Source organism: Anopheles ziemanni, chromosome 2 (assembly GCF_943734765.1).
Source record: "Anopheles ziemanni chromosome 2, idAnoZiCoDA_A2_x.2, whole genome shotgun sequence".
NCBI classification, from domain to species: domain Eukaryota; kingdom Metazoa; phylum Arthropoda; class Insecta; order Diptera; family Culicidae; genus Anopheles; species Anopheles ziemanni.
The window spans coordinates 21,033,675-21,322,032 of NC_080705.1; the positions used below are offsets into that span (position 1 = coordinate 21,033,675).

Consider the following 288,358-nt stretch of genomic DNA (forward strand, 5'->3'; position numbering starts at 1 on the left):
GTCGGTGGAAGTAATGGCGGGGTAGCGTGAGGTGTGCCGGGGGATGTCCTAGGTGAGATGAATCTCGGCTCCGTCCGAGAGATTGCGCGCTCTTCCTCGGCGACATGCATGGATGTCTTTTTAGGAAGATTCTTTTGCACCGCGTTGATTCAGGGAGGGACATTTACTGTGTCAACCAAGAGAGGACATGCAGTGCAGTCCATTACGATGCGAATTGCACAGTTATTCGCCTTACCTGGACCGGACCGGTCAGTTGAGTTCGCAAGTCACGAGATTCGAGATGAGATGGTTCAGAAGAGGAAAACCGGAATCGTAATGCGCGGACAAAAATGTGAAAACGAAGCCGTGTGTCGATGTGAGACACAAATGTGCTGTGCATGTAAATGACCGTAGATTATTTACCTTCTTAACGTGTTTCAGCCAAGCTGATTCAAAAGCAGATTAATTCATAATCTCTACATAGTACAATATTTTACTTATAAGACATCAACTAATAATTAGATAAATGTTCTCAAACCCACGTGTCACCTTTCCAATATATCGATTGTTAGTCCTTTGTAAAACGTCTATAGCTTTAAAGCTTTTGTTGTTTTTTTTCTCGAAATAAAATATGTTCAACTTCAAGAATCGGTCACAACCGACCGGTTTCAAGGATATTGGCAATATGTTGCTGTCCGCCTATATTAACATATAAATAACACCTCTAACGAGCCATCCCACAACCCTATCAGTCAAACCCATATCAATTCTTTAACATAACCGAAGGTCAGAAAGTTTATGTATGTATGTGTGTGTGTAAAAGTTTAATTAAATTCACAGCTTCATCAACGACCGTCTTCATAGGAAAAAGGTTCGTTCAAACATCCCACTAGAGCCGGTTTCTGTGAAAATGGAAAACTCTTTCACCGTGCACAAGTGAACTCATCCCGGGTTGTCTAACACCCAGTTGGGCTCTTCTGAGTTTGGAGGCGGTTAAGGACTCCCGAATGGAACCCCACAGTCGGTCCGCCGCGTGTAGCTGTAGCAGGGATTTGTGTTAAATTACCCGATGTAAATTGAGAAATCCAATTTGAAGCCAATTTGTTTCCCCATTTTTCTGGCGTCCCTTGTCCCTTGGTTATCCCTCTTTCAGTGGACTTCAGGACTGAGGACTGCGTACTAATCACCGGTATTGTTTACAAATCCATTGCGTAGGTTGGATTTTGGTTTACGATGAACAGAAACTTGCTGCTGCTCGGGACCACGAAGGGATAATCTTACGGTCCATGCCAGCCTTTTCTGTTCACAGCGTGGTATATGAAATCCTTAATCCCACCAGTGAGGTACTAAGGTTCTAGAGATCCTAACGCCCCTAACAAGCCGAGTAGACACAAACATGGCCTCCGTCCCAGAGTGAGAGGCTCATTAGTTCGGTGCGCAATCGTTCGCTTCAAACGTTATCGCATTAGCTGCTATCGATTTTCCGCTTATCGGGAACAAATTTATGCGTTCCACCATTATTCAACACATCGTACTCGTGGAGCGCGTGCCGCTTGTGAAAGCGAATAGCAAATAGACTTATTTTCCGGCGCTTAAAATCAACTGTTGCGTCAACACCGACGATTCAACGCTAACCTCGTGATGCCTTCATTACAATGGTTAATTTATCTCAATTCTAGCCCCGTCACAGCCCAGACCGGCGGGGCATCCCTTGTTAGTGGAGCGCCAACTAGGTCTGGGGTACGATACCACGCTGCAAGTGGCGCATATATGGTAATGGATTGTCGCGGATCGCGTTTAAGGGACGCCATTTATCACTGCTCCAGGGGATGTGGTAAAGCGCCATGATGAATTGACAGTGTCCGTACTTAATAGATAAGCCATTTATGTTAATTGTTTCTAAAAATATCCTCCTCATAAATTGAAAATAATGCTGTTGCGAAATTAAAGGGCAACGAAGTTTGGGTTTACATCATAGAACCGAATTCTTTGCACTTATACCTGCTGTTTATCTGTTGATTCTTCTTGTAGTACTCAAAACAAACTTTTGCATATTTGTGTCCGACTCTCTCTTTTCTTAGCTCTTCGGTACGGAAATATGCCCAACACTTCGCCCACATGCATTAGCATTTTCCATCAAACTGATTGCCATCTAGCACCTTGTTGCTTCCCATCAGCGCATGATGGAACCACTTTAGTGGCAGCTCATAAATACGGTTTCCATCATATCGGACAACGAGTACTCAAATTTTTTTTTTTTCCACCATGCAACACCCCTTGGTCTGTCCGTCGTTCGGCAGGAAAAACAATACCCGCGAACTACAGCTACAAAACAAAAAACCTTCCACCGTAGACCATCGAGATAATGGGGCTTATCGCGGGTGGCAAATCTTTTTCCACTTGCCGTGACATTCGTGGTTTCGCGATGGCACCTTCACGATGGCCGCGAACTTCTATATTCTAACACAATGGAAAATTCAGCATTGGTACCTCATTTGTCGTCGTCGTGGTCGTCGTCGGCAACACCTCGCAACAACCGCTTGGATCCATCGTCACCGGGCACGTCGCTTTCGTCCGACCCTATTTGAACCCACATTTTCCATTTTCAATCGCACCCGGAATGCGATTCATCTAACCTACCTTGGCTGGGGAAAGTCGAGCGCCGTTTTCGATTTATGGCGCCGAAAACTTTTCCGTGCGGTTTTCAGCCGCATTTTGATCGGTGACACGGTGGCCGCTATTTTGAAGCCGTTTTATGCTGTCCCTCTCCTCCTTAAAAGGAGGGTTGAGACACTGTTTGGAGCTTTTAAGATATGTTCGATTATGCAAATTAAGGCTTGGTGTGTTGTGTCCTCAGGAAAATCTGGAATTTTCCTAAAAATCGTTGTGAGGTAGCTTTCAAATTGACATTTTTGTTGAATCCTGAAAAAAAGATAAAGACATTAAGCAGGAAGTTTTTAGTTTTAGCGATATATGTTAAAAAATTGTAATCATGGATTAAATTCTTAGTTTAAACTCCAATATTTTACACAAACTACCTAGTTGAACCTTCCACAACGTTATTGACCTAGGATTTTTCTGCTCGTATAACGCTGCTAACACGTGTTAACCCACATTCATTCGATGCCATAAAGCAAACATACGATTAACGACTCTTCAAACAACCCTGTAGACAGTATTAACGGCTCTCATTTATTATTGATTCCCTACGCGACATCAGCATTACCATCGACATGATCGTCAAGGTTTGTACGCATCAGAAGGTCCCTTGAAGAGTTGGTGTTGGTTGAAGAAAGTATACTACAACCACCGCCTAATCCCGTTCCACTACATTAACTACACTGTCTATATCCGAACCATTTCCGATCAATCAAACGGAACTCTCCAATCGAACCTCTTTAGGGATTGGCGCCAGGGTGAACTTTACTATAAATATACTCCATGACCGTTCCTTGGCTCTGCACTATTTCTTCTTTATTTCTACTCATCGAACGCACATACAAACTAGCCAGTGCTGGGGCAATTGTTGTTGGTGTAAATTATCGTTACATGTGGACATCGTATGCTTTTTCTACCCATCGAGAAAACCTTTCTCTATCTCTATCATCCTATGCGAGACGGGATGTAATGAAACCAAGATGAAGCCTCCCAATGCTGAACGATGGCTCGGGAGAAAAACCCCCTTGTTAGTCATCGTTATCCTTTTGGTTCGTTCATGGTTCATTTGGTCTCCGACGTAGCCCGGGGCAAACCTTTTACCTTCTGCTCGTCTGCACCGGGCATGGAAAAAGGTAACACTCTCATGCATCACTCCATAAAATTCTTGTTAAGACCATCTGACCCCCTCGAGGAAACACTAGCACAGGCGTTTATCGACATCCTAGAACTGCTCCTTGCTTTTCTTTTCGCTAATGAAAAAGCGCGGGATTTGCGCTCGACTTAGGACGGCTTGACCCATAATAAAGGGAAACACTTTCCTTTACTCGCTTCTGGGACGATAACGAAACCGAAAGCAACCAACCGGTGACCGTAATCCTTCTTGTACGCGAACCATAAGCCATTTTAGAGTAAGGTGAGAATTTTTTGCGAGGAAAATCGTAAGAAATGGCAACATATTTTCCTCCCCGGGGCACCGAGGATAATCCCATGAGGTAGCTGTAAGGATTCGCGTCATATCGACCCGTCTCGTCCAAGCCGTGAGTACCTAACGAATTTTACATGTACACAAGCATCGGCAGCGAGCAAACGTTCCTTCCACTGCACGCTTTTCCTTTACTTTTCCGACACGACCCTACCCCGCAGTTTCCCGTAGTCGGGTGGGTCAGCGTCCCGGAGCGTTCGGGTTTTCCCCCTTCGGCAGCTTTCTCGGCTAGACTTACACTGAAAAGCGTGGTCCTTTTTCCCAAACTCTGCACTGAAGCTTGCGTGACACCCAATGATAATGATGATGATGCGTGTTTCGTTTTTCAATAAATTGACAACGTTTCGTATGATTCATACGATCTACGGAATGGAATGTCCTTTGACTAAAGCAGTAAAGCACTGAAATCTCCCGCCTGAAATTTGAGAACGCAATTGGAGGACGAAAATAAAAATGCTCAAATAGACAAACGCGCACACACAACCTCTCACGACTCACAGATAAATTTCACGACACTTAGTAACACCCGATCCACCCCATACTGACCGCCGCACCGAAGGTTTAGGGTTGCCACCCCACGGGTAAACCGACTCCAGAGACAAACGACAGCGACGCCGACGGGCTCGAAATTGTCTACCGAAAAATGCGATCCGTCTGTGACAGTTGCCAAAAACCGACTGACGCTCGGGCCCTAGGTGAGCCACGGTCGTTGGCCGCAACGGTTGGCGTTTTGTTGGGCTACTCATATGCGTCTTCCTTGCCTACACCTTTACCATCCGAAAGCCCACGCGCCCACTTCCGGAACAGCGTTGGGCTGCGTCGCGTTCGCCGGGACCGATTGAGCTGTTGGTAGCTGAACGCTGGAATGGGGAAATTTGATACCAATGGAAGCTAGCAATACACACAAAACCTATCAGGAGCATATTTTGTCTCATTTCGCAGATCAGGAGTAACAAAAGGCAGACAAGGACTTCACGTTTGGTTTATTCTCTCGTGTTACTTCCAGTCACTTGGAAGAGTGAGTATCCCTCATGGCGCATGGCGGGAGTTGTAGTGCGTTTGTGCACAAGTGCGATGTTTATTGGAAATCCAAAGTCCTTGGAGAGACCTATGGAGCATAGTAAACAAAAACAATGGGCTTACCACTACCATCGAAAAATATTTACCCATAAAAAAGACGGTGCATGAAATTTTGTTTATGGAACGAGACCTCGATTTTGAAGCTTTTAAAATTCGCCAGCTGATTTAATCGATTTCATCCGCGAAGATAAGTGAGATTCTCAGAGGAAAGAGATGAAACGTCTTTAAATGATTAATATTTTTGAAAATAACGCGGCTAGCAATTATTTTTGTAAACTTCTGTTTGGTTGTAAATTGTTTACGATTTTGCTACTACTCATAACAGGGTTGTTTCCGGTAGGTATAAGAGAGTAAAGGATGTATCCACATAAATAGTAAATAAAATCATTCCTAGAGAGTTCACACGACTCATACAGTACCGTATCTCCGTCGACGAACGAGGGAATGGTGCGCTGCGACTGAAGTCAGTTGAACTCGAGAGTCATATGCTGGCCCACCGTCAGATCGAGTAGCCGCAGGTTCAGCTGCACACCGATCGTTTCAATCACTATCAACACGACCCGGTACGGGGATGTTCCGCGAAGGTAGAAAAGATCAAGAATCTTGCAGTCACGGGGGATCGCAATTCCGTTTTGTCAACTAAAACCGCAGGCATTGTTCAACGTTATATAGGAAGCCTATATAAGTAGTCTTGGGGATAGCTATATCTTGGGGATCTCTTCAAAGCATCTTAAAACAACTATTACCATTAACAAAACTTGCGCAGTCACATGTTATCAAAGACAAATAAAAAAATCGCAACGATTTTATTTTGAAAATAATTTATATATCTAAACCTTGGTCAACCGGTCGAACCGGCAACGACACGAACCGGTCGAACCGGAAAAGGTTTATAAAATATTTCCAAAACCGATAGAAATGTTGCAAAATATTTCACAGGCGCCGGCTCACCAAATTTTGAATATTCAACAGTTTTTAGATTTTAAACAGCAAATTTTGTAAGGCAATTATTACAATTTTATACAAACTAGAATAAAACATACCAGAAGAGACTATTGCACGATACAGCTATCAATTGACATTTCAATTAATTCAAATTGATTGAAAAGTTAGTAAGGGATAAAGGAAATTTATCATTTTTAATTTGGTATACCAAAGTAATAATTATTACTATTCATATTGTATTATTATTAATTTATCTCATTTATTTACTAACTTATTACGATATTATGGATATTACGTTGCGGTTTACTATTTTATCTTTTAGCACAGGTATATAAAACGATACATTAATGAAAAATATTACGAACCCTCTTCAATGGCAGTTTAACTCCTGATTCGCATATTACGTGCATTTTTCTCGGCAAGCGTTGGCAGATGCGATTACAACCAGTCTCGATAACCGTAACGGAAGCGATTAATTTCCCCGAGAAATTATGACAAAAGATTTATGAAACACTGGTTCCTGCGGAGGATGGGCCGACGGACGAACCGAGATCCAGTTTCGCAATCGGTCGATCAGTGCACGATCAATCTCTTATCGCGCGCGTTTAATCAATCGATGCGCTTGCCGGCGAAACGGAGAAAGGCATACAACCGCGTGTTGATCGGCGTCGCTAGACGAAAGACAAGATCTTCCCGGCACGTTCCGGTGCGCGATCGAATAATCACCCTCCAGTGTCGACCGCGTCGTGTTGGCCCAATTCCATAACGCGAAGGTGTGTTCCTCGTCGGCTGGGGAGAATATTCCCGCATAGATCCCGCACCCTCCACCCCAACCGGCATGGCGGAAGACGCCCGTGGAACAAAAAGTGAGCCAACACCAGCACGCCCCGATGGGAATCTTAGAACTAGTTCGTGGAACAAGGAACGGCTGGAGTCGAAAAAGAAAAAAAATACAGCCCGCAGGGACGTCCTGGGTGTCGTGTAGTTCTTCCTTTGAACCGGCCGCTTTCACGGGGACGGTGGTTGGTCTCCCGCGTCATTCTGAGACGTCTACCGCATCGTTCGGGCAACAGGAAGAAATATAAAAGCCCACATCCAACCCGCTCGGGAAGGTTATTCGGTGTTTGGAGCGCATCTCGAACACACATCACTCAAGGCAGGCAGATACGGGAATCCGAAATGAAGATCCTCCGCACGTCGGAACGTTACTGGGCGGTGGTGGCATTTATTTGTCTTACCGGCGCCATCTCGATGGTTCAGTCGCAGATACCTGGCTTCGGTACATGCCCGGACTACTCGCCCATACTTCGCTTCAACCGGACACGCTTTCTCGGGACCTGGTACGAGATCGAGCGGTACTTTACGGTCACGGAGGTTGCAACCAAGTGCGTCTCGGTGACCTACGAGCAGCGGGCGGACGGGAAGATCTACGTACGGAATGCGTACACCAACCGATTGTAAGTACCTTTGAGGTCGTAAACCAAGACTGTGACCTCTATAGTTCCTTTTCGATGCCGTCTCCTTAGCAATGGCGTCGAGCGGATCATTTCCGGCGTGATGGATAAAGGCGCCAAAACGCCAAAAGATGGCCGATATCAGATCGAGTACACCTCATTCCCGTACAACTACAACGCGTCGGTGATGGTCCTCGACACGGACTACGATTCCTTTGCCGTGCTGTACTCATGCAGTTCCTTCGGTCCAGTAGGACACGCCGGTTAGTACGAAATTATCTACAGAGTTCTCCCACAGTCTAACCCTTTCCGTGGTTTTTTCCTTAGTTTCCGCATGGTTGATGGCCCGCGAGCGACTCCCGGCCGGTCCGGTTCTTCAGCGTGCGTATGGCGTGCTGGATAAGTATAAAATTTCGCGAACCTTCTTCTTGCGCACCAACCAGGAGGATTGTGTGACCCTGGCCCCACCGGAACCGGCCATCGACCCGACGGAACCGACCACTCAGGACGCCCGGAATGAGGGCGTTGTCGTGCGGAACGAGGATGACTTGCAGCAGTTGCGCAGTGACATGTTTGCCGGGGCTCCGGTTCCACTAGAAGTTCCCAGTGTTCCGGTAGGAGAGAGTAACTCATAAGAAAGGTTTATTTGTCGATTTGTTTATTTATTTTCCTATCTAACTTATTCGATCGCATTTGTTGTATAATCTTAAATAAATACAAACTCATTGATAACTATGTTTTGAACTTGTTTGCTTAAAAAACATCTGAACTTTTCATCTTTCCTTACTGATTCACTACGACCGAAGTACCTTCTCCAAAGACGAGTTCACGAAGACGATCGTCTGTCACACACTGTCAAGTTCATGATCACCTTCGACTTTTGCCGTGGCTTGGTCGGCTGCTGCTTGTACCGGAGAGGCTTGCACTCTTCGGTGCGAAATTGGGTCACTATTCCACCAGGTGGTCTCACCCATCCGGACGAGTCCGGCTTCCGCTTTCCCTTTGCCCAGAGCGTAGCGCCTCGCGTCGTGTCTGTTGCTTGAACTTTTCCTTTCGCACGCCCTCCCCACAAGGCGCTGACTCGGCCAAGGTGGGTTTGCCGTGCGGTTGGGCGCGGGTGTAAACAAACCAGTTTCTCCGGCGATTCCACTCCCATCGTGGGACGTACCAGAAGGTGAGCCCAATGCCCGGTCCCGAAGAAGGGGGGCTTCGCGGACGGTTCACGATCGAAAGAGAAACGGCTTGGTACAAGATCGCGGTTCATGGTGGAGTTCAATCACTCGCGTGTCACTGCTTGATGGTGGCATGATGCTGTCTTGAAGCCGTTGCCTCGGCGTTGATTGATGTGAAGCGAGAAACGCCGGTATTAAGCCTTAAAAGAAGTTATCGGATTCAGGTTCCTTCGACTGAACTGTTGCTTTGTCCATTTTTATAAATATTCCAGCCCCATGTTTTGTTATTTTCAAATTGGTATCATGTGTTTATGTTTGAAATAGATTTGTTAAAAATTAAAAACGAATTTCACAATATTTCCTTCGCATCTCTATATTTTTTCTTATTTGTTTTGATGGCGTTTTTAATGACGATGAAATGTCTCCATCACGATCCGCTTACCCGGGGGCATTAAAATCACCCTGCCGGTCATAAACACACTTTCATCTAACACTAACTATCCAAACGAGCCCCAACCCATCCACGGACAAGATTTAAAAAATAAACACACAAATATATGGGTCAGTCAGCCCAGGCGCAATCAGCGCACGCTTTCGGTTGACATTTCTTTCACTGCCTAATTACTACTAACGCCCCTTTTCCTGGACACGGCGAAAGAGATAGGGAGAAGGATTCTCACTTCCAAGACCACCGGTAGCACTGCCGACACAACTATGTTGTAGCCCCCCTTTGAACCGGTTTAAGATGTTGTCGTTGTCTTCGGGCGCCGTTTAAAGTTTCGGTACCAACCGTAGGGGTCCTAGGGAATTATAAACGGTACAATTTATAATTTTACACAACAACTAACCGGACCAGGGGGGAAACAATGGCCGTTAGTGACCGCCATCTACATGAACCTTGCGCAAAGTAACAAGCCTAATTTAGGCTATCGGATCATGCTAACTGCTTTTTTTTTGCTTTATGTTTTTTAGCCTTTCTTCAGCGTGATTCGTTTTTATTTTGTGGCCATTTTTTTAGCCGTTTTCGGTGCTGGTCTGGAAATAATCTGTGCACAAAAGTGTCGCAAGAAACGCGTGTGTATGCATGCATGCGTAGAGTTTGCTCGAAGCATCTGGCCACGCCGTCATGGTGTCTTTTTGAAGAAAGAAAAACAATTTCCACTTAGATTGAATGGGTTGAAAGATATATCGTGGTTTCTCAAAAGGAAACCACCTAAGATGCACCTCCCTTTCAGGGGTGATAGTTTAACAACCGTCGTTTAAAGGACTGTAATCAAATGCGTTCTTGTTTTTTCAAACCCACCTGAAGAGCTAATATAGAGCGACTTACAACCCGGCTGATTGTAACGCCGAACGTTGCCATGAAAGTCTGCCCACATACAACACACGCACCCGGCACGTGTTCCCTTACACCGAGGCCCCCCTCCTGCGATCCGATCTCATGGATCCGCAGCATCGGAGGCTCGCGGGATCGCGTGGCAGCAGCTAAATTCAGGCAGCAGCACGCGAAAGACGTTCATTCCCGTGCGCGACGTCCACCGAAACGGACAAACGGATCCCACACGCCAGTGCAGGAAAGCTTTCACATTCAAACCCGAACGCAGTTTGTGTTGCATCTTATTTTTGTGCGGAGGGCTCCAAACTCCGAAACCCAACCGGTGAAACTGTGCCAACGGTATAATTAGCAAGGAAATCTGCAGGCGAAAGTAGAAGAAAAGAAGTGTCGAAATTTGAAGAAAAGCAATAAAAACAATTAGTGCATCGGCTGAAACTCGATCAAGAGGGAGTGTGTGTTACATTATTCGTGATCGACGTTACGTCAAGACCTTTAGATAATAACATCATTTGTGCTTGCGAAGTGTTCAAAGTACGGGCAATTTGAACAAGTGACGAAGGTGCTTTTTTGGACACTTCAGCGGTCGGCTTCGGTCTGCAGCAAAGTAAACATCTCCGAATTCGACGCATCTAGAACCGGATATCACAATGGAAACGTTTGGGTATGTCATCACAACGGCAACCAACTCTCATAAGCTCGTCAAGGTTAAGCACGAACGTACGGATGGGTACTTTTAAAAACAATCATTCATTAAACCGTCTTGTAGTTAGAACAGATGATTGATAAACACCGGCGGTGCTTTATTAATGCTCGTTTGTTAATCAGGGTCGAAGATGAAAGGTCGCAGCCTTAACGAGCTGTGTGTACGCAAGGTGTGGTAATGTTAGCTCTCCGTGATTATTTACCATTGTGTAGCTGAGTACACTGAAACCATAACTTGTTTGGATTGGTTGTTATCAAAGGGTGGATTTTTGTGTGATTTTTCAAATCAATTGGATGACATTTAAAGGTACCTATCATAGCACCTGAACATAACTAACAAACGAGGGATCATAAGAAAATGTGTGTAACCTGCATCGCATCGTGATCCCAAAGACCCCCTTAACCGAACTCACGCCACATTGCGTAACACACATTTCTCCCAAATTGACTGACGACCGATTCGATAGCATGCAACCCACCACCCGCCCACCCATCCACCCCGTGATCCACCATCAGGTGCATGTTTGATTTGATAAGATATTTGAAAACCATAAACAAAACAAACCCCCATGTCGGATTGTGGGTTACAACATCACACCCCGAAGCTCAACGAGCATATAACGCGCTCTCTTGGCCGCCCCGCCTATCACACGTGCACCGCACGTCTTCCGAAAAGGCTCCACATTTCATGCAGGGCCAATGCACTCCGGGAAGACGCGCAAGACCCCGGCGAGCGTTAAAAAAAGATCCACAGCCAAGAGCCGTTGACCGAAAGAAGCTTTAAATTTCCTTCTTTTCCGTTTCATAACCACCCCCGAAACGAGGAGTTTTTCTTTTCCCGAGAGAGAAAACAAGACATCATCGTTTGATGCTCCACAACGTAACATACTTTTAGCTTTTTTTTTAGTTTCTTCGGGGAAATTATGCTGGGTCGATGGTGGATCGCTGCTCTCATGTTTCCTCCGAATCGATCCTCTATGCTTTAAACGGTTTTATCTGTTTAACGGGTCGAGCTTTTGGTTCAAAAACTAAAATCGCATAAGTTTACATACAATATTTCATATTTGGTGTACATAATTCCTCAACATTTCAAATTTTTTCATGAAATGAAGTTCATATCAATTTACACTTCGACGCATGGCTCGATCAATCATTCTTCCTCTCCCACGTACATCCACACATCCAACAAAATTATGCAACCGGTTTTCGATGCCCGATGCTTGACCCACAGTGGCTTAAACCTAAGGCCCTTTTCTGCCCAAAGGAAAAACATAATTTTCGACCGATCTCGACCTTGCCACACAGACGCGGTGTGTATATGTGTGAGATTTTCTTATGGCTTTGAAACATGTTGCGGCAAACGTGACAAAGTTCACGTACGGGTCTTTTTTCTTTTTTTTTACAACCGTAGCAAATTCAACCTAATTTTTCATTTACAACCCATATTGCTCAAGTGCGAAACCAATGGTAAACGGATCCGATCGATGTCGAAAGTGATGGTTAAAACAATCATTTTTCCTCCGCACATCAATAGGCCACCGGTGGCGAGAAGAAAGAAAAAAACCCGATTCATTGAACGATGGACAACCCTTGCACGATCAATCGACTGACTTCGGAGTAAAACTACTTCGTCACATATTAAGGTCATTAACGCAACGCACCACCTGCCTAAAGCAACTCGACCGTTACGAGATGTTATTGCACCTGCGGATTCGCATGCACCATTTTGCAGACTTTCTCTGTTTCAACGAGGCAATTCATCCATCCGTTTAACGCTAAATTATAACGTGTGACAATATTATATGGCACGTAATCTGGTGTTAACAACTCAACAGCATATCTCGATCGCACGCAATTATTTGCGCCATCAGAAGCTCTTGCTTTCATCTAACTGAATATTACCATTTCCCTTCAGGGTAAAATGGAGGACGTTGATTGGGGTGTGCTGTCTGCTCGGTTGGCTCCAGTGCTTGGGACTGGTGGAGGCACAGGTTCCCGGGTTCGGTCAATGCCCGAAGGTGCCCGTGGTGGATAATTTCGACACCTACGCCTATCTGGGCCGCTGGTACGAGCAGGAAAAGTACCCGTTCTTCTTCGAACTCGGCGGACGGTGTATAACGGCTGACTACACGCTGAATCCCGATGGAACAATTGGCGTTTTGAATCGACAGAAAAATTCACTGTAAGTATAAAATAAGAGGTTTGCTGGCGCATTGGCTGGGGGGAACGGTTTAAAGATCGATGGTTGTACAATTCCAGAACTGGCAACGAAAATTCAATCAGCGGATCGGCACGTATCGTTCAGTCGGCGAAGCTTGCCGTTAAATTTCCAAGCGCTCCCTGTAAGTTGAAGGGAATCAATCCATCATTTACTACTCTGGTATCATTAACAAACTCTTTGGGTTATGTTTTACAGTTAACGTAGAAGCACCTTATTGGGTGATTGGTACCGACTACAAAACGTTCGCAGTTGTTTATGCCTGTTCGGATCTTCGTGGGCTCATCAGTGCAAGTGAGTTTTGTGTTGCAGCCTCAATAGAGTTGGCTTGTTGTAACCCCGTGTTTTTTTCTTCGATATCTTTCAGAGGTAGCGTGGATTCTGACACGTAAACGACACCCGGATATCGAGACGATGAAGAAGGCGTATGCTGTACTCGATAGTGCCAAGATCTCTCGTGCGTATTTGACGAGAACTGACCAGAAGAACTGCGAAGAGGTGAAGAAGGTCCCTAAAATATTCAAAAGTACAACTATTAAGGGATGAACGGGAAGAGAACCGGTAGAGATGGTGATGAGCTATTGATATGCTCATTGTCGTCGTGATTCTTTAGTATTAAGAAAAAAGACAACATTTAGTATTAAGAAAATAAAAATCGCAAAGGTTTTTGATTTTACAAAAAATACTTGAGTTTCATTATTTTTAAAAATAAAAAAATCGACCACGTGGTGATCAAACCATATGTAGCGCCTCTTGCGGCATTGTAGGATACTATGGTCGAAAACAAACCGCTGTCACTTCAACCATTGTTATTTATTTACGTTTTCTTCAAAGTCCAGTTTCTCGTAGTTTTCGTTTAAAAACATACTTTTACACATTCCACCGGCCACCGAGGACGACATGGATCCGGACGAATATCGTACGCTGCACGAGAGCCAGATGGAGAACAATAACGGCACCACTGCACTGAACGTATTTATGCACATTGCGCCACCGGTTTTCAGTGTCTTCCACACCGTGCAGCTACTCGCGGTGGCCAGCGTGGCGCACATTCCGGTTCGATTCTTGATAGAATTTTCGTTGATCGTTTTTCCATTCATCCTGCTTGTCACTGTGTTGCACCAGCTGGCGTTAAAAATTACACTCGCAGTGGCTGTTGTGTCTACAATTTCTGCCGTTCATCAGATACGGAACCGCTTGCACCTAGTTCCATTCGTGCAGGTTCCCGGAAAGTCTCCACAGTTTCTCACGTGCGTCAGGGCGCTCGTTAATCTTACCACGGCCGTCTGCATCCTGGCCGTGGATTTCCATTGCTTCCCACGCGAACTCGCCAAAACCGAAACGTTTGGCTTCGGGCTCATGGACATCGGTGTTGGTCTGTATGTTTTCAGTAATGGAATCGTCTACAAGCTTCGACCAGCTGAAGGGCGGAGGATACGCGCAGTACGCCTTCGGAGGATTCTTACCAGTGCGGCACCTCTATTCCTCCTTGGATTCGCACGCTTTTTTTTAACCAATGAAATCGACTATCAGCTGCATGTGTCCGAGTATGGCGTACACTGGAACTTCTTCATCACTCTCGCCTTCGTAAAAGTGTTCGGCACGATCATAATGGACCTAGTGCGCGATCCGGAGGTAATCAAATTCGTCGCCATCACGCTCCTCTGCTGCCACGAAATGATGCTTCATCTGGGCGTTTCCCGGTATGTCATGAGTGCGGACACCGGACGAGCGGACTTTTTTTCCGCCAACAGAGAAGGAATCTTTTCCTTACCGGGCTATTTGGCTCTCTTCCTCGCATCGGTCTACCTCGGTTGGATCGTGCGACCATCTGAGGAAATAACGCTGGCTAAAAAGTTCCTCCGCCGAGCGGCCAAAGTAGCCCTGATCGCGCTGGTCTGCTGGAAGATGATCTACGTGTGTGAGGACATGTTCGGCGTATCGCGCCGGCTCGCCAACATGGGTTACTGCTTCTGGATACTTGCCATCGGGTGCAGTGTGACGGCGCTGTTTATGTTCTTTGAACTTTTCGTCTACTTCGTGCGCTTCGAGGAACCGAAATCACCGGATCAGATAATCAAAACGGATGATTTTTGTATCCCGTACGTGCCGCTCATACTGGACGCGATCAACAGTAATGGGTTATTCTTTTTCCTCATCGCCAACGTGCTGACCGGGTTGGTGAACATTATGTTTCAGACTTTCCTTTTGGGCAACGCGGCCGCACTCACAATTCTTGTTTACTACATGTTTATGCTGTGCGTTGCTGTGTCTTTCCTTAGCATAAACAACGTAAAACTTAAGATATGGTAGAGTTAAGGGCTCCTTTTGTTCAGTTCATTTAGAACAATAAAAAAAAATCTTTTGGTTCTACTCTTCTAGTCAACCATGTGGTTAAATATAAAAACAAAATTAATCATTCGCTCACAAATAACCTCCAAAGACACTCTACTAGAAAACATTAATCATAAGGAACGAAAAGTTACGTATTGCGGCCAGCAAACGCCTTGAATAAATCACAAAAGTTCAGTATTAAAAACACAATATTTTATTCCTTTCTGGTAAAGCGGAAATGTCTTTTATTCTTACAATCATTTTTCGTAAATACTTGTTTTTGGAATTAAAATACTGTTTCCTTGTATTCCGGCGCGTATACCGTAAGTAACATTACATAGCTATTATAGAAGTTTGTTCAACTTTAAAGTTAATAATCTCGAAGCGTTCAATGAAGACCCACCGAGGACCTTAAGTTTAATCTCGAATTTAAGTACAATATTAGATTTAGCTCCATTAGTTAAGCCATAACCAACACAAGAAGCTCGTAAGGCAGATTGTTAGGGACTTTCATACGGTAGAGATTCCTATCACTGCCGATTCTCAACCCCTTATAAAGCTTGCCGGGTTAAGGCGTGAATCTTATTTAAAGCGTTTTTGTCCTTCCTTAAATGGTATTGGTAAAAAAATCACCGAAATGCTTTCTGGAACATATTTAAAGCAAGATTAAAGCTCATCCTTCGTTCGCGGATTGCGAGCGCAAAACTTCCGAAACTCCTCGTGTCCTTCCACCTGGGCGGCCGCTTTCGCGACCAATCGCTCAAACTCATTCACATCGAACGCATAGTTGGTGAACTTGGCGTGCCGTTCGTCACGTTCCGGGTGTCGCCCCTCACCCTCCGGGAAGACCAAATGATCACGCTCCCACGTAATGTAGTGGACACCCCGTAGACGTGCCAAATCGCGATAGCAGTTCGGATCCTCACAGTGATACAACTCGAAGAGCGTCGCCCATTTGGGTAGGAAGAGAAGATGCGTCAGTCCGGCTCCGTGCATACCGATAAAAATGTCACTGTTGCGAGTGATCTTCAGTTGTTCGATGAAACTCAGTTCGTGTCCAAAGTTTACGCGCTGCACGGCATAGTTTGGGTTGCTGGCAACAGCTGCAATCAGTTCATCTTCGTTAAGCACCCGCCGGTAGCGTGTTTGACGGGAAAGAAAAGTGATCCTCAGTCGACGATCAGCTCGGGTTGCCATACGAATTTTCAACCGGTGGAGAACATGCTCGGAAAACGCATGAAAAAGACCACTATTTTCACAGCCATGAATCTGAAAGAAAAATAAATAATTTAATTTCCAGACCAAGCGAAGTTTGTAATTTTAAATCTTACAATGGGCGTGTTGTAGTACAAGCCAAATATCATCCGTGGCAACAACGGTAAGACCACATTCCGGAAGCACACCGCTTTTCCGGCATAGGTCTTCAGATTCGCGATCGGATTTCGCGTAAAAACTTTAAACGTCTCGGCGAACGGTGAGTGATACGGAAACGATTCCCAAATCAGCACGTGCGTATCCGTCGTAAAGCTGGCCGCATGCGATAGATTCACGTGCAGCGAAGCGTAGAGATTAAGAAAATCACAGAAATGGTGATACATATTGATGGCGGCATCGATTTTCATTATGAAAGTTGGCTTCTCTATCACCACATCGCACTGGTCGTTTTCGATCGGTGGTTTGACGAGTCGCTCGAAGAACCGCAACTCCGGACCCCACGACTGCAGCGGACTAATGTGCTGCAGTTCATCCCGCAGTCGCTCGCCGTGCAGCGTACAGTGCCCTCCGATCTGCCCCTGTCCGATGACGTCCATCTTGTAGCGCAGCGGTTCGGTACGGACGGCCAGATCGGTGAAGTTGATCATCAGATTGCGTCCACGGCAAAAGCGCAGGTACTTGGAACATTCCAGCGAGGAATCGTGCGGAAACTGCGGTTCACACATGATGCGTGTTTCACGTATCTGATCCCGTACGAAACCTGTAATGTTATGGAGGGTTAATTAAAGCACCAAAATTTGTATTTAATGGGGCGTAAAGGTTTAATGACCGATAGGCGGTGCTAGGAAAGTTATCTAAAAGCAAATACATTTTTGAGAGATTGCTTTTTCGCCTATTTCTATCACTAAAAGCCCATTGTGGGCAAACCGAACGATCAGTATGCACATAAGAAAACGTGAGTTAGCCATTCAAGGCCACCATCCCTCGCTGTATACGTAGGATAGCGTCATGCTTCGTACCAAAGTCCGCCTGGCTGTAGAACGTATCCAGCTGAGCCTGCTTGCTTTTCACGTAACCGATGTGACTCCCGGGGCAGCTATGGTTCGAGAAGCGTCCCTTCTCCGTACACCCGTCTTCGTAGCCCCAGCAGGCATTCTTACGACTTTGGTAGCTGCTGCTAGCAATGATCGATCGATAGGGACAACTCTCGTCTTCGGTGCACTGCTTCTCCAGGGTAGGAAAACGTCGGAAGTAAATCGGCAGGTGTGCTTTCGGTAAGTTTATGTACTCGTACTTTTCACATGCTACTTGCGGCGCCAAAAGTAAATTCAGCACGATCGTTGCTGTGACTGCCAACGGTGCACCACGAAAGCATCCCATCCTATGCTAGCTGGGAAAGTTTGGGACATTCGATGATTCACTACACCCGCGCAAGAATGAACGATAAAGGTCGTTGGACTGGGCAAAACACTATCGTATATGGATCGAGTGGGATCGCGCGAACCAGAACTTGGCGATATTACACAATCCTATTGAACACCTCCGCACTTGAAAGTCTGCACGCGTGGCCACCGATGGCTTGACGCTGTGTTGCTGCACCGCCGGCGAAGTGTTGAGTGACGCGCGTTATTCCTATACGCGATGAGCTAAGCCGGTAGCGCAATTACACACGTTCGAGCAACAGAACCACAACACAACCGCGCGGAGCGTATCCCACGAGTTTTATTTACTAGCCGCCACGATCCATTCGCTACGCCCCGGTGCCTGCTGCCCTTTTGGACGATCGCTTCTGGTGATCAACATCATGATCAACGCCGCATGTTTTGTTTACTGTTGTGACGTCACAAACCGGTTTCTTCAATACGTCAAGTGTTGTAGGATCACTGTTTATCTTGCACCATTTTAATCTCATACAGCCTTTTGATAAATTTGTTGAACAAAGTATAAGTATAAGAAAGCCATCCTAATTATATTATGTTGAGGATCTACATTTTTTGCACCACACAAGTTCATCGTAACGGTAGATTTCTTTTTTCAAATCACTTTATTTACTACATAGCTTACACAAACGTCTGGCAGATGTCGCTTCAAACACCTGTGCGCTCGACATTGAAACGTCAAGTTTGTCATTCAACCGAAAATACTGCTTTTGCTTTGCCAAATTCACTCGTTGCGTAGTACAGCGAGAAATCACGATTTTTCCTACAGTAAATTGACCAGCAGGAGTATATTTGTGGTATAAATACTTCTGCTGGAAGAGTACCAATCCTGTGACCGATCAGTATCGACCCGCGCTTACGGCCTAGCTGAAAAGATGTCCACGATGGATCGCCATTCGATGTGAGTCTGATGAAACATCCTTTGCCGTGTAGGGGGTATGATTTTGGTGTTCAATGTTTTGAAAAATGTTTCCAATTTCGTAGAAGCAACGTGACTCCTGTCGCCCGTCAGCCCAGTCTGGACGATATGAATTTGGATCAGTTCCTAAAAATCTCCAACTACGAAGACACGGTAAAGCAGCTGGATATCTACTACGGCATCGGTGAGTGGCATGTGGCAATGAGCATTAATTGATCTGTCCTTGATCGAACCTCGATCGCCAATTTGCGCACAATGTTGCGTTTTATTTGTGATTGTCTTCGTACTTTTAGTTAAACGGCAACTGCTTCAGTTTCAAAGTCCAATCACTGGGCTCTTTCCGGTGCTCAGTACGGATCGCGAGGTGGGCAGCATTCGGGACAGTGTGTACTGTGCGGCTGCAATTTGGAGCCTCTATCAAGCGTACCGCCGGATCGATGATGATCGGGGCAAAAGCTACGAGTTGGGCCAGTCGGCCGTCAAGTGTATGCGCGGTATACTGGAGTGCTGGATCAAGCAGGCACACCGGGTGGAAAAGTTTAAATCCCGACAGTGTTCGGTGAACGCACTGCACTGCAAATTCCACCTGGACACGGGAGAGGAAATCTACTCGGATGAAAACTACAATCATCTGCAGATCGACGTGGTATCGATCTACCTCATTTTTCTGGTGCAAATGATCACGTCCGGACTGCAGATAATCTATACCCAGGATGAGGTCGCGTTCGTGCAGAACCTGGTGTACTACGTTGAGCGCGCGTACCGAACGCCCGACTTTGGCATGTGGGAACGTGGTTCGAAGTATAATGATGGCACGCCGGAGATTCATGCCTCGTCTATCGGTATGGCGAAGTCAGCCCTGGAGGCCATCAATGGGTGCAATCTGTTCGGAGAGAAAGGTGCCTCGTGGAGTGTCGTTTACGTCGATATCGATGCGCACAATCGTAATCGAAGCATCTTCGAAACCATGCTACCTCGCGAGTCGAGCTCGAAAGGCGTCGATGCGTCGCTGATACCGACGCTTTCGTTCCCGGCATTTGCTTCCCACGAGGAGCGGCTGGTGGACATGAGCAAGCTGAACGTGGTACGCCGGTTGAAGGGCAAGAAAGGTTTCAAACGGTTCAGTCGCGATGGTTACCTGTCGCGGTTGGAGGACAAAACACGGCGCTACTACCACAAAGGCGAAATTAAAGACTTTGAAGGGTTCGAGTGCGAGTGGCCCATGTTCTACACGTACATGATCATCGATGGCGTCTTCAAAAACAATCTGGAACAGATCGAAGAGTATCAAATGGAGCTTCGAAAGTGTATGCACTCCGACACCAATGGAGGTAAGATTCCGATACTGCGAAACAAACCGACATACTCAACTCAATCAACTTTGCAGATCCGGTTGTTTCGATGTGCTACGCTCCGGACGGCGACGGCATGTATACTCGATCGTCTTCACAATCACTTTTCCTCTGGGGTCAGTCGGTGTTCATCATTGCCCAACTCCTGACGGCCGGTTTGCTGCATATTAACGAGTTGGATCCGATTCGGCGATATCTGCCATCGTACAATCGACCCCGCAAAGGTGGTCGCTATTCGGCGTTTCAGGTGAGTCAAGGGATAAGGTTCAACTAAAACCCCAAGCAGGAATACAAAGAGGTATTTTAAGACGAAAAGCTTTCAAAATTCGCTGTACAAAATTTACAACACACATGAGGAAGGTCTCTTTAACACAAGGTTTGTGGGTGATAAGGAAGATGGACATTCTTCAGAAACAATCGCAAAACATTACGTTTAGAACAAGTTTTTTTTTTCTAAAAAACTCACAAAATACTAAACACAATTACAAACCTCTAACATTCGATTAAAACCAGGGTTTGGCGCTGTACAACGTTCGGTGAAACTTTACCAACCTTCCGGACGGAGGAACTGATCGATTCGAGACACTTTCTTTCTAATAATTGCTATCCTCCGTCAACGGCAACCGCATTGGACCGATTGGGGGACGAAATAATATTAATAATAATACCATCTTAATCTGCGCTATGTTATCTTCTTTTCCTCCCTCCTTCTGTGATATTGTCTCTTCCATCGTATCTTATTATATTTCCTTTTCTCTTTTGGGCGCTACATACAACCAAAGGCAAAACCGGGAATTGTAAGTAAATCGTAACGTAATCAAGTGGCCAGTTCTTCTTCCTAGAGTTCCTAGGAGTGACTGGAATCGTAACACATTTTTTTTACCATTCTTTAGAATAGTCCTGAGGTTCATTTTTTATGTTGATTACCATGGCTAATAATTAATTACTAATATTTAACCATCGGTAGATTTTTTCTCCTATCTCCATCAAGAACAGGCACATACATCCGTTTCATATTTAGTAAAATCGTAGTGGTTGTAACATTCAAACAAAATTGAGGAAAAGCCTTCCGATTAGTAGTTATTCATTTGAGTCAAACAAATATTACTTCACGTGCCTTACAAGAAGTTAGTCGTCGACTTATTTTTTCAGATTTAGAACATACCTTTTTATTTTATCGCCTTATCGACGGTGGTATATCTTTACACCAATAATTTAACGAATTATAACCGAGTGTCACATTCTCTATCTTCCATCGTTTACGCTTTCCACTCGCACACTTGCAACAGCGTACCAAAATCGGAAGTGTAAGTATACAGACTGTTTTTTGTCATTTTCCCGGCACTGAGCCAGGGGAAAATTGAAGGTTCCTACAGAAATGAGCCAACCGTTTTTTCGCGTGCACTGCTATTTCTTTTGCTTGCTTCTTGTACGCTGCGTGAACAGATGCGTATGCTCTATTGGACCGAACAATTGGAAACATTAATCATTAAGCAAACTCCACTACCAAATTATGGACCAACTGTTTTTACCTCTAGTACGCATTTTTGTATCTTTCACCCACTCTTGGACGCTGCTCTGGACACGGTTCCGCAACCCATCGACAATCGGGCCTCCGTTCACCAACGTGGATGTTGGTCAAAAACAAACCCAAAACGCAATGCCGCTCGCTCGCTCAATCGATTCTCATCAACACAACAAAAACGCTTCCATCGCCAACGCGCACGTGAATGACCCGTTTTTTTATGGAACATGTCAAACCGCTTGAGGGTTGATTTGATTCCTTACCAAAATTTAACTTTTGTTTTGTTATGTTAACATTCAACGCCAACTCCAATCGAAACTTGTGCCAATCATGACACTTCCTCCTACCAGGCACTAGCAATGCATCGACCTGTAACGCCACCCCATATCGAAGCGCAGCACAGCCAGGATCAAATGTCGGACACTTCCGGCGAACCGTCGCGCGTAAATATCGAATCCATAGCATTCTGTCTTAGGCACTTAATTTGTGGCTTTTCTAGCAGCTCGAGGATGTCCATCGTTGTGCTTCGCTAGGGGTTCTTTCTTTTTTTTTTTTAATTTTGTCCTTCCATTAAAGAATATTTATTTATTTTCGAATATGTGGTGGTTCCGTTTTGCTGCAGAATGCTCAGTGAGTGTCCCATGCGCATTGGCCTTATGTTTGTTCGTGCCATATTTGTGATTTTTTATGAAGCAGATACACACCAACACCTTGTATGTGTTTTTAGTACATAATATTTACTCGTCGCTTGTTAATTATTTAAAGCAATACTGATGTTTTAAATGATAATTCGATGATGATTATTTATTTGTGTTCCAAATTTTCAGATAAACATACATCCTTCTTTTATACTAGGAATCATTCCATCTAATACGTTCTGCTTTCCTTGCTAATATTGGTCTCTTTAACATTTTTACTTACATGTTCGACTTAACACGGATTGTTACGGCGGAAGAAAACACCGTGTTATTTGCTTAGCTAACGTGCCATCACATTCTCCTATTTCACTTTCCTCCCACAATAAGCAGACACTATGTGACTTAACCTTTTCCTCTATGCTTTCTGACTGCTCTATTGATAATGAACTGTTCTGTTGAGAAAGCATTAAACTTCCAGTGTCTTTGTTGTCTTGCGGAATGTTACTATCTGCGCGAACCGTTTCGATTAACTGTCGATATGAATGTTTTATTTATGTACTAATTTGTTCACTCCTTTCCGCACCATAATCCACACCACAAGGGGACAGCTACGGATTTGGTGGTACAAATTGTGCTGATCGCCGAGTCGATGCGTCTGCAAGCAATGATGGCTACCTACGGTATTCAAACACAGACTCCTCATGAGGTATGGCTAATGAAACTACGATGCATTAGTATGAATTTGATGGTGTTTTTTTGGTTATCTCTTTGTAGGTTGAACCAGTTCAAATATGGTCCTCCACACAGCTGATTAACGTGTACCAGCAGCTCGGTGTGAACGATAAGATCGGACTGACCGGACGTCCACCACGTCCCGTTGGTTCGCTTGGTACGAGCAAGGTGTACCGTATTTGCGGTATGACCGTGCTCTGCTATCCGCTCATCTTTGAAGTGTCCGATTTTTACCTCTACCGTGACATGGCACTCCTCATCGACGACATTAAGACGGAGCTGCAGTTTGTTGGGAAATATTGGCGTCTTTCCGGGCGGCCAACCGTGTGCCTGCTGATACGTGAGGAGCATATGCGCGATCCACAGTTCAAGGAAATGATCGACTTGTTGGCGATGCTGAAGAAAGGCTATTGCGATGACATGAAGGTACGCATTGGGCGACTGCAGAACCTTATCTCGAGCTCGTGTATCGAGCATCTCGATTTTATGTCCACCTCGGACCTGCCGGATGTTGGCGATACGGCTTTTGCGCAAATTCATCACGATTACATCGGGTACCAGAGCTTGACGGACGTACCGCGGGCGCAATCGTACCGTGAGAAGAAGATTACTGCCGCCGAGTACGCGACACGCTCGACCCCGGACATCCTCGAGGCACTGCGGAATACGGAATCGATCTTCCTTCAATGTCAGCTGCTCGGTATAATTCTGCATCGTGAGGGTGCCCACTACGAGCTGGCCGGTGAATCGGTGCACGTGAAGCTGACGGACCTCTACTATCGGGCCGGCACGCTTCGGTACTGGCGCGCAGTGCGCTACTGCAGTTCACTGTTGCGGCACATTGTGGATTCGATTTCGCCATTCATCACCACACTGTTGGTCAACGGAAAGCAGATCACGGTCGGGGTGATCGGGCAGCGGGAAACGATCTTCGACAAACCGATGACTCCGTCCGAGATTCAGAACGTGATGTACTCGACGGTGCAGCCGTATAATGTGATTCACGCGGTGCTCCAACAGGAGGTGGTGCTATATTGTGGTCGGCTGATTGCGACCAATCCGGACATTTTTAAGGGAATTTTGAAAATTCGTGTCGGATGGGTGCTAGAGGCGATGCGATTGTATCTAACGATGAAGGGTGATGAAGGAGCGGACATCGAGAATCTATCGCCGTTCCAGATTCGACAGCTGCTCCAGCGGGTGCTTACCGTAAGCCAGTGGGCCAATGATGATCAGTAAGTATGCTGAACACATTTCATTGATTTTATAAAACACTGACACATGCGTGTGTGTTTGTTTAACAGTTTTAGCACATTACAACGTCGTCAGCTAGAAGGGTGTCTATGCAGGGTACCGAGCTCGTTCTACAATCTAGTCTGGGACGTGCTGGAACGTACACCGCACGGCATTACGGTGCAGGGTCACAATCTACCCGCTATGCCGACGCTCACCAACAAAAGCCGCAGTGAGCTGTCCTTCTCGCTGCAGGTCGAGGAGATGCTGCACCAAATCATTGAACCCGAACGGCGCCAGATAGCGGTCGAACTGCTGTGCATTGTGGCCACCATCCTAAGTCGCAATCCGGAGCTTCGCTTTCAGCAGGTGCTTGATCTCGATCTGCTACTGGTGGATTCGTTCGCAATGTATTGCAAGGATCATAATCTACAGGCGACCAACGACATAACGCCTCTGTTTTCGCTTTCGTACTCCCAGACGACGGGTTATTTAGCTCGGGCCGCAGTAAACAGTGTACTACAGCGTGCTACCCTATCCACGGAAGATTTTGCCGACGATGTTGAAGATCACTGCCGCGTTCAGTGAAGAGCCGCAAAGTTGAGGCAAGCTTGTTTTTCGTTTTAATGCTGAGACTCGTTTTACAGTTTTGAATTTAGGTTCGCTTATAGCCATTTGTTGATGTTGTATGAAACAAAGTAAAAGATGTACTAGTTCTAGCAGCAAATGCCGAGCAATATAGACGCTAAACGTTATCCGTTTGAAAACGGGAGAGATTTTTAAACTGTAATCTCTTGTTGTTGCATGACGTATAACGAAGCAATAAATTTTACTCAATCATGACAAAGCGACAAAAATATATATCGGTTTGATACAATCCACCGTATCTTTATTTCGAAGATAAGAAAGCATGGCAATGACCAGCTGATGGTTATTTTTTAAATGTTATAGATAACAGAAACACGTGCCGCTTCGGGTTTTGTTCGTTTACCGAAAGAAATGTTCATGCGAAAATTCACTTCATAATGAACATAAACAAAATGTCAGGATAAAAAAGTGATAAATGCAATATATCGACCCTAAAACTTCTTTAAAATTGTACAAGATTTATAATGAAAGGTTATTTTAAGGAAATAGATAAAACAGACTCAATACACTTTCCAAATCCTAACTTTTTTGTTTATTTCGAATCATGAACTACTCCCATCAGCTAATGGAGTCGAATGTAGCATCATGTAAACAATAACAGTGAAAAATGTCAAAAACGCATCATTCCAAATTATTCGCCGGTAAACTTGGTCTTTGCTTGGAAAACGATGGCGGAATTACAACAATTGAATGAATTTATCGTGAAAAACAATACTAAACGGACGATAAAGTGCACTGCAGACGGTATAAGCTTGGAAAGATTTGTAAATATTTGTGATCTGCCCGGTGCACCGGAAGTAGTTCAACAATCCCTGCAGTCGCCGGTGTCCGAGCTTCGTAGCGTTGCCTCGATTGATAACAAGACCATCGAATCCGTAATCAAATCTATTGTTTCAGTATTGGTAACAAATGCAGGACTTTTTGTCACGCTGGAACAGTATAGCTGGTTGGCAAGGATAACTGTTGCAACGGACCTCCTGAATATACCCCAGCGATATGATTCCAGCTTGGTCAGTCGTTTGAGTTCGACTTTGGAAGCCCTTGAATTGGGATCATATAACTTTTCCCCATTAGTAGTAAGTAACCCTTCCAAATCATTTGTTGAAGTTGTTCTCGAACAAAAGTTGTAATCTAGGTGTTCCATTTTAGATAAACACCATAGCAAAACATTTGATCGAAGACGTGCCGCTGCAAGATGTTAATCTACTGTACGTCATAAAGAAGCTAGCAATTACCAACTCAAAGATACTGTACTACGTAGCCGTTTCACTCGTGTTCGTTGGAATTGAAGCGATAACGGGGTCTACTAAATCACAGTACCGCCTACACACTGTCGATGAGTTTCTGAAGTACCTGGAAGTGCTTAACATGGAGCATCTGCACAGCGAACGGCACAACTTGCAGATCATCTATCAGTTGCTAAAGCTGTTGAGCTTGTACGAAAACATGGTGCTTGTGCGACACTTCGGGAAGCAGCAGGCGGACCTGGAAAGTGAACATAACTGTTACGCCAACTTTTTCCGGGTTAGCGAGCAACAACGGATGACTTTTCAGCTTTGGCTAGAAAAGTCGAGCTCATTGGTCCGGCTTTCCGGGAACGATCGAGATGTAGATTATCTGATAGTGAGTTTGAACCACCATGCAAGGTTTCGATGCTTGGAAAACCGTTATCGATAATCCTTTTGTTTCTCCTCCAGCTGGCTGATTTGATCGAAGTTGACATGCTACCATTATTAGACGACGTTAATCCATGCGATGACTTGATATGACATCGAAAATTACGGCTGAAATATAAAAAACTGATAATGTTTTGTTAAAAGTGATTACATAATAAAAAGATATGTTTATCTCATAGGTCTTAAAACCAATTAACCCAAAAAATAAGGCTGCTTTTTCTAAATTATTTATAAGATTTTCTGTCCACAAAAGACGCACACTAATGTTAACGAAGTTGTTCAAAAATTTAAGAGCTATTTTTCGAAAAATGACGAAGTTGTTCAAAAATTTAAGAGCTATTTTTCGAAAAATGACTGACTATAAAATTTGCAACTTTTTGGTAATTGTATTTGGCTTTTTCATATTTATTATTGTAGGATATTACAGCCTTTTACGATGGATAGCGTAAGCTGAAACGCATTGATCGCCTTTGTAAACTCCGTTATCGCACCTTGAAACCGTAATATGACATCTTGCAATCCTTCATCGCGTTTGTGACCTTCATTAATATGGCTTCTTTATGTTTGCATAATTTAATGCCCCAAACAACACTATGAAATGTTTATAGTTGAGCCCATCTTCGAAGCGTCCCACGGCTGAAACACGGTTGGTACTCCTTCCTCGTGCAATCCTATACTATATTTTACAATTGCATTAACTCAGTATCTATTTCAGCCTAGCCAGGAGACACTACAGCCAGCCAGTCAGCCAGCCAGCCAACGTCCGTGTGCCATTATAGGGCAGGGATCAGCATACATTTCTTAAAAAGGGCCAGATGATTAATAGAAAACCGAAACTACGGGCCGGATACCTTAAACAATGACTTACACAAATGGTAAGATAAAATACTTGAATTTTTATCATTAAACATTTTTTAAACATTTTAATTCTTATTTTCGTTGTATTTTGATGGTTTTTTCAACATATAACAGGAACACCTCGTTGAACAATATTAATCTTCATTTTTGGGAAGGAAACAAACCTGACATCGTGGAAAAATCTTATAAAAAATGGGTTGAAGTTTTTGTATGAAACACTAAAATTTTATTACGGGCCGGATAAAATCGGTTGGCGGGCCGGATTTGGTCCGCGGACCGGACTTTGCCGACCCCTGTACAAGATAAAGTGTAGAAGTGATTATGGCTACTTAAGCAGGGATAGTGTACCATGTACAGTCGGACGTCGATTATCCGGGGCCGGATTAACCGGTGGGCGGATTATCCGGGGGTCTTGCAACTGACAACTGCACAACCGGGCTAACATGTTTCCATGAATATTAGGTTGGTTCACAACATTTTGTAGCAATAATGTGTCAAATAAATTTCATCGGATCGAAAATAGCAATAAAAATACCATAGGAAAATAATTCAAACATTTTTTATGATTAATCAACTAACTGGAACTGGTCAAAAGTGAACTAGCTGAGACTCAAACCAGGTATTATAAACGTATTTTAGTATATGTTCGATTATCCGTGGAATTCGGTTATCCGGGGACCTCTCGGTCCCGACACCCCCGGATAATCGACGTTCACCTGTATTTCGTTAGGGTTAGATTAGTTAGGACTCGTCTCAAACAAATTACTGATAGGGCAGAGTTACTCAGAGTACCATGTATTTCGTGAGGGTTAGGTTAGCTAGGAGACGTTCGAATCAAACAACTGATAGGGCAGAGTTAGTGAGGGATGCGGCACTAGATGAAGTGTAGGAGATGCGTGATTATGGCTACTTAGGCAGGGATATTGTACCATGCATTTCGTTAGGGATAGGTTTGTTGGGAGATTCGATCATTTTCAAGCTGTTTTAGTTACTTTCAAGAGTTTCACGTACTATGTGATACTATTTGGGTATACCAAAACCAAAACTATTTGGGTATACTAAAACATACGGAGATAGGCATAGTAAAAATGAACCACCACCTCCTTTTCATGGTTAGGGACAGGCGACTCAAAATTATGATTAGGGTATATTTCGCCAGGGTTAGTATCAGGATAAAAAAAAGCATACCAGTTACTACTGCATGCTACCCGCGAAGTCCTTCCTACATACACGCTCCCCATAGTCGTATTGTGTTTTTCAACTGCCATCGCTGCCATGCCGGTAAGTATGATACAGAAATAATTAAGGATTCGCTCACGTTTCCAAATTGCACTGTTCTTCAATACATTTTTTTTACTTACATGGTCGCCTAGATGATCTTTCATATCATCTATTTGATGAATCTATGGGCCCGAAAATGCTCGCCGATGCTGCCGGCTGCCGCATGTCATCGTTCTTTAGATGTTAACTGCCATTGCTGCCAGGCCTGTAAGTATGGAAAAAATGCACATCAGCCTAATGTTCCGATTGTTCATCCTTTTCATTTATGGGGTTACATGTACAATTCGGTGGAAAGAATCAAAAACTTATTTACAAATTTGTTATTTTAGCAGAAAATACCTTGAAGGTATCTGTATCTAAATCCCATTCAAATGTTTATTTCATAAAATAAGAATCGAGGTAAAATATTTGTTGTATCAAGTTGTTTGCCTTGAAAAGACCTTTCATTGGAGGTGTCTGTTGCTGAAATTGACCAAGGCACTAAAAAGTTATTATCAATTTGGCTATTTCAGTCATTATTTCAAGCTGCGACCAAGTTTTTGAAGTTTGTTGGCGCGCTGCAGCTTTATGCTAGTGGTGGGTAAACCGAATCTCCAAATCCGAATCCCAATCCAAGAAACAGTCGGAACAGTCCAAGCAGCGGATAGTGTTCCAAACTGAAGACTTTATGTACAAAATTTTGAAAGGCCTGGTACCACCGTATTTGGGGGAAAGGATAGTTGTTGGGACTGACGTCCATCGGTATCGGCGCCGTATACGTGAAGCAGGTAGTCTGACGCTGTGCTTGTAATGTATTTAGTAAATGTTGTAGTTTTTGAGCCCCGTAGTATTGCATTTGTCAACATGGTCTTTGACTATGATGATGATGAGTAACAAAATGGACAGGGACTTTTTATTTTTATTATTTAATTTAAGTTGATAGAATGAATGAGTCTGCATAGTTTTGAGACACGCGCGCGTAAATGAGGACAATTGGTGGTCATGGCTGTACGAAAAGAAACTTATAGTATCTACACATCTCGCTGTAGTTGGGTCCCTTTCTGTTCTTGATAGTGGCACCACATTATCAACCAACTTTAATTGGCCGTTGGAACTATAAACAGAGCAGAAATATCCTCTTACACTCCGGAAAGAAGTGCCTCGTTAAACTTGGGGGACTCGGCGATTTATCTTTCGAGGTGAACAAGATCAGGTCCCTTTAGTAGTACTCGTGGGTTTCACCACACTATCAATCATTGATAGCTAGCAGTGTTAACCAAAACTGTGCGAAAATGGCTGCCTTACACCGGAAACCAATCAAATCTGATTCGAATCCTAATCGAAGCAAAGCTTAAGAATCCGTCAAATGGAAACCAAATCTTTAGAATCTGTCAGATGGGATTCGAATCTTTAGAATCTGTCAAATGGGATTCGATCCCTAGACGGATTCTAAATCTTCGAATCCTCCGAGTTCCGATTCTGCCAACACTAGTTTTCAGTTTATTCTGGTTGGTGTTCTTTAGTACTTCGTAGACCGTCAAGCGAAGTGGACGTGCGTAAATCACCTCAGAGGTCAACGGTGCGACCCACGGTACCAGGTGTTGGACGTTGGAAACGCGCACTTGTTTACAACCCGCAGTACTTGTTTACAACAACACTGCGTGTGGTGCCGTATGCGGTGAAAACGCACAGCGGAGTGGTAGATACAGTGAATACGGTTAAGGTAGATATCATCCGATCTAGTAGATCGATCGTAGTGTTCCATCCGGCTATTATTTGTTGCATTGTATGTGGTACAAGAAAATCAGCGGATTCAGTAAGGATATCAGCACGTACCGGCCGACCAACCTAGTGCACGGGGAATTACGCCATTGAATACGAGAATCGCGAAGAAGGCAAAGGAGAACCAAAACCTTTCGCCGGGAAGAATGGTTGCCCGTCTGCTGGTGGTGGTGGTGGTTAGTGGAGCATAGCTTTTGTTTTCTGTAATCTTTGCCATTCCAAGAAAATGTGTGGCGTTTCGCTTTGTTAGGTCATCCGGTGGCGCCGTAGAACGTAGTATAGCGTTACCTTGAAAGAAGAATTCGCCCTCTCCCCCCTTCTAGTGTTTGCTGTCTGTCGCACAGCGGCGATGTTTATTTGTGAGTGTGTAGTGGATAAATATCGAATCAAAATCGTTCGCGCGTTTCGTCCTGCTAATGTTATGCGCTTGTGTTTCTAGTGTTCTATAGCGTGCCTGTGTGTCACACAACTATTTGCCGGGTTAGGTTTCCTCGTTCCTGGCCCACGGCCGGGGCTGCAATGATTTGACAGGTGAGAAAACACGAAACGCGAAGAAAATCAGATTCTGAAATCCCGGCAGTCCGTGTCGGGGAAGGCGGCTAAAGCGGGGGTGTGCGATGTGATGAGCCAGTTTATTTTCCCGATGATTCAACAAGGTCCAACACACGTGCAATAACATTACGTTTTCCTTCGCAGCTACAATAGGCCGTGCACACGCTCCGCGATCGTAGTACACTACGCGATGGCTGGCGATCGAGTCATTCAAGCATGGAGGGACGTTATCGCGGCTACTACGCCTGTCGAATGATAAACACTCCATCTTGTTGCCTTCTGTTTTTTAATGGCTGTTTCCTTTCCGTTGATATACGCTTTTTCAATCCCATATGAGTGATCATATTTTGGTGCGTTTTAAAGGGATCTACTACTTTTTAGATTCTAGTAGCAATAACTTGAACAAATTTTAAAATCACAAACTACCCTACATTTGTTACAATTAGACGTTTTATCGTAGCTCTAAAAGAGTATGTAAAAGAGTAAGAGTTGCTGATTTAAACAAATCATCCAAATTGGAGAATCATTTTTGAAAAGAACAAAAACCGAACAGATCACGTTCTATGCGATATATCGGATTAAATGCACCGTTCGAGTTCTTCAAACAAAATTGTGTTGTCCTTGCCTTGTGTAAACGGTTGGCGTTAGCATATTTATCCCTCCATTGGAGATAGCATCGGAAAATAGGGGAGAATGTTAAGCTGTTTAAAAATTCCTCTCCATCTCTCGAAGGGTTCACCTGATGTGTTGGGAGTATGTGTGGGATGTGTTGATGTGATCACTTTGCGTTTAGTAAACAGGTGCAATAAGACTTTCCGAATCTTTTCATCGCCGTACGCGAGGGCGGACGAAAGGTCGATCGCGAAGGTTCCCGTCCTCGGCGAAGGGCATCCATCCGTCTGCTTGTGTGTACTTGATTGAAGCGGAGGTCATCGTTCCGTTACAGTACGCACCGTCACAAAGCACCTATTTACGGTGCGTTCTTGCGTAGAAATCAATTTCCTGGTTGATATAATGGTAACCCTGTGAGTCGGAATATGTACCACATGCCATTGCGCGTTTGAAGAAGCCATAATAAATAACCTAGTAACAATGATGCTCTCCGTTTGATGCGTTGGAAAGGAACGAACGAACGGACCGGGATCTACCAATAGCCAATGAGCAAAGGCATTCAAATCTTGTCTTTTAGTACCTATTGGTTTGTCGGATTTTGACCCAAACAAAGGAAAGATTAACGGGTCGTTAGCGTTTACGCTCCTGTTATCGGTAGATAACGTACCAAAAATTCGAGGAATTAGGAATTATATTATATAATTGTTGTAGCCGTTATCTAAATAGGAAAAGAAGTTTATCTTTTTCCTTGGGGCAATTAGATTACAGTCGATTAGATTTTTTGGAGCTTGTAGCTTTTCGGATCGATGGAGAGATAAGTCTTACTCGCTTGGTGCCCAGATGATAAGAGAGAATATGTTACTGCTATCGATACCAAGGCAGTGCCTTGTACTAAAAATAATTATGGTGCATAATTATGATATGAATGAGCTGATACAGATGGAGCTAACACCAAGCGTAATGTTGGTGACACCAAAGATTTTAGTGAGGAGTAGCACTCCTGTCCTGTACGAGAAGACTGACTATCCAAGTACTCAAAGGAAAACAGCATTGTTAAGCCCTTAACGGGCAGGCATGACCATGAAGCCGGTCGTTACGCCTAGAAGAAGAAGTGGATCAAAACTTATCAGTGCCCAACAAGAAAAATGTCTGTCTGCCCTTAAACCCGGTTTATAAGGATTTAAAGTGTGTGATGTTGCCAAGGGTTCGAATCCCAACCGAGACCGGACCCTCCCCTGTACGAGAGGACTGACTATCCACGTACAACAGGGAAACAAGTCTCGTAAGCCCTTAACGGGCAGGCATGACCAAGAGGTCGTTACGCCAAGAAGAAGAAGAAGAAGAAGAAGAAGAAGAAGAAGAAGAAGATGTTGCCAAAAACTGGACTTTAAATCCATGTTTGGTGTTTGGAAAAGGAGAATCATGGTTTTGAAAGTAGCCGAACTTGAAATCGAGTGTCAAATTTAGCCTGGGGATGTGTTTTTAGTAGTGGGATAGATTGAGAAAACCAACCATCAACCGCAAACCAATGACAGGGTCAACCGGTGGGGGGTCATGTGATTTTGATCACACAAAAAGTTTGGATATTTAATTTGTCTATTTTATGTCAAGGTTTAAATTTCTTCGATTGACAACACTATGCACGAAGTGATTTCTTCCAACATCAGGTACCGTGGGTGGTCGCACCGTTGATCTCAGCGAATGTCCGCAACTAATGTACGCACTTCCGCTTCACTTGTTACTAGTTATCTACATTGGACGATTTTCGTAACTTGCAACTATGTTGATAGAGACAGTGTGTGACGCAATTCAAGCAGCAAGATAAAAAACCCAACACGTGTTTTATCGCCGACTTTGAAACTTTGAAAGAGTCACGTGAAAAAGGGCAAAAAATAACATGATTGTCGGGAACGCCAAAGGCGGTTCATTAGCCGGATGATTCGTTCTACTTCTTAGAAGCAATGCCGGTAACATTTAGTAAACGCGAAGAATAGGATCCAATTGTTTAAGAGAAAAATATAATGTTAAAAAAAAGTTAGTTTAATTATAGATTATTGATCAACAACTTGGTCGCCTAGGGTATCGATTATGGAATCGTTTTTTCTCCTTTGGTTTATAACTAATTACATTTTACCTTCCTTTTCCTTCCACAGCTATCAATGAACAACATCACACTCGGATCGGAAGAAGTTGAGCCTCCTTTATCTTTGCAACCGTCTCCCGCAATGGTTGTTGGACTTCACACTGGAGTTTGACCACCACGATCGTCTTTTCTGCGCGGGGAAAGTCGGAAAAGTTGGTTACATCGCGCTGTTTCCATCTTCTTCGTTCCATCCGAAGGCCTTACCGATGCCTCGTTGCTGCCGGTGGGTGGTTTTGTCTGTTGGTGGGCGATGATTTTTCCTCAAAATCGGTTGCCGAGTGGAATGAAAAGTGATGAAAACAAAAAATTGCCATCCGCCTGATGAAATATTGTGTGTGCCTTTGTGGGATGTGATTTGAAAGGTGATTTGTGATACTGCGAGTGACCGCGGGAAGCTTCTAGTAGACGAATAAGAAAAGGCTCGGTTTGCTACTCGATTACTTTGGGCGAAGAAAATTCATTCGGTGCAAGCGTCCGTGGATAATCCCAACGGAATCGAAACACAAAAAAAGTAGGCGGTGAAATTGAGTGCAGCAGCGTAAATGCCAAACCGTAACCGTATGCCAAACGAGGCTTGCAGTTTCAGTTGTTCAAAGTTGATTGATTGAAAAATCGAGGGATTGCCTTACAAGTTTCTTATTGAAAGTGGTTGTAAAAGAAAAACCTAAACGGTCCGTTTTGGAGTAAAGTGATATGCAAAACGGGTGTTTGGTTTTCATAGGAAAAACTAGAAACCAAGTCAACTATTTGTGAAGAGTTCTTCCCATCAACCTAGCCAAACAACGGAATAGGCCAAACTCGTACCCATGTTGGATGGATCAGTGGAGAAGTAATTGAACGATTGAGACAACCTTGACCATCGACACATGAAGCACATTGAGGTAAGTTTAGACTAATCGGATGCATGGGGGGAAAATGGAAACAAATGTAAGTAAATTTTTCTGTAAATTGGTGCTACCGTCGGAATCATTCAGTTAACCTTTGCGGATTGTTTGCATCGATTTTCAGCTATTGTTCATGGAATTTGGATTGGATTGATTTCCAACATGATGTATCCTCCGTGTTGTTCTACTCACGCACATCAAGAGCGACAGTTGCTTTCCCGAGCTTCAAACACTTGAGACCACCGTCCTCGTTTCGCGTGGCAATGGATATCTCGTGGATTCCGAGATGAAACGTGCACGCAAACAATGATGCTGCCCGAGTCGGTAGTTAAATCGAAACGAACGATCGTGAAAATGCGTTTGGCGCTGCCCTCCAACCTCCAATCGCCCAGTGTTTATGTAAAGTTGTTCGACGCGATTGATTTTCTGGAAAATTTATGACTATATTCTCGTTCAGTTTGGCCCCGCGAAGGAATTGCTGCTGCATCATCGGGCGATCGTGAAGATTATAATGGATTATTTACTCCGTTCCGCGTACGGTTTATGATGTAAACGTACAATGTGTGTGTGCGTGCGTGTGATAATGTTTAAAAATCTTCCCTTGCAAGAAGCTTGCTTTGCGCCGGGAGTATATTTTTGGCACTGTTTAAAAAGAAACACATTCCGCAGACGGGTTGTTGTTCTCTGTTTGATCGACAGTTTACAAATCAAAATTCAACCTGAAGTGGTTTATTGCCACAGGGTGCGAGATAAATCTGCCCCAGAAGTGTACCGGGGCAGGTTCGTTAAACAATATTTCGTTGCTGTTGCCGACATAATTGATTCAGTTCGGTTTCAAGAATGACTCACTTTTTTAATGGTCCGGTAAATATGTTTGAAATGGCTGGTTCCAGGTCAAATATGCTTTAACCACAAGAAAAAGGTGAGCCGATAGGCGCCTGTACCTCACACGTACGTGATAAATGAGAAATCAAACGTTGCGTGTGCCAACCCTTCCGACGGTCGGTGGTGGTGAAGTTTTCCCATGACGTTTCCGAGCCGGAGAACGGTTTGTTTTTCCACTCTACGCCGGCCGTGCAACCGGTTGCTAATTTATAAATCATGCTGAACTTGCGGGTGGGATGGCAGCAGCTTTCGATTGTACCGTTTAGATTCGATGGAGAGCTGCATGTACACACGTATGTTTGGGCTTCTGTTGCGCCGAAGAGGAAAAGGAAGCATTTGTTGGCAAGAATGTTCTAATGCCGCTCTAAACATTCTGGACAACTGGTAAATTCAATTGAACGTGTTTGTTGAAACGATCGTCAACTTTTAGTGAGTGTTGTATTTTATTTAATATTTTTTAACATTCCACTCGCACTCGATTTACATCAAATGACGCTGTAGATGTCAGAGGATCGTTGGGAAATGCCATTACTCATGCATTACAGATCATAAGTGGCACCTTACACTGAACCAGCGGATCGTAAATAACTCTTGAAACAAATAAAATCTTGAAAAAGCCGGGCAACGTGAAGAAGGGAATTTATAAACTATGCCACACTTTTGTCGGATGAAACCGATCCTTTCTTCGTGTGGCCATGGCGCATCCCCGCGGCATAATTGCGAGCATGAATGGCCCCGGCCCGTGGGGGGAATAGGGCGTTGATTTCGGTCGGCCCAGTTGCTGCAACATGGCGTTTTCTGTGGTTGCGTTTGTTTCAAGCAAGCCGAGGGGAACCTATTTTTAACGCAGAAAGCGAGAGTGACCTCATCTGCAACACGTTGTGTCCGTTGAATCTTCTCGGCACCGGCGAAGACGTGGCGGCACGTGGCACGCTTATACTTTCCGGCGTGGACCAGGGAAAACATGATGTCGCAGTCGAAATAATAATATTTACAACCGTCGTCGTCTGCCTTGCGCCCGTTTTCGTTTAAAAAGGTAAGCGTTGTTACTTGTATTTGCGTGGGTTTCGATGTTGTTGTAGTGTGCTTTACTTTTTCGATGATGGAAAATGTGGGCCGTTTAAGAGAGGGTCTTTAAGTAATTTTGCCAGGGAGTGCCTTAGTCACATTGGCTTTCTCCCTCTACAAGTGTTTTACTTTCAAAAGTAATTAATCGCCCATTTAGTAGTGATCGAAGAAGCCGATCCATTTAAACTACTTGCAGTTGCATTCCCTCACCGTCTGCCCTTGATCTGAGGAAGGTTTTCGACGTCTGCTGTTGAGTGTCGGCATATTGCCGTCTTTTTTTACAATGTGTCCCTTCCGACGTCGGTACCATAAACCGTCATGACCTTGTGCCCCGCCGCGACGTGGTGCATCGGAGATATGGATGGTGCACCAACCGGATGACATTGCGTCGGCAGGCAGTAGTGTCGATGTCATGCTCCGATGTCGCGACGAACGTCGTCGGTAGTGAACGAACATCATCATCATCATCATCGACAACATCGTTGACTTGACACTGGTTAGTGTGCACGCTAATGACGCACCCTTTTCGTTGCAACTGCGTCCGAATGTGATAAGCTGAGGTTGAATTTACGGTGCGGTAGTCGAAGGGCAGGAAAGTAATCTCTATTCTGGACACATACAGTTCTCCTGAGCTGATGGATTTTTTGTGTGCATTAGATACCAATTAAACTTGGTTGTATGTATGGCTGAGGGAAGATTGAGATGATCTTGTGGAGATTCAATCATTGTAATCTTGAGTCGAGAACTCGTAGACTGCAACACTGCTCCTAAGATATCAATTTGTAAAATGAAATGTAAATTACTTGTTGAAACATCGAGTAAATTGTACTCTATTGGATGCCAAACATGATGTTTCAAAGTGTAAGATGATGGCCCGATGATGGATTGAAGAGCGAGCAATAAAAAAAAACAGTCTATGAATCAAGTCGTTTGTCTCTAGCTACATCATCCCACTTCATGTGGCATTGTGGCTGGGAACACAACTACAGTTTCATAATCCATCGTAACCGTTACATGAGAAGGTCCTGACAACTGGTCGGAGCTTAGTCATAAGAACAATGTTTACAAGCAGCAAATATATCCCGCAAATTGGTTTCTACAATTTGTTTGACACAGCGCGGTAGCTTTCTAAATTGGAACAGCGTTATTTACAAGTGCTTTACAGCCATTTTGTTTTGCTGTAAGTTTGTTGTGTATACGTGTGAATGGAACCGTAATTTTGTTATTACGGTGAGCTTTTATTTCAGAGCTATTATGTGAACTACTGTTTTTCAAATAAAATGTAGAATAATTGCTGAACGAATTGTTGATTATGGTGAAACTTTTCGTTTAATTTATGCGATTCTTTACCTCATAATTCAAACTCATTTGTTGAGCTTAAATTAGCTCGCTCATGATACCCCCGACCTAATCATGTGATACACATGTACCTTAATCTTATTAATGTGCTTGGTATAATACTTCACCGAGCCCAACGTTAGCCCAAAGTGAGGGGAAAGGGCGATGATCGAGGCCAAGCACTACCGGTGGTGCACACATTCATCCTCGGCTTTCGTTCTTATCAGCAGCAGAAGCCCCGCTAAATGGCCCGGGTGTGAACTCAACCTGGTTTCGATTTATTATTCATCGAAGAACGTGAAACTGTCCACCGAAAAGCGTGTCATTTCTTATGTGTAAAGACACTGAATGGTTTTTCCCACCACGATCGTGCATTATTGAGGTATTCTTATGGTAAATGTCGCAATTTCTACCGTCTGCCGGTGCCACACTAGTCTGGACATCGGAGAGACTTTGCAGTTTGTTGCACTTACATGCGGTAACACAGTTTTCTAATCGATACTATTGATTTGTGACCATTCCGTGGTTTCGCTTTGTTTCGATTCGTTTGCAGTTACAATTTTGCGACAGTCCGTGACTTCACTCCCTGGACGTGTTTGTGCGAACATTTTGGTTTATTTTTAAATATAACAATATGGAAAAAGGTTATCAACAAACTAAAATTTATTTCAACGCCAATATTTGTTTCATAGCTCATTTAACGTCTTTTAGACCGTACAAATCAAAACTACGTGATCGACGTCCAACGACCTGCTTTATAACAGTCAATCTGCGACCTCGTTCAGGGTCCGGAATCCATTTGAACCGCTGATAACCTTCCGCAACCGATGCGACGTGACGTTTTCACGGTGTAGACGACTTTCTTCCGATGCTGGCCGCACCGAAATCGTTTATTGATTTGCATATTATATACGGGGGAACGAAAAAGTTGTGAACAATCCGTGGCACACATTTTTCATTCGCGGCGCGCTCGAGACCGCCATTTCGGAGTATGGTATGTTTGTCTCCAAGCCGTTGCCATTTATTTTGTTGTTGTTTCTGTTTCCATTCCCTGCCGTTTCTTGGACGTGAGCTTCATCGGTGTGTTTGTGTGACTGGCTTTGGCGTTTTTCTGCTACTTCCCGTGGGCTACAGCTGCGGATGGTGATGATGTCATCAGCTGATTAGTGGGATTATACTTCTTTTTAATACAACGTTTACAAGCAGGCGACTAAGTGTCCGTTTTAACCCGCAAGAAGTCGAAGCGAAGAGAAGGTGTGCTGGGGTTGGGTTGGTTTTGGTTGGGTGCGTTGGGCAATAGTGTTCTCTATGTTGTTTATGAGTCGTCCAGAGTGCGCCTTAGAACGTTTCAGGTATGGAATTTTATGATCGTTAGCCACGACGAAGAGGCGTTTGATGTGGAATTTGTGGCATTAGAGTTGTGCAATTCAAATCTTTCTACGAGATTCATTCATGCTAATCTGGATTTCAGACAATCATGAATCACCAAAATTCATTAATATAAATTAGGACAACATTTGTTTCAAAGTTGTAAACAAGTGCAGTTGCTGGCATAGTGAACGCCAAATTAAAAAATTTACAAAACCTTGTCAACTCACATTAATCAATATGTGGAAATTCATTTAGCTATGACATGAATTTATGAATGTTTGAAAATCATTTATGACTCTGAATCTGAATCTCCCAACTCTTTTGTGAAACAAAAAATTAGTTTGTTTAGAAAGAAAAATTGACCTGTTCGTACTAATTTCATAGTTAGTCATGTAATTTCCAGTGAAAAATATTTTGCATTATGTGTCACTTTTCCAGTGAATCATGGTTGATTGGACTTTACCTCTGAGAGCTCTAATTATTAGAAGCCTATTACTGAGCGATTGCTTCGGCAATGTTTTATTTATGTGTTCGCTTCCATCACACAGTTGTCGTTAATAAGCTTCCGGTGCACGACACTAACTGTTGAACATCACAAGGCCGGGGCTGAGATTAACCCGCGGTGGAATAATGTCCAGCTGCCTATTTACAAACTCGGCAGCAACGGCAACGCCCAGGTTGCAGGTTTCACGTCGGGTGGTAAATAATTCGACCATGATGTCATCTCATGACAAGATGCTACTTTCTGCGACCAGCGGGTTGTTTTGTTTCCCTCCTTCCGTCGATAAAAAGTTTGTGTTCCGTTTGTGCACGGAAAAACCAAACGCACACGACGAGCGAAGGGGGCGTCGTTTCATTGATCGTTTTTCGTAAATCGGCTCTCGGCGCGCGTCTTCCATATCATTTGTTTACACTATCAGCTAGCACGGGTTTCAAAAGGCCGGTTGCCGATGCTTTGGCTTTAATATTTTTATTTGATTATTACTTCGCACCATTAGCTAATGGGCGAATGGGGATTTTTTTTTGCATTCGGTGCCTGCAGCCGGGGTGAATTTGCCATTAGACACGCGAATGGTTTGGTTCCTCGACTTTTCTTAACGCAACGTGGCGTGTACTTTGTGTGCGCGAAATAGGATTGTGGGATTCACTTGCGAAGATCATGTCAAGGGTTTTTGCACATGCCACCCGTGACATTCTTTCATTTCGACCGGCCAATCCTGTTTTCAATCTGCTTGATGCGCCGTCCGCGCATCACGCGAACCGAACCTGACTAATGCTTTGATAAAACGTTGAAATCAGTCCTCGACATGATTCTAGCAAGGCGACACCACCAGGGGCCATCGGTGGTTTGTCATGCAAATGGTCATCGGCGAAACCGGGTTGGCTTCGTCATTGAAGGGCTTCTGCCTTTGGACGATAATTTCCAGTCGGCGGGACAGGAAGGAAAACTCGTTGCGCCCACCGGGCCACTTACACTCAAGATGGATGAAGCATTACGCTGACCGATAGGCTGGGAGGGATAGACACATGGATGAGCCACGCCATAAAACCAGCTTTGAGAACTTCTCATTTCGCGCGCTAATTACGCTAATGATATGCATGCCGATAGTTCATCAACTAACAGGCCGTGCGATCGTCGCGCGTGTTGGTCATGTATGAGCCACGGGCCGTGGACGGGTGATAACTCCACGCCGGAAGAAGTGTTATGTGGCTTGCGAGTGGTTGCGTGATGCTTTTTGACGGACGGCACGTTTTTTTTCTTACGTGAACTCATCTTGCCGGCGTCAACGTCGTGCTGATTGTGGCAGGGCTAACCACCACACAACCATGAGTTTTTAAGAGGGTTAATTTTTTGTGGGCTTATGGTTAGTGGTTTTAATAACCAATTATAAATAATGTTGGAATTATGATATACAATTTTCAAAATTAATTTTTATTTATGGGTGACGAATATAAAAATGTATTTGATTACTTTGTGTACCTAAAACATTCTGATCCAACAATCATTAAAACCCGATGCTTGGCTTATTCATGCTATGTGCGCATCAAACGTAACCTCAAAAAATATGGAAGGAAAACAACAATCTTCCAAGTTGTCTAGTGGTCTAGTGCCACATTTTAAGTAATTTATTTTATTCATCAAAAAGATTGATGCGTCAGAGCATGCCATCTTTCATGACTGGTTGTGGTTTTAATTACGGAACAAAAGTGTTTCCACACGGCATATGAAACTATTCGCGCAGGGTGATAGGATTATCAGATTGAACATAGACTTTTGCGCCTGTCTACTACAGGAAACCAGGTACCTGCCCCTTGCTGGTACCAGCTGGTTCGTGAAGAAACGAATGAATATTCATACTGTAATTGAAAACGGAACTAATTTCCGTCACGTTTCACTTTTGCACCGCAAAAAGGGTCCGCTAAGGGGTCAAGAAAAGGGCTGATTGGGGATTAGGTCTTGGAAAAAACTGGCATGTTGGGTAGCATAAACCTTGACTTGCGGCACTAGGCAAGAGCATGTCGGAATTTCACTTTCATTTTGGTTTAGTCTAGCAGTTCGACGACCTATGGTAGTTGCTAGACATGAAATATTGTGAGAGATTATATCTCTGTTTGGAAAAAGATTATCAGTAACCAGTCAAGGACCATGAAATATAAATGGATATTTTTATTTTATTTATACTTGTTCAATTTCGTGAAATAGAAAATTTAACGTGTGTCACCTTACATTTTTTACTAATACATGCTTTTATTTACTTTCAGGAGAGTTGGATGACTTACGAAAACTGTTGAACCGACGCCTCTTGCGCGCCCAACCTCCTTGACGAACTCCTTTCGTCCAATCGTTCAGGATGGCGAACTACTTCCTGTGCCTTGTTATCCAACGGTTGGTTCTACCGCTCATTCTGGCAACATGTAAGTATCTAGCCAACATCTACCCGTGTAGTCCACAATGCGCAGCGTGGGTCGATTTCTTTGGGGTTTTCCCCTACGAACTATGAAGAAAACAGGTGTGGTAGAATCGATTCCTCTTCCTGTAGGAGAACCGCGACTACAAGGAATTTATCATTAATTTTAATTTACTGCCGATCGAAGCGCGGCGTCGTAAAAGTGGTGCTTTTGGCAACAATAATCGCACACAGGAAGGACAGCGTGCCACAAAAACAAGACACGAGCGAGCGAGCTTTAAGGATGGTACACACCTTGCGCTTCTAGTCCAGGTTTTTCTAAACCAAGCAAAATAAAACACCACTACCTCCAACACCACCACCATCACGCGGAAATGTAATCGGAAAGGTCAGGAAATGGCCGCGTGCGAAGAAAAGGCGGCCCTCGCCGGGCGTGCAGTGATTTGGACGATAAAGAAAGAAAACACACCAAAAAAACAACCCCCGTCCCACGACGGCGAGTGTCTTTTCGGTTGGGCGTGACGGAAACGAAAGGAAAATGATTAAAATGTCAGATAGAATGACAACGAACGGGGTGGTGGGCGGCCGGTGCCGGTGGGGTTGGGTTTGTATAACGGCTGGTCGGGGTATCATCCTTCCGTTTTTCGTTTGTTTTTTACCGGATGTCGAAGTGATTCCGAATCCGGCATGCCAGGTGGAAGGCTCCGTTTATGGTCCGTTGTAGGAGGGAGGAATGGTTTTTTGGAAGGAATTTCTGGCCCGTTAATTTGAACAGTTTGATGAACTAAAATAATTTGTGCAAATCAGTTCAACTTGGAATCCATTCAGTAGTGTATGATTAGAATTTGGACTTATGAAAAGTATTTCGTAAGTTAGTTTGATTTTGTTGACCTTGTTTTGTTTATTTTATTTTCGTTATTTTTTTTAATATTTGTTGCTTGTTTTGTCTTTGTTTCAACACTTTTGTAAACAATGTTGCATAAACTTAAAATTAAATTCAGTTTTCTTCTCCATTGTTTTGGAACGAACCTTTTTCATCATTTCAATTATATTACACACCTACAAAGCGGTTGTTATGTCATAAAAGGAAGATTCATTCATAGTAACTCCGACGAACAGAACTTTGTTTGTGTGGAGAAAGACGCACGTTTTCAGTTTTCTTTGCCTCACGATGAGTTTACGGTGGGCTGTTAAACTATTACGCCAGGGTTACAGCATTTCACACTTGGATCTGCTAGATGGGACGGAGGAAAAGTCATTATGTCACGGCAAAGCAAACGGTGCAAACGGGGCCAGCCAAAGAAATCACTATCGGAAACGGAATCGATTGACCTGTCGGCCCTTTTCTCCTCGACCACGCGGCTTAGCCTGTTTATGGACACATCTACACACATGTAGTCAGGGTGTTATGTTGGCGAATTGTTTCCTCTTTGGAGGCTTACTAACGCCATCGCGAACGGAGGTTGATTTGTCCATTCATCGATGAGCTTAGGGTATCCTTTGCAGAAGGATCTAGGAACTCGTTCATTCGCGAAAGGTGAACGAAACATGCGTCAATCAATCCCCTGCCATCCTCCGGCCGGTGGACAAACAACTCGTGTCCTTCCCTGATCGGATTAGTGAAACCGTTGGGGAGTCCATTCCATATCCGCAACGGTACGAAAACCGCTTAGTATCAGGTTTTATACAAAAGGTAGAGCTAGAATGTTGGTTGCCGCCATTCAACCTTGCTTAGAATTCCCTTTTTGGCCTAGTTTTCCTGCGGTCAGTAGCACGTGTGGAGTGTACGATTTTTCGTGCTTCATGTTTCAGACTCTGGTTGGGGTCAAGTTTACCAAATCGTGCGACACGCTCGTAAAAAAAGGAGGAACAAGGAGAGGTTCCAAAAAGGCAACTTTAACCAGGTGACTTTTTCGCGCTGCCTGCCTAATTGATTGTCTGCTACACCGGGAAAAAGAGGTCAACACGACGCTGGCCATTCCATCGAAAACGGATATTTGCTACGACCATGCATCTTGTGCCAGGAGCCAAGGACAGGAGTATGGGTCACCCTTGTGTGGCGTGATTAGTAACGGTGGTGCGTTTTTCCGGCGTCGTAGAATTAAAAAGGATATAAATCATCAGCCTGTAAGTGTCACGATCTGGCACGGACGATGAAGAAAAAGGTAGTAAACGCACGGTTACTATTCTATCACGTCCCATTAGCGCCATTAATGTGTGCACCACACATAGAGCAACCGTGTGCACGCTGGCGTACTCCCTCGAGCGCCACTTGTATGCTAATTTTATTACACTTTTTCCCCTTTCCACTGGATCCTTCCCGGACTAGTGTGTGTAGCCGTTTCATTCCATTTTCGTCCTATCGGCGGATTTGCGGATTTGTGTATGTTCCACTGCGTCCCCAGGGGAATCTAGGGGAGGTCGGCACTAGTTGGTAGTAAAGAATGCTGCCATTGGACTGAGTGCTGCTTCCGGGAGGATCCATTTGGGCTCGCCCTTTTCGTCCTTGTGGAAGATTATGTCCTCACCTGCAACGGGGGTATCCACGGTCGGGGTTTTCTTCTATCTATCGTTTTATCCTTGTTAGCTGGACTGCGTTTGTGTTGAGTTTTATTTTCCGCCCTTCTGTCCTTGCCCGAACATCACGTTTATGCGCTAGTTGAGTTTTTAGAGCGTGGAATGAAGCAGTGCGTGTCACACTTTTTTTAAGCGGCATTTGAAACCGACCGGGTTTTGGCCCACTTCCTGATGTTGGTGGGAGTACTGCGTGCAAGGATGTAGAATTTTCCTTAGTACCTTGTTCGTTTCTGAAGAAAAAATGAAATGTTGAAAAAAAGGAACCCAGCGTAAACAATATGCTTCAGGGTTGACAAAAATCTTAAGTTTGAATTAGATAAATTACATTAATCAATCCCCGTGTCCTGTAAAAATCGAAAGTCGTATAATACTCGTAAAAATATGAAAATTAATAAGTTTCAGAAAGACCACAACCAAAAACATCGTAATATGGGAAAGGCTTAGTAAATCGATTATGTAGTAAGTGAAAACATACCTGGAAACGTTAAATTGGAATTTATGTTTCACTTAGTATATTTTCGTAATATAGCATTTTAAAATTATATTCTAATCCGTCCATAATCAGAACGAACTACTATACTACGAAAAATAATTTTTCCATAAATACGCCTTTATGCCTGTTTTAAATAATATTTATATATATAATATTTAAAACACACAATATTAATTAATTCTTCAAAAAAAAAAAAAAGGATCCTCACTTATTCATGGTTTCAACACATTTCAGTAGGATAATGACAAGTACTCCATAAAATATTAAATAATGAAATCTGTTTAATATCCGTTTTCTAGGTTTGCTGATGAGACCGGTAGGACTGGCCGTTCCATATTTAATATTCCTGCTGGTTTTGCCACACGTGCCTGTTGCCAACAAGAAGACCATCCTGGGTAAGCACTCTCATATTTGGTCCCATGAATAACTTCTCTAATTATTCTTCTATATCTTTAGGACCAACTGGACTCTTCATGAGGTTGCTGATCCTGGCGACAATCCTCGTCCTTGCGGCGGTGGTAACGTTCCAATTGGTGCTGATCGGTTTCCCAAGTAGTTCGGTCGAGAGTTGCCAGCTGGGCGAGATCGTGCTCCGGCACATTGGGCTCGTGTCGTTTAACGGGCTCGGCGCGTGGATGGTGGTGTACTGGTTGGCGCCGGAGGTGCTCCTGTTCGTCGGTGCCATCATCGTGCACATCTTGCTGCGCAAACTGACCGGCGTGATAGTGCCAAGGCGACGGGCAAATGCATCCACAGCGGACGATACCGAACAGGGTACGGTCGCTTCTTCCGTGCTGGAGTCGACGTCCGTCGTGCCGGAGGAGGAACCACAGCGGAGTCTAATCAGCCCGGAGCGGTTACCATTCTTCACGAAGCTCGGCGTGCTACTGTCCATGTGCATGCTGTGTGTGACCGGCATTCTGCAACCGTCGGCGCTGAGTGGCGTGTACTTTATTGTCTTTCTTGGCGCCGCCTCGTGGTGGGCCTGTTATAAGCAGTTAGACAGGTACTATAAGCGATACTAGTATGTGGTTATTATGACGTTAAACGTTTTCATTTCATTTTCCACTCATTTCAGAGCGTTTGGAATAGTTTTAAAGATCACACTGGTGTTTCTAGTCATACACATCATCCTGTTCCTGTCGTACCAGACGCCCTGGCCGCAGAAGATGTTGCCGTTCAATGATACGGCCGCACGGGTGCTCGGCCTTAAACCCATACTCAACTCCTCCTGCAACCCATTGGAACTCAACGTGGCCGACATCCGAGACGTGCACTTTAACTCGGATTTTGATACGGATGTTTATCTCAATCCTATCTTCCTGATACTCTGCTACTACTGCATCACGCTGACCTCGTCATTGCTACTGCGGACAAGAGTAAGTAGAGTCGTTTCGAGCATGGGTAAATCCGTTTTTTTTGTTTTCCCTTTATCATATTGAAACACTTCGGTTGTTGACTTACCAAATTAATACTTGAATCCAACTTTCATCCCATCGCTAACGCCAACTGTATTGGATTATTGTCTTGCATGGTGTACTGAAACTAAATCGCCCTTCGTCACGTAAAACTATAATATTCCCTTCCTTTTTGCTTGCGTATTGATTCCGGATTGCATACGCAAATTATCAAATTGATGTTCCTGAATTAACTTATATTATAAAAATGCATCAACGCTATTGCTTGCAAATGCTGCCGCAACAATAATGTGAACCACGTCGCGTGGGTTTTCACAAAAATCAAAACGTATAAAACAATATTCTACATACAAAAATGTCGCACCGCCATGTCGTACATATACGCAGACCGACGCCGAGAAGGAAAAGAAACGACAGGATCTGTCGAGTCAGCTCGAAAATGGCATTAGACTGCAAAATCAAATTTCCTTCCGTATGCAGCGCAAGAACATCCTGCGCAAAACGCTCACCAGCGATCGGTGGCGTGGTGCTGCACGGAAGGTGAAAGTAAGAGACACTTTGTTTATGTCCTTTTTTCATTTTTGCTACATTTTCTTCTTCTTTCTTGTTTACCGTTTGGGAGAGACTTATTTTTAACTGCTGTTTGCTGCTATGCTGATGATTTGCTTGCGTAAAAAAATGATGCTTGATTTCTATGATTTGTTTAAATTATTTACAAAGAGGTAATATAGCTATGTATGGCTCGAAGTTATGTAATGCCGCAAAAGGTAGGTTTTTCAAAGGTGGTACAAGTTGTATGTTTATTGCTTCAAATTGATGACCTCATTAATGTGCTAACATGATCAAAAACAGAACATCAATGCAACTGCTTTCAGCAATCACCTAATTGACTAAACCAATTGTCCCCGCAATATTTACAACTTTTGCTAACCTTTTGTTAAGTGTGTAATACATATTGATAATACCCTTGTTTTGTTCAGTTTTACTACTTATTTGATATTTACTCATTATTAATACTTTATTACAATTTTTAGATGTTTTCTTTCGACTGTTTTACTAATTATTTCTTACAAATCTGTGATTGCTGATTGTGTGAAATTTTATTCTTTCTTTTTTCCTTTTTTCTCTTTCTTTTACTAAATTTGCGATCGAAATTCGTCAATTACTTTTCATGCTCTTTCAAACATCGCGTCAAACATGGACTTCTTTCTGGAACTTTGTTCGGCACTCTTTCTACTTCTTCTACTACTTTTTTCTCTATCTCGCTGGGTTATTGCGACCCGTCTACAACATGCACTCATTTTTCATTCATCATTTCTCTTTGCATCATCATCATCATCATCAACACCATCACCTAAATCACATCTTAACATTTCCGTCGCGCGTGTGCTCGGTTTTTGGGAATATTTGGTGTGGACGCGTGTGGGGTTGTCCTCCGAAAAAAAAATCCAAAGGAACAAGCGCACTATGGTGGTCCTAGTGCCCGAGGATACTACACCTACGGTAGGTCGACGACATACGGCACGACAGGCAGCAGCACACTGGTAAATTGTGACGTTCCGGACGAGCGAACACCCGTACGTATAGCAAATGCATTTTGCCACCCCTTCCCTCCGCTCCATTGTAGTTCGATCCGTTTTAGAATAGTAAGAATATCGAACAGAAGGAAGAGAACTGTACGGATGAATTCGGCGGCTTTATTAAACAATATGAGCTTTTTTACAAAATTTCAAATACTTCCTAAACGTTCTTATTTAACGTTAATGTACTTGTCACATAGTGTTTACAATCTGTGTGTTTTCTGTACCATACCTGTGTGTGACTGTGTTTATAAGATGTTGTTCTACTTCAAACCATCGGATGGACCATTTCTCATAACGATTTTAATAATTTTCCTTTCAGCTGATGCGTCGGGGAACGCATAGAATACGAGACGCTTCTGCCACCGACGGCAAAGAAAATGCTCAAACAGACCAGATAGCATTAGAAACATTAGGTAAGTGGGAAAACTTCTGGGGGGCATTTCTAGATCATCCAGGTGCTTTTGAAGTGGCACGCTGAGCAATGCTCAAGGTAGATAAATCACGTACACTGTTTCCTACACTCTTCAAAATTGGTTCCAAAAAGAAACCAAACTAAACAAAGCAGGTTTCTATTTAATTTGGGATTTATTGTACTCGGTCTGCTTTAGTTTTTTGTTCACGCTAGATTTCAGTTTTTGCTAGTTTCGTCATCTCTTTGCATCGTTTTTCATCCTTATAACATAACTGTATAACTACGTTGACAACAATTTAACTCGTTTTTTTTATTCTTCGTTTCTTCATCTTCCCCCCTTTTGTTACCATTGGCATTATGGATTTTTGTGTCTTTTATGCTTCTCGTGCAAAACCATCATCCCTTCCTCAATACAAACACCCCTTGTGTGCCTGTGTTTGCGCATCTGTAAATATGGTCCGTGGTGCAAATGGGTGAAACGCAACAAAATATCAACAATATCGGTGTGATCGGATCGTCGATCGGATGAAAACCTATCAATGAAAAATGATACGACACGACATACTCTGTTACTGACTGATCTTTACCACTACCCTCTGACCTCTCGGGATCGGGCTGGTGTACTAATGTACTAAAGCAACACATACCGCCATTTCAGACGAGGAAGAACCATCCAGCTTCTTCGAGCAAGCACTGTTGGCCATTCGGAACGTGGCCACCTACATCTATAAGAATAGCTACATCTTTACGAACGTAATTATGATGGTAAGTGCTGCATGATGACGATCGGAGGGATCGTGTGATTGGTGCGATCCTAATCTTCCCGGCCTTGTTTTCAGGTTTGGAGCATCATGTACCATAGTTGGTTGACTTTCGTGCTGCTGATCTGGGCCAACCTGATCTGGATCCTGCCGAATCATCGAAAGAACATGCTGAATTCCAGCCCGTTCCTTGTGATATATGCCGAGCTGCTGCTGTTGGCGCAATACCTGTACGGAATGAACCTGACCGAGGCTGAACTGCCGACGAAGTTTGAGGTAAAAGTCTCTCAATCCGTGTAATAAGCAAACGGCGGCGTGTATAAGCATTACTTTCCGTAGGGATCGGGTATCAACCTAGAGCAGTTGGGTTTCGTGCGACGCCTAGAGTATCCGTGTGTGCCACTGCTCGTGAAGTCTTTGTTCACCACCATGTTCTGGATCTCACTGCGCCAGCTCATTCAGGAAAAGCACACGGAACGACGTGAGTCGATGATTGCCAACATGGCAGCGCCTTTGCAGCTACCGGTAGGGGCCGCCACAACAGCTGCCACCGGACCCTCGCCCTCGTCCGATCGATCTCAGGAAAAAAAGTCTTCCGCCATTGTGACGCGCATGGCGAAGTTTTTCAAGTCCTTCATGATCAAGTTTTGGATCTGGGTGGTTGCTCTGACGCTGTTCCTGTCGGCAATCATCGGCAACCGGATGACCGTGTTCCGGATTGTGTATATGGTGCTCTTCCTGTGCTTCGTACTTACATTCCAGGTGGGCTATATGGTGGATATTGAAGAAATACCACTAAGAACCTTAACCAAATCATGTTTCTATTTTTTTACAGTTTTCTTTCCGAGTGTGGCGTAGAATAATGTGGGTTTTCTGGGTGACGGTGATCGTTTACTCGATGATTATTTTGGTGCTGGTGTACTTGCATCAGTTTGAACAGTTCCCCGGGTATTGGGAAGCAATAGGCATATCGAAAGAATTGTAAGTTTGGATTTGTGATAGCCCATTTAATTTCTGGGTGGGATATTGCTCAAGTGAAATTTTTCTTTCAGACAAGAAGATATTGGACTGGAGATATTCAAGACGGGTCAACTTTTCTTGCACTTGGTCAACCCGACTTTGGTGGTCATCATCACCGTAATCCAGCTGCACTATTGTCATACGAGGTTTTTGGTGATCAGTGAAATTCCTTCCGTGTAAGTTTGTTGTAGGTTAGACACATCTTTACAAATCAAATCAAATTTCAATTAAATTTTATAGCCAAGACCAGCCGGAATCGGAACAAGATGTTGTTTCGTCAACCGGCGCTGCTGGGTATGGCACGTTTGACGACAAAGAGGCAAAAGACGATGCAGTGTCAATCTCCGAACCACCATCGCGAGCTACTACGGTTCAAGAGCAGACACCAAAGCATGTGCCGACTACCGCTGCGCCTTCAAAGGATGCCCACGATGACGACGATGATTGTGAGAGTGAAAAAATTGAAGATTTCCGCTTCCGCAAACTGTCCCGACAGGAGATTACAGGCTACGCACGTAGCGCATGGCGGCAAACGTTGCAGCTTGTGGAGCTTACGTGGTTGTTTTTCGAACTGCATCTGCTGAAAATAGTGCTAATTGTAGCCTTCTCGCTGAGTGTGAACTCGGTCAACTTCCTGCATCTGTTGTACGTCGTCCTGTCGGTGTTTACCGTGAAGGCCCACCTAACCGGAAAGCACAACTCCGTGATGCACAATCGGTTGATAAGGATCACTCGTGTCATGTCGCTGTTTTCAGCGATCATGCTCATCCTCACCATGATCTACCAGGTGAAGTACATCAAGGAGGAGAATTTCCAGAGCACTTGCCCGGATAGCATCGATCCGGATACGAACTCGATGGACATGAACAACGCCAAGTGGTTCGGAATGAGAAAAGCGGGACAGGGGCAGACACTTTCGGATTTACTGCGACCGTACCTGGTGTACATTATCATCGTGACGGTCCATGCGGTGACTATCTTGCGGCAGACGATCCACCGTATCCGGCAAGGGAAGTCTCCAAAGACGCCTCCGTTTATGTTCCCGCAAGTGGGACGCGCCGATGCGGATAAGAACATTCGGAATATGATCATGTACCTGTTTAATTACGGCTACTACAAGTTTGGCGTTGAAATATCGCTCGTCGCACTAATCGTAGTCATCGGTAATCGGATGGACGTGCTGTCCATGTTCTACGCCGCCTGGCTGGCCGTTATGTTTCACATGACGCGGGCTGGATTACTGCGCGTGTGGAAATGGCTGACGTGGTTTATCGTGATCGGGATTCCGATACAGTACGTCCTGTTCGTTGGGCTCCCACCGTTTGCGTGTGTCCCGTACCCGTGGGTCATCGCGCGTTTGGATAATTTCCGCATCTGGGCGATGCTACCCGACAACACGGCCCAGTTTCGAGCGGTCGCCAATAAAATGGTGTCCGACTTTGTGCTGCTTATGTTTCTGTGCCGGCAGACGGTGGTGTTCCGGTTGGAGCACAGCCCGCCGAATGGCTTTGGCGGAGGCAGCAATGGGCCGGTGCTGGAAGATTTCAACAAGCTCGACGAAGGCACCTTCCAGAATCCGACGCCAGATTTTATCACGAAAATACGCAACTGGTTGGATGTGTTGAAGCGCTTCCTGTTCCTGGTGTTTTTCTGGCTAACGCTGGCCGTAGTGTTCCTGTCCGGCTCGAGCCGGGTGAACCTGTTCTCGATCGGATACTTGATCGGGGCGTTTTTCTTCCTTTGGCAGGGAACCGATTTCTACCTCCACTCCATCGAGTATATTTTGAAGAGGTAAGATACAATGTCAATAGTTTTCATTATTTTGTCCCATTCATACCTATCGATTCCATTCGTTTCGCATTTTTTTCGCAGATGGAACATTCTCATCTGCTACAATGTGTTCGTTATTGGGGCGAAAGCGTTCTTGCAGCTTTTCGGGTGTCTGTTTATGGACCAGCTGATGAACAACACCTGCTGGGTAATGCAACTGTTCGGCATCACCTGTCTCTCAGCATCACTACCCACGCCACCGCCCGGCACGGGAGAACCGGGTGATCTGCAGTGCAAACCTCCCGATCCGTCCGACGTCGGGTTGTTCTGGGACGGTGTGTGTTTTGCCTTCCTGATTCTGCAACGACGGCTTTTCTCAAGTCACTATTTCTGCCATATTATAAACGAATCGAAGGCGAGCAAATATTTGGCTTCAAGGTAAGCGAAAACGGAATTTCAAAGCACGTCGCATAACAATTTCATCTTCCTTTGCTTTTCTCTTTCTCAGAGGTGCCGAGTTGATAGAGGAGCTGCGAATCAAAGAAAGTACACTGGAGGCGGAACGGGAGCGACAGATACTGGAGAAAATCAAAGCCAAAATGGACCGCATTAAGGCGACTCAGCAAAAGATTCTGGAGGCGGTTCAGGATCCGGCTACACACGCCATAGGTAAAACCATTCGGGTCCTCCCTCTGCCCTGGTACTTGCTCTCCAGTAGCTCCAGGCTTCAGTTGACTTTGGTTTGCAAACTTTAATTTATTCGATTTCGAACCGTTCATCGTGGTTTTCCAAAGCGATATATTTTCCCTGAGACCGGTTAAGGGTTGCGTTTTCTGTCAAGATCGATGTTCCTCTTGTCGTTTTGGGTTAAAAAAGCGGCGTATATGACACGAGGATATTCCGGTAGATTATTCATCGATCTATCTTTCCATTGAATAGTGTTTAACAAACAATAGTTGTGAATAAGTTTTTGAAAATCAGTTTTACATGTAAGTATTTTATGTTTTATTATTTTGTACAACATTTAAAAAGTGGTGGCAAATGGTGTCCAGGTTTATATTTTTTGGGATCCATTTCCGAGAGCGGTTATTTATGATGTGTTAAATGACTTAGCTTTCGCATTATATTACACCATTCCAACTCTTCGGAAAACCGTGTCATCGTCACATCACACCCTCATGAAAGGCCTTTTTAAACCATCCACTTTGCATCGTAGTGTTGTTCCGCACCGCCGATTGTAGTTTTGTGACCCAACAGCTAATAAGGGTCTCACTGTAGTCAGTTCGCAGTACAAAGATAATGTAGCATTTGACAACAACTGTGAGTTGCACCAAGTAGTTAGATGAGATTGATCGCAACCCGACAATTATGAGCTAACCAAATGAAGCGTGGTGGTGGTGGTGTTTCCGTTTTCTTCTCTTTCTTTCTGAAATTTCTTTCTCTTCAAATCGCGTTGTTCGCGCATCGTGTCTTTTTGCTCCGCTATTTATCACATTTCCGGCTCCCCGGAAAGATGCCGAGCGGCGTCAAGCGCTTCGGGCGACTCATAGTTTATCATCATATACAGGATACCATACGCCGATAGAAGACGAAATAGCTGCCAACTCGATGTTCATCGAAGGCGAGGGACTCTCAGAAATGCCCTCCGACAACGGTGGATTGACGGTGGGTCGTGGATCGTATCAGACGCAGGTTGGTTTTGCTATTTTTAAGAGAGAAGTTTAGCATGCAGTTCGAACATGAGTGTAAGTAAAGGGTGGTCCATCGAAAAGTTAGCGGTGTAAACTTGGTATATGATAATGTTTCATCAAAATTTTCCTGTAGCTAATTTCTATGGACCACCTTAGAATAATTTTTCAATGAATAATCGATGAACCTGTTCGATCCGTAGGTACCATCGCCAAGTTCCGCCCTCATGACCGTATCGCTGGACGCATACCTGGATCCGCAGCGAATGTCATTTGATTCGCCAAACGATTTGATGGCACGCGTTTGCAGTCCCGATGACACGTTTCCCGTATTTTCTCCACCACCCTTCGAGAAGGACCAACAACAACCCGTTTACCCGACCGTTCCGCCGGTGGCAACCACCGTAACCGCAAACACACTAATGCCACCGGCTAAAACGATGCCTCCGGCTCTTCAGACCCGTCAGCATCGACGACAGTCAAGCTTGAATGCGGTCTCGTGGCCGGCAAACCACGAGCTTACAATAAGTCCGAAGACGCAGCATCGTGTACTTCCTGCCGCCTATATGGCAAATGATGTAATGAACTTTTTATCAAAAAGTTTCTTGTTCGAGCAAACTGTTCTGGCAGAAAAAGAAGAACCTTAGTTCTAATTTAACGATTAAAAATTGTCTCACTCACTTTGTAGGATGCTGCCAGTCGAGAAAATGAACAGCAGCAACATTCACCGCGTTCACCTCGCTCGCCTCGCTCGACAACCTTTGCCCCAAATCAACCCCGCCACCAACGTCTATCGAGCATGGGTTCCGGGTCGGGCATGCCGGACGAACTGGCCGGCGGCGGTGGCGAGGCGATTGGTGGAGGAGCGCGCCGCCGGTCCAGCTTTCTGGTGTCCCTCTTCGTGGATGATGATACCCAGTACGATGGGGTAACAACAACCGTGAACGGCGGCCCGACCCTGTCCCGACGAAGGTCACGCTCGCGCAGCTACTGGGGTCCGGTCGGGGAGGCTGGCCTGCGGGATTCGATCCGTTCTGCTCGGTCGCGTTCGCCCGTGTCCCATCACGAGTGTAATTATTCCTTTCCAAAGTACCATTTTTTACTTGATGTTCGTGTCCGAGCCGTTTTTATTATCCGTCTTTTATCATCGTCGTCTCTATAGTCATAGACTTTTTTATATAACTCCTTTAATTCCGTTCACTAAATTTAATCGCATCCGTGTATTCGCTTATGTGTTAGTTAATTGGACAGTTATCTAATTAATTCCTCGACACCCTCACACGCCGCAGCTTTCGTCTCTTTAGTCTGCACCTTTTTCCCTACGTGACACCGTGAAAAAAAATATATAACTGCATCAACCGGTATATAACAGCATATGCTAGTACATAGTAAATAAGTGGCTGTCGCCTACGAGCCCAAGGTAAGACTGATGATCGCTGTTCCGTTAGAACGCAGAATTATAGAAACTTTTGTACTTCAACTACAACTGTAAATACTGCAACAATAAAATCAAACTCGTTCCTGCTGCGTTTCTTCATTATATTATTCTACATATTTTCTATGTTCTGTCAATAAGTTAAATCGTGCTAAGAATACTGATCGGTCACCCAACATGTCGTCGAAACGCGTCGTGCATGCAAAAGAAACTCATCATGATATTCTGCTATGTTCTTCGCGTCGTTCACTAGTGATTCTAACTGTGTGTACATATTATTATTTTAACAGCATCGCAGTAAATAGCTTTGTCACGCTTCGTTTTTTAAACCAACATCCGGAGCCGTACGCATATCCGGTTAACCAGATCGATTTTTCAGACTTCTTACGTTCGATAGATACGGCTAGTGTGCCTCACGCGCTTCGCTATGGTTTTCCGTTGATTATCTTCCTAAAATATATTCCTACTATACTAAACGCACGATTATGACAACACAACACAGCCGGCCGCCGTTTCCAGTTTGCCTAAGTTGCCTTTTTAACTGCATTCTTCCTCTTCTTTTCAACCATCGGTTTTGTTTTCTTTCTCTCTTGTTATAGATACTGTCGACCATAGGTCGAGTTTGAAGCGCAAAATATCGGAACACAGACCAACGGGTAACAGACGGACACACGGAGGATTGGAACACTGTTTCCACGATTCCTCGCATATCCGTAGTTTAACTATACTGTTCCCCTGCTCTCTCTCTCTCCCCTCGCCCCACGTTTATGTCAGAGCATTGTTACGCGTTAAGGTCGTTGCTGGTGTTAACTGCTGTTATCATCTAATACTCAACTTTTTCCCTTGCGCACTAAACTTCGGTTGTGGTTAACTGGCTAGAGTATCCGACTGACGCGCGTACTAATCACTAGGGGAGAGATAACAGTCACTGTTCCACTGTGTACCAAAACAACAATGCTCGTTTCCGTGGTCATTTGTGACTAAACCTTCTGGGGGTACTTCCTGTTGGTGGTCTGGTTTAGAATGTATTTTTTTTAGTTCTTTTGATCAACTTTTCAGTTTTTCCATTACGAAATCACTTATTCTTGTTCCTCATTTGGAAAAGGACCTTCCAACAACACAGAGCATTTGCATTAAATTAATCAGATTTGGCTTAACTAATGCTTTTTATATCTTTGTCTAACGGTTCGTAACGGCTGCATACTAATTTGAAACAAAAACTAAGCCACCAAATTAGAATAAATTTGGGTCTACGAACCTATAGCAAGAAAGTAAAATTACGAATATGATTTATCCTCTTCATTCGTTGACATTCAATTTGGCACAATTATGCACAAACGTAATCGGCTACAATACGTCGAACCTTTTTAAATGCGCAAAAGGTTTTGCACGCCATTTAAATAAAATGGTCTCCACGGGTATATCATGTTGTACCGTCGGCTTTCACCGTTCCCTACGTTCGGGGTTTTGTCAATCAGTATTACTTAGCTCTTCGGGTTCAGGTATAACATCACATATACTGTGTCCATCATACGCCACAATAATCGTAACTATTTATCTAAATGCACCCGAAGATCCGGTATCGTGCGAAGGATCTTTGTCCGCTGTCTTATACACACCAACACACCAACCTTTTGAAAAATACGCTAAACAATTAGCAAACATGCTTTCTTCGTTAGATTGGGATTTGTAAGATGGTGCTTAGGTTGATTTGCACTAATTTAACTTTCGTCTTTTCCTTTATCCCATCCCCCCACGCCTTTCGTTGCAGCGATACGATCCGGAGATTACTACATGTTTGAAGAGGTCGAGCAGGAGTTCGAACTGGATATGATTGAACCGCGCGACTACGAAGATGAGTTGGAAGAATCGTTACCAAAGGCCCGGCGGCTTAGCCATAGGCTTACACTCGGCAGGGTAAGTTTCAAACTCCGCACTCCAACCTGTTACTGGAGTTCCAGTCTCGACCGATTGGTTTGTCTGCGCATATTAGAATAGAAATTGTGAAAAATATGCATAAAAGCACAAAGAACGATTGGATTTAATTTTACGGTTATCCTTGGTTATTGTTATTCACCGACTTTTCACTGCACTATTTGGTGTTTTGTGTTTGATATGTTAATTTACTGTTTTTCAAGGACGAATCTCAATAAGTTATACATGTTATTTTTAAAGAGTTCTTTCTAAACAGGTTGAACCGATAGTAAATTTCGTTGAATTAATGTTACTATTTGTTATTACTATCGAGGCTATAGAAACTAAATTCAGAGTCGAATTCATCGATAACAACACACAAAAAACGAGCAAAAATACAAATCATTCGTAAAAGCTCGGGTCAAAATTAATACTTTCTTTTTGTTTTTTTCGGATAATAATTTTTGGCTGCCCAAAATCCACCATCTACGACGTTTGTTTAATGCACACAACCTCGTGGATCGTTACTGTTCTTGTTTGCCTGTACAACAAACAATCAAAACCAATGCCCTTGTCCGTCGTGCGTACTTTAACCAACACCACCTGCTGATACTTTTTGCACTGCGTCATTAAATTGTAAAACCCATAACAACTTGCGCGAAAAATATCATATGATGGTCGGAACCACTAGCTGGCAGCACAATTGCGCAAGCAAAGGCACCGGGAAGTCTACGAGCTTGCGTACGGAAAGCGGAATGATAACGAGGACGAGGACACTCTCGGGGCGGAACTGGCGCCTAGCGCCCTTCCTACCGATGACGGATCGGAGCTACCGCTCAGGCGGCGGCTTTCGTCGCCGATCCTTACGCGCCGTGAAGGATCATCGCAAGTCGGCGGTGAACGGGGTCACGACTCGTCCACGACTGGCACCGACGAAAGCGCACCGCAACGATCCGCCATTTCCGACCCACTGCCAGGTCATGCTCATTCAGTGAGTTTTGCGTTATGTTTTTTTTCGTTTTTCTTTCTCGCCGTAGATTCGTGCTCACGTTAAAATTTTCGATTCATTAGTCATTGTTCACAGTTAACTGTTTTATTTTTTTCATATTTTAATTCAGTTTTATATCATTCATTAGATCTTTCCTTCGATCGTTGTTGTGAAAAGCTTGGTTACATTTTTATCATTTTTATTTTTGTTCATTTCATTATTATGGTTACATTTTCTTACATCCATTTCATCGTGTGCCTAACTGGTTCTGTTAAGTTTACTCGTTTCCTGTTCTCCTGCTTTGCTATGTAACATTATGTACAAGTACTTTGTTTTACTTCTCTTATAAATATTGGCTGACAAATCGCAGGCAACAATAATTGTGGTCTAAATGGTTTGCATGTTTTTATTGATGTGCATGTAAATTGCCATGATTTGGTGGATTTTAGTTACTTCTATTTACATATTATTTTATTTGTTTTTTTTTCTTATGAAACATTTGCTTCTTGTGTTGAAATGTTAAGCTCAAGTAATAATGATACGGATATATTATAAAATTTTGTTTGAAAGTGTGTGTTTTCAAATTGGAATGACCGATAAATTTTATAAAATTATCGATTTATCAATCATATCTTATCATATCATACTTTGCTCGTGGGCTCTTGTGTGTTTTTTAGTTTTATTTCAAACTCATACGGAAAGTACTACTTATTTGTAATAATCTATCGTGTAATATAGAACTGCCTACATCACCGTCGTTCCGTTATACAATCTATGTCATCGGGAATTAATAGTTCCAACTTTCTTGGCGAATCAATTTAAACTGATTCATCTTGGGTCAACGAAATGCAGAAGTTTTTAAGTATATCTGACATTAGCTTTTAGTGGTGCGCGAGTGGGTCGGCAAACGATATGTGTTGGTTATTGTGAATGCTGATCGCTTCGTGGCGATTCGCAGACAAACATGCACACAAACTTCCGCCTAACTGTCCTGTACCTATATCTCGCTTGTGTTACAAAATGCAGCCCAAAACTTTCAACTTTCAGCTCATCCTAACGCTGCTCAAGTGTGTCACAGATCGATCGCTGATAAAATTTGGTTTTATTTTAGGGACCACGTTTACGAAAACCGACCACCGCGTTGGACGAACCGGACGACCAGCAGGCAGGTCCGAGTACCAAACAACAAGAGCAGGGCAGGGACTCGATCTCGGACGAAGAAGTTCGTTTGCTGAGCGATGAAGACGATGAGGTGGAGGGCAAGAAAACGCCTCCCGAGGAGAAGAAAAGCAAATTTTCGCTCGCCGGTCTGGCGCTGATACCGGCGTTCTTGGCCGGCGCGATCGGTTCACTCACGTTGCGATTACACCGGGTTTCGCGCAACTATCGTTACGTGATGCGCGTACTGACCCGCGAGAAGCAGGTGCTGAAGGAAACACCCGGCTTTGGAGTTGGCATCCGTGATAACGATGGTGTCTGGACGCATTATGTACCACGATCGGGCAGGTAGGTGCACAGCTGGCGGGGACATTCGTTTGCCTCACGCGTAGACATGATGTCCGGCTGGTATGCGTAGCGCTTCTATTAGGAAGCATAACCGATTTGTTTGTAAATAACCTTTTATATAGTGGTAATGGAATATTTTAACATAAATATGATGAGCGAAGGGGAAGGCGTGTGGTTCTAATATGAGTACGTCTATGCCTATGTGGTCACATGGATTTCTGACGGATTGTTGGCTTCGATAGAAATCGCTTCAGCTAGAATTAGTGACCTAGACTGCGCTGTCCAATGTCCTTTTATATAGAATCCATGTTTTATCGCCTGGCAATATCGGTTGAGTTTTGTTATTATGATTTTAACATTTACTTCCACCTTCCTGTCTTAACGCAGCAGTAGTAGCGCGACAACACCGGAGTCCGGGGCGCAGAGTCCGGACTCGTGTAGCAGTAGTCAATCGTTGTACCGTCCCGGTTCACCCCTATCCACCAGTAGGCATGTACACAGTAGTAACGCTAACAACCACCACCTCCCTCACCAAACCGACCAAACTGACCAACGGCCGGAGCCCCCGGACCCAGATACGGTTCCATCATCGCCAGCCATAACAGCCACCGTCACGACCCAACCAAACACCACCACAATCGCCGCCATCAGCGAACCGAAACCGAACACATTGCGCGACTCACAGGACTGCTTGGCGATAGAAACGTCGCTGGGCGACCAAGGGTAATACCACACACACACACCAACCACTGTTTGATGATAAACTCCTAGCGATTTACCGGCTTCGTCCCATCTGAATCATTCTTTAAACACGTAACAGGTCGTTTGCAGTGTAACATCTGCGACTCAACACAACAACCAACGATGGGTTGCGCTTCTACGAATTGGCTTTTTGAAAATGTACAAGCGTTACTAGGGTTTTCCTTTGGAACATTATCATTTTGTTAGCTTGCAACGTTTTTTTTCATTTTCTTTGTAGTATCAAGCAGTTAAATTAATTTGCTTTGCGTATTAGACATAACAGATAAGTCTAGAACAGTTTACAAATCCTGTACATATCTGTACATTTTTGTACACATTTATCTGGGTTGTGATCTGTCTTTGATTTTTGAAACGGATCATCACTACAAAATCGCTGCAAAAAGCACAATATTAGACGCGTTCTGTATCTCATATGATTCTTATTTCCCCCTCATGCTTAACGTCCAGAATGCACACAGTGAGTGGATTGGGAGCCGCTCTGGCCATGATTAGCCGTAAAGATGCTTTCAAGGATGAGTAAGTATCGATGGAAACGGTGCCAACATTATTACCCAACCGTTATGGCTCGTTATGGTTGTTTCGGATCGATGTTCTTCTAGTGCGCATACGATCAAGTTCCGATTGCACCTCTGTTCTTCTGTAGCAGCGTAGTGGTAGTTGCTTAACATTTCGTGACATGAAACTATCCACTTGTTATTTTTGTTTCCTCTTTTAAAACACCGATCATGGTTAAAAGATTTGTACATTTTTTCCTGTTTTGTATTGAATTTCTTTTACTTCAGTTGTTTGATTCGAGACAAACTATGGATTGCCAATTATGAGTTTGTACCTAAAAACAATAGTTTGAAAGTTACGTTGCATATGTTTAAAGTTGCATATGCACCTCCTGAAACCAAAACAAAAACATGAATCATACATATTCACCGTAGGCGCAGTACTAGTTTACTACCCGAGATCCTCATCTCGGCACCGTCACCCGAACGGGGCCTGTACAAGGATGGGATACCGTATCGCTACTATTCCAATGACACACTGGACAGGTACATCCTTTCCGTTCGTGCAACACAAACATCCCTTTCAAAAACACACATATCCACATTGAACACAGACTTGCATCGCTGGCACAGGCTGGTACACCAAACCCACCACCACCACCCAACTACACCAAATCACTCGATCCACAACGTGGTTGCATACTATAGCTTCTATCGATCCACAACTCAAATCTCCTCAACGGATACTACCTTCTAATAATTTCTCTGGCACAGTGACGGTTGAATTGGTACTCTCCAAACTATTTTAAAACATTCGTTTTTCTTACCTAATACACTCTAGTTTGATGCGCACCTTTGGTCTGTTGTCTTAATTAATCGAAAATCACCTTCACGATTGCAATTTAACAGTCTAACTATCGATTTGAACAAATAATTTTCTATACTGGCGAAACATATGTTTATTATATACTTTCTAGATTGTTCAATTGCTTGTGAATGGTTGATGTATTTGGCATTCCTTATGTACATAAAATGTATTTTTTCCAAAAATAATTAATATGATTAAAAACAAATGCTAATATTGCTTCAACTAAAAGCATGAACATATCATAGAAATGTTTAAATTCATCGTTTTTGTCTATTGAATGTGAAGTTTTAAGTTCCCAATCATGACATTATTTACCGACTACCATGATTTATCCCCTTCACTCAGTAAAACTGATGCCAGCTCGACGGATGCCATCAAGCGCACGCTCGACGAAGTGAGTTCGGAGGAGGATTTTACATCCCGGAAGCATTCCGTTCTCGTTGAGCTGCTGCAGGCAGCATGGTACGCGATCATGTCCCATACCGATTTTATCTGTTTCTTCGTCGTATTTCTGAATCAGGTTCGTCTCGCAATTGTTTAAAAGCTAATAAAATATACCTAGAAAGTATTTATTAAATTTGTCTTTCTTGCAGGTAAATTCGGCCAGTTTACTCTCTCTTCCGTTGCCACTGATGGCGCTCCTGTGGGGTACGCTGACGTTCCCGAGACCCACGCAAACTTTCTGGACGATGCTGATCGCCTACACGCAGATGGTGGTGTTGGTCAAATGTATCGGGCAGTTTGAAATGTTCTGGTGGAATCAAACACCAATTCCCTCAAATCAGCCGTTCCACGTGGCTCGTTTGTTCGGAATTGAACGTAAGGACGGCTATGCCACGTACGATCTCATCCTGTTGCTGATGTTGTACTGCCATCGCTTTATCCTGAAGTCGCTTGGGTTGTGGAAGGCAGATCCGACCGAGGAACCGGAGCTCACGGAGGGTGTATATCAGGTCGACCCGAACGACGAACAAGCAAAGACGTTGATGGCGTTGGCTGATGAGAAGGGAAAGAAGTAAGTCTAAATGGGATCGCTTTTTCGTTAGTCGTGGTACTTTCATTACGTCATTGTCTATTGTACTTGCATTAATCCTATTTTTATGGAAGAAACCATCGTATGAAGTATTTGTGTCTGCTCCGTGACGCAGTCTGGAGAGCTTCGCATCCTCCCCAAATTCGTGGTATGCATGTTCAATGTTCAACCAATGATCCTTTTCCTTACCTCTTTTAATTCAATCGTTTTGGAAATTCATAAAAAAAATGTAATATTTCTTTGCATTATGGAGGTCGAATGTCACGAAGAGAAACAATCGTGGCATATGTTAAAGAACACTTGGTACGAAGGCACATTTCGAAAGAAGATATCGAACCTCCCCTCGAAAAAATACCCTTCACGAAGGTGAAAGTACTTGTGCATCGAAACAGCTTGCGGTATTGTTTCATTTCTCGTTAATTTAAGCTACATTGAATTTACTATTTCAGATCAAGATGAGGCTTATTTGAAAACTTATCGGAGCATTTATTTTTTCCAGACAAGAGACGCTAGAGATCCGGCAACCGGGTGAAATAACTGGACTATCGATGGTGAAAATCAACGAAAAAGACGGTACAATTGTGGAAGAACAAACGGACCGTACTGTGTCGTCCGATGGAACACCAACTCAGCTTTGCGTCACGATTCAAGCGGAATCCAAGAAACGCTACTTTGTGCAGATCGTGAAGGAATCCTTCCTGCGGTACTCGTCGTCCCTGAAGGCCTTCTTCATCCAGCTGCTTGATCGGCAGTCTCGCAAAACGGCTGACGTGTATGGGTACATGTTTCTGTGTGATTTCATCAACTTTTTCGTCATCTTGTTCGGTTTCTCATCGTTCGGGGTAAGTGGGAATGGGCGGCATGTGGTGGCGGAATAATATAAATTTTTCGTCTTTCTATTCTAGACACAAGAAGGCGACGGAGGAGTACTATCGTACTTTGAGGAGAATCGCGTTCCAGTCACCTTTCTACTGATGTTGATCATCCAATTCTTCCTTATCGTGGTCGATAGAGCGCTGTACCTGCGCAAGAACATCACCGGCAAGATACTGTTCCAGTTTTTCCTTATAATCGGCCTGCACGTGTGGATGTTCTTTGTGCTGCCGGCCACGACGGAGCGCAGCTTTAACGCGACCACCCCACCAATCCTGTACTACATGATCAAGTGCTTCTATCTGCTGTTTTCCGCGTACCAGATCCGGTGCGGCTACCCGGCACGCATTCTTGGCAATTTCCTGACGAAGGGTTTTACTATGGCAAACTTTTCTGGTTTCAAGCTGTTCATGACCGTACCGTTTTTGTTCGAGTTGCGCACGCTGATGGATTGGATCTGGACGGACACATCGATGACGCTGTTCGATTGGTTGAAGATGGAGGATATTTTCTCGAACGTGTACCAGCTGAAGTGCATGCGGCAGCTGGAGGAAGACCTGCCGGCACCGCGCGGACAAAAGAAGGGTCTGCTGGTGAAGTATTTGATGGGTGGTGGTATGATGTTGGGCATTATCTTCCTGATCTGGTTCCCGCTGGCACTGTTTGCGTTCAGCAATGCGGTCGGTAAACCAAACATACCGTACGATGTGTCCGTAACGCTTCGCATTGGTCCTTACGAACCAGTGTATACGATGAGTGCACAAAACAACAACATTCACGGGTAAGTTACATGCGTATGTTAATGATGGCTGAATCTGTAAAACGCGCGTATTCTTCTGCCAGCCTAACGGAAAGCAACTGGAGCAACTTTACGGCACCGTACGCAACCGAACGGACGGCCCTCACATTCCTATCGAATTATGAACCGGCGGACGTTGCGGCAGTCAAGCTCGGGCTCAATTCTACCTCCATCTGGAACATTTCCCCGCCTGACCGGGTGCGATTGATCCACGATTTGGAGTCCGGCACGAACCTTACCTGTCGCTTCCGGTATGTTATCAGTCGGGTTTCGCATTCGAAAGAAAACCCCGGTATCGTGTCGGAAGAAGCGGAGTACGAGCTTGGTGACGAACCACGGAAAGCGTTGTTAGCAATGCTATCGAATGAAACGGTCCCGAGTTTGTTGACGGCCATACTGCCCCACCTGATGCCAAAGTTTTTGCGCGTTCAAAATAGTGGCTCAGTGAGACCGATCCATCAGTTGATGAAAAATGCAAATAGTAAGTAGGATAGGAAGGGGAATCGAAGTGTAAGTAATTAAACTAGGTATCGTTATGCTAATCGACCGTGTTGTTACAGCGGACTCGGATTTGGAAAATCTGCGAAACTTAAGGCTGCGCCGTTTTCAGAACGAAAACAGCATCACCTGGTGGGAGGTCCAGGAAGATTGCTCCGATAGTCTGTACGAAAAGTACTTTATCCGACTGCCGTATGCCGACTGCGATAACTATCTGGTGATGTACATGTTCAACGATAAGATATTCCCGAGCACCATCAGTTCCATTGCTGCTGGAGGGTAAGTTAATGGAGTTCCTGCAATGTAAATGTGACCCACTGATCGTTGACCGTTCTATATTTTGTCGTGTTATGTAGCATCATCGGTATCTATTCGACGATGATTCTCGTGTTCTCGCGAATGCTTCGCACGAGCATTTTCTCAGGAGCGAGCTCGAAGATCATGTTCGAGGATCTCCCGTACGTCGATCGGGTGGTGCAGCTGTGTCTCGATATCTATCTGGTGCGCGAATCGTGTGAATTTACGCTGGAGGAAGACCTGTTTGCCAAGCTGATCTTCCTCTACCGATCGCCGGAGACGATGATCAAGTGGACGCGCCCGAAGAACGAACCTGGCGGCGACGATGAGACGGACACAATGGCCGACGTTCACCCGAAACAGGAATAAATAGCCCGAGGAAATTATGCTTTCGCTAGGCAATTTATTGTCTCCTGGTTTTTTGGTAAACATAACGCCACTATCGCAAAACACAAAGAATCGATGGACACGACTGAGGAAGAACGGTTATTTTGGTGTGTTATATTTTGTTGTTCTTTGTTATGTTTGAGATACATTTAGAAGACAAACAATTGAAGCAATAACTACGGCGCACGCATGAAGTAATTGTTGATGGACAATCGAGTATCTACCGGGATGCGGTGAAAGGATTTAGGTTGAAGCCTTGCATCAACATATTTTGTATTATCTCGACTTAGCTTGTTAACGTTTCGAAAACTGAGCAATATTCAATGTCGATTGTTTGTAAATAATAAATAAAAAACCTATTCCAAACCGAACGTCCGAAAGCTCCCGTGAGCTTCGTATCCGAAGAGTGGCCAACGAGTGTAACGACAATTAGGATTAAGTCAATCGAAAGCTAGTCGAGGGCGACACCGAGTCGGCCGATGGACTTATGGAAGTCATTCGTATACACCTATTTTTTTTAAATTATTCAATATCATACTTGCTGCATCAGTAACGTCGCTTCTTCCTTCGCTTCTTCCGGGTGTATAGGATTATTACGGTTATGCGAGCATATTGTGAGCCATTTTTTGTGTGAGCCGAGCAATTGTCGATTAAAACGTTACGGGGACACCCTTTGTTACCAATTATCGAATGCGTGAGTCGACGGCACGAGTGCGCACACAGGGATGGAAACTGGCGAAAACATACGATAGTTTTCATAATCGACAACCACACCCCTTTTTGTAATCGAGAACGATGATTCTACAATTTTATAGTGCGTAATTCAATCGAAATTTGTACCACCACTCTTGAAATAAAATCGATTACAATTGATGCGATAAAATAAATATCATTTCATATCAATGAAAACGATCAAAGTAGTTCTCGTGTAATAGAGAAAATTTTGGGAAAGGTTAACTAAAACGACACACTGAAGGTTTCCACTTTACAGAAAACTTCTGTATTTGAGTTTATTTCCAAACCATATTTTGTTTCATTTCCAGCCAAAGAGAAGCGTCGACGATGGTAACACCATGAACCACATGTTGTGCTATGAAAAAGTGCATCGCAAACCACTGAACCTGACCCCTGATCCTGAAGATATCGGTATAAAACACACACTGGTCACTGCTTATCGCCCGAATCGCATGTGGCCGTAATCGTCGAACTGGTCGCCCTCACCGCCACGCTTTCCGAAGCGCATGTGACCGTAGTCATCGAAGCGCTTCACGATATCACCATCGCCGCCATCGTCGTTATCGTCCAGAAAAGATCCTCCTGCGTCGCCCCTGTATCCGGCGTGGAAGTAAATCCTGGGCTCCGGCTTTCCACTGTCGGCGCCAATCTGTAGTCCATCATCAGCCACGGATGCTTGATCGGGTGCTCCTGGTGGAATTCTTCGATACGCTTGATATGCTTGGTTCCCGGGGAAACTGTTCCCGAACAGGCGGGTAGTTCGTTCACGATATCCTATCGGTCGTCTAATGCGGGCGCTTGGCAGTTTGTCCGGGCGACCATTACCAATGGCGTCCAGTGAGGAGACGGCCGACGAGGACGAACCGGATCCAGAAAGACCATCCGGTCCGGGATTACGAACTAGTGAACCTACCGCTTGAGCGTCACTGGTAAGAGCGTAATAGGCGAGGTACGCAACCAGCGATACCAGAAACGCAAGCGTCATTCTTGCCATGGTAACGCGCAATGTTGCTTCCGCTAACGTAAACTTATTACTACCGTTGCAATGATGCTGCCGCTTCCTACTATCACCGAGTGCAATCGTGCTCTGCAGCGGACATTTTCCATTGTTGCAGCTTTTATACTGTCGGAATCTTCAGAATATGCTAATGTTTTTCACCATCTCCTCGCGTGCCAGTTGTACGTGGGAAGAAAGGAGATGTTTTGAACCCGTCGAACGCAATTCAATTATCTTCGTGTAGAGCAAACCACCCTTCGGAAGCAATAACAAATTGCGCGGTTATCAAAGCATGCTGGTGCGGGAAAATTTCTCTAATGATGTGACCTGTCATCGGATGCTTAACGTAAATCTAATCGTCCACCCGACAATATTACCCACGCCAATGTTGGCAGTAAGGAAGCAACCATAGGTTTTTTTTTATACACATTTCTCGTTTTATTATTCTCTTGAATAAAATTCTCCTAAGTGACCGTAGTGAAACAACTTCGGTCACACCTTGGTTTAATAAATATTTGCAGGTAACTGTAGGGCTTTGGTTTTAGGATTGTATAAACATTTAGTTTTCTTGATTTACGCAAAGGAACACTATTGTGAATTTTACACAACATGGAAGGTCCCAATTGGTTGTTATAAATAAAACCTTATAATTCAACGAACACAACAAGCACTTACATACATGTGCATACAAAGCATTAAACATTACAAAGTTAAAGATACGTTTAACCTTCTTGATTTCTTTTCGTTGCAGGCACAATTCAGAGACGGTAGCTAGAACGAACTGTTGTACGAACACATAAGCTACGGAAATAGGCTGAACATGAATTGAACATTCGAACACGGCCGAAACACTACACGTCGCTACAATTTGTGTCCCGTGGAATCTGCTTCTGCTTTTCGTTATGGAACAAACCTTCCCGGTAGGTTAATAGCACCGAGGAGCACAGTATGTCGGCGGACGATTCCGGTCCGGTGCCGGTTCGCAACACCACCCGTTTGGGGCTTTTCGCGTGCGGTTTCTTCCCTCGCCCACTGGTCCTCGCCCCGTAAAACTTCCGTCGGTCCTGCACTTCAGCGCCAGCGACGATGTGCAGCTTTCGTGAGTGATCTACCGACTCGTTGTGGACGGCCGGCACGGAAACCGCGTAATCCGGGCGTGTGCGTTCGTACTTCTCGGACCAGTCCATCCGGTGGCGCTTGAGGGATGCGGTTGAACCAAAGCCGGACTGAAAGTGTCGATGTTCCTGGTCGTCACCCGACTCGATCACAACCACATCCGACGGGAACATCATGGCCGACATGCGCTTAGGGAAGATCTTCGGTTTCAGCTGGCTGTAACCGTGATACACCGTGAGGAACTTGTCCAGCTTGCAGGTAAATCGTTCCGAGTCCAGGGCGAGCAGCCGCTGACTCTTCTCCTTGGCAATCTGAAGGACTCGCGTCGGTTGAATCATTTCCACTTTACTTTCTCCGGTGTGTCGCAAGAATCTCGGTATATTCAGTGTTCACCAGTCGACCACTCCACAAGTACTGCCGGGCAGGACCACCAGGCAAGCTATATAACTACTACACCCTGCGGACACACCTGTTGACGTTGGCGGGTAGCTAATTTTGGAGGCGCAACTATTTCCTTTCGCTCTCCACGGCACGATTGAGTAATACGTGGTCGATTTCTTTGGGTATGGACAGAGACACGGTTGGGTAATGGCAACCACTAGAACGGCGTGTGTTACGAACACGGCCAGCCCATCGAGCGATACTTTACGTCACGTCTGCCTGTTAAGTAATCCCATTACCAACGGATTGTCCACTTCTGACAGGTTGCTAATTAGCCAGGCCTGCCGCATGGGATTGTGCAAAATTCGCGGCAGAATTCCGACGAAGTGTCTATCCTGGTACTCGCTGCGTCTTGGCGGAGTGGCGGATTTTCTTCACTCCTTACTTTGTCGGCTGGATCGTATCCTTACCCAATGTCGCCAGGGTACTGAACCCTTTCGTTGTGTCAATAATCAGTACTTCAACGGATTCTCCGTTTGGTTCCCGATTGTGTCGAGCGTGAAGGATTAAACCATATGACGTCACATGGTTGTACCAGACACGGTTGAAGGCCTTTGAAATCGTCCACTGAAGAGGTAATATGGTTGAAAATGCTTTTCAATGTCAATGTCCAAAAAATATAACAGCAAACGCAAAGAGTAGTATATAAGCAACAAACGTTGTCATATCAATTTTTCAATTCATTTCGGTTTTATTTTTATCAGGGAATGAGATGAACTTCATCTTTTGGTTTCGTCATTTTTAGTTCTTCTTTTAAATAGCTGGTTTCATTTAAGATTGTGGTTATTTAGCTTATTCAATTTTGGGTTTTCTTGTAGCGAATTGTAAATTACAAAATCCAACCTTCCACTTCCCTTTTCTCTCTCTATCTCGATGCTATGAAACAGGTTTCGTTTTTCAAACTCTACATTGTTGTGTGTGCTTGTTGGTGTAACGTTTTAATTTCCGTATGCGGCATGTTCTCGACAGACAGATTGTTTGGGTGTAGAGGGGGACATTTTGGGTGGTTAGCTTTTCCCCAACGTTTTGTTATCCACTAACTTCTTCAGGGTCTTTGTTGTAAAAAAATAAAAATGGAACGATCTAAAGAATCAACAGTCATTAGCAAAACATCGACCATTGGGGAAATCTTTCTATTTTCATACAACACATTACTTTAAGCTGTGTTCGCGTTGCTGTGTTATTCCTCAGTTTGACAAGATCATCATTTTTTGTCTGGTGGAGACAAACAGTTTTGAACACCGTTTAGCTATGCTGGCGTTGGTTATATGGCTTTCCAGAAAAGCACCGAATTGAGGCCTATCATGTTTTTTTAAATTGTAATAATCTTTGAACATGTTGCTCAATTGTAGTGTAGAGCGGAGAACTAGCATTAAACAACAAACAAGAAAGTTACAAACGAAACATAAACCAACAGGAACTAAACTCGTTAACAGTGTCGATGGTAACGAACTTTTTAAACTGTTTAAGGTAAAACATTTTGTATAGATGTTTATATTTCCTGCCATCACGTGCGCCAACTGTTAACAACAAGCGGGTTGGTTTGATTTTTTACTCTGCTAGCTTTCATTTCTCGATTGACTAAGATAAATTTGATTGAGTTTTATATCAAACTACTATTCACGTGTGGCTGATGTGTGTGTGTGTCTGCGTGTGTCTGTTTGGTAAGGTGTTTGTAGCCCATGTTTGGCCGCTGTAATTTACTAGGTAGTAAACGACTATCATTTTTATTGTCACATTTAAAGCTACATTCTTGGAGTTTCGGTATATGTCTTTCGATATTGACGATTTAGTTCTCGTTTGTTGTTTTGTTCTTTCGAGGTTCGGACTCTGCTTGTTTCTCATTTCCTCCCTTGAGCTCAACGTTGCACGCAACTGCATTTGCGAGCGGTTGTTTTCATTTCTCGTTGTAGAAAGAAATTGATCTAAGTTCTATCATAATCGACATTCTACGTCTAGAAGAAAGTCTAGTAAGTAAATTTGACTTGACTATTCATATGTAAATGCGATTTTTTGTTTCATTTTAAATTACTTGTTGTAATTCGTTTTAGAATCTTTGCATGCTGTTTTTTGTTTTGGGCAAACGTTTCGTGTTCCACGAATTGTAGTTTTTTTTTCTAGCAAAGCCGATGCAAGGAAAAGAATAAAAACAAAATTCTTTAAAGTAATAAGTAAGAGAAATCAAAAATATATGGATGCTGAAAATTAAGAAAAGTAGGAAAAAGTTGTGATAAAATATAAAAAATGCATAACAAATCATAGTAGTATACCTTTTTTCTATTGTAGCTTAAATAATACAAAATATTTAAAAAATATTATAAACATTGCGTTCCAATTGCCACTTTTTACATAAAAAATCAATCATATTTGCACAATTGATGAAGACTTGATGTATAGGATAAGTACGCATTGCAGGACTGTATTGAACAGATGGGCTACGAGTAAGGTTCTTCCAGGGCACTAAGTACAGCGCTAAATTGTTGACTATTGTTTCGATGGAAAATTAGGCAAAGTCGAAGCTACTTCGAACGCACAGGCTAAGTATCTGCCATGCTTTGAGTGCAGCTAGTTTGAATTTATAAATGTATAGATTAAAATGTTCTGTAATCTTTCTCGCATACAGTTTTCTCTCTCATTCTGACTCGTGTACTCGTTCAGTCATTCGCCACACTCACCCACAGCATTGGCTACTAACAGAACGCCACTAGTATAATGACACCTAGCTGTATAAGTAATCTAAGCCCAGCTGAAGCAATATCCCGCCTGGGATGCCGCCGAGGATCAAGCAACGGTTAGGCTTTATACATTAAATATATTCGAGCGCTGTCCTTCGTTTGATTTCATCGTATCGGTTTTGCCGTGTTTCAAAGATATCGTTACTTGGTAACGGACATTGGGGTTCTTTTTAATTCGTGTTGAGAATTGTAAATACCGCACAGTCGTCTCTTTTGTCTCTCATTGCTTTTTTGTTCCTCATTGCAAGAACAATCGCAACCAATATTTTCAATATGCTATTTCTCATCCTTTCGCGTTAAAATGTTCTTCCGCTTGAAATTATTTAATCCTGAAAGCTATCGATCATGCTAGAGCTACCGGAACGCGTTTGCTAATTAGTGGTTTATGTATATAGATTCGATTATATCTTCCATCTCGAACGAAGGCGCACTCCCAAGAATACCCAACGTGCATTCTTCTTACTTATTGTCGTAGCGCTTGACAGTGACAGTAAATTTCACCGGACATTTCCAGTAGTAAGCCTTACATTTTTGTTTTTTTTATTGTAAGCCATGAGTTGTTTCTTTTAAATTATCTTCACACCTCGCCATAAGACTTTCTCCCTGAACACTCGTTTTCTTATTGTCACGTTTGCAGACGGTCTCCGTACCGGCCATCGATGTGTTTGATATTTGCTATGGTTAGTAAATTTCGTATCGGTTGTTAGTATATTGTTTTCCTTAGTAAAAAACGAAAAAAAATCTCTTTCGATCGTAAGCTTCCCGATCTCAAACGGCGCTTAGTTAGTGAAGCTAAGTTAGAACGACAACAACATGGCAAAGAACGGGGGCGTTTGAAGGGGAGTTTGGAGTTTTTTTTTAATTTGTACGATATGGTTCTATAGTGTTGCGAGTGCTGATAGTTTATGCACAAGTTTGTATGTACTTTTGGTCGATTGGGGGTTTGAGTTTTTGATCGAGGAACGATGATGAGCCTACGAATATCTTCTATATAACTTTATTTTTCTAACAAAATAGTGTTCTTTTTTTGTTTGTTTTGTTTTGTTCATTTCGCGTCGATATACTTAGATAGTCATGGAAGTAGAACGATGCCTAAAGTGTTCAATTACTGATAACAAGTTTGTACTGATCGAAAATTGATATAAGAATCTCTTTGAATTCAATTACATTGTGGGTGTACAGGGAAAGGATACGTTCGTAAACTTTTCGACTTACATCGTCAGGTAGTTAGTGCTTTTGTTTGGTTGTTTGTAAGATGGGGTGAGGAGAAGGGGTGGGGGGGGGGAGGGAGGGGGGGGAGATGGTAGATTAAACAGTTAGAGAGAGAAAAAGAGAGAATGTGTGTGTGTGTGAGCGCAAGATAAGTGGCTCTAAACTAGTACAAGTACATATAGGAAGTATGAGATTGTTTCCCGCGGGGTGTGGAGAATGAAACAAGATCATATTCTCTTAAAGGATTTCATTCAAAAACCTCCGAAAGATCGATTGTTATCGGAACAGGCTAGATATACTGTTTTGTTTGGAAGATATGTCGATTTTTTGCGATCCATTTGTTTCTTTTCTTACGAACACCGTTCATCACCGCGAAGGTTTCCATCTATTACTACCGCTTCCAAGTGACTGGTCACTGGTATTCTGAACTGTTTTCCTCCAGTCTAATAGACTCGATCCTTTAAGGACATTTAAACGCTATGAAAGTTTAAATTATCGAACCGGAACGAAATGCAAATATTTTTTCTAGCTGAGTGGTCAACAAAAACAAAAGTCTCTATCGATAGAGGCTAGAAATAATTGATCTTGTTGTATGCATGTTTTTTTCATTGCCATTTTTCCGTAATGTTTAATTGTTTTCATTTCTCCTCACGTTTACCTTATCTCGTTCAGACTACTGTTTTGCTACTACTTGAAGCATTGATTATAATTTACCATGTTCTACTTTCCATTACAATTTATTGTTCATTTTATGATTTTTTAAATCCACTCGTCCGCTTTCAAAAATAATTGCTCCCCGATCGCACCTCGACTCTCTCTTTCTCCCGGCTGCCTTTTGATTCTGCATGTGTATATATACTATAATCTTTATATAGAGTTCTATATAACTTCATATGCTCTTGGTAAGCAGGATACGATCGGAACGGGTGTTGAAGCCTACGTTCGGGGGTTTGCTAATTTTATTTTGTTTGTTAAATTTTTAGTTTCATACAATTGTTTTCTTCTACTATATAAATTATTGTCGCACGTCTCATTACACCTTTTAAGGGTTGAATTTAAGGAGTTTGCTCGACCGTGAACACCCACACGCACAGAAACATGTACTATACACAGCTGTGTTTGCACCTGGCATCCTTGTGGCTGCGTCGACCGGCTGTAGTGTTCATTTGCTTGGCAATTTTACACATGTTTTGCATTTTTGTACATTGATTTTAGACGATCCTTTTCTGTGATCTTATTTTACCGACTGGACGAGTTTATTCTGTACAATTGTTTGCCTAGGTCCTTTTAATTGCTTCACCTATTTTTTTTACCGTCCAGGAAATTATAGTTCCTAGTTGATAATACTCTTAAAAGCACATGTTGCGGATCGTCTTTCACTAAAACAAAAACTCAAATACCTAGCAACAACAAGTGAAATGGTTCGATATTAGGAACACCGGGTACAACCGAACGCAGCGGCATACGAATTGGCCTTAGGAGATTCTACGCGCTAATAAATGCTCTGCGACGTTCGAACATGGGGCGATGGAGCGTACGAAACGGGATCCGAACCGGAAGCCGCCAAGGATTACGCGTTCGGAACCATGCTTCTAGTCTTCTGCTAATACTTGTGCGTCGAACGGAGTTTTATGTACATCCGCGAGTGGGAGGTTTATCACACCACCCTGTGTTTGCCTGTCGGGGGCCCAGTCTAGCTGCTGAAGAGATTCAGATACTCCTTGTCGATAGTTTCTGGTTCTACTCCAACCGAGTTTGTTTGGGGTTCGTTTCTTAAAGTCGCCAGTGTTTCTCTACTGTGTGCACCGTACGGAAGCCTCCAACAGGTTATGGTCAGTCCACGTGAAGTCAGCATGGTACCCAGGCGGCGAACGTCGGCAAAGCAACGGTCCCTTAAATACTATACTAAATACTCTACGTGGGTACCCATGTCTCATCGATTGATCGTCAGCGTTCGCACGTAGCGCGGGTCCATCTCCTCCAGGTCGCGGCCACGGGTCTCCGGTACGACCATGATGACGAAGAACAGGCCTACGCAGGATATGCACGCGTACAGCCAGAACGTCCCGTGAAGCCCGAGGTAGTACTGGAAATTGGACGTAAGAGAATTAGCATATGTTTTGCAATGGAATGGGTTGCAAAGTGTTTTGAGGGCCCGCCTTACCTGGAAGTCCACGAACGTCTTGACGCTAAGAAACGCACAGAAATAGCTGAAGCTTGTGGCGATGGAGCTACCGATGGCCCGGTACTCCAGTGGAAAAAGTTCTCCGACCAGTAGCCAGGAGATCGGTGAAATGCCGAGCGCAAACGCTACCGTGAAGACGAGCACACACAGTAGCGGTATCCAGTCGTTCTGGCCGGACACTTCACTCACATCCGCGAGCAGCTTGTTCGCCTCACCATAGTACACGCACGAGCCGAAGCCGGCCAGAGCTAGCGACATGAAGATGCTACTGACGATCAGCAGTGGAATGCGACCGACCGTGTCGATCAGCAAACCGGACAACATGGACGCGAGCAGCTGTACGAACCCGACAGCGATGGCCGCCCCGTGAGGGTTCATACCAGCGAACGTCTTCCGGAAGATGGTGACGGCGTAGAAGTTGAACGAACTGGCGCCTAAGAAGGAGTGGAAGAAACGTTTTACAATCGCGTGGAATTAAGGTTGGATGATGGCATACTTACCAGTGAAACGCTGGAAAATCATCAGCCCACAGGTGATGAGGATCGGTTTGACTAGGCGAGCGTTACGCAGGACTGACTTGACGTTCGAAACGAGCGCCTCGAACGATACCATCTCTAGATAGTACCGGAAACCTCGGCGTGGCTCCCCGGGCATGGGAAGGGTGTGGGCGGTTCCATTCTCTGCGGAAGCGGCGGCGGCTCCAGTTCCTACCGCACCATTGACACCGGTAGCTGGCGTGGTCGTTGTCGTTGAACTACTGGAAGTCATCCGGTTGAGGAGGTTCATGCGCGTCGTACGGACGTTCGAGCGGATTGTGTCGAGCTCGAGCTCCACATTCTTGTGTGGCCCCCGGAGCCATTGCAGAGAGCTGCACAGGAGGAAGACCAACATGTGGATGAGTTTAACTGTGCCCTCAAAGAGCGATGCGAAGTAAGATTACCACTTACCGGTGTGCTTCGTCGTCGCAACCTCTTAAGACTAGGAAGCTCGGTGTTTCCGGTATATAGATCACAGATATGAAGAGCATGATCGGGGCCGCTGCGATCAGCATCGCCAGCTGGCGCCAGTCGAGGTACGCCCCGAGCAGGTAGGAAATCAGCATACCGAAATGGCCCGCAATCTTCTGGATGGCACTGAGAAACCCGCGGATGTCGGGCGACGCGATCTCGCTCACGTACACCTGCGCCACCGACGACACGATCGCACAGCAGAACCCACCGACGAACGCGGTGAAGAACATCGTCTCGACCGACTTGGCGAACATCGTCAGCACCCACGAGATGGAGAAGGGCAGCGACATGAGCGTCAGCACCCGCTTCCGGCCGTACTGCATCGCAAGTCCGCCGAACATGCCACCGAAGAGGGCCCCGAGCAGGGACAGGCTCGCGATCCAGCTGACCTGCTGATCGTTGACGGAGAAGTGCGTGTAGTTGCCCCGCTTCACATGCTGCAGCTCCTGGAGGTTGTCGATGGCCGGGCTGGAATAACCCTTCCCAAGTCCTGCCGCCAACGGGCCGAGTGAAACGGCCAGTGCTGCGATTATCTGAAGCAGAAAACGAAGCAAAACATAACTTAGAAACGAAATCGTGGTCGATGAATCAAACGCTGTGAGTTGCGCCTGCAAGGTATACTATCCGCAATGCATGACGCCGTGAACAAGTGAACTTTTCCCATCAATTCAACCTATTTTGCTCATTCGCAGAAATCGTTAATCCTTATGGCGCCAGCCTCATTTTTTTACTACTTCCATGGAACAATGCATTGTAATCATCGCGCATTGTAGTTACGACTGACGCCCGCTTTGGAGGTGAAAATCGATGGAAAAGAAAGCTGTCATTATGGAAATGCGAATGATCAATCAAACGTACAATTTTTATTCCGCCGGCGCTTCGGCGTTATGAAGCGACACACACAGAAATGGTAATGAGTTCCCCGAACAAGGGAAAAACACATTCTATGTATGGAGCAGCCCAAAGAACGCCGACCGCTGTGACCATCGGGAGGAGGGGACAATTCTATTGTTGAAAGTGCAATCCCCGCTCTGTGGGCCGGTTCGTGCATTAGAGTGCATCGGCTGCAATTATGTGTGATTGCACTAATTTACCGTTCCTGCGTGGGACAGTGACAATGCTAATGGTCACATTCCCGGATGTATGGGAATTCCGGGGACGTTTGGTGTTGTCGCAAATAAAAATGGGTGGCTTTCCGAATGTATTACGTTCCACAGAAAACCTACGCAATTGGTTACACTAGGAAATTACTTCACAACAGCTGGAAGGCTTCTAGCCAAACCCGTTCAGATTTTGTTGCTCTTAGTCGTTATTTTTCCATTCTCCAATTGTCACTTAACATAAATCCGCAATTTTATGTTATGTCGTTAAAAAGAGCCCGTTACTCCCGCCCACTCATATCATCTCTAAAATCACCACCGTTCTATGCGCCGGCTCGCTGTGGACCGGTACACGTCGAGCTTTGGAAAATGAATTACTGTCAATTATGGAAAATACACAATTTAATTTTAATTGGAAAGCAGATTACCCTATCGTCGAGGCTGGCGTGAAACAAGCACTCTCCAACACCTTGATCGGGTGTTTAGATAGCCAGGTAAGCCGATAGGTCGCTTGTTCTAGTCCTCTAAGCAAACACGACATGATCTGCATGTCGATTCCGGCCTGGAGAGATAGCGAAAAGCCAGGCTTGTAAGTTTGAGTTTGATTTATGCCCTATCATGCGCTCGTATAGATGCGGAAGCGATTGAAAAAGGTGACGACATGTTTTGCTTAATTTTATCGCACGTTGGAAGATTGATCGATCGAAGGGAACTAGTTTTTTCCCCGTTATGCGACCGATAGATGTATTATGCTGCATTGGCTAGCTGGTGAGCAACGAGTTCTCGCCTTACCGGTCACATCCCATACTACTTGAAGCTCTTTTAAAGATTTCATTGAATTGATAAAATATTTTATTTGTAGTTGAAAACGCATTGGCATTCGGTCGATCCTATCGCTGTAGTTTATCGTTTCCATAAAACCGGATAACATGTTCGTTTTAATAGCTTACATTCTTAATCTCATGCTGGGCTTTTTTCATGCTTCTTCTAGGAAGTAGCTACCGTCGAGTTGGCAAAGCTATAAAACAAACCTAATAGGTTCAGAAACCATTGAACTTTGGCTTGAAAAATGTGACTGGAACCGGTGGAGACTATGAATGCAAAGACTTGCCGAATCTGCATACGCCAATGGCATATGGTGTAGGGAGGTAAAAACCACACCATAAACTCACCTCATTAAGGATAGTCGTAGATGTGTTGCAGCTTTAAAACAGAGATTTTCTTGGCGGGCCCTAGCAGATAATCTGATTTTTTATTGCTACACCCCAAGGGACCGATTAATTGGCATCTTTACGGTCTTATTAACATGAAAAAAATGAAATAATCCCTAGCCTGTGCAATAACCAATCATGTTCCTCAATTGAGGACTTAAAAGAAAGCTGGTTATAACATAATTTAATATTCTCAAACTATATCAATTCTGGACTGAATTTACGACGCATTTATGGTCGATTAGTGTGCTTGTAATACTATCCTGGAACCAGGACCGGACCTTCAGCGGAATGTATGACGGTGCCGACCTTCGTGGCAATCACGAATAACTCGCGACACCGAATAACTAATGCTCCTAGACACCAGGTACACGGGTCGGTATGTTAAAAATTAGCAAAGTATGTAAGCGCATTGGGCTTCGTGTTCATCTTGCCACGGTCTCCCCCACCCAGCGCCAGACGGGTCGGCATGGCTTGCATATTCCGCGGTCGCATATCCCTATTTTCCCAGGCTCGCTAGTCCTCACCGATGGTGGCAGGAAATACACACGTGCACTGTGGTACGCGTTCGATATGAACCTCCATTAAATATTAATTAGCTTTTCATAACTGGCTCTGGTGCTCTGTGTCTATGTTCTCTTGTGAGGTGGAGGTGAGAGGGTGTACAGAAGGGGCGCCTATGGCTGATACCGCGTGTACGTGTTGTACGCCGGCAGCAACATGGAGCACACGGCACAGGCTGCCCACGTCAACTGCTCCCACAGCTGCAGAGGGTGGCTCGGCTTTAATTAGGCACTACATCTCAATCGTCCCCGTGGCACGTCGCGACACTAGAAGGCGACGAAAATTCCTTCCCCCTTCTTGCTTCCCCACTGCAGAGACCCCAAAGGAGGCAACCCCCAACGGAGCCGATGGCAGACAGTGAATCGGACTGTTGAAAGCACTATCTAAACATGTGTGTCCAACCGGTAGGAGTGTGGTTGGAGTTCTGGCCGAGGCCCAAGTCGTGAAAAACTGCAAGGAGACCATGGTGGCGGCCGGGTGCGGGACCGAAGAACAGATTGCATAAATTATATGCTCGGAATTTTATTGACCGTGGTCAGCAGCACCGGGTGTCTCTGTTTGGGTCAGAGATACAGCTATGTTGGGGGTAGAGGGAAAGAGAGAAAACTTAGATGAAACTAGTTCCCACGAGTTCTGTCCAGTGTTTTTCAGCACTGTGAGTGAGCTGAATGTTTGCTAATTTTATGAATTTATGGAACACCTTGAATCAATCAAACCCTCAGGTCCGGAATCGGCCAATAATCTTCAAATGATTTGGTTCCACAAACATTTTGGGTATTACGGTTTATAGTCCCCTAATCGGTTCCAGTCGTAAATTGCATCCTTTTGCGAAAAGAATCTTCACCCAAACACTTTTTTTGGTGAGAAGTTGCCCATCTTTTAGGTCGCATAGCGTAATAGCGCAAGAGTTATGGTTCGCCACTTGGACGAGCCTGTGGCCACATTATCGGGCAGATTCATCTCTTTCACCTTCATCATACTAATCACGCCATCCTGTGGAGTGGATACCGCTTCAGTTCCGTCAGGCATACCATTGTGTTGCTGTCAGACTTCTATTAATTATGAAGCTACCGAAAGGTGCGCCCTCCTGCCGCGCGTTGATGGTGGAGGTAACGAGGGCACAAGCCGCCCTGGCCAGATGGTCCACGGAGCGAAAATGGAACCGCACCGATTTGCTACGCCGATCGGAATTCGACGCAAAACTTTTATTTATACGACAGTCGCTGATTACGAAAAACTCGCTTTCGGACGGGGCTTTTTATTCGGAAAGGATAGATAGCGTGTCCACGCAACAGGTTCGGGGCTTTTGGCCTTACAAATTTTTTCTTGCCGTGTTTGTGAGGAGAGCCTCCTGGTATGCAGAAAAGAAATCTCTCGTGTGGTTAGAATACCGGTTTGAGTCTTTGGCGGTGCACCAGGTTGTTGAGTCGTTGGTAAACCTCATTGGATCGATCGTTTTCAATGGCGTCGATTCTTTTTTACTTTTCTGTTCCACCGATCACCGATCAATTTCAATTATCAAGATCAATTTATGAGCGATTAAGGCGGAAATGTTGCCGCCGATTTTTGCACAGATTAGCCGACTACCAGAAAGCGTCCACGAGCAAAGTGCAGTTCAGTCCTCCGTCGCTCAAAGCGATAATGCGTGATTTGAATTCAATTACGCACCGGCCGAGAAGCGGACCTGACACCTTTACGGTAGAGAGAGAGAACTGTGCCTCCCTGATTGGCATGCCGGGGCAGACATCCTGTCTCGTTGCTTTGTGTTTCGATTCGATCTGTGTCCGCTTCAGAGAGTTTGAGGCAAACATCGATTCGGCTTCCTACGATACGCACACCAGCCCGCCGACGGAAGATAGTCCACTGTGCAGGCAGGGTCCGTTCGAAAGCACTGTGTGTTCTGTGCGTGATGTCCTGCAATGAGGCGCACACATTATCTGCTTTCCTTGTGCATGATTGAACCCAAGGCCTCGTACGGCGTGAGTGGACATGCGAGGGGTGTCGATTTTGCATATTAGCCGACCTCTGTTCCATGGGATTATTTATCTCCGATTGTATTTCTGTCATTAGGTCAACCCTCTGCTGTAGGTTGGTAAGGTACGAACTTCCTGGTTTTAGAGAGGAGAAACGGCAAAGGTCGCGCACTTCGCAAATATGTATGCACGCAGCGGATGGTAATGTGACTGTAGCAACTGTGCAGGTCAGTGAAACGGTCGATATTGATGCGAGTCAGTGTTTCTTGATCAGTTTCGGTTGAAACCTCGGCCTGGTTTACTCAAGGCTTTTATTTAATTTAAATTTGCTATTTAATGAAATAGTTATGTCACAACTCGATTGTGCTATGATAACTTTTGCTGGAATGTTTCTTGTAACATATCCTTGAATAATATTAAGCCAAAAAACCTCCATACCATTCATTAAACATTTTGAAGCATTTCACTAGTTATATTATGCATGAAAACAGATTTTCATTACCAAGCGCACTATATTTACTGTTCTTCATCTTCTTGGCGTAATGATCATCTGTTGGTCATACCTGCCCATTTAGGGATTTACTAGACTTTATTCCCTTTGTATGTTTGGACAGTCAGTCCTTTCGTTCAGAGGAGGGTTCGGTTCCGGTTGGGTTTTGAACCCACGCCGTCGAGGATCGCGGACCTATTTGCTATTAGTACCGACAAATAAATCAAAAATTTGCTTTCCGTTTATTTGGGGTCTTAGAAGATGCAATTTTAATACATTAAACTGTGGGAGAGGGTTCAAATGGTAGTGAAATAATTAACGCCGGCATAAATTAATGTTGTACTCAATTCTTTCTTCAATATAAAGAAGCGCCCATGTTTCAAAAGTGTATTCTGTGAAATGTATATGTTTTAAATGTGCATTGACTAAAATGTTATTTCGTAATTCACACCAGATGTTTGATTCAACCATCTGATTATCTCATCCACATCTCCTACTGAATAAATGGCATTCTATCGATTGTTTAAAGTCAACAATCAACTATTGCAATTTCAACTTCGCCCTCCAAAAGCTTCACCCATCTACTTTGAGCAGTTGGAAACATCAAATAAAATTTTGTTTAACAAATATAAAATTATAGCTCAACGAGTTGGGAACCACTGGCATTCGAGTGAACAGCCTGCAATCATGGAAATAATCTAAGTTCATGCCAACCTCAGAACGACAACAACTTCGCCAGCTAGTATCCTGGTCGATACGTTTGTGTGTTTGCCATCCTTCCTTTCCACCTCTTCCACGCCTCCTCCTGCCTTCCCACTCACCTGCGTAAAATGGTTGGCCTGCGTGAGCACACCGAACGCTCCCAGTCCCTTTCCACCGGTCGAACCGGCAGCCGGCCCTCGTCGCTGACCGGCCTGTCCGGCCGGAAGTATACTGGCACCCCGCTGCCCACCCTCGCCACCCATCAGATGGCTGTGTTCGATGATGATCTCCTCGCGCTGCATCTTGCCGGCTGCGTACTCCTCCTGCTGGGCAAGCAGCTGCTTCTCGGACAGTATGAGTCCCGGCTGTTTGTCACCGGACGATGTTGGGTGGTGGTGCTGCTGTTTTCCCTTCATATGTTGCGGCTGAACGCTCGATTGCCGCTTCTGACCCGGAAGGTATTGAGTGTAGTGGGCCGGTCCGTTGTTGCTGCTCGGTGGCTGCTTCTGGTTGAGCTTGTTGTGTTGCTGGCCGGTGGTGTAACCCTTGGTCGAAGCTCCACCAGCGTGGTGTGGTCCCTCCCGATGGTTGTAGTACTTTGGCCGCTCGCCACAGTACCCGGCGGAAGGAGGTGGTGGCGCAGGGTCCTGCTCGTACGGTGGCACCGCCACCCGCGGTCCAAGGTCCGGATGGAGCGGGGGCGAGATGAGGATGTTGTACTGATTTTTCGTAAAGTTCAGGCTGTAGTTCACGTTGTACGACGAGTTACGGTCGATGCTGTTGGTGTTCTTGACGCTAAGCGGCGCACGGTAGTTGCGGGTGTCGCACGCGTTGTTGTAGTACTCATACTGCTTCAGATCGTAGATCAGCGGGTGGCGGTGGGCCGTCGCCGCCGATGTTCGGCCACCAGAGGTGCTGATGTTGTTCTTCAGGATACCACCAACGAGTCCCCGGCCTCCTACGCCGCGATGTTGCTGGTGCTGGTCGGTGTGGAAACCGCCGTACAGGGTGTTCCGGGCGCGCACGTAGTCGTAGTTGTTCAACCGCTCACCCTTGCTCGGGTGCAGTTGGCCACTGGACACGGCCGACGCGTGGCGTAGCTGCTCGGGTTGGATCGAACCCCGGAGCGGAACCGTACCGTAGCCGTAGTCCGCGTAGTAACCGGTTTGCGACGACGGGTTCGAACCGGGCGGGTCGAAGCGAAGCAAATTTTGACCGTAGCGGACGGCGTCGACGGTGTCGTAGGCGTCCTGCTGCTGAGGATAGTGATCCACCGGTTTCACCAGCTGGGGCAGCTGGCCGTGCGGTTGCAGGTGCGATATCTGTGCGATTTGGCAATGCGGGGAGAAAGAGAAACGAACGAATTGTATTAGACATTGCGAGACATTGCCCTATCATATCAATAGCAGCATAATCCACTTAAAGCTGGGAAGTTTACCTAACAATCAAAGCAATAAAAGTCACATTTCCTCCGGTAGCAGATACCACTGTGAGCCATTAGCTGGGAAAGTTGGCGGAGGTTCGCTAAATTGTACCCCGGTGATAAATTGGAAAGGCGGACAGTTTCTGCAGATATGTTTGCTATAAATCAACGAGTTGTAAATGTGTCACCGTATCGCATTGAGTGATGGGTTCATCGAACTTCCTTGCTTGAAATGCTTGACAAACAAATTCCTCCTACAGGAACTCACAGGAACGGAGCAAGTAATTCCACAAATCTGTAGTATTGGCACGAACGGAATGCAGGATTGGTTTGAAAAATTACACTTCAATCTATAAAAACATCCAGAAGAGCGAGGATAAATTGTGATCTGTTATGGAGGAATTGAGAAATTCCTGACCATTCCTTGGAGTCCATCTTGATGGCGGTCGAGAGTTTAAAGTGGGTCACCATTGCTCGTGGAGTGAGTTGAAATCATCGGGAATGATTAGAATCTTTGCAATAATTCTTCGCCACGTAGAAGGGAAGGAAAGAATGCAAGTGAAAAAGGTCTTCCCAAAGCGTATCTTGATGTTCTCGTGAACGTTGGCCATCAGCTACAGCGACAATAAAATGTGATAAATTTTTGATTGCCACTGGAACTAACCACTCTTTCATTTACATCTACTACCGGTGGCATACTTGTGGGGTTTCGGGGTGAATTTAGTCCTTCCCCTGACCTTGTGCCCTGGTGTCCTTGCTGTTCAGTGGTAAATGTTCTTCGGGTCGGAACACAACCGTAGCAGAAACATTTATATGTCCACAGCAAACACCTCCCTACCGCCTCGCAGATGTTGCTCGCCTTCGAATGGCGTTCGGTAGATATGTTCCACTGCACCCGACACGACCGATGTTGGTGTGTGTGTATATGGTGTGATTTATGCTCGGATGGGCAGCCTCCCGTCAGCGTCAAGTGTTTTGTCGGACGACATGGACAGCTCAACTCGAGGGTTCGGTGGCTTGAACCGTACGCGGTCCGGAGTCACAATCGCTAACAAATCGTCCTGCGAAGGCAGGAGGAGTGGTCCGGTGGTGGTGGAAGTCAAGAAGTGCACAGTGCACTTTAATCAATTGTGCTGTCCTTTTGAACTGATCCCACTTGCCTGGCAGGCGCCAGAAGTAGGGGAGCCGTCTAGGTTGGGCCATGAAATTGGATACGAATGAACGAGCGACAGATTTTATTGGACACTGGATGGCTGGAAAATATTGCCCGCTCTCCCGTGTTCGGCGTTGTTTCGTTTTCTAAGATATTTTTCATCGTAGCTGAAGGTAGCTTTTGTTATTCACCCGAGGAACGGAAGGCCATCGCGGTGGGAAGATTTAATCGTGATTTTAATTAGTTGGCAAGATCCCTGAATTTGATTTTTGGAGGGCATAATAACTCTTTTGAGTCTTTTAAAAATCATGCAACGAATGAAATATTATAAGCAGCACAATTGTCATCTAATCTGATTATTCATTTAAGTATGTCTTTAAAGCTTGGGCATTTAAACTTCAATTTAAATTAGAATAAAAAACTAGGAAAAGTCTAACCATAAAAACTTAGTTCTCTCAGCATAATCCACATAAGTAACAATAAAACGGGTGATGTCTAATTTTTGCGACTCATATTCCCACGACTCATCGTCTCCCTCCTGCATCTCCCAAGTGGTAGCAAAACGTTCCATCAGTTCGCCTCGTTAGAGTTGCAATTTTCAACTTAAAGTGCGTTCGTTTTTTTTCCGCTCGCTTCATTCATTTTTTGCCCGCGTGCTGCTCTTCGCTTCAATTAAACCATTCGGAGACGACAAACCCGGGCAGAGATAAACGGACCGTTTGGAGGAGGAGTTCGTGCCTATAAAGCGGCCCGGTGATAAAGTGTAAAACGGAATAAGACGCAGGCGGATGGTAAAGAAAGATGCGCCCGAGAGTTGCCTACCAGCAAACCAATTGAAATGAATTAAATCGTTTGCGAAAAGGGACCCGGCCGGACCCGTACCGGGTAATGTGGCGTAACAAAATTATCCCGACCGGAGTTTTCTTCTTGCTGTCACCCTCGGCTGGAGCTGGAGTTGAGTGGTAGGATGAGAAGGTCGGGAATTGGCGGGGAGAATTGCCGTGGAGAAAAATTACGGTGAATCATGTAATCAAAGTATTATCACCTCAAGAATGCTCAGTGATTGCATACCATCTGACTATTTTTTCAACCAGGGCCCTCGGTCTCAAGCAAACCTCTTGATATCGAGAAATATTTAACGTGACATATTGTTAAAAACAAAAAAGGCATGTTTGTAAATATCGCTTCTTGTTACGTGATACTCGGGTATGTTTGTTAAACATTCCATAATTTCTGCGTCACAATACGTCTGATTGCGCCAAGCTTTGTTTTTGGTTCACTAGCAGCCGAGTCACAGCATGTCTCACTAATGTAATAAACAAATGCATCGGACCATGTTCGCCAAGTCGAAACGGCGTCTGATTAAAATGACTCGTTTAATCGTCGGTCGTTACGAATCTCAAGTCAGGCATATACGAAGTTGAACGCACCGCGAAGCTGCCAATGCAATGTATGCACTTTTAACATCACTAGACAACACATACACATTAGCGTGCGACCTCTTTCCCAGGGCTCAGATGACATGGCGCACGCTTTGCTGTAATATGTTACGTTTGCATTTGCATAGCTGCATCGAATTGAGCAACCTCAGAGTTCTGTTCCACTTTTGTCCGCTTCTGCCGTTCTGTGCAGTAAATTTTCAGTTCAGCAGAGAAAAAAGCGATAAGTTTTCCATTTTACAAGAGTGGATTGAATTTCGAACCCTAGAGGAGAAGCCCTTGAGTCTGATTCGTTCCACCTTTATAAAAAAGGGGCGGCCACCCGATTGGGGGGAAGCAACATTAAACTCCAAACCATCGTGACAGCGTTGCGTTTCGGGTATTTTCAAAAAATTGACATGCATAGAAAAGCGCACCCTTTGACGCCCTTTAGGCCCCCACTACCCCGCACAAAAAAAGGGTTCCCAGCCGGGTGACACACCTTTTCCATCCAAAACCCGCGACGGGGCCGCCGCTTTATTTATTGTTGTTGGCATGCGGGTTTTGGAGTGGCTTTTACTTTGAGCTTATAATTTCGACCGAGCACCGTTCCGTTCCGTTCCGTTTTCAAGCCGGGAACCTGGAGCTGGAAGCTCGGGTGAGTTATGAATATTGTGCGCCACGTTTCATTTGGTGGCGGCTTCACGCTTGAGGTCGGTTTTTTTTTCTGCGTTTGAAATTGTATCTCCCTATGCCGTACAACTGTGTGCGGCACCTGTAAAAACGAAGGGTATGGAGGAGGGGGAATTCACCGAATTAGAATCGTGGTGGGCGCAGGGTTTATTATCTCCCGTTGGCACTGACTTTTCCCGCACTCCGGGCACCGGGTGTTTCTGGGCCAATCTTTACGTCGATTGGTGGAAGAATTTCGGTCCGGGGCAATCAAAGTGGCTTATTTATGACGCGACGATCCGTTGTGACATAAACTGCGCTTCGAAGAGAGTATCTCGAGCCGGTTTGTCCGTAACGGGTGGCGATGAATCAAAACGCGTGTCCATTGGTGCTGATCCGGCCGATCGAACATCGCGGATAACGCTGTTCCTCGAAGCACCGGACAGTGCGACCTTCGGGTGCCGTTCCGTCTTTTCACACCGAAGAAACGGAACCGGGGGTTTTTAAAAAAAACCACCAAGCCCCCTCCCCGAGGCCCTTGGCAGACCGGATTGAAGGGCACTCGTCGACGGGAGCGAGCGGAATTACTAATTTATATATGTTGTCGAATTTGTGGTCATAAAAGAGGGAAAACAAAAACGCCACCAAAAAACAATAAACCAGGTGTGGTAACGAACGACAAGAACCCAGGCCAGGCCCTTTGATTCACGGGTCCAACATAGATGAATATGCACACATTAGACATGGACGAAACATAAATCGTTCGGCTTGACAAACGATATCATCACCGATTGTTCGGTTTGGCCGAGGATAAAAGGCACAAGGCCAAGCACAACGTCGGCCAAAGGGGAAAAGCCATCGATAGGAAATCGAATTTCGTTTGTTTCACTCCAATGGGCCACGAAACAAACACAAAAGGGCCTCCCCCGGTTTAACCTATTCGCGCTGGCTCGGATGCTCGGTTAGGCAATGAATCAATAATTTAGACATTACGAAACTAGTGGTTTAAATTCGATACTCCTTGGGTATAATTTATCGATACAAATGTATTATTTAATTCGGTTTGTACGTGCGCGCGGAACTCGTGTCGCAATCGATAGAAATCGTTCGAAAACGTGACACGATCGGTTATTCAAGTAATTTATACACTACTGTTTAGCTCTGTTTCGTTTGGTTGATTATTTATTGCATATTGTCTTCATGAACGGTATGATTTAATTATTGTGACATTGATAGAAACCAAAATCGAAATCAAGTATAGGAATGGTGCCTTTTGATTTAGTTGCTTATTTTATAGGTTTTTTTTTCTATCAGTGTTAAACTATATTTTAAGATAAGTTTCACTTGTGGCTATAATTATAATTGGATATTTCCTTCCGTCCTTCACCTAAAATACAAATGGGTCCAAAAGCACTTACTATTTACTTTGCGAAGGTGCAACGAGAAAACCCGTCGAAAGATCCCGACACCCGACAAACGGTGGGAACGAAAATGAAACTAAAAATTAAAATTATGAACAGAAAAAAACCCTTCCCCGTGGGCCAAGAAGCCAACCGCTTCGAATACCGATCCAATGTCGACCTCCAGTCACCAGTAATGCAGGAGCGATGCTGGAACCGACCGAGACCATACAACAACACACATCGTTACAGCCGAAAAGTAAGCCAGGCGTCCCCCGAAGGCGTCGGAGCAAGTGAAAACTAAACGACTTCTAAGCGTCATAAATCTCGCCTTGATTTATGACCTCTCGGAAGCCAGGGCCCCGCGCATGCCGACAGAAGCGATGCCGGCGCAACAAGGACACCCCGTTGTTGGAGGGAAATGGAGCGTATGCAATCCGTCCAAAACATTGCCCTGCACTACAAGTAGGTGCAGTTTTGTGCAGTTGCATCGAGGTTGTTGTGACCTGCATCGGGTCCCCCGGGCAGCCTTCCGTACCACGACTTTCGGCCTCGACGTGGGATCATAATTTACACACAGACAAAAATTTGCTCCCAAACCGTGCCCGAACGCGAAGCAGCCTACTTTCACACGCAGGAGGAAGGATTCTTTTCGGACTTTTGCATCCAATCCTTTCTGCCCTTGGGGCTCGATGAATCACGCGAGGCGGAAGGCGAAGGGCAAATGGAAGGAAAGCCGATGGCCAGCGGGAGATTGGTGCTAAATAAAAGGGAAGCATAAACGTCTACGCATATTTAATCATACGTGGCCCTCGCCAACTTGCACACTTCCTCTTCCCGCGCGAGGAAAATAATAAGCGATTATTTATGGAAATAAATCACTATCATCACCATCGCACGGCCAGGAGCGTGTTTGCTTATGCTTCGCTGCACGAAAATTGTTCTTCAGAAGTCTGGTGGTCTTTTGCATCTTTTTTTTGTCAGAATCAGACTATGCTTCAATGTTTGCTTCAAGAAAATAAACAATAGTACTGGCAGGTTACTGTAAACGCGTACCGTAATAACTGATGCTAGTTTATCTTATTTAATACCGCATTCTTTGCCGTAGGATATGGTTGTTTAGATTCATGATACGATTGTTATAATGTAATAATGAAACATGGAATCATGGTCGTTATGTTTCGTGAATGAGTCAGATTAAAAATATTAGATAAACAAGATAGACGCGATTGATTCAATGTCAGACATAAATACCTAGAAGCCCTTGATACGATCAGATTACTTTGTTTTATTAGTCCAAGTTTTGTAATCGTAGATTGGGCTTCTTGTGTGTCGGATTTAAGAAATCTCCTATTTATTACACGAAAAATGTGTTTCGAAGATGAAGAGATTAACTTTGAAGGGTTATTAGAATCTTAAAATGAGTGGTAATTTAAGACTGTTTCCCAATCGTGCGTCCCACTAATGAGTTAATCAACGTTTTCGTGAGGATCGTTGGGAAGGGTTTTAAAAGATTTACAAGCAGTGCATGGATGTATGTTTTACGAAGGTTTGTTCCTTACGAAAACCTTATTCTACTGGTCAGTTAATTACAAACCCATCGTTTGTTGCTGGGCGGGTGGGGGTTGAATCTCTTCCCATCATGAAAAAGGAGGGTATATTGCAAAATTCGACATTGTATTGGTCGTGTAGGGACCTCCTACGACGCTCCCAGCCGGGCCACTAGCGCTGGCATGCGGTAGACTGCAATTCCGAACCATCACCATCAGCCAAGCGAAGAGAGGAAATTATGGTGATTTTCTTTCTAGTTTGCTTAGTTTTTTTGTTTCTTGCCGAACCGAAAGGCCTTTGTTTGTTTGCCGACCGGCGCTTGCGGGATTTGAAGCCCTCGAGGGATCATCAAAACAGTCGGATCGTTTTTCGAATCGCTCGGATGAGATTTTTTTCTTCGATTCAATCCGCGACTCCTCGGAATGTATTTCTAGAATTTAAACGATCGTTGTTTTTGGGATTTTAATTGAGGTAGATTTTTCCAGATAAATGTTAAAAATGACCGATAATGTGCAGTCAGTCGCACCATTAGCCTCGCGGAGTGTGTTTAATATCTCCATCCGAAGGGTGCGTTTAAGGAAAACGGTTTCGAAGAACCATCCCCATTCGGATTCCGGAAGGAGTGTCGCCGGAAATGTATTTCCTCCTTTCTGTTTCTTCGTTGTTTTTCATGTTTTTTGTCTATCTTTTTCTTGTATCCCCTTAAGGCCTTCGTTGGATGACTTCCGAACGAAGGATTTTCCTTCCGAACGAAGGAAAGGAGGAATAAATACATTTGATTCGCTGATCAGCAAATCCCCTCTGGGATGATGTAAACCTTCAAAAGGCAGCGACAGCGTGTACTTTCGAACTTCAGTTGCCACCGGCTTCCATCGGTTTAGGAGACCGTTATTATTTTTAACATTTGTTTGCATAATGTTCGAACATTTCCATGGTTTCAACCATGATAAATGTGCAATACTCGCCCCGAGGTTTAACGAGTCGCACAGCGAGTAATGAATGGAGGGCTGGGATATGTTATGATAAAATCAAAACTCACCATGTGTGTGATTAAAGTGAGCCCCCCCCTCCAAGAGAACCATCCTTGATACGAATCTGGTACGGGACTTTGAATGAACAATAAATAATAAAAGAGCAAACCCTACCGAACGGGAGCCACCGTTGTCCTTTATGTTGATTGCAATGGAATGCACTTCTCTTTTTTGTCCGTGTTTGCGTGTATGTGCCATCATCGAATGGGCCAAAAAGGTCCACCGGCAAGCCATTCCGTTCCAGACGAATGACTTTATTTGGGTGGATCGATCGTCGCCCGCTCGTTGCTGGGTTCGTTTTTTGCTGCTTCTCTCTCTCGACGGGGCGAACACACGTTGCGAACGTCAAACGGTGGAGGATGATTCCGAGGACATCCCGAGGGCAAATTGCTGTTTCGTTTTACCTCGTTTTTGTTGAGTTTTTGTGAACCATTTCCAACTGCATCGATCGCATCTTTCCGAGGCGAAGCCAGACAACATGGTTGTGCTCTGGAGAAAACCCCCCCGATCATTTCATAACGTATAATTTACAAAATCGACAACGTGTATGTTTGATTTAAAATATATTCCAGTTCGAATTCGGTTTTCTCCTGATAACATCAGCGCTGTAGGAAACAATTCGCTAAAGATTGAAAAGATGTTTACGCCTTGTTGAAATTGAGTGCAGCAGAATATGGCGTGCGATTCAATGAAACTACTCAATATTATAGTCTGCTTCGAATGTCCAAAAATTGTCTTATTCCGTTTAAAACTCAGATGCAATCATCTAATTCAAACTCCTTTCTTAATGTCTTAATTAATATAGTGCCATGCTGCGATAATGAAAACATTAACTTTGACGATCGAACGATGGAACGAGTGGGATAGGAAAAAAAAGCTTCATCACAAATAAGTTTTTGCACACTTGAAAACATCGGAATTCCAACCGTCCCTGCCCAACGTTCGAAGAGGGAAATGATGTGCCGTGCCGCGAAGTTTTTCTCCTCTGCATCGACTTTTGTTACTACATGGAATGGACATTTGCTAACAACGGAAAACTCATACACAGTGAAGCTGAAAACGAGGCAAAAACACTTTTGCTCAAACTCGATAACGGCGAGCCCATCATCTCGTCAGTGGGACGTTGTTTTTTTACTTTCCCCCCTTGTCGCTCCACATTTCTGCTTGTCGCAAAGACTTCCGTCGGTTTTATGTTTGATATTCCATTTGGCAGCTCTTTTCCCACCCCCTCCCTCAATTTACTCCGTTTCCGATTTTGCTCTCGAGGTTCGACGGAAAGGAACTTGCGAAATGGGAGATGCGTTTTTTTCTTTTGCTTTCGTTAATTTTCCTCACTGCCCATTTCGATCCATTTCGTTTCGACGTTTTTCTCCGCACTGGGTGTTCCGGAGTCTTTTTTGTCGCACTGTCGCCTTGTAACAAGCGGAAGTGAACCGAGCTGCCCATCCGGTCCGTTTCGCAGTGGAAAAGTTTTCCGATCGATCAAAACCCTACTACCTGCCGGGGGGGTGTTTTTTTGCGAGCATTCGTTTTTCTTCTTCTCACTTCTCACACTCGATTGTAATCATTTTCGTTCGCGCAGTCCTTGAAAGAATTAACGTGAGAGCGTTGACGGTTCCATCGGGTAGTGATTTGTGTCGAGAGGCCACTAGAGGCCACCAGATCCTTGCGGTTCGTTTTTTTTTTGTTCTCTCTTTTGCTGCACTTCCGCTTTTCCACTGGCCTCGATTTCCTGGCGCGATGATGTTTATCGGACATTTATTAGGTTATCGAGGCAGTGTCGAGTGGCTTTTCCTTCTTTTACTCTATCGTCAACGTGGGTTTTTTTTATATTTTCGACAGCTCCCGAAACGCAACCGGATGGAAAACGGTGCACAGCACCTCCTTCCTGGAAAAAGTTGCCTTTCGAGGTCGAAGAAATGGGGGACCGAAATCCTTCACCCAGTTGGAGTTGGAGTAAAAGTTACCCGGTGACTCTCGGTGTGGTAAAAGTTTGCCGCTTTAAAACCCCTTTCACCTCATAATCACGTGCCAATCCGTTTGCTTTGCTTGCGATCCCGAGCGGAAGGTCGTTCGCGCAATGCGTTTCGTCTTAACGGTGCCGGAACGGAAACGAAATTCCACTGCGAAGTTGTTCTGGCATGCCTTTTTTGGCCCGTTTTGGGAATTCCAGCTTCGTGGCGACGAGAAGACATGCACTTGCGTTCTTGCACTTGATCGGGAATTTGAAAAGAAAGAAAAACATTCTTCTTCCTGCTGCAAGCAAAGCAAACGAAAAGAAACACGTTTTCAAAATCCATCTTTAGTTAAAAGTTCCCTTGGGCAAGCGCGAGCCAAATTTAGCTACCCGGATGATGGTTGACTGTATTTGGAGATTTGTGATTGACTCCAATTAAAATGGGGTGTCAATGTGTCCACCCGGTTATGATGTAGAACCAGTTTTATATTATTGAAAACACGAGCATCTGACACGACTGTCCTTCATGTGCTCGATTGGCCGAAAGGGGAAATGTTCAGCTTCCCGAAGTGGCAAAACAGGAGTCGTGCAAGTAATCAAATTTAATTAGCTACACGCAATGAAGATTTACCGAAAAAGGTAACCCTATTAATAAAATTTTGATATCGCAAAACTTTTGCATCAAAATAGGTTCTTTTTAATTCGATTTTGACAAAATATACTGTTGTAAAATAAATTACACTGCTTTTTCCTGGCGCCGTTACTCCTACCAGGTGTTCAGAAGGAGGATGGTAGGACATGTTAAAACACATCTTTAAAAAATAAAACCAACCTTTTCCAACTGCACTCCATTTATGACCAGATCCTCTTCGTTAAATCACTTTCAACGGAAGCGCCCAAAGTAATTCTCACCCCGCGGGGCCCTCTGACTCGCTTGATCGGTTTATGGTATCGAGATTTAACGTTTGTGTATTTTCTTCCCGTCTTAAATATCGTTTTACGAGCGATCCGATCCGATGATGTCGCGATTAGAGGCCAGGCGTCAAGAAGGCGTCGAAGAGACCCTTTCTTTCGGCTGCCTTTATCAATATCTCAAAACTACAATCCACCAAGCCGGTCGGCGTTTTTCTGAAGAAGCACGATCGGTACCTCGTTGTTTGATATTCGAGAAAACCCCCTTGCGAGTGTGAGGTTTCAAATCTTCGGATCTCGGGTTTATTTCAAGGGAGCCGGTTAGATGGATTCGTTGGAGGTGTCACTTTGTGAAAAATGCCGGCCAATGGACGCGTTGGGTTGTTGCATCACGAGTTCCCGATCATAAGTTCATCATCGGCTCGATTGCAATAGTGATTTTATGATACCGCATCAACCGGTGGAAATTTTGGATAGCGTTGTATTGCATTCCGTTTATCACAAATATTTATCATAATTTGTCAAATTGACTTCTTCCTAACTGTTTGGGAAATATTGATGTCAGTGTGTCTCCGTCATGCAATCAATGGGTGAAATTAATGAGGCAATGGCACGATAATAATAGCACGATCCAAGAAAGATTAAGCCTGTGATGTATACTAAGATATAGCAGAATCACTCCCTGAAAGGTTGTCATTGAACTCCCTCACGCAGGAGATACAAAGCCGCCCAAGACACTGATGAGACGATGGAGTAGACAGAATTCCGAGACCGACCCGGGGTGTGTTGGGGCGCTCCTCATCAGGGCCTTCTCATGAGGAATGGACCCCATCCAAGTCAGGTTCGTGTCTGTCTACGCGAACGTGCGTTACATTCCCCCCTTTTTTTTCCTAGCGTCTACCGCACGTGACACGTTTTGTTTATGCGAGTTGGGTTCGAGAGACGCGTATGGACGGCATCACATGGCGGCGCAAATCAGCTGTGATTGATTGGGCGGACGGGAAAAACTCTATGCTCCATGCGGCCCCACAGCGACAGGCAACACAAAGCGTATGCACGGCATGTCGCGTGTGGTTGGTGCGTTCTTTGTTGTGAAAGAAACCACGCGAGTTCTAAGACATTTTTGTCGGTCATCAGAGATTGAATTGATTCGTTATGGCAGCAGCTGCTGTCGCCCGGAAATTGTGGTGCAATTTTCTTTGGCCTTGAAACGTTTTCCATTTCTTCCATCAAATCGACCCTTGCAAAACCCCCCCTTGGCAAGAGGTGTTTTTTTTTGCCACCCGGTTCAAATTGAATTTTTATGGCACGATGATTAGTCGCCCCCGGGGACGCGTGTGGGCGAGTTATTTTCCGGTAGTTCCAAAGTTTCCCACCCCCGGAGAGGATCCCACGATCGTTGCGCCGCGGGTGCCAGTCGTTTATTTAACGCACACGAGTGTTGCCAATTTTCCTCCGAATTGAGCCCACTTCATTCGTGGGCCCAGCCGGTTTGATTGATGGCATCGATTACGATAAGAGATCGTCGGACGGGTTTCCGGCAATGGGCAATTTTCTTTCCGACTCTTTATGGCTGCGGTATGCCTCAGCGCGGGGACGTGCCGCCGGACCCGCCGTGGACAAACGCCGTGAAAGGGTAGAAACAATGGACGTGCTCTAAATCGCATCATTATCTTCATTGCCGTTCATAATTCACGCCATATCACGATGGACTCTGGTCTTACGAGAGGGAAGGCAGAATCAGGACTTGTGCATCGAGAGGAGAGCGTCTGTTTTTGCTTCCAAAGCTCGGTTCGGATCATCCTTATCTCGTACTTCCCGCCGGAGAAAGGACAAAAGGCGCAGAAGAGGTTCCATTGTCCTGTGACATTTGATGTCTGCTGGGCCCTCGGAAGAATATCCTCGGTTTGGCCTTTGTTTTTCTGGCGTGGAGATGGTTTGGCATTCGCCCATTGTAATGCCTTCAATCGCAGGAAGCACTGTGCGTGAAATTGTCATGGCTTCGATGTACCTAATTGCTGACATCATAGACACATCGGTCCACCGTCGCTTTCCGACGTCCAATGTCGGTGGAATATATTTAGTTTCATCTAAGCCATAGCACACGAGTAATGACATAATAAAAGGGTGCTGCTTTTCTTTGTACGCAAATGGAAAGTGAGCCTCTTCGGATGTAGTGGTGCTAGCAAAAGAAAAGTTTCAAATACCGGCTTTCTTTACCGCATGAAATGAATTCAGAAAAAAGAGGAATGTTCATTTTGTTGGAAATGTAACCATTTGACGATTAGTTTATGTCAGTTATATTGAAGAGCATGTTTGATCAAACTGTAAAAATACACTTCACATTTTAATCCACTACCTCATACATCGTTCGAGATAAATAAAACGTCCGTCTTACGACGTTTCCATCAAATTTAATCTTGTTTCCGAGCGGAGATTAATAACTAACACTAATTGTTTCCTCCGAATCAAATGAATAGCCGTGCAGGAGTGCTGGCAAGTGGGAAATAAATCGTTCTCGTGCATCAATTTTCGCTCCTCGCCAACAGGATTTCCCTCCCCCCCTGCAAGGAGCGTTTTTCCTCGTTTGGTCCAAACAAGAAGTTGCGCCATGGGCAAGTCCTTCAAAATCTCACCAAGCATGAAGCATCCGCAAGGGCACCCAAGTGGATAAAGAACCAGTGAATGATGATGATGATGGTGATGATGATGATTGTTTCCTCATTGTCTTACTTCCACTCGCGAGCTTGAGAGCTCGAGAGAGTAGAAAAGCCCCCTTGTTGACGGTGCATCAAATCGTTAGCAAGGAGAAAAAGCACCTAAAAGGGGTGGGAATGGAAAGAACAATGGAAGTTTTCCACCTGCCACACACTTTTTCCCCGCGAGGGGTTGGGCAGGGAGAGAGATGGTGAGAGGTTTTTTTTCGCGTTTTGTCTCCATCTGCTGTGGCGTTTTCGCCAAACACATTCCAAGTTCTTGTCTGATTCGCCGAAAGCTCAACTCCTTGGCATGCAAGTAAGAGGCACTACCATCGTCACCGAATGATAAATGGCTTAATAATATGAGGCATTATTTGTCACTCTACTTCTCTGGAACGTAGATGCGCGTCATATTCACCCGGATTGCTTGGAAGTTGGACTGAAGGGAACTTGAACGATTCTTGAGCAATAAAAAACCTATCGTGATTCAATGTTTTAACACTAAAGGAGAATCGCTTAATGCATGGTTTAAAGATATTGCATCGATTAAATTTATGTGACACATGTTAAGATCATTTTGCAGATTTCGTTTAAGCACCCCTAAGGTTTTGATTCATTGAACCATTTGTAATGTAACACCCACCTCCTAATGCGCGAGGCGTGGCGGACGGAAATCTAACATGGTTTCCCATTTGCTAACGGTGCCTCCGGGAGTTCGAGGCATAGGCGAGGCCTTCCGTGGCGCCCTCAGTGCTAGCCTATCCTTGGCGGGGGGTCCTCGATGCATCAACCTATCAACCCGCGGACTAATAGGGTAACGCGAGCGAAGTGGTAATTGAATTGTTGCCGCAAGGCGCAGGAAAATGATTTCCATTCCTTCTGTCTGCATGTCTATCTGTCTGTCTGTGGGTTATCTGACACTTCTAGAACTAGAACTAGAGGCATTTGATCGGCCAAGTAGAAACTAACTAGTCCACTGCTAGAGTGGAGCCGGAAAGCGGTAAAAAGGAATAGAATGTCCAACGTTGTCCAACAACGTTGTCGTGTCAGTAATCTTCCCGTTTGCCTACCATTTGCTCCCGGTCCTGCCATCAGGGGTCGTTACCTAGAAGCCTCTTTGGAGCGCTTGGACTTGGAAGGTGGAAAAGTGCCGTATTTCGCCGAAACCGAAACGGGAACTCGAGCCAGCAGGAGCCCTATTTTCCGGTGTGATTTTATCACCCCCTTGGGGGTCGCGTCTGGAGGGCTACAGGATTGGGAGCTGTGGCACTTTACAAATGGCACTAGCATACACACACACGCGCACACTAGTGCCAGGCACGGCGTGCTGGTGCCGATAAGATACCGGTGCGGACCTCCACCATCAGCTCGCGCGAGTTTTCTCGAGTGGGCGCGATGGATTAGTGAAAACATGCTGGACAGATTGCTCTCAAACCGGCCACGCATATGTGTGTGTGTATGTATCTAGGCGTCTAGGCTCTGATGGCGTGCGGCGCTGGCAGGAGACCATCGTTCGCCGGACCCGTTACATTTTGACCCGTTTTGCTCACAACAACCATGGTAGAATTGGCAACGGTTGGACATGGTCCGTTCGACCTCCCCCCCCCCTCCCCTTCCCCCCTCGGATGCCGTTCATTCGATTGAGTACCGTTGGATTTCGTGGTGCGTGTTCGAACTCACATGCTCCCCTTCCCGACGACGCAGTGGCGTTGCAGGAGTTAATCAAATGGTCACTGAAATGGAGTCGGCGAGTTGTACCTGGCGGTCCCAGGTCCTTTCGGGCTGCGCGATGCAAATGGCGAATGCGTGCGAGTTGACGCGCGGGACGGAGGTTAGCGGAAATCGAATGGGTGTCCGCGATGATTGAAAACCCCATCGGCCCACCAGCAGAAAATCGCTGAAAAGCTAAGTGCCATGACGCGGTCCAGAGATTGCCCAACAATGGCCAAGGAGGGGGTTGTGGGACACGGGGTAAAAAAACAACTCCCGGCCAGGGAAACTGAACGCGCACCGTCCGAAGTCGCGCGGTAATCGGATTTATGGCGGCGGTATTAATCTTTCAGGCCATTTTTCCGCATCGATACCCTTCAGGACGTTTGTTGTTGCCATTGTTGATGGGTGGTTTGTGCGACCTGTAGGCGATCTCACGGGTTTGACTTGCAGATTTGCACTGTCCAGGGTTCATTCATCGGTCCGATCGGCCACTTCCAACCAATCTCCAAGTTACCAGTTCGCTAAGTAGACATTTATGATGTGCCTTACTTCGATAGACGCGGACAGTCGTTTGCCGATTCCCGGCTGACAGGCCGAACAACACGGGCGGCTGGCGGTCTTCAAAATAGCGTTTCAAATCAAACGATTAGCCTGACAGCGATACGAATGCGTTTGATTTTTACTGGCGCTTTGTTGACCCGCGCGAGGAGCTGTCATTAAATGGAGCTTAATTCCATCACCAGATCCGACAACGGGAGGTTGATCGATAAATTAGATTATTAGCGTTTTTTTGCTCCCTTGACCTATCTGCATCAGTACCTGATATTTGTATACGGCATCGTACTTGGGAGTAAAAAAAATCCAAGGCTAAAGAATACGGATTGAATGAAAATCCTTATGCAATTATTTAAATTTTATTTTTATTAAATTATACTTTGCAACACAAAAATTATTCAACGGGTTTATACAATTCCTTTCACAAGATTTGTTTCAACCAGAAGCTCATTCTACGTTACGAACAGGTACGGGTTTTGCATACGCTTAAAAATACGACAAAAGAGAAATAAACAGAAGCAAATGGGGCAGATAAAAACATGTCTTATAAATAATCCCAAGAAACTCGGCAAACGATCGATGTTATCGCGTACGGGTAGTGTGAAAAAATAAACACGTTTGCAGGCAGATTCGAAAGTATGATCAGTGGGCTCCAATTAGCCCGAGACATCTTCGAGTAACGTTCGTACATTAGCTCGTGCCTGGCAAAAAAAAAGAAGAAAACCCGGTATCATTTGAGCACTTTTCCACATGCAATGTGCGTTCGCTTCGGCTCCGGCGGCAGAGTCCTTCGATTGCCTATCGATCGCCTCCGTTCGATCGATTCGGGAGCGACACGAGGCGAGTGGTGAAAATGGCTTCATTATGAGCCGGCGGGGAGACGGTTTTTACTTCATTTCCCCGTCCCCGTGACAGTGGGCGCCCATTTATTCGCCGGTTTTTCCACCATCAAGCTCGAATGGCCAAGCACGGTGGCGTTGGCTTCGGTTGTGAGATGTACCTAATGGCTGGCAGATGGTAGTCCCACCAGTCCTCCGTCCGAACCGGCCGGTGCTGGTGTGTCTCGGAAAACGGAAAGGAAAAGTCTTTCGGCCAACGGTTGGTGCCCATCGTTTATTGGGTTTTATTAGCGTTTATTAATGAACATGTCGCGGGCGGGCGCCCACCAGTGCCGGCGAACTTTGTCGGTCTGGCTTTGCTAGCGGCCGGTCGTTCTCGGCGAGGGAAAAATCTCACCATTGTGCGCAGCGCTATCTGAAGACCCTTATCTTTCTCTCTCCGGGAAACGATAGTCTGGTCTGGGGCTCGTTGAAAATGTTGTGCATTTATTTTAATAGAGTAAAAAAATACAATATTACACCTTTTTTTTGTGAAGAGAATGTCTACAAGGTACTGAGTTTTATCAGATCGTTCGCAAATCTAACCGTTTTCTTCGATAGTTGTGTCCCTCCAAAAGTCTTTAGATTGAATTAGAATTATTGTAATGTTCCCAAAATGTTTTAATTTTGTGACATAATATCACTTAATTTTCTCTTCAAGAAAGATAACTTTATTTTAAGCTACCTTCAACAAAAAATTTATTTCTATGTTCAAATCAAAGTCACTCAAAGCCACTTTCAATCGGCACACAACTGTGTTCTGACGATACACAGCCGCTAGATAAATACTTCGGGGTTAATTGAGGTCCCGCCTGATGCCACGAATTTTCCTCTTGATGCCCTCAAAGTAGTAACCTGAATCCACCCGGGACGGTTGTACCGTAATTTGTCGTAAATTGCACCAAAACTCCAGCGTCCGCTCCAGGGATCGGGACCAGGGACCCGCCAGGTCCCGCGTCTCAGCGATGCCTACATAAAGTCTTGATCGACGCCATCGAAGTGAGTGGAACTCCCACCGCGAACTCCATACCGGCTTTTCAAAGACACTTGAAATCGAGCCGCATGCGATACCTCGATCTTCAGACGGTTTTACGGTGTCGGAGCACTCGTGGGGCTACGCTAGAAAAGTGGTGGTAAAACGATACGAGCAGGCGAGAAGGGGAACTGGAATTAGGAAACCCATTTCGGTGAACCCTTTTTTTCGGATAGTGGGCGCTGTTTACATGATTTACATTAATAAAGTTTTGCCCGGTTGGAAAGCGAAAACGTTTCCTCCCGCAACAAAAAGGCTACTAAGCGCGCGTTGTTGCGGGAATTCAGTCGATCCGATTTAAATAAACTACCTTTGGTGAAACTACCAGTGAGCGTTCGGTCGGTGGACTGAAGGGAACCAGTTTGTTGCTTCCAGATGGGGGCTTATGGGATTTTTTTTCCGTTTCGGCTGGAAATTCGATACCGGGCCATCGGTAACTTCGGATCCGATGCGGTGGAGTCGCGTCCACTTGGAAACATGTTTGTGCCTCCTAAGGGATCCCCAAAACGATTCCGTGAACTGTTTGCCGATGTTATCCCCGCTCGAGTGGAATTATTATAACTCCCAGGAGTGGCGAGCGCTCATATCAATTCAGGGATCAAATAAATTTTATACCTTCCCTGAAAGCTATCGGAATGCATCATCAGCTTTTTCCATAAATCAATTTTGAACCAGTTTTCGCCAATCGGTCGGATTCAATCTCTCGCATCGGATCGCATTTATCTCGCACGGAGAGCGCTACACGCACATTCTCTCGAGGTGTAATAGCACCCCACGGTGATACATTTTAATTAGTTCCACCTGTTGCAGCTTCTCCGGTCATTGGCACACTTTCAGCACGTGCTCGAGTGCGGGAAAGCAGATAAAATGGCAGCGAATAGCAGAGGCCGAACAGTAAATTGAACTTCCACCCCGTGCGCGGTATGTAAATTGCAACTGCATCGTAAAGCGACATTCTTGATGTCGGATGCAACGACCACGTGATTGCATCATCATCCGGCAGCTGCCGCCACCACCAATACTACCACGGTCCTGACGGTTCCAGCATGCATTTACGCATGTTTAACTTTCACTTCCAACTTCCGTGCATATCGGATGGATGGGCTACAGTGTGGGCGCATTAGCCATCGGCTAATGGAGGTGAATTTTTCGTTCATAAATTTTCAAATATCTTCTCCATTAATTAACGTCTCGGGCTGTAGAAAGTAAATTTTCAAGCCTAACCTGCAGTACGAAGTAAGAAAGATGAAGAAATTTTTGTCCCAATCTTAATGTCAAAGATATCCAAACCGAGCCGTGCATCTCTCGTTCGATTTAGAGTTTTAAAATGAAAAGCCAATTAGGGGAAGCTGATATAACCGAACCGTCGATTCTGCTGCTTCTGAGGTGGTGGTTCTGCCACCGTTAGAAGTTCTTAATCAAAATCCCCGAGCCGGTGGGTCCGGGGATTCGAGGAACATCTTCGAAAACACTCTCGCGTGTGTTTGTGTTTATGCTCAGTTGATCTTCATCTCTACCATTTCGTCTGGGATTGGGAAGCTCGCAGCTGAGCGATGCAGTTTTGTTTATTTATTTATTCAAATTTTATTGCATTTAGATGACCGCCAAAGTGAGACGCGCTCTCTATTCTCGCTGGATGCGTTCGGAGTCGACGGTCCACTGATGGGATGGTGGTCCATCAGTGGAACGTCTAGCAACCCAACTATCTTCCACTTCAAACAAGCTCAAATCGTTCACTCGTGGCGCCAGAGGCCGTAAGTGTGTGGTGTACAAATACCACCCCTGGCATAGGCCGACAACGTCGCAGACACGCATCTCCGGCTCGCAAATGCAATCTACTCTAGTTTGGAGCGATAGCGAGGGAAGCGGTCGCCTATCAGTCTCCCTGCCAGTGCGTCCGCGCGATGGACAACTTTTTATTTGCTTTCTCCAAAGTATGTGAGATTTAATTACTCACTTTTTCCATTCCCGGCCCGGCGTTGGTGTCGGACGGGCTTGTCGTGCGGCTAGCGGGAAGCAATTAAGATTAATGATTTATTTATTGACCTATACGACGGTCTTGCTAGATTTTCTTTTCCACGCTCCTATAGTGGTGGATGCTGCAGCGAAACCAGAATTGAAATATGCTATGGTAGGTTTGATTGCTTGACAAAATGTAGGTAAACTAAACTGGAAGCGACGGTAGCGCCAAGGTGAAATGGAATATGGTCCTATTTCTCTTGAAACGATCGATGCCTGGGTGAAAATTCCAGCTGCTACATCTGGTGCCAACTGTATGTGCAGTTTGTTTGTACGCAAGCTTTTCTGCGCTTCCGTTTGTCACTACGCGTTTCGGAATGCTTGTCAACCATCTAACCTTGTTTTGTGTCCGGGTGGAAACATGCATGTCGTTTCTTTTCCCTGCCATCACTCAATAGATCAATCAATGTTCTGTCAATGTTTTGGATCAGATAAATTGATCCCGAATAAAAGTGCGAGGGGAAACAATCTACTCGGCGTCGTGTTGTCGTGAGGATATGTTTGTTTCTACCTGGAAACAAGAAAGAGATACACAATGCAATACAAAAAATCCCTGTGCGTGATGCCATTGAAAAAGGATCGAGAAGTTCGAAAACAGGAATACAGGATCTCACTGATTATAATCCTCAATATTTACCCGCTGTTGTACCGCTCTTAACAAGGATTGGCCAAGGGCGGTGAATTTCTACAATTACTATCCGCTGCCTCTTCGGATTGCACACGCGCGACGACATCTTAATGCCCCCGGACGTTTGGAGGTAGTTGAGAGATTTATTTCCCGTACGAAGCTGGGTGCGCTTGCGCAGCTTGAGCCCGTTTCGGGTCGAATTTCCAGGGGATGGATAATCCCATTGTTAATCCACACACACACTCGTGTCTCCGCAGGGTTTCATATCTTCGGCACGACCCACGCAGGTAGCGTCACATAGGACAAGATCAATAAAATTATCCACCACAAGGATTTGCTGCGCGGAAGGATGCTTCTTGGGAGGTTTTAAGCGGTTGCTAATGCATAGCTCTCGGGCAAAATGGAAGAAAGATGAATAATGGAGGGACGGTTATGGGGTGTGACTTCTGTGGAGAAATTATTGCCCCGTTTTCGCTTCATTGAGAATTGACCTAGTCCACAAAGTTGTTTAACACGGTCAAAACAAATAAATCAACGATCGAGAACGTTGAACTAGGTCATGGATAAAGAAATAATTAACTAGTTTGTAGTGTTGTATTTTCTTCTCGTAATATTATTCCTTCCTTTTGCATGTGTGTAATGAAAATATGACTCAATAATCTACGGTATATATAAAAAATCTATATCAGGTCCTGCGAAATATACAAGCTATTAAAAACTGCTATGAAACATGCCGGTATTCATTCGACATAAGTCAAACTGCCTCCATTCTCGATCCCGATTTATAAATGATCGTTTAACAATATTTACGTTTCCTCCCGAGCACGTCCCACGACCCACGTTTTTTTCCCAGCCAGCCAGCCGCTTTGTTCCATCCGGCGCCAGTTTTATATTTGTTCAAAAATAAATACATATTTGTTCAGGAGCGGAGCGAGACTGTGAAAACATATTTAAAACATCTTGCCAAGGCCAAAAGTGAACTCGTTCGACACGGGGACGGTGGATTGAGAAATATGGTCGAATGATGGCCATTTTCCGCAGCACGGGATGGAAGCTACAAGTTCTGGTGTCCTCCCGATGTCTGCTTTTGGAGGTTGTTGCCGCTGTTTCCCTCTAGCGTGCTTCATATTAATAAAAACATGCACCATATGGCCATCATATTTGGAGAATTTATTAACCGATGTAACAAACCCGACTCGTATGCAGTTTTCCGATCTTCTTGCTCTACCGTTGAGGTTGTTCGAACCCCGCGACGGTGAACCGGTTTTAGTTTCGGCGCTTTTTGCTTGAGTCATCATTGGAACCCTGCTTCCCGGGAAATCACACCTAACGCAATTAATCCCTTCCTCGATAATTAGGCATCGTTGCTTCCGCGTTTACGCTCGCGGTGGGTTCCCTGCTGGTATGGGTTTTCCGGGTGGACCATTCTCATGTCACCACACTGAATAAACACTGATCTCGCCCGGGAGCAAGATGAAACGGAACCGGCGACACTAATCCGACCGGTAAACAGAAAGAGAGCAGCAAAACCCCGAAATCAATTGCTGCGCCGTGAAAACGAACCGATAGAGGTAGGCTCCCGTATTTAGGGTTTTTATTTGTTATCCGCCCAAGGGTGGTTCCAGAGAGGGTTCTTTTTTTAACCCTATTGCGTGAAGCATTGCTCCGGGGACGGGAATTCCTTCCGGCCCAAAATCAGGCGTGCATGGATACAACGATGCAGCTGTTGGGTCGATGCACCGATAACGTAACGCACCGTAACGGGGGCTCGCGAGCGTAGCAGTATCAATTACCAGCCACAGTGCAGCATCTACAAGGCCACGGATAGGTTTGCATACAAAAAGGATATTTAACCGACGGATCCGTTGCCCTCTAAACCGAGACCTGCCGACAGTTCCTGCCTCGAGCGTGCACACAACTAGATGCATCTCCGAATCGAAGTACGCTTAACAAAACCATGGCCGAGGTGATCGAGTTTGAAGAGAGGCTGAAGAGCGCACTATAATAAAACATAAAACGATTCTCGTTTGGATCGGTTTTTGAGGGATAAAAAAGAAACGAAAATAAAGAAAAGTGTCACCGTAAAGGTGTGTCATGTTGATTGGTATGGTTTGGTGAAATTCGATTAAATTCGATTGCATGTTTTTCCCCTCACTGTATCTCTGAATGAGCGCATGAGCTGTATGCACGCTTTTGTATGTTGGAACGCAAATTCTAATCACTGATCGACAGTGTTCGTCAACATTTCGTTTGCAAACTCGATGGGAAACATCGAATCGTTCGATCTTATTTAAAAAAAAACCCATTTCAATGCTTCATATTGATGAATGGTTTCGGTCGTCGAATGGATTAGCGATCGGGTGTGGAATGCCGTACACGTTTTAGCTATTTGGAGCAGGGAGATGGCGAGCTGCTGCCCTGAACGCACATTTATTTCCCGAGTAGATTGAATTGGTTAAAAAAAATAGAAGTGATTGCCTAAAATGGAACGTGAAAAAATGTAGAAATTGTGCGTGTTTGCAATGGGCGATATTTAAATTTAGGGCGCTTCGGTGAAGCATGTAGGCCATACATTGTTCGATTTCGTTCCGGAACTAGTTTGCTTTCTGGCAATTTAACATTAGAACATACCCATGTTTGTTGAAAAATAAATTCAAGTCAAGGATCTACTCTGGCGTGTTGGGCGTTTCCTTCAGCATTCCCTTCGCATTAGAGTGAACATGCCATAGGATTACGATTTTTGTTTTTAGATAAATTAAAATAAAGTGGCGCGTGTTGGCGCTGCCACATTCCTGAATCCAGAACCGGCGAACCGTTACCTCATCTGTGCGTCGGAATGTAAGTGCATAAATCGACTTCAATCTAGGAAACCCGCGCCAAACGTGTGTTGCTGCACGGATCGGCGTTCAACTACCGACGGTCCAGCTTGTATCCGGTTTGATCGCCACGGAACGATATGCCTGGGTGGCAACCTAAAATGTGTGTGTGCTTCATCTTGATCTTCCTTCGATATCGGTCGATGTTTGAAAATGTGCCGCGAACATAAATAAACGAGGCACCCTTGGACGACGCCGTTATATTCTGGAGAGAAGACGGAACGAAACAAAGCGCTACAGTAGAAGTCATCAGTGACGCACGAGTGGCGGGTGTTTGTGCTAAAACAAACACGTTTTGATAATGCTTGCGAGGTGTACGATCTTCAGACCTGAGCAAATTCGGGCCGGACCCCGGTAAAGCGCCCAACTCGCGGACAGTTTCGCCGGAATTGAACTGATGTATGCGTCCTGCCAGCAACGGACTGCTCATGGTTGGTGGAGGTTATATTTGGTAGAACTAACAGGTACTCTAAACGGCCCATTTGGGGGCTGGAATAGATTTGCATACCAAACGGAGTGGTAGTAAATCACTTGCTGAGTTCCATGGGAGATTGAATAAAACTCATTTGCAGTCGAGATGTTGTTTGGACATGATCAACGATTGATTTCATCCCCTCAATGATACAGAAGCTATTAGCAGAATCGAGCGTATCTGACGTGAGTCCATCTCGACAAACGTGAATGTTTGTCTATGGGAAGCGCACGATCAAATAAACAGTCCTGTTCCAGTTTGTTTGTGTCGTGATCATTGAACTTAATGTACATGGATTACTTAATTGCCAGCATGCTAACAACCTGCTGTGAACTGGCAAAACAGATGAGTCAGCATGCCCGGGATTTACCCGGGTCTTATGAACGAACGTACTTAGATTCGTTTTTATCCCGTGAATCCCCGTCGCGCAAAGTGTTTCGGTTGGATAGCAAAACCTTTTTAATTATCCAGACTGGTTTTCATAAGCGGGAGGAAAAAATAAACCTTACTATAAATATACCTCTGACTGGAAGTTGAGAGCTTCAGTGTGAAACTAACTGAGCTTGAGAATTCACCTCCGGAGACGTTTGCGATCGTGCAGTGTCGGATGTTTTGTGGTTCGGAAGTTGTGTGATTTGGTTTGGTGTTACAGATGCAAACATGGCGCTGTTAAAACCCTTCGCACTCCTATCATTGATCGCTTGCGTGCGAAGCCACGAAATATTTACGGATACCATTCCAAACGACTTCTACCTACGGAAGGATCTCACCGACTGTAGTGAACGGTTTCACAAGCCAAAAATCTTCCAGCCTCAGTGTTTAGTGTTCGGCGGGGTACAGGCCAATGTGACCGAGTTTCCGCATATGGCCGTCTTCGGTTGGCCCGAGGATGGTAGCGGCGGACATGTCCAGTGGCAGTGCGGTGGTACGCTGATAACGGAACGGTTTGTTCTTACGGCAGCTCACTGTGCACTCGATTCGGACAACATCCCACCGCGTCTGGTACGCCTGGGAGACGTGAATCTTGCGTCATCGGTAGACGATGAATACGCGCAGCAGTTCGGTATACGCCAAATCGTGCGCCATCCGAAGCATGTGTTCTCGCGAAAATACTTCGACCTAGCGCTGGTGGAGCTCGATGGCGTCGCGAGGTAGGATTGAGAGGGTGCTCATTAGCTTAAGTTATGCTATCAGCTGTTGACATCTAGGCTAAGTTTTGTTCCCTGTCTCTATTTCCCCTGTCTGAATAAAGATTTACTGCCGGTGTATGCCCTGCTTGCCTTTGGCCTAAACAGTCGCTGCCAGCGAAGGTCTTCGAGACGGCCGGCTTCGGCGCGACAAGCTTCGGTGGTTCGCCTGTGCCAAACTTACTCAAGACGTACCTGCGTACGATGAACTCAACCGTTTGCACAAAGCTGTTTACCAACACGCGTGGCCTATCGGACGGCATCACACCGGACCAGACGTGTGCTATCGAGTACGCTGCCGACACCTGCCAGGGTGATTCCGGCGGCCCTCTGCAGATATCGCTTCGAAGCTTCCGAAGAACTCACCCATTCGTCGTGGGCCTTACGTCGTTCGGGCGAGGCTGTGGAATTGGTTCGTCAGGAGTTTATCAACGGGTGGCGTCGCACATTCCCTGGATTGAATCGGTCGTGAACGAAACCATGGATCCGGTACATTGCTCGAAGAAGTATTGGGCTTACCGGCTCGCGAGCTCATTAACACCGGAGTGTGCGATAAGGGATCCCTACAGAAGTCGCGTCAACTTGGTGTGGCCCGCGGAGGCGAGAGTTGGTCCAATTCCCTGTAGTGGAACTATCATCGACTACAATACAGTGGTGACTTCGGCAAGCTGTGTCAAAAATACTGATGGCGTGCAACCGATCGGTGTAGAAATGCCGGACAGTTTTGGCGACGAACGAGCACAAATCGTCGAGATTCAAGTACATCCCGAGTTCAACGAAAAGTCACTCCAGAACGATTTGGCATTGCTTCGTTTAGATAAGTACCTCATGCCAGATAAAGATGTTGCACCAAGCTGCATTCCACTTCCCAAACCGAAAGAGATTTGCACCGATCGACAGACATACGATCCGGTGGCGTGCTGGGATCAGTTCGCTTTGAACACGAAAACGAATCTTCGCAGCTATGTTTGCCGTCCTCCGGATATCGAACGAAGTACTGTGGAGCTGGTGTGGATGAACGACGGTATGCGTCCGTGTGTGGGTATGCTTATTAAGACGAACACCGTTATCACATCGATACGCTGTATGAGAAATCACAGTAGCGATCCTCCTGTGGAGATCGAGTTAACAGGTTCTGACAAGGGGAAAAGGGTGAAGATCACCAAGATCCTGCAACACCCGGGCTACAAAGATGGTGTTCGAGGCCGTCATGATACCGCACTTCTACTCCTTACAGAGGAATTGATTGACAGAAAAGACCTCATACCGAGATGTATCCAGGAAGCGGAAAATTGGAACATCAACAAGACACAAGTTTCCACCTACGGCAATTACACCGGAGGACGTTACCCTGCCGCTCTCAACCTTCCAGTCAATGGAGCGTGCAATGCGACAATGATCGGAAACTTTAAGGACTTTCTAGGCAACAGCCTAGTCGACGACCCACGCTTCTCGTGTTGGGACACGGAGCGCAAAGTTGTCCCGGGTGCGGTTCCATTACAACCCGGCGCTGGTCTTCTGGACGAAACGCATCGATTCATCCATGGCGTGGTTGCGTTTCCCAATGCGTACGGTTCAGTTGACCCCGTCATAAGCACCAACCTTTCGGCGTACGCGGATTGGATCACTCGGTTCGTGCTCTATCGGCCACCGAAGGTGGAGATTGTGTTCCGGGCCGGTGGCGATGAGTTCGATCTGGGGAGTGAGTGTACGCTGAAGAATGGAACCAAAGGGAATTGTATGTCGCAGTACCTTTGTGGAAGGGAGGTTACTGCACAGAAGGATAGTGGAAACCTCACCATATGTGGATTCGAAGGCAGTGTAAGCTATGTGTGCTGTCCACTCGGGTATCAGGATGTTAAAATCTTTACTCCAATAGATATTCAACTCGTAAATGCAATAGACATTCCTGATTTCGACCCTCTTCCGCCATTACCGTATGAAAACGTGAATCGATAAGATTCTCAAAAAACTCTTATGTGATATGTTATACTCGATCGCGCAACTGGTGTTATGACTGATAAGTTTAAGAATACCTGTATCGTCACATATTTAAAGTGCCTGCAAGGGAACCAACTCTCTCGACATACCTGCAATGAAAGGAATATAAGAAGAATTTTATCATTATTTGCGAAAAGGCTGAAGAATAGTTATTTTCTCGTCCGAAAAAAATCATTTCTTTTAATCCTTATATATTTCTTTCAGCGTCTATTTGATGCTGGCCGCGTCTACAGCAGAACCTGTAGAAAAGACCCACGGATAACGATCGAAAAACCCAATTCGAGCATGACAAAACATTCCTTGCACTATCGGTTTTCTCGGTTTTTCCCCCACTTACGACCGGGCGTGCCTCTGTCTAGTTCGCACGAGATTTCGTGAACAACTGTGCCATACGATGCCATTCCTTGACACCCAAAGCACTCTAAAACACAAGAAAATAAGAAAACACATCTGTGCGTGCGTGATGATGCCTAGCCTTCTTTTCGGGCCCGTGCACATTCCGCACATTATCCGACGGCTAAGGAACGCAGACCGAGACAAATGAGAACCTTGGCATCGGCAGGGACGATGTTGCCACGCTCGTACCGTCGACGTGATCGTCCACATTCGCCGTGCAGTGTGGGAAAGCGAGCAATCAATGCTGGTACGATGCTAGACTTCCGAAGGGGCTGAAACTGGTCGGTGTAGACGATGGGATGAATCTGTGGCCAAAAAGTCTAGCACCGATTTGTGTGGACGGACACAAGCCGGGCCGGTCATCTGCCGAATGACTTTTTCTTTTCCCGCACTGGTCAGTGTTTTCGCTTTTTCGATCAAATCAAAATTCGAAATGTTAAATCTTGTTGTTTTACTTTCAATTTTCATTCACATTTCAAACATTATTAAATCTTAGATAATTTTTTAATATTATATTAATTTTTCCTACTTCAATGTGATTAACTTTCAGTGGCCTTAGAATTGTTTCAATGCTTTGTTTGTTTCTGATTTTATGCACGTTTCGTTGAGATCATTATGTTCCCTTCGGTTTTTCTCATTCCATACGGTTTTTGCGAATATTTTCGTTTAAGGAACGGTAAGGAATGATGCGATTATCTGTTCTTGGATATCCAAGGACGATGCTGAAGGGGGATTCTGATTTAATTTCTGTTTTTTTCCACACATTCCACGAGTTAATATAGCTGGTGTCTTGGAAGCATCTTTTTTACGCCATGATGCTTGGATGGGAAAATTAGGGTTGTGAAATTCTTTTTTGATGCACAATTGTCTGGAAAAAGGAAACGCAGCGCCTGTAAGAAAAGGAAAATCTGCATGCCACAGCTGTTTCCAATGCCGAATGAGCCACATGTTAACAGGAGTAGCTTTTTGCTCCCTCATTGCCGGTTAAATGAGGCGCGCTCATATATGAAGCTAGGTGACGTCATGATGGCAAGCAGATCTCGTTTTTTATGCCCAGGAATGATATTTGCATTTAATGAAGTTGTCGTGCATGGGATGCCATCATGTATAATTTTTTTGCTCCTTTTCCTTTCCATCAGCATTCTGTCCGCAATCTGTGGGTCGCCCGATTTCCAGCAAGCGAGAGAATCTCATACGATACACGGGACGGTGCTGATAAACTTTACTGACACCTAACCGACATTGAGAATCAACTTCCTTTTTCTATCTACATTGATGATGCTTTTAATACTTGAACAAATCTCGACAGGTTGACCAAACGTGTCCGACTAGAAGTTACAGATGGAGTTATAAAGACGGCAATTTGTCGCCACAACGATGATGAGCGGATAAGCGAAAGGTTAAACCCTGTCGCATGCACAAGTTCGGAGGTCAATGCCGGCAACCGGTGCTGACATCGGTGTCAAGTGGACACGAACGATAAATTTCCGCTTTAATGGATGCTAACCTGTCACTTTTCTTGCTTTGAACGGTGCATATTTTAAGCTGTGGAATGTACGTATATTTTTAGACCCAATCGAGACACTCCTTCACCCGTCCGAAGAATATTTTTGTACTTGGTATCGATGTCCCAAGGGGATGCAAGGAAAAACAAACGTATCCCTTGAAAAGCGTCTTAAATAATTTGACTAACCGAAAAAGAAAAATCCACCCTACCGTCCGTGCGTTTCGGGGGAATAAACATTGTTCGCACCATTAATTTAACCGCTCCGGGTTACAGAAATTGCCCAATTTGCGTGCTGTTTGGGCATTCCGCGCGATCCCTAGCCGGTCGCACAAATCATGCGAACGAAAAACACACCACTGCCGTTTCTTAAAAACATCCGCCATGGGTTGGGTTAGCTGTCATTCGTTGGCTAGCACTACGTTTAACTACTGAATAACTTTAGCAGCATAAACTATTTTCAACCGATGTTTATTCGCACTCCAGCTCGGGTCACGGATCGAAGTTCGTCGTAGTCATTTTTTCGAGCATTCGTGATAAGTGAGGTGTGAATGGCTCGACTTTGCCGTTCGGTGGGAGTTTAGTGTGTGTTTTTGTGCGTATAAAAGCATCACCTAGAGGGATGGAAATTTAAATCCATCTGCATGAAAAATACTGGAGAAGACCTTGTCAAAATCCGGGCGGCTTAAAAATAGCACTAAAAAGTTTTCCGTAAAATCGCGATAGTAGAATCATAAAATAGTCACACCGACGGAAGTGGTCGACCTATGAGAGTTCGTACTTCAAAGATCGGCAGTGTATGAGGTAGAGGAAATAGCATGAGCATAAGGGTGGGAAAAAAACGACCCATTCGCCCAGCGGGATTCAGCCGTTTCGGACGGATTCAATCCTACGCGTGCGCTCGCGAAGTGTCGCACCTTTTGCTTGGATTGCGAGCGGTCGTGTCGATGGGAACAACTCTTCGAGTTCTTTTTTCTACCCTCCGTTGTGTTTGCCTACCACTTACTTAAATCGTAAGCCACCTGTCATGGCGCCGACCACGTTTCACCCCTTCGTCAAGCGGGATTGAGAGGCGCGCGTCGTCACTTAATTAATGCGCGCCCGCAGGAAAGGGCTCAAGGGAAGGGGCCCGGGAAAGGGGAGGTGTAGTTTTCGCGCGTTCCAACCCCGTTGGACTCGCGGTAGTGGACATCCTCACTTCGTGCCTCCTCTGTTGCCGATTTCATCATTAACGCAATGGCCTTTCGCAAAAGGTTTAATTAAAAGGCATGCGTTTCATTTTAATGTTTAATTTGTACAAACTGTTGAACAAAAACAAAATAAACATATCAAGGATGACGATACGCTCACTCAAGCCCGGTGGTACCCCAAAATAGCCCATCAATTCAGCGCTATACCAATAAATGTTACAAAGTGACCGCGAACAACGGAACGGAAGAATCTCGGCGTTGATGCTTTCGGGAGAATGTCAAAGATGCATGAACGAGAAATAGTCCGTGGATTTGTCAGGTGGTGACTTTTTGCTACTTTTCAAGACGAAGATGGAACTTGAGACAGAAAACAAAAACAAGTTTGAAAAACACAAGATAGCTACTATACGCGAAAGCATTATTGATATTGCAGCATTATTTAAATTTTATTCCCAAAAGATAAAAGAACCTGTTTCCGAACAGCCCCGTAAGGTAACACCAAATTGAAACACAACATTTGTTTACAGCTCGTAGAATAAAAAAACACACACACACACATTCATACATTCGAATGAAATTCGAATATGCTGCTAACTTTATTTGACACTTTGACACTTTCACAGCAGGCCCACACCGTGTCACCACATGGTCAAATAAACCATCCGTAGCGTAACAATGGTGGGCATTAAATTGGTCAATATTTGGGCAGTTGAAAGCTGAAGTCGGTAGGCAAACAGGCGGCCTCGGGTGATGGCTCAAATCGCTACCTGTTCGATGCACATTTGTCACCTTCCGAGTGTGTTCTGCGATTGTTCAAACAGTGTTGCTGGTCATTGGATCGTTTGGATCATCAGTGGCGAGGCGCGAAGTCGCACGATTGCGCCATACGGGGTAAGGATCATTAAACATAAGATGGAAAACTGCCTCAAACCGCTTATCCGTCGGTTTGCCTTTTGTCGCTAAGCTACGTGAAGCTCTTAAAAGCATTACCGGTGTACTTCCCGTTCGCTCAACGAGTCGCTCACTGAATAATGGACCTAAGCAAGATGGCGCCCAATTACCTCCGGTCGATGGCGGTATCCTGGCCAAAGGGACACCATACCGGTGTCGATCGTGTAGATCGCACTCGTGGCTAGCGGCCGCTGCAGCCTTGGACGTCTTTCACCGAACATTGCGTACGAACCACGAAACCACTGGACACTTTGAAGCCACGGAGAATTGGCTCAGTTCGGTAGCAATTAATTATTGCGCAATCGGGTGAAAAATGTCGAGCGACAGATTTCTTGCGCCAGAATATAAAAATCTCTTAGGCGAATGTATTACAACGGATCTTGAGAATATGCTTCCAAGGACATTCGATGTCCTAACTCTAAAAGTGCTACTGAACTTCATCAAACACTTGATCGAATGGCGAAATCGGGGGAAAACTACGGTCTGCCCTCCGGTCCGTTGGGCGATTCGCGACTAACTGGGCAGGATTGGGCACCTCTCCAGCGTCCCAGGACCGACGCCGTTGGTCGCGAAAAAAAGAGAAGTTCATCGAATTTTCTGGACCTTCCACCCGTGCCACATTCACTTTCCGGGCGCGTATGTGTGCTTGCGCCTCCGTGTTTATTTGTTTTCTGTCCTCTGTCGTCTGCCTGTTTTGTTTCTCTTATGCCTGCCAATGCTCTTCCACGTGGCCTACCGGAGCCACAGGGAGAGCCTGCAGATTTATGGTCGTCTTCGGGCCGGAGTTTACCATTTCATCGCGTACGACGCGTGGCCAGAAGTAGCGCACCGTCTGCGCGAAACCGCGACGAGCAAAGTTTTTGAGGCAAAAGGTGTGGAACCTTTTTTTTTCTTTAATGGCTTTCCGAGAGCTTTTGAGATAAAAGTTTAACTCCTCGTGGAATGGTTTTTGGTGGAGTTTGGTGTTTTTTTTTTTCGTATCTGATGTTGGTCAACGTCTTTTGCCACAACTACCAGACGGAACGGATTAGTGACTGTAGCAAAAAACAAAATAAAAAAAAGGAATGTCGCCTCGGCTTGATGCGATTATAGCGCGCCCGTTATGCACAAAGTTCGTCCCCTTTCGCAGCCCGGATAATCTGCTCGTGAATTTATTAAACGAGTGGAATGTCGCCGATAGCAAGAACATTATTTGGCGATTGAACCGCTGTTTTGATCCGAGCCAGCGATCAAGACTTCGAGCCGGCTTAAGAAGCAACCCCGGGCAACATTGTGCATTCGATTCGTCCCATCCGAAGCGACAACGGCGATGCACTTGATTGCTTGCGTCGCTACCGGTTGACAAGCCTCCAGTTTTTCGATGCATTTATTTTCGTCGACGGAGACGTCGTTTTTGCTGGCTGCGGAGACAGGTTTGCGCCCCCTTTGCTGGACAGGTTTGGCGATCCTGTTTGTTGTGTCCTTCTCTACTCTTTTCACTGGCTCTGCACGCCCTGCCCGAAGTTACGAATAATTGTGGTTTAGCTTTTTGTTTTTGAAGTGTTTTTTTTTGGAAGCCGTACCTTCGGAAAACTGGTTTGGTTGTTGCATTTTCGGCAACAGCGGCATCCCGTTGCCGGTGGGTTTCTGTTGTTTTGCCCAAATCCCCTCGAAGTATCGAATGATGCAATGCAATGCGCCTCAGCACCAGCTCTTTTTGGGAGGAAGAGTTCTGTTCTGAAGAGGACTCAGCCAAGTTCGTTTTGTGCTACCACCATTGACCATCGATCGAAGGTGGACTTTCTCTCAAATCAACGAAACAAGTTGCTCGTTCCACCCTCAGCAGGGGAATTTGTTTTTCAATTTACGATGCGCATACAATTATCGTATTTATTTATGGACAATCTTGTCATGAACAATAAATCACGTCAGAGTTGATATAATTATTGTTCAATCAATTCCACTACAGAACACTCCTATGTCCTTTTTTGTAAGATGAGGAACCATAAAAAATATTATGCTAAGCCCACTCCTTTATATAAAACTGTAAAATTGGATGTGATTAAATTAACGGTTATAGCAAATACATTTGGGAAGCTTCCAACGAAATGAGTTCGTGAGGTAGAACTTAGTAAATTAATTAATGGACCAAAGGCAAATATATTCAGTGAACCAGAAAATGTTTCATCGATCCCTTCCACGGCGAAAGCGGGCCTTCAATATTTATTCATGGACTCCATCTTAAGCCCTAACCATTATTCACTCAAAAAGGTAGTCAATCGGGCCACATTCGTCTCGGCAAAAATGTCCCACACTATTAGCCGCCTGGTGAAGTCGTAAAATTTGCCTAAGCTATCCCTCCCGATTAGGAGAGTCTACGATTGAAATGCTACGAATTTTACCCTGTCCAAGAAAAACGCCGCCCGGCGATGGATCGCCGCAGAAGTCCTCGCGATCAAACCAACATCAAACCAAAGGAGGAAGTTCCGGCAGGGCAAAAGGGAACCTACACAGCCACATTCTACCGCGTGCCACATGCGCGCGTTGGGCAAGGTTATGTTTTGTGTGAGGTTATTAAAAATGGGCCGGCTTTGGGGAAGACGCGACTGCCCAAAGACAAAACCGGTTGTGTACATAAATTCGTCCGGTGTTGTAATTTAGATAGTAACGCTCCGAGGTCCCCGAGGTCCGGGTGCCGATGTGCGGTTTTGTGGCAGCATTAACCAGCATACGCAAACCTGTTTAAGTTTTGCATACGTTAAAGATGGCGCAGAATAGTTTTCTAATTTGTTTTTTGTCTTTCCGCGTATGGACGATGCTAATGGGTGGAGGCTGCGGATGGAAAAGGGAGTTCTTTTTCGAAGGAATACGCATTTTTGTTGCCTTACTGGTCAACCGTGTTAGAGTTTGAAGTTGTATGAGGTGGATGTTAGTAATTCGATGTAAGTCACCATTGTTAGTCATCTATTTTGTCGTCAGTGTAAAATAAACCACGAATGTCATCAATTCAAGGAATACCTTATTCATTCATTGATCCACCCCGAAGGTTGTTTTTATAATTTTTACCGCTCAAGTAACTCATTCTATTAGTCATAGCCGTATAGAGGTGGCATTAGTCTTTTACCAACACCAGCAGACGGGTTGCGGATGGGAGGATTAGGATTTCCGGATTTGGTTAAATTAATATTTTATGGTATTTCCTAACGATTGAATAATGTGCACCCTTCGCTGTCCGTAATAAACACATAATTTACCAACTATAAACTGGATAATACGCGATGGACATCAAAGGCAACTCATATATGTTCCTAATCCCAGCAAAATGCTTAGAACCAGACGCCTAAGAACACGGAACATTACCTCGTCCAGGGCTTAGGTGAAATATTCGTCCATTTTCAGAATAAATCCTACCACAACCGGGTTGCGTCTGAATCGCCTCTCAACGCCGCTCGAATTGACTGGGATTCGTTTCCCAAAGGTCCAAAATCCCAAACCGGAAAATGCGTCAATTAGTATCGTGGGCACGTCCGGCAGCCAGAAGCGTAAACGCACGCTTCGTTAACACATCCCCACGCACACACACCTCCATAAATTCAGCTTGTCGCAGGTGACCACCACAGTGTGTTCTTTTTGTCCTAAAACGGTCCTACAATGGAACTCCCTTTTCACCTTACGAACGGGAAAGAGCAGGATGGGTTTTCCCACCCTTGACCCGGTCGCCCAAGAGCAAGGTTAGGTCCGCACGGAAGGCACCCTTCGGCCCCACGAGCCAAAGGTCACGCGGCCTCTGGAATCGAAACATTGACGGTTCACTTCCTTTCACTGCCGCCGAACTTTCTTCTCCACCGGGTTCGTGATTCGTGCACGTGATAAGTTTCGTTAAGCAGGTCCAACTGCTGGTGTGCGGCATTCCGAAACCTGTCCGGGGTTCGGAAAAGAGATAAAGAGCTAGCGAGTCCCGGAAGCGGTGACAGCTGTCATCGGCAGAACATTCGGCGCCGCGTGGATAAGGTCTCGAACGATTGGTTCGAATCGGTGCGCCCAATATATTGATTTGTGTTGACAATACATGCGTTAAGGAGTGGAAAAGTTTGCCGCCCTTTGGGGATGCGGAAAGCACGTGCTCAACACACAATTAAGTGGCCATTTGACTGAAAATTTTGTAATGGTAGTTCAGATTTCGATTAAAAGTATGCAAATAATTTTAAATGAAATCAAACAATACAAACTCAATACAAATCTCAGCATAGCACAAAGTGTAGAAAAATCTAGGTCACAACTGATTTTAAATCTAACTATTCCCTCCATCGATTTGGCACTCGCCTTGAATGACAGGCGTTTTTCAACACATTTGAACTCTTGCCTCACACAAGACGACGCGTGGAAAGCGAAAAGTGTTTTTCTTCGGTGTAACCTGATCTAAATTGCTCCCGATGTTTTCCCCTGCCAAACCCCAAGTTAATAAGCGGTGGTCCGCGGAGAAGGATGCAAACTACCATCTGCTCCATCAGTGGAACGAAAACATGCGGTTCGGATTCGGTTTTCGATCTGTAGCGCAAGATCAGTCGGTGTGTTTGTATGCGTGCATGTCTGTGGCACGTGCTCCAGGGTTGGAATTTCCCTGTTGGAAGCGTTGAAAACCGGTAATGCTTTAGCATAAAACAATATTGCACAACAATCCGATCCGAACGCGTCTTATTCACTTTCCTTGGGTAACCAATTTTCCGCCTTTCCCTACGAGATGGAAAAATGTTTGTTTTTTCTGCTCCCGTCGATCTATATTGTTTTGCGGAATGAACGGCACGAAGATATTTTCCGAGGTCCTTGGTATTCACAAATTTTAATAATATCGAAAAAAAAGCCCCCGAAAGAGACAAGGGAATGCTGGAGTTTTGTTTTGCTTCCAACGAAGCAGGGAAAATCACGTTCGTGAGGTTATTTGTCGTTTCCAGAGATGACGACGATGAAGATGATGATGATGATGATAATGTGCATGGAAGATTTGACCGACAGAAACGCAAAAAAAATGCGCCAGATGTCAAGGGTATGTTTGGATGAGCTCCTCGTGCCTGATCACAAACGTGCGATCGTGCAAGCGGATGCACGAAACCAGTGAAAGCATCCAGGCCGAAAAGATTCGAAGTCCCTTCGATCGTCGGGAAGCTCGATCCATCCCGGCCATTCAATCCAGAGCGGTGCCATTGGAAGGAAAAACTACAAACCGTTCCCGACAGTTCGGAACGGGAAAGCAAGGGGTGGGGAAGCCGGTGGGTGAGACGGCCGCCAAACCCGAAGAGCGCGTCAGCATAAATATGTTTATGCTGATGTGACTTGCATGTATGCGCACGTTTCGTTCTGTGTCGCTTCTTGCGCTCGGCGAGTTCGGTTCGTTGTGGTTCATGTTTTGTTTGTTTTCCCGCGCCGGTTTGCTGCCTTGTGGTTTTTCCTTGCGCCCCCGCCGAGTCATTGAGGAACAGGGAGAGAGAAAAAAAAAACGCCGGATTGTAAACTGGAAGGCACACAAAGAGGCGCACGGTTCCCTGGCGCATACGCAAACGGCGCGACATTCGTTTACTTGTCGCATCGATCGAGAAGTGGTGTGGCGTTTACGTTTCCGTTGTCTTCGTTGTTTTTCCTTTAACTGTTTTGTTATGCGCTCTCTCCTCGCGTTCATGCTTCCTTCTTCATATCGATATCAAATAAATCGACATCCCGAAAAAGGGAACAGGCGCGTTTTGAAAACGATTATGATGAAGACGATATTCGGTGCGGGAGTTTATATGATTGTGTATGCCGCATACCGAACGTGCCGGGACAGCGTGGAAATGCAGAAGGAGGGAGGGTTTTTTTTTATGGGGGGAGAGCGGTCCCACGGTCCTTTTCGGTACCCGTCCAAAAAGAATCGTCAAATCTAAATCGGCGACGGTTTTTTGGCCTTGGAATTATTCGGTGCGCTTGAACATGTTAGCAACATTTTGTTCCACTCTGTAACACATTGCTTATTGATTTGATCGCAACGTGCACGGACGACGTTTTGAACACTGATACGTCTCATTTTATGAAGTGAATAGAGATTAGCATATTTTCCTTTGTCCATTGCAATCGAATGTGATTGGAAAATGAAAAGAATTTATTCCGAACATTGAAATAAAATTCTTCATATTTTTTTGAGGCTGAATTTTGATGCAAATATTCACATGCGTAGAGATTTTTCTCAATAGGATAGCAGCTACAATAAAATTAACTTAAATCTCTTAAAGAGTTGATTAAAGATTGTGTAAAGCTTTAAACATCATACTATTTATAATGTAAAAGAACATCAACGGTTCGTAAGACGTCAAACTAACCCGACTCATACATTATACTTTTAAACAAGCGATTATAATCTCTCAATCAGACAGGTAGCTATTTTTCACATCCCACATCTTACACTGGCGGGGAAACAATATGTACACCGTGATATGTATTTGCATTATTTGTTGACTCGGTACTTCGGTTCGAAATGTTGCTCCTGTTCCATTAGCTCCCCATTGGCCTTGATATTGGCCCGACGGCACCTGGTTTGCCGGGAGATTCTGCGTGTGAACCTCGGCAACGGTTTTGAACGATTTCCGGACCGAAGGACCTTCAACTTGGTGTGGTTAAACGTGCGATAAAATGACGGCGTCGTGGTAAACACTTTAACTGGTTGGGAAACCACGAGCGGCCGCATACACAATCGTGTGACACTTTGCATTTCAGGCTTGGGGTGAGTTACATGTTTTTCCATTGTGGAGGAGAAGGTCTATGCTGAGTTATTGAGTCACCCAGAGGAATATATCTGTACTTTTACAAACTAAACGACACCCTACGTTCAATGAAAACTGTGCTATTGCTTTCTAAGAAAACATTACTTCATAAAACATGTTGAATGGAATAGGCGTGACTTCATTCGACGTCCGAACTCTTCCGTTAACGAGGGAAATGTCATCATCATTCCAAAAGCCTGGATTGAGCCAGCGGGCTGGCATTATTTACGATTCGCTTTGCCATTACCACATCGCACTTCTTATCACTATACAAACGAGATCGCACTCAAATCCGCCACTCAAACACTTTCCATCCCCTTGTTAACAGATTTTCCCCGCGCGTTGGTGTCGTGGTGTCTTACCGAGGCGCGCCAGAGCAGTTCCTAGACGCGCAGCATAAGATTTATGGCGATGCGCCGTAAACAAACCAATTTGTGGCAATAAACCCGCTCCCTCCCAATAGTGGCGTGTGGAAAAAATGGGGAATGATTTGTGCGCGTCCAAGTGACGTGCCGATGTATCGCAATGGAGGGAGAGATAGAGAGAGGTGCAACAGGGATCGCCGCGACTTCCAACTGTGCTGGATTTCGGGTAATGTTCGTGCTTAGAACTGGGCGTGCGTGTGCGGTTCCTATCATCAAAATGGGTCACAAATCCCAACCGGCTCGGTGCGTGCGATGCTGCGTTACAGTTTTTGGGAACCATAATTGGACGCCCGTTGGAAGTTATGACCACTGTTCGGCGAACGCGAAGGCGATAGAACAGCTGTTAGTGCTCAAGCGCTCAAGCATAAACACACCCGATTAGAAGAACATAAAATTTGAACTTGAGGCACGGGCGAAGATGCGGGCGATAAAAACTACGGAGTCACTAAAAACCCGCGCAAACAAATATGGCCTACACTCGACACTTCATAAAACTACATTTGTGCATTTTGGTTGCGAGTTATAAACTCGTGGTGTTCGTGTTGAAAAATTGCGGGTACGCGGGTAAATTACGAAGGCAGAAAACTCTGCTTTTTTCATATTTTCTTAATATTTTGGAAAAAAATAAAAACAAGCTATTGAATACGTGCGCATGAAAGAAAATCTGCATGTCGAGTTGACCGTCTAATCAGTGTTCGTGCGAAACCGCCTTGCAATAACCTGATCCAGTTTAGCCATTAACATTAGCTTGCTAATGGTTCGCGAAACTCGCCATGGTATTGTTGAATCGCTTCAACCATAGCCAAACCCCGGTCCCGTCGAAGAGATGAACCACAACATCCGGCCTAATGTACAAATAATGGAAATCTAATTATGACCGGACCATGCAAATCCCCGGCCAAAGATTTCCGAGCGAAACCGTTTCCAACCGTTTTAGCATCTCTCCGATGATTGAATCTTCTTGTTTCTTTCGATTGCTGGGGGTTCTTGTAACCACCGCTAACCAGTCGTCCCTCCATCTCCCCCTCATTTCCTCGTTCCAAGTTGGTTCTTATCGCGCAAAAATGTGACCCCACGCTCAACCCCGCGGACCACATCAAGAGTGCACGAACTATGTGTGTCTTACGGCTGGTAGCGATTTTGTTGTCATTAGACTGTCTGGGATTTTCTCCTCCCTCCCCCCCCCCTTGTCTGCAATCTTCCGGCCACAGCCACATGCAAATATTTATCACTGAAACCACGACAAAGCCGGCTGGGAGCCACTGGAGGGAAAAAAATGTGCTGCGCGACGCTTGTGTGCTATCTTTAGATGACGATCCGGTTGCAAAGCTGAACTGCAAACCAGAGCCCGAGTTCCATTTGGCCGTTCGCTTTTTATTTTGTTCCTATCAGGCTTCTGTTTTTGGGGCGGTTATGGCTTTTACAGCTTGATTAATCCTATTATTTTTAACATTATGACCCCGCAGATTGTTTACGCCAAGCTCATCGTCAGTAGGAGGGGGGCCATATGCGAATTCGTACCCCCAAAGCATTGCGAAAATATAGTGTTCTGGAAGGTAAAACGAAACAAAAAAACACCGTCCCCGGTGAGATATTCGTAATCCCACACGAGAGTGAGGTTCGTATCTGCAACGATGTTGTTTAATTTATTTTATTTTACTTTTTGCGCAGACCAATAAAACCCGTTTCCGACGATGGCAATGGCGTCGATAAAAGAGTCATCAATCCACGCGCAAAGATGAACAGATATACTAGCAATAACACCGATCCATCGTGCATAGGCAACATCGCCATCTTTCATCGTGCGCGATAAACATCACGAAACACTACGCCACCGATTCCGATGAGTTATGTGGTCCGTGAAATCGTGTCAAATTATGCGCCCAAGGGTTCGCTCTCCTTCCTAGCCCGGGGGGGAGGAAGGAAGTCGGACAGACTTGTAGCGGTCCATTGCACTATGCATTCAAGTCGGAGGATGTTTGTGGTCCCTCACTCTATCACCTAACGAGGGTGCGTGGGCCCGAATCCGGGCGTCACATTGTAGGCTCGATGTAGACGCCAAATGGGGAGGAAGATGCAACGATGTCGCCGACGGTGCACGTCGCTGTTCGATGTTCTAACATCCTCTAGCTGGCGAGGGCCGCCGAGAGGTGGGTTGTAAATTTCATTCTCATTCATTTATTATTCAATCATAATGACGAATGGCGCTGCGTGTGTTGCGACGGCTTACAGGCAACTTCGGCTAGTGATGTATAGCCATTTGTATGGGAGTTTATGCTCGCAAACGGATTGTTTCGGGTGGAAGCTGACAGTCGTAGATTATCGCGATTAGTTCGGCCCCGTTTCCGGCGATTGATCGATGCGAAGACAACTCAATAAAGCCGCGTACTTCTAAATGGTGTTTCTTATAATAGTTTTGAAAGATAAAAATATGTTTAAAAAAAAAACGATAAAAAGAGAAGAATAAGCAGATCATAAAATTGTGTTCTTATGACATCATGCACACATGTCCATTTTACATGTTCCTGTCATCTTTCCCTCGTAATAAATTTCCCAATCTCGAACCCCATTATTTCCGCAATTGACTCGCTTTCTTATCGGCCACGAAACTAACCGCAACCGGGGGGTAAGGTGAAACCATCATTTTTTTTTTTTTTTTGTATACTTGTTCCGTGTCCGTACATGTTCGTGATTTGCTTAAATTAGCCTCCCCACGCTTCCGAGGACCCGCCTGATTTCGCAGTCGTGTGTGACTTAATTTGAAGGCACTTTGCCAAAATAGCGACGGCCGTTCGTGCGGTAAAAGGCGGTGCGTGCGTGGCATGCAGAGAGCATAAATCGCACTTCATCACAAATGTTGTTATTTGGTTCTGCTTTGCTGCTGCTTTTCGCCATCGCGTCCTGCGAGCCTCGCACGAGGACGCAAGGACGACGGATGGGCAGAAAAGGGAGAAGGAACCCATTCACAGAAGCATCAACCATCGTCATTCAGGACGCACCCCGAACAGATGCACAGTGGGCACATTGATTAGCTTACCGTTGTTGACCCCTGTCCGCGGGGGTGCTTTAAAAACTGTAGAACATAACTCGGGGAACGTTAAAGAAATTTATTGTTAGCAAATGCGTGTCGGAATAACATGGAATCATCCAAAGGAGACGAACGGCTGAGGTTTGCTCAATGAATTGATCGATAAAAATTCAATCAAAAATAAAGAAAAATTATTACCTGCTCTCGACGTGCTCAGGATGAATTTCGGCGAATTTAATATTCACAAACGTCCCTTCGTCGTTGTGCCCGATGGTATGGTTGGAATCCGGAATACTTGGTGCGTTGAAATGATTGAATTTATTGGCTGCCTTCGCTCACTCCGCATACGTGCCGAATAGACGGATGGCACAAGATAAAACAATCATTTCCATAAAATATAACCGCCAAATAGTGACCGCTCGTTTATCACGCACGAAAACGACAGCCTCCAAATCATCACCGGCTCCGAAACACACACACACACACGCACACACACGCACAAAAATCTCCCAAAAAATGCTAATGAACCACGCAAAACGCCGCTGTCGCAGGAGAGCACCGAAGGTTTGGCGCTAATGTAAATTTTCCGCCCCGAAAACAGCCACTTTCTGTCGATTTCTCTGTTTCACTGATTGGCCACCTTGCGGGCTGCGGCGGGGTGAGTTTTGCTTTTTCGCTGGCAAAAAGGTAAAGGTGAACCGTTCACCGGATGTAAGATCGTACCACGTACGAATACCCTGGAACGCGACGCGACGAGGAATTACTTCACACTCCGTCACTTGAGCCGGGCAGGGTTCCGCCACGTTATGAAATAAAGACCCCCTGAGTCATTGGACCACTGACTGACAACATCGCATTTAAATGTAAATCTTGCTCGTTTAAAATAGAATCATTTACATTCAAAATTACAACGAAAAGGATGTCCAAAAAATTCCTTACGATTCCAGGTAAAACGGGGCCATCCTTAACTGCCGGCTTGATTCATCGACACCGATTCACGCTTCTTCGGAAAACCCGAACCGGGCGGACACTGACGGAATAATGATCGCACGTTTCAAATCCGCGCACTAAAATAGTAGCACAAACTCACACGCAGTGGATAGGGTGGACGCAGATCACAACCCTCACCGACCGTGGCACCTAATGCAACTGACGAGTGCACTTACGAGGTGCAACATATTTAAATGAAGCCGCAGCGGACACCGACGCGCACGTCGGGAATGCCAAAAGCCGACCCCGATCTTCTCGTCGCTCTTCAGACGGGCGGACAAAATTCCTTTAAGCACCAACCGACCGGCGTCGACTCTCGAACGGAACTGAACCGCGTGCGCAGCACCACACCACACGCGCACTTGCTGATCCGCGAGTTCCACGCGTTCGTCACTCAGCGAACACCAAACGGGATCTCACAAAAGCCGAATCTGCGCTTGGTTCGGAAAAACGCTTCCGTTGAACGTCAGCCAATGCAATGAGCGCAGATGTGGTGATGTTTCTTTCCCATTCTGTACTCGCCGGTGGTGTTACTTCGGGGAAATTGCCTTGTTATCCTTCTGCTCGGCCTTGTGCCACAGTTTTCCACGTCCGTTCGTCCCCCTTTTTCAGCGATTTGGGGCCCGGTAGGAGGAAAATGAAACATTCCCATCAATCGCTCTCGCCACACGAAAGATCGACGGCAGGCTGCATTTTTCCGGCCCGAGGCAGTTCATCAATTCGTGTCCGCCTTGAAGCTTGTTGTTTACAAGATCGGCGTTGTATATTTTGAAATTCGCGTCTGTCTCATTTCGCTTCACGCCGGCGTGTGGTCTGACAGCGTGTGCGCACACGGAATTTGACACACCGGCCGAGTGCACGGTCCGAGGTGGACGAGGAGCCGCGGCCTCTGGAAGCTGTGGTGTGAGAGGTTGCCGGGAACTCAGCTGGGTTCAGCGGTACTCGCCACCGAAGATCACTGGGAGATTGCAGCAGCGGCGTGTGACGACCACTTGACCGGGTTTATATGCGCCTTCACGCATGTTCTTCGCACACTGCTTCCAGGGGTGCTGATGCTGCGATTTTTTCCTCCCTTTTTCACGGTCCCTTCGTCTCGGAGTGGTTTGTTTATGTTTGCGTTAGCATGAGGGTAGTAATGGAAGGATTTTTTCGCTTCATTCATTGGTTCCGTTTTTTTCTGTTCGCATATTTGAAGCTGTTTTTTTATGAATCAGCGGTAAAGCATATAAGATGAATGATTATGTACGAAAAAAGAAACAATAATGAATTGAGCAGTGTGTTTTCTCGCAAAAAAAAGGACCACTTGTTTACGGGTCAATAAAACACAACATGCCGACACGCCACGCTTTATTGCAACATTGACAAAAAGACAAGCTCAGATCTACTTTTTGAAAAAAAAAAAAAAAAAAATAGATGGTATGTTAATTGTCCCATCCTTTCGCCATCACTTGATAACGTTTTTCCTCCTCCTCAACTCAACATCCCGGACCCAACAGAGCACGATGAAAAACTACGTGTAGATCGCGCTTATCTGTGACCTTGGCGAAGGCCTAACGCTTTTTCGCGATGAATTCCTTCCACCACTTTTCCACCGTTCGATGCGTCGAACCCGGTTTTAATCTTCCCTTGTCGAGCCGTTAACGAATTTTCTATGTTTTTTATCGACCCCTTGCACCCTCGTGGTTCCCACTTGTTTCCAGGCGTTGCAATTGAGCGATTGGGGTGAAGTTTCCACCAGACGCGGTGGGCGAGGGTGCGACAGTTAAAACCGGCTTTAAATAGACAGATGCGCATAGGCAAAGTTGCTGGGTGGTGTGTGGCGAAATGGGATGAAACATAATGGAATAAAATATAGTACAACTGACCGCTGGCGCTGGCCAACGTTCAACGAAGTTGGATTTAAATTCGCGAACGTTACAACGGGTAACGGTCGTCGACACCGATCGTAATGGGATGTGCAATAAATATATTTTTCCCTCCCGGTAGGAAAACGCCGGGATGAGGAATCCTTTGCACGCTTGAATTTTATACAGCCATGCAGATCAGGATCGACCCTGGCAAACCAGGCGTGCCGCAGTCGGTAGTTGGCGTTGGCGACCACATTTAAATCGAAATCGTGTTACCCGTTTTATTTCGCCCATAAATCATTCATTGGTGAGCACATAAAATACGCGTGAATTCGTCACTTCGGTTGGCCAACTGCTAAAATCAGAAAGCCGCAAAGATTGCCTCCAACCAACCCGGAACGACCGACACAAGGCCACACATCGCTCGTCTCCGCTCGCCCCGGTCATAAACCGTTTGCCCTGAGCTCACCTCGATTATCTCGCATCTCCTGGAAGCATTTCGGTTTTTTTTTTTAATTTTTCCTCGCAAAATATGACTAAAACACCCGGCAGCCACGCTCAGGAAATCGTGAACTGTCAACACGCTCGGTGGTATCTGTCAAATTTCGATTCCGACACCCGCGCGGGGTAACGAATTTTCCCACTTTGTCACATGCTTAGAATTGTTCCCTGCCGCAGCCTGGGGAGGAGAAAAAAAATGAACGTGTGGAAATGAAAATGAAACCACGCCAGCCCACAGACGTTCGAGGAAACGCCTCCGACGCCGCGGCGTTGGCTTCTGGCTTTTTCACTCCAGCATTCTCCACGGACTGTCGTGTAGTTAATTACAATTGTGTCACTCTCCGCTGGTGGCAGCTGTTGCTGTCGGCATGCAGCGTGCTCCCGTGCCCGGCATCATCGCGTGGTATCGCTGACATGTGTGCTGCGGTGTAATGGAAAACCGAAGGATCAACGCCCAGCCCGGGCCCGGCCGTTGAGTGCCGGCGGCGTTGAAGTTGATGAAAAGTCCGGAGGAAATCGGAACTGGATGGAACGGACAAAATGTGCACATTATCATCAAACAAATTATTTATTACTTCCGCATTGCGCTCTACCCGAGCACGAAGTCAATGGAGCTTGTTAATATGTCTTTCAAATGAAGATTTTTCATGCCAGAAAGGAACCATTGGAGGACATTTTTTTTCATTTCTCACTAAACCGGGTTAGTTTTCTTACTCCAATTTTGTAGAAAATATTTCCATATTGGTGAATATTGTATGCTCGATTTGAATGTACGCTAAACTATTTTTTAAACTTATTTAAATTTAATGCATACACCCATTCCATGCGGAAGGCCAAAGGGAACAAAGAGTGTGATCAATAGAAGAAAAACCTCGAACCGAGCGGAAAATTCAAAATGCGTATCCAATTTGTATCACGCGTTGGTCATAATTTCCCATTTCTTCTCCAAAACGGGCCAGAACTTGAGAGACAGCATGGCGTAACGCATAAATTCCACCACTCTCCCCACAGAAAACTCCCTCTCGCGTTCTTTCCCCACCATCGTGCGTTCATTAGGCTGGCCATTCCGCCGAGCATCAGGACGGGACACGCGCGCCTTTGGCTGACTGACGGCCCGACACATGCTCGTGACAAATTTTATTGTAGTGCGTTAGCATTAATTTCCCTGCGGTTCGTTCCATTTCGATAACAGGATTTTGATTTTGTCCGAAGGGTGGCCTGTCCGGGTGGAGAGGCACTCGAAATTTCGGGCGCAATCAGCAAAGATTAATACTTGACAAATGACGAACAAAGCCCCAAACGGGAAATGGCTGGACTGGGCAGGGGATTGGGGGGGAAACATATTGGAATATATGTTGAATGAATTTTTGGTCAAACATTGATTTATGGTTGAACAGGGAATCTAATTACTTTTCATTCCAATGACGTTTGTTGTCAGATGGCAGGCATGTTCTAAAAATGGTTGGTTTTAATTTATTTTTTGATTAAAACACTTGGAAGTTTTTCAAAATACAAATAATTCATAAGCAAAATTAAAATCACACTTCAAACGGAATAAAAATCACAATAACACAAGAAAGAAAAATATAAATCTTATCCCACTTATCCCCCAAATCCATTTCCTCTTTCCCAGCGGAAGGGAAAGATTTTCCCACCAACATTCATTCATTATTCGTGGTTTTGAAGTGCGAAAGAAACGAGACCCGGCAATGTGACGAATGTGTCCCCACGTGCCGACGTTGTTTTCGTTGCCATTGTCAACATGTGAAATGATTTTCGGAAGCGGAGGAACCGAAAAACCCCTCGACCGTGGGCGGTGTAAGCAAAAAGGGGCCAACAAAAAAAGGGTGCTTTATGAGGCGGATCCATTCCGAGATTGTAACATTTTTAGCTAGCTGAGCGGGTTGGGAGGGATTGGGGGGAAAAACCCCCAAGAACAAAAAACATCCCGATGCAACGAACGAAGTCTAGAACAAAAAAACAACCCATGAAAAGTGATCTCGGATTAGAGAGCGCGCGCGTCAATGACGCGTGGAAATAAATTGGGAACCTGTCTGGGAAGGCTGAAAATAGCTCACCGGCCCGTTCCACCTGCCACCTCCAGCCAGGCCGCCTCCAGTGTCACTAAAAGCCATTACCACTTATGCGGTTTCCATCCTCCGGTGCCCAAAGCCTTCATCATTTTCCAGCCGCGATGAATGGTTTCGGTTTCCCTTTCACTAGATTTCTAAATTCGGTTAGTAAACAACATTAATAGCAGCACACGAGGATGGTGGAAAACCCACCCAACGCCAAAGTTCCCCAATTTCATCCCTCCCGAGAGGGCGGCAACAAATAAGGCAAACAAATGGAATTTTAAAAGAACAACACGAAAGGAAAAGAAAAACGAGTCACCATAACGCTGCGATGCGCGTGGCGTACGCAAAGTACGTAATTGAAAATGGGAAAAGAAATAAGTAAAAGCATCATTCAACCCTCCCGCCCCCGGGATCGACACCCGATGGGCCGTCGCATTTTTGTTGGACTTGCAAAATCACGAGTGGTGGAGGGAAAAGTACCCTCTTCCCACGCCGAACAATCCTCGAACCTCCGCCCCCGGAGTTGCCATGTCTTGGCGCTCGTCTTGACCAAACATCATCAATCAACCAGGACTCGGTGGGGGCGCAAACGGGGGGAGAGGGGGGGGGGGGGGGCGTTCGTTTACCAGACTAGCTTCGTCCTTCCCGAAGCGTCTTTGTGGCGTTGTTTTTGCCCACCGTTTGACCAAGGACCTGCGGAACTGCTCGGGCTCGGAAACGTCGTCTTGGCCTAACGAGAGTTTGACGGAAAGAGTGGCAGTTGTTGCGGGAATAAACGCACATCGCTCTCGTACGTCCCTCGCACCCACCCGTGATCCTCCCTGGGAGAGGGTGGGTTAAATGGTGGGTTTCAGTTACAGCATTAATCCATTTATTATTTCCAGTTTTTAAAGTACACGACCGATCCGGTTCGCGCGAAGGAATGCTCCGGCACCTTCGCAATTCGTTTCCTTCAGGCTCGAAGTCAAGTCGACAACCACTCCCTAGGTCTTCGCTCCGGTGCCTCGGGGAGGAAGAAATTTAGTTCCTGTCCGGGAAAGCACACGCCGCCGCCGAACGATCGATGACGTCGCGGTTTTATGCGCATGAATGAAGCTTTTAGCAGTCGAGCCAAGATGATCGGGCTGAAGGTGAATGAGAGATACGCTAGCTGTCAGTTGATGATTGGGTGTATTTTCGTTTCCCCCATGGTGTATCCATCTCCCGCGGTTGGTTCTGACATCATAAAATCACTTATCATACGGGAGATGCAATGGAGATGCTGGGCCAAAGTTGTGGTCGAAGAAGTTTATGCAAATAGTGGAAGCTTGGAGTGGGTTTACATGAGAGGTATTTCTATTAAAATGTTAATCAAAACTGTTCAATTGGAGAGACATTTACGATAAACGAAATGACTCAAGTTTTACTTGGATAGATCTACCAAGATGACAGTTGTTACTGTGCAATCCATAATTGTTCTATACAAAAAATAAAACATTGTACAAGACGTTCCCGACTAAAGCAACAATTTATTTACCCACGACATCATTCTTTCCTATCGGAGTCCCTCAAGAAGTTGATCAATTTGCCTTGAAACCACGGTTTCCATTTCATTCAACCGAACCAAACAAACCCATTTACAACATGACAAACTCCCGCAAAAACCTGATCGCAGACGGACGATACCGCGCACACTCCGCCCAACTCGTTTCGTTGGCGGTCCTGTTAACCTCAAACCTCCTGGCAAATGATGGCAAAATGATGAGTAGTGCCTGCGGGCGGATGAAGGACGGATATGAAAAGTGTTTAACCCGCTTTAGCAGGGAGTTGCTTATCCAAGCGCCGGCATCAAGTCAATCATTAATCTTTATTAAGTCAAGGTAGAATCCGTTTGGTCTGTAGGACTGTAGGAGGGCGCATGGTCCGATGCTTCGTGTGCGTTCGTCGTCAGACGAGATAAGACGCACCTGGCAGGCAGGCAGGAAGCAATTGCAAGGCGCCTCGGTACGACGATCATTTGAGAAAAAATGAAAGTGAAAAGAACGAATTTGCATACTCCAGACGTGAATGGTTTAAAATTAATTGATCGGCAAAGGAAACCCAACCGTACATGAACTCTTTGGTCTCAATTTTACGGAGACTACGATTGTCGGATGGGGTTTGCAGAACGGATGAACTTTTTATTTGAGGCTGAACGTTTGGCATTATGCTCTACCTGAGTCGAACCGGATGCGGACGTCGCACCACGGGGACAAACATTTTCCGCCACCATAAAACCAAACGTAAGCAAACGAGCGGCACCATGTGAGGTCATAATGAGGATCGTTTTTAAAATGGAGGCGTCAGAACGTTTTACAGCCCATATTTCATGCCTCCTAAAGTTTTACGCTTGATACCGTAGGATTCTATTATGAGTCTTTTATTGTTTGAGGCTTGTTTGGTGGACGACACACTTTTTTGTTATTTATCGTCTTTACGACTCCATCAGGCTCCGTTGGTCATCGGATTTGTTGTTTTTGTGGCCGACAATATGTTGGTCGCAGTGGAGACTAGACAGACTGGACCCGAGTACTGTCACCCAGTGTTTTTCGATGTTATGTTCTATATCCGAGGTGTCAAATATGCGGCCGGCGACCCCTTTGAAACAATACATGGAGAGTTTTTAGTTTTTAGTATTGGCTTTCGTTTGAATGGCTTTTTTTTGTGAACGTGATTTAACGAACTGTGAATTTCATTCTAGGAAGAGGATTGAATCCACCGTAAACTTTAAACAAATTCTATAAGAAAGTCATACTCACCATTGATCCACATCATTTCGACATATATGATGGATATGAGCGAGGGTTAAATACAGATTTTTCGAATAAATCTGATGAATTACAAGAGCTTTCGCAATGAAATTACAGATGTGTAGCAATATTATAAACATAGCTACGGCGTTAACTGTTGTAATCAGCTACGTTTCAACAACTTGAATTGCAAAGATCAGGCGAATGTTTTTTGAATTGCTCAAACCTGACCATTACCTTGAGATGAATTGCGGTAAGACGAACAGAACCGATATTTTTTTTTAATTAATGGTATGCAGCATGCAGAGGAAACTGTTTCTTTTTTAACAAATCAAAGTTCCATTTTTCAATATTCGATCTGAGTTCGATACAACATATATGATCTTTAGTTATCCGTGATTTTATTTTTGATTCATTTGTAAAAAAAGTTGATCAGGATAAAAAGCTATTTCCCACAAATCGGTATAATGTTTGCTTCTGATTGAATTAAATTTGAAATAATTTGCAATAAGTTTTTTATAAGTGCAACCCCATTGATGAAGTGCAATCGTTTTCAAATTTGTTTTCCCATATTTTGCAATTAAACACTATTCTGCTTTTTGGTAGAGGGTTAAGATAATTAATAGAAATTAATATAAAATTGATAAGAAGTATTATAATACACCAAAAATGTAATAGTATAAATTATAATTGTTAAGTTAAAAGCACAATATTACGTTTTGGCCCGCAAACCTATTTTGGGAGGAAATGCGGCCCCCGAGGTCAACTGAGTTTGACACCACTGTTCTATATCCATGCAACCACAAACACAATTTTTGGTATTATCTCCGAAATTCGTGGATTTGAAGTTTAAAAACAAAGAATGAATTGTAAGGTTTCTCACTGTGTGCTGCCTCTATACACTTTGAGTTGTTAGAAAATACATCAAACAGCAAAACAAAAGCCCATTCCATTAGCAAATTGAACATCTCGAGCGGTATCTTTCAGACCATTATTTCCCGCAAACACCCGACTGAACATGGTTTCCAATCATGTTCCACCTCGCAAAAAGGCCTAGTTATGCTCCGGGCAGTCCCAGTCTCGCCATACTCTCCTGCCAACCGTCCTAACCACCATATGGGCATGCTTCTTTTTCCTTCTTTGCCCTCCGGCAGGCTGAAGTGGGCACTTGAGAAATCCCTAATGCGCGGGTCGAAGTGCAGATCCAGAGGTCGCTACGGTTCACCGTTACGCTTGGGAAACGTACACCGAGTGCAGCTTGAGTGTAACTGCAGTGGAAATCCCATCCGAATGGGAGGAGAAAAAAAAAGCAAACCTGGAACAAAATTCTCAACTCCATAAATTTTCCTTATCTCTGGCAGTTAATTTTTATGTATTTAGGTCAACAGCGTTCGCGACCGGAATGGGAGGTACAAAAGGGAAAAGTTGCTTAGATGCTCTGGTTTCTCTCTATGTGTGTTTCACGTTTCATCTTCGTCTGGTGTGCCAAACGTCATGTTCTCTCGTCGCTTCGAAACGAGGCATGGAAATCGATTTCCTAGAACCTAACGGCAGCGACGGGACATCCGCGTGCCATTTCCACTTGTTTGGGCATGCATATTCGAGATGATTCAATTTCAATATCCTCCACTCCAAACACAAAAGGGAAAGGGATCGGAAAAAAAATATGGCCACCGTGCATCGCATTGATGTGAGGAGATGCTCGAGCGATGCAATTAATGCAGGCAAACACTGCAGAACGCATGCATGTTCTGTGACTCGCCGTCGGAAGGAAAAACGGTGCTGGGGTAGACAACGCGATTCTCTCGATTTGTGATTCACTCGCCTTGGGTGAACGTGCTTTGATGGCGGATTAATATTGTGCATCGCTCTCTCGAGCGATGGAACGATGTGCGGATGCGATTGCATCAGAATTTTGATGAACCCATCCTCGTCCTCAGCGACCCATCAATCAATTAGTCAAATCTACTATTCCACCACCCGTCCGGGCTGCCTACTTCGATCGATACTTGATTGGCGAACCACGCACAGCTCGTTCACCCGTTATCCGCAAGGTTAACGAGAGATTTGAAGCACACTTTCGAGACAACATTTTTGTGCGATGCAGTCTCAATTGCAGAACCATTCCGACCGACTCCAAAGTGTCCGCGCAATAAGGCGCAATGTCAATCGTAATCAATTTAGTGTCTGGTGCCTTAGACCGGTTCTTGCGTGCGCCATCGTCTTTAGACCCTTCCCCGGCCCAACCGGAACGTGCAGTTTCGCCCGACAAGTCAATCAGCATCAGCGTCGGCTTCTAGTCGACTCTCGATTTGCTTGCAGGCGGTCAATCATAAACTGCAATTGGTTGGCCAAAACCATCGCCGGTGGCCCTCTCCTCTGAGGGAGCATTCCCGGAATCGATCGGAAGGCCACTAGAAGACGTGCTATTTGAAACCGTGGACGTCATCGGATTCACCGCCAACGAAGCCGGTTTCGATGCACGGCGTACGTCGTAAATCGCTGCAATTTCGTCCGCCACGCACGGTTGGGCGCTGGGTTTTAGCTAAGCCGGTACCGTTAGTAAAATAAATAATTTTTAATAGCCCCTGCGTGCCACACCAAGCGGCCATGCGTGTGCGAGCGTGGTGTAAAGGTCCGGAGCGACCGAACCGAATAAGATATTCCAGTCCACATCTTCCAGTGTTCATTATACACGCGAGATCGAGACTAACCGAGTGGCTTTTCTAAATACAAGATCGAACAAAAATAAATCCTCACCAATGTAGACATTATGGTAAACTTCTGCAGAATGTTCGTTTGCCATTTCTCCCTCGGGTTTTTGCGTCCGGTTCGATTTCATTTTCAAGGGCACTTTGACCATGACTTTCGACGCCCTCCCAGGTCGTGCCGGCTACAGAATCGTGAGAATCGATCGGAACGAATATAAAAGTAACCTCAGAACACACTCCAGATCATCCAGGAGATCAGTGTGGAAGCATGACCCGCGAGGAAGCGAATGGAAATTGCATTTGCCATAGTCTACGGTGTCGGGGTTCATTTGTTCGTGCCTTACGGAGGATCCTAAGATCACCACCTCAGGAGATACCCCCTGCTGGGTACTCTCTGCCTGAGTGGTGCCATTGATGATCTACCCTGAGCTACTTACCCCAACGCTGTATCGTTATCTACTCTTGGGCTGCCCCTTGAAGCCGTGGAGTACCATGGCGAGGTTCTGGTTCTCCAACAATGAAGAGGTCTTACTCAGGGGCCCCCAAGAATCGCCCGCCTGATATTGTGACGCTAATGGTCATCAGTATGCCCAGCCCCGCCTCTGTCACCACTATCGAGACAAATTGACCTACCTGGATTGGGCCTGCGAGCGACCTCCCTCGCCTTACTCCACCATCGACAGATATTCACCGACGATCGAGCGAATGTTTATTTATGAACCACCACCGTGGACCTTCGCGGACGCCGTGTGAAAAGTGTATCTGGTCCGGGTGAACAAGGTACCAGGTTGCAATAAACTATGCAAATGCACTGAAGGGGATGGTGCACTCTCAAGTTCGCACTTTTTGTGGGTTTGTAGCCCGATCGTAAGCCTCACAGTGCGACGGAACGTTGGCAGTCCTGAGGTTGACGCGCACGCGTGCAAGATAAATAAATTATCCCGTGACACAGCCCCGGACGAATCCTGACTGATTGCCTATGTCCGACACGATGTTGTCGGAGGGTATGCGCCTCTCGGGACGATCGCGAGCGACAGAATGCCTTTTCCCATTCTGCCTCGTACGCCTCTGCAGTCGCTTCTGATTGCGGCTCCATACGAATGTTGAATGCAATTTAACGCTTCACTATCAGATCTTCGGCGGCGGCGGATTCCGGGTGGAGCCGTCACTGAACGAGTTCTGATTGCCATCGCTCGGGAAATTGCGCGCAGCAATTGATCCGCCACCCCGTTTCGGCACGGTTGTCTATCCGAGCTGTCACCTGATTGCGCCCGACTGCACAATAAGCCATCCGGGATGGCGTTACATTGTTTTCCGATTGCCGCCGGAAAAGGGAAAGGGCAAAGCCATTGCGAACATTGCATGCGGAAAATATTATTTTATTGAACCATTAAACTGGGGTGTAGAAACTAAAGGTATTAAATAAACCTGTTTTTAATATCTTATTTCCCTCATACATCATGGGTGGATTCTTTTCCATCTCCACCTATCCGGACCATGTTCCAGATAACCATGGAATAGGTGCTTGGATAGGAAAAAAAAACCGGAGATACTAGACCACGCAGCCCGGTTCTACCAGGTTCCTGCCGCCAAAGGCAAAAAAGGCCGATAAATTTTAACAGCATACAGTAATGAAGCACATTCCGTGTCTGCATCCCATAAATCACCGTACGTGAAGCTCCCGAAGGCAAGAGTTCGTGTGTAGAGTCGCCCGGTTTTGAGAGTTGTGGTGTGTATGTGTATGTTTGTGTGTTGTGCTATCCCGAGTGACCCAACGTCCTGAAGGAATTTATGGACACATCGTGACGTGTCACAGCGACAGCCCATCTCAGAAGACGGGGCGCTGCAGTTCTATCCCATACTGCGGTAGAAAAAGAAGAGACTATTTTCTTACTTTATGAAGTGTCCATCGCAATCTCGTCCGTAATGTTCTGAGGGATTCGATGCGGTCACGTCTCCGTCCCGCATGTGAGGATAATATTTAAATATCCCATGTACGAATCGAAAAGAATGATAAATTATTAATTTCAAACCGGCACCCGGCCACGCAACATAACAGTCCTGACCAGAGCTCGGTATTTGCGGTACAGGTGAGGCGACCTGGCTGAGCAGAGCTGAAGAAAGAAAACAGGCCGCACTAGTGATAACCATAACCTGCCTCAATCGAAATCACCTTATGTTCCGCCCATTCCATGCACGACCAGGCACAGAATGACCAATCGCAGGGATGCGACGCTTCTGAATGTGCCACCGCCCGGTCGCGGCTTACGAACGGAATTGATTTGTCGACATCCTGGGAATGTTTACACCCCAAACGTACCGATCCCTTGGTGCACCGGGGCCGCCTGATTTATGGGAATGTTCCCGGCGAACCGTAGAAGTTCGAGGACGTCCGAAGCGCACCAGACATCGGCCATTTGTTGCTCCAGATTGTCCCCATGAGGATGAGTTGCGCGTACTACAAAAGGCAGGCTGGTGTATTGCTGGAAGCTTTGCCCGTTTGACGTCTTCAGTGTCTACGGCTACGATAAATATTTATTCCATTTCGCCCGGGTACCGATTCCGTTGACGTGCAATGAATTCCTTCGAAAGGATGTTTACAGCCAGGGACCGGGTATGGGGTGTGAGATGATGCCACACATCCTTGATGTCATTGTCGGCATAATTTATGTCGCTAGTTTTCACAAAGCCCGCGAATTAAACTCCTCCGGAATGAATTAATAATTCCGCGCCCGAATACAAACATGCGCATTCCGCATTGGGGACTAATTGCCGGTTGATTAATCGTTCCAGTACTTCAGCCGCCCAGTGGCACAACTCCAATGGAGGCAAACATGGAAAATGGTTTCTTTATTGCCCGTATGTATTGGAAAAATCGTTAGGCTATTGTCCTTTGCATCTCAGATCTTTTTCGTGCGAGAGAATTAAAATAAAATTAAATCTGACTGGTATTTTTCAACTCGATTTGTGCATCAACTCCCAGAGCCCAACTCTTGTTCTCGAAGATAATCTTTCAATCCTGTTCTCCTCTTTCCTTGCCTAAGTTCTTGCCTGAATTCCGAACAAATGCCAACGCCATCTCCATATTAGGCACCCGGTTGGCAGCACTTAACCGACCGGCCGTCCCGAATGTGTTGAAAGACGACTATCATGTGTCGTCTGCCGCGGTGGTAATTGTCAAGATCTTCGCCCCTTCCACATCTGAATGGCGTTTTACCCCTTTTCGCACGCAAACCACAAATGGACACGCGCGTTCGTAATCAGCGCCACAAACGCCTTGGCGTGCCGGCGTGTCTAGGCGGTGCGCGTTTCTTGCGCCTTTCTTATGGCCACACCACTCCACACCCCACACCACACGCCACCCGATGGACAGTGATCAATTGCGGCGCATTGCACCGCACTGCACGGATGCACCAACCGAGTCTCGCATATGGGAGACGTTCGTCTGACAAATCAGTACCTCTCAGTGGGACGAAGGGGGAAGAAACTGGGGAATGAAAAAGAAATGAATAATGATCTGCAGGAATTTTAAAGTTGAATTCGCTAGCTGGTGCGCCACCGGGGAATGATTTATTGGATCCTGCAGGAGCCACGCTCGTGGCGATGCCGTTCTTATCCACCATTGTGTTAATTGTAGGAACCGAGTAATGCTCGATCGTTCGTTTCAGAAAGTCAGACCATCAAGGTTTCGCCCAACCTGGGTGGATTTTTTTGGATTTTCAAAAATAGTTGTACTATCAAACGTACCTAAGAAACGACACTCAGGTACAGAAGACGCTGGCGTTACGCCTGGTGCACCTTGAGGTGGGACTGTTTGTAACAATTGCACGCGAGTGACACGCGCAGGACAACTTAATGGATTTATAGCGTTTTCTTCGGCCGGCCTTCCAAATGATGTAGCTCCACGATCGCGACCTATTAAGGCTTCAGGGCTTTCGAGGACTTGTTCTACCCACAAGGATAATGAAGTAATCGCCACGGTGTGCGGGGCAACAAGTGATTCGAACCTGTCCCATCAACCCACTTGTCTTGGGGGGTAAAACAGGACCCTTTAAAACGGGGAACCAAGAGATCACGATATTCATGGCGATCTGTTTCGGAACAGTGTTCATAGTCGATTTGAAATTCAATGTGATTGTTAACAAACGATGCGTGATTAAAGATTTTATAGTGCGTTGTGCTGTTAACTGTGCGCCTACAATAAAGATTTTGTCTACATACTTGAGTGTCTCCCAGGAATTAAAGATTATAGTTGGTTGGATTTAGCCTCGTGGGTGCAATTCTTTCGGCCCTACGATGGAAACCTCATAAGTTATTTAGCACTTTTGCTAGCATTTGCAATTCTTTAAAAAGCAAACTTCTCGCATACGAGGCTTGTGTTTTCAACTCCCGAGCCATTTGTTGAAGAAGAAATCACTTGAATTCTGAACGGACTTCCACTTGGCGAGCGCTTGAAACCGTTCCAGTATCCCTCCGCACAATGTGCAGTGCCAAATGGTGCCTGTTTAGCAGCTGCCATTCCAATTCAACTACCGTTTAATGGGTTCCATCTCACCAGCAGTCCGGGTCCTGCCGTTGATGGGACTGGACCGTAGCGTCAGATTCATCAGCGCCACTTCAACACCGAGCACGGCCCGCCGTATAGCGTTGATGACGAGCGATTAGTCCGCATGTTGAAAACCGTCCGGCGATTTTTGATGCCAACGAACCTCCTCCCCCAAGAGTCCGGGTTCCGGGGCGCCTCCCGTCAAACAGACTCCATCGCGGGGCAGGGCATTTGAAACAACGAACGAAGGCGAAGAAGAAGGGGCTTGGGAGAAGGGAGGAAATTTATCATCTCAGGCGTGCAAAAGCGCCAACCATTTTGCAAATGATTTTCCAACCGTCAACATCGTCATTTCGCTCGTCAACGGCAGCGGCGATCCTAGACAGCTCTAGAGGGGCTTCGGCGGCCAATCCGAGGCATTTCGAGTGTTCAAGTGCTTTTTGAAATGCTCCCGGGCGGAGGAAAAGATTCGCCACCCTCGTACCCGGAGCCCCGGTTACCCGGGCAGGTTCATGCTGAAGTGTGCCACTGTTTATGATGCGATCTTTTCTGGAAAGTCTGTGCCTTCCACAAACCCTCCACCTCTGCTAGAAGTCTCGCAAACGGAGAGGCAAATTACTTCTCAGGAATGCCCCTCCTCGAGCAGTGGATGATGGCAAATTTTAATTTACTTAATTAATTGAATGCCCTCGCAGGTTAATCTGAAGAAATTACTTGCCATCCTCCCTGGAAAGGATCTTTCATTGGAGGTTTCATCGATCAAACAATTTGTATTCTCTTGTTCTTTCCACAAGTCAGGTTTTGGAAGGTTGTCGGGAAAATTGATACCTCATTAAAGATGATTGATCAACCGTTTATTAAATTCTCTCAATCAGAGTGATTCATCTGTTGAACCCTTCCGTAGATTTTAATTAACCACGATAGTGTTGCAGTGGAGGAAAATTCAGATTTTCGCCATTTCGAAAAATTAATCTGCCAAACCAAAATTCTCTTCTAATCGTATCATTCAATGGCAATAAAATTTGTGTTCTAGCAGCGGTTCCAGAATGGTTTCAGTTATCTAAATAACACCGAAACCTCCCGCTATTTCTTCAACTGTTTCAAACCGTTTTTCAACCACTTGAATCAGTACTTTCTCCCTGACCTACGCGAGGGAAGGAAACATAAATTTCCTCTAGCGTAAACTAACGCTCTCCATTTCGGTCGTAGGATCCTTTCTCCGTCCCGCGTTCCATGGCACACAATAAATAAACTTGCACCTCCAAACCTCGAACCGACACGAAGTTGAACGTGAAACGGTTGGAGAATAAATTATTCCACCACGCTGGTAGTGAACATCCTGCCGGAAAAAAGGAACGGTTCCCTCCCGGTCCGAAACCGGGAGAGAGAATACTTTCAAAGGATGTGCCAGGCTCCGTTGGGTTCTTTTCGGCTCGACAGCGAATGCACTTTTCCCAGGATCCCAGGATCGCATAATTTGTTTAACCGCCTTGAAGGGTACTGTGCGCAGTATGCATACACTCTATGTGTGTGTGTGTGATAAGTTTACGGGCTTGTAATTTATCAGTAACCAAATTAACGGACCTCCTAGTGACTCGCAACCAAATGCATCGCACGGAGAAAGTGCACTCTCGAAACGCTCGACGGGAAAACGTGATTGAAACACTGCCTTGAATGTTCGAATAATCGAATTTAGTCGTGTCAGCAAACGTTGGTACAATATTGTGGAAGAGAAAATTAACTTAGCTCTCTTTTCCTTGACGAAAATAAAGGAACGCACTGATTTGAGCAAACTTTGAACAAAATATTTCCAGCGCTTTCGATCAAAGTAACAATTTGAAGTGCAATTAACTAACTGCATTGGTTGACGAATTTGAATAGCGTGTGCAGCATCAATTGCTAAATTAATTCAACAAAAAAACGTGTTAAATACAGGAAAAAGAAGTTAAGATGTAAATTAATTTTGACGAAAGTGAAGTATGAAAATTTCATTTAACAGTGTAGGAAAACGTTTCCATCGAACGAGCACAATGGCTCTAGACTAATGAAGCAATTTCTCTTCCATAACACACTCCAGCGTAATCAGCGTCCGGATGGGAACTCGTTAGCAAAGGATACTTCTGGTGAGGAGAAAAGATGCAGTAGGACATTAGTGTCCATCCAGTTCAAACTGCACCACGATGGCACAACGTCAGTGCTTCAGCAAAGCGCATCGGTTTCTTCCGGGTTGTTTTTGCTAACCTTACCAACCAACCAGCCAACAAAATGGCATCATTATTGGACGAAAAAAGGCTAAGGAATTAGAAGCGTTAAAAATCTCTTCTTCTGCTGGAAGCGGAGCGGGGGAAAAAGGTGATTTTTAATTACGAAAGATAAATGTCCGTTCCTTTTTCCCGCGATGATACCGGGTAGCAATTTGGCCGGGGAAAAAAAAAGAAAATAGTCGATGAGCTGCAGCATAAAGGTAAGCCATTTTTTGCCCCATCTGCCCCCAACGCTTCGGTGAAGTAACGTAAATTGTTTGACTTTGAGCAATGGCACAGTTATTCGTTTGTGGCGGACTCGAAATCTGCATAAACATTCGTTTAGCCTTTTTTTGATTTGTTTTCGTACCCGCGTCTCTTAGCTTCCCGCCGGATGCGCCCCGCTGAGACACGTTCCGCTTTGCTGACAGGTAACTAATTGTCACGCCGTTGCAGAACGCGCCGGCGGTCCACCCGGTCTTGCCGTAAATATCGCCGAACTCGCGCCGGGAGCCCGCTGCATGATGCAATTTCTTTTGACTCGCCTGCCAAGCGCGCGCGCCCCCATTGCTCGCCATCATAAATCATATTCGCACGTGCAAATCAGTTCCCCCCCCCCCCTCCCCCTCGACCAACGGGAACGCTAATCATTAAGGGGATGAAGAGTGGAACACATGTGGAGCTGGATCGAGACGCGGGACGGGGTTGGTAAACGATCCTGTTTAGTATCGTTTGCAATTAAAACGTCCATTAACTTTGTTCGCGCCTGAAGAAGATGCGGGGTTGTGCAGCTAGTTAGCGAGCGGAACGGACTACTCAACACCAACACGCCCTGATGGACAAGACGTGCGGAAACAAACCATGACTTACTGGGTTGCAAAAAAAAACAGCTCTGAAGAGTTATGCGCGCAAACCACCATTCTTTTTCTCGCTTTCTGCCCAGCGTGTCCGGAAGGTGTGCACAATTTATTTAAATCCATAACAAAGCGTTGGACGATGATATCTCGGACACACCATCTACATTTCGTGCTGTAGAAATGGCCATGTTAAGAAGCGTGTTTGTTTTATCCGTTGTCAAGCGGGCTCGCGGAAGCGAATCTCCTACAGCTTCCTGGTTTCTTCCAATGTAGAATAAATAATCAACACTGCAACAGTGTATTGTTTGTTGCGCGTAGAAAAATCTCGAACCGTTGCGGTGAGATGTAAAAGAGAATTATTACCCTTTTAGTGAGGGAGAAAATGAATGAGAACTGTGCAAGGTTGTCACTAAATGGATTGGTGGGTCAGGTAGAACCACAAATAAAACCTTGCTGTATCGGACTTTCTCTCCGACAAGCAAATATGTGTCCAACTCTTTGTCGAACCGTACATAAATAACTCCAACGCGTAAACGCATCTGATTTATGTCTATTATTTCTCCTCACACAACGCCGTCGATACTCAATCATATCGTCGCCGTTGGTTTTAAGTAGTTTCCATTAATAAGGAACTGATTTATCGTACCATCTCTCTCGGTAACATTCGGTAGCAGTTACTGATCGACCCGTTGCATTTCAGATGCAGATGCACTTGCTCGCAGATCGTGCTTGTAAAAGGCCAGTTTGTAATTAAAAAACTATCTGCTACGGCTGGGCCACAATTGAAACCTTACTTCTTTGGCCGTTTAGGTGGAAAATGGATGGAACCACTTAGTAGGATGAACCCGTTCCAGTACAAGCACGGCCATATGTAAAACGATAACGATTTTCAATCGAAAACTGTTCCCCTCCGAGAAAACGGAAGCTACGAAGGGCGTTATCTTTCTAAACTTTACAAACTTATCATTCCCATTTAACCTCTCCAAGTGCTCTTGAACGGACGGCAGGAGCGTTCCTATTAGGATATGCCGGCATCTTCATTGCGCCACGGGAGATAAAAGTAGCAGTAAGAAATTCCAAACACTTGCGCTGTTCAGATAGCTTTGTAGATGCTTATGTTTGTTGCCTGCAGAGGAAGAGCGCATTAAAACCTGGGAAAGAAAACATCATAATACCCATCAAGAGATGGTGCTGTTATTTCTTTTCCGATAAACACAAACAGCTTCACGCGGAGTGGAACTTGCTGGACGTAAACAGGGGACTAGCGATTGCCATTTTTCCTGCTTCTTTTCAATTGGCTTATAAGAAGATAATATCAGCAATTAGTGAAGAAATTACTGTGAATGTATTTCTTAAGTTCAATTCTGTGTTTCAGTTTTTGGTAAAATAAACTGTTTGAATCCATTTATTATAAAACTTAGCCAAACATCCAACTTTTTGGCCGGTTTCTCACCCAACTGCCCAATACATCTTCACGTCTGTTGCTTACTTTGAAATTAGCAAAAGTGATTAATGTGATTGTCCCGGCCGACTCGTATTTAATTAACGCTCCCGCACTTCCTTTGTTTGTCAGCAATCTTATCTTGGTTTTGTTGATGCCAGGAGTTCACTAAACTTTGCCGAAAATCGGCAAAGGACGAACCCGCATACAAACGGAGGCACTCCGTCTGCACAAACCGCCTGTCGAAGATGGGAAAACTTTTATCGCACGTCTGACTGTCGGGGTTCTCGCGTCTAATGGGTGGATTTTTGTGCAGACCAACCATTCTTTTGTCCTCCGGAGTCAGAGGTGGAGCTATTTCAGACAGTATTCTTATCGGGCACAAGTGCCGGAATGGATGAGTGGTCGGTTCGATCTTATTCATCGATGAAATCAGGAGGAGAATATCGAAGGGTGTGGGGAGTTCGGACTTAAACAATGGCCTCGTCAATCTCAATATCCTTCACCAACACGTGCAACGGATGCTCGTTGTGATGCACCAGGTCGGTTCTATCAATCAGCAGAGGATACACTTTTTCGTAGCCACTGCCGAAAAGCTTGCATCTAAACCGGATTATTCACTCAGACACACGTACCTAATCAGTCATCCTCACACTTTGCCCCAATTCGAGCGTAAACAAAGCTTCGCAAACAGGAAAGCCTACAGCTTGACGTACGTGGATGGAAGCCACCGGAGGACAGGCTCCATTTCGTTCGACGGAAATCCTCCGGCGCTCACGATACATTTTCCTAGTTGTGGGAAAATCTCATCAAACGGGTTTACCATCGCCGCAGACAGACGCTGACCAAACCGGGACCTTACGTCAGGTCAGCAGTCGGCTTATGATAATTTCGTTCGACTGTTTGCGAACATTCACAACCACCACCACCACCATCACCACTACCATCCCGCCTGTCAAGGGGAAAGCTTTTTACCCATTTTTCCTCGAAAACCTATGCTTGAGACCATAAGCTTCCGCAAACAAACGTAATAGCATCAACCACACCACTGACGTATTTGGGAGGTGGTTGGGATGTATTTCCGGGATTTCCATCTTCAAACCGAACTCGAGAGGTACACCCTCGGTTCCTCACATCGGATGGCGAAGGCAAACTGGGACTGATTGAATTGGGAACATGCTGCCATCGTAGGCATGCTTGACAAATCTATCCGGGAAAACGGTCAACCGTATGCCGCACGGTCGTTGTCCACTTCCAGGAGACGGCCATTTTCTCCTTCCTACGGTGAAAATGCTCATGACAAGCCAAACATCCCCAGGATGCGTGTTGACCTTTTTTCCCGATTTTCATTCAAACGCCAACCAAACCAGACCTTAAGGTCTCGGTAGGCCTTGGCTATCGTTCTTCCAATGGATAACGTTATTAATAGATTATTAAAGGAAACGTTCGCATCTGGTGCGCTTGGGCTGGTTTCTTCCGGGCACCGGGGACCTTCTTTGGCGTGTGATGCTATAAATATGCGACGCAGCATGGCAAGATGAAATGTTTCTTTTCCCCGTCCCCCGGCCCCCAAAAAACCCCGACGATGACTAATCGGAAGCTTTCGGAAAAGCTTCCTATTGCTTTCCGGCAACGCCACGTGTTCGATGGGGGACCATTTTCATTTGGCAGGTTCCAACGTGCTGTTTCGAAAGGGATCGCTAAATACAGTTGCTCCCAAAAGAGAAGGTACAGTGTTGATTTGTTCCCTTATACCTAAATTATATTGGTAAATGCTCATTGAAGCTGTAAAATTCTACAAACTTGTAATAGAGGAACTTGTAACGCTCTAAATAAGCCTCTTACGAGATTGTTATAGGCCAAATTGGCTTAGTTTTAAGCCATTACCTGATAAAACACAATATTGAGAACTCACAAAAGTCATGGTACACCGTTTAGTTCTTCTGGGAATTTCTTGAATTTGATCAAGTAGGTTTAGGTAACTATGACATACAGAGTCCAGTACACCTTGCAAACTTGTTTCACGCGTAACTTCCCTGAAGATTTAAATTTTGTTATGGTGGTGTCAAGAAAGAAAACTGGCGTTGAATTGAGGAATCGAATTCCGTCACTGTAGTGCAAAGGATATTCAATGCAAAAAGCTGGTATAATAACATAGTTGGGCGGGCATATTCGTTAATGGTGAAAGAATAATAGTTCGAAAGTCCGATTAGCTGAAGAGACATCGGACACTATTTCAATGAAAATTTCTGCTGAAACTGTTCGCAGATTATTAAAAAAAATGAGTTGAATGGGAGGGTGCACGAAAGAAACTTTTCATATCTGTAATAATAATATTGATAAGATATGTAATAACACGCACACGGACTGTCAAAATCGTTAGAGGCATATTTGTAGCCATACAAGTTCCTCTATGATATGCTTGTAGAATTTTACGGCTGCGATGAGAATTGACCCGGATAATTGAAGTTCAACGAGCAAATCGACACTGTACCAACACTTTTGGGAGCAACTGTATCTACTTACTGAATAATTTACACAAAAAAGGGGTTCGCCTTGCTGCTGACGAAGCTAATGCCGAGGCACGTCTGCCAACCTGCACTGACAACCTTGACAAGCAGTAGGAAAATTTCGGAAACGCGGGAAAAACTTAACATGGAATCCAACCAATTCGTTGGAAGGGGTTTTACTCCATGAAGTAAAATATCAAGGAATTTTCTGTTCCATGTTCGAAGCAAATAAATCGTGTCATCGTTTCGGTGAAACTCCAATAAAACGTACCCGCACTTGTCATCGGTAACCTTTGCCGACGCACTCCTGGGCGTTTGCGGGAAGGGGAAGGAAATGAAAGGAAAACCACACCGGAACGATCTAACACGCCGGTCTATCTAAACCAAACCTTGCGGGGTGTTACAACAACGCCGTGGTCGTTCGTGTTGCGATAATTTATGTGACTTGCTTACAAACCGGAGAAAAAGGGTAATTTATTAATTGGTACCTCAAGCGGTACCTTCCATCCCGGTTACACGCGGTTTATTTGGTGATGCTGCCGGGGGCGGGTCGATTTGGTGAAAGTGTTTTCTGCAAAGTGTTCAGCGAAAGATCGCTCGATGCTTACAGCCCGTCGCAGCAGGGAATGGAGCTTGGATGGCTCTAAGCTTGCTTAATGTGAGCCCCTGTTTGTTCGCTGTAATATTGGAAGATAATTTATGTGCCATGGCATACATGAAACACGATCGTGGCGCGGTAAATCGACAGCCAATCGGTTGGTGTTAGCCGAAGCTCTCATGTCGCAATTTATTATTTATCGCCAAGAGTATTGCTACCGTCAGTAGACATTTTTTATTCCTGCTTCATTTAATCGCACCGATTGAGGAAGTATTGGATTACTACTGCAAATTGCGCAAAGCTTGTGACAAGCTTATTACCTATATCAGAGACGAGTATAGATCTTAAAAAAAATCGTGTGAATTTGTAATCACATGAAACAACTCATTAGAACAACTTTTTAATACATCATTCCGATTGCGGCACAGGTGATAAATATTCGAATCCTAATTAAACTCGGAAAATCCAATCTGCCTCAAAAAACACGTTAAGCAATCCGCTCCCCCGAGAATGGGAAATAAATAAATTAACCACTTACCATAAATTTCCCGCTAGCTGCCAGCGCCGCCATCGTGGTCGTGTCGAGCCCGCCGCCAACGTTGCGATGTTTCTTCAGATTTAGGGACGACTCCGGCCGATCCATCATCGTGGCGCGTCGTTCCGCTATCGCCAGCGTCGCGGATGCGGCAAACATTTGTGCGAGCAAGTCCTAGCCGCAGGAACCGAACGGGGAAAAAAAGTGGTGGAAAAATGATCCCCGGCCCAAAAACCGAACCCGGCGGAGGGATAATGCGAGCGAGTTCCGAACGTGTCGTACGGTGCCGGTTACCTTCGTTGCACTGAATTCACAACCTTTCGTTCCACGTTGGCGGAGGATCGGTGGGGAGGGGCACGGGGAAAATCCGCTCTCCCTTTACCGGACGACTTTGGCACCACGGAACGACCGTCAAACGTAACGCAAACAGTGGGGTGGGTGTGATTTTTAACTTCGCCAATAAACCGTGCGGTGCTACCTGCAAGTACCGATTTCGGGCATTACTAGCACGGCACGAGTTTTCACAACATTTACTGCGCCCCGGTGTTCCCGGTGTCGATTGGTTGACGGATCGGTCGATTTCCTTTTTTCCAGCCCGCTGCACATTCGGGCACGAGCGCCGAGACGCCTCGTCGGCGGAGATGGGGGTTTTTCTTTTCGCGTCCGGAAAATTGAGTACACGCGCTATCATGCCGTGTGATCATCGGCGGGATGGCGGGACCATGAATGGCGGTCGTTGTCTGCCGATCGAGCACGACTTCCGAAACGAATCATCCTGGGTGATCGGGTTTTATGTTGCTCTGCCTTCGGTGCACGGGATCAACTTCTTCGCCGGCAGCTCAACGGGGCGGAAGTGGCTTGGGAGCGAACCGTGGCCATCGGGGCGGGGAACATTGCGAAGGGGGTGACGGATGTAATGGCAAATTTGTTCGAACGTGCACTATCGCCCGGGATGCATCGTACGCGTCGTAAAGGTGTTCGTCACTTCGTGAGGCAGGTAGTAAAGTTCATCGGGAAATCGAACGACAACGATAAGACAGGCGCGATGGGATGAACAATTTCCCCTCGGAAAACGTGCAGTGCATCGAGGCAGCGGTTTGCTTATTCTTTGACTTTCGTCTTATGCACACGTTACACTTATTTTATCGAGGCATTTTTTCCCCCGTCCGCACAATATCACATTTTCACAGCAACGACACTTTTCCACCGGATCCTAGCGAAAGAAGACACTTGCATTAAATAAATTCAATTCATGTTGGACGATTGTTCTCGATTGTTGATTGACGTATATTTTTAAAAACAGTTTACAAATAACATCGATCACTTAAAAATAATGTTAAATTTTTTACCACCAAAGTCACGTGGTTTCTAAATATGTTTTACTAAAATGTGATTAGCGTTTCTTTTCACAGTTTTATTCACTATTCTCGGCAATTTGTAGAGACGATTCACACTTTCCGTTCGTCAATTTTCCGTTTAAACACCTCGGCAGTCTCTTCCGGGCATCCTTTTAGCAATGTACTGCGCCAAAACTGTGCGACACGCTCCACTCGACCACGAACCACGTTCTTCTTTGATGATGCTTGGTGCTACTGTCTTATTTCATGAGTATTGATTTTTGCCCGGACATTGCGACACTTTCCACTCTTCCTCGCACGAAGACTGTCTCTTATCGAATATTCGCAACCGAACGCATCAATAAGTGACTACACTCCACGGAAGGAAAGCGAAGTAAAGGCATGCAAAAAACGAGCCATTTCTGCACGTGCAAACGGGCGGAAAATAGAAGCTTGTTCTAGAGGGTATGTGACTTGGAATTAGTCTCTCACCCTCCAGCCGTTCCTTGGGTCAGGCTTGTCACTGGATACATCGGGGAAGCCTTAGTAGTGTTCAAAAATATTTTTACTTTTCCATCCACTCTGCGGAAGCATTTGGTTTTTGAGCGAAGCAGAAGCTACCCGATGTGGATGGCTCTTCAAAGCCAGACAACCTCCTCGCCCCTCGCAAGGTTTCATCTTTCATTTCATACAATACTTTTTCCACAAAATCCAAAAACCACACTCCATCCAAAATCACCGTCGCGTCTTCACATCGCAAAGCAAAACAAAAAAAAAAACTATCCAATTTCCACTTCGCTGTCAGTAAGTTTTTCCCTCCGGGTGTTCCAATGTTTTCCTTGCGAGATTGTTTTCTTTTCAATTTTCCCTCCCTCCAAGCTGCTGCGACTTTAATTTTGCGTGGCTCGGCACAAGGTCGGCCGAAGGTTAAAAATAGGTAAATCTTCATTAGCATCGAAATGGACCTTGGATCTTATCATGATCCTTTATCACCCGTCCGGGGGCACACTTTCGCTCCAACGACCCGACCCCGCTCATTCTTGGGGAACCAACGTTTTCTTTGCCTTTGACAAGAATCTTTCAAGGAAGAAGCACCGTCGGGTGAAGGTAGGGAGAAATTTCTTTTTGAAATGCTTCACTCTCTACCGACTCCCGGCGAATGATTACTGCTTACGGACTGGAGTGAATTTTGTTTGATGTTTCGTCGGTTGACGAAACGGGAAGCATTCATAATTCAGTCGTTCGAGGCAACGAGCCCTTCCGGCCCGCCCGGGATTGAACCATCCGAGGAATGGGCCGAAAATAGATTGGGCAGATTTTTGTACAGCTTTTCTTGCACGAGCGAACCGCAAGAAAGGGCGGCGGATGGGCTGGAATTTTAATCATCCGTCGAAGCGGCTTTGAGGAGCGGAAAAGTTATTGATTCCTTCTTATCGCTCACGGGTGATGTAATACAATCAAAGCAGAATATCGATTCGGTGGAGTCGACGAAAAATTCCCATAAATAACGGCAATTCAAAACCATAAGTGATAGGCATTTTTTCGGTGTTGATTCGATACATGTTCTCGAATTAAACCGGGGTAGCGATGTTGGAACGAAACCGAGTTGAAGTTGTAATTCAAAATCCAATCGATCTGACCTTTCTGGACGGAATCATTAACAATTATCGATTCGATAATTTGCTCCTTCCTCTTTGGTATCGACGAGCCGGCAAAAGTCTACTTCATTCAACTTCCTCCGATCGCTCGGCTTGCAGAGGAAGGTGCGTTAATCCTCCAGCAGAAAAGACAATTTTTATAATCCCACCCCAAAGAATGTCGTCTTCCGATGCAGCAACAATAACATTTTAATTACAACACCACACCAACCGCAACAATGCCAGGCCAATCATTGTGCTGCATTTGCGAGTCGCGCTCATTAGCTGCAGCCATATTTTTGTTCCACTTTATTTCGCAGCCAAATGCCACAGCGTTTTGTGTTTTACGACGAGAGGACTGTTTTCCCCACGCACACGTTAAGTCGACGGTAAACAATAAAATATTGATTGGTTCGCGAGGCGAGCTCAAACAATTTTTATGGCAACAGAATTTGCGCCACCAATATATGATCTGGCCTTCGGAATGGTTTCTTTTACGACGATCTCGACCTGGCGATGGATGAGACGTACAATTTCAACCGTTCAGTTGCAGTTGCGAGAAGGAACAAGAGTTTTACGACAAGCTTAACTTGTTCCGAAGAGTTCAATTAAGACATGATCCTCGAGCTGTGTGTAGTTTAACACCTTTTTAAATGCTTGAGATAAGATCTTCGTTTTCAGGACCGTCATCTTGTCGTTTCATTGTTGAAATAGTAATATTAAATCAATGGTACAATTCTTGTTTCAATGAAACCTAAGCCACGCCGCGCAGTGTATTAAATTAACCATTAAGCCATGCAAACCGGAATGCAACAAAGTTTCTGGTGAAATGAATATCATATTGGCTTATGATTGCAGTGCAACTGCAATCACTTAATGATGTTAGCATCGCGGGAGAAGGTGTAGAAAAACTACATCCCATAAAAACGCCCCATCGATTAGCGATTAACTGTACAAAACGTGCGTCTAGACATGGCATGGTCGCTTCCACCACTCCCTTTCGTTGGCGTATCATTATGTAAAACCTCCCCCTGAGAAACGACTTTCCGATGCCTGTTTGCATTACGCCATCGTCATATCACAACCAAAGACCACACTTCTGAGCGGGTGACTTTTCGCTGCCTCCAAGGAGCGAATTTCCTCCAGGGCCAAAGTCGCCCGCATGTGTGTGGCATTTGGGTGAATTAAAGCCGTATCGAAACAGCCGCAAGCTGGAGGCAATGCACAGCCATTGATCATAAGCGATCCGCGATCGAGAAAGTGCGGAGGTTTGGCGAAGAGATGAAAAACAGGGTTGGTTTATTTACTCACACACACACACACGGGTAATCCATGGGAACCGTACACGTGAAATCGCTTAAAGGAGGCTCGGATCGATCGGTCAAGGGGACACATAAATAATAACAACACCTTCGCCGGTCCTGGCTGGGCATCCCACCCCGGCTTAAGATCACGATCTTTCCACGCCTCTGAGGCGAAGACCAGCTTCCAACGGAAGATCGTGAACGGGTCGTCGATTGCCTTCAGCGCCGGGGAACCGAGGGAAGCTTTTAACGCCCGTCCGCCCCCTCGATCGCAATTGATTTAAAAACGGTCTCTCGGTGGTCTCGGCTTGGAGGCTGTACCATCCAGAGCTACCTTTAAACTCGTACCGTTTCACATCCCGGACGAGTACGGCAGGAAAATGGCACCGCCGTAACCGCAACCTAATCCGACCATTGCTTTTAAGCCGCCAAATTATATTTGCCACAAAGTAGCTGATCAATTGGCCCAGCGGTTTCGAGCTCGCCGCAGAAAATTCAGATTAACCTGGATTAGCGAGGAAGTGAGTGGGTAACGTGGAAACGCATAATTTCCATCATTTGAAACGGTGATTATTTTTCTCCCAGGTACAGCCGGGTTGAAAGAAAATGGCTACCGCGGGCGAGAAAAGGCCCGACGAAGCCGGTTTCTTGTGATTTATCAGTTGACACTCGCGCCCGTAGTAATAATCTCTGCTCGGTGGCCTATGGTTAGCAAGGAGCTTCCGAGGTGCGAACGAATGGTAGCGTGGAAAAAAAAGACTAGACAAATGGGCTTTATCGTTCGAATGGTTGTGTGGCCTCCATCTTTGGCGGCTTACTGGTTTCCGTTAGCCGGGAGGCATGGAATTAAATGCAATGCCTCCGGGAAAGTAAAATATGCAAAACGGTTGCAAGTCTAACTCGCGGGACAAAAGATTGCATATCACGGAAGCTTGATTTATTTGCCTTTTTGTACGCAATTTAATGCACGTAACACTCGTTTAACACATGCTGGAAACTTTCGCGTGTTGATGGATTAAAAGAATTATTTTAAGTAGGTTTTTATCTTCCCAATTACGACGTTTTACAAAAGCAGAAACGAAGGACGGATGAATAAATAAACAAAACAAAAATTGCCGACTCAACGCCGGGAAACATTCTTCCCCAGCACGGTGGGGAATGAAATTTTCCTCCCGATTCATACGTCTCGCACGATGGCAAAACACTCAAACTTTTCGTACGCCAGAAGCGAACTTTTCCCCACCGTCACACATTTATCAAATGTCTTTATTTGGCAGCTGCTTACGTTGCCGGGAAAAAGCGATGGTCCATGTAGGGTGCCCACATCCATGGGGTGGAATGGGTCGGGAGGGGAGGGAAAGTGGTAATATAATTTCTCTCAAACAACCCGGTATCCGTCGGATGCTGTTTTGCTTGACGTGGCTTGCTTCCGTTCTGCACCTGGGAAAGCTCGATTTGTTACGCGCGAGAAGGAATAAAAACCCGGACGAAACGAAAGGATTCACGGCACGAGGATTTTTTCAGGGGTATTTATTTTTATTCTCTTCCCTTTTGATTACGCCCGACAGTTACTCGCAACTACTGTCGAGCCGAGTTTCCCTACCGTTTGGGGAAGTAACGGAAAATTTATGACAAACCATCCGCTTTGGCCGAGCCGTTAAAGTTCCCAAGCCCCGGAACGAGGTGCCAGCGGAAAGTTCTTCTCTGCTCTCTTTTTCAACTCCCCGGGTTTGGGAAAACTTTTTCCCACCGAGCAGTAAACTTGTGGCCCCCTCTTCTGGTTGTGCTAGTGCTACGCACCCCAAAGGAAAACTGCCAGCTTTGCCAGCCCTTTCGCGTGTGGTGTGGCGCAAACTAAATAAAAGCTCAGCTGTGTTTATGTTGCGTGTTGTCCTTCCGAGCGCCTGCCAGCGCGGGTCTCACTTCCGTAATCTACCCAATACGTTCCCCCCTCTCCCCCGCCCAGCCACTGTTTGCCCGGCCCCGAACAAAACCGCAACCGCAACGTCTGTTTAATATTAGCATAAAGATAACGATCGCCCTGCTGCCGAGAAGGATGGAGTTTTCCGGCTACATCTGCCCCGGCATGGCAGCGGGGCAAAGGCTGAAACGCCTAAGCCCAAGAGTACACCATCGTGTAGCGATTTTTCCGGCAACAAACTTCCCCCAAACCGTCGCCTGCTTCCTCCACCCTGCGCTCGCATCCATAAAGTTCACATCCTTCCGATTGCGTTTCAGGACATCCGTATTTATTCCCGTATTGCGATCGGGCGCCCCTCCCAACCGGCACTACATCCTTAATCTTACGGTTTGCCTGGGCCATATTCGATTTTACTTGCCCTTTCCCTGCGCCATTTAGTGCCTTTCCGTTCCTATACCGCCCGGAAATCCTTACGAGGCTCGGAAAGTGGCCGTGTCATCGGCGCGCAGACGGCGGCATCCTTCCTATCGATCAACCTTGAAAAACACGAAACGACTGTGGGCGGCTCATTATCATTCTCAATGACGTTCGAGAACGGCGTCGTTGACTGTAATGGGAGCAATATTCGCTGATGGAAAGATAGTGATCGTCTTTAAGAATATATGAAGCTTAAAATTTATCTAAAGTACTGGTTAATACCCGTTTAATATTCGTTTTTGATTCTTCTTCGTTTAACATCGTTTTTGATTGACATCATAAAAGATGGCTTTTTTGCCATAAGCCATGCGATAATTTTTATGTGGTTATACTATAGCTTTTAAGACATATCCATTACATATTTTAGCTTTTTTCTGTTTGGAGTTTTGTGTACACTAAAATCTCGACCAATACTCGATTTTGAAACTGTCCACTCATTAAGTCTAAGCACTGCAGATGTTGTTGAAGATTTGTTTAATCATGATTTTTTGATCAAATCATCTAAATTTTAAAAACTTGTTCTAACTGTTAAATTAAAGCATAACTCTCAAATAAAGAGTAAAACCCATAAATACTTTTTCAACCCCTTCTTCCCCGAGCATCGCCGGAGTGTCCTGCTAGTTTTATATATTTTTGTTTTAAATGTTTATTGCCCTGATTGTTTTTACTTATTCAAATCTTACTTTTGTTAGTTTTCTCCTTTTATGTAAATAATTGTTCGAGATTTGTAACGTGTAACGTGTAACGAACCGGGTACCAATGATTTGTTATCGTTAGAGATCGACCAGAAAAACAGTTCTTTCCAATACGAACAAAAACACTCAATCCTAGGGAGAAAATGCCATGCTTGCGTAACTTGTCTTGTATTTATGTTCCCGATCGACTCGGTTCGAAGAAACTGGCGGAAAAACAATATCGTACCACTCCAATGTGGCACTTTTTCTTATTCCAACAACAAGCCCAGCTTCATACACTCGTTCTCGAGCCGCACAAAACACGTAAGAAGTGGAGGACCAGCGTCAAGCTTTTCCCTCGTCCCGATCCTCTGCTGACATTTGTCGAGTTACATCACCGAGCAGCGGCTGGGAAAACTGAGACCGCACCGGTAAGGCTCTGGTGTATGGGTTTCCCATACATGCCATACGCAGCACAATGGGCGGCACACAACTAACAAGCGAAACAGTAACCGAAACGAGAAAAACCAATGTACGCCACGGCCAACATCAAGCCATCACGAAAAACTCCCATGAAGTAACAAAACGAAAACTGCTCTTCATTCGGTTCACTTTTTTTTCTATTTGGCTCCGAGGGGCCTGGTTTTTACAGGGTTGTATTATTTTTTCCCATCACAAGCACACACACAGGCACACCGTTCCGATTCGATGCTGGATGTTCTCATTACACTCGAGATGTCGCTTCGATGTTTTTCCCTCTTAGCTACCGCTGTGTCCTTGAAATGGAAATGTACACCCAACATTTCCAACGCATGCCATTTCCACCGCGGGAAATTTACAAAAAGGTACAGGAAGGTGCCGGAAAAAAAACTGTGCACCCTCCCCGCTGGGAGGGCTGGCATTGTGTCCGAGGAAACCCACGTACGGGTATGCAATATCGAGCCGACATCGGACGAATACATTCCCGGTAGCGGCGCGCACATACATACAGCATACGGGCAGGAAAACAAAGCTTTCTTTCCGGAAAGGAGGCCCTGGGAAAGCTGGATTTTTCGCTTGGCGAAAAGCCCCCGAAACGATTTATGACCCATTGAAGGGGGTCGGGGGCTTTCTATCGATGGAAACAAATTGGTATTGGCAGTGAATAGAAATGGCGGCCAGCTTCGTCGGACAAATGTCCGCCCGGTCTGGGTGGTTGGCGGGCGTTTTCTGTTTTTTCTCTGGCTCATTGAGATAATTGCAAACCGCAACAAATGGTCCATGACGCTAAGATTTACGAGAGAAATGGTGAAAAAGAAACGTAATTAAATTCTTTATATGTCCTATGCTTCTCCCTAAACACAGGTAAAAAGCAATACAATCTCTTGGAAAGAAAAACCTTCGCTCAACTGAGTAAAGCATATTTTACTTTATGATATTTACAACATTTTTTCAACTCCACACTGTTGGAAGATAAATTCACATACAGAATGAAATAAAAAGAGAGCTCACAAGAAACCAACCATAGCATATGTATTTGAGCGTACACTTTATGTTTAATTAATTTTCATCCATTCTAATAACTTTCCCAACCACAGCCATTCCCAAAAGCAAACAAATTCCGTTGGTCGCAAGTCGACGGTAGGTGTTTTGTTACTTTTAGATGCTCAAGCAAAAAACAAACCCCTTTTCAGACCAAGCCGAAAGATGGTATTTTGAGGGTGTGTAAATAAAAGTCCACACATGCACATGCACACGTGGCATTCCGGTGGCATTCCGTCCGGAATTACGAATCATAAACCAGCGCCGAGCGTACTGAGCAATGCTCCATCCCAAATGTAAACCTCCATCAGCAAAACCCTCTGGGAAAATGAAGTCTCTTTTTCCGGCCCACGGGTTGCCCGGAAAATCGGAACCAAAGCTGGGCGAAACCTGCGCCCACATTTTCCGCTCCCCGACCCGCCTCCCGGCAACGGGGGAATGCGTATTAAAAGCCAGGCAAAATGTTTTGCTTATTTATGGAGATTAACTTTTCCGGGGGATGTTACACTGCATTCTTCGGCAATGGCAGCTTCGGTCCGCTTCCGTCTGGTGGCGGTTCGAGAAAGCACCGTGTACGGGGTGATGGTGATATTTAATTTCCCAACGATAAAAACCGACGCTCCCTCGACCGCTTTGGGAAAGCTAGGGGTTCGCCAAAAGCTTCGTACGCATAACGGAACGTTACGCAATGAAGACGCGGCTGTGGCCGGAAAAGCCGGAAAGGTGAGACCGACTGGATGCCGCACGGGTCGCATACCGTGCGCTATATGTGGTGAAATGGAAACATAAATCCCCTTCGGCCTTCCCTGCGGTTCCGGTGTCGCGCCGTCCCGAGGCGAAAGTTCAAACTTCACACCGGTTAAAAAAACGAACGGGCAAAACATCGTACAAGGCATAATGCGCCTCCATCGGTTCCGGTGGCGAGACGAATCCGAAAATCCGACGACGATGACGACGACGACGGCACAGCGAGGTCACTGATTAATTTCGCCTACCATTTCAGACGCTCGAAGCCAGATGACGAGGCCATTATGGCGCTTGGCTTCGGTCTCGTCGTTTTCCTCCCGCGTGCAGGGAAAAGGATTACTCGCCTAAAGCAAGCCGACACGGGGGTGGGGGAACCGGGAGAACGATGCCAAGGCCACCAAGGCGAGGTGGGACAGAGTTCAAAGACGACGAATTTTGTAGACGCAAAAGAAACCACCCCGGTAATTTCCCCACCCAGTGCCAAGACGGAACTTCACGGGAGAGGGGAACGCGAATGTGACAATTGAGAAATTTAATAATGAATTTATTCGCCAGCCTTTCTGCGCTACGAAGAGCGTGTCTTGCGAGAATAGCAACAAACAATTTTTGGGGAGAAAAGTTTGTACATTATTGCATATAGCACCGGTGACAATATTTGCTTTAAGGTCACAATTTTAATTAAAAAGATCACAACAAACACGACACGTTGCGTCAGAGTTTTTCCAGGTAAATATATTTGCTGTAATTAGGCAAAAAGCCGGCTGAAGAACCTTAAGACGCCAAATGGCTCAAGTATTTTTACTCGCCCAGACAATCGGAAGCAATGGTTTCCTTTTTATCTTTTCATTGTATTTTATTTTTAGTGTTTGTTGTTTATTTTTAATTTTGGACTACCTTAAGCGTTAAGCTATATATTTAAACATTTCTTTTTTTATATATTTTTTCCTGAAGAATACATTTTCCACCAAGAAAAAGACTCCACCTAGTTTACTTCATAAACTTAAAATGATTAAATAGAACTTGGACTAAACGGATCGCACCTCTTTTTGCCTTTAATTTGTCGATGCATAATTTGTCCGTGGTTTTCCCGACCGTCCTTCCAGCAACCGGCTTTGAGGTGAATTGCAAACTTCTCCTTTCGGTAAAGAAAACCCTAAAAGACAAACTTGGTCTTGTGGGCGAGCCGGCACCTGTTCTAGTGACAGCGTGGTAAGTTCCCAGAAATGCACGGGTAATTTGTAGAAAGTTTTGTGGTGTCAAAAGTTTTGGCAAACGCAAACTACTGGCTGGTTCGTGCCGGAAAATAAATAAGTGGACGAAAAGAGCAACAGCCAAGCCGAGGAACAAGCTAGCGACAATCGTTCCGTGAAACACTTTGATCACTTTAATCGCCACGGCGAGCTTCTTTGAATAGTTTAATTCATTTAAATTAGGAATGGTGGGATTAGATAAACTCACACAAGAGCGAGTTTTTTTAAACCGATATAGAACAACAAATAAAGCAAATGATACATATGACGACATCCAGGACTGAAAGTAAATCATTACCAATCAAATAATATGGAGCCGTCTCCATTTGATGTAACCTACTTTTCCGACGGACAAACCACAACCGGGTTTTATGCTTCCTCCAGATAATCAACTAGCACAATAAACCAAACGGGAGATGAAACATGAAGCCAAAAAAGAAAAACGAACAACACAAATGCCACATCGGACAAGTTCATAGCTTCGAGCAAGCAAAAAAAAAAGCAAGGATTCAGCTGACAAATATGATTATCCTGCCGAGGAGTTGCGGAAAAGTTCGTTCCATTTTCCCTGACCTGGGCTACTAAATGGCCCATCATGGACCATTGGAGACCGTCGCCATTAAAGAGCCATCCTCCACCGAACGGGGTTCCTTCTGGGAAGATTATCCTTCCTCTTTTCTTTCCAAACCCGTCCTTCGTTCGTGTCCGCTCGGGCCGCAATCAAAATGCTGGTGGAAACATGGTTTTGCGTACAATGTGGCGCAGCACGACGCAAAGGATACGGATTTGTCCTTTGCTGTGCCCACCTTTGGCCGCAATTCGATGGATTCCGAGAAGGGGCCATCGGATTGTTGAATTTATTTGAAACCCCGCACAAATAAACCCTCACAGTTGAATGTACCGTTGAGAATGCCATTAGTAAAGCGCACGGAATGGCGGCTTAAATATTCGATTTAAAAGTAAAAAGCAACATTCGATGATCCCACCAAGAAGAACATTTGAAGTAAACTGGAGGAAAAAAAACGGTTCCCAAAGAGGTTCAGAAAAACTTAGGATCGACGGAGTGTTTGGAGTGGGATAAAGGAAAAATCAGTGTCCCATGAACTTTTTCACTGACCTCTCTCGCCAAAGGCGAGCTCTTACGCGGGGAGATAAAGGTCTAAGACAAAAGAACCCAAACCCACCCCCACTAATATAACGCAAACCCTTAACGTCTCCCCAAAAAAACCGAGTTATCGGACAATAACAGAAGGAACAAAAAAAACGTGTCGTAACGACGGGGATAAAGAGACCAAAAGTTTACCAGCTGGAAAACTCCGACCGGGAATTCAATTATTATTCCATTTTAAGTTTATATCTTCTTCTTTTCCCATTCTATCCGTTTTCAGTTTATTTACCCCGCTTAGCTCGTGCGGGAATTTAGTTCGTTCTCCGAAAACTCTTTGATAGCAACGGGCTAGACGAAATCTATCTCGAAGACCCCGAAATACGAGAAAACCCTACCAGGAAAGTGCAAGGAGTCACGGACAGGCTTTAGAAACGTGTTTTAATTTAAATTAAAAATTCTCCACCCGGTTTTGGAGCGGATTTTCGACCGAGATTTCCACAACCACACTATCGGATCGATATTCGGGCACTATCCGAGAATTTCAGATTTGGAAATAATTGTGAGCTCAGGTGTTGAGGTTTTCGAATAGGCAAGCTCCTTTTCTAGAACACGGCATTGGTAAAATATTTAAAATTTATTCAATTTAGAAGCGTAATATCGTTGTGGTGTAATTTTAAGCACCAGTTTCGACAGCTCGATAGCAAAACATTGCATGAACAAATCGTTCGTGATAAAAGGTAACAAAGCGAAAATCGGGGACCTTTAAAGTGAGTCTCATTTCCCGAGGAACTCTTGCTCCCTAGCGTGCCACTTTCCATAACGCTTTCGTTTCGTTTAGTTGATGGGTTTTGAGTCAGGTTAGCTAATCCCACGCTATCATTGCTCCACCTGACCTCCGGACTTAACTAATCTGTGCCAACTGAAACAACACAAATCCGGGCACTGATTTGAGACCAACCTTACGCTCTTCAGTCCCTTTCCCGAGTGAGTTGGGCGGTGAAAAACCTCGCTAGCAGCACCGGCGATAAATTTCCTTCCGGGAGCTTCCACGGTGTTGTGCATTACCACTGCTACACACATACACACATACAAACAGAGTCACATGAACGACAACCTGACCCTTTCACCCTCAGGGGCCTTCGATTAAGCTTGGCGATTACTTTTTTATAGTCAGCAATTTGCGTCGGCTACCTTACCGTGTATGTATCGTACTCCCATTGTCAGGAGGCCCCCGCCGGCGGGCCCGGAGATTGGCCGAGACAGCCGAGGGGTTTACTGAGACCGGTGCGGACAATAACGGGCTCCAAACGATCACCACCAGCTACACCCCCCCTGGGAGGGTGGTCGAGGGCAATTGTGTCATTCTATTTATTGGTCCCAATTTGCCTATCCACACTGCCAACGGTATCCTGATGGTGATGCTGTCCTCCCACCGGGTCCCTTTCTGGGGCCCCAAGGTGGGGGGGGTGGGGAAATTAATGACCCAAACAGCGCTCGAGCGTTCCAACATGTCGCCACCCAACCGGCGGATGCTGGAGGCATCTAAATTTTACAGTTTGTGGCGCTATTTTTAGCACAGGCACGAGGAAAGCATTACGAAAGCACTTTTCCCCACTGCGGCCACGGCTATCATCATCAACGCTGGTCGCGTTCCGCAAACAACATCAACCGTCTCCTTCCTCCCCCGGCGGATCCCTCCCGTCAGAAAAGTCACACGGGAGAACGCGAAAAGGTGAAGGGATGACCCGACCCGAGGACAGGACAAAGCTTTGAAGGAGCGGACGAAAACAAAAAAAAACAACATGACCATTCTGTCCCGGAAGCAATAAACAAAAGGAAATATTAATTTTTACCCTGTTGGAAACACATTTTTCAACCGCGCCTCGCAAGTAAACAAACGCTTCAAGGTTACGATGGCACTTCCGCTTCCGTTCCACGGGACGCGTGGACGTTTCCGACCGCGAACGGTGGAATAATTTCACTGCTAATCTCTGGCCCTCTGGCCGCTGGACACCATCCCTTCGCACAGTGTCGTTTGCTACTTTTCATTTTACTTCGTTTTCCCTGTTGTTTCTGGAACGCTTTAAGCTTTTCGATTCCGGGTCGAAACTTTGATACTGATACGTATCGTTTCCCGTTTCCCAAACCACGCCGGAAGGCTCACACATACACCGACCGTGTGATCGGATTTGGGGCGGGGGGGGGGGAGGCTCGATCTCGTTGGTAAAAAAGTTTTCACCCCACCACGGAAAGATTTTCCACCATTCGCTTGGGTGTTAGGGTTCGAAAGCTTCTTTTTGGAGCGAATAACTGCATGGAGGCGCGTTGGCAATCAATAGCATATTTAAATTAGAAAACTTTTCCCAAATTCCCTTCCCGCGATACCCTCCCCCACGCCATCCCGGAGAGTGCAGGAAAATGCGGGCGTTAACGTGCGTTTGCTGCCAGCGCAACCAAGCGGACATTTTTGCTGACTCCTCGACGTGGCGAATAGTTTGAGCCTGTGTGTGTGTGTGTGTTTGAGAGTGCTGAACGAAAATTTTATGCTTCCCAAGAATGGTGTCGACGACCGGCTGATGCCGCCTGTCGATGCTGGCTCCTTATGCTGGTTTGTTTCTGCCGCTGCCCGTGCGAATTGTGAGTAATGGGCTGGAAGTGGCATAAAAATGCAAACGATGGATCCTTGCGTGCGCTTTTTTACTTTATTTTCCGTTTTTTAGAATGCCATTTCCCGCACATTCACATCGACGGGGGTGCGACGTGTTGGCGAATATTTTGAAGCGAGGGGGGTTCCCATGGTTGTTGGATACATTTGCGACAAGCTTGGGACGTTGCGCCAAGCTCGTTCCAATAGATTGGGGACAACGTTTAGCGGGATTTGAAATTTATTGCGCTCATTTCCGCCGAACGATGCCTTATTTCCGATGATCTTTTCTTGGCCGTTTAGCTGCGAGCTTATGTTCGACCACTCAAAAGTAATGAAAACTTCATCAGGTTTGGAAACAATTTCAGTCGTACCAAACGACATGTATTCTATTGCAACTTTTCCATGTTCCTTACTGTTTTGGTTTCACAGTAATGTTCGTTCGAAATCCCTGATTTTTTTTATTCATTTAAGTAGTAGTAGTAGTAGAAACCGTATATTTGGTTGTAATTCAGTATGGTACATAATACATTTGTAGACAGTTTTTTTAACGGGTTCGATCACTTCTTCTTCTTCTTCTTCTTCTTGGCGTAACGACCTTGTTGGTCATGCCTGCCCGTTAAGGGCTTACGAGACTTGTTTCCCTGTTGTACGTGGATAGTCAGTCCTCTCGTAAAGGGGAGGGTCCGGTCTCAGTTGGGATTCGAACCCACGCTGTCGAGGTGGGCCGATTTTCTAACCGGCGCTACCGCTCGGCTGTCGCGGACCCCGGGGTTCGATCACATCCTCGTTATTTGTAATAACATTTAAGCTAGTCAGTTGGAAATGGTATGCAGCCTGACGGCGTATTGATGAAGTTCAGTGGGAAAATTGGTTTTTTATTCATTTAAGCGATTAAACATTCAATGCAATTATTCATCAGCGATAATAATAATTTGAAAAACAGGCATAAGTTAATAACCTCAAACCGTACATTAAGTAACGACAGAATCTTTTAAACCAATATCTTATAACAATAAATCCTTCAGTTTTTTTAGTTTTCGAGGTTTAGTGTCCAAAAGTACTGCATTTGGAGCAACTTAACTGTGATAAATCTAAAACATTTTTGCTTTTCATACTTAGTCTGAGTTTACAAAATCCACCTAAGTAAATATAATTTTCGTTCAAATTTTACCAAGCAGAAAACAATGCAAAATCCATTTCCTGTTAATGATTTTGAGTACGTTTAGTTAAGAAAATATTTTCACAAAGTTGTTGCTTTGAACTTTTTCACATTTCCTATACTTGAGTCAGAAACGTCTTTCACAAAGTTGTCTCAATTCAATGAAAATATTGTATTTTTCTTTTAAAAACTGTCACATTTGTGCTGTTTCTTCAGCAACGTAGCTTTGCTTCTTTTGTAATTCCTGCGAACACAACAGCCAGTCAATCCTGGATTACGTTTGACTTGAAAAACACACGTAAAACATACCCAAAAAAAAACCCCACCCGGTGGAAAAACAAACTCTCCCTTTAACACCTATCTATCCGCCGTTAGTTATCGCGTGTTCGTGTTGAATAAAGCCGCCGAAAAGCAAATTCATAAATCGTTCGTACGTACGTTCGGTTCGGTGCCGTTCTTTTGCCTTTCGAAAGCCTCTTGTCCTTTTGCCGGCACCTCGTCCCAACAAAAGCTAAAGGAACAACCGACTGCTAAAGCCACCGGTGGCCGGTAATGCCACCACGAAGGACCGACAGCCCGAAGGACGAATGCATTCAGCCGTTCATTTCCATTTCCATCGTCAATCGACCGACGAATCTGTTCGCCCCGCTTGGCCCCCCCACGCCTTCCTCATGTTCAGCCCCGGCAGCCAAGTCTTTATCAACCGGCCGGAAAGATTTCTTTCATCCGCATGGGAGTTCTCTGGTTTTTTACCTCGACACTTCTTCTATTGCTTCGTTCTCCGGTACGGTTTCTTCTGCGGACCATTCCGGTGTGCGGGCATTTATGGTTTCTGTTACGATGGATATGCTCCTGGTTTTACGTTCTTTTTTTTTGCCACCCAGAAAGAATACTTTAAAGCCGCACCAAAAGAGAACAACGTACCAGGAGAAAATTGTGCTTAAATTCCGTAGCATAATCCAGGCTGTGTACTAGCGACATGTTTCAGGACGGAAATTGTAATCCCATTCGACGGTTTCTGGCATTAAAGGCTCTCCAATGCCTCAGAAACGGGCTCTTTAAGGAGCGGTACGGGCGAATGTACCGAGTCAAACACATCCGTGTAGAATTTTCGCTAAATATTCCCGAACGGAATTCTGTGCACGGCAAAGATGAGAGCGCTACCGCAAGGGAAAATCCGGGAAAACCCGCACCAGACCAGTGGTGGATGGCGCAGTGGTGGATGTGGAAACCAAAATTAGAGCATAACCGAGCATCCGAAGCCTTTCATTGCCCTCTCCCCGCCGTCAGTTCAACCACGCTACGTTCTCCCGATTAAGGGGAGAAGACAAAAAAAAGGATACAAGGCACAAAGCCTCCAAATCTAGGTTATTGGTGATCCTCCAAGTTTGGCTTCAACGACGACACGGGGGAATGGGAGGAGGCGCAACGAAGGAAGGTCGCGAATCATCCGTCTGTGGTTAAGGAGGGGGGACAGAAGGCTGAACTGCGACGACGGGGTAAAGCCATGCCAGCCGTGCCCGTGTGATGTGGGAAAATATTTGATTTTCCTTTCTTACTCCCCCTCGCTCCTCCAGCGGCTTGGAAGCCAATGCGGGACTGCGGTCGGGGGTGGACTGGAGGCTCATTTTCCATTCGGAATGACCTGCCTCCGTTTGGAACCGACCTTGCCCGCACCTTAGTCCAGGCAAACAGCATACAAATGGCAAACATTAAAAATCAGCATCCACCGAAATGGAAGCCAAACGGAAACGAAACACACTTGGTTTGGGCAGGTTTTATGTTTTTTTTTATCTTTTCCCGCAAAGAAGAGGTGAGCATAAGAAGCACCGAGAGGTATGATCTCGTTCGGTTTTGAATATCGATTTCGGTGCTGGCGGGTGTCGTTTTGCCCTGAAATCTCATTTCGGTCTGTTGTTTTTGGCAATCGGCGCAAACGGGCTTATGCAAACTGCAGTTTTCCGCACACGTGCACGGGCTGGAGGTTCGGGGTTTTCATGTGCCAGTGCTGGTCGCACAGGAGGGTCAGCCAGGGCGATATTTGCAGGTCATAAGGTGCATAACGAGAGGGAATAAAGATAACTTTTAGGTCAATGGACGGATTTTGTTCGAACCCTCGAAAATGGAGTTTCTATTTTTATATTTTAGAACAATGTTTATTTAAGTTTTTTTTTAAAAAGAATATGAATAATATGTTGGTACATAGAAATGAGAGGAAACGAAAGAAACATTTCTTGCCATAGCGAGGAAAACCCAGGTGCACCGGTGGACCTTCATCGACGCGTGCCATCACAACAACGTGAGCAATGTGTTTTTCCTTCATTCCGCCACATTTTCCAGCAGCACATACACACAGCGCCACACGTACTCACAGGTGCGCCACATTTCCTTCACTGTCAGCGTTAAACACACGAAGACACCAGCGGCTCAAAGTCGAGGATTATCACACGAAACTGCCGAATACCTACACGGCAAAGGTTACACACTGCGACGAAATAACAAACCATCAACCAGCACCGGAGCCTCGGCACGTTTTTCGTTCCGTGGCAGGGGTGGGAGGGGGGGGGGGGGGCACTTTTCCTTCGCGCCACCTTTTTCCGTCACAAAATTTCATTCATCCGATCGATCCGTGTATATCCGCATATTCTCCACTCGGTGGACACAATCCCCGTCGGCGTGTGTCTGTGTGTTGGTGTGTGCTTTTTAGTGCCTCACATTTTCCTCTCCCGAAGCACCACCAACAGTATTAAGGGTCAGTTTTCCCTCACTCGACGTGGTACGCAATGCCGCAGCATCGGAAAATGCCATCATGTTTCTACAGCCCTCGCTTCTGTTTTTCACTTTTCGTGGCGATTGGACACCACGCTCGTTTGGTTATCGCGTAAATAGGGCATCGTGCTGAAAACTTTTGGAAAATTGTTGCTACTGCTGATGGTGCAAACGGAAGTCCCGGCCACATTCTTCTCCCGGAACAGAACACTCCAAACACAGCATTTGAGCTTCAATGCCTTCGATTTGATTATCCTCTATATATATTTTCCCTGTAGGTCACAGATACAATAAACACACAACGACGAAGGATGCTGCAGGAACGAGCAAAGCAGCAGTAGAACGGAAAAGCAAGAATGAAAACCTTCCACACGAACCTTCGACGGACAAACGGAACCACGCGCGCACCCTTTGCGACCCGCAATACAACTGAGCTGGTCCGGTGAGGAAAATTGTGTCCACACCGTGTGCCCCCATCTCGCGGCTCCTGGCCTTCAGTCCACCATTCCGATCGTACCATGCGGCGCGGCAACGCAAGCCCTCGATTCACGGATTCGCGTCCTCGTGAGCACGAGCCCCCGGAGTTGGGGTGTCGAAGTCGCAGAGCAATGAACCAAACCAAACCAAAACCAAGGCTCTTGTTGCAAACGGATTCTGGGGAGCGTGAGAGAACGAGCCATCCAAACAACGCCGCACAGGAGAGTCTCCCCAATTCTAGAGCTTGAAGGCTCGATGAAAAACGTCGATGGACACGCTGAAGATGTCTCGCTGAAGGATGGAACGAAACGGAAAAACAACACAGCCATGGTTAACTGCGACGCACGTGAGTCGACGACCGTCGGGGAAAATGGATTGCTCACCGCGTGGTTTTTAGGTGAGAAAAAGAGAGACTAACTGCACGATGGAAATCCGATTCTTTCTCTCCTAGGACCTAGAAAGGAAGAGAATGCGGACGGTGTCGCATTTTCGCGCTGGAACTAGGATCAGGTGGAATGTGTTGTCGTGGGGCAGTGAAGAGACGGCAGGATTATAGAACATTTTCCGATGGCAAGCTTGGGTTTTTAGACCAGTTCAAAAGCTCCGTGAAATTGTCGTGAAAAGCTCCTCAAACGTCAGGATTCAGGAAGGACATGGGATTACAGCTTTCGAATGTGTTTTTCATTGATCGTTGTCAAAGATGTTTATCCGACTCGTACCGATTTATAAGTGTATTTCGGCCACAAAATCATTTACCACAGTAGAAAGAAAACGTTCCTTACAAACACCGTTAAGAAAATCATACCTTAAGCCTGAACGGATACACTCGGTGCAGCGGAACGGGCGGGAACATTCTCGTAATCGCGCGGCGCAAAGAACACCTCCCGCTCGACGCCATCCTTCGTGATGACCCCGATGCGGCAAACACCGCCCGAGCTACCATCGTGGTACATTGCGTGGAAGACCGATTTCTTCACAAACTCCACGCACTCGTTCCGTGCCATACCCTCGCGGTAGTTCTCCTTCACAAAGCCGTAGATGTACGAGCTGCCGGAACCGCCGATCGTAACGCTCTGTCGAATCTGCATGCCTCCAACCGGAACCGAGTAAACCTGGCCACCCTTCTTGGGATCCCAGCCGGCCACGATGATACCAGCCACCAGGGTTTCACGGTAGTTGTAGCAGTACTGACGAAATTCGTTAGCCGCATCCTCAACGAGCGGTTCCTCGCCCGTCTGGTTCCTGTCACAAGATAAAACGAATGGTTAACCAACCCGGATAAGTTTAGCTTGTCGTTGAAGTGCTTACTCATGGTAGTTTAGCGAGTATGCGACAATGTCTGCAATGGCCTGCGTATCGGCAGCAGAACCGGAACGGCAGCAGTAAATTTTGTCCGTCAGCTTCGTGAGCTTGTCGGTGACTCGGTTGGCTACATACGTTCCCGTGCTGGTACGTGAATCAGCGCCGATTACTACGCCACCATCAAACTCTACGGCCATAATCGTGGTCTGCAATAGGAACATAATGTTTAACAGTTTGTTGTACAATTTGCAACAATTGGGCCTTGGCGGAAGGTTATGTTCTTTGCATACTTCCACTAAACACTGAAATAAAGGAAAGAATACTTACTCCAGTGCTATGATGAGCATTTCTCCAGTCGTTTGAACAATCCATATCCATTTTGTCTTGCTATAGTTTAGATGAAAAGTGTTTTAAAACAATTGCCGCTTGATACACCACACGAAAATGAAATATCACGATTGTTGAACTGACAGCCGAACCAAAGATATGCAAAAAACAGGTCGTTGCATTTAGATGTTTGTTTTCACGATGACAGTTGGGCTGCAAATTGCTTACAAATAAAGTTGCAGTTTGCTCGATTTCGGACAGCTATTTACTTTATTAATACTATTTTTACACTCATAAAATTCTAAAAAGTTAATTTTATAGTTTTTTCTGGTGGTTTATGAGGTAAAAATTGGTTCATAGCATTTTCGACTTCTTTTTTCGATAAATCCTAGTCGAACTGGTTACCGATTGAAGTGACAGTTCTGAAACCTGAAAGTATGCAATTTCAAAAGATTGAACCGATTGAAAACATTTTTTTTTTTGACATCGATCGTAGTAATGGGGAAACTGAATCCCTACAGGGATTCGAATCTTTAGAATTCGTCTAAGGATCGAATCTTCGAATCTTCCGAATCCCGATTCTGCCAACACTAATCGATCGGCGATCGTGATGTGAAACAAAAAAAAGAAACGAAAACACGATCGAACTTGAATCATCTCAGTGAAGAAAACATTTGTCGCCGGTGCTTGTGTAGCTTTAAGATAATACGCCGATCATTCCCGTTGTTCATACGATCGAACTACTTTAAAATGTGCTGTGGCGGATTACTGATCACCGGCAGAAGTCTGCTTTGGTTTTTGGTCACCCTCGTTGCCTGCATGACGCTGTTTGGGGCGATCGTTTTACCAAAATGGCTCATCGGACCGGAAGAGATACAGATCCCCAGCCTGGAGGGCAACTATACGATCATCCGGCATCCGTCGGTAGGAATTTACAACAGGTAACGCTGCGAGGGGGTAAAAACGATGTACCTTTCCTTCCGATTCGACCAACTAACTCTTTGTTTTCTCGACCCCCGCAGATGCAAACGTATGGGTCACTCGGAGTACAACTGTGGCAACTTTGACCTGTACGGCCTTGCCACGGACACGACCATTTTTCCCTTTGCCTGGAAGATCACGATGTTCCTGATGTGTCTGGGCAATCTGTTGCTGGGTTGTACGCTGATTTGTATGCTGGTGACCTGCTGCCGAATGCATTCAATCTGCGGCTTCAGCACGCACAAACTGCTGGGCATTTTCCAGGGCATCGCCGCGATGATGGAACTGTGTGGATATATGGCCTATCCGTTCGGCTGGGAAGAAGCGCGCGTGAAAATTCTCTGCGGTCTCGATTCCGAACCGTTCGCTCCGTCCGACTGTAAGCTCGGTATTTCAATCTACCTTGGCGCGATCGGGACCGTGCTGGCTTTCATTAGCGCCATGCTGAGCGCCAAAGCCGAATCGGCCTTTTTCAGTGCCAAGGCGCAGCGCTCCATTGAGGAGGGTCAGGTGCTGGTTTGTGTGCCATAAAGGTTCCCGTGGACGGAACATTTTACGCTCGAAATATTTTACGAATCTCATCTATTAATAGCAGCTTCAGTTCTTCGACGGCAACTGTACTGTAGAATGTAAGAAACACTTCCCTCCGAGTGCTTAAAGGAGCAGGAGGATGAAGTACAATATAACATAGCGAGTTCAAAACTTTTTGAGCAACTATACATTCATTTCCTTGTATAAGTTTAGAAGCCATCCCTCCAGTGAAAAACGGCATTTAATAACATTCTATGTATTCTAGCTCTCTATATATTCAAAGTATTTCGCATAATTTCGATAAGCCATGATTTTGATGAGCAAATAAATATATATTTTTTATATTCAAACAAACTTTACTTCCCTCGGTGCCTTCATCTTACTTGCCTTTTCGCTTTCCCTTCCCACTGGCGGCCGCCTTGGACTCTTTTAACTTATCTATATACACACTGTGTCCAGTTTTTTTGAGATGATCGAACAGCTTGTTCTTCGAGGAGAACTTTTCCTTGCAGGTCACACACGAATGATCCGTCTGTTGTGGACCCTCTTCATCAGATGGTGGTGGCTCGGAGGTTTTCAGAGTACCTTTCTTCGGAGCTGGCGTATCTACTGGTTTCTGGTCGCTTTCCGGTGCCTTCGGTGGTCCATCTGGTTGACCCTTACCCTTTCGGCCAGCGGTAGTTGCTTTGCCTTTACCCTTTCGAGCCGGTTTTTTACTTCCACTACCCCAATCATCGTCGTCGTCACTATCGACAGCCCCTTTCTTGCCCAACCGTAACCCAACCATATCGATGTCCTGCTGCAGGCCACTCGTCGGATCTTCGTCATCGGACGATTTTATCACAGAAACGTTATTAAGTGTTTTCTTTTTGCTTTTGTTCTTCTTCTGTTTGCTTTTGGCAGGTTTCTCATTGGACTCTTGTTCGATGTCGCTTCCATTTACAGCACCATCGGTCGGCTCCTGTTCGGCATTGGGCAACACAGTAGATTCCTCCTGCTCTGGGACCGTTTCTTCCGGTTGGTCAAATTCTTGCGATTCTTCTCGCATTGCTTTTCTCAGCAGCTCCACATTCTGCTTGTGCTTCTTTGAGGATTCGTGATTTTCAAACGAACTTCGATTCGTAAACATTTTATCACAGGCAACGCAGTAGAGATCATCCACGTAGAAGCTTTCCTCTCCGTTTTCGTTCTGGCCCACGATCAACCCGGCCATCGCATCCTCCAGACCGTTGGTATCTCCCACGGCGTCATCCTCATAGTCGTCCGTTTCATCTTCCGTTGTTTCGGCCTCAAGTTTCCTCCTAAAACGATAAGAAGGTCTTAGTCGCATGCAACGTCGCCAAAAAGTGTGATCGTACATCGTACCTTAACTGCTCCTCGTACGCCTGGTCGAAAAGATTCGAAGAGTTACGCTGTTGCTCTTCAATTTCCAACTGATTGCGGCGTATCTGATCCAGTCGGTTCTGCTGCGACTTTAACCGGTTCTGCGTTGCTTTCTCCTCCAGCAGCTTCTTGTACGCGTTCACTCGCTTGTCGCGTTTCTTCACGAATAGCACCAAACTACGAATTTCCTCGTTCCGTTCTTTGCGTGCCTTCTGCTGCACCTTTTTGTTCTCCTTATCAATCGCCTTCAGTATCCGCCGGTCCCGTATCTCGGCAACATTGTGCGGGTTGAGCCAGGCGTAACTTTTCTTCGTGCAAAACCCTTCCCAAAAGCCGTAAAACAGGCGGACAACCGTTTCGTAGTCGGACTGTCCGTTACCGAACTTTGGAATCGTTTCGTACTCTTCCTCGGTGTCCATAAATTCAACCTCTTCTGCAGCCAGCTTGTCGAACACTTCGGCGTAAACTGCGTAGAAACCGCCCGGATCGTCCCCGTAGCCCTTGTAGCAGGAGGTGGTAAAGTAAGGAAACACGTCCAGCGAATTGTCCTCGTAATCGGTATGACCACCTCGTAGGATCTGTTCGCGATGGTTATCGTACCTGTCGGAGGAAATAGGCACAGTTTAAATCACAGTTCAAATCAAATTAGTTTAGTTTCTCCGTTTTAATTACCATGCTCGTTCCTGTGGATCGGAAAGCACATCGTAAGCCGCTTGCACGAGCAGAAACTGTTGATTCGCTTCTTCCGGGTTGTCGAGGTTCTTGTCCGGATGCCACCGGAGGGCGAGCTTGCGGTACGATTTTTTGATTTCCTCTCCTTCAGCCGTGCGAGGTAGTCCGAGCACTTCGTAGTGGCACTTCATTTCGGTAGATTTTCAGTCAGAAAATTGCTTCGAAACGATGTCGAAGTGGAAAGTTTGTCAGCAAGTAACACGCGTGAAACGAACGTGTAAACAAACAACTGTCAGTTCTTGGACTACCAACTGGGTTGTCGTTTACAAATGCAAAATATTTACCTTTTGTTTTCCGATGAAATAAATTTAGATAAATTATGATTTCTGTTTAGTTAATAAACCAATTTGAATGTGTATGTCCTTAAATGAATGGTCTATTAAAGATAAACAACTTTGAGTAAGTAATTTTTTAAAAAACGAATTGAATCACGAACACCTTGGCTGCAAGTGCAAATAACCTTGGTTTGAATTTAAATTCAAAAATCGACATTAAAAAGCCGTTTGTTTTCAGTTTTCAGTTGATTCTATTGGAAAATGGGAGTAGAAAGATTGGTTTGTTTACTTTATCTATTAACTGATTTTATATTGATTTGGGTACTTACCAAAAATCATCCTTTTCTTATTTATTTTTTTAGCTTTTGATTAGCTCTTTTGACCGATTTAATCATCACGGTACAATTCATGAAGCTAATGCGATCAAGAGAGAAAAAGGGGGGATAGTTTTATCAGCATTCAATGAAAGTGCATGAAACGAAGAACGCATCAGCCTAATAAAAATTGACGCAGGACATCCGCAAGTAACGAAAGCTGGCTCATCTCGAAAAATTCTTGCAACTCCGTTCAACCGTCAGAGTGACTAGCCGATAGGTTCCGTATGAAGTATGAGTATGAGTAGACGATAGGTTCCGTATGAATTTTCCGCTGAATGCTAAAGAACTTTTTGTACAGAAATTTTTCATTTCATCATGTGCTCTCACTGTCGTCATCGTCGTTGCACTTTGATCGATTCTATTTATTTTTTGTGTTCCTCTTACCTTTGGCTGCACCATTTTTAAGACATTTTCTTCGACTCGTTAGCTTGGGGTTTCAGGTTTCCAAAGCTCGGTTTTTCTGTTGTTTGGCTTTGCTTGCTTTTCATAAAGAAAATGCTTATAGGATTCTCTTTTTTCGTTTCTCCCTCAGTATTTTATCTTCCGTAGTGCGACATTTTCAAGCAACGTGAGTTTTGTTTTTTTCACAGTATATAGGCATAAGAAAACCGAAAACCTCTGAAAAGCACCGTCACCAAAAAAAAGGAAGATAAAAATGATACAAATATGATCTGCCGGCCTCCCCTTTCTCCCCGATTCAATGCAGCTGATGAGATTCATTAGTTGATCTATGTTGCTTTGATGTAGAAAAATAGGAGAGCGAAAAAAGGATCGACTCGGCAAAACAGGAACCACGCCATACCCCGGCACTGGCTTCAATGCGGCAATTCTGCAACCTTCGACATAAGAGGACCTCCATTGGGGACACACGAAAAAATAAGGCAAGATGCATTGGAACGAAAGTGCACCGCACAGATCTAATAATGTATCAATTTTTGAGAATGAACTTTTCCTTCGAAGGGTTTTCGGTCTCCGGTCACGTTAGGCTTAGGAAAAGTTCCGGGGAAAATAGCTTCGACATTAGAGTGCACCGATGCATTCTAACAGGCTCTACTTCCGTCGAATGCGATGGTCTAATGATTCTATTGGAAGTATTTTGTGCATCAAAAAAGTGCACGTTAGTGAAGCGGTAAAATCTGGTTCGTTATATACAAGTTTTTAAATTTGTCCCTTCATAATGGGTTCTCGATAAAAGAGTTCTACATTTCACCTAATATTTCAGTTTGTATTTAAATTTTATAATTCAATATTTCTTAGATTTCAATAAGTTTTTCTTGACTCAGATTATATTGACATAAAGACCCCAAGGTAAGACGAAAACCCCCTTCCTGTCTTCACCGAGCATAAAAGTGCTCCAGGAAAAAGTTTTCCACCGTTGATGATTTCAGTTGCTTCTTGGTCTTACAATAATCCGCACGGCTCTCGAAAGACCACTTCCTAACGAGCCAAGGGGCGGCCCAGTTTAGTTTCAACAAACTGGAAAAACAAACTGCCCAATTGGCGAAACACGACGGCCGGTTTACAAGTGGCCTGGCCCGGTTTGCTTGAGCCGTGTAGCTACCAACAAGCAAGGGCAGTGGCGCACTGCAGGGAGCGGCAATTAAAATGGAAATTACGGAATGCGAAAATTATAGAGTTTTGCGAAGAAGAAATGGCATCGGTTTCGAGTGGCCAACGGGGAAACTTTCCCTTAGCTGGCTGCTGGTTGGCGACTTTCGAGCAGACAATTTTCCGAAGTGCATATAATGGCCAAACTGCCGGGAAGTGTCTCTAGGAAGCTTTTGGAGTAGCTTACAAGTTCAGTTCCCATAGCATTTGGGGACAAGACCAAAGGAGTCTTGTTTCCTTCCCGATGCGCATCTTTTATTGAGAATGATATCTCACAATATCGATGGGTATTATTTTATCTTACGAAAAGGCAATATCTAAAATTATCCACCACCTACCGGGCAATAGGTTTTTCACGATGCGATCGCGCACCGCACACACACATAACGATAAATGGTCAGCGTGAGCAGCGCAACTGGTTGAAAAGGACGAAAAACGGAGGAGCAGGTGCCTGCGGCCGGCCATCCGGGCAAGATTTATGACGACATTCCGGTGGCGGGGTTTCTTGGGGTGCAATTTTTGCTGACAATGTGCGTACCTTGGCCGGACCACGTGTGCGCCAAGACGGGAAGACGGAAACGACACGGTAAATCAAGTTACGACGATGCAGATCATTAGGATTCGACCTTTCGTACCGTTTGGCTACTGAAACGAGTTTTATATCCTTTGATGATAGCCGTCCGCTGTTGGCTAGAGAAAATGGGATGCCCTTGGGAAGGGGAGAAAGGGGCGGTAGAATGGGCCGAGGAAAAAATCCATTAAAAACAACCAAACAAATCGTAGATCAGCAATAGTAGGCAACATTCTCGCTATCAGTGAGGTTGCGTGGAGATGGAACCTACCTGTCCTTGTCCATCGGAAAAGGGGGTGGTGGGGGTGGGGGAGGGAATAAATTTTGTTCGAATTACCTTCCCGTTCCCTCTTTTTTTTTGTGTAGCAGCATTGGATCCAGGACGCCAGGACTTTCCGGCCGCAGACTTCCGTCGCTTTCAATGCGACCATAAAACAAAGTTCTACGATCGAGTTTCGACTACGCCAAGGATGTGGGCGGGCTGATGAGGGTGGGGAAGGGGAAACTCGTTTCGCATGTTTGTTTTTCCCGTCGCTGCCACCGCCGCCGTCGTCGCATCCACTTGGGAAAAAGCGGGAGCTTCGGTTGATTGAACGAATCTGTTTAGTCAGCTTTGGGTTTTCGGAGGGTTTTTTCCCTCTCGTAGGGGAGGGGAGTGGAGCGACGTAGGAATGGAATGGAGCCCGAGCATAAATTTAGTCATCAAAGCATACATGATGGAACCCGAGGTAAGAAATAGTGTGCCATTTGCTGGTTTATGGACGTATTTTATCTAAAAATCGATAGAGAAAACCAAATGGGAAAGAAGTCCCGGGTTGTCGGTGAAGGAAGGAGGAGGACGGGAGGAAGGGAAGGAACGGCCAGTGAGTTTGGGATATTCGAAGCATGTCGCAAAGTCTGCGTTATCTTGCGATCGAAAGTGGGTGATACTCATCTACTCGCTTGGAGGTATGTAATGTATGCAACATCCACTCAAGAGGAGACGAATTGATTAACCATCTTTAATGGATGCCCAAAATGCTGACATGCCATGGTTTTCCACAAAAAAATAAATTCAATGCATATTAACGTTGGTTAGAAAACATTGTTTGCCCTCATTACATTATGATGATGATGATTTGGAAAACACTGGACTCTGTGCTAGGTTTAGGATTCGCTGAAAAAGTCATTCAGAGCAACTTCAAGCAATTTACCACGAGTTGAAAGGTAACATTTTTAGTCCTGTAAAAAAAAAACGGAAAAGCTCCGAAAAGAATCAATTTTTGTTCGTCATGATTGGGTTTTCGCACTTTCTCGTCCTCTACTTGCTCGCGGTTCGCAAAACCTTCGCAGCTCCTTGAGGGCTTTATGGTGATACTCATCAACGTGCCTTTCCCTGACGGTACGTAATTTTTTTTTTAGAAGAAAAAGACCCACGAAAACTGGAGCCCACCGTTGATGGCCCATAAAAGGAGCGCGCGGGAAAAATTGATAGACGATTAGTGAGCGGCCCGGGCGTACGGCGTTGACAGAAATCAATTTCCCACCGCACGGCAGATTGCAAAGTAGGCCAGGGCGTCGGGAAACGATAAAAATGAGAAAAAAACGAGTGAGAAAAATCTTGCAAAAATCCCTTTAAAAGAAACAAGTGGGCAAAAGGACGGCGAAGGGAGGCGTTTGAGAGTCCCCACGCATCCCACCCTACCCGACCTGAGGGGTAATGTAGTCTGGGTGATGTTTACCACCTGACACCTTCGATAGCATCTGCCCATTCACGATTTCCCTCCGGGCCCATCGCGTGTCCTTGTGCGTGTGTCGGTGCGTATTTGAGGGCGTGTTATGAATATGGCGATTTGCGTTGGCGGAAAATGCTCAAGGAGGGCGATATCTTTTTTTTCTTTCTCCCGCCCGAGTCAGAGCTTAGTGGTGGAAAACCAGGGGTAGGTCGTTGAGGAGGGAGGCCGACTATTATTCATGTGTAAAATTCGGCTGGTCTACATTTTTCAGCCGAAGCATGAAGTGGCTGGTGTCATTTTCTTCACTCTTCGTCCCCGGGACAACATCGACACTTTCCCGGGTTTGGATGTGGGTGGGGGTTGGGAAAACATCCTCAGTGACGAAACGGCACCAACGCGTGACTGCAAAGACCATTTTTCCTTGCCAACGACGGCGAGTGCGTTTCCAAAATTACCTCTCAACATGATTGACAAGATCCTCGCGCGGTAGAGCTTCAAGGAAGCGTCAATAAAGAAGGAAAGAGAACCGAAAAGAAAAGCACCAAAACGAAGCTTCACGGAGCTGTTGATGAATCGACAGTACAGCATCGCGGAGGGAAAAAAACGGGAATGAAATTGACGATGTGCCATTTTCAACTAGCCGGGCCACCATGGTGGTGGAATTGAATTTACGAGGTCTCAACGAGAAATTCATCATCACGCCGACACGGGGAAACCCTCACGTGTTTTGGCTCGCTTACAAAGTCTCGGTATTTTAGTCGCCGGAATCTTGTTTAGGAATTGTAGGATAAGTTACGCGAAGTGTGTACGTGGATATTGCGACTCCATTGGTTCAAATTGGCAGTTCAAAGGGAAAGTTTAGTTCCGAGCAAAACAGATAATATTACCACGGGACAAACTTTTCATTGAATTGTTTCCTTGTTTAGAGGTGTAAAAAATAATTGTGATTGTATTTTGTAGTTTACAAGTATTAAATAAAAATTCAAGGATTTCAACTTTGCAAAGGACGAAATTGCAATACAATTTCTATGAGATTTAACAATAATGTTCAATAATGAGCCAATTTAATGGCCTGTATATTCATAATTCTGCTTTGACAGCAGTGCAAGAAAACAATCAATGATCCTCAATTCTTTATAAAAGGATAAAATTATTTAATTTCTTTATAAATCAGAATAGAAACCGGTTTGTTGGAAGTTACGCAAAGGAAAATGTGCCGTCAGAAGCCGCTAAAAAATTTAATGAAAAAAAACACCCAAATGACCTTCCCCTGTACAGTGCACGCGTCTCATTTTCACAACAACAACACAGCTATCCAAACATTTTAGGCGCGATCCGACTTGTGGAACGGTTGGCGCTTGACATGATGAAGCCAATCATTCGCGCGCTGATACACCCCATTTCCCGACCGGACCGCGAAGGACGCACGGAACCCACTGGTGGAGACGCTTCTGTCACCAATTTTCCCAGCTCCCTTCCTAACCCTTTCTACCGGGACGGGTTTTCCTGTGCTCATGGCTTGCTTGCAATGAGCGATATGTGTGAGAGGTGTGGGGAGGGTGGGGTGGGCTGGAGGTTATGGGGGGTGAGAGTAAAAATTCAATAGCGAAAAACAAAACGGATCTCGCGCACGAAGCCACACAAAAGCCATCCGGAAGGATAACATGTCAAACAGCGTATGTCCTCGCTGACGTCGAGGAAAAATCTTTCCACACCGAGTAAATTGAAACAAAACAGCCACCGCCGCCAGGCCTTAGGCTCCTGCACCATGCCTAAATCGGGCCCATCCGGCGGGGATGGAAGATTCAATTTCACCGGGACACCGTTGTGTCACGCACGTGGGAAAATGGTATATCCTACAGAAAAACAAACGCCCGCTGCTCCGGTAGAGGTTGGGTGTTCTTTTTTCGTTTTCCTTTTTCGATCGCGTTGCTGTGAGGTTAAAAAACCCTGCTAGTAATTGCTCGCCATGGAATGTTGTAACATTTCCATAGTGCGGGTTGAAAAATAAACCCCAATTGTTCTTTGTTACAACAACTTTGTGCAATGATTGTGTCAAAACCACATTCTGCTAGATGAAAATGTAATAAAGTAGGACCGAAGCACCGGTGGCAGACGCTTTTAGTTGAACAAGCAACCGAATCCTCGACTTTTAGGCTTTTTATCGCTTGTTTGTGGTTTCCTACCAACCGAAAAACGAAGAAAACCAGGTGCAGAAACAACTTTTAATGCCACTTATGCTTAGAAACAGGTCAACTAATCTGCTGATTTGCTTGGGATTTATTGGTGCCCTCCGGTAATTCCTTGACTTTTCCTCCGGTGATGATTCCGTATGATATTTTGAAATAAATCTGCAACACTTCACAGCATGAAGAAATGTAAAATTGTTTCCCGGAAACCGCAGCCCACCTGCACCGAGTGGATTAGAGCCGTTTCAATGCAGATATCCCCAAAGGGGCACATGTCAGTTGACTACACGACCATTTGTCGGGGTCATCACGAGCAAAGGCTTAATTCGAACAAATTTAGCCAATTTGCAACTGCTGCCTCGTGCGAGGCAAGCAAAGGATCACGCTGTAACGACACAACAACACACCCTTATGGGTTGTGCAATCCCCATCCAGCCCGTTGAAATAGTTCGTCGAAACTATTCCAGGCTTCACATCCTGGTCGTGGAGTTTGCAGCAAGTTGTGGCTGAGGTTGTAAACGGGAAAGTGAGTGAAAAAAAAGAACAGGGTTCCCACAGGACACACACACTGGAGGGAAATGAATCGACGGGGATGCTTCCGATGTGATCCCGTCCCCAGAGAAAGAGAGAGAGAGAGATAGAGAAAATGGAAAGTACTGAAAGTGTTAACGCGGTTGGGTTTCCCGAAGCTGCACTTTTCATTTGCATTGGGTGCTGATTGCTTTCGGGATGGGTTGCCTCCACATTTGCTTTAATCTCCAAACAGCCCCCGAAGGGTTGCCCGCAGCCCCGAGCGGGAAGGAGTGTTCCCGACCGCAGAACCAGCTGGGCGCAAAGGCAAAGAACTTTAATTGAACGGTAAAACTTTCACAGCAAATGAGCAGAATGTTGTGATTTTAATTTTTCAAACAAAATAAAAACTATGTGCGAGGTGTGCGGCCGGGGGACAAATGCTGCAAGCTGAATAGTTGTCGTTGACTCATCTGGCACCCTGAAGTCCCCCCACCCCAACCCAACCTTCCACCGAAACCGACTCGTACAGGGGCAACGCAACCAACGCAAAAGGATCGCCTGACGATGAGGGAAAACTTTCGCTCTAAATACCCACCGCATTGTACCCGAACCGGAGGAAATGTGTCGCAACGGGTGGGGATAGTTTTCCCTCGACGGGTCAAAGTTACTCCTCCGAAGGGATCGATCCGGAGTCGGATTAGATGTAGGTGTTTTTTTCTCGTACGCAAATGTCGACGGTCCGTACGTCAAGTGACGAGTTGGTTTGGAAAATGAGAAGGGTTTTTGTTTAGGGAAAATCAAGAAAAGGTACCGAAACATGATGCGGAGAGGAATCATATTTTTGTATTCTGTTTTCATTCCTGTGATCATTTTAAGTATGTTGGTGGCGTTGTTTTAAGATTCGTATTAATTTTTTTTAAAAAATACCATCCTTAACCATTTTTGTAAAGGTAAGAAAAGCCCTAGTCTTCTTAAAATAGAAACCAAAAATATGGTATTGAGTTTTGGTGTAAACTAAATAACAAGCTTCTAGGAAAATTATTCTCTTCTCTGAAAAATTTTATACCGTTGAAAAGTTGTCAAATGATGACGAGAGATAACGGCCTTCACAGTTTAAAAAGTCATAAAATGAAAAGGCTGATTAATGAGCGAACAAACTTTTTCCATTGGAAAATCTTCGACAGATAGGACAGTTTCTTTCACGAAAATTCCTCCAAACTCATTTCGCTCGGCAAAACATATTTGCCACCGGCTGAGTGATGCGCAAAAATGCCACCAGAAAAGACACCACGGGACACTCACACACCGTAAATGGCGAACGAAAATGAACACGAACGACATCTTCCGTCAACAGGCTTCCCGCTTTCCCAGCATTTCTTTTTCCCATCCGCCTCCAGTGGCAGACCGGATGTAGGGCAAAAAAGTGGCCCGCAAAGCTTCAATCAAAACCCATCGATATCCGTTTTTAGCTACCTGCGTGCCCTCCCCGCTGGAATGTGGCCCATCGCCGAGCGGTGCCGGGAAAACTCTTATCGACATACCGTTCAATTATGGGAGCACGTTTTTCTCGCAACTTTTGAAATTCTTTTCGTTTCTGGCGAATTTCCCCGACCGGCGATCGACACGGGGTGGAGGGTGGCTGGTGGGATTGGGATCGTTTATGGTCCGTTTAACTCTGGAATGTGTGGCTCCTAACTAGGCTCGGCCCGAAATGACTGACTTCGGACCGTCAGTTGCAGCACGGCTCCAGCACACCGTGAAGCGCACGCCAAGGCGAGGCCATCACCGGCATATTCCTTCTCCCCTCGGCCTCCTCTCGGGAGACACCGGCGTTAGCCACCGGAAGCCTTTTCACGATCGGCACTCGAAGAAGAACGAAACGGATGAAGAGTGCCAGCGTTCTGTCCGACAACTTCCTTGCATTTTTCCCAGACCCGGAATCAACCCTGGAATGTGTCGCTATTGACACGTTTTGAGATTGAAAATTCCGCTCGCACGTTTCGGATGAAAACCCAACCGGGGTGTGCCCCGAGGAGGCAACGAAACGGGGTACTTTTCTTCCCACCGGGCGGACAATTTAGCATGTGCCAAGCCGTGATGCGATGGAAAAAGAAGGAAAAAGTTCGTGCAGCTACCGAAATCGACGACGTTTTCCTGCGATGAGGACGACGACGACGACATGGGTCTGTCATTTACCGGCGAGCCCATCCCCAAGATGGCAAGAGGAACTAAAAAAAAACCCATCGCTTAAAACGGTAAATTACAATGAGTCTCTTGGCGAACACGGTGTCACGAGAATCGCACGGATGGACGATCGTGACAGATTGTGCGCCACGTTTCACTTGCGCGAAACTTTGAGCAATATCTGAGACATTCCCGGAATGCGCCATGTCTTTTGGGATGCGATGCAAGAAGATTGACGCTCGAACATTGTTGTGAATTGAGCAATATTGGTGTGAAAGGGTTGGGCCGGGAAAGAATGCCCAAATTGCTGATTAATCCGAGCAGAAGTGAAATTTTTGGGCAGAATGACGATGGTTCTGCAATAACCATTGTTTCTAGAAGAAGAATTCTATTCTTATACCATTCGATCTAGTTCTCTACATTCGTGTAGCGCTTCAGTATCTACATTTCGTCGCAATAGATACAGATTTGTGAAATAATTCAACATTATTTCGAAGTATTATGATATTTGTACATATTTCTAAGAGTATGCAAATATTCACCGATAAAGTAATAAGCTCTGACATATTTTCCTAAAACTTTCAATTTTCAATACATCGACGAACGAATGAATATTTGCTCAAACGAATTAAGGGTTTTGCGAAAGCCCAAGCAATGAAATGATCAATTGAATTTGGCAAACTGTAGTTATTTATTTTCAATTTCATTAATACTGTTCATTCCTGTAAAGTTTGTACAAGTACTTTTCTCGTTAATGATATGGTGTATTCTGTCGCTCGGTTAAGGATATATTATACCACAATTTTTTACATCGTGTGGAAAAATGACTTCTTCAAAATATGAATTGTGAGAGAATGTGACAAATTTGAATATTGCTTTATTTGTTTATGGTTATAGCGATTTTAAATTCTAAAACTTAGTTAATGTGTGATGAAAAACTAACTAATTTCGATAAAACGATGCAAATTGTCTTCCGTCTTTAAAAACAACACGCACATTTCGCAACTCCTTGCAGAGCTGGTATGTCTAGTTGTTAAGGCAGGAAAAAGATAAACAAAGGTGATGGCTTCACCAAAGCTGTTAATTTATAGCCAATTGACTCATTATTGTTACGATTGCTGTCGTCGCCTCGAGGACAAAGCCATTCAAACACCATTTCTCACACAAGAGACACCCATTTCTTTGCGATTGTTTATGCCTCCATAAAAAGGGGGGGCGGATGATGAAAAGCATTGCATTTCATTTTACAGCACGGTAAACATTTCCCACCTCCCAGCGGTGGCGGTTTTCCCTCTTTCCATAAAAAAAAAATTATTACAACCATGCCAACCGGTCGCGCACATCCGGTTAGGAGAACCCGGTGGAAAGAAAATGTCCTTCCACGTGGCAAGTGCCCGGAAAAGCGACATCTTGCCCGCCCCCACGAGGGGTTGCAATATACGCGCGTTGTTATTTAATTGTCGCGACAACCCTTATCGCTAACGGCTCCATAAAATTGACATCCGCAACGGTGCGCCTAATTAGTGCCGCATTGTGGTGGAAAGCCGTTGGGCCGGTTTTTTTTTCTTTCTCTCCCCCCAAAGCCCGGGTGCTTCCCGGGAGGGCTCAAGAAGGAAAACCGTCCCGTCCGGGCGTGACAATCATAAAACTCTCTTCGGCGCTTCTTTCTTTCACGCCGCTTGGGAAAGGATGGAGGGGCATTAAAAGTGTTCCGTTTACGGTGGGTCGCTTTGTTCGGCGAAGATGAAGAACGGGCGAAGACAAACAAAAGGAAAGCGATTTCACACAGGGAACCCTTTTAAGCAGGGACAACATGACTCCGGTGAGCAAAGGGTTCCTGCTGGCGTGGCTCATAAAAGATCCTCTGTCACGTAATATCGTGCGGTGTTAATTAAGGATAATAATTTTCGAATCACAAGACACACGGCAGCATGAACGCCAGCTGACTTTCGCAATAGGGATATTGTTGTACAAAGTATCTCGGGAGGAGAACGAATGAGATCATTTCGATTAGGAGCTTCTTAAGTGCCAGGTTTCATGTGTGTTCTAAACAATATTTCTCCTAAATAATCAACATATGGTTTATGTTCACTCGCTTTGACTTTGACGATGTTGAGCAGCTTCATAAATTAGTAAACTTTAAGCACACCGAGACAAAGTCCGGTTGCTAGTTTATAAATAATCCCCCACTGACCGACAGTTGTAGTGAATAAATACTCATATCCTGGAAGAAAAGCTACGGCAGATGCTAAAATATATCTGCTCTCTGTCGGATTACATTATCTCCCCCGTGTTCACCTTCCGCGCACACCACCATGCTAGAGCTGCAGCATCTTTACGCCACGCGAGGGAAAACATGATTTATGTCCTAGCACTGCTCAGGGGCTGCTTGCTCCGAGTTTCCACCGAGCGGTCCACAACTCCAGCCCTCCCTGAGCTTCACCCTCACACAAACACAAAGAACGGCCGGCTGCAAGGAGATGCTGCACATTTGCATTAACGTACGCCGTCCGCTCCCCAGTTCCCTCGGCAACAAGCGAAATGCAAATTATGCAACGCCCGGAAGCGGAAACGGACGTCGGTGTGGTGTCCGTGCGGGAGTTTGCACGTTTCCAGAACGATTTGTGGCCAAGTTCTTGTTCTACCCACCACGCACTCCTCACCTGGTGCCGCCGGGAAAACCAGAAGAACGCCGTGGTGTTGGCGTGGGAATAAATCTACTTCACGGCCGACACACCGGATCGATGGATTTTCGTAATCAAACAACCGAACTAACCGCACCTCACCACCAGTCGACTGGCCAGAGATTGGGGGTGGGGGGAGGGGGGGTGGGGGGTTTGTGCAAACGCCGATAACATTATGGAAATGGATGGTACCCGTACCCTCCCGCACCGAATGCGGGAACCGCGAGATCTTGCGAGTATGATTAATGTTCATCCTGCTTAATGTAGCGTTGTTCCATTTCCCCTTCACGCGTTTGGGGGTCCTTTCTCCCCACCTCTTCCCTGCCCGGTGGCGGAACTATTTACAATTGTCGACTTGTTGATAAACCAACTTGTTTATCACCCTTTCCGAGTAGCGCACTTTTGATTGACGGGCCCTCGGGTTTGGCGAGGCTTAATTTATCACCTCTGGCGTGATATTTCGAACATGTCCCCCGAAATCCCGATCGCTAAACTCAAATATGTTTCCCTGTGGACGTATAGGTTAAATGGTGCACCACCGAGTTTTCCACCGACTGGCCGATTGGGTCGGTGAAATAATGCACATTAAATCGGTACAAACGATCATCACAACTTCTTAATCTCATTCGGGGAGCGCAACACACAGCACCGCTGGAAGTGTTCGTATTGGAACTGCAAAGAGTTGCTTCTTGGATCGGCGAGATGGAAAGTTTTTCCATCAGCGAATACCCGTCATCCATTCCGTCCGTCCGGTATGCCAACCTTCTGCTCGTGAAGATCCATTCCATGTCAGATATGTTGGATCCGTCGGGCGAACTACTTTCAGGGCCACTGGGGGAAAAAACTTGGAGGGGTTCTTTGTGTCTGTTGGAATAATTTAAAAATTATCAGATTTGCTCCGGTTATATTTTGAAATTATGCTAATTCCCTGTACGCCCTCGCTGACCGCCCGAGCGCACGAGCAAAGTGGTGGGAAAAGAAAACTTGGTGAAAAGGCAGACAAACGGGAGGACTCCGGTGAAGGAAATCCCGTCGTCAAACTGGATTAAGCACAAGTGGGCGAGAAAATGTAGTGCGATAGTTGAAGTGGTGTGATTAAAGTGGATACATTTTTTGTCTACTCCGAACAAAGTTTTAGTTTAGACAACTCGTTATTTCTTTACTTGAGGTTGCATTCGGTCAGAGAAACGAAAGAGGACTAGAATTTTTGGAAAGAATTTAAATCTGAAGCATCAAAGAAACTATGGAACTAGATTTTCGCGGATAGTAAGGTATTTTTCTTGCTCAGTTTTGTTTCTTCTCCTGGAAAACTCGTATTTTACCTAGCTAGATATTTTGAGTAGGATGCTTAACAATTAGTTTCACTGTTCCCCCATGTTAGTTTTACCCAAGACAGAAGGTGAAGATTTTCTCAGGAAATTAACCTGCATGTTGGGGGTTGAATGGGGGAATTTCGGGGAAATTCTCCCTTGAGCCAAGTGGGACGAACATTGCTTCACCAAAAGCTTTACCATTTCATCCGAAAACGATTTGCCCCGCCTGAAGTGGAAAGAAATTACACTTTGTTGCCTTTTGACAGAACGAAATTCCGACGTACTCCCCGGGCCGGGAGTGCAATTCGAACAATTTCACTCAGTAATTTCTCAAACGAACTTCCAACTGTCATGCGAGGCGGCACACTTCCGGACTACGCTGCGCCCCTCAGAGTCGTCCCCGCCTCAGATTTCATCCCCTAAAGTCCTTGGTCGGAGCTATGCAAAACAGACCGATTCACCTTTTCATCGTTAAATGGCAGAAAAATGCCTTTCAATTTCACCTCCACTAACGGACTCCAACGCAATTCCTTACCGAGAGCTTCGTGTGCCTTATCGGTGGCCTTGCGCACTCGGGTCGTCAATATTATCAACATTTTGTAGAAATATGCTTTGATGTTCGGAGTTCAAACGGTACGTCTCGTTCCGTGCTTGCACTCCCGTCTTTGAGCGAACCCTCAGCATGACTGTAGATTCGTGACGACATCGAATCGTTACGGGGAAGCCCTACCATTGTCCTGTGCACGACACGGGTAGCCGTGTCGTTTCCATCATTGGTTCCCTTTTCGGTGTTCAATTGAGCACACTTGAGTCGATCAGCGACGGGAAGATGCAGCGTTGCAGGGCAGAAAGGTTGAGCCACGGGGTTACAATCGTAAGAGGGTGCTCAAGGAAAGAGCTTCGATGCTATCGATGGTGCAACGGAGCATCGATAAGTAGCAATGGATATAAAGAGATTTTTGATTGAGTTTTGAACCCTGTAAAATCTAGCAATCAAAATTCTTCTCACAAAAAGAATGTAAAAGAATTACATTCGTTTAAAAGATATGAGGTAATGAAAGCGATTGAAATATAAAGATTGATCAATTGATTGGGTCCAAAAATGGAGCACATCAAATCTGGTATGTGTTATTCAAAACGAATAAATTAAGCATTAGAAAATCATTCTTAAAGTACAACCCAAGGAAGAAGCTCCATCTTAAACGTCTTCAAGTGAAGTGAAAGAGACGTCCCATTGCTTAATCCATCGCGGCACTGCTAACGAACATTAACACGCTCCATTGCACTCCGAGCGTCACATGGACTAATTTTCATGCCCCACTGCACCCCAATCCGTGCTTTCGACTTCAAACCGTGTTTCGTGTTATTTTTTGTATTACATTCTAAAATCCCACGCCTTCCGAGAACCCTTCCGAACCGAGGAAGTGTGCGAGAACACCTTTGCAGGATTGACGGTGAATAATTGCTTCGTATTAACCTTTAATGCAAAGCACGTGCTCGCCACCCACAGCCTTTCCGCGGGGCCACCCAAAGGACAATTTTTCCACCATTTCCATCCCGTGCAGCTTTAATTTTATTCGTGGCAAATTCCTTACACATGGCTTACGGTGTAGCCGCTATTGGATTACACACTTTTTACACGCAGGGAACTTGATACTCTGAAGGAGGAAAATCTCAGGATTATCTTTCTTCCGGGGGTTTGTAAAGGGTGATATTTTCAAATGAAAAGTAACATAAACTAACAGTGATCAGATCACTGATGGTGGTTGTGGTTCATATGTAAAAAAGAAATCTTCGAAACGAAATATTTCGGTGAAATTCATTTTTATGAATAAACCTCAGGGTTGTGTTTTATAAGCATTTTATTTTTTATGCCACCAATATTTTAATGATAATCCCTCAACAATATTTTTGAACGAGAGCTTAGTGCTTTATAACCAAAAACATAAGTCAAATTATTTACTTTGCAATTTAAATCAAATATGTTTAATATCAACACACTGTTTAAACTCAGCCCCAATACTCAATTTATGTTTTACTGTTTTATTTTAAACAAATCATTTTATTTTTTACTTTGGTGCTTAAGTTTTAATATTTCTTTTGAGTGATATATGTTGTATCAATAGGTCACGATTTAATAGTTTTGTGATTTATATGTCTCAGAACTAACCAATAAAGTTGTATCAAATTATCGAAACATGTTCAACAATATATAAATTAGATAAAGCAAATAACCGTCATGTAGTAAACCTCTTCATCATCCCCTGATGTGTTTTAGTACACGATGTAAACGTGCCAAATAACGTACAGAATTAACTGAACGTGTTGCCTGGCAGCCAGCATTATTCATTCGACGACCTTTCCGATTAACATCTTCCCGGGTGCTCAGAACTTGCTATCTCGGCGAAACCATCCATCCCAGCCAACGCCGGCCGTTCGGCTGAAGTGCTCCCGGTGGGAACATACAGCGTGGACCACGGCAAGATAATTCATTTAAGCCCTGCCCTCTGTTTGTTCGAAGAAAGCAAACCGGAGGAGCATAATGAAAACAAAATTGGAAACACACTGCGGCAGAAGAAATTTGTTCGTGATTTTTAGGCCATGGAAAGAGGCTTGGGGGGTTGGCGGGTGTTTGGTGGCGATAAGCGACCGCTGCTTATCGAACAGCTGACGCAGGGCGAAACGTTTTCTCGTGCTACGCCCGTTGAGGTGGGCGATAAAGGGAGATTTATCGCGTCTGCTAGGTAACCGTTTGGCCACTTTCCGTTTCTTTCCGTGAGCTTGTTTTGACCACCTGAAGCTTCACAGCGCACGGCTGTCAGTTGCCACGATAAGGAATCGGCCCTCAATAGAACCCGCTCGGCGAAAAGAAAAACGAAGTCTTAGAGAATGAAACATTATGCTTTAGTATGATGAAGATGTATTTTGTTGTTGTTAGGACAAGAGGTACAAAGAACGAATAACAATGAAGTTATCAGCATCACCGATAGGCAACCAGCGATAGCAGCGGTACGGTGAACCGGTATGGTTGTTTGTGTTAAACCTTCGACGGAAGCCGGATGGTAACGGACTTGGTTTCCAGGTAGCCTTCGAGCGAGTGCTTGCCCAGCTCGCGACCGATGCCGGACTGCTTGTAGCCACCGAACGGTGCCTGGTTCAGGACCGCCAGGTACGTGTTGACCCACACCGAGCCGGCCTCGACCGCGTGGCTGAACGTAATGGCCTTGTTGATATCGTCCGTAATAATACCGGCCGCCAGCCCAAACGCCGTGTTGTTGGCACGCTCGATCACCTCATCCAGCGTGCTGTATTTGATGATGCTTTGCACCGGACCGAAGATCTCCTCCTTCGCGATCGTCATGTCGTCGGTGACGTTGGCGAAGATCGTCGGCTCGATGAAGTAACCCTCGGTTCCGACTGGCTTACCGCCGGTTACCAGCTTGGCACCCTCCTTCTGTCCCACCTCGATGTAGCCGAGGATCTTCTTGTACTGCGTATCATCGATCTGCGGACCGTGTACGGTTCCCTCGGCGAACGGGTTGCCCACCTTGCGTGCCTTCGCCAGTTCCGTCGCCTTTTGTACGAACTTGTCGTAGATGCTCTCGTGGACGAAGGTACGGGTGGCCGCCACGCAGCACTGACCCTGGTTTTCAAACACACCCATGTACGCAATCATGGCCGCTTTGTCGACTAAAATGGGGCAAAATAAGTAGGATTACAATTTGATCCATCAATGGTTGAATGACAAAAGTGATAAGCGAACTTACTGTCGGCATCTTCGCAAATCACCAACGGGCTCTTGCCGCCGAGCTCAAGCGAAACCTTCTTCAGGTTGCTCGTCGCAGCCGCCGCCATGATGATCTTGCCGACCTCAACGGATCCAGTGAAGGCCACCTTGCGGATGTCCGGGTGCGAACTGATGGCACCACCGGCGGTCGGTCCGTATCCAGGCACCACATTGATGACACCGTCCGGGAAGCCAGCTTCCTTCGACAGGGCCGCCATGTAAATCGCCGTCAGTGGCGTCTGTTCCGCCGGCTTCAGCACGATCGTACAACCAGCGGCCAACGCGGGACCCCACTTCCATGCCAGCATCGAAATCGGGTAGTTCCAGGGGATGATCTGTCCCACCACACCGACCGGTTCGCGGCGCGTGTACGAAAAGTGCGGCCCATCGGAGGGGATCGTGTCACCACCAACCTTATCGGCCAGCCCGGCGTAGTACCGGAAGGTTTTGATCGAACCCTGCACGTCGTACAGCGCGTTCGGGAACGCCTTGCCATTGTCCAGCGACTCGAGCGACGCTAGCACGTTCACGTCGCGCTCCATCAGGGTGGACAGCTTCCACAGCAGAGCTCCCCGGGCTGAAGCGTCCATCTGACGCCAGGTGGACGTGCGTACGAACGCCGCCTTTGCTGCCTTCACCGCCAGATCGACGTCGGCCTTGTCTCCCTCGGCAATGTCCGCCAGCTTCTTGCCGGTGGACGGATTGATCGTGGGAAAGGTTTTTCCACTGACCGCATCAACGAACTGGTTGTTGATGAAGATCTACGGACGCGAAACGAAACCAACCGTCAACCCATGGTCGTGCGTTCTAGAACAACTCCGCGCCACGGTTCACTTACCTTGGTGTATTTGATTTCCTGGTTAGGGTTTGCCATTTTGTTAATCTGCGTATTAGATTCGACGCTAGCACCAAACACACACTGCACAGAAACCGTTCAAGGTCAAACTGGAACCGAAGCAACCGAAAAGGGCTGGGGAGATGCAAACGTTAACCGACGCGATCGGAAGCGGAGCGCAGACTGATAAAACCGTCCGCGAACCCGGCAAGTCTTTCGGATTTTATAGTCCACCATCCGTCTTGGCTGGTGTGCGTGCGGTCGCGATCGCGATTTGTCGAGAGGAAAGGCGAGTGAGAAACCGCGGAACGATGTCACCGTGACGGGAGGAGACCAAGCGCGGGGATCATAGAAATGAAAACAAATCAACCAGACGAACGCCGGTCGGCATACGTGTACGCGGATGGAATTAAATTTCCGAGCCCCTCCCGGTTTTGTGTGCGTGTTTGCGCGAACCGTGGACATCTCGCTACAGTGCATTACTTGCGTTTTAGCACCACTTCGAGATGTTTCGCGGCGTCTGTTAGGAGATTAATTCGCGGAGTGAATCAACAATCTGCTGCATTGTGGTGTTGGTCTGGAATGTGGATTCAGTTATTCTTCATGTTTGCTGTGGCATTGTGGTACATGACCTTTGTGAAACATGATTTAATTTATCTTGTATGAATGCATGTATTTTAAAGTTTGCTGGAACTTCATCTTATTAGGACAACAATTGAAAGTACATACACCTCTTTTGATTGTAACAGAATTTCCTAACAATTTCTTTGAAGTGTTAGTGTCAGGCACAAAAAGTGGCAAACTTGATAACATCGAAAACGTCATTTTTTCATTTATAAATACATTTTCTACGACAACACAGAAATCCTTATCAACTACATATGTTTTTAAACATATGGCGAGTGACTACATTTTTACCTCTAACCTAATGCTTCACCAACACCGGCGGATTTCGGACCGATTACTAAGGATGATCATGCAAACAAGATAGAGAACCAGAAGTTTGTTCAATTACAAGATTGCGTTATCTGGAGATAACCCATTATCTTGACTTTTACGTCGAAAGCCGATTCTAGAAGTGCACAATGTACTCGCGCGACTAGTGATTCAATCTATTTTACATTTAAGTTTAAGCTTTAAGCTTAGCTAATTACAAATATTTTACAAACGTTTATGTTTACGACTATATTCATTCGACCCTTTTTTGATGTAATTGTTTCAATTACCCAACTCGAGACACATTTGAAAACTGGCTATGCCAACGCTTATACGCGGCATTAAATAGAGTCACACTTGCGTGTTTAGCTCGACAAATATTTATCGCTGCCGCAAAATAGTATACACACCCACTTCCTGTTCAAACTGGACTGTGAGCCACTTTGCACTCGGACGAGATGTAGTCGCTACCACTCCATCATCGTGGTGCTCGGAAGGTGACCGGTTTAGTTTGTCGAATGGTTGCTTTTATTTCTCCGCTGATAGCGAACGTGACCTATGGCACGGATGGGAATTCGATTAATGATGCATTTTTTTAAATTGTGTATATTACTGTTTCAACGTGTGCAATTTCAACATGAGTTTCACATATTTGAAAGCAGATTGAAATTTTTTCGAATTTAGTTTTTTTTTGTAATTATTGAAATATATAATTTTGTCTCATTAATTAAATTTAAAGTGGCCCTACTAATGAACCCACCACTGTAAATTCTGTCATCTCGAACCAAGTGTTGTTTATTTTCAGAAGTAGTTTCTCATCGGGCCCTTCACGGTCGCGAACAACAAATAATAGATAGTAGTGGGTATAATCATCGAATGCTAGCAATAGCACCGGCCAGTTCCACATATCACTCCACGTTGAACGAATCGCTATCTGCACTTACTACTCTACAGCGTCGTGGTAAAGTTATCCAAACGAACGAAGGTGAATTGAAAGGGCCAGCACACCAGAATGGCTCCGTTACGCTGGGGAATCGCAAGTGCTGGCAAGATTTCGCACGATTTCACGACCGCCGTCGGAACGTTGCCGTCGGACGAGCACCAAATCGTAGCCGTGGCCGCTCGGAAGCTGGCGGACGCGCAAAAATTTGCCACCCTACACGGTATCGAAACGGCGCACGAGGGCTACGAGGCGCTGGCGAAGAATCCGAACGTGGGTGAGTAGTGTTTTGGCCGTGGCGTTTCGTTTCGTCAAAACATCGGAATACCCAAATCCGTCTACGCGTTGCAGATGCCGTTTACATTGGCGCGGTCAACAATGCACACTACGAGATCGGACTGCTGATGCTGGAGCACGGTAAACATCTGCTGTGCGAGAAGCCACTCTGCCTGAACGAGGGCCAGTCGAAGCGTTTGCTGCAGCGTGCGGCCGAACGGAAGCTCTTCCTCATGGAGGCTATCTGGTCGCGGTTTTTCCCGCACTATCGTCTGCTCCGGGAGCGCATTGGGTGCGGGGAGCTGGGCGAGGTGAGGGAGGTCGATGTGGAATTTGGATTTGTCCTTGCCGATATCGATCGGTTGCGCTTAAAGAGTCTCGGCGGTGGTACGGTGCTGGATCTCGGCGTGTACACCATCCAGGTGTGTCTGTGGGCGTTCGGTGGGAAGGCTCCGACGAAGATATTGGCCTCGGGGGTGACCAATGAGGAGGGCGTCGATCTGGAAGTCACGGCCGAGCTGCACTTCCCCGGTGGGGGCATCGCGCGAATGAAGACGAGCGCCCTGAAGCAGCTGAACAATGAGGCCGTTGTGAAAGGCAGCAAGGCCAGCATAACGGTAGGTGGAGGTGCTGTAACAAACGGTGTGGTATTGACGAAAATATTATCAGCTTTTCCTCACGTAATTCGAATCCATTGGGAAATGAGATAAAATATTAATTATTCAGTTTAATTTAATTGGCCATCATTCCAGCGAACGCATTCATTTTTATGAAAATCAACTCGTAACTCACCCTCCTGTTTTCCTCCGTTTCAGCTACACGATTTCTGGTGCCCACTGAAACTCACCGACACCGATGGCACGGTCCGGACCGATACGCTGCCACCGGCACGGTATCCGTTCAATTTCCAGAACAGCTGTGGCCTCCGGTATGAGGCGGAGGAGGCGCGCCAGTGCATCCGGGGCGGCCGGTTGCAGTCGGAGAGCGTGTCGCATGCGGACAGTCTGCTGATTGCGCGCATTCAGGACGAAATCCGGAAGCAGGTCGGTGTCGTATTCCCGGAAGACGCCCAATTTGCACCGTAATAGTGGCGGCGCCCGGAAGTGGAACAAGGGCCCCCGTACGAGACCTGAATCCCAACGGTGGCACGGCAGCTATGTGGGCTGGAGTGTGTGTCCTTTCACGTGGAATCCAAATTTTGCAGCCATCAATCATGGGATGGATGGATGTGAATATTGCAAAAGCCTGCATTGAAGCTTTGATTGACATGATTGGTAGAAACACAAATGAAACGTGCAATATGAAGCACTTTGGTACGTAACGAAAAATTGAAATGGATTAGGAAGTGAATTAACTGAAAATGTTTTACGATTTATGACAAGAAACACGATAACCAATAAAATCGGTATCCGGTAACAACAACATCACAAAAGATAATCAGTAAAAGCAATCATTGTGATGTTGAAGCATAAGCATGTTCTTCTAAGAATTTCGCTTGCGGAATGTGAAGCTGTTGTGCTGCACTGTATTCAAATGTATTTTTAACATGAAATATGTGACTGTACATTGAAATGATTAAATAGCACAGCTCATACTATCTTTTGTATGCTTTACAAAGCTCCAATTTCTATAGAACAGGAATGTGCAGGGTTTTACGGAGGAAATTCTATTTCCAGGAAAGATGTGTTCTTTCTTCGTTACCACTTGTTTTCATGTTGGACATTTTCCTTTACGTTTATCACGATTTACCATGCAATGTTTATCACCATAATGTTTCTGTCTTGTGGTCGATTTAGAATTCCAAGAATTCGCGCTGTTTTGATGTGAAAAATGCGCATTGTATATAACTGAAGAACTTTAACACGCTTTTATTCAATTCCCAGTTGGCCATGCTATAAATTCCTACAATGTTTAACAACATTTGAACCAAACATAACAATTGATGGTTCATATGGTTTATGCTTTGATGGAGTTTATTTTTACGGCTGGAGTTCATATTCTATCCAATTCTTTCCGAGATTCAAAGCTTCATTTCATCTATCAACTGAGACGGTGGCCGAAACCAACCCGAAATCCGGTTCCTTAAATAAATTGAAGACGAATCACACTCAAATCAAACCCAATTCGCCCATGTTCATGCAAATGGAACAAGAGCGCCTGCAAGTGGCTTAATTTTATCCCTCCTTCGCCGGCAGTGGCGGTCATGAACCGTTCCGCTCGAAGTGAAACCCACGTCCTTCAACCTGGCGTCGTCTGGCTTTAAGCCTTGATGGGGTTATCCTACTCGTTTCTTTTTCGTTTGCCTTGTAAAATGAAGACGTTCGCCCGACACGGCCCAAAACGAGGTGGGCAAATGGCTCGCTCGCTGGAAGCATTGACCCAACTCAGCCAACCAGCGAACCGCGGTATTCCCTTTCCAGCAGGGCCAAACGCCTTCAAACCACCACTCACACCCCGGTTCAGTAGCCTTTTTCCCGCCAATCAAGAGGCAAGCAAGGTGTCTTGGGCGCTGGTTGAAACCCGTTTCCCGACCATGGCGATGAAGATATCGCTAACCGATCGCACGGAGCCAACCGTTATCTGCGAGTGCCATAAATTTATCCCTTAAGCACCGTGTGCCTTCCGTTCTTCCCCCTTCCCCTGTCTTTGTTGGAAGGACGAACGTTGGAGTAACTCTTTCAAGCAGCCCGACGGAATGAGATTGGGAGTGATAGCCGTTCCTTCCCTTGTTGGCATTTACCTGCCTCGAACCACGCTCCGGACCCGATAACACGACTGTCCTCCCGTCGCCATTCCACTCCCATCAACTCCGAAAATTTCTTCCTTTTCGTCCTTTGTAGGTGTGTTGTTTAAGCATAGGAGCAGACTTGTTGCCAAAGCGTCGCCCGAGCAGCACCCCATTATGGTGCTTGTGTGTGAGTGCCGGCCGGGAAGGTAACAATGTCCCGGTAATGGCCAACCCAATCGACGGATGGGCCGTGTTAGAGCCACCCGGATGCACTCCCCCTCCCCCTCCCCCTCGTGTTGATGGGCGTCGTTAGACGCGCACAAGAAAGCAAACGGCAAATTCAATCAACCGGGCGCCAACCTGGCACACATGGCCTCCCTGCTCCGTGGAGCTGAGCCGTTTTCGGTACACTATACGGCCGGCCAAATGGGAGGTTCGTGTGACGGAGGCCAGCTCCTGAAATGGGCCTTTGGACGCACGGATTAAACCTGGCGAACGATGGCCGTGGGGAGACGGAATCCTTCTAATGAATGTTGATGATGATGATGATGATGATGATGCGGGTGGTGGTGGTGCCTTGTGATGAAGCTTTTGTTGTGGCGAAGTATCTTCGATGTCGTGCCAAGAAGGTTCTTGGTTTTGTTGTAAACAAGGTTACAAAGGAAAGTTGTCGAATAGACGGTGCGGAAGTTCAATGCTTTGAATGTATCTCAACGTGAACATATTGAGCACACATTATTGAAAATTTATATTAAGCTTTCGAATGGAAACCAAACTGAAAACCACTTTCACTTATGTTTGGGTAGTGCTAGAATCCCGTTGAAAGTATTAAAAGTAAATATTTTCATAATAGTCATAGGCAAACTTATGTACAAAATGATTTTTTTTAAATATGTTGATATATTTAGCTGTTCTCGAGTTGGGTGAGGTACAAAATCAAAAAGATTTCAAAAGTCTTAAGATCATCAAACATTCACCTGTTCATCGTTAGCTTCCTCCCGTGAGGGATGCAGTTTGATGCAATTTTTGAACTAACTTAAAACGTTGCCAACTTTTCCGGTGGAGCGTGCTCGACTTAAGCTTCACCTTCCAAATTAGAAATCTTACACCAACAGGCACGATTTCCTCGAATGCGATCCGACTGCTTTACTTCTTCTGCGAGGGAGAAACTTTTCGCTCACGTACCGTGCGCGATTGAGCTCGGCAAGAATGCGGCACGGCCCGGAATAGAAATGTCCTCGGCAAAAGACTTACACTGCTGACGCAATTTCCCGCCGCCCGGCGGTCTCACCTGCCTTTTCCACGCCGAGTGTGGAAGCGTCTTGGGTGCAGCATCGAGCGAAAAGAAATTTAACAAATTCAATTTCCGGCCTCGTGGAGTAATTCTGTGTGTGTGTGTGTGTGTGTCTGCTTGCCCACGGCCACATTCCTTGATCAGCCTGATGGAAAACAATCCCACAGTTTACACTGTGCTCGACGTAATGTTGTGTTTCCGTTTCACGCTTCCTGAGTTTCATTTCTTCATCGTCAATCCGGCGCGCGGAAGTAGTTAGTTTACCTCATCGTTGTGCAGCGTCGCACGGTTGATCATTGTTGCCAGTTCGCGCAAACACACAAACACACACGCACGTACAGCCTCTGCAGTTGAAAGCCCACCCCAACGGGAGGTTAAGATTGGCTCGCAAGAAGCTGAGAAAATAAGACAACTTGAGGAGACCCCAAGGAGAAAACCCGTTCCAACAAACGCCACCCCGGGGAAGGTTATGGTTCGTCGAAGAAGAATAAAAGGTGGCAATGCTTTTAAATAAATTACTTCCAACCAACCCACCTGCCCGCTCACGGGCTTCCGGAAGTGTCCTAGCAATGCGTTCCATTCCGTTGCATGGGGAAGAAGTTGCGTCACTGCGTCAGTCCGGGGTGGTTTTTGGTTGATCTAAACTTCAGCCGGCCTCAATCCGTTTTTCCCGAGGTCCGCGCCTGCCAACGACCGAGCCCGGAAATGGATTTTCGAGAAAGCGGGCAGCTTTTCAATTCCAAAACTTCCGGAAAATCTCCGGAAAACCGCTCGGGCGCACCTGCAAAAGCGAGGCCGGCGCTGATTAAACGTAATTAATTTTATCGCAATGCAGATTGTTTTGGGGTGCAGTAATTCTCCGCCGTTCTTTGCTGCTCTTATCACTCGGGCAGGGTGCGTTCGAGCAAGCGAGACCGAAGAAAGGCCAGCCTTTAAGGGCCTTTTGGGCGGGAGCACACCGGTTGATAAATCTTTTCGATCCGGTTGAACCGAGACGGTGCCGTCCTTGGTGATGTCCGTTTGGCGCGTTCGTCTTTCGAGATGCGTTTCTCAATCCGCTAATGGGCTTCCGGTTGGTTTGTCTTTTATAATGTTTTTTTTTTTGTTTTGGCTCACCCTGCCTGCCCCGAGTCCACAGTGTCGGGGCGTTTTCAATCAAATTAGAACGCATTCAAGTGCAATTATGTAGCGCACCGGTTCCGTCCGGTTTTCGGAAGTTTTTCCCGATTAAAATGGAAGCGAGAGAAGTTTAATTTCGGGCAGAAGCAAACCCGTTCCGGCAGGTTGAGTTTTCATTAATTAGGTACGCCCGGATTGCGAAATGGTTGCCAGTTTAGTGCCATTTTATGTTACCGAAGAAGAGTCCATCATAGTCAAATTGCTAGAACACTTACCTTGGGTGTTTTGAATATGATATAATCCTGTTCGAAAACAAAATTCACACAGACGTGTTGTTTTTATAGAAAAGTTATTTTAAAAACATCAACAATACTGTTAAGTTTTCAACAGCTTTGGGGTTACTAGACATCTTTGATGTTGAGCAAAAATCATTTTTGCCGCCACTTGCCAAGTGGTTCCGCATGGGACCACACACTCAACATTCTAGCTTCGATTGGCCTGAAAGAAGAAAATTGTCATCAGGGCAAACTAAACACTAAACTTTTCCCCCCGCCGGCCACAGTTAGCCGGAGAAAGTTGTCCGCAGCAAACTGAAGTGGCAGGACAAACTCTTACCGAAGGCTGAAGAAAGAAAGCGACACTCAACACGCCACTTGGCCGAAGGTCCACATGGCCGACGGTACGGAGCAAGTGATCAAAACTAATTGGCAGCAGAACTGTCCTACATTGAGACCTAACCGTATGCGGGGGTTTTTCTCCCTTCGCTTTGAGCCTTCCCTGGAAGCCGTTCGCTGGAAGCGTCCGTGATATTTCCTCCCCGATTGGTGCGGGGAAATGGAGCTAGAAATTACGGACAATAATTTGTTCATCCCCGGCACGTAGCGACCCACGGGTACGAGTCGAGCGCCTCGGCAAATGGGGAAAACTAATGCCTAATTTGGCACTCCCAAATTAGTGACCGTGTTATCGATGCCGATCGATTAGGCGAGGCTACTTCGGTTCGGGGCGTGGTGATGGTTTCAACGTTTTACCAAATCCTTCGCATGTACCGACGCATGTGCTTGTGGACATCGGGCAGCCTATCCATCGAGAGGAGTCCCGTTTGATTATTTTTTAATTCTACTTGCGTCATACATTCTACGGCTGAAGCACGAATAATGAATACTCTCACCGCTAATTTGGATTTCTATGGCGCGGTATGGTGTTCACTCTCGCCTCACCAACTCACACACACGCATACACATACATCACTCCAATCCCACGCCATTGACCGAACGTCCTTTTGCGTAAAGGACACGGCGGCGGTCACTCAGCGCAGGCGAGTGATTAAAATTCAATTGTCAACACTGGCCCGGAATCTCAATTTAATGTGCCTTTTAAGGATGGAAATCCACCGTCGATTTCTGTGACACTGGCGCGGGGCCGAAGCCGAGCCCTTCCACGGCGTCGATTTTCCAATCGCACAGAAGCGGTCGCCGCGACGAACGTTGGAGTGAGCAGCGAAACAAACAATAAATTTTCCCACCGCCCCAATCGAGGGCAAACGCGTGGCAAACGGCGGGGACTGTTGAATTAATTCATTGCCGTGCCCCGAAACGGTGGAAATTAAATGGAAACTATCTACGGGACGCTTCACTGTGTGTGGACACAACGCGGCCCCGGGTAGGAGTATAGTTTTCCGTCCCGCGAATGCAAGCGCTCCGGTTCGCTTTCGGACTTGCGGGTGCGGGGTAAAGAAGTGCACCGAAAGTGATTCACTATTTAAATTTGAAGCCGTTTTCTCGCGCCGTGCAAAGCAATCCGACGGCTAAATGGGCAAACCGGGAATATTTGAGGCAAGTTTGTCGAGCGCGAGCGGGCGCGCTGCTTGATTAGCAATTCTTTGCCATTATGAAGGTCAATTATGTTGCATTTCGGCAGCCACCGAAAGCTATTTTCATGATTGAATTTTTATTGGACGTTGCATGCTGCGTTGAAATGAAAAGTTAAAACAAAGCGAAGGGGAGGGAAAATGTATGCAGAGATTTGAAAGTTCGGAAAAACACTAAGAACATATTCAAATCTAAAATTATTCAAAGCAATTTTTGAAAGGAAAAGGGCAAAAATTTAGTTGATGAAAGTAGATTTGATAATGAAAAGAAACATAAATTAAGGAACTATAAGAGAAAGCCATGGAAATGTAAAAACAACTAAAACAACCACAGCGTATGAAGAGAGTAAAACGAAAAACGAGAAGAGAAAGAAAGACGCGAAAAGTTTAACAGATTTCTACGCAAGCCAGCTGCTGCACGATGGCGGAATTGTGCAGCGGACGTTAGCCGACAAGCGCAAGGACAAAACAAACAATCGAGCAGCTCGATAAAGTTGCCGGTGAAAAGCGTACCGGAAACTTTATCGACTAGTCGCCATTGGGTTCCGCGATGATGGTCTCATCGGTCGTACGGAGGCAAGAAAATGCGCCAAAGTGCCTTTCTGCTAGCTTCATTGACAGTTTTCCGGTACTGATGAAAGCGCCTTTTCTAATGAGAGTGGTGGTGAAAAATTGTTTCAACCAATGGCAAAAGAAATAGAAAGAATGTTGCCTTGCAAAAGGCCACTTCTGAGAAAGCTATACTTATCTAAGATGTCAAAAGATTCCGTAGAAAACACCGGAATGATTTTTTGAGTTTACTTTCCCCGCAAGCGATTCGAAGAAAATGTACTGGAATAAAGATACATCCAATATTGAACAACTGGGGTGTGAGGAATTTAATTTTATTGACATGATGTTTTTACCAAAAATACTCCCTTCTCACGTTGTACCAAAAAAGTTGCTCGTTTTCTAACAGTTCTGTCAATCAAAACTGTGAACGATTTCTGGGGAAAGCTCATCCCATTATATCGAAACAACGAACAACCATCAGTTTACCCGTGTAACTTTCCACGACAAGTGGCCATGTTTTTGAACAAACCAACCAAACAAGGATCACGCTGGGCTGCAAAAAGCCAAGAATGGACACGATTCGAGGCTCGATTACATATTCATACGAATCGTCATCCGCGAATATTCTCCCGGGTAATAAATCTAATCGAAATTCCGCGCACATGTACCGCGATCCATGAACGGGATGGTTCCTCGAAGCATGGGCGATGCTGCTATGGGTGCGATGATGATTTATCGACGTTTGTGGTCGTCGGACATTGTTCCGCTCGCCATTCGCGTGCTCGCTTACAACGTCAGGTGCATATGAAACGCGCTGATGTTAAGACATGTCAGCTTTAATTTGACGTGGGTATGATTTTAACTAGTTCGCTGGAAAAAGGAGCTTTAAGATTCCCACGAATTGGGAATCTTGCAACATGATGCTGTTTGTCGAAATGTATTTAGTTTCCTCGTTTCATTCGTAGTTTGTTAATATAAATCTATCATTAATTGGTAGCAAATGTTCTATCGGTGCAGCTGAATCCATGGACAATTTAATAATGCTTGGTTGAATTACCTCGCGAGATGCGATTTGAAACAGGATTTTTTTTAATTATACAGCCATAAGAAGTCGTGTTAGAGCAAAGCCTTGATAAGCGATGGATCCAACGCACATTAAAGTAATTAAAACTCACAATTCCACAACAAGAAACGAAAAGCGACTACAGCAGAAAGCAGGCCTTTTAAAACCTTTAACATCATCAAACCCATTCACATCCCTTCACTGTGACCGTGAATTCCCCGGCTGGGAGTTGAGATTGGCCCGGTGGAGAAGAGATTTTAATTTTAAGTGAAAAAGGATTTAGAACGCCCGCACGTACCCGGAAGGGTTTCCATCGGAGAGAGAACAACGAAACAAAATTATGTGTAGAAAAAAATGGCGAGAGAAAAATGTAGGTGTATATTTTTAAACTCCCAACCCCCACTCGCCGGAAAGGGATGGATGGGTGATTGTGCATACCGCCTGCGGGCTGAGCCACTCCGATTTTCGCACTGCCGTAACCGGTTTCTGCTCATCGATCAACTTCCTGTCAACACGGTTGGAAATCTGGTCGGTTAAAGGAAGCGAATGAAAAAAGCGCACAAGAAAGAAAAGCTAGGAATAGACGCTGTAAAGAGCTTTCCAAACTGCTTCACAACCCTTTGGTGCGAGTGCGCCAAAAAAGAAAAGCCACCACTTTTCTAGAGTCAAAAGAGAGCCGGCGAAAAGGGCTGAAAAAATGTTCGAGAAATAAAGGATTCCGTGCGCAGAGGTTTGAGGTGGTTGGAACAAAAGGATTGATTTCTGTCGGCCTGTTTCGACGAAATGCCGGAAGGGAAGGATTATCGCGCTCGTCACGTAAATCAGATTAAACAAACGCCACTGACATCGGTCTATTAAATTGAATGCGGAATCGGAAGAACCAGCAGCGAAAGAGTGAACGAAAGAGAGCTTTGTTGAGTGTGTGTGTGAGAAGAAAAAAAATAACCCTTCATGCCACCCTCGTGGTTGGGGAAGGTAAAACAAAGCTCAGGCATGTGGGTGACATGTGGCAACCGTGGAAATGACACAGGGCGGCAAAGGAAAATTCGTCCGTGCTTCCAGTGGCTTCTGCCGGGAACTCGCCACAAAAGATCGGTTTCCGATTGCCGTTGACGACAACTACGACAATGGTAACAACGACGACGACGACAACATAGTGACGACTGATGATAACGACGATGATTAGAATGGATCCTGTAACCTTCCAGGCCAGGTCTGTGTGCGCTGGTGACAGGGAGACAATACCGCATCTGCCGAATCCACAAACTCGGATTTGGAAAAAGATTTCCCACCATCACAACGCGGGTTAAACGGGAACGATTGCGCCCATGTCCTTCGTGACTGCCTTCCGGACAACGGGTAGAACCACCCCCGAGGGCGGGGTTGGAAGGAAAGGCACGAGTGTTTCCGCCGGAGCGACAACTGATTGACTTACAATAACCGGTTCCGGTGGCGGTTGACATTTGCTGTGACAGTGGAAAACTGTGGACGAGCACGCGTTGTTGCGAAGGATTTAGTGGAGTATTGAGGTCGGCACCGGGTTCGTATCAATCAATCACGGTTCGGGTGCGGCTTTTGTTAGCTTGAGGGGAGACATCGACCCGGGGAGTGCCTTTCCCTTAATCAGGTTGCAATTGTTTTGGCCCCTTCCCCCATAACCTATTTTGCCCCGGGACGGTGAGGTGGGTGTGTAATACTGTGTAACGATGCTTGCATAGATATTTATTGGTGTTAGGTTTGACATCATGTTGACAATAGAATTCCAAAAACGACATACTAAAACATGTGTTCGTATGGAGCATGCATTGACATGGTTGAGAATAGATACCAATTTAAAACCAACTCTTTAAATATTATTTGATTTACCTTTGCTACGTTGTATGCAAAATTGAATTTAAACAAAATTCATTGATTTGCTATTTTATTTAAACCGTTTGCTCAGTTCACTTGTCCATAATCTACTTAATCCCTAGAGAGCTTTAAGAACTACTAGTGCCACTTGGGCGTAACCCTTCGGATCATCCGTGATGATGGAAGGGAAAACAAGTGGGCCCCTAATCCGCTCGGAATCCCCTTTAAATGCCCCAAGTCAGGTGTCGGATTCAATCACGTGCTCTGACCAACCCTTTTATTTCCACAACAAGATGGATTTCGGGTCGAAAATAAAGCATTTCGATGCGCTGTTGTGGCAACATGAGACCGGATCAGTTGGCTTTTCCTCTTCTTGTTTTTCTATATAAAAAAAACAAACACTGGTGAGTGGGAAAATAAAAACAAAGAAGGAAAGTCCCATGGCCAGCCCCTGTTTTGGGCCGATGTGTGCTCGTACTCGGGCTCATGCCGAGGATTTGTTTTCGGGGGTTCCCTAGTCAGTTTGCTTTTTCACGTCGTTCTCACGCCACCAATGATTTATGAACCGACTAATGGACGGAAACTACACAAATTAGCACATATTTTGATCGCACTGCAATTGAACCATTCCACTCTGATCGCTTTCAGCTTGAGTGATCCTCTATTGCGAAAAGTGGAGTCGGAGTAACGAAAATTCGTCATATATAGTCCGTGTGGAAAGACCGATCAAACGCTGTCCTAAGGTTGGGACTATCGCTTTTTCTCATCGTAGACCACAGGTTGGCAGAACGATACTGCCAGGATGGAAAAAACGATCCATTTCTAATTTACCAAGAATTCTATTCCCGTTCTCTAGTCAGTGGGTTTGGTTTGGTGGTAACTCCAGGCAAGAGAGGTTGCTTCTAGCAAAATTAATTAATGTTTCCTGTCAGTCAGCCTAATGGTTTAAGCTAATTTACAGGTTGTGACACATATTCCCAGCTAGTGTAGAGTGAGTGAGCCACATGCGAGGAATTTAATTTTATAAGTTTGTTGTAATCAATGTTAAACAAGATACTGTGTGGTTTTCCTTTTTCGAGTGAACATCGCAATCAACAGTATAAGCTTAGCGGTAGGCTCGTGAATGCTAGGATCATGAAGTTTTTTTTTCAATCAATCATATTCGGTTAAAACTTAAACTTATTCTTATGTTTATTATGTATGATAGTTAGCCTTTATGAAGCTAAGGCTTCATATAAATGTTATTTTCATTTATAAATCCTTTTGGTACTGTTGAGAAAAACATGTGGTCACAGAAATAACAATGTTAGAAGAAACTCATCGGTGGATGAAATTTCTCCAGTGAAATATGTCGCACATAAGGCGTCTGGATTCCATGAGACATGCTTCCGGTGTGAGATGTGAATTTTACTGCAGTTTTCTGAAAGAAGCACTGCCAGAAGCGTAATTTCCCCTTCACAGAAGATGGTGAGGAAAACTGTAGGGGAAGTTTTGCCGGTACGTGAGTCCTTTATGAAAATGTTTTATCTCACCCAAGCTCTAACGACTAAAGTGAGAAAAATGAAATGAGAAGCGGTGTCCTTCTCGTTTAGTGATCAGCTCGGACCGATATTCACTTCATTTCTAGTTTTGACTCCTCGTTTATCACTTTTTCATTCTCATGTTGCTGCTCTCATCTCATTTCAGGCGGAGCGATCAAAATCTCATCTCAAATATCGTCTCACTATTGTCCTTTGTGAAAAACATGTTCTCACAACATGAGAAATAAACCCGGGAATTATACATGATGAGAAATGTTATCCTTTCCGTTGGGCGAGCCTTCATTCACTATACTGAAGATTTCATCGTCTTCTATTTGATCATTTCACTCTCACTGTATCAATATTCACGTTGAACCCTTTTTAACACAACTATCTCCTCATCTCATCACATACGTTTCCTTGATCACCATCTGCCATCAAGTCGAACCCTAACTCCTTTAACGAACAAAAATTGACTCATTCCACCAAGTCACAGTGACTGCGACTTTTCCGTTGAGTGAGTCTATTATACCTACTACATGTTTATCTCCTTCTAACTCATATGTATGGTTCTCATATTCCAAGCATTCACTTGTGACCGTTTTAAAACAAAATCGCTTCAGATCGAATTGTGCACACCCATCTCATTGCTGATAAATCACAAACGTCTCCTCGTTCCCTTTCGTTCTTTAACAATTCGATTGAAATGAAAAATAGTTATGTTAAAGAAATTAAAAGTATGTTTCAATTAAAACACTGTCATATTACTTCTTTTCCAAATGTTTACGTATCTAGAAATAAGATTAATTCACTTATTTCGTACAGACGAGCATTAGTAAATTTCATTTTCACATAGCTTTATTTTAAAATGTTACTCTTGTCAGCTTCTTCCAACGAATAAGGCTTTATTTTTCTTTCACGTTTCATTTTCCCTGTAACTAACATTTACATAAAAGCTATAATAGGACCTTAAAATTTAAACCTTAAAAATTCATCATAATTTCCCGATGTTAAATGAAATTGTGAAAAATGTTAAGTGAAAGGTGGTGTTGCTTCCGTTGAACTAACTTTTCTTCACTACACTAGGAATTGTTGCTCCCTCAAACTCACAGTTTTATTCCTACAATGTAAATATTCACAAGTGTCCTTTGTGATAAAAAAAAGCCATCCCATCGCATCGAAAAGGTATACGTTCAACTTCGTCAGCATACGTTGAAGTTGAACTCATACTCTGTATCTCGCCATTCTGTCTCATCCTTTCTATCTTACCATATGAAACTGGTGAAAAATATGAGATGAGAAGCAATGTCCTTTTTGTATGGGGAACAAAACTTCACTTCACATTTATTTATCTCACAATTTCGTCTCCACTTTTTTCCACACACTCCTCATCATGCACGTGTCCTACATCAGGACTATTCTAGTGAGAAGACAAAACTGCTCGCCTCCCCTCATCGGTGGTGAATTCTGGCGGTATTGGCTGCAACCAATACGTTTACAAAAAGTTGTTTACAACGCACACCACTGCACCCGCAAGGATGCTGCAAGCGAGATGAGAGAAAAAAGATTTTTCGGCGAGAAAATTTTCAATCCTCTCGTCACTCAGCTGTAACTCACGCTCCGTCCGAAAGGGTCCAAACATTTTCCGAACGGCGAATTTTCCGAACCACCATCGCCCGTTGCACGAGACGGTTCCGTGTGCACGATGGAAAATCAGTCACTCGCGGATGCTTCTCGCGGCAGGATTCGTGCGGTTTCGTTCTGCTGTTCCGTCTGTACTTCGTTGCGTGGATAAAAGTCACACCCACTCGGTGGACACATTTTCTCGCGGTATGCGTGACGTAGTCGCGCCGTCTCTTGCGTATGACGCTAGTCAGGCGAGTTGCGTTCCAACACAATAATAAACAGTTTTTCGCGATGAGTTCAGCCGATGTGAATCGTGGAAGTGTTGACGGTTTTGGGCTAGGGAAAGCTTAATGTGCCAGTCATCAGTAGAAGAATCTTCCTCAGTGAAAAAGTGAGTGTAGTCCACTGTGTTTACCGGTCGATGTTTTTCGCTAGAAAATAAGATACAGAAGAAATCTTTGTTTTACCAAAAAAAAAGTATCGGAACTAATCCGAACTTCACAGTATTTTCAGTGCTGATCCACATGGACGTGTTTTTGTGATTCATGAGAAACGACCAAATCATTCGCATCGGTAGACAGTAGAGAAAGAAATAATAGATGTGCTAAAGGAGCTAATATTTACTCACACAAAAGCACATATCCCTACATCCATGAGAGATTCACCGCCAGGCCTTCAAGGGTGCCCGAGCGTCAGGAAAGAGGGCCAGGGAGAAAATCAGCAGCAAGAAAAGACAACGCTTATAAAATCGTCCGTTTGATTTAGATCGCTCGCTGCGAGACATGCGATCTCGTACGATTGTGTGCGCCCGCTTTCCCACCACCTTCAACCAGTGTATGTGTGAATGTACGTGCGCGGCAATCGGGTGTGTTTGTGTGCTGCTAGCGAACATTTCGATAGGATTTTCCCAATTTTGGCCATCATCTTTGGGTGTTTTTGTTTCCGCATTCCGCCGCGCCCTCCCTTGAGGAGCCCACTTTGGAGGTTAGGTTTTGCACCGACCGGAAGCCGCTCGCTTTCGTGGCACTTAGCGGCCTTGCGGCCTCGGTTTCGGCAAAAGCCGCTGTGCGGAGCGTATCCCGCTGGTGGTCGCTTTTCCGGGGTCTGGAATGGAACCTAATCGAATCGGCGAACCGACCGCCGAGCCCGGTGGCCTTGTGGAAAATTCTAAATTTTCCCACCCATCCCAAGGAGGCTGCGGATTTCGGGGAAACTGATGGGGGGCGAGCAAGGATCAGGATCGCTGTGTGCTCCAATTTATTTTTTTGTTGTTGTGGGTTTTCAGTGGTTCTCTTTGTCTCTCGGTTTTCCTTGCTTGACGCTAAAGCTCGGTGCATGGTGGGATTTTCTCGCACGACTTTCGTCGTGAGCGCTGGTTGGTGTGTGGCTTCACGCGGGAGACAAGGAGGGCCAAAAAAAGAAACAAAACCCAAAAAAGCCCACACAAAATCTAGCCGATCCCGCGGAGTGGAGTTGAAATGAATAAAACATCTCGCCCGCGTCCTGCGATAGCGCGCTACGCCATAATGTCCTCTGCCGGCGACATTCGCATTTCCCGGCCGTGGCGAAGATTAAATGAAGACAGGCTTGCGTCAGCGAAAAATTCGACGAACCGGCGGGTTTTTTTTTTGGGCGGGGAGGTTTATTCGTGAAACCGAACGAAAGCCATCCTACGTTCCGGGAAGTCCCGGGAAAGCCTGGCGACGAGCGGGCGCCAGGAAGCCTCCTAGCCGTGCTGTTCCTTTTGTGTCGTCGGTGATAGCGGTGTCCTTGCGGTGCGAATGAGTATGCGGCTTTGCTAGTCTAGCCAGTTCTTGGCCGTGTGTGTGTGTGTGTGTGTACGTGTGCCTGTGGTTCTGTTGCGCGCCATTGCTGGTGATGGAATGAAAACTGACGGTCCTGAAATGGATTTCAATTAACCCGGCTTAAGGTTGAGTGATAGGTGGGCGACTCGGTGCGTGTTATCAAGGACTTGCCTAACCGGTTCAGGTGGAGAAATGCTAAACGGACGGATCGAGCGCTAGAGGTAAGCATGCGAAATAATTAAACCTTAACATTGGCCTCAGTGGGTTTCTATACTCTTTTTCTAAAATTATATGTTAATATTTCAGACTAATGTTGTCATTAAATTAGAATCTTTAGCACCATTTGTTTCATTAAAACGATCTGTGTGGAGAGGCGTCGGATTAGAAACCTGTTAGAATTTAATAAAACGAAAACGGTTTTAAAGTCATCGAGTTGGTTTCATGCAATTTTAGCACCAGAAATCGAAAAATCGAAATCAATTCCTTTTTGTCTTAAAGTATTAAAGGCTCTTGCTCAAAACAAAAAGCTATTAAAGTCCACAACCATCTTGCTCCAACGATTTTGGTTGCACAATTAGCCGTTAAAGAATGTCGCTGTGATGTGAATTTTCAATTCACCATCGACCACTCAGCCGGTTACACCAAACGTGTCCAATGGACGTCACCATGGGCTGAAGCCAAATATCCTACACCCTGCTTTGCAGTGTATCATGTTTTATGCAGTGCGTTTTTATTTCACATTAAAAACCTCCGGTTGTGGACCGGAACGTTCTTAGACGCTTGGAGTCCGGAGTGGATTCCGATGGAAATGTTCAAATCAGAAACAGCCCGGTCCGGGTAACTGTCCGTTAGATTTACGGCCACTAAAAGGCCCATGGGCTATGGCTTTATGTCGAACTGCTTGACCCCCTTTCGGTCGTCGGTTAGTATCGGAAGATCCTTTTTCGGTTCCATTTTGTTCCCAATTTTACCGTCTGAAGTGTCACCAGGAATTTTAATGTTTCGTTTTCGTCCACATTCGGGCAACTTTACGTTTAAAAAGCTACCAGCGCATGGGAGTGAGCGTGTGTTTGTGTGTAGGTTTTGATGCGTGCCTCCATTAATCAACGATTTGAACCGTCCTTGATCACCTGGGCATCTTAGTTATGGCATTTTAAAACCAGATGCTTCCAACGGCTCAAACCCTACCCACGGTACAAGTCCGTCCATTTTTCTTCCCTTTCATTTTGCCCTTTATAAACATTTCAACACCAACCGGCCGGGTAAGCCTTTAACCGTGTTTACGCTTTATGGGCACAATTTATGGGGCATTGGGTGTATTCATTTATTCTTTTTATTTTTCTCGGCCTCTGTTTGGCCTTCATCGCGTAACGATACACCACGACTTGGCCACATAAATAACATATCAGCCGTACGTGCTTACATTATCTAATTCAATCATCATAAGTTTTCCGATTTTTTCCCCCTTTTTTGGCTTACTTGCCAAACTCTGGACCAAGGGCACCGTCTGTGTTCGCGGGGAAAACTTTTTGCATTTGATTTTCTTTCTCCTAAGCCCAGGCGTAGAATAGATTGCGGAGCACAATCAACAAATTCCGCCCATGGAGAGGAAAATAGTCCGCACAGACGGAGCGAAGCGCCGGAAACTCCTTATTACATCTCAATTTGTGTGTTATTCGTTTCCCATAATCATGTTGTTTTTTGTTCGCGCCCCGGTTCGTGCCACGTACAGTGGCGAAGCTTTTCCTTGAAGATTGAATGAGAGAGAGAGAGGGGGTTTAGCCCCGGAGGCAATCTTTTTCCGGTGGTCTGTGATCGATCGTCCCGGGCCGGGCTTTCATTTGGCTGCCTTTCGCTCGTTCGCACTCCCGCTCGGGTGGGAGGTGGGGAAATCGGGAACACAGGCAGAAGAACAATCCCGCATTGATCTGATACATATTTGATCCTATCGTTCGCCTGAAGGCACCCCGGTACGCTTGCCGCTGGAAATTACTGCCACAAGAAAACCACAATTTTCCTTCCACTAAATGTCAAACGTAGGAGGGGCGGGAGAAAGATGAAAGTGAACGGTGGAGGGCAGCGCGGGCGGGGCCGACACGATGGTAAGGAAATGGTCGATTGATTGGTTTTTGCTTAAAGTAAATCGTAAGGCAAGACGTGCAACACCTTACCCGAACGCTCCGGAACGAAGTACAGATAATCAATTCCTTCCCTCACCCTCGGGCGATGTAAATGCGGGCCAGGGGAGGATGGCGGGCTACTGGAATCAGACAAATAAAGATCAAACCGTGCCAAAGATTTCCCCGGAAACCGATAATCGAGGATGGAACCGTAAAATCAAGGGCACGGAAAAACGAACCGATCCGGACAGATGATTGATTAAGCTAAATCACTCCGCTTTACCATTATGATTTAATGTATTTCATGGGGCAGCAGAATAAACGAACGCAACCGGGAAACCGCCATGGGTAAGGCGGCATTCCGACCGAGCAATCGGTCCGAAAAACAGTCCCACCCCCGTTCGGCCTCCGGGTATCTTTCCACCGGACTCGGACGGATGTCTAGGATCGGTCACCGAATCCCGAGGATAAACTTCCCGCTAAGCGATCCAAAACTGTCTCATCCCACGAGAAATGTGGGGCCTTTTCCGGGGAAAATAGCAGTTCCGTGATGCTGGCGGGCAAAAACGGATCTGACGGCCAAAAGAGGAAAACCTTTTGTTTCTTGATGGAGTAGGATTGACCATTCTCTCTTTCCACTAAACGAAATGAGACAACAACAAATCAGAGATCGTACGAAGGGATGGAATGGAAAGGGGTGTTCTGACAACAACAAGCGTAAAGGCTACACAGTGACAAATCATGGACTGGCGAATGAATGGTATGCAGAAAACTTACCATAAATCATCATTCATAGTCCACAGAAGGTGGAGCGGAAACCTCCGTTCCAACTTCTTGTTGGTAAGTCCAAATCGGACTTTGGTAGTTGAACAGAATACAGACAGTTTTCAGAACTATCCTCACGGACTTTTGAAACAATTTCCACCATGGGGACAGCGGCACCGAAACAACGCAAATGATGCGCATCGTCCGCTTGTGTTCGGGAGGATACGGCCGGTAACGAATATGATTGTCATCCAGGCTTCGGGAAGCTCCCAGGGATAAACTCGCTACAGGACGCCCTCTCCAGACTCGATTTTTTCGGTCGGATCGCATCTGGGATTCACGTTCCCGAAACAGCACCCAACACATTCCGTCACGCAAATAATTGATTCTTGGCACGTAGTCACTGCTACGGATTATTGTCATTCTTTATCCTGGCTCTTGGCCACCCACACGACCACTGCGACCGAAGCATTGTTGATCGATAGGGTAGGAATGGGCTGCTTCATCCCTAGTTGCTTTTTACATCCCACCTCGGATTCGTGGCCCCGGAACCGGATGCAGCCGAACATCGGCTCCCGTTGTAGCAGCGGAAAGTTTTTCCAAACCAGCTCCCAGGCGCGCCCGACGAAGGAAACGAGATACTCTTCGGGCATTATCCTGTTGCTAGTTTTGTTGGCTGTGGGGTATCTTTCCCTTTTTTCCTGGGTTTTCTTCAAGCCACAACACCACAATGCGTAACGAGCGCCACGAAAGGACCCGGCTCGATGGCACAATTTTTCCCGTAGTTTTGTAGGTGGAAAAACCCTCGCAGTGTTGGGCGCCGGTGGGATGCGAAGATACCGTTGTGCCACCCCTTCGGAAGGCTTCGGCGAGGGGCCCGCAAGATGGTGTGCACGGAAACTGCACGACTCTGCCGGCATCATTTATTCGCGTCAGCATAATGAGAAGGAGCAGCGATTCGACATTCATTACACGCGGCGTGCAGACATTGTTACCGGGGCTGGGCGTGGGTTGGTAGTTGTGGTGGTGGTTGAATGTGATATTAATGGTACATTACGGTAGTTTGTTCGTAGCCGGCTTCCACGAAAGTCCCCGGCCCACTCGAAACGCGAGCAGACTTCGAGAGGGAAAACCAACCAAAGCAGTTATGTTTTTTTAACCGCCTCGTGCAGGGAATCCTTCGACCTCCGTCTTTGTGCCATCATTTTTCATGCGCTCCTACACAGCTGAGATTTGTTGTTACCGGCCGGGGAAAAAGGCACATCGTCGGGTCCACAAGTTAGGTCTGAGAAAGGTACAGATTAATGTTGAAACTGGGTGGACGGAGAAAGGTTTTTCCAAGAAAATATTGTTCCGGATGAGCAATTATCAGTTGTTATATTTCAAACAGTGAGTGGTTTTTTTTTTATTCAAAAGGCTCACTGATAAAGGTTAACTCATAAAGACAATAAAAAATTCATTATGCAATTAATTGGTAGCACACGCATTTATTTATTGCAATTTTAATTGGTTTACTTCAAGTTGTGTATTTATTTGCACAAACAAAGCTTTCTGAACAGTGCAGTCAAATATAAAATGGGAAATTCATATGTTTCCATTATTACCAGTCAATCATGTCGCATATTAACCACAACATATTTCAAGAGAATCGGGTTTCATTCCAAAATCTTCCCGTGGGAGGAATACAGTGCATGCTATTGTGCCCTTTTGCATTGTGTGCTTGTTTTTACTACAAACAAACTATAATGAAAAAATCATTATAATTGATATGATCATGCACAATTGCTTTCCAACAATGAGGTCTGTCGCATTAAATTATAAATAAAGGAAACCACATCATAATATTAATTTTTAATGGAATAGTTCCCCGGCAAGTGATTCCAAAATTATCCTATCATTACATGCAAACCACCGCAAACACGAAGGCCAATGCGGTCATTATAAAACTTGCAGCCCTTATCTACCCCATTCCACCCCATGCATCTGCAGCCTGATCGCTTCATTGCAACCTGAAAAAAGAAGAAAAATCCGTAAACGCTGGTAAAACAGGTTACCACCACTTTGGCAACCTTTTTTTTATCTTTAAACGCTCCCCCGACGCCCGTTTGGCTTTCCATTCCCCAGGACACCCTATTAAGGGGCTAATAATTGCACACCGAAAGCTTATCTGTCGCATTCCGGGACGTGTGCAGCGCGCAAGGGTGTCAAACTGGTCACGTACCGGAGTGCTCCGTCGTGCGCATCCATTTCCATCCCCCGGTTTCAGCCCGTCAGCATTATATGCGACCACAACGACGCTGGGACGTTATGCAACAGGATGGGGGAAAAATGTACTAAAGAAAGGGGGAGAAAAAAATATGCTCATTCCAGCAAGTGTTGGATTTAAGGAAACGTTGGCACACGTGACGCCATTTGTTGATACCGGGTGCGGGGGGAAATGTAGGAAAACAGATCTTTTTCTCACTCGCCTCCTGCGTCGGGGATCGTTGAAAGTAACACTCACACACATAATGCAGGAGGATGGGAAAAATTATTTTCTTTTTACCAGTGCAAACGAAGTTGGCCGTAAACTGTTGCAGATTTACCTCTTTATTCCGTATGGCTCACGGTTCCTTACGGAAGCTATAGACTCTCGTTTGTTTGTGACACTGAAACAGTGAACGAACGGCTCGGTCGAAAGCGGTACCATCGCCAGGTTCCATCCAAGGCTGTTAGCAGCCTCAAGAAACTCGTCGTTCGTCGGCGGGCTGCTTCAGCATACGCAAGCAAGGAACATTTACCGAACGAAAAGCCGGTTTGCTTTTACCAGAACTCACCATCCTCATCGTCAGCATTGCCATCAGCAGCATCAACAACATCCTGCTGCAGCGAAGATAGCAACGCTGAGCTTGCGAGCAAACGGTCCGTTTAAAAAGGATCTTCTAGCTGAGCCCCGGCAGTGATCCTGTTATTCCGGTTACGCTCGCCACCAGCTCCTGTGCCCTGTGAAAGTAAGGCGATACCGAAACCCGAACACTGCTCAGCAAAACACTGCACTCGTGCCATGCGCCCTTCCCGGTCCGGTCCAACCTGCACAGGAAGGAACGAAAACGTTTCAATCTCACCCGACCCGAGCGCACCAGGAAAATCCCGAAATAAAATAACACTGAACCAGCACACACTCACACACGCACACAAACTAACTAAAAGCCCGGAGAAAGGAGAAAGTTCACCGCACAAATGGCACGAAAGGATTGGGATTGGAGCCTGGGAGCAAATATTTTAACCTCATGAGCAAACTTTGATATGATTTATGCATTCGTTTGCATTCGCCCGGCTCGTCGTTAAATGAAGAAAGCGGGAAAACACTTTCAATCAAACCCAAACGGTGAGTCGTCTTGGCGGGGTTTGGAAAATGAAACAGCACCGGCACCTCGGAGCTGGTTGAGGTTGATTGAACGTCGGCAGTGTCGGATGTTTGGCCAGGGCCTTCAACAACCGGACGCCGACTAGGGATGGTTCGTTTGGATAATTTATGGAATGCCAACATGGCTTTTCCGGCCCACCCAGCTCAAAACATCTTTCCCCTGGGATGAACACGGTGGATGAAAATATCCCAAACCCCGCCTGCAAAGGGATCTGAATCCAGGGGCTAATCTATTCTAATTTGGCACAGCACCTCAATCAACCGACCGGTTCCGCGAAGCCCGAAGGAACCGCTGGCCGGAGAAAAGTGGTCCAATTCCGATCGGCTGCATGTGCAATCGTCGGAAAACCTTGAAGAACCCTCGCGAGGGTTGGATGAAGTTTTGGATAAACCTCGGGAAGGCATTTCGGCGCTGGAAACGGTGCTGAAGAGCGCAACTGTATATTTGCACGAGTGGTGTAGATTACGCAAACCCAGTTTTCGGTAGATTGGCTTCGGCAATCAACTGTGCAGCGAGACTTTCGATTGCTTTTATAGGCGAAAACTTTACAGGTGTTATTTTGATGACTTGCGTTCTGTTGAGGACTAAAGGACTAAAGGACTAAATGATGTTCAATTTCTCATTTAAAACGGAAAAGTGTTACACAAACATAAAGATATGTGAATGATATGTAAAATTATTCTAAACGCGAAGGAATATAGAGGATACAGAATAACTATTTATATACAAACTTATGCTAATACATAAAATATTGTGCAAGACATAACATTCCCAATTTTAAAAGAACTAAAATATATAATATTTAAAACATTTCGCCATATTTTAAATGTTAAACTCGACTGCAAGCTTGAAAAAGCTAATGTTTAAGCCATTTTCACCCAGCAGCGCCCTGATTTTACTGACTTTTAAAGTCAAAAGAGAGCCTCAAACTGTACACATAATCGTAACAACATTAAAATACACTTAATGCTGTACAAAATTGAAATAAATTTGATCTAAGCGTGACATTTACGTAACAATGCCAGTCGATCAGTCTTCTGCCGTGGGAAGCAGTCCGTGTGCCATTGAGCATTTCCCAGCATTCCCGAGAAAAACCACCCCCACAAAATCGCTAACGTCGCTCAGGGTGCGCCCCGTGTGCGGATATTCATCTTAATTATGTGCACCATGTGAACCGTTACATTGAGCGTTGAGGTTGTCAATGGCGCGCGTGAAACGAGTGCCGAAAAATGGGAAGGAGAGTAAAAAAAAACAGACCCCGAAACCCACCCAACCTTCCGACCTCCCGCATCCTTCAGCGATCCTCCGGCGTGCGAAGATCAACCGAACCGGAACGTGCACGCGAACTCGATAACTCCTTCCCGCCCTTTGCCCTCCCACTGAACCGTGCCGAACAAAAGAAAGTCAATCACCGTCAGGCGACGGATTTCCATGCCAGCGGATCGGCCCGATGGTGGTGGTGAAACTTTTCCCTCCCCTCCCCTGGGCGCTTGGGAAACTTCTCGCACGTGAATAATGATCACTTCTATCGTGACCTGCCCTTCCGCTCTCCCCTTTGCCGTTGGTCTGACTTATCTTTCTGTCACCTTGGAATCCTGGCGACGAACTGGCGGCGTTACCAATCGAACCGAGAGGGTGTGTTGTGGGGGGAAAAGTGGGAAGGAAAAGTCCCCAAAATCCGTGCTGCTGAAAGCATGCACGCGTGAAGAAGCCGAACGCCCTCGGGCGGGATGCAATGGATATGCCCCGTCGCCGACACGGGGTTGTCGGGGCACAATAAAAATTCACACATCACCCGGGCTCGACCCGGGCCAACGCCGAAATTCGAAGAAAATTGCACCGGGAGAAAAATATGGAAAAGAAATTTAACTTTCCCAGATCCCCGGCGAAACGAACACCAAACGGTGCTGATGTTCCTTTCACCTAAAGAAAATGGCACGAGAGGCAACCAAAAAAAAAAAAAAAAAACAGGGAAAAACCCACCCACAAGGACATCGAAAATATCAACATCGATTTTGGTGGATCCACTTGATTTTCTTTCGCACTTTCTCGTGTGGATTTGTTGCTAGTGGCTGTCGCCGTCCCACCTCTCCCGCCCTTCGGTACGTGCGATGGCGTTGTGTGCAGGCACACTTACTGCAACTTTTCAACTGCGAACGAACGAACGGATATTGCTTCGAGTTTTCGGGGCGCAAGATAAGAGCGCTCGGGAAGCGTTTTTCACCGGTATTACAGCTTTGGGTTGGATGGTTTATTCCGAGGCTTGAGATAAAGATGGTCGGGATCGGTTTCTTGTGAAGTTTCCGTTTGTTGTGCGAAGCTCGTGTAAAGCAACGCTCGCTTTGCTAGCGCTTCTTTTTCCTCGACCATCCGGTTCCGAACCCATGTTGGGGATTTTTTCCGAGAAAAAACTCCTGTTTCTTTTTTTTTCTATTATTAGGAACCTTTCTGTGGACCGTGACTAGAAGTTTATTCCATATTCAAGGAACAGAAACACGCCGATAGGAAAAAGAAGCGAAACTTCCCTATCCCAAGCTCATCGTTGCGCTTCTCGGTACGAACAATCTTTTCCACGCCATATTTTTCCCTCGTGGCAGCCTTCGGTGTGTGTGTGTGTGTGTGTGTATGCATTGGAGGCACGCCGACACCATCTTTTCTGTAGTCTTTTTTCAATGATTCCCTTTTTTTCTATTTTGTGCATCGTAATGCTATTGCGCACCACATTCAGGTCCTTTTCTTAGATGGATACGAACGATTCTTAAGTGTGCGGCTCCCGTGTCGGCTGGAGGTCGCCTTAGGAGGTTTATTTTTACAATTTTCCTTCTCCACTCCGCAAGAACGGAAAACTAAACAAACCCAATGAAAACAAGAACCAAGCCGAGGGCAATAGCTGCACGCGTACGAGATTATAGGCAAATGTTTTACAATTCAATGCCAGCGGCATATCGCACAATGCTGGGTGATGTGGGGTGGGGTGGCGTCGGATGATGATGAGCCGATTGTCGTCGGCTGACACGAGCATATTTTTGCATTATCGAAGGCAGATGATGACGTGAGAGAAATTGTCCCTTTCCTGCAAAGCTCTCGTTTTTGAGAAATCAATATCCTGGCTCGCTAAATGAGGTAGAAATCATGATAATTACAAAACATTAAATTTAAGAATTATGGATGTTTTCGATTGCGTTTTTTCATTCCGTTTAAAAATGAAAAGTTGTAACTACAGCTTTTCACAAAATGATTGTAGCTAATCAAAAGTATTATACACAAATAGAAAGTGAATCGAAGTAAACATGTCTAGAAAAAGTTTGTTTTTAAAAGGAGTTTCCACACATTCATCTAGGGATATTTTCATTTATTCTTCCTTCTCCTTTTATCGAAATGGTGAATTGAAACATTAGTCTCCAAATTCGAAACAACGCGCTGGTTCCGTTTCTGAAAAGAGTTTTTTTTTTTTCTTTTTTGTTATTTTACCAGGAGAAAGATCTTCTGGTTCGGGAGGGCAAGTGTTATCCCCGATCAAGACACCCATTCTCCTAAGAGATTGGGTAGTGTGGGATTCCTACCCACTAAGAAAACTCCTGGGACATGAATATTTTTAATTTTTTAGTTTTTTTTTATCTGTCTTTTTGTTTGGAATACTAAAATGTAAGCTGTTAAAGGGTTAATGAAGCCTCGGGCGTCGTGTTTTTTAGTTTTGCTACGTCTGTTGGGTTGTGGAGTACGATGTTTTTGCCAATATGTGACGATGCAGCTAAAGGTATGCATTGGGTGATATACGAATTCTTTACATTCGTCACATGAGGCTTCATTTTCCCTTTAACTCGATTAATATTAAAACATTTCTTAAAAAAGATGAAGAGAAAAGAAAGAGAAAAAAAATCTTAAAAATGCATACATAATCAATCTAAATGAAAAAAAAAATTAAATGAAAAAATATAATTAATCTATTATGTAAAATCTACTAGATATTAAAAGAAAGTTTCTTCATTTTCAACAATATCCATCAATCTTGGTTTCTGCTTGACCTGAAAAAAACGAAATGTGATTAAATACTATTTTTCAGCCGAAAAACATCATATTGTAAAAAAAGCTTTTCATATCTACTTACCGGCTTAAATCTGTAAAATATTGGATCCGGAATGTTCCTCCTTCGTTCTTTTTCTTCCGCAGAATAACCATACTTCTCCTGATCAAGGATGGTGTAAAACTTTTCGAACCCTTTGCGCCTATTTTTTGATGTTTTCTGGCAATACACGCATTTTCCAACTGAAGACGGTTTCTTTCTACAAAAAATAAAATTAAGAAACGAAATCAGTATAGTTTTTCGGGTCGAGCGCCTTTTGCCGCGGGAGCGAACGAATGCACATCTGCACCCCATCTCTTCTGATAAACAATTGCTTCTAGATGGGTGCTGCCTTTGATTTATAAATATTTTTGCTATATTTTCCGCAATCAGACTACTTGATGGGAAGTTTGGTTGACTAATTTCCAAATTTTTCAATTTCTTAATACCGCGGTAGGCTGTGCGTTTATAAAGTTTTGACTCAGTGCGTGCGGATTCGTAGCTAAAAACGTTTAGTTTATATGAAAATAAATAAATCAAGTTCAACCATAGATAGTGGATCGAACTAAACATGTCTAGAAAAAGTTTGTTTTCAAAAGGAGTTTCCATATTAGTTAGCGCGGCCATCTCGGTGTGTGTGTGTGAGTGTGTGGCATCGCGGATTAACTTTACTTCGCTTTTCTGTTGATCCATTTCGATGATTGTTACCGAATGAAAGCACGTGTCCTTAAATTTCACCATCACAATCCATTTCATTAATTCGTACCAACTGGAAAACTCTTCTAGGCGTGGGTGGAAACTTTTCGTTCGAGCACTTCGGAAGCTGCCAAGTGGTGCAGGATCCTTTATCCTACCAACAATATCCAAGGCTGCGACATTTGAGCAAACATTCAATTAAACATTTTCCTCCGAAATCGGCACACGCACAAGGACGCACGAGCAGGACTAATGCATATTCAGAAAATTGTCACCCTCCCTCCTCAGTCGAACCGCCACCGTAGCCCCACCGTGTCAAACATGATTTCTTCTCCGACGTGAAGCAAATTATTCTACCATGTTTGGATTGAGTTTGTTAAAGAGAAGTTTGTCACAGATTTTCCGGTCGGAAGAAAACGCCCCAAAAAAAGAGTTTCCTCCCACTTCTACACGACGTGGCATTTCAAGTGGGTTAAAACTTTTCACATATCCATCTCGTTTCGCTTCAATTTAGCTCGTCCGAGAAATGGGCACGGGAAGCGGGCGTTTGGTAATCCACTGTCGGTTCGTTCCCGGGCGACACTTTTCCGATTGCGTTGCCTTTGTGAGTACGTTTTAAACTTCGTCCTTGGCAAGAAACTCGCAAGAGTACACACCTTCGAAGGCGCAGCGCGGAAGGAGCGGTGAAACGCTGGAACGTGAAACGAAATCACGCGGTCTGTTGCTTCAATTTGAGATGCTTGAATGTTTCCCGGCACGACGCGACGTTTGTCTTACGACTCCACAATACCCGGGGCAAAGAGACACGGACAAGTGTGGGGGCAAGAAAGTCTACCCAACAATCCTTTAAAAAGCAAGCCGAGACGGAGGACAAACTGCTTAGAATACTAAGCAACCAGCCTCCGTCTTCGGTTCCTGTGTGTGTGTGCGCGTGTGTATTTTCTTGACTTTTATATCTTCCGCTGTTGTGGCCGTCCTTCCACTACTTTCGCGAGTTTGAGGCTCGATGTCAGGCATTCATTAAATTGTTGCTGAATTGTGTCGCATGAGAGATTAGAATAAATTTCAGCAAGCCAAGGTCTCCGTTGCCTTGATTTTCCGCATTCGACAAGCGACAAGCACCACTGCTCGTACAGTGTTGAGCAATGTGGCACTGGCAGGCTCTTGTAGAGGGAAAACGTTTCGTTTGATACGAAATTAACTACATCCCATGACAGTTCATCGTTGATTGCACGGAAAAACGAAATAAGAATGGGCGAAAGCAGTGTTTTGATGAAATGTAAATTTCAACCTTTCTTCTTTCCTACAGCAGTGTAACACCAGCTTATCCACCCTTTGCACAGTGGCACATCAAAATCTGATCTAATACCACCGAAAGAATCATGTTAACGTTCCGTCTTGCAACTCTTGAGGAATGGGTGGTGTCATGCGGGAAAGGTTAATCAAGTCGAGTCATTTTCTCGAGCCTCAAAAGCCTCTACCGAAAGTGATTTTTATGTGTAGACTCGATCATGTATGTGCTCGATGGGGAGGCAAGCCTCGCAAGGTTACGGAAATTCGCGCATGTTCTCAGATCCAAATGCCCGTGGGATGTACATTACATTTTTTTAACAAGTTCTCCGTAACCGATGGAATTGCAACTCTCGTGAAAATGTAAACCGAAGCGAATGTTGTGTGCGTTCCACATACTTTTTGATGTTTGACGAAAAAAGACGGAAATTTAATCCGACATCGTTCTTGGAAGAAAGACGACACATTGCTTTGTATGAGGATATTTTTGTGCAGTTGTTTGAAGTGTTGCATATTTTTGAAACCCTCTAGATTCAAGTTTTATGCATGTGGGTGTGATGATTAAAACATAATAAAATCTTATCAAATAACATTCAACTTTAACTATCATATTTTCAAAGCTTTGTGGTTTTTTGAAACAAAATAAGTTAAGCTCATACGAACAAGATTTTCTTCAACAAAATATAGTTTAATTTATCCCCTTGAACAATTAAAATGAAAAACCCGCCAAAAATCCAAAACCCAATTACGCACACCACCACGTCCCCTCCGACCTGACATCACACAAATTGCTCTTGCACACTTTTTCACACCAGGAAATCTAATCTAATTCGGCATTTGCCTCCATTTTCTCTTCCCTCTCCACAGCAGTCGACCGGAAACACGCTAAACCAACCTCGAAAAGCCTCAAAATGCACCCCACAGTGAAGGACTGCGTGGACGTGGGTCAACGCGTATCAGCCGAAAGTATTACAAAAAAAAGGAAATAAAACCACCCCAAACCCCAAACCGGAAGGTTCCCCACCGTGACCCGCAGTGTCGGGCTCGACTGGACAAACAAACAAACAAACAAACAAGCAAACAACTCTAGTCGCAACCGGCACACCACGTGAATAATTTCTGACCGACGATGCCACTACAAAGCTTCGCGTGAATTAAAAAAAAAACACACATTCACAAAAACACGGCATCCCACTTGACCGCAGACGCAAACAGAGTTGGTTGTAAAAAAATTGGGTGCGCCTCGCAAACAAGTCCAAACAGTTTGCCATTTGGTCGGTTACAGCAAACCGCAATGGTGGGAAAAGGACATACACGCACACACACACACACACACACACACACACACCAGGAAGAATACCCGCAAACGTTCGGAGGTTTTAATTTATAATTTCCCAGCTTCCTCGCTGTGAGCTTACAATTTCCACCAGCATACCTTTTTATTTCATTCCACCGTATCTGACTCAATCTGCTTGCCTTTTCAAAAACACCTCAACACCAAGGCGTTTTCTTTTCGGGCGGGTTCCCAAAATGAAGGCCACTGGAGAGTGCGTGAAGCAAACAAATTAAATTGTAGCAGCATGATGTGTCTGCAAACGAAGCCTTAACTGTTTGGTGCAGTTAAAGCACTCTCCCGCCGTAAGTGCGTGTGATGCGTCCTACTGTGCACAAGATTACGGCAAGGTCCGAGCAACGATAGGACCCTTACGATGTAAAGGCGAACGGTGGGGTTTTTTACGACCCCCGGAACTCCTTTGCGCTAGCAATAAAACAGAACGCTGAGGTGAGGGAATTTGTTTGCCCAAAGTCTTCGAGGAGCCCGAGCTGAAATGGTAATTCCATCGCATCGTTGGTCGCTGTTGTTGCGGAATAGTGCTCTCATCCTTAAATCCCACCGATAAGCAAATGAAACGACTACGGCGTGCAAGGCGAGGGTGGGTGAGCTGATTGACATGGAAAACCGACGATAGAGGGGCTCGAAAAACAAAGCGTACTCGGGGGAGAGGGCTCAGAATGGAATGAACGAACACAACGGTCGGCACCTTACGGCTCGTCTTCTGCAGGCCGGGTTCCGAGTTCAAACGCCTGGTCGTAGGACATTCGCAACCGACGGTACCGACGTCTGAAGTCGAGCCAAAAAGTAAAATTCCTGTCCACCGGTCGGCTGGGGGTTTGGTCCAGAGGCTCAGGTAAAAGTTCGACCCCGGACGCACTGAGAATGCACGTGCAGCGTGTTGGCAACAACAAGCGAACATCAACACCATAACACCCGACTGCACCGGATAGCATAAGCAAAGGAGCAACAAGCAAACCCCGCACCCGGTTCGGCAACCTTCTGCCACAATCAACCCAACCATAAGCTACCGGTACGCTCGGGGCAACAAGCCAACGGGAACCCTTGGGCAAAGCCCGGTTAAGGTGGTTCCGAGGTTTTCGGTTCAGCTCACCGCAAGCTCCCGGGGTCAAGGTGCACCGTACGTGTGGGATGCCGTTACGGGCGGTTAGCTCGACGCTCGAGGATTTGTGGTCAATTTTAGGAGGCGCTTTTTTCGTTGTACATGTTTTTTTTTTCCTACCTAGCAGCGCACACTGCTTTATCCTTGATGTACACGATCCGAGTTAGTTCCCTGACAAAAAAACAAGTTGGTGTTTAATTTCACAGTTCTTTTTCTTTCCACTTACGTTTCGTTCCATCCTTCCCTTCTATCAAAACGACTCAAAAACTACTTAACAATCTGCCGAAACTCGGACCACCGTCGATGCGGGGGTAAATTCATTGTGGTTAAAAACCTCGCCCACAGCGATGGCATGCCAAGTGCATCGTCTAGGCTAGGCGTACATTCCTCCGGTGCATTGGGGGTATGTGTGCAAACCGTGCCGCAATCAGTGTGAGTGAGAAAGCAGCCGTTAAACAAGCGGCGGTGAAAAATACACAACAGTGAGGGTAGAAAAAGTGAGCAACTGCAAGTGGAAAATTCAACGCAGGACGTGAGGGCGGCCCGACAAGGAAAAGCCCGGCGGGAGGCTTCCACTCTACACCGACGATGGGAACACTTCCGAGCGTAATGGATTTACGGCTTCCCATCTTGTGGTTGCTGCTGGCTGCAGGTACGTGACTTGATGTTTCACTTTAAATTGGTATAATTTTTCCGACTTCGGTTTGTGCAGCTGGTGTTATGAAGGTGTTTTGCGATTTGTCTCTGTGCTTTTTAGTGTCTGGCCGTACATTTGCGATTGTTGAAAGAGAACAGTGAATGTTTTATTTTGGTGTGAAAGACTAACTATTCGTTCAAGTTTCAAATATCAAACTATCTTCTGAACTTGCTTTTCTTTAACATGAACCGCAAATGGACCTGTTAAATAGTAACGCACGCATTAAATGCATTGGCCGTAATTAGAAAGATATTTTATATTGTTAAACAATCGTGATAACACGATATTACACGATCATTTTGAACGATTCTCTTGTGGCCGGGTCCCCGCTATCAGCAAGTAATAAAAATTTCACACGGAAAGCAATTATTAGCCAATTGTTCCTCACACCCTTCGCGCTTTCCACCAGGTTGTTTGCGTGCCGGCCAAGCCGTGGCCAAAAGATGGAACCGAAGATATGAGGCAAAACGAATTAATGCTGCTGAACGAAAGCTTTTCGCAAACGGTACCCTTTATGAAAGAATGGAAGCGGGTTGCTTTTTTCGTTTTTGAAATGGAAAAGGAGAACCAAAAACACAGTCACCGAAAAAGACCGAAAAATGAACGCAATTTTCACGCGCAAATCCGAACAAAGAAAGTGCCTCCTACTTTTCTTCTGCATTCCAACAGCATCAACGGCATTACGAGTCGTGAAAATCTGCGGGACACTTGCAAGAGCTAGGGCGGGCACGAAATGGAAAAGCGTTGCGTTGAGTCTGTAAAATAACCAGCGTGGAAAACTCGGTGAGACCGCGTAATACGATTGCAATTTTACTTCAGGTGTGAAAACACGGTTTCCTAATTGCCACCAGATTACATCATCCGGATGACCTTTCTTTTGGGAAGGAAAACCGCATGGTGGTGTTATCTTTCAAACGGGAAAAGCAGCTCACGAGAAAATGGTGGGAAGTGTTGGACGTTTGATTTGGTTGAGACACGTGGTTTTTCGTCTCGGGTATTTCGAGCCAAAGCTTTTCATTTGTGTGGTAGAGCTCTGCAGTGATTAAATTCAATTGAAAGCAAGAAGTTGAAATGTGTTTTCATTTACGATACACCGAGCGATGCTGATCATCGGTTCAACAACCGTAGGCAAAGTGAAAAGAAAAACCTTTTCATAAGCAAAGCCATTACAGCTAATGATGTTTATCCGACAGAAAATTGCGTTCACTTTGCTCGTAAAATTGGTACAATTTATCAAATCTTTTCTATTTCGTATTCTTTCTGCAACGAAGTGAAATCCTTCCCTTCTGAAGAGGACATTTCATTCCCGTTTCAATGATCTGCAAACATGCCATTTTTCCCTCTCCCCCTCAAACATGCCTCGTATCGATGCACTTAGGTGCTGTCCACTGCACCGGTCGTTAGTTTTAATTTCCTTGATACGTTATGTAATTAACAATTTGCGCAGAACGGTCCGGTTGGGGGAAGGTTTTCCCGCCTTTCATCGAGCGTGCGGTTACCGCCATGCACACTCTCTTCCGCTGCGTTCGAACGAGCTCCGACGACTAATAACACAGGGTTTTCCGGGTGGCGTTTCGTGTTTGCCCAATCACGGTCGGGGCACGCTTTTCATGCTCATGTTGATGTTGATGGCCAGACCCGATGCTTGGGAGGGTTTCCGTGCGGTTGTACCCAAGCGTGGGAGTATGTGTGCTTTACAACGGGACCCATTAAAGACCAGCAACTGCTGTGTGTGAGAGTACATAAAACCCCTAAAGAAAATGGACGGCTCTCCATGGAAAAGATGGTGAAAAATCTCATCTACGCTGTTTCCGTCTTTAAAACTCCGCATCGGACCATTACCTGCTGGAAACCCGCAAGCACGAAGCAAACGGGGGAAAAACGGTGGATGGAAAATGGGGATGGCTGGCACTGATCTGCAGGCAGCAGGAACCCTTCATGGAAAGAAAATGACCACTGCTGACGCTGCCGGAACCTGGTTGATATTGTGTTTCCGTCCGATGACGCCACAAAACCATCCACAAAAGACCCGACGGCCGAATGACCCGGGACCCCGGTTGGTTTTCCCTCCTGCTGCCTCCGGGAAAGTGTGCGTGACGGTGGGTGGAATGCAAACGGTACCAAACGAGCAAGGAGAGAAGGAATTGTGATTTTTTGTGAAGAGTGAAAAACTGTTCGTTGGGGGCTGAAAATGATTTCCAACATATAAGCCACGTAAAAGCCGTCTCACGTTCAAAGCTTTTTTTGTGTCCATACCAACTACACTTTTCCCACCCTGAACTGTCCCTGTCTCTCTCTGTGTCTCTGCTCGTTTTATTCTGGTGGTTTTGGTAAACATTTTTAAAACAAAACGAATCACACAGTGGTATGCCCATTGTTGATGATATAATGATTTATGCCTGAAGTATTCCACAAAGTTCTTCTCAACTATTCCCAACCGTTGATGGTTCATCTTGTTCCATAAAGTTTGCTGCGAGTAAAACTTTGGTTAATTCAAACTGTCCTTTAATTTAATAAACGTTTTCCACACCAAGTTTTAGTCAGCAAACAGTTTCAATAACCATAGTAATTTAGTTTAGGTTAGTTTATTTTGTCCACATGAAAATCATCAACAGTTTTAATAGCCATAGTTATTTAGTTGCAGTTGGTTTATTTTGTTCACATTAAAATCATTTAACTAAATTTGTCAGTTTGTTACGGTTTGTGCCAAAGTAGGTTTTGGCTTCACCCAAATAACAACGTCATGGAGACGCCTAATGAATTTCGGCGGAAAAACGAGATTCCTCGACGGCGGCGACGGCGGCGCCGGCGGTGGTTGACTGTTTTCATATGCATTTAACGTAAAACCATTCTCATTATGGATGTTTGCGTGTATGTGAGAGACTCTGTTCTGGTCAAAGGAGTTGTTTGGCAAGCACATGACAACATAATGGGTGTTGTGGTGTTTGAGGACACTCAAAGGCGTACCAGGAGCGCACTATATACGAATCAACTCGGCTCGATTCCGAGTAAAACTGATGGCGAAAACGGGGCCACACGGGTTGGTTGATTTTCCCCAACCCACCACGGTGAGGGGGGGTTAATGTCTGCGTGTTTGTGTGTTTGATTATGCCCTTGGCGCTCTGTTCGACGCAGACGTCCTCAAATCGAGCTTCCCACATGCTCCTTCCTGTTTCACTCCACTCTCTCTCTCTCTCTCCCTCCCCCCTGACCGATACGATGTTGCGATTGTGTTGCGGAGGTTATGAAAATAGTTTCGCTTACGCCCGGTTAGTTTCGCGAAACCCAGCGGCAGAAGGTGTGGCTCGTGTTTCTCCGTTGGTGGTGCTTCCTTTTGTTATCGTTTCAGATCACACCCAGTCTTTTTTGTGCACTTGACGGTTCCTAATAATCTTGAACGTACGGCACCAACTTTGTGGAACTTGATCAAATGCGGTGGGTGCTTTAAAGTATTTGTTGCGATTCGTGTGCTGAACATCCGACTGTAGGAATGCGTTGTGGTGGCGAAGGTGAAATGTATAAGGCAAATAGACAGGCGTGCTAGGGAAGTGGGAAAATTGTTCCTGGAAGCGGATAGTTTTCTATTGATGTTCTAGCCAGACATGAAGACGTGTCTTGCTTAGAAATTGTAATCGTTTTGTCTTCTTCGAATTCGGAAAACCATTTCTACGTTATGATTTAGTAATTCACCTAAACACCGCTTGATAAAGGTGGTGAAATAAACTTCTGAGAACCAAATGGATCAGTCTGATTGGACACTTCCTTTCAAGTACAGGAAATTTTAACATAACCTCAAACTTTCCCATGTTAATCGCCTCATTAGCACGTTCTTACCAATCGTTTTCTGCAATCTTTGTACCAATAGTTCCCAACTACCGGCGAGCCGACAATCGTTTTCCGTTCGACATGGTTTTCAGGGACAGCACGCTTTTCCTTCTTGCGGTCTTTTCTGATTTTGTTTTTCCATGAATCTCATTTATAACGCACCCGGAAGCTATCCTTGAAATTGAAAGCTTACTTCTTAGGTTTGTCTTGGAAAAACATCGTCTTTGGACTCCCCTCCCGAGCCCTTGCCGTAACCTGTGTTGCATCGTCACGTTAATAGAATTTACACCATCAAAGAAGGAAATTCAATTTTCTCGCTTGCCCTTCCAGCCCCTCTGCCTTCCGTTGTGTGGGCGAATGGGAATTGCTAACTATCCTTTCCGCGCCCTCTGGAGTTGGTGACGAAGGTCCAAAGTTTCCAACGGTCCAGTCGAATGAATCGCGGACAACGTGTGACTTGATAGAAATACCAATCATCATCGCCTTCGCCGGCGTTTACTAAGGAAGTTGATGTCCGTCACGAGCCCCCTTCGGCATGAAGTAGCTGGAAAACTTTGATTGAAATATTGAAATTCAAAACTGATCCTCCAGGAGTTTGAGAATCATGTTGATGGAATTAATGGATTAAAGAATCATGTTGATGGAGAATGCTATGTGGAAAATGATAAAAGGTTTTGGTCGGGTGGAGCAAAATCAAAGTTGTTTAAACAATTATGTAAATAGATAATTTTTGGACCACTAACGTTCTCACAAACATTTGGGAATGCGAAACATTTTCTTTCATTCCACTTGTTTCCGTTTGTCTCAACATCGTTACGGAAGATTCTTTACTTCAGATGCACATTCAACGGATGGCCACTCAAGATTATGACAACGATTTGCAAATGGAAAAATCGATACATTTCTTCCCCATTTCGCTTCAACCCCACGCGAACGCTTCCAGGGGGAAGGGAAAATGCTAACCGTCGAACCATCCCTTCCGAGCGATGGGAAATCTTCAAACGGGAGCTAATTTCTTCATGTTCCAGCTAAACGCAACAAGAAACCGTTACGGACGTCGGGATGAAACGGATCAGCATACCAGAACCGTTTCCCGTCCGTACGAAGGGCAACGGATAGCTCGCCGCATAACAAAGATTGCCAATAAAAGCAAAATGGCTTCCCGCCAGTATGCCATTTCTTCGATTGCTTCTCGCCGTACGCACCGAGAGGATAAACTCCCTTCCTCGGTGCTCCCACTCCCCATTACAGCCCTGGTCTTCTGGTCTGCAAGGAACGGTATCGTCATGCCTGTTCCGGCACGAGCACAATGGAAAACCTTTGTTGGATAAAAATTGCTAGGATTCCTTCGAGTTCAGTGAATTGGAATTTTCCTCCCTAATTATCTCTCCCGGCTCGTCCACCTTGAAACGTGAGCTTCCCGGGGAAAACTAACTCGTCAGAGGATACGCGCCGAAGTGGACTTTCCCGAAGGCTGTTGTTTGTGAGTGGCTGTGAGTGTGTACATTCCACTCCAATCATTGGACGAAGCATCAGTTTGTTTTTGTCCGCATTGAGCTGGAGGGATCGTCGGTCGATTTTTGGTGGAAACCCCGAGATTGTTAAACTTATGCGGCTTTCCATTAAGGAGGGACCCTTCCGTTCACTTTACTCAACCACCGTGGCATGGTAATCTACGGATGATTCAACAATCTTGCTAGCTTCATATACCAACAACATTAACCAAAAGCACCCCTTCCTGACCTCAGCCACATCTCATCCAACTTCTTCACAAGCGGGAAGCGTTTCGGCAGCAGGCCGAATAGAAAATGGCACCAATCGACTCTTGATTGCTGTTCAATGTTTACCCATTCATTATAGTCATCATCATCAGGCCCGCTCTCGTCTTCGGCCGTCGCCGTTTCACGCGAGATGGGATGGCGATCCGAAGGACGATGTTTAACGGGAATCCTTTTATGGAATTTCCTTTTCTTCCCGTTCGCTTCGAGCCAAGCGGAGAGATTGCTTCAAACTAGCAGCTCTTTAGGGCACGGATTCCAACGGCTCCCACACAGTTTCCTGGTAAGCGGTTCCGGGTTTCGTCCGACCCGAAGTATGAGTTGGCAGAAATTACCAAGCGAACGCAACGTCGACGCAAATCATCGCAAATACCTTTGCAAGCGGGTTTGGGAACACAAGATTAGAATATGGATTTGAGACGTACTTCCGGTGGCTAGGCATTGGGGTAGAAACCACTCCTGAAATTTTCCCATCCATCGCGATCCTTGCCTACGGGAGACATTTAATAGCCGTTTGTGACCTGCGGTGCGTTAAGACATAATCATGTCCTGCCATCGCCGATCTCGCTTCATGGATGAACGCATCAATCGAAACCGGAAATACATTTCAACGTAGAGATAGAGCGAGAACACGAGGACAATCGCGCTCATTTCCGGTTCCCTTACGCTTATTCGTTCACGGCACAGCGTGATACCTAAGAAAGCACTTCCATCCACCACCGATCTTTCCGCACAGCATCGGAAATGTCGCCACGGGTTGCGTTTTCGGTCGGAAAATGTCTCAATCTGTTAAGCCATGGGATCGGTCGCACCAGGTGGTAAGGGGGAAGAAAGCAATTAAATGATTGATTGATTGGGTTTTGCTCAGGAGTCGATCTCACCGGGGCTTTCACGCGGTCGGTCTCGGCGGGAGCCCTTGAACGCCGGACCGGAAAAGCGTGAAATTATTATCGGGCGTCATGTGGAGCGAATGGAAATTATAATCACCGTCGTACAATTTAATAAAACAAACACTTTGTGGGGTGATTTTCCTCGCTTTGTTATCGATAGAGAATCAATCAAAGCTCCATTAACGTTCGAGCGGTGAAACCAGCTAACACATGTTCCATTATTTCTCGATTAGTTGAACAATTCAAGGTTTTTTCTAAGCTGATTTAACAATTGGACAAAACAACACACATAAAACCTTCAATAGAAAAACCAATGCTGTTATTGGACACTACTTTTGCACAAAATTTTCGGACAGAATTGAAATTGAATTTAATGTGAAAACGACTGGTTAAAGCTAAATTCACGGTTGCTTTGAAGCCATAAACCATAATTCTGCGTATCGTTGGCAACTTGCTAACTTTAATACAATTGAATTGAGGAAAGTCTGTTTAGAAGCGAATTGTTTCAAAGTTGGGGAGAAATGAGAACAATACAAACGTACAGTCGTAGAGTCTGGGTTGTTAACAATTTCTCAATGATTATTAGGAGCCACTACAACTGACGCAGTTATAAATTAATTTCTTAAAATTGTGTTGGTAGTACAACTTTCAGCTTGGTTCAGGCGTAGAAAAGTCTACCCACTCCTCTTAGTAGGAAAAACAGGGTTTAGGTTGGACAACTTGAAATGACAGAAGCAAAGATTATAGAGAGCTTAAGGAATTGAAATAATTTTATGGAAATGAAAATACTGGAAATTTCAATTAGTTTAAATGTAATAATTTTGACCGTGCATATTTCAATAAAATAATATACTGTACGTTCTTATCTTCATCAAGTAAATTGAATAAAGCACACTTAGTTTACAGTTCTTATAAATGAAAAAATTCTTCTGAAAAACATCGACCAAAGGTAACACAAATTGTAAGTGAAGTAAACATTTTTATAACACAAACGATAACAATGACAAACGAAATAAGAAACGAAACGATGAAAACAAAAAAGCACATGTAATAAAAATAAAAACGAAAACCTTTTGCCAATTGAAACCAAACAACTAGAGAGGGGTCTAGAATAAATTCCACACTTTCAAATAACAGTCAAAATCAATTCTACTGTTCCATTTATTGAAAAACGTTCGTTCCGTTATTTAACGTATTAAAAATCAACAATCCTTTGGCAATTGTATCTGAGTGGAGAAAATAAAACATAAAAATGCTACTAGTATTAAAATAAACGTACCGCTCGCGTTTGGATGGAATTCACTCCCAATGTATGTTTGCTTTTTTTCCATTAGTATTATTTCAACCCCGTCGCAACTTTTCCCACTTTTCCCGATCCTCGCGATGGACTCGCGCACAGAAGGCTTTAAAGTATTTATTTTTACCCCCGTTTGGTCCGTTTGGGTCAATGCTAGGAATGGAATGAAGCGTCAGGATCAGTATCTGGACGGTTGGAAACGAAATAAGGTGACAAGTTGGATCCGAACTGCAGCAACCGCTGAGGAGGAAGCGCAGGGGGGGTTGGGAAAGCGAGGTAGAGGAGGGAAAACAGAGAGAAAGGTAATGAAATAAAAACACCCACTCAGGGCGAGGCGACCTTTTAAAACGAGATTATGCTGCCCAGACCTTTTCCCCGCCTACCCACAGACCACGTACCGTTTCCTCCCTCTTCGTCGCCGTTGCTCGTTGGGATCACTATAATCCAACCCTCCGCTCCCGCAATCTATGCTGCTTCCCCTTCGAACATCGGACTATTCAGCCGGCTTGGGAAAGTCGCGAGAAAAGTTCGGAAACTCGGCGCACGACGCTCGGCTTGTTCGAAACCCGTCGTCTGCAATCTGGTTCAAGCTGGTGATAATAACTTTTCCCTCCCACTACCCACGCGCCCCATCTCCTGCGGTCTCTCTTTACTTCATATAATCCTTCGCGGCTGTTAAAGATATTTTTTTCTCTCATCTTACGCTCCCGATTGACCAATCTGTTGGTTTTTTTTTCGACTCCCTTTTTAGTTGTTTCCCGCCCAGTTTTCTTGAGCTCTGTGAAAAGCCACGAGAGCGAGCTCCTGCTTGCTATCCCGTCCTTGACGGTCGTCGCATCCGCGGCGCAACATTTATTCTTCCTCCCTTATCGAATCCACCAACCACGGGCGCAGAATATCAAATTGCACAATTTTAATATATTCTGTGGTATCTTATTTTTTCATGCACTCGCCGACATCGTCGCGAGGACGCGCAATGGTTTGTTTGAGTTTTGGATTAACTTTCACCGACCACTCACGGCCGAGAGGACACAGTCTCATTAATGTGCGCACCGTTTGCGTAACACCGTTCGGTATTTTCGTTCGACGTGGAGAGAAACGGTCCAGCTTGTTGGGTTTTTTTTCTGTCGTTTCATTCTGTTTAACTCAGGTGGTTCTTTTTTAGTTTTTGTCTCTCACTTTGACTAACTTTTTGCTGGTTTGGTTTTTTTCTCGCTGACATAGTTCCATATTTTTTACATCATATTTTTACATCACCTGCAAAGGTACTCCACTGGATGGTGGCGGTGACCAAAGGAGCAAAGAGATCACCAAAGTGAACAAATGGCATAAATTATGATGATACACTGTTTTTGAATACCGTCCCGGTACGGGTTCCACGGTGAGAGGATAAAGCGTGGGTGGATGATAAAACATAACCACCCCGGAGTCGTAACCCGGGTGAAACTCGACGGTCATCCCGGATCGCTTGCCGCTTGTAGCTGGAATTGCTTGCAACGAAAAAAGGCAAAGTATATGCAAGTAAAAACAAGCAAGTAAACGAAAGGTTCACAAAAATGGCACTGGAAAAGAAAGATACCGCGATGCGTATCTGTTTTGCTGCCAAACTTTTTCCTCCTCCTCGCTTTTTCCCCGTTTCTCAAGCCGGTACACAAATTTGAATATTTCGAATTTATTATTACGACAGCCACAAACGCTACCGTCGCGCAGTTAAGAGCATGATAGTGACGAGCTTCTCGTGCGTCCATTGGGATGATCAAAAGTGTTGGGGCAATCATTCGTCACCTTTATGCTGGTTTCTTCGTGTGTTTGTTTTCGTCGATTTTTCGGGGTAGCTTTTATAAGTGAGGTCGCCGATTTATGTCTCGTCGCCGAAAATGTTGCCATCTCATCGTGACTCGGTGGTGGATGGTTAAGTTTTACTAGCACCCGAAAAACGGGCGTCCGGTTAATACGTTGACAGTGCGGGTCATAAAAGTGTGTCCGCCGCAGGTGATAATGAGCAAATAAGGGGATGAAAATGAGATATACAGTGCGAGGGGTGACAAATTGTTTCCCATGAAGTAGAGGGATAAGCCGGTGGAACCTTGCTCCGATAATCAGTTGCTTTGGTAACAGAATCAGTGTTGGCCTTAGTTATACAAATGTGATTCATTAGTCAATTAATACTTATTTATTATTTGGAAACATTTGAGGCTTGAGTTTCAACATATTTGACCAGGCCAATTGATCAATCCAAAATAACTTTTACTGTACTCTGGAATACCTCTTTGGGTCTTTATTTAAAGGATACACCAAACGTAATATGAGCATATCAAGCATAGAATAATTGCATAATCAAATCATCATCGCATGCTTTCATTCTTATGCATGAAGATATGTTAGGAATCCTATGTGCTATGGAAACATTTCACTCCATTGCAGTAAAACCCACATTTTGACATTTTTATCACTACTTCAGACGGCATCATGTGGTTGTCATACTTCATCCACTCAATATTAATGAATCACGGAGGAGTATTCTTTCCTGTTTTGTCCGCAGCAAGCAGGAAGCAACAAATATAATGCAGCTGGCAAAACATGATTAAATCCTGCCTTAACATCGACCCCGCACATTAAATATGCTGGTCCTTCGCTTACTCAGCATTTAAGCCACTTGAACTGACCGTGTCCGAAGGACTGTCAAAAAAAAGCAAGCGTATGCGCATATTTTCACTGCCCTCCCTGTCGGTCAGCGTCGTTCACTTGGTTGGTCATGGCGCTCGTTCCTTATCTGCCAGTCACTACACTCGACGCACACACACACTGAAGAAACTGATAAGCCGGCTTCTGATAAGGCAAGAACCAGCTCCGACCGTACGGGCCCGGGCCAGGCCGAGCGACACAGTATTATTTCACCTTTCGTGCGAAAAACGTAGACCATCGGGATATCAACATGAGCCTAGTGTTCGGACAGGTCGAGCCGGCCGTCTTTCAGGCCTACGCCTTCTGGGCGGCCGTACTTGCGCTGAAGATGCTCGTCATGTCCATCCTTACCGGGATGCAGCGTGGCTCGAAGAAGGTGAGTCAGGAACGACGGTCCAAAAGTCGGACGAAATCGGAGGAAGCTAATTCCTCGTTTTTCCGAGAACGACAACACATTGAAAACCCCCGGCCGGGTGGATTCGTTTCAGGTCTTCTCGAACCCGGAAGATGTTAAGCCGGGCGGTACGGTGGCGTACAACGATCCGGACGTGGAACGTGTCCGACGGTATGTAACGGTGCCAAGAATTTTGGTGACACTCCCAAGCGCGGCAAGTGCTGCCGGAAACGGAATATGGTTTCTCGGATCACTTTCGACCGCTCGCGCGTTACGGTTCGAAATTCCATTTTCGATACTTTCGTGTGCCCGTCGTCGAGTCGATTCCTTCCTTCACCCCCTGACAACGACTTTTTCTCTTGCTTTTAAAACGACCCACAGTGCGCACCGGAACGATATGGAAAACATTCTTCCCTACTTCATCGTCGGCTTCCTGTACATGTTCACCAGCCCGAGCGTGTTCGTCGCCACCAACCTCTTCCGGCTGGTCGCCGCCGTCCGCATCAGCCACACGGTGTTCCACGCGCTCGTGCCGGTGGCCAAGTTCCGTGGGCTCTCCTGGGCGGTTGGTTTCTTCACCACCGCCTTCATGGCGGTCCGGATCGTGCTACACTTCCTGTAGGGCGTGCAAAGCGAAGTATAAAACACATACGCTGAATAAAGTGAGCTCTTCAGTCCAAAAAAAAAAAAAAACAAGAACGCCATCCGTTTCCCCCGAGCGGGTGTTTCGGCCCGGAACGGCATGTGTCAAAAACTTCTCCGCAACGGTCTTCAAGTGTGTGCTTGAAGTCCAAGTTGCTGAAGCGAAGCACTCGGAACGGAACGCCGAGGGAACCGACGGCTCCGAGCGCCTTGAAGAGTGTGCGGTTTTTGTGTGCATATTGAAAGAAAAATCATTACTATTCAGTGCACATTTTCTAAATCGACTCATAATAGCTTGGAAACGATCAGTTTTCAGTTTTTCCCACCTCCACCTGCCGCTAGCCCCAGCATCCGGCGGTACGATGGAAGGCACGTTATTTTTTCCCCTTCGTGCTCAAGTACATACATTTCGCTTTTAGAGGAAAATTCTTTCCCGCCCGTCCCGTTCTCGCCGTCGGTTATTCTTGGCTTTCATCTCGGATCAGCGTCGGGTTGGGCATCCAAAATGCACACCCGGTTACAATGACGTTGTTGCATTACGCCATTGTTCTGAAAAGCCAGTCCATACAACAACAGTGCCGAAAGAAACAAAAAGTAAACCCACTCTAGAGAAAATAGGTTCACCCCCGTCGAACATTCCCTCGGTTGCTCCCTATCGGGCTGCACATCTCAGCTGTCAGCTTAGGGACGGACTGGTGAAAGCAAAAATTGACGATGCCAATCGGTTCCCGATGTCTGTCGAAGGCATTCCACCACTTTTCGTCCCGGCAACGATCGGCAACGGAGCATGCAAAGGGTCACGTTGGTTGGGAAATGGGGTCGCCCCGGATAAAAAGCGTGCTAACGTGCTGTCGGGCGTAACGTGAAACTATGAAAACAATTGTTTTCTAATCTAGAACGTGACGCCTGAACAGCTCGTCCTGGCTTCAGGGCTGTTGGATTCTTATGCAAACATGAACACGAGATGTTTTCTGCTGCCTTCTAGGGAAAAAACCGATCGGGAATAGATGGTAGATTGTGCGCTGTAAAAGGCTCATGGAGCGATGTAAGCAAAATACAAGTAAATGACGTGCATATTGCACATGAAATAAACACGAATGGCTGCGAGGGACATTTGGTTGGCAAGAAGGCTGAAGCAACGGGTTTTCTCTGCAAACAGATTGCAGAACAGATTGAATAGATGACTACTGAAGGGGTGAAAAGGATAGTCGATGCTTGCGTTTTTCAAACGAATGCACTTTAAATATAACAACAAATTCAAATGATTTAATTTAATTTCCCAGCATATTGAAACAAAAGAATACGACGAAAACTGCCATGACATGTTGCATGTTAAAGAGATGCGAGGAATTATTCAATCATAAATATCAAAATAAAAACATTAAAAATGGAATTACAAATCAAAATGTTTTCTATACTCCTAGAGCAAAGAAAATTAAAAATGACTGAAAGCACGGCTACATAAGCAATCAAATCAAAAGGAGGATTGAATAGCTGAATAACCAAGGTATAAAGAAATAATCAAAAAAGTTTGAAATAGACATAAAGTTTGCAGAATTACAAAATAAAAGGATTTTATATTTACACATTCCAAAATTATAAAAAATATGAAAGTCGATCGGATACATAACTAAAAGTCACATAACACATAACATTGGATAAGTGGGCAATATGGCGTACAGTACAGCAGTGTAGGAAAAAAGAACAACTGTTAGTAAAAGAATGTAATTCAATTTTTATTGAGTCAAAAACTCTCAAAAACTAGTAAATATTTCTGTTCCTGATTGTATATCATCCCGTTCGAACATATTTCGAATCGCGCAAAGTCACGATTGTATGCTAACACCCAAACATGATAGAAGGGTGATGCTTTCGCCTTATCACCCGACCCACTGCCCGTTCGTAGGGAGCGTATGTTAGTTTATTTATCATGGACTAACGGAAAAAAAGAGTATTCAACCTCTCCCCGATAAGTCCGACAATGCTCCGTTCCGTTGAGTTCACGGTTTACAGACGAGCGGAAAAAGAACTAGCGCAACTCAAATGCGCCATGTCGCCAGTCCCGTCGGAATGAGTGTTACGAGTGTATGCTACGTTCTCTGGTATGCACTCCCGGGCGCTGGATGCTGGTGACGTTTAACATTTTATTGATTTGGCTTCTGGCCGTTTTATAGCCACTCCCTTTGGATGGCGCGAGTTTTTCCGACGGACCCCCGTGATGCAAACATCGATCGTACCTTTGGGCGATTGGGTTTCGACGTCATAAAATCGATGTTTTTGACCTTCCCAACGATTGGTCGGAGTGCTGGTCACCGAACGTCACTGCACCGTACGCTCGGATAGTCCGGAGGGCTAGACGATAAACGCATGGCGTGTTGTGAGAACACCGAAAGATGGCGCCAGTGTATCCCGGTTCGCTCCGAGCCATCCATCCATGCCCAAACGGACGACTTTGTTCGTGGAAATCTGCGCCGTAGAGACGAGTCCTTCGGCATCCCGGCTGCCCGGAAGCAACGACCAAATGCCCACTTATAACTTCTGCGTTCTGCATCGGAAGGCGAACTTCGGTTCATACATTTATTCAACGGCTGGCACACACGCACAAACACACACACACTCTGGCGCACACTGCATGACCGATGGGCAATTATCGTATCAATTTTTCCTCCCCAAATCGGCCTTGAACGAGCTCACATCCTGGGTGAGAAACTATGTCTTCGTGCTCCATTGGACATGTCCAGAATTGGAACAGACGTAGACGATGTGATGTTTCAAATATTCCAAGAGGTTGATATGCTCGAGTAATAATTTATTCTAATTTATTGTAATCGAATATTGCTCTCAAAAATTGAAACCCAATAGCAAGAAGCTAATAATTTGAAATTGAGATTATATCATGAGTAAGAAATCGTGCAGAAAATATTAATGGCCCGTGCAATGCAATGAACTCATTTTTTAAATGGAAAACAAATAATTCAATATTGAGCTTTTAACAATTGTTGGCCAAAACCTTCACACATCATTTGGTGGATCCTCAAAACTAAAACATTTAAAAGTAAGGGGCATAATACGATCTAGAATAAATCAAGATCCCCAGCTAAAACTTATCAACCCCTCGTCCAGCGCAAAAGTCAAGTCGGGAGCCACTTTGTCTAATCGTTAATCGTTAAACTTTGCCGGCCCGAAGTAATTAACAACCCGATGCCGGTACCGTCCGGTGGCGAATGTTCGGAGCGGGTACAATTTATTTAATGCAAATTAGTCGCCGAAACCGGAGCAAACACTGCCGAAAACGAGTGACCGACCGCATGCTGGAGCGCAAAATGTCGAGCGCCGGGGACGATTAGTTCGACCGGCCCGTCGGGGAGTTTTCGGCGAGCTTAAATGCATTGTCTCGAAGCTGGACTACACAAATTCTCCCCCATACACACAATCTCATATACATACATATACAGACGCCGTGGACGCTAGGGAAGATGGTGGCAATGTTTTCCCGATTGTCTCCAGGTCCGGGCGAAAAACGGCAGCGCTCGGTTGTCGATTTCGGTAGAATCACACGAATGGCCGCTGCGGGCATGTATGCATCAATTAGGTAAATTTATGCGATTTATGCTGGCGAGGCGAGTAGTACCGGACCCGGTAGGTTCGAAGCACCGGGCATCAAAAACGCTCGCCCTCGGGGGAGTGCTAAATATTTGACTGCACCGAACCCGCAACTCCGAACCCAACGCTGCACAACGCAAGGACCCCAAACCCGCCCCGCATGGACCCCAAACAGAGAGGAAACGCGTGTCCACGGGTGCGCTTGTGTGGCCGGAACGGAGTCGGCATCGGAATGTGCTGGCCCCGAGGTGCGACCCAAAATTAGCCGGCTTATTTTCATAACATTTTAAATCATAGTCGCAACTAATTAAACGAAATGATTTATGCAATCGACTCCGGCCACCGCAAGTGGAGCAAAGGGGTTCGATGCGGGGGAGGGCTGGCGATAATGGGCCCGATTGTTTGTACCTTTGCTTTACGACCTGATTCGTTTTGGTGCGTTTTTGCCCCCTTCTCCCGATGGGGCGGGAAATTGCAAATTAGTGCAACTGCGATTTACGCCCTTCTAAACCGTCAATACGCGCCAATTAGCATCGGATTTGAAGCAATTTTATGGTTTACCGGTTCCAAAGCGTGGTGATAAACAATGATGAGGGGACAACGATTTGAAATTTAATATTGATCACAATGTGTTTGTTCCACGCGTTGTTGTGCGAGTTACAAAAATTGCATTTTTAAGGCAGCAAACATTTGCAAGTCAATTTATGAGGCTAAAGTAATTACAGGCGGTGAAGTGGTGGAATAACATGAAATATGAAGGTATTTTGCTAACATTACAATGTGTTTTCAAAACTGGTACAACCTATTCAATTAGGTTAAATGTTGAACATTTATTATACCAATGGGTTTAACTCCCTATTTTTTCGTTGCAATATTTTTATTAAGCTTATTATTCGTTATTCTAAAGAAACGCTTACTTCCGGATTCGGAAAAATCGGAAATGGGTTCAATTTATCAAATTTGGCATTCTGTAAATACGTTTCCCACACTTGCACAGCGCAATGAATAAAATGACGGCTTATTACACTGTTTAATGTAAAGCGATTTAATTGCATCCAACGCCGACCAATTTTCGTTTGTTGGGCGTTGATGAAAAGTTATCGGTTCGCCCTTATCGCACCGCGTGTTGATTGTTTGACCATGTAAAACCAAATTCGTGTATATTTAGCACCCACAAATAAAGCCATTCATTTCGCCATCTTCCATCCATCGCTTCCGAGTGGGCCACGTCCGCTTTTGCCAATTCATCTTCGTCATGGTGGCGGCCCCGTAGACCCCGCAGGCCATGCTGCCGATCTTGAAATTGAGCTTTAAATATTGTTTATTTAGCGATCGCTTTTCGATCGAAATCGCCACACGCGAAGGCCCGAAGTCTGACAACGGTTTTTCCCTAAATAAACAATCAATTTATATTCAATGTCAACAGCGTGGTCGCCGGGAAATGGAAAAGTCTACCGGGTGTCCGGGATGAAGAGGAAAGGATGGACTATAAGGGAGGACGAGAGAGAGAGAGAAAAAAACAGAGAAGAGAGAGAAAAAAATTCATTAATAATAATTACTTCCGTACGATGGAGCGCACGATTTTATGAAACGAACGCCCTCGATGGCCTCGAGGACGCAAACTGGTGAAAAAGGGGGCCCGAACATAAGATTGGGTTGGTATTTGGGGGGGTGGGGTGGACAAGCACTGGCATCGAAGATGGAAAAGTTTTGATTGAATTTCCATCGGAAATCCACTGCATTGCGCCAAAGGAATCCCGGCAGCTAGTTCGCCGTACGCTTGAAACGCGGTGACCAGCGTGAGCATTTTTCCACCATCCATCTCCGGAAGGGCTTGCAAAAGGGGTTGGGCGGGAGGAAAGGGCCCGCAAAGGGAGCAGAAAACACTCATCGCGCGTCTCCGAGCGTTGGGCGAACATAATGCGAAACTTGGCCCGTTGTTTCCGGATGGTTTTCTGCCCTTTTTTCTTTTCGGTGAAAAATCTTCGAGACCATGACCAAGCAATCCTTCATCCCTTTTGGACCCAATTTTACAAACATCATCGAGGTCATCGCCATGCGCGTGGTAGCCGTCGTGAGCAGCTCCATTGTGGATCAGTTCTCTTTTTTTTTTTTTTGCTCTCGCTATTTTCTTCCATCACGGCGCGGAATAGAATGGCGAAGAGCTGTACATCTTGATGTTGGGATTTTCGTTCCATCATCCCATTCAGCGCCAGAACAGAGTTGAAGTTGGAGCGTCCGAGTGAAACTCCACCAGAGCCGGAAACAAGTCGAACCGCGGCTTCGATGTTATTCCGTTCCGATTTTTTTTCCTTCTTGTCTGGGTTTTCCATTGGCACAAGAACGGTTCTTTTCGTGCCGTTTTTTGATTGATGACGGCTAGAATAACGATTTTCGTTTCCCTCCACCCAACCCCTCCAATGCAACACCCTAAGCCGATGGGAGGGAAACTTTTCCGATTCTCATAGGGTGTCCTGCATCTCCTATTCTCCGTTTTCCATCAACGGGCGCTAAAATGGAGACTGACTGTTCGGTGAGTCGGTTTTCGTCAATCATCCGTGAAGCGCAAAGAAACACATTTTCAACACGCTGATCGTTTTATGGATCCCCGTCCATCGTGCGTGGGGTCCGGGGAGTCGGGAAAACTTTGGCGTCACCGAGCGCAAAACCGGCCGGCGTTCAATTGTGAGCGGCGCACACACACACACAAATGGTTGCAATAAAAGCGCCGATGGTCGATGCTGACGGTACGCATTTAAAATTGTTTCAGTGACGGAAGGGAAAAAGGAGCGTAGACATGGTTTCATGGCATTAACGACGAGGTTTTCCACTTGCTTTCGAATTGAAATACTCGTGCATCTGAGTGGAGAAAGTCATTTTTGTTTAAATGGAAAGAATAAAGTGTATAAGATTATACACCGAGTAGCAGCGCGCTTGCCTAACAGTTCTAGGGAAGGAAATAATATGATATACACTGATTGTGTTCCGTCACGGAACGCCATCTAATGATCCGGAGGGAAATTGCACGACCGAAAGCGGTACATCTCAAACGTTCTCCTTTTAAAAAATTCACCACTGATGCCTCGCTTCGGGTTTCGGAAGAACGTGCCCAAGAATATTTGACACGTGTTTGCCAATGTGTCGTGCAATGGCATGTGGAAAAAGGGTGACGTGAAGGAGAGGAGCAGGGGTGCAGAAAGCATCCCCTTTACGAGACTAATCGTAATGGAAAACGTGCCTCGCGTTGTGGACGAGAGATTTGCGCACGTTCACCTCAAATTGTGTCATAAATATTTAAATGTTTGCCTTTTTAATCCCCCATCAGAAGCAGAGGTCACCCGATTGAATGGCTCTTGATTGAATTTCCCGCACTCCGCCCTTTGCCCAGGTCGATGTTCCTACGTACCGAACATTTTGGTTCCACGCGTGCCACTTCCGACCACTTTTCCGGGGTAATCCTTTCGGCTGGCGGAAAATAAAAACCGACGACACGCTCTGTAACGTCCTTTTTGCGCTAACTGTTTTCCAAAACATTTTCCCAACCCCACGGACCCGGAAATACTTGTACCTCAACGAACAATAAATAACACCACTTGAGCGAGGGCAAAAAAAGGGGTTATGGAAGCCGAAAATTAAATGCCTCTCAAGCACCTAATTTCCACCTCAAAAACTATCAATTCGAATTCAATTTCCGTGCGCGTGAAATCACTTGCGGGTGGCAAAGTTTGAAGATTACCGGCACCTTGCGCCTTCGTTCGCCCGCCGGTTCCACGTCGGCCTTCTTCGGTTCGATCGCACGGAATCGATTCCAATCACAATAATCTGTTTACCCAATTATTTTTGCGGCATTGCGGCCAGCCCTCCAGGGTTTCGGTTGGCGCTTTTCTCAGCGCGCTGAGGCGAAGGGCGGGGTTTTCTTTATTTATATATTTTTTCATTCACTTGTACTTGCCACCATCAAGCGAGGTCGCCGCGCTGGGGCAGGGGGGCTAGCATTTTGTGTGAAATTTAGTATCGGTTGTTGAAATTTTGATTAGACAATTTTGCCCGCACCGTCTTATGCCCCGCGGTGCTCCGAGCCAAAGAAATTCGGACCTTGGAGGACGCGCCAGCTGCGTAATCCCGTAAACGGCTCCGAGACGCTAGGGCCAACGGAAAACTTCCAAACGTACACAAACACACCTTCTTATTCGTGCGCCTGCACCCCCGCCACCTCCGGTGACTTTCGGTTTTCGGATGGAGTAGATTGAATTTTAACGAACTCGGCCGCAACGGTCGAAGCCGTCCTTCGGCTGAACTTTTTCTCATCAGTGCCACCGGCATGCGGCGTGCGCTTTCGGGTTTCGGGCGAGCGGCACCGAACGAGCGAGAGTGATAGAAAAACGATTGGAAAAATCCTCCCCTCGTCCCCTTTTGCGGAAATGAAAAGAGAGAAGAAAAAAGCATCGAAACCATTAACCACCATTTTACCTTCGAGCGAAAGCTCGGGGAAAATCGGAACGGCCGTGCGTTCGCACCGTAATCCTCCAATAAAGAAGTGTAATTTATTTGTTTATTTTGCGGTCCTCTGCTAACGGCCGGCCAGTTGCAGACGGCCATGGTACCCGGATGCCGGACACCGGAACTGTGAAATGGAATCGTTAGCAGGCGAACACCTTCGTGGGCCGCAACAAATCGGTTTCGAAATGGAAACCCGGAATGACAGGGATGTGTTTCCTGTTGAAACGCACGGGAACAGAATCCTTTCTCCCCCGGTTACCTTGTCGACGAAAGAAGGAAGGAAAAGGGAAAAGTCACACGCACACAACCCCCTTCTTAGAAGTACATTCCATGCGGACAACCGGAACCAAAATTGTGTACGATTTACGTTTCGGTCGTAACGAATCCGGGCTTTCCGGGATGGAAAGCGACAACCGATAGGTTTTTTCTTCCCCTGGCCAAGATTATCTTCGTCGATGGTAGCGGATCGTTCGGCAGAGTATCGGAAAGGTGGCCCGATGGCGTGTGGTTATGGTTGTCTGGTTCGATAGGAAGCTGTGTGTGTTTTTTTACCACCTTTCCCTTTGGTATGCTTTGTCTGCTCGATTGGATGGTGTCTCGTAAGCTCACCAAAGCCGAGGAAAAGTACTTGAGCAGCTTTCCATTTCAAAGTGGCATACAACGTAAATCCTGTTGCCAGTTCATAAAGATTTTTCTCTTTGATAGTGGACGATGGTTGATCGGTAGCACCACAGTTTATTGGAAAAGTGAAAAGACGAAAATGAGTCAACAATTCACAATAAGTGTTTTAAAAGCATTGGAATAAATTAATACAGGAAGAGTATTTCAAATCTTCGCCAAGAAAGGAAAATAAATTTTCTTAGATTCGTTTGTTTATTGGTAAATCTCTCACTGTTTATTTTAAGTGAATTTATAAATAACTCAAAAATGCATTTCATCAACAAGCTATTTATTTTTTCACATCAACCAACTACTTCCCGGCATGTTTTCCAAACGCTTTTGAACGTGTCGGTTTCTCGCTTCGATCCCGGTGCCACTTGGTTTGGCGTCTAAATTATGCATGCAATAAGCTTCTAGACCTTCGCCAACAGATTGACACCTTCCCTGCAGTCGTGCGGCCTGAAAGCAAATAGTTTTCACTTTGCTGCTCAAACTCTGCTCGATCCAGGCTGGTCGGAACGAGAAACCGAACGGGCCCCAACCTGGCCTTGCGGAAAAACACCCCGTAAGCCGGCTTGCATAACCACTTTGCAAGTGTGCATTACGCAACGTGGGAAACTTTTCCACGGCAAGGTGGTCGTTGTTACACTCGCCCGCACTTTGCTGACGAGGGGCGCATCGATGTCAAAACTTTCAAATTAAATTGGTCCCGGTGTCCCTCAGGTGGTGGGGTGGTGGGTTGGATGTTGGCCGATCGCCCTCGCGGGCAAAATGGGGGTGGCGAAAAACACCCGTCATCCTCCATTCCACCGGTCCAGCATCGATTCCTCCAACGGTTTCTTCAACGGAGACAAACAACTTTCGAAAACTACCGACGGGGGATAAATCGACGGAAGCACCTTCCGGGTGGTTTTGGTTGGGAAAAATTGTGAGCCCGGCTTTCGGGGGCGGTAAAGATTTTTCCCGGTCTCGCGCTCGGGGCTCCGTGTGGCAGTGGCGGAACTTTTTACGACGCCGTAAACGTGGCGATGGTTGTTTGAAGTTGTATTTCGTTTCACTCGGGCGCTACGGACCGGTTCCGACCGAAGACGGGCACACCCGGGAGAGTTATGATGTGACTTTCGAGCGAAGAATGTTTCTGGCGCTGTCACAGAATGTGACGACTTTGGCCTCCGACCGGCCTCGACAGAGAAGAAAAGCGCCGGACTTGCGAGTAATGCTGCAGCCCGGCGATCCTGGCCAGCGCTGCAATCATTAGTATTGCTTGCTCCATCATAAAATGGTTATAATTTTACGGACGCCCCAGAACCCGGGAGGATTCTTTGGCCGGCGAGGGAAGATTGGGTTCAAAGTTTTAGTACGTCCGGAGTGCGATAGTGATCGTGACAGTAAAGCTGTGCTCGATTAGGGCACAAATCTTGGGTCGCTTGACTATCCATCAGGGGTTGTTTAAAATTTCCCAACGAGCGTTCCGGCTCAAGGAATAAAATGCCACACTTCTGCAAAATCAAAAATCTTTATGATCATGGTTTTCATTTAGGGATGCAAAAAATAACAAAAATCTTCCCAAACAAAACCCAACACGAAAGGATTAGTTTTATTTAACGAGTAACTTTCGGTGGACGTTTTGTTTAATGTAAACGGAGGTTAAAAATCACCACCGTACCTAAACCACCATGAAAAAGGTCCTTTCCGGTAACATTCCACCAATGCTCACTCACCTCAATCTTTCCATGAAACGAAATCCTCCACCACACAAAGAGATGCATAAATCTGGACTGGTGTCGGCAGGTGGAACTGGGGAAGGCGCTGTTAACTGACCATTTTTCTTTTCCACCCCAACCGGACGGGTGGAAGCGTGAAGTTACCCTTCCGGGAGCGGTCGGTGGCAAATGGGAAGTAATGCGTCGCCCCAGGACCAAACGTGGGTCACTAAATTGATATTTATCGTGTCGTAAATTATGACACAAACAGCGGTCAACCGGGCAGGTTAGCTTTCCTGTTTACTGCCCAGCGACGTCTTAAAGACGACTGGGCTTAGAGCAACTGCCGGAACAGTGGCAGTTTAAGAAAGAGGAATGGCCGAACAAATGGTGAGATTTTTCATTTCGTTTACAATTGTGCAAAAGTTCTTCGTTTTAAAAGTGCGATTTCACCAGCATTTTCTTTTAACACCGTAAGGATGCGGCAATGAAACGCACATTCGACAATCAATTACCCATTTAAGATTAAGCCAGTGGAGTTGTGTAAATTGAAAGAAAATTGCCTCGACTTATCACAGCCAAAATGAGGTCAGCCAATAAAGGATGTACAGAGTACAAACACACTAATGGGGAGGCCGTTTATCCACATTTGTTGGCGCCGATCTTCGTTGGAAACTGTTCGTCGTTCGCAACTAGCAAAACATGTGGAAAGGAACCGGGAAGTTTTCACATAGCGAAGGGTGGAAGGTGTTTGCCCTAATGGTAAATTGTAATCCTATTTTTTGCTCTGAATGCTTCCTGGTTAGTAATAAGTGGAGTTTATGTCTTTTTACAAAGAATGATTGGCAAGCAACGAGAAGAAAAGTTTCGTGATGGTGTTACAGCAGCGGATTGGAGAAAATACTAGATTCACAAAATAAAACACGAAACGAAAACAGTCTCATTGACCTGAGCGAAACCCATTTGGTGTTCGGGCGATAAATTTAATCAGCCCAAGTTTCGATACATCCTTCTACGAAGTGGCTCCCGAGGAAGTTTTACAATATCCACCCACTTTCGAGAAGGAACACAACGTGCTGTGTAGAGGGTTTCGGGTTGTGTCTTTTTGATTTTCGTAAAGAAACTGCCATCGTTGGGTGAGGCTATCTTGGGGTGCTCCGACCTTTTCCATTCCAGTGGTTTGGTAGATTTTGTAAAATTTAAATCATTTACTTTGCTTGGCCTTTTAAAGTATAGAGTATTTTTACTTCGACTTTAACAATTGATATGTGTTTACAAAAGATACTCTAAATTCAAATCCATAATTTTGAGCATATGTGTTTTCTAATAATGCAGTGGTGTTATTTAAAAACACACTGCTTATCCAAACCTCCCACAAACCGGTTTGCCAACCACTGATCCTTGCCATACTGTGCACCCGAAAGGTTAACCGGTAAAAGTTTCAAACGACAAAGTGTCACGTTCGATAGTCTTTAATATGTAACGGAATCGTGCTAGTTTTTCAATAAGTGGATTAGCCCTCTCCTAGCGAAATTCCCCTTGCATCGTAACCCCTTCGGACGTCTCCGACGTGAACATCTTGCCGATTGGAGAAACTTTGGTGCTCAAACCCAAAGTGTGGGTGACCCGAAAAAAACCCTCATCCCAACTGGCACGGAACTGGTTGACTCGATTGGCGGCTGTAGAGTAGTCGTACTTTTTGAAATTAGCTAGCATTCCAAGCGAGAACGCCGTTCTCGGCAGCCGGCTCCAGGCCAGATGAAGTTCCCACAGGACTGCCAAATTAACCCAATAATCTTGGCCCGTATGCTTATGACATGGACGAACTTGTTACATGAGCTGACACACCGCCCCCCCAAACCCAAGTCCCACCAGTTGCCCTCCGCTACCGTTGGCCTTTGTGACCGAAAAAGATGCTAATGATAATCTCAAATCCCTCGGTGTGCGTCGTCTGCTCGTGATGCCGTGCCGTGGAACGAGCAGCGCTTCGGTTTCGCCATGTCTGTCGGATTGCCTTGGGGGGGCTTAGGATAAATGGAGTAAATTGCCTTTCACTCGCTTGCGCTCGAGCGACAGCGAAGAGAGAGAGAGAGAGAGTGGGAGCGATAGGATTGCTTGCGGAAAGTGATCCCTTCGCATGGGAATGTTCCGGACGGTTTCTCGATGTTTTATATTAGGTGAATGTTGGACAAAATCGGGCTGGTTTTTACTTTTTTCTCTCGTAGCTAAGGAGTGTGTCACGTGCAGTCTAGCAACAGAATTATGAAATAATTTGCGCTTTGAATGTTGCCTCCTTTAAAGGCCCCACGGATTTTAACCCATTTTAAACATAAACCTTTAATCCTGTTAATGCATTGAATAGAATTTCTCGAAAATCAAAACAATCAAAAGAATGCTTGGACCTCTGAGCTGGAACATTCCAAAACATTGCCCGCTGGCCTTCGAAACGTAAAGCAAATACCCAATTCCAAATAATGCACCCACAATGAAGTGCTTCTTTTCTACATCAACCAAACGCCTTTGACAGTGTGTCAATAATCTAACGAACAAACAATCTGAAACAATAAAATAGGAAAGCCCTTTGATGCGAAGCGTGCTCCAATCAATCTGGCCTGCGTACCTGCGTTCCGGGAACATTCCACTCCGGGGGTAATCAACCGGAACGGTCAAGCGGGCGTAAATGGGCAAATAGAAAATTAATACCATTTCACTCCTCCCCCGACGAGGGTAAACAAGATGCAAACTTCCGGGAACTAGAATCACCAATGTTTTTACCTTTTTCTCGTTAAGAGGAAAGGGTTTGGGTAGTGTCTAACTATAATCTCTGTTGCCGAAATGTCATTGAAATTGTAGTTTGACAAATACACACATCTATACATTAAAAGTAGTAGTCAAACAGATAAAATCATCCACACAAATATTTTTATGAATAATTTGATCAATTTAGAAGCATGCTGTATTGCTACAGTTATAACTATCCATAATTTGAAAAGCTTCACACCCACAATAAACATGGTTTAGTTCGCTGACAACAATAAATAAACCTACCTATTCTTTACGTTGTCAAGTGACACACTAAATTTAAACACGTAATTCGTGGAAGTAGTTTAAAATTGACCCGCTTTTCCTTCGCTCCCGTTTTGTTTGCCCTCAAAGAGCGACCATGTGAAATTTAACCTGGCGATCGTTCTTTTGTGACCAGGTGATACAATCTAAATAAAGAGCATAATGCACGTGCCAGCACATCGTTGCGTTGGCTTGTGGCGATAGGAGCACTTTGTTTGAACTATTACCGATAGCCCAACAACCACCTCATTCTTCCCCCGTCCCCCTAGCGGAAGCCACCCGTTCCAACCTAAACCGGGAAAAAGCTAATATTTGTTCGGTAATTTACGTGTAATGTTGATGACATCGAATTATGTTTCGCCACACTTCGGTTTTTCGGTGGTACCACTTCGGTATCAGTGTATGCCTGGCCCCGTGTTTTTGGTCGTGTGCGCATTATTGTGTGCGGATATGTTGTGCGGTCCCGTTGTCCTGCCAGGAGGTGGAGGGTATGGAAAAGTTTTTCACCACCATCTCAAACTACGTGGACATACGGAATTTGTCCTTCGGTCCCTTTTAGACGTCATCTCGCCGGGCGACTGGACGGAAAAGTTTTCGACCCCACAACAACGATCCGTGGGGGACACCAAGCGAGTGAGTGCTTGCAGTGAAGAGCTGGCTTCGAATTCGACGGAGATGTGGTCCACGGACACAAGCAGGAAGGTGGGAGAAAAGTCATACGGATACGGCCCGCGGGAACGCTGGTTGCAAAAGTTTGTCCCTATCCTGGAGGCAGCTGTTTGGTCGGCTACTTCCGGCGTATGGCCAGCCGAACGCCCGGCAATCCAGCGAAATAGGGGGGACGAAATGTATGTATTAGTAACACCTGAGCGAACCGTCGAATCGAGGCGAGCGTTCGATGGAAAATGCCACGACACGAATGCCTACGGTCAATTTCTTCCAGATATTTTCCGTACGGTAGGCAAAATGGTTCGGCACAAGGAGGGGACGGTTGGTGGTGGAAAAGTTCATTTTTACCATTTTACAATGCGGTAGACTTTCAGGTGAGTTCGGCGGTGAAAACCGTTCTACGAGAATCCGATTTTCTACCTCGAGTTTCGGAGGGGGAACAGGGTCGGCAGGCAGAAGTGGACGAAAGCAGAAGCTCAAACGAGCGGCGATGGACAAAGGTCCTAAACTCTCAAATATTCCCCCCGCCTTTCCCGTGCCTCATTCCTGTGTTAAGCTTTTTCTCCCTCTAACGACGCTTACCGACTTGCTGGCCAATGGGGTTTGTGATAGCATTGTGTTAAGTTTTTACTGAAAACTTTGCCCAACTTTTGTCATAACTTTCCGGCCACACATTTTTAGTCGAGTTTTATCCAACAACATTGGTGAGAAACGGGGGGGTGGGCGGGGATTGGTCCGGGTTTGGCTTGACGTAAAGTAACGATACATAATGACGTGCAGATGACGCTTGATGTGGAACGATCCGGAGCAGGGAGGGGGAGGGGGGAGGCGTGTTGGCATTTGGAAGGCTTTGGGATTTTTCCCCGAAAGTCCCAATGTCTGCCGGTCAGCGCCAGAAACGATCGCCCGAAAGGGCGGACCAGCAGCACGGGGGACTCATTTTCCTTGGAATGTTTTGCAAGATGATCAGATACTTTTTGAGAACAAAGGCTTTGAGCGGTAACAATGCAGGCTTTGTGTGAAACTTAAACGTTTTGTGTGCGCATGAAATAACAAACCCCTTTCCCGGGGTCTCGGGTGGAAGAAAATCACTTTTCCCCAAAAGTGCGTCTATTGTTCTGGTGGGAAACACGAAGCCTCTTTGGAAACAATTTTGATCGATCCTAAAAGGTTTCCGTTTAGGTGGTTTATCTCGGAAATGGAAATGAACGGCAGATGCTATTCACCAAAGTCGTTTGTACGGACTTTAAGAGCTTTTAGGTTGGTTTGTTTAGGTTCGACCCGGACGAAAGCAATCAGCAATTTTAACTTGCAATTACCTGTTCACAAATTAAGCCCTCACTTTACGAACCCCCTAAACACAACCACACAGCCACATGCACCTTTATGGAAGAAAATAAATCAACCTTTCTCGAAAATCCAATAAATCAATCGGCGAAACTCGTTTTTACTCAATTCATTACCTTAACGATAACCTTCTGCCGTGCGCCGGCATACAAACCACCTTCTCGGAACAATCAACCAAATCAAAAACTTCTTCACGCCAACGTGACTCAAGCGAACCTCGAGAGGAAAAGGACGACCGCACCGTGAAGATGTACGATAAAATAAGTTCGCACACCGAAAAGAAGGAGAGAATGCACACCTTTCGAATGATGCCACTGTTTATTTAAGCCTTCTTCCGGAGGGCCGTGTTTGTTGGTAGGATTCGCGAAAGAAAAAGCATTTCATAGAATAGCGACCGAGGGAAACCGAAAAACAAAGAAGTGAATGAAAAACACAATAAAAAACTTCCACTCAAACATTGTACCGAAGCAAACAGTGAAAATCCGGCTGAAAGAATTTCCCGATCGCGAAAAAGAATCTCACCGGAAATAAAAAAATAAGAAAAAACCCTGAATGGAAGAGGATCTTGACTGAAAAATGTACAAAAACACACACACACAAGAACGGGAAAACGTACATAACAAACACAGAAACAGCCGGTTCCGCTGGAACATGAATCGAAAGGTGTGAGAGCGTACGACCGGGAGCCCGGAACCCGGAACCGGCCTCGACCTTAGTCCGCTCCACGCTTTTCTTTTTCATACCGGAAATGTGCAGTGCCGAAAAATACCCGTTCGAAGGAAATAAGCGAGTGAATGGAGGGCAAACAAATTTCAAGTGCAAACACAAATCCTTTGACGGGAGGATGAGGGAAAAAAAAGAAAATGAACCCGAAAGTAAAGCCACCGGAAACTGGTACGGAAAATAGGTAGCAAGGAGGGGAGGGAAAAAGCTCGATCAAACACCGGGGAATGTAGAAAAAAAAATAAAAAAAAACGTGCACATGCCATTAGAAATGGGGCGAGATCACGAGGTTGAAACGGGAGCAGGTAATTTTTGTGTCAAACAGCACCAACGAGCCGACGGCATGGGAAGAGGGCTGGTTTCCGCCTCCATTCACGAGTGGGTGGAAATTTTAAATTGAATTATATAATTTTAGCAAACAGAAAAATTCTGAACGCTTTCGGGAACGGCATTTGGGAGTCTTGTTTTTTTAATTCCATTAATTGAAAATCCTTTTCTTGTTTTAAGCCACAAACCAAAACGTACACAAGGTTTAAACTAAAAAGAAAACAAATCCCTCTAAGGCACCTTAAAGAGATCGGGTTTTCAACAAGCAACCGTACTTTACTAATGAAACAAACCAAGAACCCTTACCATCGATGCTTTCAGAGTGCATTCGTAACCCTCCGACACCGCAAGGGGCGCCATCTCTTCCAGTTCCAGCTGCCAACCGGTGCTGGCGCGAAGGATACACGCCTAATTGAGTAGTAATCCTCACGCCAAACCGCTAATCCTAGCGCCGTCGAAAGTGCTTCAATTCAACCCGGTGCAGCAGCTGTTTATCTGTGTCAAACTACCGTGCCCATTACCGTGCGACTTACCCTACAACCGCGACCATTATTCGCCACTCGGGCCCATTATCAGCAGCAACAGAAGCGTTAGAAGGCTTCTGTCGCAGATGCGCAGAAAAAAGACTAAACCATCGCTGGCGTGGCGGAAAAATCTCACCAAGTCCGCGTACTCGCTGGGTTTTGCTTTCTGGCCGTTTATTTTTAGCTGTCTGTAGTACTTCTTGTGCCACCGGAAGCATACTACATCGGCACAGGCTCCACCAAGCCACTCGTGAGGTCGAGGAAGGATGAGGGAAAGAGATCGCGAGAAATGAAGCCACTTTCACGACAAAGAGCGTGTTCCAGGTGGAACGGTGAAGAATACGGTGGTGTTTTCGCGGGCGCTTTCCATACCTCCGTATCTTCAGCAGCGAAGGGCGGGGGAAAAGTCGGCAATAAAAATAACATAAAATAGATAGATCGGGCGAAAAACAAATAACAATAAAACCAGATGGTGTGCAGCGCCATTGGGTCCATCCTGGCTCCTGTTTTGTTTTTCCTGCAAAGAGCTCCACCGGCGTGCGCTCGCAATTTGTGTTCTCCCGGTCAACCCGCCCCGAAAAACAGCCCACCGGAGTACGACGTACGCAACATCCCGGACAGGCCCCGAAAGTGCCTCCTACCATTACCCGCGCAGTGAACAGCAACAAAAAAATATGGAGGTTATGGTTTTGCAAAAATATGCGTTTTTTTGTTCTTCTTTACTTCATGCTGGAGCTTTTCTTCCGCGTGGCTCATCGGTAAGAAAAACAAACACGGATACCCGACAAACAATCGCACATACAAATAAACAAGCTAAAATAACATTTCACGTACAGGAGGACCCGGTTTGGCTACCCGGGGAGGGGTTCAGCTGTCGAATGTAGGAACTGCAGTGTTGGCAAACGTTTTCCACGCTTCCATTCCGGTACGGAATGAGGAATGTGTGTAAGCGCTGTCGCGCGATAATGACCACAATGTGCGGCGACGAACAGCGCTACGAAACGATAGTGGAACATTAATCCTTGCTGATGAAGAAAAAAGAGGGAGAGAGAGAGAGAGAGAAAAAGAGAGGACGGACATACCGGAAAGTGTACAAGAAATAAAATAATCAACGAGCCACATGCTTCTCTGACGTATGCTCTACCGTGACCACGTCCGTGTATGTATGTGCGTTTGTTTGTGGTGTATATAAAACATACGTCACCGAGGATCACATTTCAGGCAAGACACTTTTAGAATGTGATGGTTTTATTGCACCACCAAACGGGCGGCGAGTGAGACATTCGGTCGTCGTGATTCTCTTCCCGCTGCAACCGAAATTGGCCTCACGATTTCATTTTAATAGCATTCGGCCATGGCATCTTCGTGTGGCGTCCTGCGGTCGGGACGCCGTTCTCGAAATGGGAACAATTTGCTTTTCGCTGCCCTTTAAAACACGGACCAAGCGAACCCCTTAAGTACGCAGCCAGTCGGTGAAACACCAGGCGCCTCCATCGAGACCCCCGTCCCACAGTTTAGAGCACATCCGATCGGACGAAAGCTCTAGCGCTCGGCGGAAACGACCAAATTGTGATTCACCCGCCACGCGCTTGATGACCGCACCGCACATGCACTGTCCCGTTTCCGGTGCAACGGAATGGGAACGCAAAGCATTTAGAAATGGCGGCGGATTAACGGAATGGAAATGGTTTCCATTTGCGCTGTCACGCGCTACTTTCCTCGCATTCGGCATTTGCATCCACTCCGAAAAACCTATTATCCTCCGAAAGGTGCAGCTTTGGGGTCAGGCTTTCGGAACGACCCTTTCGAAACAGAAAAAAACCACACACACACTCGCTGCCAAACCTGAACCGGGCATCACTGTTTGCTATATTTGTTGACGAATGTCACGACATGGTTCGGTGCGGATAAGTACACAGACACACGATTCGGCCCTACTCAAACATACGTCACGAGGGCCGATCGGAGTCGGAGACCAGAAACAAGTGTGATCCGGATGGGTTCACTCTGGTACATTTTACGGACGCGGTCCGACGTTTTCGTGCCACTGAAATCGAGGTCAGTCTCGCACTAAATCCATCTTTTTGGCAAACAGGACCTAGTTTATTCGGTCGAATTCAAACCCACACGAGCAAACTATGCTGCTGAAGTTTGCGCTTGCTCTATTGCTCGAAAAGGAAACGCGTTTGGTCAACTGAGCAAATCCCAGTGATTGAAGTTTTGATAAGAATTGGATAGAATAAAATATTGAAATTATTTACTATCCATCAACTCGAACAAAGTTCAAGATCTTGCTGGTAAATTCAAAATCCCTTCTACCCTTTGCTGCAATTAATCTTATAAACTCTACCAGCTCTGGTTTCCATTCCCGTTATGTCCCAAGCGACCACTCTACTGGTGGTGGATTAAAAACATACCATAATTCATGCGATGCGATGCACTCTTCTGAAAATAGGTCAAAGGGTAACGCAATTTGGATAAACTCCGAAAAAAGGGAAAGAAACCATTCTACGTTCGGAATCTATCACAAATGAACCGCAAATGCCAACGATGCAGCCAGTGATTAAATTCCATACCAGCGTTGATTATCCGATGATCATTAGAAGGAGAAGAGAGGAACTTATTTTCTGCCACAAAAAAATTAACGATACCGTGAAGAATGCAAAATTTGATCCAATTTCTAGAAGTTTTTAATTCTGGTGACGATGACACCTTCCTTGATGAAAATAAATCGACTGCAATAAAATGTAGGTGCAAATCAAAATTAAAACATTAATTTGGACTCCATGCTTGTTTTGATATCACGAGCATCGTTTATATTTAATACTACGTTTATGTTTGTACAACTCGACTATTGAGTGAAATATTCGCAACAGCATGAAATGAATGTCAACAATATGATGAAAAAAATCTACTCAAAGCATGCATTAAAACAAACAACAAAACTATGAATGATAGAAACAAAACATACATGCATAGGAAAATCATATTGCTTATAAAAAGTACAAACCCCGCTTTCACAAGTATGGTCCTTTTTGATAGAAATCAACACAGCACAAAATATTGTATTCAAAAGCCAACGTTGCAGATAGGAATAAATTTAACGTACAGTTTTTTTTCTGGTTGAGGGTTCGTTTGTGTCAAGTTTTTTGCGCCGTTTTAGATGAACAGTAGGAAAAACGGATTTTTAATTAAATTATCAAAGCTAAAGTTGCGCATCGTGCGAGGGGCAAACATTGCGTGGGCAAACGTGCGTTAAAAAATGCATCCACGAGCGAGGGGATTGCACACAAAAACAAACTCCACATCTCACCGTTACGGAGCGTGGAGATACGCTAGCGAAAGATGTGTACAAATAACGCACAAACTGCAATGGCTGCAGAGTTATGAAAAGGTTATGAAAAATGAACAATAAAAAGAAGAGACAAACAAGATGAGATAAAGATAGAACAATAGAACGCAACGGTTAGGTCAGCGGTACACGAGGAAGCAAAAAGCTGTCAGCGACGTTGTTACTTTTAATTGTCAGCAGATGGGTTTTTCATATCGTTAAGCCGGAATCGGTGTGATTCCGGGAAGACAAATTGCTGAGGCATTTCGTTTTATTGTTCGGTTTTGAGATGGTTGAATTAATTTGAAAATCTTGCAGTAAAAACGACACGTTTGGAAGAAGAGTCTTAGAGAAATCCGAACGTATTAGACAAAGGGATTTATTTTTCCTTAACCCGCGTTTCATTTGGTCGGGCAAAGGCAGGCCACATTCGAACGGATAAACTTACTTATTTCTACTAATCGCTCGACTCTAGCTAATGACTGCATTCATCATGCTCATGCTACTTTCCCACCTTCTCCTTCTTCTGCAGAGCTTTCCGTGGGATTGCGCAACGTTCGAGTCACGATACCGACGGCCGTCCGGAGAGGCGACTCGGCTCAGCTGTACTGCGACTACGAGCTCGAGGACAACGAACGGCTCTACTCGATCAAGTGGTACAAGGGTAAGCGAGAGTTCTTTCGCTACACGCCCCAGGTGCATCCTTCGGTGCAGGTGTTCAGCGCCGCCAGTGGCATCGATGTTGAGGTAAGCAGCGTTCTGATGGGATTTTATCCCTGCGATATTTTTTCTTCTTTCAGGGAAGGGTTTTCTTTTAAGCCATAATCGCTTGATAAGCTTCGTATACCGGTTTCGTTATAGTTGGTTAGAGAGTACACAGAGTTTGTTTTTCTTATATAAGGAACGATTTTATCCCACAAAAGATTTTGTTAAATAACTTAAGGACTACCTCAGAGAACATTAGCTTAACATATAACTTAGTATTTTCATGTATTTTTTTAAAATCTCGTTACATCTAGCAAGTAAACAAAAATTGTTTGTTACGTTCTGCTTTTAGCATAGTTTTTCAAAAATACAGAATCAACTTGAACTTGTTTGGAAAGCAATGCTGCCAAAAATACCATTCCAAAACATGATGTCGTAATGGTTCCAAATAAAATTTATGCATACAACCGCTGCAAACTCGTGGTGCTTGACCCGACCTTTTAGTAGATATTATTTCATGCTGTTTCCACCACTACTTTTACCGTTTCCGCTTGCCTCTTACAACAATTCTTTTTGCACTCCTTTTGGCCTGGGGTTTTTTTTACGCTGCCTGTAATGTTAAGTTGACTTTGCCGTGATCTCTGTTGAACATGGCCATTTTGTAAAGCGGTTTTTTTGTTCCTCTTTCGACGCTCCGCCAGTCGAAGCCGTTTTTCTCGCAGTTTCGCCTCGTTCCGATGCCTATTATTTGTACCTCTATCGGCTTCCCGCATTCCCGGTAGCACGATGTGCGGAAAACTTTTGAACTTTACACTCATAAATCTGGTAAAGCTGATGGTTGGATTTTTGCTTGTACGAACTCGGGCCAAATACTCGCCACTCCTACAAAACGGAATTACAACACTTTACATGGTGGCTCCGGTTTCGGTGGTCCCGCTTGGGGGAGGGGTCGGGAGGGAGGTGAGAAAGTTGTAGATAGATTTTCGTACCGGCCGAACGTGTTGGACCATTATTTTTTCGCTCCCCTCCCATCCCCCCTCAAGTTGTCGATTTACTTTTCAGCCCGGGCTGGAGAGTTACGGTTCGATGTATGCTTCAATGATTTGTACGGTGGTGCAATTTATTAATCCTTGTTTCCAACTTTGTCTTGCACTTTTACTCCGCGCGGGAGCTTCTTGTTCCGGAACGTAGGATTCCTTTTTTGGCTGCAAATGGTCGGGGGAACTAGGAACAATTTTTGTAAAAATTTCAACTAAAATGGCATCGTTTCGGGATTTGTAAAACAAAACCGTTGGGTGCAGCAACGAGGTGGAACATCGGTGCTGCAATAAGCTGTGAAATGAAGAAAACAACGAACTCGCCCAAACCCGGCACACAATCGTGCAGGACGTGCAATAAATTGTTTACCGAAGCTAAAAGTCCCTCCTAGGGTTGTTTGCTGCGCGTCCGAGCACTGATATTGAATTACTCCATTATTCAACGAAATCATTGCCGCCACCGAACGGGTCACAGGGGACGGCGAAAATGGCTTTCCATTTGCTCGCGATGCGTTGAAAAGCCGCGTTTGCCCCAGAACGCCACAAAATGCCGCCAGGCCGGTTGGCAGCCGACATTGCAAACAGGGGGTGGGGGAAAGAAAAATTTCCCCGTTTTCGTTTTTTTTTTGCGACCAAAACACTTGGGGAATCTTCCTTCCCTAGATCGGCGAACCCGAGACAAGCGCCACTGTTCGACAACGCAAGAAAAAAACCCAGCGCTTTGAGAAACGGACGATGAAAACTGTGTTACGCAGGGTTGGTCGGAAGGTGTTGGGAAAAAAAGCAACAATCCTTGAAAACATGCTTTACATGATGACAAGTGAAGAAAAAGTGCCACCACAACCCAAGGCAATGGCGTACACAAGTCATTCAAAACGGAAAACTGTGCTAAAGGAAGGCTCGGTCACAAACAAAAAAAACCATCGAGCCGCTGCTTTTTCTTCGCAAGCAAAGACAGTAAAACATAGGCAGTCGCAGTTCCAAGTCTACCGGTGAACCGGTTTTGGTGGTGGAAAGAATGTAAGAGGGAGAGAAAGGGAGGGTGGCAGCGGGGACAACTCTGGGGTAGGGCAAAAAGCTTAAGGGAGCAATTAAATTTTTTGCTCCCCAAAACCGGCACCATTCCAATGGTCGGCTTCCGCCGGAAAAGCGAAGCTAGAATCAGTCAGAAGGGAGTGAGCGTAAAGCTGGCGGCAAAAAACGAATAACACATTCTGGACCGGTTCGGGACCGGGGAGAACGAAGCGAAACAAATTTGATTAATGACACGCACCAGCGTTTCCACCGGACGAGCGGCAAATAACATTTAGTGAGACGAAAGCAGCCAGTTTTCGTGAAAAAAAAACGCTTGCTGGGAGGACGACAGTTGAGTAACGGGCGATTTCAGTTCGGAAGCTATCTCGTATTTTTGCTCCCCGGGGGAAGATGATTCTAGATCTGTAATTTATGCGAATGACTATGAAACCGTTGAGCGAGTTTTTCGAGAACCGTCGGAAATAGAATTGAATAATAATCAAAAACATTTCTTATGATAGATAACACTTTCTATTTTTTCCTTTTAACGATGTTTTTGATTCAAAGATGTGTGTAAACACAAAGTGAGGTTTCGAACAAAACGTTGATAAAGATAATTAAATAAACATCAAAAAGTAACTTAGTAAAGCATGGCTGCATTTAAGAAATATTGGAAAAGTAACCTTGCTCAAAACATTATTTTTTGCGACTTTAAATGATCATATTGTAAGTTGGTTGAAGCCACTCAAAAATGTACTGTATATCAACAGATTAAAAATCAAACTAGGCAAAACAAGGGTTGGATGCTTCTCAGGAGATAATCTATCAAATGTTAGTCAAAAGTCTATTCGTAAAGATAGAGTTATGATGGCATAAACATATAAATTATCATAAATAATTTTTGTCAATCAAACGTCGCATAATTTGAATTGTTTTAAAACTATACTTATTAGTTCTGAGAAAGAAAGTGCCACAATATTTCACTTTAAAGACGAATCATGCATGGTGTGGACGGTATTTTTTAACAGTTTTATTTTTAATTTCCAGGCCAACGCATGTACTGGCCATCAAATCATCTGAGATGAAAATCAGTGACGATTAATCACTTTGAATCACAAATATTGAGAGTAAAATTAGTTGACTGTACTTAGAGAAAACGTAAATAATCATTAAATTACCGTTCCGAATTTGGCTTAGTTCAAAATTGAAGTACAAGTTGCAATAAATAATATTTTAAGTTGCTGGAAAAACATTCGATTTGAACTAAAATGCACTAAGTTGAATCAATAGCTAACTGACTGGACCTTTCAAACTCTTATCACGAACTGTATCTTGTGAAACTCCCATCTTTCGAGAGTCCATTAGTAGAAAAGCAATTTTAATGGAAATCTTCCAAACAGACACACGTCCCACAAATCCCTCCAACGGTCTCAGCTGGTTTAGTGCTCCGCGTTTGGGGGCGAAAAAGAAGCAAATCTCGCTGTCGCATGATTGGTCATCGCAAAAGCGTGAAACCGCAACCAGCCGCCCGGAAAACCCCGGCGACCAGCGACGGCTCGAAAGTATAGCCTCCTCCGGATGCGCCCGACCGACACACTCGACGGGCGGCCACACCGCAAAGTCCCATAAATCTCGAGCCCGGGCCACAAATCAATCTCCGACGGTGCGCGCTTCGACCGCGCGGTTGCTTGTTTTCCCATATTTTGAAGCGGCTAGCAGTAGTTTTCCCGGGGACTCGGCGCGATCGCACACTATCGGCGTTGCCATCACTTCCGCGGAATACCAGGCTGTGGGTTTTTGCATTAGCCTGACGATAGCAAGTCAGTTTGTGTGTGTATGTATGTGAATGTGTGTTTCATCGAAAGCTAATGAAAATTCAAATCACCAAGTGGGCTGGTTGTTCGTGTCGGTGGTTTGGGGAGGATGCTGTGGTTTTGTGGAGGGGTAGAGATAGAGAGAAGTACTTGCAAGCTTCCAGAGGACACACGGGATAGCCGGAACTCAAGGACCCACGGTGGTTTTCCAATTGGAAATGGGAAATTCTTTTCGATCACATGAAGTTTCTGGATGAGATTTTAGCTTCAAATCGTCGATGCATCTTTCCGCCATTGTGATTTTTTTCACCAATCGTGCGATTCTACTTTACTATTTCGTTGTCCCCTTCTGTGGTGCTTTTCTCTTTCTTTTACCTTCCCAAAGTTGCCCATTCCATGGAGAACAGGAGCGATAAAATAACAAAAAGCAAACCATCTCAACGCTTCCGAGAAAATCTCACACGAACGATTGTTTACGATCGCATTATTTGTGTTTCCCTTTTCGGTGAAGCATTAAATTTCAGTCGAATGTGTTTCGTTTTGATTTCTGACTGCCCAAAACCTTCCAATTTTCCCCGTTGTTCGTCACGCATCCAGGAGCTGAACTGAAGAAAACGAGAAAAAAACAGCACATCTACATTCCACCTAATGCTTATCGCTGTAGCGTAAAGCAAGTAAAGCAGGGTCGTTTGGGGAGGCATCGAATCACGAAATCAACAATTTGTGACCGAATCGACAGCTTTGGGGAAGGGGGGGGGAGCATAACGAGCTCAGGCATAGCATCAAACCATCCGATGGGAGTAGTTTTACAGAGATCTTTTTTCCTTCTGGCCCCCTCTTTATTGCCTGGGTTGTTTCCAGCGAAAGCAAGTCACCAAGTGTACGGGGAAAACACACACAGCAAAAAAGTGATACCATCAAATAGAGCAAGCACTTTCCAGTTCCTTCTCGCATGTTTCTGCGCTCCACTTGCACGGTGTTCCAGTTTTCTTGGGAAAACAAGCTAACAACAAACAATAAAAACCGCCCTTCGCCGGGCGAACACACGAGATCACGGGATACGATGACGTGCGAGTTGAGAAACTTTGTGAAACAGTCACTCCCCACCATCGGAGGGCGCGCCCTCTAGCGGGATGCCAACGATTTACGCGTCGGTAAAACATTTTCGCCACTGATCGAAAAACTCATATCGCTGAAGGGACAATCCACCACGAGGGGTATTACGGGTTGGTCCGTTTGGTAACCCACGATCTCGCAAGGCCAATGCGTGAGGGTGACGCCACATAGATCAAGTTCCGTCCTCCCGCGGAACTCCCGTCAGGGCGTGAAAACTCCATCGGTTCGGAAAAAAAGACCGGGTGATGTATACTTTTTGTCTTCGACGTTCGACGGAAATGATACAGTTTTTCCTTGCGGTAGAGATTTGATTTCCCTTTACTGTCACAACGCACATCCGGGGCGTTTTCCTTCCATTGTTTTTTACCTTCGCTCGTGTTCATCTGTCACGGCACAAACCAGCACCGGCTCAAGCAGGCATCATTCGCGGCCGTACCCAAATTCGACACTATCGAAAGTGTACTCTCCTCCGGAGGCTTTGGACGCGCGGATGAACGATTTCAGTCCGCTTCTTTCCGGAGCTTTCTTTCCGGGGTCCACTGTGTTTTTCGACGGGTTTTTCTCCCCACACTTAGCACCCACATTTACTCGGTCGTCGCTTTTTCTGGCCGGAATCGGAGACACTCTGCTCTGCTGCCGCGCGAACGATCGGCGTGGGGGTGGGAGCAAAAAATCCCAACAATCGCATTGACCAACCATGAAGTCGCTTTCGGCGGTTATTGCTGCCACCGGCGTCATGGTGCGTGGTCGATTGCGTCGGGCACAAATCAGCCTTCACGTCCACCGAGAGAAAGAGAGAGACAAGACAAACTACGCCGCAAAATAGATAAGAAATAAATTGCCACTAGTGTGTTTCAGTTGCTTTTCGTTTTTGTTTTGTTTTGTGTCACGGTTTTCCCTTTTTTTCACCCCCGGCAGTCCAACAGCGACTACGCTTGAGACTTCTTTTTCCGTGGCCTTTTTTTTTGCTTTGTTGTTGCTGCGGTGCCGCTTTCCGGTCGATAAACAACATCGATAACGGCCTCTCGGCACCAAATTGGAAATGTTTTCGTTGGTGGCCTTCGAAGGACTTTCAGCCGATGCGCTGATCCGGTCGGTAGGCTGTGTTTCCTGGTATCAGTTTTCCTTCTCGTTTTTCCTACTTGTTTTTTTGTAAGCAACACAACGGTCGGTAAGGTCGATTGGAGCCATTTTTTCTCCCCCTATTTATTCAGTACTTACCAGTACTGCCGTTCGGTGCCACCGTGGGAGGTGAATGCCATCTCCAACTCGGCACTCGATCTGGCAAATCTCTGGCCCAACGGAAAGCCGAGGGTCGACGGCTGACGACGGGCCTGCGGTGTGAATTTTCCACCATCGATGGGAAAAGATGACCTAATCGTATCCGGAGCGTGCTGTGGTTCGGTTTTTGGGCCATGTTTGTGTTTGCCCTCCGCAAGGGAGGGTGGGAAGGAGCTGGTTGGAGGTCCTTTTGGCGCAAACTATTAGCCTCCGGTTGGCCATCGCGTTTCCCATTGGGTGCGCTCATAAATCAGCAGTCGGAACGATGAGCTAGCAGTGCGCTGCTCCGCAATGATCGGTTCCGTTATTTCTTTTGTCCCGCCGAGATTTTCCAATATGCTCAGAACAAGCCGAACCGTTTTCACCACGAATTCGAAATGAACCGAACGTGACAGGGTTTATGTGGTGGTAGTGTGTAAAGCAAGCCCAAGTATGGAGGCGGTTATCGGTCGAGAGGTGATTCTTTTCAGTTTTCAACCGAATCATCATTTGATCTCGATTCACATGATATCTTTAAGCGGTTTCCCTTGCATAAGCCAACAGCGAGTGGTAAACATTGTCAACAATAAAACCAAATGGTTCAAGTGCAACATCATGTCGGCCATTTCGATAGAATATACTGAAAGTAAAAATGCTTCATTAAAAAAAAAAAAACGATCATTTCTATTATTTCGGAGACGGGAAAAAGTACGTTAAACACATCATTAACTATAGCTAAGAGGATCAGTATAAATGAAAAGTCTATTGGCATTTTGACTAACCACGGCGATCTATGGAAACCTCATTTTTCTTCACCACGTTTCCTTTTACCCAAATGATGTTCGTTCGTTCTTTTCGTTCCGGAACGATGCAACGGTACCCGAACCGTTTGTGTGTTTGAAATAATGTCCCCATTTACAGATGATTAGCTCGAATTAACGAGCGCCGCTCGAATAACAGACGATCGACGCTCATTATTGCGGCCCAGGCAAAACGAACGCACGTGGCGGTGGCGATATCGCACCGTTTTCCCGTTCTGTTTGTTTCCCGTTTCCGGCCAGCCAATTTTCACCTAATAAAGCACCATTTTCCAGCGGGCCACCGGGTGCCACTTCCGGCCGCGTCAGCAAGGCGCTGGGGCCAATTTTTCTTTCCACTCTGTCTAAATTACTGACACCCGAAGCGGCGGTGGTATCGTTAAGCCACACTTGCACAATGTCGAACGCGTGATGTGAAACAAAAACAAATTGGTGCTTGTGGCTCCCAAACACCAAAAGCTAGCACGCTGGTTAGTGATTGATTGTAGGGGATTTACTGTGGGTTTTTTTTTGTGTGCGAGTATGTGTGTTTGAATTTTTTCCACCTACCTTCGGTTGCGGATTCTCACTGGAAGCTTACGCTCTACCCAGCGTTACTGCGGAAGTGTCCTTGGGAGACAAGGAAAAATCGGTATAAAAAACACCCCCAAGCAAGCAAGCTGGCTGACAGCTAATCAACAGCTGGCGTGGTCGAGGCTTCATCCCATTCGGGATGCGGGAAAAAAAAGTTGACGAGTTTCCTTTCAGTGGCCTCCGTCGAGCGACTTCTTCTCGCATGGTTTGGTTTGTCAAACGTCGTTTTTATTTTCCCTTCGCTTTGCGGTTCACTTTTGACGGCACCATGAAGCCACTACGAATTTTCCTACTACTTCCTTGAACAACACCCGACGCTTTCGCCACCGGAGAAAGATAAATGTACTAATGTCCCTTTCCGGGGTTCGGTTTTTCCTCCTTTCGGTTTCCGACGTTGCCTTAATGATTCACCATTCGACGCAAAGCTTCTTTTTCCACCCACTTCCCATAGCGCACGGTAGATACTTTTTCCCAACTAATTTTCCACCATTCTCTCTTCTCTACATCATGTTGTTTCTCTTCTTTTTTTCTTTATAATAGCGGTCACTTTCCAACGAAAGCCAAGTGGTTATGCGGGCGGTCGAGACGAACTACTCGGGAAAGTATAGATGCGAAGTGTCCGCCGATGCGCCCTCCTTCCACACGATCATCGTCTCCGGGGACATGGAAGTGGTCGGTAAGTGTCCTTGCGCTCGAGACTGTTATTGTGTGTGTGTGTTTGTTTTTTTATAGGTCCTTCCCAGCTATGTGTGGTCGTAGAATTATTACATTAAACTCCTACAGAGTGACATTAAATATTTGAACTTATTTGGTAAATAAAACCTGTCCCCCGCTGCGTATGATGAGAGGGAGAATTTTCCAACGAATATAAAATCACCCCAAAGGCAGATACCGACACTCCATCATCTCTGCCGAAGGTTGATTTCTTCCAGGAAAAATTGTCAGTTTATTACGACCTCGTGGGATTGTTTTTAAATTAAGTAAGCAACGCAAGCAAAGTGGGGGTGGTAGAACGGTACTTAGATGACAGTACTGCAGCTTGTTGCAAATAAAAATACCCACGTATTTTATTTTATATTTTCTTTTTATTCCGATTCGAAGAAATCAGCACAAACAATATTAACTACCGTTCATTTGCATTGCTTCGCTTTGAAACATAAGGCAAACTTGTTTAAGCACCTGGTAACGGATACATTTGTTCTGGAAAAGCTGTATAAAAGATGTTTAAGCCATATCGCTGCAGTAACTCGATGGTTGCTCGACACAAAGAACCTAGTTGAAACACGCTTTCTTAAAAAGCGAGGAAAGTCCAAGCGATCGCTCCGTCACCAGGACAAAGAAGCACTCGGCGATGACTGGCGGCGGGAAAGTAATGCGCGTTCGATACGCCGTGAAGCGTACAATTTAATATGTCCAATAAAAAATTATTAGATTCTGATCCCGGCCCGGCTCCGGCATTGATCCGACCCACTTAGCCACTGTCGTTCGCTCACTTTGAAACATTGAGACATTCAGTCCCGCCGCCAGTCGTTGCGCTTTCCCGCCAACCGGAGGAAAACCGTGTGCGCACAGAATACGAAACCCGCTGGCGAAAAACACTTGCACAAGGTCACTTCTCCATCATCACCGCCATCTTCAACCGGGCAACAAAGGCACCGGGAGTGCCGGGTTTTCCTTATTTTTCGCCCCCAACCTCATGCCCCGAACCCGCATGCTGCCCGGATGATGTTTCCTTTCCGGCGATGGTTCAATGATTTTTTATTGAATATTACCGCTCCCGGCTAAGCAGACAAGGGAGAAAACCGGCGGACAGCCGGAGGTGCAGAAATTTGCCGTGCAATTTATTTATTCCGTGACATTTTGGCCATCCACGCTGGCGACTGTTGGTCGTTCCTTTATTCCCTTTCGTTCCCTCTCTCTCTTTCGCGACCATCGCTTGGCGGTTTGCAGTATTGTTTTACAATTTTTCCCAACAACCCCTCACGCACACACTCACCGGTACCGGGGAAAACCCAGGCCACCACTAGCCCGGAGGTAATCGAGGCTGCTCATCGGAGCAAAGCCGGAATAAAAATCGGTGACCGCATAAATGTCAGCCCGCGCAGCGCAATGATGCCTTGAGTTAACGTCGAGCGATGTGCAGACTTCGGAAGGGACGGGAAAATTGTAAAATTGAACTGCCAAGGGCCAATGTCCCAGCTGCCGCAACGGGCAAGAACCAAACGGGAAGGAAACGGGCCCCGAATGGACGCATTAATCCAGCACCAACTGGAGCGAGCCAATTTATGAAACGAGGCGAATGGCAAGTTTGTCGCTACTTTGTTTCGCAATTTTGTTCTGGTGCTTTTTTTTCGTTCCACTGGAAATCGATACCGGATTGGTGAAAAATGTTTTTCATTGCGATAACAAATCGTGCGATAAATGAGCTCGTTAGGATGTTTTTTGTAAACAGTGCTCTCAATTTCTGTCATTAATTCCAACTGGAATGTTTTTAGTTGAGATATTTCCGTTTGTTGATTTTTGGTAACCTGTCCGTGATATGATTTTCTCTTCTTTGTTTTTTTATTTAGCTAAAATGCAAAGTGAACAACTTCAAAATAACAATGTAAACCGAAATTCTCAAAATTGAAAACCTTTTAAAGAATTTCAAATTTAGATTTTTATCGAGGGCATATGAAAACACAAAGCTTAAAAAAAATTGTTTCTTCTCTTTCGAAATACTAACGGCCAACTATTTATATCACCTTCGGTCAAGTATATCTCAGTAGAAAGTAATTGCACTGCTTTCGGTTCCGGATCGAATTCGAACAAAATTAGGTATAGGAAAATTCATCAAACAAAACCGCAGAGTTAATCACTTTCAACTCCAATAATTTGTGATTTCATGAAACATAGCATAACCTACTAATGCCCCCGCGCAAAACTAGCCAGCGTTACCACTCTCCCCCCACAACAAACCGGTAAAGTGCTTAAAATCACATATTCCATTACAAATCCCACATATCGCTTTCCCATCCTATTATGCCGCTTTAATAGGATTACAACCCGTCCCCCCGTCGCCTTTCCCGGTGTCACAACATCTCCACTTTACTCCGTGGGCTCGGTTTACCCGTGCACCCGGTATCGATTACACACACGGTAATCAAACGCAGCGCAAAGCGCGTAGGTCCGATTTCTCCGGGCTGCATTAAATGCTTTTGCATCTAAAATTTATTATCTTCACAAACACAAAGGGCGCAACCGCGGGCCCAGATGGCGGTGCGAGGTGCGGTGCGCGGTGAAGTTGAATGCACTGGTTTACGAGGCGCTTACGCTTGCAATCGCTGGAAAGCCTTATTTAATTACATATTAATTACATCACCGTCCTGCCAGCCTCGGTTGGCTCGCCGGGTGCGAAAGGGGTCGGGAAAGGACGTGGGAATGATCAGCCCGAAGGTGATCGCCGAGAGAGGAGAACGACCGCCGACCGGGAAAATCAACGCCCGTATCGAGGGCGAGGTTCATTTTCTCACCGAACGTTGGTCCCGCCCGACCGCGGGCTGTATGAATAATGTATTAGTTGTAAAATCTTACTAATCATCACGATACAAGACACCGCAAGTGTACACACACACACACATACACACAACACACAAACAGACGCAAGCATCGTCCCTTCGGTTGTCACACGGCTCAAATTAATTATACTGATGCCGTTCACTCTGGCGTTTGGCGTTCCAGAGCCACCACCTGAGGTTCTGTTTTTTCTCATTTCTCCCAAGTGGCTCACTTCTCACCGAAATGGAGACGCCCAGTAGCTGACGCTTTTGATGGTGTGTGTGTGTGGCTTTGTGTGCGGTAATGGCGTTCCTTTGGCTAATTCATTCGACTCCGAGGAAAACCCCTTTACCACAACCGAGCGTGGTGCAATCGGTGCACACTGGCACACGATAAATCATCCCGTGTCATGGACCTCAGGTTCGGCCAAGAGGCATCAATAAATCTAATGAACTGTTTCTTCGTTCGTCCACCGTTTGCCGGTGGAAATCCCACCGAAACCGATCCGATATCGATGCGCTTTTCCGCAGTGGCCTCTAGGGGAGAGGAAAACCCGCTTCGTAATCTATTCGGACGGAAATAATTTTTCCCAGCTTTCCCCGCCGAAGCCGAGCTCGTGCCAGGTCCGCAGGATTGGCTCGCCTTCTTCGACGGCAACCTGCACTTGGCGGTGCAATTGGGCGTCTTGCTGACCTGGTTCGGCATCCACCAAGCAAGCCAAAGTGGGCAGCAAGCAACAAGGCAGCGTAATAAGTATTCAATCATTTTCCAGCAGCCCCCTTCCACCCGCCACCTGTTCGTGCAGAAAGGTGTTCCCCGTGGGAAAGCTGAAAGCGCAAAATAAGGATGTGGAAAATGAACTTCTCGGCGTCCCTTGGGAGCTTCGACGTCGATGTCAATAATGATCTTCGTCTCAAAAGCCCTGTTCCGCAGCAACCGATGGCGTGCTGCATGTTTTATGTTCGTTTTAAACGATCGTTAAATATAGTGCCTTTCGATGCCGAAAAAGGGGTCAAAAATCGGTCCCGCTCAGTTGAGGCTTCCACTGAGGGGATAGGTAGGTTTAGATTGATCGCCATTCGGCACCTTTGTGTGCGACACAACAGTTCGTTTTGATTCCGCCTGTCTTAGTCATCGATGTTTCAAAGCATAATTTATTACCCGACCGGTGTGTTCTCACCCACACTTTTTCTCTCTTGTTTCAACCCCTCCACAACATTGACACCATGTTGGGATCAATCCAACGCGAACGACATCACCCTCTCATCCGGATGCCTACACTCGATGCGCCGACACGGTGGTCACCTGTCACTATTTTTATTTTTTTGTTTTTCTCTCCACCCTATCTCTTTTCCCACAGATCCACCCATCGAGCAGCCGGCGGTGACAGGACTTCAGGCGCGCTACCGACCGGGCGACATCCTGCGGGCGAACTGCACCTCGCATAATTCTAAACCGGCAGCAAATTTGACGTGGACGATTAATGATGTACCGGTAAGATTTATTGTTATGGCAAAGCGGTGATGGAGGGTGGAGGGAGAGAGGTGTATGATAAATAAAATAAATTTCCCCCCCGAACCCAATGCATCTCCCGAGCCATTTGAGTGCCACCTGACCCGGCTTCGTTACCATGCGGAGAAAAAAAAGAAAAGGAAGCAATGAAAGAGGGAGCCTCCATGGGAAGTTGTCGTCATCGTTTGGCAAGCGGCCAACGCTGACGGCACGAATGTCGATGGATCACTCACCATTCCGGGCCTCCTCCGGGAAGGTAAACAGAAACAAATTGATGGAGCGACAAACGAATCCGATTGTGAATGGAATGCCAAGGAAAAAAGAAACGCGCAAAGAAAGGGCATAAAAATAAATAAATGGATGATAGACTTTTAGCTTCCGCCTGGCGGTGGGAAACGCACCAACACAAACCAGCTTCCACCCGTCGAAAAGATGTTTTCCTCACCCTCCCAACGAACGCCGTAACGCGTGTCGCAATCGGGAAAATTCGCACACCGTTCGGTGCGTTTTTGTGGCTTTTGTCGGTACACATTCTTCAAACGCACATACACAACCACACACGCGGTAAGCGCGAACCTTACTGTAAGCCACCGGAATCGTGAAATTAGATTTCCGGATTTGACAAACGGCCATGGCGAAACGGGATCGGAAGGAGAGAAAAAACCGCAAAAATATACGCAGGCCAATCTTCGATGAATTCAGCAAACCCCCGTCGCCCGTACCAGTGGAAAAATGTGGAAAACCAACTTCCGCACAGCGAATTGCTTTCTCCCACGCGCATCTTCCCTTCCGAGCTATTTTTCCACCAGACTGGAGAGCCGACAAAGTAAAGACGCGACGTTCCGCTCGAAAAGCCATCAACGATCAGTTGCTTTGTGAATGGTTTTATTTTTGTCAAATTTGTGTATGTATATGTTCAGGTCCACAGTTCGGCTTGCGTTGGAAAAAATCGAGTTTCCTTCGCTTTTTTCCCCTCACACCGCTTTCGTGTGCATTCTTCGGGCGTCAACCATGACCGGCCCCGAAGCCCGCCCTGGCCGGAGATGAATAGGAGTGCCGAACCGGAAATGTATCTGTGGCCAAGGGATTTTTTGAGGGATTTCTGCCGAGGGGTAGAAGCCAAACAGGATTTAAAAACCTATTTAAAACATAATTGAATTTACACTTCTCAATCAGGGATAATTTCACGCAAGACTGCCATTGAGTGAAAGCAAAGCGCCGGAAGCGCCAAACAGACTGTGTTTGTATGTATGTGTGGGTGCATGTGACAGCCAACACCAGTAATATGTGTGTGAGTGTGAATTTTTGTGGTTGCCTCCGAGTGTTAAAGCGGATGCGGATGTGTACTTCAAAAATCAGAAGAACCCCGGAACGGAAGCATTGGAAATGGAACACAAACATGGCTTCGTGGCGTTGCGGATTAAACGCGGAGGAAAGTTATTTTACATGTCATTAAAAACGCGCTTGCATTTCATTAGCGGTAGGAGCCGATGGCTAGTTTAAACATACTTACTTTTTAGCGATTCCAGATTTTAATTAACGCAGCCCCAGAGTGAATCATTAATTGTATGTTTAATTACCTCGATGATTGTTCCATTGGTATCAAAACAAATTGAAGTTTGATTGCAAACAGCATGATTGCTATGATTAATCAAATATAAAAACCTTCTTTGTCCATCTCCGAAATACAAAACCTTCAACGTTAGTTAAGTGAAATATATTAATAAAACTAAAATTTATAAATCTCGGGAAAGTAAACAAGAGCTTCTCACAAATTCACATAACTCCAAATGATTTACAAAATTCCTAAATAAAATAAACAAACAGCAATCTCCTAGTCTATGATTCAATCAGATGTTTTTGAACTTCCCTTTGACACATTCATTATTTCTCTCGAAACTCTCTCTCCGTTCATCCCTAGATGGGAGAAAATTATTTCAAACTTATTCAACATTCTACAAAGCTAATCAGGAATGTTTGTTCCATAAATACGTTTTTCCTCTTCTCTGTCCCTCTCCCACCCAGATTCCTCCACAGTACGTCCAGCTCTTCCGACCGATAAAAGACGCCTACACCGGGCTGGAGACATCAATCCTCGGCGTGAACATTATGGTCGCCCTCGACCACTTCGTGCAGGGTAAACTGAAGGTAATTATTCACACCAGGGCATCCTTCCCAGCTGCAGACCCATTGGAGTCCATTGTCATTCCACTGGCTACCGTTTGCCACCCGCACCAAATCTGTTCGCCGTGCCCCTAATCAAATACCGCATAATTCATCCTTGTCAATACGTGATTTTCTTTTCCCATTTACACGATGAACCCCGGGGCGGGGCGAGGAAAGTGCTTCCCCCGGTGCAAACGAAACAATCCCAACCGGACAAAAAGTGCCACCGGATCTAGTGGTGAATACAAATAACTAAATTTATTCCACACAAATCGGCCAAACTTTTGCAAAACCTCCGTGGCTTCCGTGGCTACGAGGATTGAGAGGATTCGGTTTCCGTGCCGTGTACTGCGTGTCGGGGAAAAACTTTTCTCATCTCGATGCAAAATAATTTCGGATGTCCCTTCCCACGCGATCAACGGTGCACCATATCTAGACTCAGACACTCCTCGTTATGAGTTCTGTAACGAGTGGAGGTTTGGTGAAAAATATACCCTATATTATGCTTTCCTGTGAAGTGCGAAACTGTTTGAAAATGTCTTTCAAACTCACAATACGCACATGGAAGCGGAAAACTGAGTGAAGCAGCGCAAATGAAGGCGAAAGGTTGGACGAGACGCTCGAAAAAGAGTTACGCTGACCGGTCGGGATGAGATGAGAACGAAAAACATAACGAACATGTCACAGCGAATGGAAAACTGATTGTGGAAATTTCATTCCCGGCTTCCATTGTCCTTTCCCCCGATGGATGGTCATGTTTCCAACACAGCACGGCCACCCAATTGTGCCGTAGTTTTCCACCCCGGTGCGTGCAACAGAACCTGGTATTCGGAAGGAAAAACGATAGGCAAACGAGGGGCAAAAGTTTAATTAATTAATTATAAATTTCCCGAAGCCGAGCCAACCGACGGGAGTCCGTTTGGTTGGTCAGGTTGGAAAAGGCGAGGCTTGTATGACAAGTTACCGAGGTGTAAGTGAAGAAAATTGTTCCCACCCGCACAATGGCAAAGTAAGCGAACTCCACGGAGACTCATTAGAATAGAAATTTTATTCGATACTCGGAGTTCAACCAATTGCGCACGCCGGTGGGTGCAGAGAAAATTGGAGCTGAAAGGATGCCCAACCATTTCACCGATCTGTTGCACAATAACGATTTATGAATATTTAACAAATCCCAAATAATCCCACAAAGACCTTCTCTTCCTCCTGGATGGAAGGGTTTGGCAAACGCCTTTCTCTGCGGGACGGTAGGGAAAGTTAAACCATTGTGGTGTCTTGCGAGAAATAAGCATTTTGTTCATCCCTTCTGAATATCTTTCACCATGGGACTGAAAGCCGGCAGTAAACAATGCATGATATTAATTAAAAGTTTAATTGATTCTAAGGGCGTGCTAGTTTTGACACCACGAACAATTCACTGCGCAGAATAGCGTCATCTCTTTTGGACCTCGTTTTCTTTTTTACTCTACAATCTGGCGCCGCATAGAAATCGTTATCTTCTCCTGACGTAATTTTTAGATAACAATTTGTGAAAAGAATTTTCATTGAATGCGACTTCACTCCACGAAGCCCGTTGGAGTACACAATAAGCACCGATTATCAATTATCTTTGAACCTTTTACTATCTTTAATCCTTGCTCTCTTCCCTTGTTTGTTCGTTCGCAACATCAACAGCTGCGGTGTGCGGCATCGATACACCAAATCTACCACGAGGTCGTCGAGCACTTCATTCCGGAAGACCGGCCCCGGATATTGGCGACGGGCGTATCGGCCAGCGGGCACAGCATCAACCTCTACCAGGGCTCGGTGCACGAGAGCGAGCTGACGGATCAGTCCGACTCCTACCTGACGGTGAACGGCTACAAAGGTAAGGAGAGCAGCACCCAGATTGCGACAAACAAATTCTACAAACGATAACAAAACAACTTAATGTGAAAAAACGGTATGCGACTTAACGATAAAAAAATAATGATGAGAAAAAACATCCCGGTAATTACTGTGCTATGTTTTATGACTAGAATTAACTTTTCAGATCCCAAGAAACAGTCTATTCGGATGTGATTATAATTTGCATTTACATTGTTATTATTTATATGAACGTTATAATAGGAAATCATTAACGTACCAATTTGAAAATCAAAAGTCCCTTAAGCTATGCAATTATAAAGTCTGACAAGGAAAGTGCAATTGAAACGAAGATCGTTGGAAGCATTTGCAATAAATAATTCCTTGAAGTTTGATAGTGTCCCGAAGCGAAATGAGAGTTTTACTAGACTTCTCCGTATACATCATCGTCATAAACAGCCAACCAGATGAATCTAAAATGCCAACATTGCAGCACAAGTCGTTGGTGTCTTTCTTCGCAGAACTCCGATACAGTAATGTCACAAGTTTCCGTGCATGGTAGTGTGTGTAAGGAAACATATACCCATTTTCCCCTGGAGGGAAACGCTTGATAGTTTCTCGATGGCTTCCTCAGCGCAGCCAGAGCGTCATTGGAGCTCCAAATCCCGAGCCGGACGATAGTTTCATATCTGCCCGAGAGGAGGTAAACACGCCGAGCGGGGGCAACAACATTTTCCACACCACGAACTTCCAAAATGAGAAAAGCAGCACTGGCGCGCCTCGGACGTGGTGGTATAAATCATCGCACAAAATAGCTATCCACCCGCTTTGCCACCCGTTCGTTCGTTCGTTCGTTCGCATGGCCAAGAAAACAATACTCCCGTTTTCCACCACGACACCAACGCAAGCATAAACACATGCGGGCGTGTCCCGCTCCCATTTTTCCTCCTACCCGCTCGCGTGAAGGCATGCAAGTAACAGCAACAGCGCCAACAGCGAAAGCAACCGAAAGCACCCGAAAGTGGCCCAAAAGAGATTGAGGTTATTGTGCGATGGTGTGGACGTGTGAAAAATGGCCACGATAATTCATATCCTTTTCGGCTGCCCGGCGTACACGTGCGGTGGTGTATGTGGAGGCAGTAAAATTTAAAACAACATCAACCAAACCACCTCCTTTCCCCTCGCCGCGCCCCACCAGCTTTACGATGCAAATGTAAATTTGTCCCAAAGAATGTCTTCCAACCGACCGACGAAAGGGGTGGGTGAGAAAACACCCTCGCACTCGAAACAATTCATCCAGGAAGGGATGCTTGTTCGCATCAATTGTTCCATGTCTGCCGGTGTGTATGGCGGGGGTAGAAAAGAGTACATTGCCCTCGCTGCTCGGGAGGAGGAAGAATTAAAGCGGTACACGTGAAGGTATGTCTCAACGGATGGTTTTGTTTCGTTACAACATTTCGGAGCCCTTTTTATTTGTGCCATTTGTGAGGCCGGGTTCGTGGAACGGGCTGTAAGGAATGAGGACTATTCTTAAACGCCCCTTAGGGACCATCGGAATGTGCGGGAGTGCCTTAGAAAAACGGTGTCCTTCCACAATGCAGAGTACTCAAACACACGATCCACGGCAAGGAACACGCTCCGAGGGTGCTTGTGTTTACTTCCCTTTCGACCAGAAACGATCCACCGGACACACCAACGTCCGAGGTCCGGTCCGGGTACTTCTTTGCAAAAGAAAATGCACCCACCGGGCATTGGAGTGCCACTCGGAAATGGCTCTACTTCACCGTAGCCACCGCCTTCTTAGTCAATTTACAGATTTCACTCCTCACGGTTCTCGGGCTGCACATCCACAGCTCGTAAATTGTGGACCCGAACCAAGTGAACCACCTACCGGAGCTTTTGGGAAAATTTATACCTTCCTCATGTGTGCGCACCGAGCGAGACGTAGTTTTATCATATTTTCATACCTGCCCGGGAAACGGAAGAAAGGTTTGGAAAAGCAACAACCTGCCAGGAGCTTCACGTTTTGATACCTCTTCACCGAGGTTTTTTACCTCCCTTTTTCAAGTGCAACCCCCCACGGGGGTCCCGCAAGCGCTCGAGAGTGCCAGACGAACGTTGAAGATGACAGAAATGTTTTATGAAAGGAAACACAACTTCTGCATCCAGAGGATGTTGCAGGATATGTGTGTATGCGCCGGCCACCGACCAACCCGTGCCGCCGGAAAGGGGGCACAAGCGCAAAGCAAACATTGTGCTGTGAGTGCGTCGGTGCTACAGTGTTGCGAAAAGTCGTTCAGGTTCCGGCCGGTTCCGACGATGACCCAAGTCGCCTCATTTGGCTACACCGGGACACCTCGGCACCGGGAACCGGAACGGGGCACGGAAACAGACGACTCTCTGTTCAAATAGAGCTGTCGGTAGCACTTTACATCGCTACCAATCATGATGATGTCGCCTGTCGGGTTCGGAAAGGCTACCTTCTAGTACTCCACCCCGGGCTCGGAGAACGTATTCGTATCCGCCTCGTAACAGCAGGCCCGGTCCGGATTGTCGTATGTCATTACAAGAACTTCCGACCCGCATAACGCTCCATTCGTTTTGTTTCTAGCGCTGACCAAACTTTTCCTATCTCCCTCTCTCTCTCTCTCTCACTGGCTCCACTCAGAAAATGGGTTTTCCATTTCTTCCACAACATTATCGCAGCGCTATCGTTGACCGGCTTTCGGTCAACTTTGATGTTGTTTCTAGCTTTAGGGGGTTCAGAGCAGACTCTCGTAGCGGAAAGGGAAGTGTCGAGTCCTCGGCTTCGGCGAGGGTAAAGTTTCAAAAACATTTGCTACAACAATTTGTGTGCAATATACATACTGGTACACTCAGCATGCTTGCTTGAACCGGTGCAAGTTCAGCATGCTCAACAGAGCCAGATCTAACCGAGCCCGGATTCCCACGGGATCGAAAGCGATACACTCATGCTGCTCAACCAATCACAAATGCTGCCTGCTTGGGTTAGGTCTTGGTTGGGACCGGCCTGCCGGAGGGAATTTATGAAAGTAAAAACAATTTAAAAATCCATACACCCAGCCAAACATGATACGATGCTTACCGATTTCCCATTTCACCGTTCGTGCGTGCAATATCATATTTCCTGCTGCACGTGGAGACCCATCATTTGTGTTTTCATCTAGGAAGATAGGAAACATTCGTTTTTTTTTTTTATTTATGAACTGGAACCATTATTCTTTATTATGTTTCTGAACACGAATTGACAACCACCTTCTTAAAACATGATTGTCAAGCTTTGGGAAATCTGTTGGACGATGAAGTAGAAAGATATTTTCTCTGGTATATTGAAACAAGTTACTCTTTTACTTTTCATCGACTTGGCTCAAAAACCTAGTGCAAAAGAATCTTTTAAATTTTTTTCTTTTCAATTAAGTTAGTGAAAAAACCTTGGCAAAAAAACTGTGCAACTATTTTCTTGGTTTAGCAAAAGTTAATAATTTTACTAGCAACATTTTACTTTCAATAATTTTCAATTTAAAAACTATGTACGGAACGAATCATTATCATGCATATTTTCAAAACTGGCTGTAAACAAACAAGTATGCCAAGCAAATGTAATGATAAAATCATCGTCTTCTACTGTGAAGTGAAGACCGCACATTGTAAACTCATTTTTCAAAACTACGAATTTCCATACCTTTCTGATATTATTTTGGTTCAAATAAAACATACATAAAACATTACACTAGATATACCGATATCAAATATACAAATTGACTATCAGAGTCATATCTGTTTTAATATTTCACATCAAATCCTTCCGAATATATGACACAAAAGAATAATTTAATTGGAATTTCATCTAATTCACAACAAACAATATTAACGTAGAACATGTTTTTCAATATCAAATTAATAAATTCCAAAGTCATGCTATTCATCACATTTTATTCGATGCCTTTTGTTGTTTTTTAAGCGGAAAAATCGTCAGCCCTGTTGTTGTCCTCCATGGGAAAATGGTGTCGAATGTACAAATCGACTATCAGAATTGAACCTGTTTTAGCTTTTTTTACATAAAACCATTCCGAGTACATGGCAACATAATTGAAATTGGTTGGAATTCCATCAAATTGACGTACTGATGTAATAAGCATTAACGTACAATGCTTATTGAATATCAAATAAATAAAATTCAAACAAATGCAACTCACCACCATTTTATTCCATGCCGTTTGTTTTTCTTTCCCAGCGGATAAATCGTCACCCCTGTCGTCTTCCTCCGGTGGCCTGCAGATCGACTCGTACGTCAAGGTGTGCTGGGTAACGTTCTACATCTGCATCATCTGCACCGTGATGGTCTACTCGATACGCTACCTGATGGTTACCTGACCCCAGCAGCGGGAGGCGAAGAGTGGTTCCGCCTCGGCGAACGTGTCCATGGCCGAGGCAACCACGCTGGAGCTGGATCCGCTTTCCGCCAGCTATCCGGTTCCACCGCCTCCGGCTGCCACCATCTCGTCCGCGGCCCTCACCAACGTCGACAGCTGCGTCCTGTTCGTTCCGAGGTGATGCAATACGCTGCGAATTGGCATACCGCAGCCGTTCCGCGCTTGGCTGAATGCACCCGGTGTCAGCACGATGCCGGGACAATCGATTCCGTCCGGCAATCGGGCCGGGAAAACCAAACGCTCGCCGAAGCAGGCATAAATGTGCAGGCGCAAGCAAGCGCGAGCAAACAAAAATCAAATACTTAAACATGTTGCTGTCATCGTAATCGTATCGTCGTGAATGACACCTACCCAGCGTAAGCGAATGTTTTGGTTTGTTCTCCAACGTATACATTTTGTTTTATTTATTTACGTTTTCGTTAAACGAGAGCTACCGGGCGCCTCCATCGGCATGCGAAAAACTACGTTGCAAGAAACGGGAAATCGGAGGCTTGTCAAAGCTCCCGAGGAAAAAACTTTCAAGTGGTAAAAAACAGTTTGTTACACAACGGCTATGCTAGTGCTCCACTCACTCTAAGGTAACTCGTGTAAATATCGAATTTTATCTCAACGTGTAAATAAAAATATGACCGTTTCCCCCAACCAACTTTTCCTCCTCCTATCCCCGCTCTTTCCGAGCAATTTCGCGAAAACCAACTGTCCAGATTCAAACCGAAAGAATTTTAATGTACTGTTACCGACCGTGAGCAACCGGCAGCCGATCCAAATCCATCGAAACGGTAGATATAACCTTAAGAAAGTAATTCCGCCTCCACTTACTGGCAGTAAGAACATTTTGCAGCAAGCTAGTGGTTCTAGTGATCGCGAACAATGTCGAATAACAAACAAAAAATGAAACAGGTTAACCTAGCTAATAAATAAATGCAATTTAAAGAAACCCCGGAAAATAAAATCAAACTGTAAATAGTTGACAGCAAAGGTAGCAAATAAAGGAATAAAAACCAAACGCCCCTCGGTGGTGTAATCATCCGCCATCGACATTTAAACGCATCCCTGGACCCGTGCCGAGTAAATGTGTATGCTTTCTTGGGTTTTGATTGTGTAGAGCTCGCCCTTCGGTTTCCGGTTTGGCTTGTCTTAACAGTAAGGATTAAAGATGTATCACTTCGTTGTTCAATACAAACAAGAGAAACCAAAAACAGAGACAAATAAAATAGAGAACGAAAATTTAACAACTCACTGCCACTGTATCAGGTATCATGATATCCGAAACGAATGGGTCAAAGGGTTAAAAGAGAAATAATATACCTTCATCTCTACGAAAATTTTCATATTCTTGAGTAACTATGAATAATTCAATTTTAACTAATCTGTTTCCCTAACATATTACACCCAAGGAGAATCCTGTTATTCGACAGTACCGTTAACAGATGCATTGCATTATCCAAAACAACATGTTTGTTGTACCGAAACACAAACCACCAACGCACGCATTATCCCTTACGGCTTGAAACAATTGAAGCCCATCCAAAATGCAAGATGAGTGGAATGAAATTGAAATACATTCTACGAAAATGTTGCCCACCCACGGCGAAAGCCACGGCGTATGGAACCATCAGATAAATCGCCAGGTGAATGTTTTTCGTCAAATATTCATGATCTCGCACCCGACAGGCCTAAATTTCACCTAAACTGTCATGAAGCGCTACTTCCGAGCGAATTTAATGCCCCCGCAACGAGGGTCGGTACGCCTTCTGGTTGGAAAATTTATTGTTTCCCATCCACGCAGATCCTCCCTTTCATCGTTGGGCCACCGTGGCCGCAATTTTCACTACACTCGAATGTGCACACCGATTTTCACTTGAACGAATCTCGCTTCTAGTTCTCATCTGGGCCCTAATTAAAACGGTTACAATCTTTTATTCATAAGCAAACTCGTTATTCTGCTTTACATACCACTCTGAAATTGCCCGACCTGCAAAGCTGGGCACAGTTTTCACGGAAAGGATTAGGCCAGATAGCACCGTTGGCACGGGGAGACACCCAACCTAAATTATGCTCAATCACACGAAAGAGAATCAATTATTTGCCGTACTTCGCTTGCGCAACCGATTGCCCCGGTTAAATCCTACGACGGAGCGAAGAGTCGACCATCGAACGGGTGTGCTATAGCTTACGGAATTGATTAAAACGATAGGATTATCGGTAGCAGCCGAGTTTGTCGAGAAGGAACGATCCGGATCTATTTGCATGGTTATGTTAGCCGGTTTTAATTCGTTTAGTGAGCAATTGACTTCAGCTCAAACGAAAATTATTTATTCAGATTATAGTTTAATTAGATTGCTCTAGAATGAATTTCGAATGGTAATATTGTTTATCTGAAGCTGTTCTGGCTTGCAAAGAAGCTATATTACCAAAAACGAGCATCCTTAACGCAACCATTTTTTTAAAATTTGCATTGAACTTCACCGCACCTTTCTTGCGAAGAAGATGCTGAAATAATTTTATTAGAAAAACAAAAACGAAAGAGTACTAAGAACCATTCTTTTGGAGATCCAAAATTCCAAGATTGTTGAATACGTCTCACTGAACAGAAATTCCTGAAGCAAGCGTCCGCATGGCACAAAATGCAGCACCACCCAAAACGAAAGAGCGATAACAAATCGTCGAATTTTATGTCTTATGCTTTGCGGTGCGAATTTTCCACTGGTAAGTTACAGGCGGAACGTACCAGAACACTGTCTTTTACTGCACGCTGCCCACTCATCTTTTCAAGCCGGAGTGAACGAAGAATGCAACTTTCCAAATATAATTTCACAACACACTGATCTTCTGACAAGTGTGCGCAAAATACACAAAATCACAGAATTTATGTTTCTATGGCTCTAGGAGATCACAACAAACTTACTAAAGTGATATTTGCAAAGAGCGGTAACATATTTTGGAATAGTACTACAGATTAAAGATTAAAAATTCAGATCATCACTCGTTAAATCAGAGTACCTAGACGCCCAGTAAAAATGAAGTTAAAGGTAAGTAATTTAATGCAGATAAAACTAAAGAAATTTAAAATATATCCGGATTTTTAATTTCTTCCTTTAAAATCAGTAAAATTCCAAATAATTTTATCAAAACTTAGACAGAAGCATATCAAAACTTAATACACCTACACAGATACCTCCCCCACTATGGACTCCGCTGCATTTGAATAATCTTTTCCAATTACAAGTGCATTCCTTACAGCTGGTTCCAAATTGATCACCCTGCTTTTTCATTCTCCTCTCGGAACCTTCTCGTTTTTTTTCCTGTTCCCCATAATCATCACCACTACCATCACGGTACATTATTCTGGCAAGAAAAATTTAACCAACCATCCGTCTTCTTACACGCCACCAGCTCATTTTTACACGCTATGTTAAGCCAACCCAGCGTTCTTGGCTCGCCGAAAGGAGCTTGGCCCGAGAATGGGGTGTAAAGAAGTCCCGAAGAATAAAACTACAGTTGAGTGGAAAAGAAACAAACGCATCGTTTGAAAAACTGCTTTCACAGACGATGCACCGCCATGCACCAAGGGCGTCACGGTGGAGGAAACGATAAGGCGCTAGGATAAAGGCACCGAGCGTCCAGAATGGTACGTAAAACCATCCGCCCGGAACACAAGGCAAACGACCGTTGAAGCGTAAAGGCTGAGAAGCACGAACGGCTCGAACGGAATGTGGTGCAAACGTGAACGTGGAGCGAAGACTTTTCCGCTTCAGCTTGACCGAACTTTAACGAAGACTTCACACAGGTTTTCCGGGCGGCACAACTCAACCGAAGGACGCCCGAGGAGCAATCGCTGAGGCGAGGGAAGCGATCCTTCGCACTGGGGAAGCTCCAAAGGGAGAAATGTTTATCAGTGTACAAGGCGAGAGACAGTGAAGAAAGGCTTGGGTCGGTCTCCTTCTCGAAACCAGAAGCGGGTCGTACACAGCATCAAACACTACAAACCCCTTTTTGGGCATGCGAGCGTGTCTCTCTCCCTCCCTCTATCTCTCTGTCCCTTTCGGCAGCATATTGCAACAGAGTCGGATCGGCCTGTAATCGGTTGGCCTTTTCCCCGAAAGGCGAACGAGCTGTGCTGTAAGTAGTTCTCTAATTAAATTTAAATTTAATCCTCCTTTTCCCCGAGGAAATTATGGTTTCCTTTCTTGTGGTTTCCGTATTCACAACTTTCGGACGACAAGCTGGGGGTAGGGGGGGAGGTATGTGTGTGTATTTGGGAGTTTGTTGGGCAGTGGGTTTGAGGCTTCTTTTCAATGGGCCATTGCAGAGATATCCTCTCCGGCGTACCGGTACCGGGCGTGGGTATAGTACCAAAAGAAACCTTCCACCCCGTCCAACCGATGGGAGATGTAAATACCAATAGCAACACTGTACTACACGCCACTATGCACTACTCCTACCGCCCACTCCGGTTCCGCGACGATCTCGGTTGTAATAGTTTAAAACTTAACCCAATGTAGCCTGGCCCAAGCACACACCCACACGACCCATCCCATCGACACCGAAGTGGATTTTCAAAAACCCAATAAAGATCTCGAGTATTATGGTATCCTGTGCACGGCTGTTGCGAAACCTATCGATAAGTAACGGAAAAGCGATTCCAACGCCGTACACCGTCTGTGGGCTTGTGATCAACGGGCTCTTACGGTTCAACAAGCAAGGATAATTTAATGAACAGACTAAGGGTAAAGGCAGTAAGGGCAAGGGGAAGCGCCTCGTGTTGCTAATTTGTACAAAATTGATACAAGGCATGATTATTTATTTATTAAGCTCTCCCGAAAGAGCCCATCTGCAGACATTACGGATCATATTGAAAGGATTTGGTACTTATGGTGATGCTACCTTTTGTGCGCTTACTTATATTTTGTTAGATCATGATTGTAGCAAAATATAATCATAAAACGTAGGCGAATAAGCCTTGCTTGTTTTAGGGGGAAACCTTCATCGCTTCTGTTTATGCACTCCCCTTGCGGGAGTCACTTATCACTCACTTATCAAAAGTTTGTATTTACATAATCAATATTTTCGGAACGGGTGAAAACCATTTTCCCGATCGCAATCGTTTATTCATTCTCCCGGCATCGAAAAACGCTGCAGTCGCTGCATTTTTTTTTTCCACGGGTCTATAAAATTTAATCGGAACACAATTTCATTAATTCTAGCAAATAAACCACCCTCACCGAAAATGGTGCATGAGAAAGCAAAACAAAAAAAAAGAGTACAAGACTAACAAACTGGTAACATGGAGCGCCGAAAATCGAACACACCATTTTCGCTACCATCAATCATTATGAAAGCCCGTTTTCGAAATGCACCCGAAACTGCATCGCTGGAGGGTTTGGGGGCGTCGGCAAGCAATAAACAAGCAGACGTAATACCGAAAAATTGCATGTTTTCATGCTCGAACGGCATCGGCTCGGTGCAGTTCCTTCCCCGTCCCGATAATTTAATCGTCCGTGGGACGAAATACGAAAATTTACGTCCAAAAGCCGCTTGAAAAGCGCGCCACTCGGTCAAATAGGTGCAGTATATGTATGTATATGTGGGTATGTATGTAAGTGGAGGGATGCAGAACGAATGCAATTTCCGGCCCGTGACCATCCATCTACTTCGCGCTTGATTAATATCGGAAATTTACACCACACAAATAAGCGTTGCGTCGCGGTTACGCGTCGGGCGAAATTCGGACACCAGCGCGACAGCACCGCGAAAACACACTGGCGCACCGGAATTTTCCAACCCACGCCTCTCCCCCTTCGTGCTTCAATGGGAAGCTTTGTTGCCGGGGGCAACCATACGCGGATGGAAAGGGGATCGGGTCCCGGAAAAGCCGTATCGCCGAGGACATTGTGGCAGCATTCGAGCGACGGGCCGTGAAAACGGTTGCGTTCCAATTTTCTGCTGGCGGACATTTTAACGCACGGCACCCGACCCGTCCCCCTCCTTCCGTGCCTCGGGGATGGGTAATATTTGTCGGAAGGACGCACACACGGTTGTCCGGCAAATGGGCGACGGGCTCAATCAAACGCGCAGGGTAATTTATTTTCCATTCACTTCACGGACTTTGCAAAAGACCCGGAGCAGTGTGCTGCGTTGTAATAAGCTGACGGGACGGCTTTGATGGCCAATATTAAAACCAGTGCTTGATTTCGATGCCGGGAAATGAAATCGTTTTCCCTCCAACAGTTCCAATTCGCATACATCAATTGCTTATTTGATAAAACCGACCCAAATAAGAAGGAATGAATTCATTTCGCGATCGTAAATACTTCCCCGACCGTTTGTGTTTGCAAAACACGACTTTAATTAATCATTTTCCCACTATCACCTCATGTTTGCAGTTGATATTGCTAACCGAATGTGGAAAAAAAAACCTCCACCGAAACCAAGACAACTAATCACCGAAACCATTTTGCACCGTATCCTTTTCAAACGCTCCCGACCCTTCCGCCCCCTCCTCGGGCAGCCAGTGTTGTTTATTTGCTTTCCGATGACAGCGGCCCGTAGTTGGAAATGGAACCAACCAACTTTCCCACCGGTACCGGCATTCTCCAGGTCATATCAACAGTTTAACCCTCGTTCACATGCCAAACGGAAGGCACCGGGAGGGACCCGGCTACGTACCATAAATTCGTGCACGGTCGGCAATAAAACATATGAAACATCCAGCCGTGCGAATGTGTTCGGGAACGGGCGAATCCCACCTTTCTGGCGCGTTCGGTCCGTTTATCCAGTTCCGGCGAACGGCTTTTGAACGTGGAAAAGGGTCATTTTCGTGTTTCGGGACCCGCACAAAACTACCTCGGACCGTAAGGTCGTCGGGTGGGTGGACACGGTGACGTTGAGTGGCGGTGTAGATCGGGTGGCGAATAATTTTTCACTCGTCTAAAACGCATAAGTTATCCGTACAAATTACATGCACATCAATCTTTTCGGTGTACATTCAAAAGGAACGAATGAAAACGGAGAGCGTGTATGGGGCGTTTGTAAGCGAAACATGACATCGGTCCTGGGGGCGCATCGCAAATGGTTGACCTATCGTCACACTATTCCCGGTATTTTTTTCTCCCTTCTACCCTCCCTCCACCGCCAGAATTTCCCACATACCAACCGGAAAAAGTCTCACCGGTCACTGAAGTCAGCTAAACTCCGGCCAACATTGAATGCTGCACGAAGATAAATTATCATACGATTTCGGTCCACGCATCAGATCAAAAAGTACGACCATAGTGTATGTGTGTATGTGTATCCGTGGAAGGAACGAGAGTAGTTTGGTTCGACCTAAATACAAAAAAAATACAAACCTTTTCCGGGCATTGAAGTCCGGCTTTCACATTCGGGTTCCTAATGTCCATTTGAGAACATATTAAAAGTGCATTAGGTGACCGTGTTTTCAGTATCAAATGACGGAAGGTCATCCAGTTTGGTTTTCTTCCTTTTTTTGCAACCATCCTGCTATTGAAAACATGAATTCGTACCTTGAAAATGCGATTAACAGTAAAGCATCAACGCTGTTAATTCTCATTTCATGGGAACACCTTTCGTCGCTTGATGTTGCAAAATTAATGACAGTTTGTCGGAAAACTCGAACCAGTTCAAAGAGATAAATCATGTCTGCTTATCAGTTGTTTGTAGTGTTTTGCTAAAGCCATACATTCGGGATAGTGTAATTTTTACGCAGAATAAGTAAATGAGTTGATGCATTTACAAATTCAAATACATGAATTCCAGAAGCCTTTTGCAAACGATTTCCAGGTAGGGAAATGAATACGAAGTTCACCAGCATTCCTATTAACAAGCCTCATTAGCTGTATTTTCGAATTTAATGTTTTCATCGTTAACGTAGAACAGTTGACCTCTGATGGGGAATAAAGCCATTCCCAGTATTTTGGAATAAGCTAACTGTACGATATCAAACTCCATTTGCTCCACAGATAGGATTTTGTAATTCAAACCCTTTCCAAACACAGAAGGCAACAAAAGCTTCACACACACTCTACCGATTGGCCTTTGGCCTAATCCAGCGCCATACGTTGTTGTACAGTAGTTAGTTTTCCCCAACCGTCAGTACTTATCGGCAATCAGCGTCACATAATATTCCACCAGCTTCCGATGCCAACGAGCGTCTAACGGAGCGATGAAGGGCTACCGCCCTGCCAGATGGAGGTCAATCAGCGAAACAATAGATAATCACGCTGCTGGTCTGCCGAGAGTTCTCCACACACGCACACTGCCAGGTACTGTCGACTACCATTAGTGACCACCGCTGACGTTGGCAGCAACCTGAATGGACCGGCCACTTCCGGGTGATTGATAGTTTGACTCATTGGAAAACAATTTCCACGCCCGGAAGCTGGCCCGGCACGCACCGGGTTGCGTGTGTGGCGCGGCGACTTTTCAATCGCATCGATTACTCGCCATCGCGAAAACTCGATCCTCCCTCGAGACCTTGGCGCGGCGCCCACACAATGGGAAATTCAATAACGGAAATGGACGACCTCCGACGTAACGCGCACCAGCGTAGGAGAATAATCACGCGCGCATTACAACCAACCGAGTCCCGGGCTCGGTTCGTGCGTGGACAAACATGAACTCCCCACTGCACTGAACCTCCACCCTCCCTTCAACCTTTTCCCTTCGTACCTTTGTTGATAAATGACTCGCGAACAATCGCCACCATACAGACTGCTTGGAACGATCGTCCGCAGGAAGAAGCCCCGGCTCGACCGGTAAGTCCGGCGAATGGAAGTGAAGTAGCGATTTTATCCCCCGACCTGTTATCGGCCGAAGCTCATAAAATCAGGCCGATTTCCAGGAAACGCAGGGAGAGGGCGGTGTTTGCACGCGACCGTTCGGTTGTTTAACGGTTATTTAGGCTCCGGAACTACACATCCCTTGCCCATCGTCGACGCATAAGCTGCGATACATCGATTACCGGTTAGCGGGCAAATTGGTCCTACGAATCGACGCGGGCAAAAGTGGATGGATCGGTAGCCCATCCCGTTGAGTTAGAAACTTCTTATGTTGCTCTGCACTGTGGACACGAAGGATTTTCCAAGGATTAGCAGTGTACCTCATTGGGGCACTCTACTCGTCCATACATGGAGTCTATGATTCAACACAGTATAGTAGAACACAGATTATACCAAAACACGATTGGATGGAAGGAAATCAACAACGGATCACAAGGATGTACAGGATTTCTCTATGCAACAACGAAACACAAAGGATTAGTATATTGTGTTCGAACATTTTAGCCAAAATACCTTTTCTATTCAACACATGAAACCGAATATTCTATTCCTATCGTCCTGATGACATCAAGGTTGAAATACTGATCAATTTCAAAAAGCTATCTTATTTTAAAACAATTGGTCTTCTAATTTTGATCTCTATTTCTATTAAGTTTTAATGCCGATTTCCAATTTTCAAAGCCCAACACTATTAAAATTATTTAAATGATGATGATGAGTCCCACCTCTTACCCCAACACAGGTTTGAGAATGGCGGAGTTATCAAAAGATATTTGTTTAAACTTTATAGCAAATCACGAAGTGGTGGGATCAAAGTGACCCTTCACGAAAAAGACCAGTCAGCTCTCTTTTCCTTGCGTACAGCGGTTAGCACAACTTCCATAAGACAGGAGTCGTGGAACCGCTCTCCGGAGTGCACGGCCAAAAAATGCTCTCTCCTATTCGTGTAGCCGGTATCTCCCTTATCCAACATATGGAGGGGAGTTACCACTTTCCAGGATTGGCAAATTAAGCAAACCTTATCCGTGAAACAGTTGGTCACGTCGAAAATATCATCAATGGATGAATTCGAAGCGCCTGCCACGTGATTGCACAAGAGCGACTGATGCAGTTCCTACAGAAAGATCAACTTCAAATTTCCACTTTTACGCGCGCGTGTCTCAAAGATATGTTGTTCCATTTTTTTTTATTTACATTTAAATTTGCAAAACAAAAATCTCATCATCATCATCTGTGAGATCGTGATGACAAGTGCGATGCTTACAAACATTAAATTTTCACAATAGACAACTACGAGACATTGCACATTCTACTGGGTGCTACTTAACAACCTGCTTAACGTACACGGCACACAAGCGCTTGAACTCGCGAACGTTTGCAGCCTCGGCAATCTCTCTAGGCATGCTGTTATACCATTGTATACCTTTACAAAACAAAGAATTTCTGGCAAATACTGTTGAAAAGTTCGACGTTCTAGGATCATGAGCCCTTCGAGTGTTGTACCGGTGAACGTCAGAACCCCTAACTACTCTTTCTCCAAGGTACCCCGGTAACAAGCCCCTCAGGAGTTTGAATATTAGTATCATAGTCTGATACACTATCCGCTGCTCTACCGACATCCATTGCAGGACATCCAGCATAACAGCAGACGGCGTGTACCGACTACAACACAACACTAACCTCATTACCCTATTTTGCACTTTTTGCAACCTTTTGAGCTGTGTCCGATTGCCGAGGAACAATATTGATGGACAAAAATCAAAATGTGGTGAGATAATGGATTTGTAGAGGTGAACTTTCCCAAAAAAATTTAGGTTGTTCCCCAGTCTACTTATCACCCCACACTTCTTTGCCACCTTAGCGATGACCCCATCAATATGTGCACTGAATGTAAGTCCGTCGTCAAGAATGACTCCCAAATATTTCACCTGGGAGACTCGGTCAATTGGTTCCGTGTTGATGGCAATGGAAAGCTGGCCGATCCACTCCCTCCTCGACATCACCATGTAGTGTGTTTTACTAATGTTTAATGCGAGTTTCTTGTATTTCAACCAGCCATCCAGAGCCACCAAGTCTGCATTTAAAAGGGACTCTGCCTGTTTCACGTCCTTTCGCGATATAAATATTACTGTGTCATCAGCAAAAAGATTTATCTCGCAGGAACGTAAGACCTGCTTCATGTCATTTATATACATGATAAACAAAATTGGTCCAAGAACACTTCCTTGTGGAACCCCAAGGGTGTTTTCAATGGGATCTGAAACAGATTTTTTGAAAATTGTCCTCTGGGTTCTACCTGTCAGATAATCGCTGAACCAACTGAGTTCCTTCCCCTCAATACCGAATCGTCGAAGTGTTGTGAGCAACAAGGGTCTCGATATTGTTTCAAATGCCCGCTTTAGATCCAAGAAAACTGCAAGCACCG

At 45.3% G+C, this 288,358-nt stretch overlaps 16 protein-coding genes across 16 annotated transcripts; 10 read left to right on the forward strand and 6 right to left on the reverse strand.

Moving 5' to 3' along the window:
* The first annotated feature begins 7,324 nt into the window (after window positions 1-7,324).
* Window positions 7,325-8,234, forward strand: LOC131293159 (lopap-like). The gene is made up of 3 exons (XM_058321238.1): window positions 7,325-7,602; window positions 7,672-7,862; window positions 7,927-8,234. The coding sequence occupies exons 1-3, from the start codon at window positions 7,325-7,327 to the stop codon at window positions 8,232-8,234; spliced, it is 777 nt and encodes a 258-aa protein (XP_058177221.1).
* Window positions 8,235-10,754: 2,520 nt separating this feature from the next.
* Window positions 10,755-13,573, forward strand: LOC131293160 (apolipoprotein D-like). The gene is made up of 5 exons (XM_058321239.1): window positions 10,755-10,834; window positions 12,725-12,991; window positions 13,069-13,151; window positions 13,226-13,321; window positions 13,395-13,573. The coding sequence occupies exons 1-5, from the start codon at window positions 10,755-10,757 to the stop codon at window positions 13,571-13,573; spliced, it is 705 nt and encodes a 234-aa protein (XP_058177222.1).
* Window positions 13,574-13,905: 332 nt separating this feature from the next.
* Window positions 13,906-15,358, forward strand: LOC131281281 (uncharacterized). The gene has a single exon (XM_058310557.1). It carries the CDS (start codon window positions 13,928-13,930, stop codon window positions 15,338-15,340), a length of 1,413 nt encoding a protein of 470 aa, XP_058166540.1. The 5' UTR covers window positions 13,906-13,927; the 3' UTR covers window positions 15,341-15,358.
* A 476-nt stretch (window positions 15,359-15,834) lies between these two features.
* Window positions 15,835-18,357, reverse strand: LOC131286642 (EGF domain-specific O-linked N-acetylglucosamine transferase). Its single transcript, XM_058315627.1, has 3 exons — window positions 17,596-18,357; window positions 16,693-17,336; window positions 15,835-16,630 (listed from the first exon to the last, which is right to left on the reverse strand). The coding sequence occupies exons 1-3, from the start codon at window positions 17,954-17,956 to the stop codon at window positions 16,028-16,030; spliced, it is 1,608 nt and encodes a 535-aa protein (XP_058171610.1). The 5' UTR covers window positions 17,957-18,357; the 3' UTR covers window positions 15,835-16,027.
* Window positions 18,358-18,890: 533 nt separating this feature from the next.
* On the forward strand, window positions 18,891-25,260 carry LOC131283096 (probable phosphorylase b kinase regulatory subunit beta). Its single transcript, XM_058312662.1, has 10 exons — window positions 18,891-18,916; window positions 19,003-19,118; window positions 19,228-20,265; window positions 20,322-20,533; window positions 21,069-21,083; window positions 21,576-21,593; window positions 22,162-22,254; window positions 23,051-23,155; window positions 23,224-24,416; window positions 24,486-25,260. The coding sequence occupies exons 1-10, from the start codon at window positions 18,891-18,893 to the stop codon at window positions 25,000-25,002; spliced, it is 3,333 nt and encodes a 1,110-aa protein (XP_058168645.1). The 3' UTR covers window positions 25,003-25,260.
* Window positions 25,261-25,706: 446 nt separating this feature from the next.
* On the forward strand, window positions 25,707-26,906 carry LOC131281578 (uncharacterized). Its single transcript, XM_058310920.1, has 3 exons — window positions 25,707-26,138; window positions 26,212-26,685; window positions 26,760-26,906. Exons 1-3 carry the CDS (start codon window positions 25,731-25,733, stop codon window positions 26,829-26,831), a joined length of 954 nt encoding a protein of 317 aa, XP_058166903.1. The 5' UTR covers window positions 25,707-25,730; the 3' UTR covers window positions 26,832-26,906.
* Window positions 26,907-42,279: 15,373 nt separating this feature from the next.
* On the forward strand, window positions 42,280-66,641 carry LOC131293162 (piezo-type mechanosensitive ion channel component). The gene is given in 31 exon segments (XM_058321240.1): window positions 42,280-42,407; window positions 45,770-45,865; window positions 45,927-46,476; window positions 46,549-46,849; window positions 47,276-47,434; window positions 48,791-48,884; window positions 49,521-49,648; window positions 49,723-49,920; window positions 49,984-50,406; window positions 50,480-50,625; window positions 50,697-50,840; window positions 50,905-52,455; window positions 52,537-52,872; window positions 52,943-53,103; window positions 54,002-54,126; window positions 54,326-54,700; window positions 54,811-55,192; window positions 56,157-56,213; window positions 57,329-57,474; window positions 58,163-58,462; window positions 59,571-59,965; window positions 60,353-60,688; window positions 61,175-61,252; window positions 61,642-61,767; window positions 62,435-62,609; window positions 62,683-63,104; window positions 63,622-63,964; window positions 64,028-64,776; window positions 64,839-65,275; window positions 65,355-65,571; window positions 65,649-66,641. Coding segments are annotated over 31 exon segments (9,324 nt in total). The 5' UTR covers window positions 42,280-42,343; the 3' UTR covers window positions 65,959-66,641.
* A 506-nt stretch (window positions 66,642-67,147) lies between these two features.
* Window positions 67,148-67,705, reverse strand: LOC131293163 (uncharacterized). The gene has a single exon (XM_058321241.1). The coding sequence runs from the start codon at window positions 67,703-67,705 to the stop codon at window positions 67,148-67,150; it is 558 nt and encodes a 185-aa protein (XP_058177224.1).
* A 7,440-nt stretch (window positions 67,706-75,145) lies between these two features.
* LOC131285661 (uncharacterized) lies at window positions 75,146-148,070 on the reverse strand. Its single transcript, XM_058314522.1, has 7 exons — window positions 147,915-148,070; window positions 82,924-83,769; window positions 82,567-82,812; window positions 76,345-76,940; window positions 75,898-76,265; window positions 75,377-75,831; window positions 75,146-75,298 (listed from the first exon to the last, which is right to left on the reverse strand). The coding sequence occupies exons 1-7, from the start codon at window positions 148,068-148,070 to the stop codon at window positions 75,146-75,148; spliced, it is 2,820 nt and encodes a 939-aa protein (XP_058170505.1).
* Window positions 148,071-167,653: 19,583 nt separating this feature from the next.
* On the reverse strand, window positions 167,654-168,710 carry LOC131288418 (proteasome subunit beta type-6). Its single transcript, XM_058317553.1, has 3 exons — window positions 168,569-168,710; window positions 168,248-168,447; window positions 167,654-168,181 (listed from the first exon to the last, which is right to left on the reverse strand). The coding sequence occupies exons 1-3, from the start codon at window positions 168,617-168,619 to the stop codon at window positions 167,746-167,748; spliced, it is 687 nt and encodes a 228-aa protein (XP_058173536.1). The 5' UTR covers window positions 168,620-168,710; the 3' UTR covers window positions 167,654-167,745.
* Window positions 168,711-169,205: 495 nt separating this feature from the next.
* LOC131281325 (LHFPL tetraspan subfamily member 2a protein) lies at window positions 169,206-170,101 on the forward strand. Its single transcript, XM_058310650.1, has 2 exons — window positions 169,206-169,509; window positions 169,591-170,101. The coding sequence occupies exons 1-2, from the start codon at window positions 169,319-169,321 to the stop codon at window positions 170,078-170,080; spliced, it is 681 nt and encodes a 226-aa protein (XP_058166633.1). The 5' UTR covers window positions 169,206-169,318; the 3' UTR covers window positions 170,081-170,101.
* A 225-nt stretch (window positions 170,102-170,326) lies between these two features.
* Window positions 170,327-172,348, reverse strand: LOC131294110 (dnaJ homolog subfamily C member 21). Its single transcript, XM_058322156.1, has 3 exons — window positions 172,136-172,348; window positions 171,446-172,063; window positions 170,327-171,378 (listed from the first exon to the last, which is right to left on the reverse strand). The coding sequence occupies exons 1-3, from the start codon at window positions 172,324-172,326 to the stop codon at window positions 170,460-170,462; spliced, it is 1,728 nt and encodes a 575-aa protein (XP_058178139.1). The 5' UTR covers window positions 172,327-172,348; the 3' UTR covers window positions 170,327-170,459.
* A 16,184-nt stretch (window positions 172,349-188,532) lies between these two features.
* LOC131282302 (aldehyde dehydrogenase 1A1-like) lies at window positions 188,533-190,415 on the reverse strand. The gene is made up of 3 exons (XM_058311717.1): window positions 190,250-190,415; window positions 189,392-190,172; window positions 188,533-189,314 (listed from the first exon to the last, which is right to left on the reverse strand). The coding sequence occupies exons 1-3, from the start codon at window positions 190,283-190,285 to the stop codon at window positions 188,662-188,664; spliced, it is 1,470 nt and encodes a 489-aa protein (XP_058167700.1). The 5' UTR covers window positions 190,286-190,415; the 3' UTR covers window positions 188,533-188,661.
* Window positions 190,416-191,978: 1,563 nt separating this feature from the next.
* On the forward strand, window positions 191,979-193,776 carry LOC131285805 (trans-1,2-dihydrobenzene-1,2-diol dehydrogenase-like). Its single transcript, XM_058314663.1, has 3 exons — window positions 191,979-192,399; window positions 192,474-193,015; window positions 193,214-193,776. The coding sequence occupies exons 1-3, from the start codon at window positions 192,195-192,197 to the stop codon at window positions 193,481-193,483; spliced, it is 1,017 nt and encodes a 338-aa protein (XP_058170646.1). The 5' UTR covers window positions 191,979-192,194; the 3' UTR covers window positions 193,484-193,776.
* Window positions 193,777-234,045: 40,269 nt separating this feature from the next.
* LOC131281429 (prostaglandin E synthase-like) lies at window positions 234,046-234,811 on the forward strand. The gene is made up of 3 exons (XM_058310764.1): window positions 234,046-234,171; window positions 234,284-234,360; window positions 234,571-234,811. The coding sequence occupies exons 1-3, from the start codon at window positions 234,046-234,048 to the stop codon at window positions 234,809-234,811; spliced, it is 444 nt and encodes a 147-aa protein (XP_058166747.1).
* Window positions 234,812-251,373: 16,562 nt separating this feature from the next.
* Window positions 251,374-277,076, forward strand: LOC131293164 (uncharacterized). The gene is made up of 7 exons (XM_058321242.1): window positions 251,374-251,407; window positions 255,760-256,031; window positions 264,162-264,297; window positions 268,519-268,652; window positions 270,696-270,818; window positions 272,511-272,703; window positions 276,937-277,076. The coding sequence occupies exons 1-7, from the start codon at window positions 251,374-251,376 to the stop codon at window positions 277,074-277,076; spliced, it is 1,032 nt and encodes a 343-aa protein (XP_058177225.1).
* The last annotated feature ends 11,282 nt before the right edge of the window (window positions 277,077-288,358 follow it).

Coding starts and splice junctions, on each gene's coding strand:
- LOC131293159 (XM_058321238.1), top strand. CDS start 7,325: ATGAAGATCCTCCGCACGTCGGAACGTTACTGGGCGGTGGTGGCATTT. Junction 7,603..7,671: donor AATGCGTACACCAACCGATT/GTAAGTACCTTT, acceptor CCGTCTCCTTAG/CAATGGCGTCGAGCGGATCA. Junction 7,863..7,926: donor CGGTCCAGTAGGACACGCCG/GTTAGTACGAAA, acceptor TTTTTTCCTTAG/TTTCCGCATGGTTGATGGCC.
- LOC131293160 (XM_058321239.1), top strand. CDS start 10,755: ATGGAAACGTTTGGGTATGTCATCACAACGGCAACCAACTCTCATAAG. Junction 10,835..12,724: donor AAGCACGAACGTACGGATGG/GTACTTTTAAAA, acceptor ATTTCCCTTCAG/GGTAAAATGGAGGACGTTGA. Junction 13,152..13,225: donor TAAATTTCCAAGCGCTCCCT/GTAAGTTGAAGG, acceptor TATGTTTTACAG/TTAACGTAGAAGCACCTTAT.
- LOC131281281 (XM_058310557.1), top strand. CDS start 13,928: ATGGATCCGGACGAATATCGTACGCTGCACGAGAGCCAGATGGAGAAC.
- LOC131286642 (XM_058315627.1), bottom strand. CDS start 17,956: ATGGGATGCTTTCGTGGTGCACCGTTGGCAGTCACAGCAACGATCGTG. Junction 17,337..17,595: donor CTACAGCCAGGCGGACTTTG/GTACGAAGCATG, acceptor ATAACATTACAG/GTTTCGTACGGGATCAGATA. Junction 16,631..16,692: donor TGTACTACAACACGCCCATT/GTAAGATTTAAA, acceptor TTTTTCTTTCAG/ATTCATGGCTGTGAAAATAG.
- LOC131283096 (XM_058312662.1), top strand. CDS start 18,891: ATGTCCACGATGGATCGCCATTCGAT. Junction 20,266..20,321: donor GCACTCCGACACCAATGGAG/GTAAGATTCCGA, acceptor TCAACTTTGCAG/ATCCGGTTGTTTCGATGTGC. Junction 23,156..23,223: donor AAACACAGACTCCTCATGAG/GTATGGCTAATG, acceptor ATCTCTTTGTAG/GTTGAACCAGTTCAAATATG.
- LOC131281578 (XM_058310920.1), top strand. CDS start 25,731: ATGGCGGAATTACAACAATTGAATGAATTTATCGTGAAAAACAATACT. Junction 26,139..26,211: donor ATAACTTTTCCCCATTAGTA/GTAAGTAACCCT, acceptor GTTCCATTTTAG/ATAAACACCATAGCAAAACA. Junction 26,686..26,759: donor GAGATGTAGATTATCTGATA/GTGAGTTTGAAC, acceptor TTTCTCCTCCAG/CTGGCTGATTTGATCGAAGT.
- LOC131293163 (XM_058321241.1), bottom strand. CDS start 67,705: ATGGCAAGAATGACGCTTGCGTTTCTGGTATCGCTGGTTGCGTACCTC.
- LOC131285661 (XM_058314522.1), bottom strand. CDS start 148,070: ATGTTTGCCGCATCCGCGACGCTGGCGATAGCGGAACGACGCGCCACG. Junction 83,770..147,914: donor CAGCTAGCGGGAAATTTATG/GTAAGTGGTTAA, acceptor CAAATCGCACAG/ATATCGCACCTGCAACCGCA. Junction 76,266..76,344: donor TGCGACGACGAAGCACACCG/GTAAGTGGTAAT, acceptor CCTCCTGTGCAG/CTCTCTGCAATGGCTCCGGG.
- LOC131288418 (XM_058317553.1), bottom strand. CDS start 168,619: ATGGATATGGATTGTTCAAACGACTGGAGAAATGCTCATCATAGCACT. Junction 168,448..168,568: donor ATGCTCATCATAGCACTGGA/GTAAGTATTCTT, acceptor TTCCTATTGCAG/ACCACGATTATGGCCGTAGA. Junction 168,182..168,247: donor TACTCGCTAAACTACCATGA/GTAAGCACTTCA, acceptor ATCTTGTGACAG/GAACCAGACGGGCGAGGAAC.
- LOC131281325 (XM_058310650.1), top strand. CDS start 169,319: ATGTGCTGTGGCGGATTACTGATCACCGGCAGAAGTCTGCTTTGGTTT. Junction 169,510..169,590: donor TCGGTAGGAATTTACAACAG/GTAACGCTGCGA, acceptor CGACCCCCGCAG/ATGCAAACGTATGGGTCACT.
- LOC131294110 (XM_058322156.1), bottom strand. CDS start 172,326: ATGAAGTGCCACTACGAAGTGCTCGGACTACCTCGCACGGCTGAAGGA. Junction 172,064..172,135: donor GATCCACAGGAACGAGCATG/GTAATTAAAACG, acceptor TTCCTCCGACAG/GTACGATAACCATCGCGAAC. Junction 171,379..171,445: donor GCGTACGAGGAGCAGTTAAG/GTACGATGTACG, acceptor TCGTTTTAGGAG/GAAACTTGAGGCCGAAACAA.
- LOC131282302 (XM_058311717.1), bottom strand. CDS start 190,285: ATGGCAAACCCTAACCAGGAAATCAAATACACCAAG. Junction 190,173..190,249: donor AGGAAATCAAATACACCAAG/GTAAGTGAACCG, acceptor TCGCGTCCGTAG/ATCTTCATCAACAACCAGTT. Junction 189,315..189,391: donor GATTTGCGAAGATGCCGACA/GTAAGTTCGCTT, acceptor GCCCCATTTTAG/TCGACAAAGCGGCCATGATT.
- LOC131285805 (XM_058314663.1), top strand. CDS start 192,195: ATGGCTCCGTTACGCTGGGGAATCGCAAGTGCTGGCAAGATTTCGCAC. Junction 192,400..192,473: donor GGCGAAGAATCCGAACGTGG/GTGAGTAGTGTT, acceptor TACGCGTTGCAG/ATGCCGTTTACATTGGCGCG. Junction 193,016..193,213: donor GCAGCAAGGCCAGCATAACG/GTAGGTGGAGGT, acceptor CCTCCGTTTCAG/CTACACGATTTCTGGTGCCC.
- LOC131281429 (XM_058310764.1), top strand. CDS start 234,046: ATGAGCCTAGTGTTCGGACAGGTCGAGCCGGCCGTCTTTCAGGCCTAC. Junction 234,172..234,283: donor TGCAGCGTGGCTCGAAGAAG/GTGAGTCAGGAA, acceptor GATTCGTTTCAG/GTCTTCTCGAACCCGGAAGA. Junction 234,361..234,570: donor GACGTGGAACGTGTCCGACG/GTATGTAACGGT, acceptor AACGACCCACAG/TGCGCACCGGAACGATATGG.
- LOC131293164 (XM_058321242.1), top strand. CDS start 251,374: ATGGGGCGAGATCACGAGGTTGAAACGGGAGCAG. Junction 268,653..270,695: donor GGACGATTAATGATGTACCG/GTAAGATTTATT, acceptor TCTCCCACCCAG/ATTCCTCCACAGTACGTCCA. Junction 272,704..276,936: donor GACGGTGAACGGCTACAAAG/GTAAGGAGAGCA, acceptor TTTCTTTCCCAG/CGGATAAATCGTCACCCCTG.